The following is a 207,729-nucleotide window of genomic DNA, read 5'->3' on the forward strand; positions in this document are numbered from 1 at the left end:
GAGGAATGATTACAGTGAGCAAAAACTGTTGCAGTGTGCACACGTGCACCTGAGTACGGTTAGACGAGAGAAAACAAATGGACGTATGCTTTAATTCTTGACCAAGTGATGGTTGACCAGGAAATGAGGACAGGACTGGAGAGGCCAGACTCTCTCTTTTTCATACATGCACACACGCATACACACACACACACACACACACACACACACACACACACACACACACAAACACACACACACACACACACACACACACACATCTGTTGTAGGTTACAAGAAAGAACGAATCTCAAAACCAGAGGGGGTAAAGCCATCAATCAAAGCTCCCCCTCTCTTTTTCCCCCCTCTTTTCATGACACTTGAGGCCACTAGGGGAGAGGTCTGTGTTTACTGTAACAGTAAAGGTAAAGCTGAAGCCTTTATTCCTGTTTACGCTCAAAATAGAAAGAACACAGGCGCTACATGCTGGTTGGTTTTACAAAGAGTCGTAAATCACAGTATGACAGTGTCATCGTTAGCATGGTGAGCTGGACTTCAGGCCAAGAGGTAAATAAAGAGATTCGGTTACATTTTATTTTCAAAGGGCAAATATATCTGCTTCTGGGCAAAAGTGTTGTGGCACTGCATTGCACACGCAGGTAACAACATGTTGTCATTGATCCTGATGTAAGGTCGTACTCAATATAATTCAATAATTCACCCTGATTCAATATGTGGTCAGTCTTTGTGTGTAATGGTGGACTCAGCACTGATAGACAAGAGGGGGGATGTGTATAATGTAATGAACAGATAAACACTTCAGGTAAAACAAGGATCCATAAATCCATTCATTCTATGGATGTAAAAGCTCACAGCGGATTGCTTCGAGATTCAAACAAACTCAGTTGCTCTGCAATGAGGTTGTAGTAATATAATTATGGCAATTATGGTAATCTTAAGGTTTACAGATCAGCCTCTTAATACTCCCGGCCACAGACCCCTTTAACATCAACATGTTTGATGTTTAGAATTTTAAATCTGTAGATGTTAGATTTAAGGCAAGTTGTGGTCATCTAGTGGAACGGGTGCAGACTGGTAACTAGAGAAGAAGCTTTGGGGCCATGAGGTTACCGGTATACCTACTGTGTCCATAGCCAAAGCCCTTGAGCTAACATCATAATCTTTGCACTTAGTGCTTACTTGGTTGGGGTAGTTCCAGAGGACAACTTCCTTTCATGTATGCATATATCAAAGTCAGCTTTATTATCAATTTCTTCAAGTGTACCAGACATACAAAGGAATCGAAAAAACGTTTTCCCTAACCGTAACCCTAGAACCTAACCCATGGTGAAGAGGTTAAGTCTACAGGCACACCAGATGAAGACAGAAATTATAAACTTAAAACTAAGTAAACAATAACTAAAGTGCACAGCAGATGAAGACATGTACTAGTGTTAAAAATGCAATAAAATAAGATAAAGGGTTCACACTGTGTATGTAGACATAGCAGTAGCAAGTTTTTCCTGTATGAGGTAGGGTTTGTAGACGTGCAAAAGACAGTACTAGCAGAAAGTTTCTGTATGATATAATGTATTAGTGCAAAAGGACAGTCCTTCTGTACGTCAGAGGGCTCAGAGTCCAGAGTGTTAGGGGGAGAGAGTTCAGCTTTCCGATGGCTTGGTAAAATTTCCGTACGAACACACGACAGCAAACGGTTGCTACGTCGTCACATGCTGGCATCAATTAACACATTGCATATAAATCTGAGAGGTTTTGGTACATCTGTGATGTTTTTCCTTAAGTGTGTGACGCAATCTGATTTCAAACTTGGGTAGGATTTCAAAACTCCTGTAGTCTCAGCTCTGCCTAAGGGGGCCGTGACGTTCACAAGAGCTGTGACTGGCTGGCATAAGATTACTCACTCATAGCTTTAACCAAATGTGTTGATTCCCACGTAGAAACTGTGAGAAATGCTGTTTCGCACTTGAAAAGACACTGACTCGCACATCGACTGATTGTTTTTCATTTTTTGGTCACGTACTTTCAGTGCTACGTGATTTTGACTTTTTCTCAAAGTCTAAAAATCTTAAAATCTCATAAAGACGGAAACTGAGGGACTACACTGTAGAATCAGCTGACTTTTTCGGCAGGATTAGACAGACAGACCCCACCGTGACCTGAGCACACAGTGACTGTGGCACCACCTGCTACAGACTAACACACACACAGCAGTAAGTGACCAGGTAGGTCAGCTGAGATTCAGTTATGTTTATGTTCTCTGGGCAATTATGGCAAATATTATTACAGCCTGACGCCACTGAATATGTTCTGCTGCAGTGCTTAGCTTGGACAACGGGCCAAACCTCATTCACACAGAGCGAGACAGGCCGAGAATGAAAGAGAGGCTGCAGTTCTGGATAATTCGTCGCACATCAATTAAACTCTCATTCACTTATGTTGTTGTACAGTATAAGACAAAACATCAATTTATTCTAACTGCCCAACTGTATAAAAGATTCCGTCTAAATATAAAGCTTTAAAAGCCGCTCCAAAAAGTCCACTTGTCCACTGACTTTCTGCCTCCCTTTCTGCTCCTAAGTAAGGGGAGGAAATAAAAGCATGTCTAATTCAATGTTCTGTTGAATTTCTCTCAAGGACTGCTCACATGCGCTCGGGGTTAACACGAAGCAAAACATTTTGAAGCTCTCAGCTGTTGTCTTGGTTTCTCACATGCTGCGTGGTTTAAAGAGGAATTGTGAGAAACAGCAAAGAGCAAATGGATACAGTACAAACTGCAAAATGACACAAATGTTACTTCACTAATGAAGGCCACACCTTGATCGATGCAAAGAAGTTTATTGAAAGACAAGATGTTAGGGAAATGGATGGAGGGATGAATAGGGTTGAGTGAATGGAGGAGAGAGCCATGAAGGGTCGGAAAGGGTACATGGATGATGGAGAGGGTTAGAACACATCTTCATAGGTAAGCATGGGGAAAAAGAATAGTTTGGTTTTCCTCCTGAACTTAAGTTATAATAACGTAATATAAAAGAGGGTTATATAAACAGGTGCTTTAACCTTTTCGAATGTGTAATAATGTTTCCTCACATAGGTATAACAATGAAAAACAGTGGATTTAGGCAACTTTGGGGGAGAATATGAAAAGCAGAAAACAAATGAGAACCAAGAATTGATTCCTGACGAACTCCACAGTCAATGGAGTTGGGGAGATGAAGGGAAAACTTGATCCAGAAATATAACTCCAAGCTTATAAAAGTAAAAGGGACTTTACAAGTCTATGTACAACTGTTTTTCTGCACTGGCCTTCCTGCAGTCAGTATTATTTGTTGTCCATGGAGAATGAGAGCCATGAAACAGGAACAACACTGCAGTGTCTTGTCGTTAACAGCCGAACAGATGTTGCTGTAGGTTAACTCTACTCTTTGCTTTAGAATGTACTCTTTACTATAATGAGTACCTTTTATTAAGTATCTGTGCTGGACAGAAAAAACAGCAGATCTTTGCATGTGTAACTACGGATAAGTCCATCTCTGGTTTTGAATGTCTCATTTTGGGAGAGCCTGTAGTGCTCCCAGAGTCAACACTGCCCTTTTATGGCTTTGGTCACTTATTACTCAATCGGATGAGCTAATGCACACATGCTGAAAAGACAGCACAAACACACACCACATGGATAACAAAAGCTCTTTTGGGATAAAAGTTTATGCTGCAATTTAACTGTGAACTGCTGACATGTTATGCCTGATAAACAGGATGTGACTTGTTGAAAAAGCCTCTGTCCTCTTCATAAATCCCTTTTATTACACAAACATGAGGGTCTTCGACGTTTCAAGCAATGTGATGATATAAAAGCAACTCAAGACAGAATGAAATCTGCTGTATGGTCCTGTAGAATCTGTACGTTGGTTGGCGCCATGCAGAGTTTTGCACAGGCATGGGTCCCTGTTGTCACTTCTTAACAGTAATTACTGCAACCCTTCAATCTTCGTAGATGGAGACCTTTGCAAACAGACACAGATGCATCACCATAAATCAGCCTGGGCTTCACAGGTTACAAAGTGGAAAAATAAAACAAAATAGACAAGAAACAACATAATGCATTTGCCCATTTAAACATCTAGTAAAGATGAGCATTGATGTAAATGTGTTTCTCACTGCCAGGGAATACCACATTTTTTTCTTCTTTTTGTCTTCTTCTCCACTACTTCCTCTGCAAAATACCTTTTTTCCTAAAATAGTCTGCCACCAGTAGGTAAAAAGGGTTATGGGGGCCATGCACACAGTAGGGACACCAGTAACCTCATGGCCCCAGAGCTTCTTGTCTAGCCACCAGTCCCACGTTTTCCCCTCGGTAACAACTTGCTTTAAATCTAATTCTTGTATTAAAATCTACTGTTAGTCATCTGAGTAATTTTTATAAACAGGTTAAATAAATAGATTATTACTAAGTGAAAGAATGTACCTATTCAAAATACCTTTCCTTACATGTGATGTTATCATCAGAGCCGCTTGTTAGCCCAGTGACATGTTTTTCAAACATCAAATGAAAAGTAGTCTTCTTCTGTTTAAGCATGCTGCACTTCCACTACATTATACAGTATTATGACAGAAGTTTTGAAATGTTTTGTATATGAAACATCTTCCCAGGTGCAGCCTGTGTCACTGTGTGCGCTACTCACACATGCACACATGCCGGAACGCACAAACACTGATGGCTGTGGAGCCAAAGAGTCTGAGTGGGGTTCTACGGGGGTCTAAGAGATGCTGAGTCGGTTTAGGCATGGTGCCGGACATATTTCACATGAAAGGAAGACGCTTCACAGTCAAAAGTCAAAATGGGAATACAAACAGCAGAATCACATGGGGAAGCCGCACCAGGACTGAACTAATATCACGTTTTAACCCGGATTACACAGGACAGTTCTCAGGCGTTGTTGATTATGACTTCATGCGGAGAAAAGATCTTCGGTCCTCGTTCCAACCCCAGGAGCAGAGTTGGATCTGAAGCCGGAGCCCTGAGTCTGACACCCACACACTCCTACCTGCTGAGATAGACTGGGCTCTGTCTCACATTCAAAATAACACAACACCCATGGTTTTGTGCCATCATCCCATCTGGTCTTATTTTAGATTTCTAATAATGGAGTGACAGTGTGGACATGTTTGGCATGATTAAAATGGATTGCATTCATCTAGCATCGGTCAGAGTGTTCCAGGAACCACATACCTGGCAGATGCTGGGTTCTAGGGTCGAGTTTCAGTGAGGTCAGATATGTGACATGAATAGGTTTTGCAAGTGCTCTTGCATCCTCACATGTGTGCACAGTATATGATGAAGGTGTGAGCAGCAGAGCAAAGGGAACGTGGTGCCAAAGGCTGACCTCATGTGGCTTTCCGTGCCCTTCTCGTAGAAGGTATTTGAAGTCTGCCTCAGTCCCTCAGATCTCACATGTGGCTTATATTTGCACCCAAATACCTCCCAGATCTATTGGCTCCTTTGAAATGGATGTAAACATGAAACTCTTTGCCATTTATCTCAGGCCATTTGGCTGTCTTTATAGTGTCACTGCTTTACAGGGGCATAGAAGGGTATTTAAACGTCTCGGAGTGCGGTTACGAAGGGCTGTTTATCTCATCATGGTCTGTGTGTGTGAAAGTGAGTGAAAGACGAGAGAGATTTCGCAATACTACTATGTTTCTGGACATTGCCCAATTAAGTGAAATGGGTTGTGGAGAAAAACAGAAAACAAATGTGGTTCGAAAAATGACTTTTTGCGTGTCCTTGTTCACGCTCATTCATGAACACAGGCAACATTTCCCAAACTTCGTGCTTTCTTGTCAGTTACACAACACTGTGGCGTGGCAAGCTGCCCTGTTATTGTTAGTTGGCCCGATCTCCACTTGAGACCTACGGAGAAAACAGCTCAACTACTTTGGCTGTTGATGGACATGTGTTTGATTCTTTTTCAGTCCCACTTCGGGGAGTCTCCTGAGGTCTGTCAGTTCCAATCAAATTCACTTTGTATCAGCTCAAAAGATCTGAATTGCTGTAGTTTCATTACTGATTTATTTTTGTGCAATGTGTTTTTCAAGTCAATTAAATTGAAGCCACATGGTATGCGATTCAATCAGAATCCTTTGTTTCTTGATGATATATAACCTGGCTTTAAAGCGACTGATTGTGGTGTGACAAGAAGTTGTGTGGCATTATACGGTGACATGCAGTATCTGATGCATATTGTCGCAGTCTGAGGTTTGCAGGATCATTTTCAAAGCGTATTGTCAGAGGACTCGCTGTCCGTACTATGTCCCCCGCTGCTGTTTGTGGTTAATTTCAACCCTGCGAATCAGCACGTACAGTATACTGAGGATGGGAATCTGAAAAAAGAACTGGAGGGAAAAGAGAGACCTTTGAGAAAACAAAGGGAAATGTCTGTGTTTTTTGTTGTTAGTGATCTGTTTAAAATTTGCCGTCAGGAACGGCTGCTGAAAGATTCTGATCTGAATTCATATTCGGTCAAACATTGATTTTGCAAAAGCCATACACTAAAATGTAATTTCAGTTTTCACCTGAAGAGCTAGTTATTAAAGGAATAGTATGATGTTTTAGGAGCGTTAGATGAGAAGACTCCTCTCATGCTTTTAAGCTCTGTTGTAAGGTGAAACATTTAGTCTACAAACACTCGTAGAGCACAATTAGAAACACATGTCCCGTTTCTTTTACAGATTTATTTTCAAAGTGGAAAAGCAGCCGATTGTCGTGTTGCGAAGGGTTTTATGGCGAGCAGTTTCTTGGCTGATTACAGAGACATCCTTGAGTCTTGTCACCAGCGTTAGGTTGCCAACCAACCATCAGAGACCTAAGGAAGGGATCGAAAGTTATCTGGAGAGCGTTAGAAGTGGCCATAGGCAGATCTCGTTACCTTTGGACGGAGCCAGGCTAACTGTTTCCACCTGTCTCTAGTCTTTATGATAAGCTAAGCTAACAGCCGCTGGCACATGCGTGTGCACAATAATCCCAATAATTGGACGACATTTTAAGTTATTACCATGAAACCATTACACATTCATTCACATGTACCTAGCTGCATGGAGCTGTATGCTCTCTTGCCAGTTCATTAGGCACACTTGTGAAAATGATTGGATACTAACATGAGGGTCTATTGGCTGTGGCTGAATACGTAGAGTGGGGTTCACAAACCAGAGGGTTAGCGGTTTGATCCCCTCATGCTAAAGTGTCCTTGAGCAAGACACTGAACCCCTCGAGTACCAATAGGTAGAAAGGCTCTGTATAAAATCAAGACCATTTACCATTTAGGATCAGTCTCCGGTCATGGTCAGTGTTTGTGCTCTTATGCCTCGAGCTGGTGTAGCCAGATTCAATGCTTATGGTAACACACTTGTGAGATTTCATTCTAGGGCGTGTTTCAGTCAATAGAGGAAAAAAAAATACCTCTGCACATGAGTGGATCCTACAACAAATCAGAGCCACTGTACTATAACGAAATTCAACTCAACAGTGCACAAATTACTGCATCAACGATACTCTTCTTCTTCCTCTTCTCATGCTTTGAGTGCCAATATATAGAAAAGCACTATATAAAAACAAGACCATTCACAAATAAATCTTAGCCTCATGAAGGCTGTGGTATTTGTTTACAGTAACAGAGAGATCTGCTGGTTCAATTGTGATTGTGATCTGTCACAACATCATTTTAGCCTCAATAACAGAAACACTTTTGCGTTCAATTCAGCTCACTTTAGCAGCATCACAAACTACTACCTCCAAAAGTATCATCCCGTTGAATTACCACCTATTAGACGCTGTTTCACCTTAAACTAAACAATATAACAGTCATAAAGCAAAGATTTAGTGTAGGAATGTTATATTAGGATGCATTTGTTTTCACTAGTGTACCAACGAACTGGAAAGTGCAGTGTCAGAAGTGCTAGGAGCGCTCTCCTCTAACTTGAAAGGAGTGACCTATACAAATTATTTCATCTGTGTGCTTCAACTGCCCAGTCTGAAAACCACACATTTAGCACAAAACATACTCCACCCAAATTATACAACTACAGCATGTTCATGGTACTTCCCCGACAGAATAATGTAAGAAAGGCTTACCTATGATTAGTATGTTACCTTCTGCTCTATGCTTGACTGCCTTCTGGCATTCACATTTAGCCTTCTGAAAACAACCCAAATCATATAATAGAGCTGATTTGAGGGCCTTTGGGAGGAGAGCTGAATTTATGCCTAAGGGTCATGGAAAAACGCACGAAAAGGCAGAGATGGAAGGATCACAGCGCAACAGTAAATAAAGTTACAGTATGAATAATGAGCTCCCGCTGTACCAGGGCCTCAACTGGACTAATGACAGAGACCTGTTTTAGATTAGGTCTCTGACACACACACACACACACTCGTGCAACCGTACTCAAGAGGCAACACACAGAAACCCATGCACTCAGGGGGGAGGTCCTATCAGTTCAGATAATCTGTTGCCCAGGGCAAACAGATCTCCGTTTTCTGCTCTGGGATGGTCAATATAGAGGAGGAAGCAAAGGAGGCAAAGGGCATCACACACACACATCTTCAATTAATCATTCACCCTTTGCTCTGAATTGTCAAGTGTCCGTCAGCAATTTCCCCTCCATGGGTCTCGCTCTTCCCAGATTTTTCCCTTCTTCTGAGAAGGCTGTAACTCAAAACTCTTTCAGCAGTGGTTTAGTTTTTCCAGTGCTACAGTATACAATAGTTGATATTTATCAGCGTCAACAAGCATCGTGGAGCAAGGCTGCCATCTGCTGTTGGAAGCTGGTCCAATTTAAGGAAACAGTCATTCTATAATATGCACATCGTGGTTTTATTTAAAAACGGCACGTTTTCAGTATTCATATCTGCAGGTAGACGTCATTCATATCAAATGTCCTTCTTTTGATATTGCAAACTTAAAACTCTCTCTGTGGAGACCAACATTGTCAGCTGCCCCCGTGTCTGGGATATCTTTCAGCAATTAAGTAACTACACATGACAGGACGGTTACTATACACTCCAGTGAAAACCAGCACCAGCCAATCCATGGAGGTGCCGTTTTATTAGTAGTAAATATGTTTATCCTGATTCCAGGTACCAGGAAAAACAGTTGGGATATGCTAGCAAATAGGCAGATTGATTCTACAAAACACACAGCCGCAGAAGGATGTGTGCATACGCTGCACACCTTGGCTGAATGACAGCCGTCATAATCGGTGGTACGGGAGTTTAATCTAAGCCAAACACTACAGTTCAAATTCATGTGCATTCAGCTGCTTCCTCCTCGGTCCTCTCTAGGTGTCAAATGGGCTCCGATTGTTTGTTGTTTCAGTCTCAGTTCACATCCTCCCCACAGCTCATGGCTCCACTGGCACGGAAAGCAGAAACCAAGGCAGGGTGAAAGAAAGTGAGAAGGCACAATAGCTCTCCGTCTGCCTTCTCATCCTCTCAACGCTTTTCCAGTTTTTTGAATCTTGCCTCTGTAAAGATAAGGGAAAAAGGATTGTTGACCCATAGCTTACAGATGAAACACGCAAATAAAACATTTAATTACGTTAAGGTGTCATTTTATGGTGTATTGACAAATTATTTAAAGTTTATGAGTTTATGAATAGTTTACGGTGTCAGAGCGCCATCTGCTGCCATGTCTGCTGATAGAGGCGGCCATTGTGACTATTATTAGTCTGTTCCACACATGCCAGCAAAAAAATAGCCAGCATATGGGAAAAAGAAACCACTGTAGCTATGCTGTCACGCAGGGACCTCATTCTCAATGACAGAAGGTCAATATGCAAGGATCGACTATGCAAAAAAAAGCATATAACTGAATTACATTAATAACACATTGACTCCAGGCATTAACATGAGTACTGGACGATCCGATCACAAGTGGAAAGCCAAGATATCACACCTGTCATCAGAATGTATTTCAAGCCACCACTAGTGAACAGATCTCACCGGAAACTAGATACATCATTATATGGAAATAAACTAACCAAGCCAGGAAAGGAAGAAAGGTATAATATGTCAGTTGAGTAAAATATTTGTGTTCTCACGACTAGAAGAATATGGCCACATGAGAGTGTTCAAGCGCAGTATGATGGGATAACCCTCGATGCATGTTAATACCAGTCATTAACGCGGCCCAAGTTAAACAGGATCTGTTTTAAACATTAAACTTGTAGTTACTGTCTGGTTAAGCGCCTTACCTAGTTTCTTGGAGTATGCGTCTAGTTTGTAAGCAGCTTGTTCAAGTGAAGATACTTGCTCCTCGATCTGATTTATCTGGTCCAAGTAGGGCTGTAGGCTAGCATCTGAAAACACACCACCCAAGTGTTGATGACATTGCAGAACAAACACACAGACTTTGACTGTAATGATGTAGTGCAGACACTGTATGCTATAGACCGTACTCACACTTGTTGTTAAGATCTTGCAGGTTGCGGCTGATGTTGATACTGATGTCCTTCATTTCCATGTACTTCAGACTAGTAAGCTTGTTCATGTTCTCCAACAGACGGTAATCTTCACAGGTGGCTGGAAAGGTAAGAAGATGGGGAGAGTTTTAAAAACAAAATAAGATCATAAACAACAAGCATCAGCTGTTGCTGATTTAGTTGACAATACAGTTGCTGCATGCAATGAAAGGAACATTTCAAACCTGTTAGTTCTCCTTGCAGGAAGATGGACATCTTTTCAAACATGTCAGTGCACAGCTCGTTGATATCGGGCTCTGCAGGCTCCACTGCCTCCTCTGCTGTCTCCACACCACCATCACCTGATCACATTCACGAGGCACAAGATTAATACTACACAGCTTCACAGTCCAGTTTAGACATTAAATAGAACCACATTTGAAAAACAAAGCCAGCTGCAACACATTTTTTTCTCAAAAGTAAGGAAACCCCACACAATGTAAACTAAACAAAAATAAAGCAAAAATAAGTGGCTTAATGATGCGTGTGTGTGTGTGTATATGTGTGTGATACATTAGCATTTGGACGCTACGGAAGTGCAAAGAAAGACACTCACTGTTTGTGCCAGGTTTCTTAGAAGCAGCCCCCAGGCTTTCCGCTGGATCCTCCGGACCCTCTGCGGGGCCGCTACTACTTGGAGGCGGATTCGTCGCGGCCAAAGGAACCGACGGTGCTCTGGAGATGCTGTCCATGGCAGCGGCCTCGTCCCCCGTGGCAGCCATTTTGTTCCTGTTTTGATTGCCTTTGTCACGTGAGGTGAGTCTGTTCACGTGACGACCGCCCGCCAACACCCACCACCAGTCCCACTCGCGCGCACGGCCACGCCCTTATGTTGTTAGAATGTCTTTACCTTTGTAATTTGATTTTTAGGCGGCAGATTAATCTAAGCATTAAAGACATTAAAGGACCACACACCAATATTAAACGGGATCAGTTGTGATTCTGAGTCTTTAATGCACATCCAAGAAGTGAAATTAGTGAGCTGAATGTCAGCTTGTCTTGCGAGACTGAAAATAGGATATTTCATTTGTTTTTTTGAACAATATCCACAATAGACTTTTACAATTTTACTGGTAGACGTTTAGGATACAGCTGTCTCTCAGTTAGTGTTTGAGCTGTAGTGCCCACATCAAATCAAATCACAAAAAAATAAATCACCAAGTGTGCCAATTAATTAATTATTAATACTTGAAAAAAATTTAAGTTTTTAATAAATTAATTTATGTGTCTACTTCTCGTTAGACCCCATCTCATAATTTGTACATTTTCATTGCATTGCTTTAATTTAAGGGAGGATTTTTTTTTTATTTGAACGTGTGAAATCAGTGTGCTGCAAAAGCATTCAATGAAACCTAACCACTGACTGCTTTGTCTCAAGGCTGTAACATACATGAGTGATCCAGCTGAGGAAATGACTGAAGAAATATATATTTATTATCGGGAAGTTGTAATAATTCACATTCTTTACACGCCTTATTTTCACAAAAATAAAAATCAATCCGTGAAATTGGTTTCTGGGTGAAAGCGTTCATTATTAGCTAATGAATGATTGATGAGCAAATGATCTGTTCCCCATTTTAAAACACATACACATCTATTTTGTTCTGCTGTGAGATTTGCGTCTTCTTAATATTACCAAATGTTTAATACAGTGTGTGATGTACAGTATGAATTCTAAAATATAATTAGCTAAATATAATTTGGAAAACAATTGTTTTTGTTAGTTTGTTGTAATCATATTTAATGGGTTAGAACTGCACAATCCTCAATGCATTTTTATAAATGACAATGTCAGTTAAATTTTGCAGCTGAGATTTAGGAAATATGGTTTTAACGGGTCTTTCTTTTGGCTGGACAGAGTGCTACATGCAAAAAATACTAAAGTCAGAGATGCTTTTCCCTGATTAACTGCTTTTACTACTGTATATTATAAATGAAAATCGTATTCATTCTATTCAGCATATTCTTGATATGTTAAAATATGATTGTTACTTATCACAAAAGGTGATTACATTACAAAATGTTTTGATGTCTGAACATTTTTTTAACTTTATGTATAACTTTTCATGTGGTCAATTCCTTGATTATAATGGGCTTCCGTAAATTATTAATACAGTCGATGGTGACAGTGATACTGCAGCAGAACAGTAATTAACCTGCATACTAACTACAGCGTTGGGCTGTGCGCGCTCCCGTCCGCAGCGTGCGGCTCTTGGTAGTAGCGGCAGGATTCGGCAGCACCTGAGTCGGCGGCGGCGCTGTTGTGGAGGAAGCCGGTCGTGACAGCGGCAGGCGAACAGCAGCAGGCAGGGAGCGGACTGTAAACATGGCGGCGTGCACAGCTCCAGGGCTGTGCCGAGCACCCCGTTACTATTAGCCAGGGAGACGGAGACACCTCAAAAATGGAGACCGAAGAGGAGCAGCACATAACGACGCTCCTCTGCATGGGTTTCCCGGACCCCGACGTGATACGAAAAGCGCTCCGACTAGCAAAGAATGACATCAACGAGGCAGTGGCGCTTCTGACGAACGAGAGCCCCGGACTCGGGTATGGATACGAGCCGATGGAGAGTGGGCCTGCCCCCGGCTTGGGCTCGGGTGGAGACGGGGAAAACAGCGGGAGGACTGGGACGGGGGGCTTCGACCCTCCTCCGGCATACCACGATGTAGTGGATAGCGAGGTAAGGACAACTCTCGATCCGGCGAGGCACCGTTTGAAGAAACGAGGGAGGAGGACATGGCTAATGGCTAATTGCAACTTGCAGGAAAGAGTGGACTCGCCCATTTAACGAGCTAAACTTAGCAGCCTCTGTGCTACATACAGCCAGCCTAAGACGAGCTGTCAGGGCAGGAGGTGAAATACCCTTCGGCCTTACTGGACAGAGCATATCACTGTGAAGCAGCGACATTAGTTATCCGCCAACATTAATCATGGGCATTTAAATAAATGTGATATAAAGTGTATTCTGAACTTGCAAGCTAACCTAGCTAGCTGGTAGCTCGCTAGCTAGCGGAGTGTATCGCGCCAGTACCTGAATCACTAACAGGGACTGAGAGGGATACACCGCATGATTACAACCACACGTTTCATCTGGGAGCTGTGGTGGCGGGTCATCAGGTGTATCTGTCAGCCTGCGGCCAACCATTAATACCCACTCAGTGAGCTTTGCACGGGTTGGCTAACGTTAGCACGGAGGTAGCTGACAGTGTCATCCGTGCCCAGCTAGTGTCCACAAGAGCCGGACTCAGAAACAGTTTCGCAATTCCGCACTTTCTTTGCCATACGTGACCATTTGATCAATCAGTCTCAGCTGTCTCTTCAGTGTCAAAATTTTTTTTTTTCTAACTGAGTGATCATTCGTAAATATTTGGTTTAAAGTCTGTGGTATTTGGTGACTAACGACCGGTCATTGGTTCTTTGACAATTATTTACCCACCAGACCTCTCATTTTGACCTAGTTTCTCTATGTTAATGTGATTTTGTAATGGTAAACTGCACCACTTTCTCATAAGTGCCATTCTACATGAGACATGATAGGATTGGTTTGACTGACACCTTCAGGAATTTGAGGATTTTTGCCTTAAGCGACTTGACCCCAATCCTATTTCTTTTCTAGATCTCCCAAATCTTCATAGGAGACCTTCCTTGAAGGTCACAAATAAATTAATTTGTGCGATTACTGATTAGATCCTTCTAACCACTTGTTGTTTCACTCTTGGACTCGCTGAGATTATGGGTTCTTTTAGTCAAAGCAGTTTGATTTGAACCCACGAGTCCAGCTAAACTAACTTCTCTAATAAATGTTTTCTGCAAAAAATGGCTTGTAAAATGTTTACCAGAAGCGTAGTGACACAGAGGAATGATAAAGTAATGCTGCTGTGCAACATAAGAAGTTCCGGTATCTGAAATAACGCAAAGGTGAAAGTGATTTATTTCCCATATTCTCTTCCTGTGTTTACCGTATTGGTTCTTATGAGGTCCGTCGCATGTCTTTGGCCTCATGTTGTGCTTCTAAATATAGTTCTGCAGTCTCCCTTGACACACACACAAACACATTGCAGTTTTTGCAAGGGTTCCCAGGAGGGTTGTCGGTGCATGGAAACAGAGTGGTGCTGAGTTACCACACCATGCGCCCCATGGTTTGCCTTTGAGACATGAAACTTTCCCCTAAAGCCGTTTAACACTGAGATTTGTGGCTTACATGTATGTTTGATGGTGATTTATGAGAAGTTCTGTGTATCGCAATCAAAGAGCTGATAACCTTCCCTTTTCCATTCTTCTTTAAAATAAACAAATCAGCTTTTCCCTTCAAGTTAAATCATTGAGCTGTGATTTGGTATTTCAGCGAACATGAAATGTCTTAGTTGCTCTTTGAACCCAGTGTTTTCTAAGATCACTTTAGCCCCTACCCCCCTTCCTCCCTCTCACCCATCTATCTGTCATTTCTAATTTTCTTAGAAAGGGAAGAGATGAAATACGATGCTTCTCTGATGCTTCCCCCTCCCCTTTCATTCCTCATTTTCTCCTCTCGTAGAGAGACTTTCAGTCCGTCCAATTTTATCGTAAACGTATCACGGTGATGCCCGGTAAAACATGCACCCGGGGCACTGACCATTATGTATGCTAATATGTGGAGATGTATTCAAAATGGCAAGACTTAACTTTTTTTTTCCTGTATTAATATTTATACATTGCAGTCAGTGCCCATAGGCAAAATGGACAAATGTGTGGTGATAGTTTTGGTCATTTATAATGTAGTATGGGTTGAATCGTTGTGCTCCTTCAAATACGCTTTTATACAAGCTTCAGTAAGTAGAACTGTTGCAGTGCAAACATGCTGCTTGATTTCAGACATGGCATGCTTAAGTCTTGATTGTGTTTGTTGTCATGTACTGATGGACATTAGTGTTTCATAGGAGGGAATTCTACAGTTTAATCATGGATATACACATGGTCTCATGAATATCTAAGCAACTTTATGATGTAAATAATTTAATAGTCCTCACACAGACTCATAGCCATTTCCTGTTTTGCGGTACGTATGGCAGCCTCGAACTCGAACTAGGTGTTATGAGCCATAAATACATTGTCAGTGCAAAAGTCGACTATAAGAATGAATAGAGTGAAGTAGCATCATGCTACTAACAAGATGGTGTCATGTCACGAGGCAGGGTGTTCATTAAAATCGACTCTAGCTCTCACACCCTGTCTTACACATCAGAACCCTTTGACGAAATCACCAGAAAAGTGCTTGAAAACAAGCACCCGTCTTGATTTTTCTCGAAAGCTTCCAGGGGGATGAAAATTATGCAGGGATGAAGGGCACACTGTAGAGGAGAGGACACACTTTCCAAATGGCTGCTGCTGCTCTTTTCCCACAGGGAGGAAAAGAATCAAGCATCATCCTGTCTGGCTCCATCATTGCCAGAGGCAATTGGTATTATCCTTGCATCGCGCAGAGGACGGTCGCAGCGTCATTTTAAAACAATGGCACCAGATGTGTGAAGTGAAGGCACCCTCTGCATTAGGTAGTAACTTTGTCTTTGTCTGTGTCTTACAGAGGAGCAATGATGAGAACGGGAACTGCTCTGGAGGCAGCATGGAGTTTCCCACCACCAACCTGTATGAGCTGGAGAGTCGTGTCTTCACTGACCACTGGTCTATACCTTACAAGAGAGAGGAGTCCCTGGGCAAATGTCTTATTGCCTCCACCTGCCTTGCCCGGCACGGTATGACTGTGTATTTAAGACGCATTATACACTAAATCCGCGTCGTGATGTAGGTGGCATGCTTTGTTTGGACCATCGGGTGTTTGTCACATGTTGTTATTTTGAGCGCTTGTGCCGCATGACTCGATGTGTAACTACTCTGTGACAGCCAGATCTTCCAAGTTTTATACGTGGGATAAATATGTGAATCCAACCTTCTCTCTCAGGTCTCGCTGACGCTGATGAGAACTGCAAGCGGTTTATGGACCGGTGCATGCCGGAGGCTTTTAAAAAGGTGAGTAATAGAGAAAGAGACCTTTAATTGACTCCTTGATTAATTAGCGTGCATTATCTGACGTTCTTCCTCTCTGTCTTGTTCAACATCACCAGTTGCTGACCAGCAGTGCTGTACACAAGTGGGGCACAGAGATTCATGAGGGAATCTACAACATGCTCATGCTGCTGGTGGAGCTGGTGGCAGAGAGGGTGAAGCAGGACCCCGTACCTGTGAATCTGATGGGAGTCCTGACTATGGTGTGTTGTCTCACTTAGTAGAATGCACCAGAAATAGCAGAAAATGAAAAGATCTTTGATACCTATCTCATCATGAAGGATAATTTAATCTGTGTAGCAGAACGTCTTGTTTAAAAAGTAATATGCCACTGTATTAGCTCAGCTTCGTCAGTTCATGTTACAGTAGATGGCTGAAATTAGGGCCATTAAAGTTAAAATATTAATAACAAGTTCTTTTTAATGTCATACATTTGTTTAAATGCGTAATTAACTTGCGCATATTCTGTGATTTGACCATTAACGTTTTGGAAATCAGGGAAATAACAACATATATTTGGATAAAGAGAGAATATTAGCCCACTCACGTGTTGCTAAGTGTTAAAATATCCCTAAAGGTACATTTAGAAGAGATAAAATTAAATTATTAATTAAATTATGTCAGTCCCACGATAACTACGAAAATCATGCAGTTAATCAGGACTGACTTTTTCAATCGATCGACGGCTCTATTTGAAATGTATCAGCGGCATGTATTTATGTCTTTGTTGTTGTGTCCAGGCTCTTAACCCAGATAATGAGTATCATTTCAAGAACCGGATGAAGGCCTGTCAGAGGAATTGGGCTGAAGTTTTTGGAGACGAGGCAAACATGTTTGCCGTCTCTCCTAGCAACACCTATCAGAAAGTAAGGGGAGCTTTGTCTGTACTCAACCCTTTACTGTGAAGTATTTTATGTGTGTCGATTCATCCAAACGCACTTACAAGTATGTAAACCTGCACAAGTATTTATACACACACACACACACACAAATGTCCCTATTAGATTTTGTTTATAGTTCATGGTCACATTTGGGGCCAGACAAATGAGTTCTTCATCCCCACTGTTGCGTAACTGAGCCACTGGGACTCGGGGTGAACATGTGTGACTGACACACAACAGCTGTCAGAAAACCTTGTGTGTGTGTGTGTGTGTGTGATTAGAATTTGCCATGTCATTGCCTAATAAATCCACTGAAAACTACATTATCTGTTTCAGGAGCCTCATGGTTGGCTGGTTGATTTGGTGAATCGGGTGAGTTACAACCGGTCACTTAGATATTGTCTCCATGTCCATATCTCACAGTTGTTTCAGTTTTGTCTCACATGTTCGCTCCCTTCTTGTCTTTTTATAAAGTTTGGAGAGTTGGGAGGATTCACTGCCATCCAGACGAAGCTCAACACCGAGGAAATCGAGATTGCCGTAAGACTAACCGTCCTTACTTTCATCTTCTCGTCTCAATACATCTTAAGAGTGATGGAACGGTGTCTCTGTGTGATGTACGGAGAGGCACCGTGCAGAGACTCTGAGACGGTCTATACAGGCTAAAGGTTGCCGCGTTTACCCCCCACTCCTCTCAGCTGCAGCCTGCTGAATGTCTCTCTCTTCCCCCTCTCAGTAATATTCACTCACACACAGACGCACTCTTGCATCCTCCCACTGTGAGATGGTTGAACTGCTCTGTTGTTTTATGTGTTCTGAGGCATCCTTGTACTGATGCTTCCTTCTGGGAACCTGGCCGGAACCACAGCAGTGCGTAGCCATTGATTCAGCGTGCGAACACGCTCCCTCCAACCATTAGCATATTAATAAGGCAGAGACTCATTGCAGCAGTGGGAGCTCAGCAGAGTGTGTAAGCTGTTAGATACCTACTCCGCGCACAGCAGAGAGAGACAGTGAAAGTGAAAGGAGAAAAGATAATGGGAGGAGTACTCCCTTCCTCACTGACTCCCAGGGGTGACTCACTCGTTTGTCTGCTTTGAGCAGGAAGTCAAGAGGGTTGGAGGGGTGGAGGTGGAAAGTGGGAGAGACAGTAGCGATGAAAGTTAGTCAAAAAAAAAAAAAACAGACAGGAACACAGGAACCATTCATTAATCTCCTCTGATTTAGCTCTGAATGACAAATGACAGCTGGGCTCTGGTATCGGAAACTCTCACATCTGTTAACATTCGCTCCCCAGTTCTCATGCACACATGTGATCGTGAAAGCACAATTGGTTTAAACTTGGGTTGACCTCTGGTTTATGCACGATAAAACTAAAAGGATCAGTAGACCGCTGTGTCTCTCCTCAAATTCACCTGTTTAAGTCAGGTTAAGTTAATTCTGCTACTAAAACAGAATCAGATAAAGCTTTCTTGCTTTGTAGTTAGTCATAGCACAGTTGGTGTTGATAAGCTTATTTCCTTTTTGTCATGCCTCAAATTATTCTGTTCATCTCCCTATGCAGTGTGTATCGGCTCTGGTCCAGCCTCTCGGAGTTTGTGCTGAATACCTAAACTCCAGCCTCGTCCAGGTGAGCTACCGCTACTGCTCTGTGTCACACGCACATTTTTAATTCTTTGTAAGAACACTAGTTGACTAGTTGACTCTAAACATCACAACTAGAGGTTTAGCAGCTCTTTCAAGTGTGTGTCAGAAAATGATGACAGTCCTTCATCTAATGTCTAAGATTCAGACTGGTCCTTTCAAACACAGCTACACACAGATACAGCATATAGACCAGATTGTTGTGTGTATCTCTGCACCTGTCTTCCTTCTGTGTTCTAAGTTTTGTTTAACACTTGTTCCAGTGTTGAAATCGTAAGCTGTTTGTTAACATGATCCTTGTGCTCCTCTCTGATTTATTTATGTTCTATTTTTGTTTGCTGTATCTTCTTACTGTTTTGCTGCTGCAGTGGCTCATTTTACCCACAGGGATCAACAAAGTTTCATGTTGTTTTTCCTAGCCGATGCTCGATCCAGTCATCCACAAGATGATCACATATGTACAGAACCTGGAGGAAAAGGACCTTAAAGACAAGGTAGTGTCATGTTTCAGACAAACTCAGCAGACCCCTCTGTTCACTTTCCAAGAATCGATAATCTAAAGCTAGATTTAAGCTTAGCGACTCGTCTCCTGGTTCTCGTCTCTCAGCGGGTCAACACACATAGAAATTCTCCCTCATCCACTCAGACTTTGGCTGTAGCTCAGGTGATAGATCAGTTGTCCACTGATCGCTTGTTTGGTGGTTTGACAGCATGATTACACAACAATGGCGACACATCCGCACACAAATATAAACGGCCACTCACATAAGTTTACGATGTAGAGCAGGTCCATCACAGACACATGAACTTAATTTTCTATCTTCTAGTAAAAACTATCTGTGCAAGAATGAGCAGGAGAAGCAGGAAGATTTGTAGCTGAACAAAGTGAAATAATTCAAACCTTCTAGGAAGCCTGCAGAGCAAGGCGACTGTGACGAGGACCTCCTCCGTTCAGGAGAGACGTTTTAGTTGGTGTGGGGATTTTCACAACACCAAATTATGACTTAACCCATTATCCTTTAACCGCAGCGTCTGGTGAGCATCCCTGACCTGCTGTCGGCCATCAAGCTGTTGTGTATGAGGTTCCAGAGGGAGCTGGTGGCTGTGGTGGACGACCTGCGGCTGGACACGCTGCTGCGCATGCTCAAAACCCCTCACTTCTCCACCAAGATGAACTCCCTCAAAGAGGTCAGCTCTTACAGGTCCTCAGCTGTGATTCCGTGCCTCTTTGATCTCATTTCTCACAATCCTCATGTGATTGTGTCTCTCAGGTGACAAAGTTGATAGAAGAGAGCACAGTGGCTAAGACGGTGAAGAACGCCATCGACACAGATAAACTGCTAGACTGGCTCGTAGAGAACTCAGTCCTGTCAATAGCACTGGAAGGTAAGAGCTATTAAACGTTAACGTTAGTCAATGGATCTGAAGCTGAAAGGAAGTGTGGCGTCTTTCCATTTCCACAGCTGTTGTGTGATGTATTACATATTTCTTGTTTTAGGTAACATTGATCAGGCTCAATACTGTGAGAGGATTAAGGGAATCATTGAGCTGTTGGGGAGTAAACTGTCCCTGGATGAACTCTCTAAGATCTGGAGAATACAGGTCAGAACCAGTGCGTGCTGAACAACAGCGACACGCATGCACTTTCTTCATTATTCATTCATCCTCAGCAAGCTTGTCTATTTCTGACAGTTTGTTTTTATATCTACTCACATATTTTTGTTGTTCTGAAAATGACACAACGCCTTGTGGACGTAATGGTTGTTGTGTGGGGCATTTCAGGCAGGCCAATCTTCAACTGTGATAGAAAACATTCATACAATAATTGCTGCTGCTGCTGTGAAGTTCAGCTTCGACCAACTCACCCACCTCTTCGTCCTCATACAAAAGGTCAGTGTCACCTCACGTTGACTGATTAAGCTGCTTGAATTAAAGATTCAGGATTCGTTCTTGATCGCACATGTGTACATGTTATTTTAGAGCTGGGAGATTGAGAGTGATCGTGTTAGGCAAAAGCTGCTCAGTCTCATCGGCCGGATAGGAAGAGAAGCTCGCTCTGAGACCACCACAGGGAAGGTAGGTTCTGTAACTCCTTGGATTTTCATCATAAAAAAAAAACACAGTATGTTGTCATAAAAGTGTTGTCACGAGTCTCAAACATCGTATGTTTCTTTTTTGTGTGTGCTCAGGTGCTGGAGGTGCTGTGGGAGCTGGCTCACCTCCCCACCCTGCCTACCAGTCTGGTGCAGCAGGCTTTAGAGGAGCACCTGGGGATCCTGAGCGATGCCTACGCTGTCAAGGAGACCGTGAAACGCAGCTACATCATTAAATGTATTGAGGACATTAAGAAGGTGAGACAGACTCGCTGCAGTATTGTCTTTGTACATGTGAGTGCTCACGTTAATTGCGGTTTAGTAGTTTCACTGAGCCATTGTGCTTAAAGTGGGCGTATTTATTGTCTTTTACACAGAGGTTATTAGCTCTAAGTGTTTGAAGGAAACACTTCAGAGCCTCCTACATTTTTCCTCCTGCTGTGACTGTCGTTTTAAATTAGTTGCTATCAGGAGTTAATTTACCTGTTTTAGACTGATGTCACCCAGTCCCACTGGCTCTGCCTATGCTTAAAACTGTTCATACGTCTTCCATATGCATGTTTTCATAGAAATGGGATTTTTACACTCAAATTACTCCATATTATGATTAAACTCATTTATTGAATGAAGAGCGTTCACTTCCATTGATAAGTTGCAGTCAAATAATCAAAAATACTAAACCTGAAGTAAGTATTTACTCATGTTTATGTCTGCTACTTTAAACTTCTGCAGGCATTCGTAGGTTTAAGTTAAATGTAAACCTCTATAACACTTGATTATGTGATGATTGTGGTTATAAAGCGTTGATTTAAGGATGATTGTGTGATTTATTAAATGTTTCTATGCTGATCATGATTATTATGATTATGCTGGTTTGATTTATTCGGTCAATATTGAACGTAAGGGAAACGGGACATATTAAAGTTTTAAAGTGTGCAGATCAGGAACTTTAAAATAATTTGAACTGCATTTAAAATAACTAAAACATGAACGGTGGATTTAAATAAATGTACGGCAGGAATTCTTGCTGCATCTTGCATTTCGAAATGTGTTGCATCTTAGTCATGTGGGTGTGACGTTTCTGGTGAACTCTGTTGTACATGCCAGCCTTACAGTCACCAGTGAAAATTTAATAATCAGGCGCTAAATTTAAGCTTCCTGTACTCACATATTTCTATTCTTCTTATTATTAAATGCATTGTTTAATTCAGTTTCACTTTAACAGCAGCACAAACTACATCCTCCATAGAGTTGAGCTACAACCTATCTGACAATGTTTCAACATAAACTGAACATTATAAGAGCCACAAAGTTAAGCGTTTCTTTTCACCAGTGTACCTAATGAACTGGCTCGTGAGTGTACGTTTTTAGTTGCATCTGCTATCCATGCACACTGTTCAAAATGTCAGTCTCACTAACCTCACTTGTTACGGGTGTATGCACAGATTTCCCACCTCAAATGAAATGTATGTCTCTAGACTCACACTCAGGAGGACAGTAAAGGCAGCGACACTCAAAGCTCTTTTCATATTGGCACTTGGGGCAAGAAGAAATCTAACTCTTTGGCCAAAGTAAGAAATGACTCCCATGTAATTCATATTTCCACTGACCGATGTTTATCCAATCACGCTGCTTCACGCCTGCCAACCAATCGTGGAGAAGGGTTTGTCCACAGAGGGGGTTTCATTGGTCACAGGTTGATTATTTCCCATGTAACATGAGGTAGTTAAACCAGGTGTGTGTAAATCTCCGGCTTGCCTCACTAAGAGGGCTTTGGCACTTACTAATGATTACACACGGGTGCTGATCTTGTCCTGGGTGAGAGCTGGCTGAATTAAGTGAGTGATCTAGCTTCTGGGTGAGTGGCCAGCTTTGGTGGAAGTGTGAGCATGTTTCCTCTGTCTAATCAGAACCACGGATCCCCAAAAGACACACGTTTGACATTTAACAGAATTGAACTTCACATCCATCCGTGGCTCTGATTTTATTCTTCCTCATGTTTTCACAAAGCTCTTACTCCAAAAATATTGAGTCTGTGATCACAAAATATAAAATGAAAAATGATCAAATAAAGCCCATCGCAGACCGATATTTTTGTGGTGCCGGTGTGTTCGTTCTGGTTCAGTTCACTCTGCCTCAGCAAATATCATTACCTGACGCGCGTGTGTGTCTCCACAGGCTTCTCAGCAGAGCAGTCCTCAGACCGTCTGGGTCGTCCCCGCTCTCCGCCAGCTCCACGAGATCACGCGCTCTTTCATCAAGCAGACCTATCAGAAACAAGACAAGGTACCACGGATGCACACGTGTGCTCAATCTGAATCGTCTGCCGTGCAAACAGCGTTTTAATGGAAACCTTTTCCTGCTTCTTCCCCCCCACAGAGCATCATCCAGGACTTGAAGAAGAACTTTGAGATAGTGAAACTGATCACCGGGTCCCTCGTGTGCTGCCACCGACTTGCCGTGACGGCTGCGGGTAACAGCGGCCTCTCGGGTTCCACCCTCGTCGATGGACGATACACCTACCAGGAGGTTTGTCTTTGTTTTTGATTTTAGTTCCTGTATTACTGATACACTTATGTATGATATGTACGTTTATTTAACTTGACTGAAATTGTTTTTGATTGTAGAAATTATTGAGTCGCATATAATTTTAACTGAGCTGGTAATCGAGAACGCAAGACCACAGTGTTACATGTTGACAGTGAGTTTATGAGGGTGATGGTGACACACACTCTCTCTATCTGTGTTCAGTATCTGGACAGCCACCTACGCTTCCTGGCCTTCTTCCTGCAGGAGGCCAGCCTCTACCTGGTCTGGAACAGAGCCAAGGAGCTCTGGGAGTGCCTGGTGTCGGGGCCAGATGTTTGTGAACTTGACCGTGAGGTATGAAACCGGTTAATGCAAATGAAGCCTTGTCCTTTGCTATTTGTTTAACATTGCAAGCACGTTTTATCAAGTCGACTGCTCTGGAGGAACGCTGGCTGGAAGGCAAATAACTGAAGTTAGACTTTGACTTCAGTCTCTTTTCAGTTTCTTTTCAAGCCACAATTAACAAAGCATGATATATATTAGAGTGAATTAAAACTCAATTTAACTTTAAATGCTGTGCGTTTTAAGATATTCAAAGATACTGAATAGCCCTTTGGTTAGAGTTAAAATGCCGTCAGCAGCAAGTGTCCCTGCTTGAGCTCCCTGCTCTTCCAGCAGCACAGTCTTCCAGTCACTGTGGAAATTTGGAACGAAATTAGTGATGTAGTTTTACCTAACCAAGATTAATCTGCAACAGCTGCTCTGTGTTAACCAAAGGAAGATTTAAAATTTCTCATTTCTGTGCCCATATTCGTGTATAATTAAATTAAGTGTAGTGTGTGTTGATGTGTGCAGATGTGTTTTGAGTGGTTCACCAAAGGACAACATGACCTGGAGAGTGATGTTCAGCAGCAGCTCTTCAAGGAGAAGATCTTAAAACTTGAGCCGTATGAGATCACTATGAATGGTGAGAGACTGTCAAGAGAAGCACCATTCGCTCCTGAATAAGTGTTTGATACAGCAGTTAAAATGTTTTCTGTGTTTTCTGTCCAAAGGTTTCAATCTATTTAAGACTTTCTTTGAAAATGTTAATCTTTGTGACCATCGACTGAAGCGCCAGGGAACTCAGCTGGTCAGTCCTCACCATCTTTCTCTTCATTTAATTGTTTGGAACTTGTGCACAATCAATCATTAGTCATACTGTAAAGCACAGCTTAGTTGACATTTACATCTAGTGTATGATGTGGTGTGATTGCAGTGCGTTGAGCGCCTTGACCTGGTAGGGATGGATTTTATCTGGCGGATCGCCATGGAAACCCCTGATGAAGAGATAGCCAATGAAGCAATCCAGCTCATTATCACATATAGCTACACCAACCTCAATCCCAAGATGAAGAAGGTTAGTGTGCATGCGAACACTGCTGTGAATTGTTCTTTACGAGGCCTGAGAAACCTGCTTGACACACAGTCTTCTTTTCAGGATGAATCAAGTGTGCACTGTCTGAAGTAGTGACACCATAGTTACAGTATTTGATTTTCTGTTTTGTAAAACTTGAAGTCTCATCTAGTTTCAACTTTTCATCCTTACAGGATTCTGTTTCTTTGCACAAGAAGTTCATTGCTGATTGCTACAAGCGATTAGAGGTAAGCGATCGAATGTGTTGAAGGTATGATTGCACCCTTTCAGAAAAATCAACACCTCACAGCGCATTTGTTTCCTTTTCCTCAGGCAGCCAGCTCGGCCCTGGGTGGGCCTACTTTGACACATGCTGTTACCAGGGCAACCAAGATGCTGACGGCCACTGCCATGCCGACTGTGGCCACGTCTGTACAATCACCATCCAGGTACAGAGGGGGGTTTGGGTAAGAATCATAGTTACTAAACCTATTAAAAACCTATTTGTGTTCACATTCATTTTTACTTTACTACTACCACTAACCCGCAAGAAAAAACAAACATGTTTGGGCTGTAAATCCACCTGTTGAAACTCTCCTGTGTATGTTTATCTCCAGGTCCACTAAGCTAGTGATAATTGAAAGGCTGCTGCTACTGGCTGAACGCTACGTCATCACTATAGAGGTATAGAGGCTGACGTTGTCATTATTCTTTTGATGGATGTGTCTGAATAAGCACCACTGAAAGACAACGCAAAATGTCTTGAAACTGTATATATTTATGTGTTTTTGTGTAGGATATGTACTCAGTTCCTCGCACTATTCTACCTCACGGGGCCTCGTTCAATGGGCACCCTGTCACTCTCCACATCACCTATGAATCAACCAAAGACACTTTCACCTTGGAGGTATTGCAACACTTTTTAATAGTTCCCTGTGATAGTTTTCAATGGTGTTAACATCTACAGAGAAAATAGACACTATGCTCGTGTGTCTTGCAGACCCACAGTAATGAGACGGTAGGAAGTATCCGGTGGAAGATAGCTGAGCACTTAAGCTGTCCCGTGGATAATGTCCAGATTTTCGCCAATGACAGTGTGGTAAGTGTGAATGACATTTGTTCCTCCTCTTCTCACCATGTGTTCTTCCAGAGTTCCTTTCAACAACATTAATCCTGTTGTTGTTCCTCTCTTTCTCTCTCCGCCTCCCTCCACTGTGTCTCAGTTGACCATGAATCGGGACCAGAAGCTGTTGTCTCAGCTGGGCTTCAGTGATGAGCAGACACTGACTGTGAAGAGCTCAGGCACTGGGACTCCCTCTGGCAGCTCCGAGTCCTCAGCCTCTGCCTCTAGCAGTTCGAGCTCTGCTGTCTTCAACTCTGCCTATGCCTTGGAGCAGGTAACGTCTCAGACAGTCGTAATTTACAATGAAACGTTCATTGGTTCTGGTTCTTTAATTTTTTCTGATGCACCGTGTCCGTGTTCTCCAGGAGAAGTCCCTGCCTGGGGTGGTGATGGCTTTGGTGTGCAATGTGTTTGAGATGCTTTACCAGCTCGCTAACCTAGACGAGACCAGGTGAGATAATATTTGTTAAGTCAATAGAAGTCAGTGCAATCACACATTTTATAACCTGTGATGTCGTTGTGATGGCTTGTCTGTATATAAAAATTATATTTTGCCAAAATTGCATAAATGTGGATGTTTAGAAGGGAAATCAAATTTTACATTGAGATTAAATTAACACATATTTTGCTCAAAGTAACACAGTGACTGTTGTTGCCCCTGAGGCATCTAAGTGCCTCTTTTTTATTTGTGTTTTTTTTTTTTGTGTGTAATCTCCAGGATCACTCTTCGTGTGAGAAAGTTGCTGCTGCTGATTCCAACAGATCCTGAAGTGCAGGATGCTCTCGACAACTTCGTTCCCAAAGAATCCAGCGTCTGGAGCCACCAGGTAACTCAAACCGTATTTTAATTCTCCTCCAGATCAAACAGCAGCTGCTATTACAGAAAACCGACGCTCTGTGTTTTCTACCAACTCTTTGATCTCATTTGATGCCTTTGATTTAAGCAAAATCTTGAAATCTTTCAGAGAAGAGGTGTGATCAGTCTGCAGGAGTATCCTCTATCCTCTTCTTCTTACATCCTCTCCTTGTCCTTCCTCTGACTCATTTATTTTCTAACACGTATGACTCTTTTTTGTAGAAGACACTCTTCACTCTTGGCCAAGGCACAGGCTCTCGTTCTCCATCCATGTCCTCCAAGCAGCAGCATCAGCCTAGTGCCGCATCCATTTTGGAGTCCCTTTTCAGATCTTCTGCCCCTGGCATGTCTACGTTCAGAGTGCTGTACAATCTGGAGGTAAACATGCATTTAAAGACACATCTCAACAGATATTTACGCCAAATTTCACAGATATCTCAAAGCACATTTGTTTCATCTCTCATTCATTTCGATCTGTCTGTTAGGTGTTGAGTTCAAAGCTCATGCCCACATCTGATGATGAGATGGCCAAAACCAGCAGCAAGTCCTTCTGTGAGAACTTCCTTAAAGCCGGAGGCCTCAGGTAACCGCACAGACAGCACACTCAAAGAGCCGTTGCTGTTGTACATTTGTTCTGATTCCCTGTCTGCAGAATTGTCACGCTACATAATATGCTAGGACACATGTAGCACATGACATATGCCTCTCAGTGTATTTTTATTTTTAGTCCTGACAGTAGTTTTTCTCTGCCTCTGCAGTCTGGTGGTGAATGTCATGCAGAGAGATTCCATCCCATCAGAAGTGGACTACGAGACCAGACAAGGGGTCTATTCCATCTGTCTCCAGTTAGCCAGGTACACAACAACTCTCGGAGATAAACTCATGCGGGGAAAGATGATGAGCACCGCAAACCAGACTTTCATACTCAACTGGGTGTGTTTGCAGGTTCCTCCTGGTTGGTCAGAGCATGCCTGCAGCGCTGGATGACGACGTGATCAGGGACGGCGAGGCCCTGTCGTCCCGTCCATTCCGTAACGCTGGACGGGCCGGGCGACAGCTGTCTCTCTGCGGAACTCCTGAGAAGTCCTCCTACAGACAAATGTCTCTGTCTGAGCGCTCATCCATAAGAGTCGAGGAGATCATCCCCGCTGCTCGTGTGGCCATCCAGGTACTAAACAACCACTTTCAGAGTCGAGCTAGATCCAGTAAAGATCCACTGTTAATTCAGCACCCATGACTGATCTAGTAAATTTACACTGTTTTCAAATACATTTGTGTATGTTTGCTCTCCCTGTTTTCCAGACTATGGAGGTGGGTGACTTCACCTCTACTGTGGCCTGTTTCATGCGCCTGACCTGGGCGGCTGCAGCAGGTCGTCTGGATCTAGTTGGCAGCCCGCAGCCAATCAGAGAGACTCACAGCTCACTTCTGCTGCAGGGAGTCCGCACCAGAGTCAGCAGTACTGGTAAGACACAGACAAACACCAGTTCCTCTTATTCTTCAACTTGTGCCCACATACGTATAAGCAGACAGCTACATGTTCAGCATCAGTGTTTGTGCTAGAATCTCCTGCACAGCTTCATTCCTGGTTTTGTGATTAATGCTGATGATACGCAACCTAACCATGCCTAAGCCACAACCTTAAAAAATGAAACTAAAACAAATGTTGTGTGTATTTGCAGGAAGTAACTGCAGCTCCAGCAGTGAAGGTGAAACTGCGCCAACAGCTTTGCATGCAGGTATATGTGTGAGACAGCAGAGTGTCTCCATCAAAGACGCCATCATCGCCCGTGAGGCTTTGTCGCTGCTGGTCACCTGCCTGCAGTTGCGCTGTCAGCAGCTGTGTAAGAACCGTGCAGATGCACAGATACATGACAAACATACACTCATGTTTTTCACAACTGTACATTTTCATTATTGCTCTGTGCAGTGTCATAATATTGTAGTTTAAAACTCGGGTGCTGGTTTCTGTCTCCAGGTTCTTTTTACAACCTTCCTGCCGTCAGCGATTTCATCATTGATGTCTTGCTGGGATCCCCCAGTGGAGAGGTAAACATTATTTTCAGTAGGTTGCACCAAAGAAATATGTCCCTACTATTAAACTGTTTACTTATAATTTTTCTGCCTCTTTGTCTGTTAGATCCGCCGTGTGGCTTGTGATCAGCTGTACACTCTGAGCCAGTCTGACACTTCAGCCTTCCCTGAAGTCCAGAAACCCAACTTGTTCCTCCTTTCGGTCATTCTGACGGCTCAGCTGCCATTATGGAGTCCCACGTCTGTCATGAGAGGGGTCAACCAAAGGTACATAGGCAAAAAAAAAATACACAATATATATAAAACCCCTGACCTTTTAGCTGACATCTCATGTTGATTTTGCTTTTTCTCCTCAGGTTGCTGTCTCAGTGCACAGAGTACTTTGACCTAAGGTGCCAACTTCTGGACGACCTAACCAGTAAGTCCCTCTTCTCAGCAGTTGCATAGTATTATTTCTAAATGTAGGAACTGTCCCGATGCAGAGCTTACAGTCTTTCCTTCCAGCTACTAAAGATCAACACGTCACAAATTTCTGTTGCTTTTTTTCTTCTTTCCTTTGTGTTCTCCATCACTCTCTCCCCCTGCGTGTCCTCCTCCAGCATCAGAGATGGAGGTGTTAAAAGTGAGTGCAGCCACCATGTTGGAGGACGAGATTTCTTGGCTCGACAACTTTGAACCGAGCTGGAGCTCCGAGATGGAGACCAGCGAGGCGGATAACATCCTCCTAGCAGGGCACCTCAGACTCATCAAGACCTTGCTCTCGCTCTGTGGAAGTGAAAAAGAACATCTCGGTGGGAACACCCAAAGTATACATGCATATGTACCGTCTCCTATCAATTAAACTTTCTAAGGCAAGTCAAGACAGAAGTGCAATTTGACGTTGTGCAACCCTTTCCCCAGGCCCATCTCTCATCCAGCAGTTGTTGGATGACTTCCTGTTCCGAGCCTCACGCATCATCATCAACAGTTCCAACCCTACACCGTCCCCGGCACCGAGCCACGACTTCCACCCCAAGTATGGATGCCATTTGTATCAGATTTGTTTACATTTCAATAATTTATTACTCATTTGGGTGTTTGTTTCTTACCTTTATTGAGCTTCATGAAAGTTAATCATTTCCATGTCTGTCCAGGTGCAGCACAGCCAGCAGCAGACTGGCGGCCTACGAGGTGCTGGTGATGCTGGCAGACAGCTCTCTGTCAAATCTTCGCCTCATCACCAAGGAGTTACTGTCCATGCACCACCAGTCTGACCCTTCCATCTGCAAGGAGTTTGATGTAAGACACTGAGTAAAATAACATTGGTTACAATTGTATTTGTTGTTGCACATAATTTAATAATCGTTTCTTTTTGTCAGTATCTACCTCCTGTAGAGAGCCGCTCGGTCTCTGGTTTTGTTGGGTTGAAGAATGGTGGAGCTACGTGCTACATGAATGCTGTGTTCCAGCAGCTTTACATGCAGCCTGGTTTACCAGAGGTACACGCATTACACACATTTTCTGCATGCACCAGAGTTCATCTACTGTTTGAGTTCTGACTCTGTTTGATGCGTATCAGTGACTTTACTGTGTGTTTGGTTTAAGGCTTTCCTATCCATCGAGGATGACACAGACCAGCCAGAAGAGAGTGTCTTCTATCAGGTCCAGTCTTTGTTTGGTCACCTGATGGAGAGCAAACTGCAGTACTATGTACCTGAGAACTTCTGGAAGGTAACAGACCGTTGGCATTTAAATCGCCTACACACTTGATGTTGAGTTTTATTCTGTGCTCTAATGGCAATGCACTTACCCTTTCAATACATTTCATTTCATTATTGAGGTTAACACTATACTTATAAGGTCTATGCAATGGTTGCAAAGGTTTCTCAACTGAGATACTTGCACTACTTTACGTTTCTCTATAGGTATGTCATTATGTCGAAACATTTTGCAAGAATGAAACTTAGTTTTGAAAACTTGCAATGTGCTTTATCTTTGCAAACATTATTTTAAGGCATTTGAAAATGTTCACATGAAGACCAGGAACCTTGAATCCATATTTTCCAAAGGCTGAAAGTTTAATAGCTTTGCATAAAAGAAAGTACTGTGCTCACAAAGCTCCTTTGTTAGAGCCATTATTTGCAGTTGATGAGGGACACATACCAGTTTGCTGATTTATATATATATTGTCCACATGCAAATTGTGTTGGTTATAGATCTTCAAGATGTGGAACAAAGAGCTGTACGTAAGAGAGCAGCAGGATGCGTACGAGTTCTTCACAAGCCTGGTGGACCAACTTGATGAACATCTGAAGGTATCGCTCACACAGAAGTTGGAAAATCTCTCTATGCCAGAGAGACAACCCCACACTGGTTTGTCAGGTTTTTCAAGATGTGATTATTGATTATCTCTCTTTTCCACCAGAAAATGGGTCGAGAACAGATTTTCAAAAACACATTTCAGGGGATCTTCTCGGACCAGAAGATTTGTAAAGACTGTCCTCATCGGTGAGCCACGGTCATTCCTTTATAAAAATTCTCTTTTATTCTTTTTTTTTTAATGCTGCATAATACTTGACCTTCGGGTTCTTGTAACGCAGGTACGAGCGTGAAGAAACATTCATGGCGTTGAACCTTGGTGTGACTTCTTGTCAGAGTTTGGAGATCTCATTAGACCAGTTTGTGAGAGGAGAGGTGCTGGAGGGCAGCAATGCCTACTACTGTGAGAAGTGCAAGGAGAAGGTCCGTATGCTTCTCTGCAAGCTTTTATTTAATGATACTAACCTCACGTGTACTTAAAAATGTATATATTTGTTCGTCTGCACAGAGGACCACAGTGAAGAGGACCTGTATTAAATCCCTGCCCAGTGTTCTCTGCATTCACCTCATGCGCTTTGGCTTCGACTGGGAAAGCGGACGCTCCATCAAATACGATGAGCAGATTAGGGTATGAAGTAATCCCTTCTGAACACATGTCCACTTAAAGGAACATACATTTTGACTTTCTTAGCCTAAATGTAAGAATTGAAATATCTGTGTCATTCTGTGGCATGCAGTTCCCCTGGGTGTTGAACATGGAGCCCTACACCGTCTCTGGGATGGCTCGTCAGGACTGCAGCGGAGAGGGAGGAGAGGGGCGAGGCGACGGGACCTCAGGAGGGTCACCAAGGAAGAAAGTCACAATTTCCGAGAACTATGAACTTGTGGGAGTTGTCGTTCACAGTGGTCAGGCGCATGCCGGACACTACTACTCCTTCATTAAAGACAGACGGTAAGAGACGCTGTGGTCGGTAGTTCATCCCTCCCTTGTGTAAAGAAATAACCTTCTCTGGAAATCAGAAACATTTCTTTTAGTAATACCAGAGCTACGTTCTACAAAGTTCTCTGATTGTACTTTCCTGCTCTTGTGCCTGTGTTACGTAAAGAAAACATAATCAGTGATTAGAGGACCACATTAATCTGTTTCTTTTAGTTTTCCAGGCAGGATTTAGAAGACCTCCTCGAGGCACATGAGTGCAGGATCATACTCTGTGTAGTCTCCTGCTTTAGTTAGTAAGCGTCTCCAGATGTTTGGCTCTGGAAGGCAGAAATATTCACTGGAGAAGTGGAACGCAAAGAGACCACAGAAGCTAATATTTGGCACCCAGCTCTCTCTCACCCGATTGTTCCTACTCGCAATCACAACAAAGATTGTTTGTTCTCAGGCAGCTGAAGTTTTTCCAGACACATTCTGAAGCTGCTTCTTAGTTAGTTATCCCTTATGTCAGTAATGGTCAGAGGGGATTTATGCTGCCTGAGAGTAGACAGGCTGGATGTAGGTTGATACTATAATCTAGTGGTGCTCTGTAGTTTTATAGATGCGCTGTGTATTTTAATGTAATGTGGTCTGCACACATGGGTTTCCAGTGTCTTATCTTTTATATCCCGCTGTTGAATACATTCGGTAAACACCGTGTTATCTGTATGCTTGGTTGATTTGTTTGGTTTCCTATTTAAACTGCTCCTCAAATTCCAATTCTGAGGGGAAATAAAAATCCGATACTGAGGTATGAGATTTGATCCCAGTTCCTACTTCGTTTACTCAAACTTTTCTTTTGCCGTTCCTGCATCTTTGTCTTACAGTGGTAGCGCCCGTGGACGTTGGTACAAGTTCAACGACAACGTGGTGGAGGAGTTTGACATGAACGATGAAACTCTGGAGTACGAGTGCTTTGGTGGAGAGTATCGTCCCAAAGTCTACGACCAGTGTGAGTAACGGACATTAACTAACGTGAGGGCTGCTGCAGTTGAACAGTTGTTGTTTTAATGAATTAATCATGGAGTCGGATTAATTCTTTGGGAGACTTGGAAATGTCTTGTTTTTTTATATTTTGCCTTGTACTGATTAGGATTGGAAATGCATACCCTGCGCACACTTACTTTAACGTTAATGGAAGTCAGCGTCGTTCCGTTTTATGGGTCTACATGCGCATGAACAAACTGCTTACAACCTGAAAATGCAGCGCTGACATAAGAGCCATTAGCTCGTGCTTTTGTGCTTAAGTAAACCCAACAGGTGAGGTCACAACATCAAAGAACCCCTCTCTGTAATAGCACAGACACTGACGCAGGTTCTCGTTCTCTTTCATTTTTACAACTAACAAAGTCTCTGTTTAAAGAATTCACAGACTTCTGTCACTTAGATTTGGGGCTTTTTCCTTGACTTTTATGTCATTGCCACTGCAGCCTTATTTGAGATCTGTGTCTCAGAACAAGTTCACACACTTGAGTAACCTTGACTTGTGATTTGTGTGTGCGCAGCCAACCCATACCCTGACGTGAGGAGGAGGTACTGGAACGCCTACATGCTGTTTTATCAGAAGATCAGTGACCAGAACTCACCTGTCCTGCCCAAGAAAAGCAGAGTCAGCATCATGAGGCAGGAGGCGGAGGACCTCACACTGTGAGTCACGTTTCAACAAATACATTACTCATAAACATCGTCATTGCATCATTGATAATGCATCAGTCCGCTTTTCCCTCAGCACTGTTCAGCCAATAAATGGCACTGAAGACAGTAGGCGATATATCTGCCGTTGACAGTCCCCATTTAAAGTAGTTTCCAAAGGAGAAATTGGCACCTCTTGGAAACAGTTATTCATTTATTGGATGGATATTGCCATAAAAAAGAGGCATTAAGCTGATTTGTTTTCTCTGTGTTTCTCAGGTCTGCCCCGTCTTCTCCTGACGTTTCCCCGCAGTCCTCTCCTCGCCCCCCGAGAGCCAACAACGACCGCCTCACCCTCCTCACCCGCCTGGTCCGCAAGGGAGAGAAGAAGGGGCTGTTTGTAGAGAAGATGCCCGCTAGCATCTATCAGGTAACGTTGCCTCGAGCTGCCGTTTGAACATAAAAGGAGAAGCACTGTCATCAGACCGAGACCGAGAACAGTTAGCACCTCTTCAGTCGTCTGACGTCTCTGTTCGTGTTGTGCAGATGGTGAGAGACGAGAATCTGAAGTTCATGAGGAACAGAGACGTCTACAACAGCGACTACTTCAACTTCACCCTCTCCCTGGCTTCAGTCAACGCGGTGTGTGTTTTTGTTGCTTTCTCTGATTGTGTTAATAGAGTATATATATATATATATTTTTTAACATTACATTATGTCCTGCCGTTTTTATTGTCTAAACTTACACAATCGTCATTTTTCTTCTCAGCTTTGTCCCCGGGGTTCTTTAAAGAAATCTAAATTATTCCAAATTAAGACAAATGACTCATTTTTATTGTCGTTATTTTTACCGGTTAAGTTAAAGGTAACACTTTCTTTAAGTTTATTTTTCTCTTTGGACACTTAAGTTTGTGTCTAATGATCAGTGATCAAGATGTAGAATGAACTGCAGTCATGAACGTCTGTGTAAAGGCAATATTACTATTATACACCTGCATAACATCTGTATACTTTAAGTCACATACAATATGATGAATTTTAAAAACTGTACCGTTTACAGACGAAGCTGAAGCATCCAGACTACCAGCCTATGGCCAAAGAGAGTCTCCAGCTGGCTGTTCACTTTCTCTTCCACACATACCTGCACACCAAAAAGAAGCTCAGGTAAGTACATACACACATAGCTGAAGTCATTCCTCACGTCAGGTCATTCCTCTCACCTGTTCACACGTTTCTTTTCTGAAGGGTGGACACAGAAGAGTGGATGGCGACGGTGGAGGTGTTGCTGTCTAAGAGCAGCGAGGCTTGCCAGTGGATGGTGCAGTACCTGGTGGGACCAGAGGGTCGAGAAATCACCAGGTAAGAAACCCACAGAGCTGCTGGCTGTGTTTACTGAAGCTGAGCTCAGAATACAGGAGTTTTAAAACTTAGCTGATTTATGCATCACACACTAAAAAATGTCAAAATATCATTATTTATTACCAGCAGAATGAGAAAAAAGTTGTAAAGACAGAAAATCGAATTCACTTTTTATATCCGCGAACTGTTAGCTAACGTTAGCCTCAAATGCTACAATGTTTAGTGTCGTCTGACAACACAGTGGACCTCTCTGTGTCCTTGTGGGATTGTTTCTCTGACTGGTTGTTGTGAAAGTGTGTAATCATCTAGATTTTAAAGCCTAAATATTAATAATGGCGGCGCCACCGGATCAACAAGCAGTTTAGCTTAAGAGTTCATCTTGTAACCTTCACATTACCAGACGATCTTGTTCGAACCTACAGAGTGAGGTCCAGACTGGGTTTCTACAGCAGTTTTCATGAGTGGTGAATTCAAGAGTAAATCATCCTGAAACTAATGTAGTCTGGACCTAACGTTACCCATTATATTCTAATAAATTTTTGAGTTTACTGTCCTGGTGCAGAAACACTTTCTCTTATAACTTTCTACTATTGTATTGTTGAAATTGAGTTTCGGGAGCTGCTGCGGAAATTACAGAGCTACTCTTTTCAGTATGTGAGACACAAGTACGTGGATCTAGTGTATTTTTTATGGGTTGGTATTGGAGGGCCTTGGCGTGGTTTAATCACTGCAGTATTTTTGTAGCTGTCCTGGTGATATACGATACCACAGACCTGGCAGCCACAGCGCTGCTCTCTCATTCTAATCAATGCACATCCAACTCTGGCCTTGGTCACATAATTCCCCCCTGATAATGCTGCTTTGGCTACTGAAGGTTCACTCTCTACAAATGCACATATTCACAGTGTTTTTAGTGCCCCATAACATGGTTTAATTGCATGCGCGCTCCATCTGTGTACTCCTCTGGAGTGCTCTTGGAGCATGCTGACCCTTTTCATCTGTGCTGACAACAGGGTGATAAGGAACACCTGTTTGTGTGTTGTTCGCTGACTGGATGCTGGTTGGCCGAGGGAGCAGGTCAGTCTCTGGAATGTGAATATTTCCAGCTGAGGGGTAGTTTACCTGTTTTAGAGAAAGGTGTTGTCTTACACAGCCCTGTGTCAGAGCGTGGGGTGATGAGTTTCTCAGACATGATTGGTTGCAGAACATCGAACGTTTGGGCAACGCATAGCACACCTTCCTTCCCACAGAAAGGGGGCACTGAGTTTAACACGTGGGTGTGTGTCTTCAGGCCGAACCTGCCAGCACAAGAACAGTCAACAGCCTCCGGTATGAACTGTGTTTTAGTCCCTTCCCTTTTTTTTTAGCAGCATTGTCTTCTACAATACAAGAGAATGCAGCTCCTCTGCTCTGGGATATGGAAAATACTGTAACGTAGCCCCAGCGTGGTTCAATGTCAGTGACTGGAGCAATAATATTGATCAGTATGACATCTCCTCCTTAGGGTTTGTCTGTTGGAGTGCAGCGTGAGGGAGGTGAGGGTGGTGGTTGCATCCATTCTTGAAAGGACTCTGGAGAGCGCGCTTCACTTTGGAGACCCGGGACTGGACGGCTTGACCGATGCCCTGCTGTCCTTACTGGACAAAGATGTTCCTGAGAATGTGAAGAACTGCGCACAGTACTTCAGCCTCTTCAGTAACTTCACTCAGAGGGTACATCTGTTTGTGCGTTTTAAGAATCAGCAATTTAATCATGACTCTTAAACTATAAAAAGGTTTGCTAAGTGTTTTTGTTTCTTTCTCAGGGCTGCGGTCCTTGTCAGTTGTTATTAAAACACTCAGCTTATCGTCGGATGCTCATCTTTCTGTTGGGAGCCAACAGGCAGAACAACCAGGTAACAACCTGCATAATAGACACTATATAGTGTGCATTACATATATATATATATATATATATATATATATATATATATATATATATGATATATGTATGTATATATATATGTATGTATATATATGTATGTATATATGTATATATATGTATGTATATATATATATATATGTATGTTATGTATTATGTATGTATAATGTATGTATATATGATTATATATGTATGTATATATGTATGATATATGTATGTATATATGTATATATATGTATATGTATGTATATGTATATATGTATAATATGTATAGTATTATATATATATGTATGTATATGTATGTATGTATATAATAGTATATGTATGTATTATATATGTATGTATTATATGTATGTATGTATATATATAGTATGTATGTATATTATATGTATGTAATTATATATGTATGTATATATATATGTATGTATAGTATGTATATGTATATATGTATTATTAAATGTATATGTATGTATATGTATATGTATATTGTATATGTATATGTATATGTATATGTAGTATATGTAATGTATGTATATGTATATATATGTATATGTATGTATATATGTTATGTATATTTATATGTATATATGTATGTATGTATATGTATGTATAGTATATATATATGTATATGTATAGTAATATGTATATATGTATGATATTATATGTATATATTGTATGTATAATGTATGTATATGTATATATATATGATATATGTATATGTATATATGTATATATGTGTATATGTATATATGTGTATATGTATGTATGTGTATATATATATATGTATATGTGTATATGTATATGTATATCTGTATATGTATATATGTATATATATATCAGATCAGATATATCAGATAATGATGCATTTGCATTCAAAATACAAGTTTCAATTCGATCTTCTTTTTTTTTTTAATTCTTTGTATGAAAATAAACATTCAGAAAATGATTAAATATAGATGTAGTTTGGACCTGGTCTATATTTGAAAAAGTAAAATGTTGATTAATAGATTCAGTAATGCCTAAAATGTCGCTTTTATTTATTGCTATAGTACAAATAGCTGACAAGTGTTCTCCGTTTTTACAGAACCGCCGATGGAGTCCTGCTCAGGCTCGGGAGTTTCTTCACCTCCACAGCACTCTGGCTCTCATCACACTGCACTCTGACCTCAGCCCCCAGCAGACACAGGGTGAAACACACATATCGGTTTCTCAAAGTCGCAGGTTTTCCTGCAGTCCAAGTCTCGATCCGATTCTAATTAATTTCTCACCTCTTGTCCTCCGTAGCTCCAGGAGGGTTTAAGCTGCACGTGAGTAGCATCCCATCCTCCACCTCTCTGCTTCCTCTCCACGCTGACATCTTGGCCTCTCTCTTCACTCCAGAGGGACAGCCTTACCTTCTTGAGGTAACATACAAACCAGTAATATTCTATAACCTATTCATATTTAGTTTTAAAAAGCTCTTTGACTGATAATCTTCCTTTTTTTTTTTGTTGATCCACCAGGTGATGTTTGCCATGCGTGAGTTGTCCGGCCCACTGTCTCTCCTGATTGAAATGGTGACCTACTGCTCGTACTGTAATGAGCCCTTCTCCCTGGGAGTGCTGCAGTTACTCAAGGTAAGTGAGCACCAGTAACCAGACTTCAGGCTGTTAGTTACATGTGGGCCTGTTTTAAAATGTTCTCAATACTTCGTGTGTCCTAGACCCAGCTGGAGACGGCTCCACCTCATGAGCTGAAGAACATTTTTCAGATGTTGCAGGAGCTTCTGGTGAGCGCCCGTCTTCAGTGCTCCTCTACCAGTTAATCCATCATATCATTTATCAGCGTTTCTAACTTCTGTCTCATATTTTTCCTCAGATAATGGAAGACCCTCTGCAATCCCAGAGACTCAAGTATGCATTTGAGTCGGAGAAAGGCTTGTTAGGTACCTCAGATTATTTCGTTGTTGCTTTGTTTTTGTTCCACTGTCCACATTTGGCGTGATAGTAAATCGGTGATAAGTCGTATACAGTGATAATTAAAAACAAAGTACTTTGTCCTCACAGCTTTGATGCACCAGAGCAACAACGTGGACAGCAGACGCTGCTACCAGTGTGTCAAGTTCCTGGTCACATTAGCTCAGAAGTAAGTACATCTGAGGTTCAGAAGTCATGGCTGTACACACATATTAACTGAGCAACATAATTCTGAGCCTCCTGTCATGTCTCAACCCCCAGGTGTCCTCCAGCCAAGGATTACTTCAAGGACTTGTCTGGTCATTGGAGCTGGGCAGTGCAGTGGCTCCAGAAAAAGGCAAGCCTATAAGCCCACGTACATCAGGAAGATAGTTCAGGGTCGATTTGAGTTTTTGTTTCTGTGAGAGTCGATGTAGATTAACTGAGAGGAAATGAGGGGACAGAAAGACGCATGACATGGCACACCATCGTTCAAAGCCTTTTTATTCCAACTTTATTCATCCTACGTACAACCAGCCCCACCACAGATTAACTCCAGCAAACTGTCTCCTTCTGATGTGTATGTTTGAGGTGATTTTAGCCTGAATGCTGTTAATCATATCAAAGACTTTGTTACTGTATTTTATCAAACAGTCAGACTGTGGTTGGTCAGGTTTTCATTGCTATTACTTCTTAGATTAACCAATTCATGGTGATATTTGAATCCAAAATCATTTCCATTTAGTTTTAGATGTTTCTTCATTACTATTAGCATACGTGGGTTAATAGTTTCAACAGTTTTAACTTTTAGTTAATCACTACAGACAACTACAGCTAATTTATTTTAATGTAATTAATCTTTCAACTGTTGATTACTTTTAGTTTTGTTTTTCTTTCTTTTTTTTCCCAACACAGCTGTTTATTAACATTCCCTAGCTATTGCTAACCATTTAAACAATTTATCTAGAACTTTTAGCCATCTTCTTAATTTAGTTAAATATTTTAGTCATTACTGATAAGTATCTCAGCTAAGTATTATTAAGTTGTTTATTTCAACAGTTTATCCATTGATCTTGGATAACTTTAACTATTTAAATGTTTTTCCAGTACTGTTAGCTAACTGTTGCTAAGTCTTTCTATTGTTTATCAATTATTTTGCTTAACTGTAACTCTAGCTAACTTAAGCTAACTCTTTCAACTGTTTATCTGTTACTTTGAGCTGCCTACGACAAACTTATTTCAACTTTTTATCCACTTATTTTATTTCTGCTGTTTATTTGCTACTTTTTCAGTGTCTTGCCTCCTACCTATAGTTTCTATACAAGTTGTTCACCACTCACTGAAATTGTAGATAGTGGGATCTTTTTTTAAATCTCAGTTATTATTATTGAAGGTCCTCGGTTGCTTTTCCATCTTGTGGTTTGGCATCTAAATAAATACTCCCTGACTAGGTGTCACCGTCCTCTATGACCAGGACACCCCACAGACCATGTGCTTTAATTATTCTCTGTGCTTGTAGTCAATTATATTATATCTTCTCTGTTCTCAGATGACAGAACATTACTGGACCCCACAGAGCAACGTCTCCAATGAGACATCCACCAATAAAACCTTCCAGCGCACCATTTCTGCACAGGTACGCCCACACTACATCAGCCTGATGTGGCCCCCTACAATTCCACTACAACATCAACACGCTTACTCATGTTTTTTTTTTCCGTTATCCTTCCCTGCCTGTGTGTGTTTGTCAAACTGCAGGATACCTTGGCCTATGCCACAGCATTGTTAAATGAGAAGGAGCAGTCTGGCAGCAGTAATGGCTCCGACGGCAGCCCAGCAAATGAAAACGCGGACCGCAGCCTCCGACAGGTAGCCTTCAGCAACACACCACAGCCCTCCTAGCTGCCAAGATCAGCGGGGCTCTCGGATGACTCATGGTGTTGCATCGGCTCACGCAGCCAATGGAACAAAAATGGATCATCTCACTGGTTCTGTCAAAAGCCGCGAAGGCAGTTTGTTACCTCCCACGGTTGTTATTAGCGGTGGATTCGAAGCCATTGTTCTGACTCCTGCTGTGCTTGTCATGATGCCCCCACAACACTAGACTGTCACACTCGTTCTGTCATGAAAGCTCCAAACTGCTGCAGATAATCAGTGTGTTGTATAGAAATTATAATCCCGCTGTCACTGCCTCGCACACGGACGTCTCACCGGGTTTCGCCAAAAACGCCGCATTTCTTTCACTAAATGTGCGTTTCTTCTCTGCCACAGGGGTCCGAGTCTCCCATGATGCTCGGTGATTCAAAGAGCGATCTAGAAGACGTGGACTCCTAGCTCCTCCAACCAGCGAGCTTCCTCCGACGGAGAGGCGGCACGTCTCCGCGCAGCCAATCCAAAGGGCTGCACTCCGCCTCTGATTGGTCAGGACATTTAGGACTCCACAACAAGCCAATCAGAACACTTTGTCTCTTGGTCGCTACGGCAACGAAGGAGCTATGAATAAATCATGAATTACTTCCTTTCAGACCAGCCAAGGCGAAGATGGAGATGCATTATCATTAAGAGCAGCAGAGTTGATTAGGGTGGGAAGTGCAAATGACCTTCCTCAATCACGGATGACTTCAGTTTATCCTTTTATTCATTCATTCACTCAGAATGACAGCGATGTGGAGGATGGGTTTGGGTTGTGTTTTAACAATTTTCTGCTCATATTTGCCAATGTATCTACATAGACATATTCATATTGTAAAGACTTGTTCCATAGATGTAATTTCCAGTGTAAGATAATATTTTAAAGTCTCCTGTGCTGTTCTCCACAGCCATGCAAATAGCATGAGGTCACATTAGCTGCTCTAGAGGAACTCGCAGACACACGTGCGCACTTGTAGAGGAACACCTCCACACACGCACTCGGGAGGGGGGTGGGGTTAAGTATGCACTTTATAGTCCAGCCCAGTCTATTGTGACGTGCAGCAGCACCGGTCAGTTCCTCTAGAGCGTCCTCGCGCTCGTGTCCTCCTCCTTCTTTTTGCTTTTAATCAACTTAACTTTGCAGTGCCACTTACACAGACACATGGAAGCCCTGATAGCAAGCCACTCTGCCTGTGACTTGACCTTTGAACCCCGGCGACCACAATTGGAGCCTTGGGGACGCAGTACTGGGCAGGATCTGTCCCAGAAACGGGACAGATCCAGGCCCTCAGCAAATCCGAAAAAAAGCAGTGCCACGGTCAGCACTCTCCCTCCACTCGTCCTCCTTGCTGACAGGCCGCCTCGTGTGCTGGATTTTATTCTTTTCTTTGCTGTGTTTTATTTTCTTTGCAACGTTACTTTGACGATGGATGAATTTGAATACTGGAGGGGATCTTTAGGGACTCAAGCCTTATGCAAGACAAAGCTGATCTGGAAGTGCACAGATCAGTCACGGTGGGCCGTCAGTGCCGACTGAGGGGAAGCTCAGGAGCATGTTTTTATTTTTAGGTGCCAAGGTTACACACACACACTATGATAGAACTTGAGCTTCTGTCGCTCATTCGCTTTGCTCAGAAACACAAAGAACAAGACCTCCTCAGCTCACTGTTACCTCTGCTTTTTCAGGTTTTTGTTTTGTTTTTTTTATCATTATTTTCAGTGACGTTTTCGTTTCTTTTCGCTTCGCCTTTTGCTTTGTCTACCTTTGGAAACACACAGAGGAGCTAAACCCAAATGTAGCTCTAGTGTTCACCTGGAGAGCAACATCCATGATACCATCGTCCCCACCCCCCCAGTCATCGGGAGACTTGAAGTGCCTTAACCTCCCGAACATCCCAACCCTTCCCACCCCCCTGACACTGCATCATCACGTCTCGGACGAGGTGTGTGAACGTCGACTCCACCTGCGACACCAAACCTCTCTCATCATTCCCCAAACTATTACAGGGAATATCCTCTGTGTGTTGTGACAAAGGATTGTAGGAATGTAACCGTTGGTTCTGTGTGGATAGCGGAGGGTGAGGGTGTAGAGTTTTACCTTTGTAAAACAGGGTTCAGGCGACAGAACAGGGTTCAGCTGATGGTAAAATGCTGCTTCTTTTCGCTCCGCGCTCAAGCGGAGACGCTCTGTAGACGATGATTTCTGCGAGGTAGTTTCAAGGAAGCCACACTTTCACTCACTTGCTCTGAAGACATGAGTCTAAACTAGCTTAGCGGATTAGCTCTCAGCTTTAACAGGTCAATGTTTACAGTGTGAGGACCTATGAAGCAATCATGCAAAATGATTTTTTGTTTGATTGAATTTTTTTTTTTTTTTTTTTTGTTGAAGTCTACTCGCCATTAATCCACTAAAGCTCCCCTGTGTCCTCACAGCCGGAGGAGACTGAAGATGTTGTTTTAGCCTTTCCACACACACACACACACACAGCCCACCCTCCACTCCATTTTCCTCTCTATCTCACTAGATGTGAATGTCACATCGTGCTCTCCAGCACGTTTGCATGTGTGGCAGTAAGTGGTGGTGAAGTTTGTCTTTTCTGTGTGACGGAAGAAAAAAAAAAATCAGCCCCCCGTGTTGTTTGCTGTGTAATTTGGTGTCATTAGCACTTACTGTCACAAACACCCCCCGCCCCCCTCTTCTCTCTGGTTGCGTGCTATTTGAGGGAGCTGCATGCAGTCTGTGCCAAGTGATACATGGCGACGTGAGTTGCGTTCAGCCGAGAGCACCTCACAGGGTTTGGCCCTCTGCTACATCACCACAACTACTTCAAAATAGGAGAGAGAGAAAACTTCAGAACAATCTTTTGTTTTAATCCTGGGATGCAGGGAGGGGACGGGTCAGTGCGTGGGTAGGGGTTGGCATCTGTATGGGTTTTTACTGTCATTCAATTTTGAAAAATTCACATCACAGGATTCTGTAATGCATGTTAAAACTCAGTTTTAATTTGTACATCAGAGTTTGATTAAGGGGAAATTTGATATAAAATAAACTGGAATGCACAACTTTTTGCAAACATTGTTTTTATGTATGTCTACAGTACAGACTGGCTGTTGTTTAAACCCTCGCTGTGCTTCTCTGTCCTCGTCTTGTGTTACCCTGCAGGGAGTGAGTGGGTCAGAGAGGGCACAGATGTGACTTTCACTTGAAGCTTCATCTCACAGCTTCCTTTCATGGTGCCTTTTCACTGATGAGGTAGTGAAACTATATAGATATAGTAGATAATAATATAATTCATCGATTTGCTTTGCAGTTCAGAGATCAGAGCACCTGGATGTCTCTCATTTTAGTATAAAGTGAAACAATAACCCGAATGTTGGCTGTTTCTCTGGCTTCATTTGCACCTCCTGCTGCAATTTAGATGTGAAAAAGTGAGCAGACGGTAACAGGCTTATTAATCAAGCTGCTAATCAGGCTGATTAACTACGGCTCTGCTGCTGCTCAGCCTCCACCTGCAGTCAGAAGAGGAGATCAGGAGTGTCTCCCTGATGAGACACAGAGCGGAGGCTGCAAACGTAGATGTACGCTTACCGGCCTCTATACTAGGTACACCAGGTTCAACCTTTCTTTAATGTAAGGATCTAATCAGTCAATCACATGGCGGCAAATCGGTGCATTCAGGCATATAGAATGAATGGAGAAGAAAGATGATATAAGTGTCTTCGAACGTGGCGTTTTCGGTACCCAGGTTATTTCAGAAACTGCTCATCTACTGTGGTTTTCACATACAACACCTCTAGGGTTTACAGAGACGGTGACAAGCAGTTTTCTGGGTAACTCGAATAATCATCAATTGCAATTAAAGTATGCAGGAAAGCATCTCATCACATCGAACCATGAAGAAGAAGATGGGTGACTCCAGTAGAAGACCACTTAGAGCGCCACTTAGAGCGTCCAGTCATCTAATAACGGGAGGCTGAAGCTTGAATCACAGCCTCACCAAAATACGACAATAGAAGATTGGAAAAACATTTCCTGCTCTGATGAGTATCGACTTCTGCCGCGACATTTGGATGACGGGGTCAGAATTAGCTCGACAACTGGACACAGCCCCCACTGGTTTCGTTGTACACAAATGGTTTCCATAATCACCAGATCTCACGTTTCTGCTGTGGTGGAACGGGAGATTCACAACATAGATGTGCAACAGCTGCATGATGATGCTTTCATGTCAACATGGACCAAACTCTAAGGAAACCTTCTAGCATCTCGTTGATATGCTACGAATAATGAAGCCAGTTCTGAAAACCAAACAGGTCCAACCTGGTACTAGCAAAGTGTACCTCATGAGGTGGCTCTGAGCGTATACTTTTGTGCTACTATCTCAGATTATTAGCTCATAGAGAGTATACAGTATTTCAGGAAGATACTCTGCAGTTGTTCCAATCATATCCTCAGGATCTTTTTTATTATACTTTTTATGTAAAAAGATATAAAAAAATATTTGATTACATTTTACAAACTGCATGTCATGTGGTTTTAAAATACCGAACAGGATGTTGAGTCCACACTTCCAACTCCATCAAGACAATATATATATCACACACTACTCCTACCACCGAAACACACACAGTCAGTTTTACAGAGGTGCGTTCAGTAAAGTGTTGCTGTGTAAAGGGTTAGTGTCTTCAGAAGGGGGTTAAAATACAGATGTGACGGGAGTCAAAGCAGTTTCCACAGAGTTGTGAGACCAGATCACTGAGATGTGGCGGTTTGCTCCGGTGGCCTGATGCGACAGCAGACGGCGACGCCTGCCGCCCCGTCCTCTCCTGTTGCACTGTGGACATGGCATCTGTTGCCCTTGGCAACTGGCCCCAAGATAGCCGAGCCCTGAGAGATGGCGTTGCAGTCTGTCAGAGTCCAGCCGGAGGGACAGGAGACCTCGACCTGCAAGGGAACCACAGCACTATCAGAGGAAAAGTCCGGGATACGATTAAACTTATGTCTCACATTCAATGTTGGCCATTAGTTGGTCCCTAGAGTACAGACTCATTTGCAAAAATAGGACTCCTCTAATTTCAGGTGAGGATCTGGTTGCTGGCAAACCCTGGTAATGTGTTTCATGTGTGCACCACTCACAGATGTTCCTCATAAAAAATATATATATATATATATATATATCATATAGAACAAAAGAAGCTACTTGGATGATTGGTGAAACATCTTAACATCTTCAAACTAGTTTTATCTTTGAATATGCCGTGACCTGAGTGAGAACCTTTACAGACGCATCTAAAGTTCTTCACCTGGTGTTTGTCACCGGAGACGTTTTCCAACAGGTGACACTCGAGAGATGGAGCACGGCAGCATATTGCATGAGACGTGACTCCGTGTTTCGCCATGCAGCGACTCCCATGGCCGTGGTGGGGGCGTGAGTCAGGAACAATGTCAGCAGAGGACCAAGATGTGCACCCTGGAGAAGAATGAGTCGCAGGTTACTGAAGTTTGAGCAACGAAACAGGTATTACCACTTTCAAGGAAGGAAGGAGATCCTCAGTGGTCCAGGGTGATGGACAGTTCAAGGAGGTTAATGTAAAACCATCTGAGCGCTATAACGGCATTTGAAAACCTGCTCTTTACAGCAACAGAGTTGGCATTTATGCCGGCCAGACTACATTTTCTTTCCAGTGCGATTGCCATGGTAACTAACATAAGTGATGGCGATGTTCTAAATTCAGCTACATGGTTTAAAGAGCAGTTAATATCCAGCACTGTGCTTGAGATACTAGTTCTGCTGGCTTTAACACGTCAGCAACCAATCCATTCAAAGGAACTGGAAGACATTCTGGGAAAGAGGCTTATCCGCGCTCTTGCAGAGTAATTTCTCCATCAATGGAAACTGTGGCCTAGCTTAGAATTGAGTCTGGAAATAGGGGGTAGGGGACCAAGTGCCCAGTAGAACATCTGTCAACATCCAAGGTTCACTGATAAGTTAAATAATTATGGTGTAAGGTGCATTTTCCCTCATTTACAGTCACAAGGCACCATGGTTCATGTAGGTGCTTACTACCATGTCATTATTTAGATGTTAGTGAAGTCAGTTTGTTATTTATAGTTGTAGTATCTCTTTAAAGGTTGCTGCATTTTCTCTGTATTGAATGGTGGTTTCCTTGCAGCACGATTCTGGTGGATGTAGGACTCTGCCAGGGCTGCCTCAGACTGATTTCTGCAGATGATGCAGTCCCGTTGGTTTCAGCAAGCAGCTCCAAGTCTGAGGCCATGGCCATGAACTTTGTGCAACCACAGAAAGGACGGCAGCGTGAATACGAGTGACTAAAATTGCGTGCCTCCGTAGGATGGCTGGGCTCATGAGGAGCTCGGACATCCGGAGGGAGCTCAGAGTAGAACTGCTACTTCTTTGTGCCAAAAGGGACCAGCTGAGGTTCATGGGAGCCTCCCTTTGGAGGTTTACTGGGAGGAGACCCCAGGGTCAACCATTCCCTGAAGGGATTGTATATCACAACGGGATCCTTCAAGAACTACTGGATTGTGTTCCTGAGGAGAGGCACATCGGGAATAACTTGCCACCACAAGGGAGCCTCAGATATTCAGATGATAATGGATGGTCTGCATTACATAGAGCTTATAGTTAAGATAAATAAAATACTGTATAAATAGAAGCAACTGCTTGTCGAGCATGGCCACCAATAGTAGAAGTTGAAACCATGTCATGTCTACTCGTTCAATTTAATAGCTTCATGAAGTAGCTGTAATTTGTTCAAGAGGGAGCAGCTGGAATTCTCCATTGTTTCTGCACCACTTGTTGCAGTTGTGAGCAGGCTGTACTGGTGACTCACCGGTCAGGTGGTGCTGTGGGCCGACACACACAGCGTCTTGTCCCGGCTCAGGACTAGCATGGACCTGGCACTGCAGGCCGCTGATCACACAGCAGCGGGCCACAGCGTACACGCCTTTACCCGCCGGCCCGTTAAAGGCGGCACACTCCATCCGCCCGCCGCTCATCTGTGAACACAAAGATGGAGACTTACCATCATCTTTCACTGAGATCATTCCAGAGGTAATACCGGGTGTGGGTGAACTCACGGTGATCGTTTCCCCAGCACGGACACCGTCAGGAGCGTAGCTGCTGCAGCCCATCATTTCCTCCCCCCGGCGACAGCGGCTGATAGCTCTGTCGGTGCTTGCGTCCCCTGACCTCTCAGACCACACTGAGCGACACAGAAGCTCCCCATCTGCGCACAGGAATAGGCTCGCAGTGTGAGCAGCACATGGACACCGCGCGCTTCAGCGTGAGATTAAGGGTTCTGAGTCACTAACTTGAAGTTGTCTCATTGGCAGAAGGCATAGCGGCCACCAGGTTTGGAGTGGTGAGACGGTGTGTGTCCGACAGGGACAGGAAGTTGATGGTGTCGCCGGTAGAGTAACGCAGCATCATCTGCAGGACATGCACCGGTGACGCAATCTGACTGGACGAGAGGATGACTGCTGCCACGCCTATACGTTAACGCACAAAACAAATAGCACATTTATGCTGTGCAACTTTGTGTGTATTTCATGCATGTGTGTGTGTCCGTGTGTGTACCTGCAGCATGAGCGGCAGCCTGGGACGTTCCACTGCGAGAGGTGAAACAGGTGCTGCAGTCACTGCTGGCGCTGACAATGTCGTCTCCAGGTGCGAACAGATCAACGCAGCGGCCGAAGTTGGTGCCCCCCGCTCCCTGGGACATGAGCTGGTCCACTGAGTTGACTGCCCCCACTGTGATCACCTGCTCACACACAAAGACAATGAGGCGTGGTTCAGGTGAGGGTTGGTTCCTGTATGAGAGGGCACGAGAGCCTGAAGATAAGGTCACCTCAGGCTCAGCAGCAGGCGAGTAGAGGCAGGCGTCGTCTCTGTAGTTCCCTGCTGCGGCGATGACCACAGCTCCATTAACCACCATATCTCGACAGGCTGCGTTTAATGAGCGGCTGAGGCCACCGATGAAAGGCAGCAACACGATCACAGCTTCCACTGGACGTTCAAGTAAAGTCGCCCTGATGTACTCCATCCCTGAAGGACACAGGACAGAAATGAAAGATACTGTTTTGAGCTAAATGCTAACGGTTGACATTTGGGAACTGGTATTAAATAAAAGTATGGAATCACAATCCTTCTTTTAATAGATGTTTTTCCCAAAGATACACACCTCATGGTGGCATAAAAGGGATCAAGAAGACTTATCCTAGTAAGTCAGGTCTAGTTAGACAAAGTCAAGAGATGTGGCTTGGCTCTGAACATCTTGGAGATCTACCTGCCAGAGCTCCTGACACTGTCCCCTTCCCCTGACAGTTGAGCACACGGACCAGGTTAACACCAGCACCTCGAGCAACGCCTGAGTCCGATCCAGTCACAACGCCTGCCACGTGTGTGCCATGACTGTCGCACTGGTTGGCCTGCAGAGGAGGAAAGGTTTGGGCATCACGGTCAAACAGACGTATCGTCTCGAACGTGCACAGGTTCGCTTTCTGCGTGCGCGTCACCTGTCTGTGAACTCTGGCTCCATCCTCCTCAGGGACGTCGTCGAAGTCTGTGATGAGCACTCGTCCTTCAACCTCCCTGTGGGAGGTCTGGACGCTGCCATCCATCAGATACACCTCCGCCATCCCTCCATCATCTGAAAGGGGCAGACAGTGTGTGAAAGGGACATAAAGCTAAAGGGAGGTGGAGAGCTTTGCTTGAAGGTCAGGAGGCTGGTCTTTATTGCTTGGAGTCAAGCAGCATTAAGCATGGTTTGACATGACAAATTCAATAAAATCTTATTTTTCATTAGTATTATAATTGTTCTCATGTTGTAGTGTCAGAGGGGACTTTTTATGAGGGTTTAACTTCACTGGAAGTTCTTTTGGAGCCTGGATCCTCTATGAAAGCACAGGTAATGTATGTGAGTTTCTGTACCGTAAATTCATGTTTACTGTCCAATAAGCTTCATCCGTAAACTTAAACACTTTAGCATTTATGGTTAAAAATGACTTCAATTTCATAAGAGCTGTTCCCCTGAAGCTGCTGTCAGATGTAATGTGTGGCAGGGTCTGACAGAGATGTCGTTCCTGGGTAAACAGTGCAGGGATCACTGTATAATCAGTTCACAGAAACATCTGTGCATGCCCACCTGCAATTAAAGGTTGCCATGGTGATGGATACTGTCGAGTTACTGCTTGGTCATTTAACGGAGATTAGGCTGAGAGGAAACCTGTCAAGCTCTTTGACTTATTGCTCAAAGACTGTAATTTATATTGCTAACATTTTTATACAGTGAGAGAGGAGACTCTACCAAATGTCTTTTTGTAATAAAAACGTCATACATAATGTATGAATCTGTACAGATCTAAAGTTATGTTGCCTTCTTTTTTATTTAATAGTTAGTATTTAGTTTTTATTTGGTTAGAGACAGAGACTGACTCACTGGGAGGTCTGTAGGTTCCATTTTCGGAGATGCCGCCATGAGGCAGCAGTAACCTCTGCAGGTTCCAGGGGGCGCTCTGGGCAAAGATGGATGAGTCCTCCTCTACGTAATGGACATGAGGGAGCTTCATCACCTGATACAAATACAAACGAAGACTTCATTGTGTATCTGAAGGAAAAAATAAATCTAACAGCTCAATAAGAACACAGAACTAGATCAGTTTGTTTCTTGTTTGGAGTTGCCACATCCAGCCACGCTTCATGCTTTCTGTGAGGTTCAACAGGGTCCTGTCCTTGGTCTTCTTTTTTTTCACCTTCTTCAACTTTCAGTGTCTCAACAAATCTACTGATTACTTTAAAGTTCTTAAAGTACTACTCGAGACGTCCAGTTGAGAGATACATATAATAACCTCTTTGTAATAACTTCTTTGCCCCAGCACCGCCATTTTAAGACTCTAGTCTGCTTTGAATATCCTACAGAATTGCAGCCATTATTCACTCATCTGATTCTTTTTGTTTTGATCTCAGCAGGCACAATGTCCACAGACTACAGCTGCAATGAAACGCTGCTGCCAAGCCTTTGACAAGCCCTGTGAATAAACGAGAAAGGGGGGCGACCCAGATGGCTCTCCTTTGACAGATTTTGCAGTGACAACCATAAAGCACCTTAAACTTGTGGCGAAGGCCCTACAATACACCAACCCCCCAGAGAGGGCACCTTCTATCTACCCTGTGACTGATTTCACTACTTTTTACTAGATTTGGATCACTAGGTCACTAGACACCCACCAGGCATTACATTACGACCACCTGCTTAATATTGTGTAGGTCTCCCCAGTCGTGACTCTTCAGAGAATGGATGTGGGCCTTCTGAGGGTGTCCTGTGGTGTCTGGCGACAAAATGTTGTTAGTGCAGCTTGAATGGAGGGGTTTCTGGTATTTGATCAGTTTAGGATCTAGTGAATATGGAGGCCAGGGCTTGTACTGTTTTTCATGTTTTTGATTTGTTTCAGGATAAAGTTGGGTTCCACATACGTTCTGTAATATCCTGTCTAGATGTTCACCCTAGAACCCTTTTTTTTATCGCTTTCTCCTCATTAATTGTAAATCTGAACTTTTCTGATTCTGGGATTTATTCACCTATATTCTTGCTACTGTATTTGTTCGAGCCCTCACTCTGATTAATCGTTTGCTTTACTGTTGGGCATGTCCTCAGGTGAAGCAGTTACCAGGTAAAGGACGTCGCTACTCATCTTGACCAGGAAGCCACGCAGAGCTCCAGAGTAGGTCTGCAGGATCTCCAGCGGGTGGCCTCTCCTGGTTGCCCTGGATCGCAGCCTACTGATGGTCCTCTGGACGTGAGACTCGTGCGTCCCCTGTCGCAGTATGACTAAATACTGACCAGGCATGCGCCATGCCGCCTGGGGTACAGAGCAAAGGACATACAGTGACAGGTGATCTGCGCGTCTCCATGCAAGAGAAATGAGGCACGCTCAAGAAAAAACTTTTTTTTGTCTTATTTAAATGTTACTTAATCCTCTGCAATAGTCGATCAATGTTATATTTTTAGCACTGTTTTACAGACATAACAGGGAATGTGCAGCCTGTGTGACAGTTAATTTTCTGGGGGAATTTCTGGGGAGTGAGCGCACATGTAACTGGGGGTTGATGTGTATTTCTTGTCAACATTTTTTAACTGGATAAACCATTGTTCGTTTGACCAAATTCTTTCTTCTAAAAGACTGCGATACCCAGGTTAATTATTGCGCATCATGGTGAGGAATCCTCCATTAACAATGAGTAAAATGTGCACTACACTCATGCTGATGATAATGACTTAAATAGAGGAGATGCGCTATGAAGCCTCTGACGCAGTGGTTGCGCCTTTTTTCTTTCTTTTTTTTACCTTGTTGCACCTGAGGAACTCAGCAGCGGGCTCCGCTCCGGTTTCAGACTGAGTCCCGTCCTCGAGGCTCGGGTCCAAGATCATCTCGCCGTCCTCGGGGTAGTCCTGCGCGCACACGGCCAAAGATGCGCACAGACACAGCGCCCAGCCAAACCAGCCGGAGGTGCGACGCATTCTTCACACCTCTTGAGCGGTTCCCAGTAAAATGATCAGGGTAAATACTAAACCGCAGCACTGATGAGAGTTTTAATTTCAGCCTGACTTGTCCAGATGTGACACTGTCTCCGACCGCCGCGCGCCCAGTGTGCCCGACACTCGGATAACGTCTCCAAGCATCTATTCTGATTTTGAGGAGGGAAAAAAATCAAACAATTGATTCTTATAATTTAAGGCGGAGACTGGTGACGTCTCCGCGGCTCACGCCACTGCTTTTGTATCGAATGATTGTCCTCGGTTAAAAACACCTCTCACTGTGGAGGAGTCATGTTTCATGCTCCCCCCGAAACCACCCTGTAATTATTGCATGTCAATCTGAGAAAACACGTCCTCTCAGCTCCAGCTGATGTGCTGATGCCGTTTTACTGCACTTAATGTGAACAAGATGAGTTATGCGTGGAAGTGCGGGCCTAAGTTTGTTTCGCCGCTCGTGCTTATTGTGCGCAAAGAAGGGGGATCCTGTTAATCGCACGAGTATCTGTGGTTTATTTTTTTTTTAATTAATAATTTAATTTGATTGTAGCCCAGTCTGTTTAAACAGTTGGTTCAGAGGCGCAGGATGCACCACAAAACTACAGACTCCATATTAAACTGCAGCAAAACAAGTTATAAAGAGGAGCACAAACTTTAACTCTTTTTGTTGTTGTTGTTGTTGTTGGTTTCACACACAACCTGATCACTTCACTCTTAATGACGGAGTAGGCTACTTCTCAGCTAAGTCTGACAAACTAATATAACCAGGGTGAGATCAGTATTTTCAGTCAGGTGTAGGATCAAGTGATTCTAGTCTTTATCTTTAATAAAGGAGGAACTAAAGCCTAACTATGGGAAATGAAGGATGTTTTCTTTTTTTTTTTTTTTTTTGGAATTCACCTCCTCCATGCAACACTTTCAAGAAAGTGGCATTATATTCAATTATTGTCAAACTCACTGTCCCACGTGTGGACTGCTTTCCCACGTGTGGACTGAAATTTCTGTTTCTCTTTTCGCATTCCTCTAATTCTAACCCCAACCTAATTGCAACCAGTGTCCCAAAAACCAAGGGTTAACAGGTTCTAACTATCAAAAACCCGCGAGGCCCCACAATGATAGAATGTCCTCAAAAGTATTTAATGAACAACTGACTTCTGCATAAAAACAAGAACACACACTCACACATTTTCTCAGTCTTTCTTTCTTTGGCATATTGTGAATAGTGCCATCTTCTGGGACCAATACATAACACATATTCAGCTTTATTAACCACTTCAAAATAATACATAGTCAGTTATTTCCCTGTATAAAATAATACAAACAACGTCATGTGTGTGTGCGACGCCGGCACCAGAGGCTCTCGTCCCCGTCCTGAGAGCAGCATTGTGTCAGTGATGTGTCCTGTGACAGCGGTGTCCGTCCCTCAGACCAGATGCAGTGCTGGACAGCTGTGACACTGACTCTTTAGGGCCTCGGGGAGAAGTGTGCTACTCCCCGACTTTTGGCCACCAAAACCTGGCAGAGCCTCAGCGCGCCTAAGATGAATTCGAAAAGGAGGGAGGTGGGGGAGGAGGAGGGGGAGGAGGAGGAGGAGGAAGAGGAGGAGGAGCAGGGAGTAGCGGGGATGGACAGAAATAGAAGTAGTGCTCCAACATTTTGTCCTCATTTTCTTACTTCTTGCTTCAGAGGCGAAGTTTCGCTGAGCGCGCACCTCTTTATCTGGCTGCTGAAAGCTAATTTAATAACAAACACTCACTCGCGCCGGAGCCGCGCGAGCACGACACCCCTCTCCAACCACTGGCCACTCCTAATAAATGAGCCTCGAGTGCTTTAATCAAAGGAACAATTAACGGCCTCGCGTCCTCGTGTTTCCAGCTAATCGGCCCCATTCAGTCACGACCTTTAGGTCAACATCTCTCCTTTTAGCCGCCTTCCACTTCTAACAACCTCTCTCCATTAAGCAAAGACTTGAAGATAATAAAACGAGCATCTACAGTGAATCAGCGCCGACCCTCCCAGCCTTTCCTAGACACATCACTACTGTTCACCCACAGCGAGATGGTCACTTAGCAATCTGAGATCCACAGACAGGCCACCGGGAATCATTAAGACGTCCACGAGCACCCACTTGTGTGTGGCCCATTTAGGATGCGCTGTGTGAGTGTGTGCAGGACAGTACCTTTCATCTTTTCCTTCGGCTGCAGCGCGCACTAGATCTGCTCTGCTTTTCTCCTGGTTCCTAGGAGCCACAATGACCTGACAAGTACACACCATCCATTACCAAATCTATTTCCTCTTGGCAGCGTCTCTACCCCCACCACCACCCCCCAACCCGACGCCCGCACTGTGCTGTCTACCTTAGGATAGCACTGGCACAGGCTCCACGCGGTCCCGACACACACCATGACGATGCCCAGAGCGCACATGGTGGCGTAGACGTGGGGCCGCTCCTGCGTCATGATGAAGAGGCCGACTGCTGCCACGCTCAGCCCCGCCACTATCAGGCCGTACCGGTACGGTTTCCCCTCCGTCATCGCTTCGGCCGCGGCTGCTGCGTGGAGCTCTGTGCGGACTTGAAACTGAGACACCTGTCGAGCAGCGGGGAAAGACTCTGTGTTGGTCTGTGTCAGGGCTTGAAGGTGAGGGTGGAGAAAAAGGCTGTTAGGGTTCCACTCTGCTGCTTATTACAGCCTGCAGACAGCCCACCAGGTCAGGTATAAAATTGCAGGTGTGTGTGTGTGTGTGTGTGTGTGCACCTGATAGGTCACCTTGCCGCTAGCTGCTGAATCTACTCGGCTCCTGAGCAGTACTGAGTACCTGAGTGAGTGTTTACATTTGCTTGGTTTGAACACACACACACACACACACACACACACACACACACACACACACAAAAAGTAGATATTTATCTTCTCTGTCCTTCCAAGGTTCCTTTCTATTGGATAAACAGCTCATTATTCGTAGGAGTCGAGCAACCCTCTGAGAGCTCTGTAGCTATTCATTAACACACGTTTATAGGAACATCACAACACAATTATACAGTGGACATTCTGCAAACAGTGGATACAAAGCGATGAATAACACTGTGCTGTTAACATTCTGCTGTCACTGGTTAAGGCACTTAATGCACTGGAACAAACAACAGAACTGGAGTAAGTGCAGCTGTAAGGAAAGTTCTTATCATAAGAGTGCGTAGCAGCCACAGTAGTAGGTCACTGGCAGACCAATAAAATATCTTAATTGGGTTTCTACAAGAGACTTGCTGCCTTTCCATTAACATAAACCTTGTTGATAGATCATTCCTGGTCTCAAGAAAGGCCCTTAGGGCGCAGAGTGAAGCACTTGTAGTAATCACTTCGATTACTTTCCCAGTCAGTCACGCACACGTGGTGGGTGGACGTGGAGGCTGCACCGGTGCCCCGGTCCGTACGAACATTAAATCTTTGTCCGGCTGCAGTCTTTCCCTGCTGTTTGGCTTGTGTTTGGGAGCAGCGTGGCTGCCTTAAGGCACAGGAGAGGCCGGCGACAGCGCGCTTCACTGATAGCACCGATCGTTCGCTCAAGGTTCTCGCTGGAAAACGGAAGCCCGAAAGGCACTGACATGAATGCGGGACGTGCACCGGTGGGGTGGGGGTGGGGGTGGGGGGGTTAAAGCTGCTCGCTCTGCTCCTGGCTCTTCATCACCGTGTCGTAGGACGGGGGCGGCTCCATCGTCCACGGCGGAGGGGTGGAAGGCAGGGAGGGCTCCGGATCCGGCGTCCTGCTGACGGAGTCCGCCGACATCTCCCGACGAATTCGGTCCAGCCTCCTGAAAACAGGAAGCCAGAGAGGCAGTGGGAAATTAAACACTTCTGGGGTTCACATTTCAGCCGATGCTCGACTTCCTGCTTTCAGCAGTTGAAGTGTTCAGCTAATAACATTTCTCCACGGGGGGAAACTTTTAAGTCAACTGCCTTTTTTTGCGACTTTCAGCCTGTACATAAGCTCTGCTCGGTGTTCGCATGAACGCTTCCAGTGCTTTCAGCAGTTCAACTGACTCGGCCTTTTCAGTGATTGAAATTTAGGTAACACTTCAGCATTTAAGCTTTGTTCACAGTCTACACCGTAGACATGGTGTAACTGTAGTCTGTGACAGCCATGTCTCCAGGAACGGTAACGCAGACCACAACAGCCATTACTGCCATTATTCATTTAGCACGTCCACTGCTTTAAGCACCTAAATGGATACTCAGCCTTTTCTGTGAGTAAAATTTAGACAGCACTAGGACCTAGACGAATGCACTGCACCATTTGTCTCACACATAAACTCCTCTCAGCATTTAGAAGAATAGAATTTTTATTGTCGTTATATAAACAGAAACAGGAGGGGAGCCGCTGCTCCTCGGGTGCACCACGACATCACACATGAATAATATAAAATATTACAAAATTGATTCCGTAGTGCCATTTGTTTCCATCCAGTGAACATTTCAACAATCTTATGCCTTCCAGACACTTTAGTGAACTCCTTTCATTGTGTACATTTCAACACTCATTCGTCAGTGCTCACTTATTTACGCTCCAGCTCCTTCCATCGCAAACTCTTGTGACCTTGACTTCCGCCTTTTTCGCAGATTTTAACTCAGCGGCCGATTTCCACCTAGTGCCTGCTCTTCACCTCACACCTCCACACCTTTCTGCTCCCACACACCAAACAAGCGAGCCTTTTCCGGGGGTTACGCTTTCGCTCACTTTTGCTCGACAAACTCCTCTCCCGGCAGCTGCTCCTTTACTCGCGGCTTTTCCACTAATGCATTTCAACTTCCAGCAATCGCGCCCAACTCCCCCAGTAGAAAATACTGTCTGTGGTTCGGCCTCGCACATTTGGCTTACTGTAAATTGAGCGTGCATTTCAACAGTTTGTAATCCCTCAAACAGAGCTTTTATCCGTACTTTACAGTCATCAGTCTGCGTCCTGTCTGTGTCTGGAGGCAGAAAAAGTCTTCATGACGAAACCCGTGCTCTTGGCGTCTGTCTTCCACGGCGCCGGCTTTTGAGCAGAGCGTACCTTGTTTAAATTCACAGGCTATCGCGGATCACCTACGCCGGTGCCAGGGGGAGTCTGACTGCCACATGCATGTGTCTGCTGTTTTCTCCATTGTACTTGTGTAATCAGTCCATAATCAGAAGATCTGTTGCTTTCCCCCCTCCTCAGCATATGAGTTCAGAATTCCAATGTGCTTCACTGGTCTGTGTCAGACTCCGCACTATAACTAATGTGTCAGAGAGAACTATTCAACAACCCGAACCACTGGATGCCGTGCTCTGGTATTTGTCAGTAAGTGTGCTGATTTATCTCGAGCAACACCAGGGAAGCCTGAAAAGCAGCAGTGTTGGCTTATCTACAGAGAAAAAGGCTTTTCTGTGCCCATTGTTCTCTGTGCCAGGGTTTTTCCTGCCTGTTGGTGGTGGAGCTGCTCCGGCGCTTCAGACCAGGCTGAAACATATCCGCAACTATCAGATGGACCGCCGTCCGTCGCAATAATTCTCCCACTATAGCCACAACATGAGACCCACTTGTGGCTTTGAGGGATCTTGGTGATTACTGTACTGTTAGGTTTTGTGAGGACAAGGAGAAAGAAAGCGAGGAGTGTACTGAAAAGAGCGGAAAGTCTTCCTGTGACTACGCTGTGCAGCAACACCTACCGCAACCGCTGTTGATTGGCCTCGGTGATATGGAATGCGTTTCGATGTTTACACGTCCCAGCGGCCTGACGAGCACAGAAAGCTCCCTACTGATCGACCTATAAAACATCTACTACCGATGTCTTCTCTGCAGTGATTACAGTGAACATAACTGTTGATCACCGTTTATTAGAACAGTGGCGACACACCACAGCACAGGCATCAACTTCTCTAAGCACCATACTCTTCAACTAAACCAGACTTTTGTGTCGTTCGGCTAGTTTATAAGCTCACTTCACTGTTTGCACCAACTTGCAACACTGCTTTCAGCTCCTACACTTCAATTCAATTCTAAAATACAGATAACACCACACTGAAAAGTTGTTGGACCCACTTAAAAAAGTTACTTCAATTGGTAACATGCAATTTGTCAATTTTTTCAGTTTAAGTTTTAATTTTTTGAATTGATTTGAGTCAGATCCTGTTTATAATTTGAGTGCTTTTTTCCAAAAGTAAAAACCTTACAACCTGATAGTATGGTTTCAGGAAAGGTAGCTTTTATAGTCATCGGGTGAGAGGCGGGGTACACCCTGGCTTTCAGGACAAAAAAAAAGCCAAAAGGGGCCGAGAAAATCTGAAAAAATATCATGACCTCAGACGCACAAACACGACACCTAAAGAAACTTATCTCAAACACTTTGACTTGAATAAGAATAGCAGGTTAATCGAACAAAGTGTAATTTCAATTTATGTAATCCACGAAAGCAGAAAACTGAGTGAGATTCATGCAAAGCATTACATTACTACTACACAAATACACTTTTTAGAGTGTACAACAAATGTCACTGTTTGTTAACTCATACAGTAATCCAGAAGGAGCTGTAACACTCCATCAGACGACAGTACTGTTGGGAGGCTAATTGGAACACCTCAGCATGCAAAGACTGTCATCTGAGAGAGTGAACATGTTACACCTGCTGACTACTGGCATTGTAAGCATGTTAGCATGCTGACATTAGCACCTCGTATAACCTTACTGAACTGCTGGGACTTTTCATGCTGTTGGCTCCTGATTCTCAGTGTGGCGCTGCCACATGTTTTGTGTCTATTTGAATATTTTGTAGGCTCGAACAAATGAAGCTATCAAGTATTTCCATGTGGAAAACCTAAATAAAATATGTTCCACTTTTCTATCCTGATCCCTCTGATTCATTCAAGGATCCCACTGATCATTGGGAACCGTTGACTCACGCCGTCCCACGCAAAATAAAAAAAAAAGGTGAAAAATAATAAACCCAAAACTGAGCTTGTCTGAATGATCACAAGCCTGTTTCCCTCCTCTGCTGCCAAAAAGACTTTGTGCATGTGTACCTTTGTATGGCCAGGGCCTGCTGCGGGCTGAAGCGTGTGCCCGTCCGGGGGTGCAGGAGGAAGTGTCCGGGCACTGCTACCTGGAGATTCCTCTTGGCCATGCAGAGTCCACTAATAAGCAGGCCAATGCCGCCCAGGCCCAGGAGGAGCCCAAATATAAACAGCAGGACGGACTGGTAGTGCAAGCCAACGCCAAAGATCATGACCGCTCCAGCAGTGATCAGCAGTACACCCAGGTAGATCAGCGTGCCCTGGCTGACCGGCATCTCCAGAGCTCCTGCCTTCTAGGAGTTCTAGGACTTCCAGATACTCCTCACCTCCACCTCAGCCACAGTCAGTCTGCAGGAGAGACAAGGCAGGACTCAGTCTACAACTGCAAAAAAAAAAAAATGTGCGCACGCTGAGACTGGAGGGAGAAAACAAGGAAGAGAGCACCAATCAAAAAAGGAACCGACTTTAGTGCGAAACAACAGGGATATGTGCAACATGTAAAACATCTCTGCGTGTGCGCCTGTGCGCGTAGGAATAAACATCGATCCTCTCTCTACCTGATAAGAAGTCGCGGTGAGGAGCTGTTCAGCTGATGCGTGGGCTGAAAGCTTGACCATCACTCTTCTCCTTGTCATTAACTCTAACTCTCTCTGTGATCCCCGTCAGGCGTTCTCCCGAGCCCTGGAAAAAAAAACTGGGGAAAAACAGTCTGTCCGGCTCAGCCCGTTTATCTTGCAAATCCGCCTCTTTTCTCATGATGTGCTCCTCTGGCGCTTTGCTCTCCTCAGAAACGCATATCCGGTGTTGTGGAGAGGGCTATTACCGCACCGAAAATCTGCTGGGTAGGAGTTGGCGTCGCATGTGGGCCGCGTACTGGGAGATTTTCATCTGGCCGCAGCAGCAGGAGCAGAGACGTGCGCTGTGAGGAAGTGTTGAGGGTTTTTTTTTTTTTTTTGGCTTTTTTTTTTTTTTTTTTAATGAGGAAGGGTTTCAGTGACGACGAATGGAGGGCAGGGCGTGCGCACCGTCTGAACACTGTCACTTGGCCTCTGTTTAGGCAAGCTGTTTGTACAAGGAGAAGAATTACAGTCCCACACGAAGCGAGAATCTCTGCGTAAAAGCAGAATGGTTGATTGTAGGCTGCTCCGGACCACTGCTGGGGGTGGAGCAGGATGAGCCCTGCCTACTCTAAATGGAGGAGGAAATGACTGGTTTAATATTACTTTATTGATCACGAATAAGCTGAAGAGGCCGCACGCCCGCGCGTAGTCATCCCAAATCTGTCATTTGGCCCCCTTAAAGATGTTTCCTGAAGTCCACTGTTTCTCTATAATGTCTTAAAGGTGTTGACATTCTGACATTCAGATTGTTTTCTTCACATTTACGGATCCGGAGCTTACCAAAAATGATTACAATGATTGTTTTAGAGGTGCACAATAAATAATTTGTTCAACAGATATATATTTTGTGTGAAGATGGAGATTTTGTTTTTATATGGTTCAGCTTTATTGTTCTCTTTTGGTTAGCGAGACATCCAAGCCTTCTGTTTCACCGTTTCAACGGATATAGTCGAATAGACACTCTCACAGTGATTGAAACCATGTTGAATTGGCTTTTTCCAGCAGTAAAGTATATCAGTCACAGATGCATGCACATTCAGAGCTGTGAAAGAAACAGAAACTAAGGCGGTGGATCGGTTGGTATGTTAGCTGAAGTCAGATGTGCCACTGACGATCACACAACAGAGTTGTGCAGCATCTTGGTCCCCTTAAAATACTTGGTTGCAACGGTTCTACTGAAGTCCGAGGGCTGACAAAACGATACGTATAATTTCTCACTGTATTCATTTCTGACAGACTTCATCTGGAAATATTTTGTGTCTATGAAGAATTAATGACAAACAGTCTTCGTCCGCGGCAGCTGATCGAGACCACTACGTCAAAGCAGTCAAAGCTGATCATTCAGTGCTTTTATTGAGTCTATTATGGGATGAAAATAAACCTGCAGAGGCTACAGATATGCGTTTGTATTTGGGCTGACCACTCCTCAAATCCTTGACACTGTAGATTCCTACTAGTACATGAATGCCCCACATACACAACAAGGTCATGGCCTCTGCAAGTGGATACCCATGTTCATTGTAAAGGTACAGAATGTTTACCCTCAGTAGTCTTAAATAATGGAGATTGTGAGCCTTTAAAATAGTTGGAGTCTATCATTGCAATAGGTCACGTTGTAAGACTGAAGGCTCAGGCGCTTTTGCCAGTGAGCTATGAGTGGTCTGTCAAGCAGTGGAAAAACTCTGTTGGTCAGATGAGTCATTGTTCCCTTTCTTTCAACAAGCTGATGAGCACAGATGAGGAAAACATTTGTTCGGGGTTTCGGGCCTAACACTTAGAACAACGGCATTGTTTGATGGGCAAGAAGGCAACTGTCCTTTGCAATCACCAGGGGAGAGAGGAGGATTATCCAAACCTGTCCAACTGAAATCAAAGGAAATCCTGGATTTCCCGAGGGCGTCTGTTACTATGGCAACTGGCGACCTTAATCTAACCTGTTTACAGCAGGTTAATGTGATCTCAGCTCGTACCTTCTCAAGGCCGTTGGCTCATAAAGTTCAGCTTTGTACGCCTGTGCAAACCATTTTAATAATGGCTTGAGAAGATAAGAATTGCATTCTACGTCAGGGGCATTCGCTGCCACTTAATCTCAACATCAAGTAAAGTGTTGGGTAGTGGTATGGTGGTAAGAGATCAGCAGACGCCGGTTTCTGTCTATATCTGCTGCTCCGTGCCCCTGAACATTGCAGCTGTTGATCTGAATGTCGTTTGTAACTGATGTTGCCTGGTCAGTGTTTGCTTAGTTCAGCATAACGGCTTCAAGTCACTGAGATCAGTCATAAAATAGTCCAGCGTGTAACGCCCTGTAACATAATCACTTCCTAGACTTTTGTGTAGATTAAATCAGTTGAGGTACAACATGTACTGACTTATCCAGTAATGGAATTTATTTCTCTTAACAGCACCATGCAATGCTGAATTAAGTTCCTGGCTGTTTCATGTAGAGACAATTATTTGGTATCGAACTTCTCATCAGATTCTTGACAAGAGGAGAATAATCATGACTGCCTGTATGGATTACAAGTCAGATATCAAGTGAATACTTTATTTGTGGGTGAAGAATGTTATCACATCCGTTTTCAAGTGCACTTTAGCCGTTTTCTGAACACAGAAAAACTGTTGCTCACAAACACAAATACATGGAATGTCTTGGTGCTCTAAGTTGGTAAAGTAAGGCTGGACTCGGTGTGATTCTCCCTTTAACATATATTGGGGCGTGTGCTAACACCTGGATTGTAATTACAGGAATCATAGGGAACACATGCTGGGACCAAGAAAGAAGCATGCTTCAAGTGAGCGATACAGTTTGCTGCTGTCAGGAGACAGCCACTGTCGAGTCTGAGTAAAAGTATTGTGCCTATTTATCTTTGGTTTTGAAGTGAGGTGTCTCAGTCTTCCAGCATCACACCTCAAAGCTGATCTCTCTTGACTGTCCAAACAGGGGCTCTGTTGCCAGTTGGGTGTCTGAGTAAGCCCGCCGCAGGTGCGTGGAGCTGCATGTCGTCTTGATGGCAACCTCGTAGGGAGGAGGGGGGCCAAGCCACGGGGGAGGGTGAGGTGTTGGGCTAAAACCGCCGGAGTCCATGGGAGGGTAGTCAAAATCCTCACCACGAGCGTACTGCCTGTGGCGTTCCATCGTCCTAAATTCATGAAAAACAAGAAATCGTTTGAGGACGTTAGTCTGGAAACACAAACTGGTGCATAATAAAGTTCTGAGATATCTTGTAGAGACCAGATGCCAGACCGACTATGGAGTCGTATTCTGTCAGTAGTAGTCATGTTTCCAGGCAAATACAGGAATTGAGTTTCCCAAGGTAGCATGTAATTGACATTCTGTGGTGGTGAGGGATGATCTGCCCCTGTAAGTCATGTACATACAGCGTTTCTCTTCCACTGCCCCACCAGCTTATTTCATTAACTTGCACACAACTGGCAAAGCAGCAGGTCTGCTGCTGTGGTTCAAGTAAAACCTGCGCCGTCTAATTTGGATTATGGCGCAATAGTTTGACCTTGACACAAATACGCTTTTTTATTTTGCAGAGAGTCAGATTAAATGAGAAAACTAATTCATGTGTTAGCTTTGCTAAATATAAAGCTGCAACTGGTAGCCAGTTAGCTTAGCTTAGCTTAGCTTAGCTTAGCGTAAAGAGATCTGTCGGAAGTAGTTTGTCTGCTGACACTTCAGGCCTACAGTGACATGTTATATCTGTGCTATGAATCTATCTGCATGCCTGTGCTTAGCATCCCGTGCTATACACTAGATTAAAGTGGATTTCATCTTTTTCGGGGCAGACATTTTGATGCGGAATGCGGAATTCACGGTGGTTAGGTTTCCGAGCAAGTCATGGCAGTGAAATAGCATGGACCAAAGCATAAGAACACCTAAGTGGGATGCATCATTAATGCATTTGCACTCTCTCTACTGTGTCAAGTCAAAATGCCTGTGGTGAAAAAGATTTATTAGTGAGTCTAAGTAATATAAGTGGACAAATTTCATCACTTATGTTTACAACCAAATGCTAAGTAAGTCAATCAACTCCTTTCTGTAAGTTCATGTTCATCTTCTCTTCTAACTTTAAGTTTGAAAGCAAACAGGTCAGAATTTAACCACCTGGGTCTACCGTACCTAACAGTCTTAAATGCATTGAACCATGTAAAGGGAACATTAAACTGAACAAATTTTTTCCTTCACCCACCTGGGCAGGAACACTGACTGGGATTCTGGGAAGCGACTCCCCGGGGGAGTGAAGAGAGGGTGACTTGGGTAGTTGGTGTAGTCGTTGTATGGATAATGTGGGCACTCCGGGTCGAGCTCTCTGTGGTTATAGTTTCCAGCACTTTTGCTATTCATAGCCCAAAATAGCCCCATGATAAGTATGACCACCCCAAGCACCACGCAGCAGAGGGAGAAAGCCTGCAGGCGGCTCTGGTACGAGGCCAGGAAGGCTGTGGATCCTCCCGTCACAATGAGGAAGGCTCCGATGAAGATTGTTCCGTGGTGCAGGGAAGGCATCCTCCCCCAGGACTGTCAACTCTTTCTGAGGTTACTGTTTGGTGGTGACCGGCTGGATAGTGTCACTCACATATAAACAGTCCCACGGAGTGCACTCCCCATGCGTTGACAGTAAACAGACATCCAAATGATTCACTCCACAGTTACAGAAATCCTGCGGCTGAGAATCCTTCCTGAATCTTACTCGTTTGTTCCCTTGACTTCCATTTACGTAATACTCCTGATCAATTAGTCCGCGTGTTAGATCTTAGTCTTTGGCGCTCCGGCTCCCGCTGAAAAGAGTAAAAACTGATGGTTTGTGGGAAAACAAAGAGAGGTAGAGCTTTGATGCGCATCAGGCTAATGTTGAGTAGCCGTGTGTTTATCATCAAGGCAGATGGACGAGAGGACAGCAGAGCCCATTAAGAAATCTTTACTGGCGCCCCACCCTCCCTCTGTCTAATGTGTCTGAAGGGTACCACTTTAGCCCTGTGTGTGTGTGTGTAAGAGAGAGAGAGCGAGAGAGCGAGAAGGGGATGAATGAGTGTCTCAAAGCAATTTTTCTGAAAACAAATGGACATACTGGACATAAAACACAAAGGAATTTCAGCCTCCATCATTTTAGATGGCAGACCGTGAAACAGCTCAAGCCCTGAATTATTTGTAGTTATTGATAAAGTAAGTGGTGTTTTCAGACAAAAGTAAATTAAACCGAGTAAACTAATTTTATCCTGAAAAATGTTATTTAATACAATTTCACTGACTTAGTGGCCTGATGAATTAATTAGTGAATTTATTAAAGGGTTCACTGGTGATGCAGTGTCAGACAGACGTCTGGTGGGGTTACTGGTTAGTTTCTGATGAAGGCTGTGTACATGTATTTTTATTATTCTAATCAGAATTTGCCTAGGTGTCATTTTACATACTAAAACTGCTGGATATTTCTGGAACATTTGTTTTATTTACAGTGGTGTGAAAAAATGTCGTGATTTCTTAGTTTTTTTGTTCATCACACTTAAAGGTTTCAGATTGTCAAATTTCATCACATATTTAAGTATCAGTCAAAGATAACAGAAGTAAACAGAAAATGCAGTTTTTATATGAAGGTATTCATTATTAAGGGAAAACAAAATCCAAAACCTACATGGCCCTGTGTGAAAAAGTGATCAAGGTGATTGCCCCCTAAACCTGATAACTGTATTTATTATTGTATTTCGGCCACAGACTGATTCAGATCAGGACTTTGACTAGGCCTCTCCAAAGTCTTCATTTTGTTTCTCTTCAGCCATTCAGAGGTGGACTTGCTGGTCTGTTCTGGCTCATGGATCATGGATAATGGATCTTGGATCCTCCTCCTTCAGGATTTTTTTGGGAGACGGCAGAATTCATGGCTCCATTTATGATAATGATCATAAATGATTTATCACAGCAAGTCTTCCAGGTCCTGAAGCAGCAAAACAGCCCTAGACCATCACTCCAAAATGTTCAACTTCCGTCTCGTCAGTCCACAGAGTATTTTCCTAAAAGTCTTGGGGATCATCAAGCTGTTTTCTGGTAAAACTGAGATGAGCCTTTATGTCCTTTTTGCTCAACAATGGTTCAGGTCTTGTAGGTAATTTTTGTCGAGTCTCTTTCTTATTTTGGAGTCATGAACTCTGATCATAACTGAGTCAAGTGAGGCCTGCAGTTCTTTGGATGTTCTTGTGGGGTCTTTTGTGACCTCTTGGATGAGTCGTCGCTGATCTCTTGGGGAAATGTGTGTTGGCCAGCCACTATTGGGAAGGTTCACCATTGTTCCATGTTTTCGCTATTTGTGGATAATAGTTGTCACTGTGGTTCACATTAGAAATGACTTTATAACCTTCTCCAGACTGAAAGTCTAAGTTACTTTCTTTCTCATTTGTTCCTGAGTTCCTTCGTATCTCGGCATGATGTCTAGCTTTTGAGGATCTTTTGGTCTACTTCCTTTTGTCAGGCAGGTCTTGTTTAAGTGAGTTCTCGATTGAGAACAGGTGTGGCAATGATCAGGCTTGGGTGTGACTAGACAAACTGAACTTAGGTGTGATAAACCACAGTTATGTTTTAACAGAGGGAGCAAACAGTTTTTTAACAGAGGGCCATGTAGGTATGGATTTTTTTTTCCCCTTAAAAACTGCATTTTGTGTTTGCTTGTGTTATCTTTGTCTTATATTTAAATTTGTTTGATGATCTGAAACATTTAGTTGCGACAAACATGCAAAAAAGAAATCAAGAAGGATGCAAATACTTTTTCTTTTAGATATATTAAAATGTCATTTAACATAATACAAATAACGAGGGGAAACAGTAAAGAACAATACAATAACATAGACTATGACAAAATGAAAAAGACAAGGAGAAAAACAAGAAGAGTGATTGAGCTAAATGCATGCTAATAAGTTGAATAAACAGTTGGTTTCTGATGATCCCGTTGGCTAACGTTCAAAACCTTTCTTCAGTCCTTCTATGCTGTCCTAGCCACCAGGAAAATGTTTCTCTCTTTTTTTTTTTCAGGTAACAAAAAAACTATCATTATTAGCTACTGATGTATTTCGTAACCGCTGTTTATGCCTCCGCCAACAAGCTCATTTTTGTATGCCACAATAAGTACCTGTGTGATCATATGATAGACACAGTTTACCTTCTTCCATCCATATAATGTTCACCAAACTGCCAAAACCCCCCCCAGCTAAGGCGACAAGACAGCCTGTGTGCATAATTTTGAACAGTGCGCTCTAGAGCATTTTTCATTAAATGTTTGACAAAGGTGCTAAAGGTTCATCCTGAGGGGATCGTGGATGTTTGTAGATCCAGTAGCACTTTGGAAATGTTACGGTAATTTGAACTAAAGCAGAAGACTCATTGATTTACAGATTTCACTATCCACATATTTACTTTCACACAGAACAGTGACCTAATGAACCGGAATACACCTAAATAAGATGTCAGAATGATACAACACCAGAACAGTGCTCGAGGAATAATTCATGACCCAAATTCAGGCTGCAGGCCTAATACACTGACAACAAAAGAGTTATTAATGTAAACGATCCACCAAACGATCATTTCAGTTAATAATAAAGGGTGAAGAGGAGTTATGTGTGCTTAAGTTTGGAGTTTGACTGTAACTTGTAACACAGCCCTGAAACACGGTGCATGGTGTGACAGCCTGTGTGCTTTATGATTGGTTAAACCCCAGAAAGGCTACGTCTCTGGAATTCTCTACTGTCACGCAGTTGACCAATAAGATTGAGGCTTGTGGGGCTGACCCCGCCCCCACAGTGATATTGGACAATCGGTGTTAAGTAGAGGCGGAGCCGGTCTCCCTCCTGGTCCTGGTCCCTCCTACGTATCACAGTGAAGGGGTGATCAGGTTTTTTGGGGTTGGGATAGCCAGTACCTACATTTACATTTTCGCCTCCGCTGAGAGGGAAAGCAGATTCTTGCAGTTTGGGAAGTGAGCACACCGACACGTCTGCCACGATGGAGCCGCTGCTGTATTTAGGAGGTCTGGTCGTTATGTTCCTGCTGTGGATCAAAGTCAAAGGTCTAGATTACGTGATCGTTCACCAGAGGTGGATATTTGTGTGCCTATTCCTGCTGCCTCTCTCCGTTATATTCGATGTGTACTACTATTTGAGATCATGGCTCATCTTCAAGATGTGCTCTGCGCCCAAACTGCACGAGCAGCGCGTGCGAGACATCCAGAGACAGGTGAGCGGAGCGTCACCTTCTGGACGCGTGTGCGCGCACAGGTGTCTCCTCACCACCACTGAAACAATAAGCGCTGCTCCTGTTACATTGCATCTGTGCTAAAGTTTTAATGTCGGTGTTTCTGTCATGCAGAGGAATCCGTTTTGTTTGTGTGTGATGACAAAATGTTATTTGATCACATGTGTTCATGGTTTGCAAGGGATCATGGGTAAAATTTCACATAGTCTCCTGTGTTTAATGTGATTTTATGTGTCAATTTATGGATAACATAATTACACAGCATTTGTATTCTCGTTTTATATCAGTCAGTCATTCAAGGGCTTTTATATATTTAACTGTTTTTATGCAGCAAGACCACATCACACACTGCTCACACAATAGTTGCTATTTTGTGACGACAGGTTTCCATATAGCTGTCTTAGCAGAAAGTTATTGCTAGAAAAAACAGAGGAAGACCGCTTTCTTTAAAGCAGCAGTAGACGTGCATGCAGTTAATGTTTCCTTGTGTTGGATTGTGAGTGCTTTAACACCAGCTTTCTTGACACATTTCAGGTGCGTGAATGGATGAAGGATGGCCGTAAGACTCGGATGTGCACTGGTCGACCCGGCTGGCTCACCGTGTCTCTCAGAGTGGGGAAATACAAGAAAACCCACAAGAACATCACCATCAATATGATGGACATTCTGGAGGTGGACACAAAGAGGCAGGTAAGAGGAGGCAACTAACGCAACGCCACGTGTTTTGCATTTCAGTGGAAACTGGTTGAAAATCGCAATATGAGTGAGTTTTGGTTAAATCATTCAAGCATTTCCAGATAGATGGGTCTGTGACTGTAAAAGTGCCTTGAGTACCAATAGGCAGAAAAGTGCTATATAAAAGCAAGACCATTTACCATTACTTACACGTATGCTTGTAATGGAGGGAAGAGTAATATATTATTAGTATAAAGTAGTAAAAACATGTGCAAAGCCTTAGCTTCGAAAGTGTTATATCTAGATGGATCACAGTCATTTTTAATGTTCAGTTTTTCCAGTGTGTTTCCTGATATGAAACACACTGAGCTTCGTCGCTGTAAGTAAAAGATCGAATCTGGTTCTGATTTCATTTTAATTCATGACTGAAAGAACTAAACATCTACTTGATGGATTGAGATTAAATTTTCTCCAGAGGATGTATCATAAAGTCTTATGGTGTTATCTCTAGCTCCACCACATTGTTGATAGTGCAATCTAAACCACTAACTGCAAAAACATTGCCATGAAGCTTGGGAAATGTGTTTATGATCCCCTCAGGATGAAACATAGTAACTCCAGTGGTCCTTTAACCTTTGCTCTAGCGCCACCGTCATGTAACAGTTGAACTTGTCCACCACTTCCCTCCTGACTGAGAGTTAACAGGCAAATCGGTATGTTCATGGTTTCCAGAGGATGTATCCTAAAGTCTTCAGATTTTTTCCTCCAACTCTGCTAAATGTTTGTGAATTAAATGAAAACCATCAATAATGAAAACATTGAATCGATTGCTTTGAAGTGTGGGACACACATTCATGATCCCCTCACCCCCAGTTAAAGCTTTACTCTAGCGCCACCGTTGTGTAAAGAATTTATTTGTCCTGTAGGTTTTTAATCAGTGCTAGCAAACTTTATTAAGATTGCTAAGCATTAATCGTTGTTTTGTGTAACCTATGACTGCTGACGTCTGGAAACAGTGGAGAATCTAATGGTTAAAGCATGTACAATAACAGCAGAGTCCATGGTTCAACTCCTGGCCACTGTTGAACTCTGTTGCTTAATATCCTCCTATCTCCTGATGTTTATCACCAATCTGATGCTAACTGTGATCCCAGATCTTTAGCAATGAAGCACAATGTTATTATTGGAGAAAAAAAAAAATCATTGACTCAAATGGGACTTGTCTGATGGTGGATTGTTTTTTAGGTGGTGAGAGTTGAGCCACTGGCTAACATGGGTCAAGTGACCGCTCTCCTAAATTCCATTGGCTGGACTCTGCCGGTGCTGCCGGAGCTGGACGACCTCACTGTGGGTATGTCTTGTGTATTGTTAATTGTTGTTATGTTGTACTGTAAATAGCGTCATCTAGATTCTAGAGATAGAGAAGACCTCCACAGCTCCGGGATGCAGATCCTACATCTCTGCCATCAATCACTGCATCCTGTTTAGAGCCTCAGCGACTTCTGTAATTGTGTTAAGGGACTGATGTTGTAGCTCAAAAGATGGAACTGAGAGGAAATGGCTGCAGTGTTGGAAGCTCCCCTGGATTGGGTTTCATAATGGATTTCCTGATGCCATAAACTACGCATCAACAATCTAATGTTTTCCCATCAGGCCACGGTACATTCATTAATCCTGAGGTCCACACAGGCACAGATATACACTCTCACAACAGGATGGCGCTGCTATCTGCTCCTGTTTGCTTGCTGCTGTTCTCACCCAAGTAAAAATTCAATTACTACAGAATATGTTCTATACTCTCCCCTCTCTCAGGTGGCTTGGTGATGGGCACAGGCATCGAGTCCTCCTCCCACATTTATGGATTGTTTCAGCACATCTGTGTTGCATATGAACTGGTTCTAGCTGATGGCAGTTTAGTACGCTGCACTGAGGTGAGAAACGTGTGTGTGGTGTGTATGGGTAATATATATCTCAGTAAAGGGGCCTGTATCTTCAAATTCAGTGGGTTAGTATGCATCAGTAATGCTGCTTCTATTTCAGACATAAAATGATGACATTAAATCTAATTATGATGGGTAATTAACAGGCGCCTTAATTCAGGTAAATGCAGATATTATTATTTATCTCTTGGCCTGTTACAGTTGTCTGACTGTGCTGTTTTTATTGCACATGTCTGATTACTTTTTCAGGCTACAGTAACCGGATACTTCTGTGGGTGACGTCTCATATTAAGTCCTCGTCTCAGGGGTCCTGATCACGTTACTTGAGATCAAAAATTCCTTGAGGCTTGATTTAGACACAGACATGTGTTTTTAGTCAAATGTTAATATAGGACACTCCCCTGTGACCAAACATGAGTGAGGAACATTTGTTACACCCGTCTCCCCAACTCCTCGACTCATGTCTGACGTCAAGATAAAATTATTGATGGGACCATTTTTAACTTATTCCACGCATACTTAGATATTTTAGCTTTTTCTTAAAACTGACAAACACAAAGTGCAGATACACAGTTGTTGTCCTTCATCATACAGCAGAATGCATTTCTCAACCACAAAAACTATATTGGTTTAGCTTTTTCAGTGTCTTACAGTAGCTCTGCCATTAAGCAATAAAATACACATTTATGATGTGGAAAAATGGGCCATCCCATTTTCATACCGCTCTTCGTTTCCTGACGCCTGGTTGTCCACAAATAATTTTCTTGCCATACGTAGTTCAAACAGAACCTCGCTGTTGTTCAAACCGTGTGATACTGGTATGAAAACTGCGAAGCCAAAAATTAGCAACTTAAATATGTGCTCCTGCACATTGTTCTTCTTATATGACCCACAGACTGCGCACAATTCTAATTTTAGGGTTTTCCAAACAAAATATAATCAGTAGTATTTACTTTTTGTCTATATCCTTGATTCCAGTAGTCGATCAGTGCTGCCTGTGTGGCTTGTAACAGTAGTGTGTTTTATTATGGTCATGTCGAGTAGTCGGCTCATGAAAATATAAAGCGGTCACTGCTGTGAGGTTAGCTAATGTGAGAACATGCAAGTCAAATACCCTAACGTTAAAACCCCAAGGATCAAGACCACAGTCATTACCACAAGTGTGCCACAGTATGTCCTTATTCACACAGGAAGAGAACTCGGATCTGTTCCACGCCGTCCCGTGGTCATGTGGAACTCTGGGGTTCCTGGTGGCAGCTGAGATTAAAATAGTCCCGGCTAAACCCTGGGTGAAGCTACACTATAAGCCGGTCAGAGGACTGGAAAACATCTGTAAACACTTCACTGAAGCATCAGAGAACAAACAGAACACATTTGTGGAGGGAATCCAGTACTCTCTGGACACTGCTGTCATCATGACAGGGACCATGACTGACCATGCAGAGCCTGACAAGGTGAAGTATTTGTGAGCATTTCTCACACGTTTTTATCACATTTAACTTACCTTTTTTTCCTCTGTCCCACCAGATCAACAGGATCGGCCTGCACTTCAAACCCTGGTTCTTTAAGCACGTGGAGGGCTACCTGAAAGGAAACCGCACCGGAGTGGAATACATCCCTCTGAGGCAGTACTATCACAGACACACACGCAGCATCTTCTGGGAGCTTCAGGTACTCAACACCCACAAAGGATCCATGTTTCGGAGAGTCTGAAGAGCACATTAAAGAGCTGCACGCATCAGCCCAATTGTACCTTGTCATCATGTTACTTAGTTGTCTGCTCACTCTTCATAATGCTCTAATGCTCCTAATACTTTGTTCTCTTTCTCTCTCTCTCTCTCTCGTGCTCTCTCTCTCTCAGTTCCTACAAAGGGCTTAGCATCCTTTTTTTCTACACTACAGTAGATGGCGTGATGAATTATGCGTCTTATTGGTTTGACAGTTGTCTCATCTGTAGTGCCCATCACTGCTCCGTTCTTGAAAGGATTTTGTATGGTATTGACAGTTTGCTTATGACTGCCCTCTGGTGGAAGTTTAGATGATTTTGTTTCACTGATGAACACATGGATGGTTTTCAGTTATTGAGATATAGCTTTATTTTCTTAAGCATTTGCACTTTTATATTTCTATAGTTGTTCGCTAAGTGTACGGGAAAGCGAGGGTAGTCAGGAATTAGCTTGTCTGCTAATGACTGATTGATCTGCTGTGTCACAGAGGTGTCATCCTCTAAGTCAGTGCTTCCCAACCTCTCTTGAGCCACGGCACATATTTTCCCACGGCACACCACCAATTACAAATGTCACAAAAAGTATAAATAATGAAACAATGATCATCTACTGTCAGTTTACTCACAGTTTACTGTGCAATCTGCTTACATGGGTACCTCATGGTACACCTCTTTGAACCGTACCGTGCCACGGTTGCACTAACACCAGCCGTAGAATCTGGACTTTAGGGGGAAAATGTGTTTGGGCGTGGCTTAAGGCTTTTCCCCTGACACCAAGCATAATGAATTCGGCTTGGTTGGTCCCCTGGTCAAAGTAAATCAAAAGGAGAGAGAACTTGTATTCATTGTATTGTCTTGAGCTCCTTTGTTTGCTTTCTTCTAACCACTACTCATACCAGGAAATTTATCTGTGTCAGAACTTTCTCCAGGGCCCATTTCAGATTGAGTATTTCTTTGAAATCCAGGTTGGGAACCATTGGTCTACCCAGCAGTAGATCTACTACCCAGCAAAGACATTTCATTAAAACTACCTTATACAGTGTCTGTGAAACTGGAATCAGATGTTAATAATTACAACTCTTATCAAGGACTTTGCTGGTATTTGCTCCTAACTTCAAACCCAATGTGTATCACAAAGAACAGTTTTTACCAATTTGGAAACTGTATATCTGAGTGCACAACTGTGCCTTTTCTCCAGGATATTATTCCATTTGGAAACAACCCCGTGTTTCGCTGTTTTTTTGGGTGGATGGTTCCTCCTAAGATCTCCCTGCTGAAGCTCACTCAGGGAGAAACCATCAGACGTCTCTATGAACAGCACCACGTGGTCCAGGACATGCTGATCCCCATGAAGCATCTGCAGGCCGCCATCACACACTTCCATCAAGACATCAGTGTAAGAATCAAATATGGTTTGGCGTCCAGCATGTTCTCGGGGCACATAGTGTACATTGTGCTCTTGTTTGAATTCTCTAATTGGCTTTTGTCCTTTCAGGTTTACCCCCTGTGGCTGTGTCCATTCCTGTTGCCACCAGGCAGAGGGATGGTTCACCCTAAAGGACAAGAGGAGGAGCTGTACGTGGACATCGGAGCTTACGGGGAGCCTAAAGTCAAACATTTTGAAGCTAAAGCATCAACGCGTCAGCTGGAGAAGTTTGTCAGAGATGTGCATGGGTAAGTCACACAAATTAAATGTAGCAACCAAAACTATGGTGTGACATTTTTGTATTAACATACTGTGTTGTTGACTTACAGGTTCCAGATGCTCTATGCAGATGTGTACATGGACAAAGAGGAGTTTTGGGAGATGTTCGATGGACAGCTGTACCACAGACTAAGAGATGAGCTAGGTTGTAAGGAAGCCTTCCCAGAGGTTTACGAGAAAATCTGTAAATCTGCCCGACACTGACCTTCATCTCCTGTCTCTGCCCCGACCTCAGCCCTGTGTCAAAGTAACACCAAGACAGTGTCTGCAGCTTGGTGAAAGACACTAATTTTAGGACATTTCTACAAATAAATTAAAAAAAACAAAACATTGCTACATTTTCAGTAGTAGTGGTAGTTTTCTTTAGTCAATTATCTGGGGTTATGTTTTATCACGTTTAATCACGCTCTGGTTTCATGTGCTGCCTAACTCAAACCTTAAATGTAACTTGATGAGACTATATTGTACCAAATGTCTTATTTTTTACTTTTTTGAAAAAAAATGTATGTTGCCTCGTGAATCAGGCTTGTTGCAGTGCATCCTAGAGATATTTGATCAGTTTGGGATATAGTGAATTTGGATTTTCATGTTCTTGGGGTTTTTCCTAAACTGTTTTTGTGTTCGTGTGTGTGCGCGTGTGTCAGGCTGCATCCTGGTCTAGGTGGGTGCTACATGTCTAAGTAACATCTACACACTAATTCCAGTACCAAAAGTTTCCCAGCAGTTCCAACACTGCACTTGTCACAAGATAGTAAATGTTATTCACCTGTGGTTTTAATGTTGTGGCTGATCAGTGTATCTTGTTTCCCGAAGTGCCAGTGAAAGCATGATGAGCCGCACGCACTTTTTGTTTTACAAAAAAAAAAAAACATAATTTTGTCATGAACAAAAGTAAAATTGTAAATCCAAAAACTTTTATTTTGATATCAAATGGGAGCATATCTCCAGGACTGTGTAATGGTTGGATTAATTAATTAAAAATACTTTTCTGCAATCGAGTCAGTTTTCATTCTTTTGAGATATCACTAGTAATGGCACACATTTCTTTCTTAACCATTAACAAAAGTTTCCCTAGGCCTTACCCTAGCACTCATGTTAAAGTTCTGTCTGGTGGAGTCCAACACTTTGGTCCCCCATAGAGAAAGACACATCATCTCTGGACAGACAGCATCACAGCACGGACAAGTGTTACTACTGTACACAGATGTTTAATTGACCAGATTCTTCTTCTTGAAGCAGCGCTGAGATTTAGCCAGACAGTTGGGATGGGATTTATCACCTGAACCCGCAGGAATTACCGGAGGAACCAGTACGTATTAAGTATGCGCTGCTATAGCTGCAGGGGAAGTGTTTCCATAACACGTCCTGATCCAGAAGTTCCGCCTTCTCCTCCAGTCGGTGTGCGTGTGTCGTCGGACGACGGAGCTCCTGCAGCCGGTTACATGAAACTTCACGACTGAAACAGCTGCCACCCACAACCGGACCGTCGGCGGCGTTTAGGAAACACAGGTACGGTTTAACCAGTTTGTCTGTCATTAAAAATTGAGCACTAACGCCGCGCTGCCTCTTAAGATAGTAAAGATAAGGGTTGTTGAGGACGCGGAAACATAACTTACGGCAGTAGTTTTTGAGAGGAGTCCGAGTTAATATTAGCCGCTGGTAGCTAGTTCATGATAAGCGCCTTCTTTTCAGAGGTGACTTTGAACATTTGTTGCAGCCACTCGGTAAATCTTCAGCCGCCTCTGGTTGACGGTGGTGGTGACACAGCTGGTTTCTAGCTGGTAAACGTCGAGTTTTAGTTGCCGGGGTTAGCGCAAGGTGTTCCCTGGTTCCCTGGTGGGTGTAGCTTTAGTTTCCAGACCGGGGTCTCCACCTTAGCTACGGCCAGGACAGCGGACTAGTTTCCTTGACAACAGAGCGGAAGTTTCTGGACTATTTTGCTCAGAAATACGTGTTTCCCGTTTTATCGCCAAACAGACACTCGGTGAGCTGCCTCTCCTCCAATAACAGAAGGTGAAGCTTTTGTGGCCTGTTGTGACTGGGGACATAACTTCTTGCTTTCTTGAAACGCTGCCACAACCTCCTCATGTCGGTGCTGTGATTGCATGTTTGCAGAGACTCTGGAGTGGAGCATCTCCATATAAAAAGGGCAAGGCCGACCAGTGGTGCAGCAGGAAGAAAATCCTGCCCTTCTAGTTTGTGCTGTTCTGCAGACTACGGTGGAGGCCAGACCGAAGAGAAGGGAGAGGCTCAGGAGGAAGCATGCCGACTGACCAGGAGCCCACTTACACCGTGAAGCTGCTGCAACTGCTGCTGCTCTCCACCTACTGGGGAATGCAAATATGGGTCACCTTCATTTCAAGTTGGTACCATGCATATACACTCAACCGAAAAGTTATGCGAATGAAAGGTTTAGGATACAAAAAGTGTTGGTTCGTTGTTTTGTAGAATGCACAACTTGATCGAGGTGGTCTTTCGGTAGGGTCCTGACCATCCCCTAATATGACCTAGAGAATGGATCATGTTGTGTGTTCAATGTATCGCAGACTGCTTTCACATCTGTATTTACTGTTGTGCATCTGTGGTTTAATCCCTTTTTTCCATGGCTACATGCAGACTCTGCCTTTCTTCAAGTTTTACACAGATTAATATTGTCTGAATTAAGCTGCACACATGGTCTGCTTGTAGAGCTACGCCATTGACATGCCGGTCTGCCTGCTCTTCAGCAGTTACCGTATATTGTTAACTCAGAATGACCCCTTCTTGGACCTCGGTGCATTGAAACAGCTGAGCCTCTGGCCCGTGCTCCAGTCATGCTGCTACTGTGGTTGTATTGAACGTCATTTATAAAGTAGCATTTCTAATCCTAACATGTAGAAACAAACTAGACTATTAAAAGTGTGTGTATGTGTCAATAGCGGCTCATACAGTGCTTTGCATATTAATAGAAACTGTTGCATCCCCAGCACTGTTAAAGTGTTGTGATTTCTGCGCAGGCTTTGTGATGGACAGCCACCTGAACAGACACACCTATGGCTTCATTCAGAGTCGCCTTGTCCCTTTCTACCTCCACCTGGGTTCCGCCTGCGCCTTCTTTAACCTGACTATCTACGCCGTGTATCATCCCAGCGACATGCTGAATGACAGGGAAGCCTTTCAGGTGCGTTGATTGTTCCCTATCACCGCATTGCATCTCAGTTTTATATTTGAACTCTTCCTTGATTCCTGTTTGCACTCTTGCCGTCAGATCTTCATCTTCTTCGTGTCGGTGACCGTCGCGGCTGTGAACGCTCAGTGGTTCGGCCAAATGACGTCGGAGATAATGGCCGACATGCATCTTATCGAGCAGTCGTGCGGTCTGGGTCAGGACATCGGCCTGTCGTCTAACCGCGAAGCCTACGCCAAGCTGTGCGAGACGGACGTCAAATACAGACACCTGAGCAGCCGCCTGTGGCTGTACAGGCTGCTGTCCTCGCTGTGTAACCTGTGCTGCATAGGCTGCAACTTCTACAGTCTCTGCTACATGGCTGAGAACCTGGTCACACTGTAAAACTGACGCGCGGCAGCTGGACTGTTAAATTGTTACTGTCGAAAATCCAGAAACCCTTTTGTTTTGAAGCTGTAACTTATCTATTTAATTGATGCCTTTTTTCCGTCTGCCTATTGGGTATGTATTGAGTAAGCCTTGTTGCTTATTCGTCTGGGGGAATGATGAACGGAAACGGCCTCAATCTAGTGAGATGAATCTGTGCTTGAATCAGTGGCTACAGTTTGTACCTTCTCACCTACAGCGGCTGCCGGGAGGTTTCCCTTTACCACCACTACATACTTTACGGTAACACAAAACAGGTGGAATGTTTTTTAAAACTTAAGGAGTATCAGAGGTGGGGTCGGAGAAAGTATCCCAATGCACTGCACCTTTTTATATGCACCTAACAAAGGCACCTTTGGGAAGGGAACCACTCCCATGCTGCTCAGTCCTGCTCTTTCTGTTTGGGTGGAGTTGCTCACAGAGTCACAGGTTTGTCTGTCCTTACCTTAGGTCGCCTTACAAGCCCATGTGTGTGAAAGGTTACGCTATGTTTAGCTGCCCTCGCTGAACGGTTTCATCACTTTTACAGTCAGCACCGCTTTTAGCTCGTCAAGGGCACACTTGTGTTTGATTATTTTAGAATTACAATGAAATGGTCTTCGTAACTGTTGTATCGATCTGCAAATGAGCGGGGAGACAGCATCAGGTAGTCAGCAAGTAGAGTCTTGCTCTTGTTCCTCCTTTTATTAGTGCGTCACGACATTCTGTAGGTGGCCATGAAACCGTGGTGTGGCGGCTTTGATGATTTCAACAAACTCAAGGAGGACAAATTGTTGCAGATGCTGGTACAAGGGAATGTTTTCTGGGACGGTTAATCGTATTGATCGGACTCGCTTGAGTTGATGTGGCTCTGTTTAGACTAAACATCTGTAGTAGTAGTAGTAGTTTGGGCGTCGCAGTGAGACGGAGCAAATAATGAGATTCTGTGCAATAACTTTTGCATTCCTCGCAATCCACACAGATCCCACAAGATGTCACAGCCTACGCAGTGTGACTCTTGACAGCGGCACTTGTCACGATGTTTTTAATGTGGAAGGCCAGTGGGGGCTGTGCAGACATTCATTTTATCCTGCGTTTGTTTCTCTAGGACTTTTTCGTGTGTACACAGACTTGTGGCTCCGATGAGTCTGTATTGTTGAACCAGCAAACTTGTCCTCCAACATAGCGCATAAATATGACATCATAATACATTCTTGCTGCGCCAGAGCACGGCCTTCGGCTGCGGATCGAAGGGAAAACAACGCAAGAGTAGACTCACCGTGACCATTCGGTGCCCTGCAGTATAGTCTATTTAAAGACCTGAATGACGTCTCTGCATTCTATAGTGATCACTTAACGTCCGAGGGTGACCCCCATAAACGTTTTTACCTTACGGTGGGCTCCACACAATTTTATACTAGTGAAAGACTTTAAATCTACTGTAGATGTCTATAACTTGAATTCCTTGGATTTATTTAGCTTCAACAACCTGCAGCACACGAGTCTATTTCTGTTTAAACATGACCTGGCTGTGGGGGAAATACGCCGACATGAACCAAAGCCAAATTATTCTGTGTGCTTCACAGTTTTTAATCTTAGGTTGCATATCTTTAAATCGTTTCACATACTGAGCTCCGAGGGGCTGTGGTCAGTTACAAATTATTATTGTAATTTCTGCTCCTCCCTTCAGTTAGTGTGTTTCTGTTTTCTTCTGGTTTTTGTTTGTGCTGGTCTGTTTCACGCGTACTTGTAAACCTGAGTAAAAACACAATCAACACCAGCAGTTCCTTTTGTGTTAGAGGCAGTTGGGACTGAACGTGGATTCTGAATGTCTCCTCTCTTATTTCTTCGTTCAGGCTGTACTAATGAAGGTGCTTAATGTTGCCAAAAACAATGCAAACTGTATATGTGTACATGTATATAGTATTTTTCTTATGTTGCCTGAAAGCTCAGCAAGACCACTCAGTTCTGAATGCAAGTCATTTGATAGTTTCGTAAACAGACGTAAGAGGCTGTATTTGGATATTAAATTTTAAACATTAATTTGTGGATATTTATGGCAGTTTTCTTATTGATATGTTTATGATGATACGGTTGAGGTTAGAATGGGAATAGTTAAATACTGAGTGTAAATTAAGACCAGTATTGTCAGAGCTGAGCTGTTTATGGTGGTGGGCTTGAATCAAAGATGTTTCAACATGCGTTTTTGTATTAAAATATGTTTTCTATTAATGCTTCTCATCTTCCGCCTTTTTTATTGCATCAACCGTCAACGAATATGTAGAACTTGCTCAGGAAGTGTAAGTGTTTCTTGTGCTACAATAATGCATTTTCTATTTTTCCTCTGTGCTTCATGAAATGGGTTTAAAATGTACTGGACTGAGACCAAATTGATTAGTATTTTTTTTTCATGTGCTAAAACATTTCTAGACTTGGTGGTGCTATCAAAAAATGCAAACATTCCTTTACTATAGTCACATTGATTTCTACACATAATAGCTACTGTCAGATGCAAGGTAAGGGGGGAGGATTGACTCTAGTTTATACAGATTGGACAGAAGGGGGCGCCATTTCCTTTCAGTTATGGAGCTGTGTGGAAATACTATCATCACAGCATCTACAATTAAGTAAGTTTAATTGTATAATTTAGTTTAATTGAAGTCAAAAAGACTAAAATGGAGGTAGTGAATATTTAACAAGGATGGACCTGTTCACGTTACATCTTTATTACTTTTAAGTCAATTTGATTTCTGCTGCTCCTTTCTTTTTTTACCACTTCTACGTTCTCCCATCAAAATCACCTCATTTTCAATTTTCACATCAAAACTCTTGTCCATTAATGTTTGCCTGAATTCGCCTGAGTCCATGTTCTTTAAATTCATTCTACATAAGTCATGCAGCCCTCTTACCGCTCCTCCTGGTTGTTCTGAACATCTCACCAGCATCTAGACATGTGGGTCCTGTGCTCGTCTGCTACCTTCATCTATGGGGACTCTACGTCCAGTGATACGCATTTTATCATTATTAAATCATAGACTTTTACATTTCCCTGCTCCTTTTATTATTATTATTATTTTATTCATCATTGTTTTTATCCTTTTTTACTGCATGACATTTATGAGACATTCGTACTTTTGTATGCAGACTCAAAAGCCAAAGAGTTAAAGTGAATAATGGAAACTGTGATTTGTTTTTGTTTTGTTTTGTTAACTTTGGCACTGTAGTTATAACTCTTGCAAATCTTCTCGACCATAAAACAAAGCCCCTTTTCTTCTGCTGACATTTATTCAGCAGTTTTCTGGTAAATGTAAACCTAAAGGTAAATTGGGGAAAATGATGCATATCAATAAAAGCAGTAAGTCTTGCTTCCAAACTTTGGGCCTGTAGTGAAATGATTGGCAACCTGAACAACAACAACAACAAAAAAAAAGACATTAAGTCATGATAAGTTGTTTTCTTTTTTTTTTTTTCAATGTAAAAATACACCATCAGGTTTCAGCTACAAATCCATGGTTACTGTTTGACATGAGATCAGATCAAGCCACTCCACCTACAAATGAAGTTATACAAATAGTAATAAATATAAAAAAATGCTTTTTAAAAAAAGAAACTCATACCGGATTATTAAATGTTTAAATAACCAAGTTCCTTGTGAAGTACTTATAAAAACCTGAAACGTAACATTTCAGGAAAGTACGTTAATCTCAATACGAAGGATAATGAAATGTAACAGGAGGCGAGGCTGTTTATAGATGACACCTCAGTTAAAAGTGCGATAACGTGTCAAAAAAATAACAAAAACAAATGGACCCCCCCCATACAAGTAACAAACTGTAAGTACCGTTTGTTAAATCTGCATAGAGAGAACCAGGTTACAGCCATAGAGTCAACAACAAACATTCTGTAATACTGAGGGAGCAGAAATGTAAACTGTCATCTTTAAATTATCTCCCAAAACGGAGGCAGCAACATCATTTAAAGCCACAATCCTTGATGGAAACTTAACAGCCCACTGCCCGTCCACTTTGGTTGTCTGAAAGGATGAGGTTTGATCACTGTCACCACCAAGCTTATAACAGTGTTTGGGCTAAAATCAAAAGATATGTACCAGGATAAAAGACTGAAACAACAGAAAATGTCAGTGTCAGTGCATCTCGCTGTGCTCAGAAGGCACCTATAGTTACATTCCTTGTAAACAGCAAAACAGGAAAGGCAATAAGAAGAAGGATTGTGCCTTTAAAATAACCATTACTTAATATTCCCATGATTCGTCAGTACACACACACACACACACACACACACACACACACACACACACACACACACACACACACACACACACACACACACACACACACTTAAAACGGCTGATTAATCCAGCTGTTCACTCTCGTGTAACATAACATCACCCGACATTTAACTTTAAATGTTCTGTTTGTCTAAATACCTAGAAACGTTTTAATATAAATAGTATTGTTTTCATGTTCCCTTGTTCTCGATGCTCGCAAGCACAATATCAAAATACAAACACTTAAAAAGATAACACCGTCTAAAAGTCAACCTACAGACCCTGTGGAGGGTTGCGTAACCATGGCAGCAGCGGGAGAGGCAGGGCGACGATTCGGCTCCGCTTCCACATAAATGCACGCTGCCGTTCCCATGCCTACACAGCTGAAATACTCCATAAATAAAAGTCTAAAAATAGAATCGTTCATCAGCGTCAAAACGACAATATCCAGTGTCTCTGTCATACGACCACCTTGCCCTTGATGTCCAGCTTGGTGTTTTCGCTGGCTTTGCTGGACTGCTCCTCTGTGAGGGTGATGTACGAGTACACCAGGCTGCCAGCAATACTGCAACAACACAGACAGAGCAGCCACGTCAGTACGTCTGGACAAAAGGAGCTCAGTTAGCATCTGGATATAGCAGCATTTTTTTATTATAAGTAAAAGTAGATTTTTTAAAAGAAATCAGGTCGTAATGTAACCGTGTTATCGTTTATGTATCACAGCATTAAGGTGAACATGCTGGAGCGCATCACAGGCTGTAAAACTGGTCCTATTTCCTAACAAGATCCAGCACGTACGTATGAATTCCACTTGCTGTCTCAACAGAGGTTCACAGCGAAATCAAGAGCTCATGTAAAACTAATAGGCTACACTGTTTATATTCATTAACTGAATTATATATTCTGCTGAGGCTTTTCCAAGTTTACTTAACTGATTAAATGAACGCAGCTGAAGTTTTCTGAATGGGTTCGTTATTATGGGACAAATTAAAAAGTGGGCCCGATGACGGCTCCAAGTTATTGTAATACTTTATGAATGAATGTGAATCTAATTTCAAAGCAATCCATCCAATATTTGCCTAGATAATTTACTCCAAACCACAATTTGAAGCAAATGGCGCAAGAATAAACGTCAGCCATTCACCAAAGCCATTATTACGCAGTTGGTATGTTTGCATGGATTATGTTTCTTCTTCTGACTGACATCATTAAACACTGTTTACATGGATGCATGATACACATAACACTTGCATTTACATGCCACAGCACAGATTCACAGTCAGAATACAACTTTTTTTCAGTATATTAAAAGTGGTTCTGCCCACTGTACAGCTTTAAATCTGCCAGAAATGTAACAGAATATGTCTTTTTTCCCCACAATTTTCTAGACAACACTGAAGCCATTCTGTGAGCGACCAAAACAGACCCATGTTTTCAATTCCAACTGGTTTGAATAACTCATTCAAGGAAGCTGGAATCATGGGCAACTATGCGCAGAGAGAATCTATTTATTCCAGAGAGAAGCAATTGAACGATTACACGTTACCAGACAATAACAGAATATCAAAGATTTACTACAGCCCTCTTGATCTCATCAGGTCTGTTATGTGTGAGGTGGATACAGGAGGCATTTGTTGCCCTGACTGAGCTGATATTATTAGTGGAGAACTAGTGTCCACACTAAGCTTCAGACAACCATCAATGTCCCAATACAAATTTCTGTCCTGAAACGATACCTATGGATAGACAACATTATTAAGACGGATCTTACAGGGCCCATGAATATCTGAGTATCAACTATTTTAGTGGTCATCGGATGGTCGCTCAGTAGTGCAGCTAAAAACAAACAAAAATACGATAAAAAAGAAAAAAAGTTATTTAACTGGCTCAATCTCCTGTGTGACCGTTCAACATTAAATTTACAGAGTGGAATTCAGATCGTTATCGTGTCATGATTCAGCTCCACCTCCCTCGACAAGCAGTAGAGGGTTTGACTCAACTTGGCTGTCAGACAGGAAGTGTTCGTAGTGGCTGTATAAAACTGATAGTGGAAAGTACTTCAAAACAAAACAAAAAAAAAAACTACAGCCATAAACACATAAACACTGAACCTTGCGATCATACCTGATGTTTAAACCGATGAAGTTAGTCCATGAGAAAATGTAGTCTCCAATGAAAATCATCCCAATGTACGTCACCAAGACATTCTGCAAAACAGAGAAAGTATTAATGAAGCTGAGCGTTTCGTGTTACAGTGTGTTCAGCTTCACTGAATCCTGCAGCCCACCTTGATGCATCCCACAATCGTAGTTGTTAAAGCTGAGTTGTACTGAGTACAGAGCACAGTGGAATACATCAGGACAAACCTGAAAAATAATTTCATCATATTACAATATGCTGAAAGCATGTTCAAGCATGAAATCAGATTTCACAATGTTAATGCAACACGTTAGACAACAGGGTCACTGTGAACTTCACATCCAGCCCGGCACCAGCCAAGTATCTGGGCTGATACATTCTCTTCATATTCTAGATTTCTACTGATATAAAACCACAGACAGTGGTCGAACATTGTGGACAAAACACTATCTTGATTGCACATGACACACTTAAACTGTGTGCCAAATCTTACCCCATGATACACGAGAGGATAAACTGCGAGAGGAAAACTGCGTCCGACCAACCCTCATATTCCATCGCCTGGCGAGAGAATCGACAAAAATCCATTAGTGAAAAATGCACAAAGAGCAAATGAAAAGGGGCAAAGAAAGCCAAGGTATGTGATCTAATTATTTCCTTAAACTTTTTGCTTTTGGGTGTGTCACGTCAGGCTTTCAGTGAAAGACGGGAAATGAAATAAATAGTTCCAGGGAGCTGATGACAAGGACAGCAGCACAATTAACACAGACGCAGAAATGCAGCAGTGCATTTCCAAAAGCTTTATAAAGTAGTGGCCTGTATCTGTGCTGTGACCAGTCAGTTGAGAGAAGTCGTAGACGCTGCTGTAATAACTCTGCTAGGTGCATAATAGCATCTTTGTGCCTTCCTGGCTGCTGGGCCCCAGCTGGGCAAACCAGAAGGTCTCTGCCAATGCTAACCAAAAAGCTCATACTTAGAGCCCACACCCAAGCTTACACGTCGCTTCCCTTACTTTAATTCAGGATGAGAACTTGCAATAACTGCCCAGGAACAAACTACAAGACTTAAGCTTGATGGTTCAGCAAATAAAAAGACACGAATGGCTGTGAATAAACACAATTGGAGGTTTGAAAAGAATATTAGAAGAGCAGAAAAACTCACCTTCTGCATATCTCCAGTCACGTGAGCCAACAGCACAGTGGGAATTATCATAAATAATGCATTATAATACAATAATCCATATTTTCCTAACTCCTGAAAAAGAGGGAGCAGAGAAACAGAACAGAGGCAGTTATTCACAAGTGTTTCTGTGGATTCCTCACTAACTAGCATGCAGATGTCATACAAGACCAGCACACTACACCCGCACTGCCTAGAAGAGAAAGTATGCGTTTGTCTGTTTCTGCTTCACACCTTTCACTCGCCCACCCTCCCAATTTAGCTCAGTGCTAGCAGATGGTCCTCGACAAACTAAATCTGGACAGACTTCTCCCTCTGCTGTAATGTGAGAGCCGACTCGTCTGCTTGTGCGATATAAAAAAAAACAACCAAAACAAACTACAGACCATTACTGACTCAACACTTAAACAGTTAAAATCAAGGTAACTCCGCAAAACAATTGCAGCATGGCAGTAATTTAGAAATACCGCTGACTCGCAAAAACACATTTAAACCCCGATAATCGAATCAACTTTCCGAGGAGTGAAAAAAAAAAGTGACTCAAAGTATCTGCAAACACTGTGTTCCTTTAGGCCAGACATTGAAGGACAGTTTGGCTTCTCTACATTCACCAACATCAGCTCAATGCCAAAAACAACTTCTCCCCAACAATGCACACTATTCATCGGATGGTGCTGCCACATACCTTCGCATCTAATTTTTGTTTCACATAGGCTCCGTTGGCAGCAGTCAGAATGTCGTTCAGGAGAATGAACACGTAGCCTTGCAGGTCAAAGGATAAGTCGGAGCTACAAGCAGAGATGAGAGGGAACATTAGAAAGTGTCAAGAAAGTAAATAAGTGTTCCGTCAGTTTCAATCTAGCTCTGGGCAAGGTGTGTCTCGACAAGGATCCTTTAACTACAGCTGCGTCTAATGACCCTGAAGACAATGTCAGCTAAGTGTGGACATATATAAGGACGGGACAGTGCTTTGTAGTGAAGGTAATTCTGGTCTGGTTAACAGCCAGGACCACCTGGATGTAGCTGACCTTACCTCGCAGCTATAAACGCCCCAAGGATCATTGTAAATACTGTCAGCTGGACTGGCCTGGAGAACTTCTTCCTGCCAAAAGTCAAAGAGCAAAGCAATGAAATTCAATCTGACTGCTTTGTGCAGTCAATAAAAAAAAACCCATTACAGTACTAACAGAAAGGCTTGGCGCCGATCTCAACAAAAGGACCAGGAAATGGCTGGGGAAAGTAGGTTATCTGTAATGTGTCATCTTACTTGAGCAGAAATCCCTCTGCGAGCATAGTGAATAATATGGAGAACCTCCTGAGGACTGTAAACATCGGCAGACTGGGAGAAGGAAACAGAAATTACAATAGAACTGTATCAATGATTCATCACATTAAAAGCTCAACTTCTCTTTAACTCGTGGTTGAGAAAACTTACTTCAGCCTTTTGGTTCCGAATAAACCAGTGATTTGATTTCCCACATAGAGGAGAGGTAGAGGAAACGTCTACAAAAAAAAACAGGGAAGTACATTTAGGTTTTCCAAAAAAAGGCTCTGATAATTTAGAAAACTGATGAAATGTATCATCAGATTAGAGCTGAAACCATTTAAAGGCTCTATGATTGGCTGCAAGGCAGCGTTCAATGAAATCAAGAGCAAAGAGTATTTGTAGTAAACTGAACATAGTTGAGACATCTTGGCTTTTGGAAATCTGTTAGGGATGTTTTTCATTCAAAAACAAAGCGCCCGAAGTGGCAATGCTGTAAAGTAAATTTACTCTGTAAAGTAATCAACTTAAGTCAGATACTAAGACATTTTACTTATGCTCCATTATATTTGGACTTCACTTTATTAGTTAATTATTATCCTTTCTATTGCAGAACATAATTTATCTCCACAGTCGATAAGGACTTCAAAACACTGTCATGACATACTGAAAAATCTGCCTTTATATAATTAGTAAGCTACAACATGTAAACGCTGCTTGCATGTCAATGCATCAGTAATAACATGCATTATATGGTGGAGTCCAAGTAAAGTAACGCAAGACTTGGAGTAGTTTAATGCTGATATACTACTAATTATAAAGTACAAATGATTTAGGATTGCACTTAAATACAATATTTCCCTTTAAAAAAAAAAAAAAAAAATCTAAACGTAACAGAGCTTATCCGAGTGTGTCATGAGTACTTTATCCAACTTTGCTAATAAATACTTTGAGTAGAGTAGGGGTTGGAGGACCTTTACTGGAATAACGGAGTATTTGTAGATTGTGGAAGTTCTTGCTTCAACCAACCACAGGTGAGTCTCACCTTGCGAGGTATGCTCTCATCGAAGTCGGGGAAGGTGATCACCCTCGCAGCCTTGCCCACCCACAGCACAATCACCGTGGCCAACATCTGCACACACATTTGAGAGGAAATCAGTGGAGCTGGCTGGGTGTTAAAAAAAAAACGGCGTGTGCTTGGTTACAAAGAAGGGAGAGGAAAAAAAAAACGTCTAACTTACTTGTCCTATGCCGACACATATTGAAGAAGGAAACCTGAAAGAGATGTTGACTGTTAAAACCTCAGCGCATTGGAAATGGCTAACCTCATAAATTAACAATGAAAGGTTAATATTTATCTCCATAAAACGCGGAAGAATATTCAGCTGCCTTCTTTCTGCACTACAGGATTTACCCTCGTTGAGGCAGAAGTTGCTTTGGAGCTAATGAGCTCCGCTATCGAGCCGACCGCAGACAACTTCCAGTAGCTAGGTTAGCTAACATAGCAGCTGGGAACGAGTATAACACGTTACCTGTAGTTGGTGAGGACGCTTTTGTTCACCACGACGATCAGGAACGAGCTCAGACCGTAAAAACCGGCGGCAAACAGCTTCACGAACAGTGTCAGAGGTTTGTCCGCCATCCCCGACAAGTTCTCACTCCCCTCTGAGCGTCGGCTCTTCCCCTGCCATCACTTCACTGGAGCACGCGCACGCGCGCGCATGCACGCGCGACGGGGACGTCAACGTTTCACAACTTCCGCCTCGAGTGTCCCCCAAAAAAATGAGTTACTTTAATGTTGCTGAAATTGACTTCACCATGCGGATTACCGACCTAGCAAGCACTTGTGTAAGACGCGGAAAAGACAAACCGCATTATATATATGTGTGTATATAGGATTCGTAAAGAACGAGTCTGATGGAGATGTTATCTTATCCTGCAGCTTTACCATCTCCCCCAAACATTTAATCTATCGATGCATTTAAGGGATTGCACAACACTTCCTGGTTCTACCGCGACATGTGATCCGTTTATTCCTATCACAATTTAGGTGACACATTCATTCATTAGCTCAGTGGGGGTTATTCATACTGATGTAGGCTATTGCAGACATAGTGTAAGAAAAGGTGGAATGTGCCATGTTTATTATTCAACCACAAGATGGAGGCAAAACGCATGCTGAATGAAGGGAGCACAACTAAATCTGTGATCTCTTGATGTGTTACCATAATGCTTGAGACAAGGGGGTGCTGCTGTGGTCACTATCTAGCAGGAGGATTTCTATCTGTAGCGTAAATTAAAATCAGTCTAGCTGCCAGAGTTCAGAGTCCTGAGTGTTTCGTTATAAAGAAGGAAAAAACACAAGAACTATGTTGTCATAGTCGAAGGGGACATTTCTCAGAAGAAGACTTGTCCAAAACAAACAAAAAATACAATAGAATAGAAAGAAAGTGATTGTACGTGCAACTTAAATACGAACTCTAACCATATGCCAAAATCTTAATTTAGTGCAGATGGTTTACATGAATATCAAGAGGCTTCAACAATGGGCATGCTATTCTGTTGGTCAAGTCTGTTGGTCCAGAATAAAATAAACCAGACTGAACATTTATTGGATGGATGTTGTGAGAAATTCTGCAAATATATATATATATATATATAAATATAATAATAATTATTACATTATATATATATTATATATATAATTATATTATATATATATATATATATATATATATATATAAAAAAAAAAAAAAAGAAGTTTTTCATTATTGTTTTGAAAGACAATTATATTTTACATTTTTATGCATTCTAGTCCCTTCAGTGTGAATTAGAATAACTTGAGTAAATCCCTTATCTTTTCCTGGTGCCATCATTGAATGAAAATGTTTTTTTTTTTTTTTTTTTTTTTTTATTATTATACTGATTTATGACAAAATGCCTGAAACATAATGTAGAACATTTCCACCAGTCTCAGCTGCTTTTTGTGTTTAGCATGAATCATGAATTATTATATGTTTGAATGCACAGTGGTGTTGATCACAGTAAACATTTAACATCAGCATGAGCTGATCATCAGCATGTTAGCATGGTCACCGTGAGCATGTTGTGAACATTTAGCAAACAATTGAAACAATGAGAGATGAACTAATGAATCATGCAGACATAATTTCTCACAACCCTATGTGACATAAAACACTCCACAAGAAGCAACATTTTTATTTTTCTTGTGTCTGGTCGCTATAACAAACCATTCAATTTCACAAATTTCAGGCAAACACTCACGAATGTCTTTGACATCGTTGTTATTTCTACACATTCTGTTATTCTTTTTTTTTTTTTAAATCTCTTAAACTTTGATGCAAACAATCTTTGAAACGTCACACTGAAGTTTAAATCTACAAGAACTAATGTGACAGATAGTGATTAAGTTTATGTGAAACTGTGAAAATGTAAAATAAAATCTCCCGTTAAGGAAAGAAAAATTCAGAATTCTGTTTGTCTCATGTTGTTTATTATTTGTATACTTCTCACAAGGAAGCAACGCCGACAGCGCAGAAAAAACAACTGCCAGAAATGGAAAATAAAATAAAGCTACTAATAAAACACAGATGTTGGTTGGCATGCCACCTGTAAGACAAAAGGAGAAAAAAGAGTTAAACTAAGTTTAGTGTTTGTGGTTAAATTTGAGGTGTACCTAAACATCTAAAAGCTACAGAATAAAGAGACGTTAAGTCTGAAATATTACTCCTTTAGTTAGTTCCCCATTTTTGTATTTCAGGATTTCCAGAAAAAAAAAATCTCCCTCTATGGCCCCCTAAGAGTTAGTTTTCTCTGGAAATCCTGAAAAACAAAAGCAGCAAAATAGTTAAACTGAGTTTAGTTTTTGTGGCTAAATGTCAGATGCACTTGAACATCTGAAAGCGACAAACAAAGTGATATTAAGTCTGAAATGTTACTCCCTGAAGTTTTTTTTTCTTCTGGAAATCCTGAAAAAAGCAGAAGAAAAAAAAGAGTTAAGCTCTGAGTTTAGTGTTTGTGGCTGAATTTCCATTAGCTGGAGTTGCGGCTAATTCATTAGCTGGTTAATTAGCTACTCAACCATTTCAGCTAGCAGGCCAGCTATGTTGGCCAAAGACAACGTCAACGAACATATAATACTCAAAAGTCACGTACCGAAGAGAAGAACGCGCTTTTTATATGTTTCGTAACTGCAGCAATAGCACACAGGTATTATTTCTAGTTAAAATAGCCAAAACGGATCACCTCATTTAGGCAGAACTTAAAAAAATAAAAATAAAAAATCAACGGTGAGTTATAAAAGAAAAAAAAGTCCAACATTCATATTCGTTGACATGAATAGTGAAATAAGATATTAAGACCAAAACCGTATCCGTTTTTGTAGCAGGTAGTAAACATGTTTATGCTGTAAAGTTGGGCTCTTTAACATGGGAGTGCATTAGTGATGTGCGGCTCGATACTGAAATATCAATACTTCCATACCAAGTCTTCATGCTCCAAATCAAAATATCGACACTTCAGTCATTCTATTAACTACAACTAAATTATTGCGTTGCGGCAACACAACAAACCTTGTGAAACACCTCAGGTTAATAATCCACAACGCAGAATACAAGGTCATTTATGATGAGGTGGACAGAAGAGGAGAGCACAGTGTCAGAATTAAGGTGCAAATTTTTATTTTATAGTAGTTCTTAATAGTTAAACAATAATTTATTTTAATGGTCTTATTATTTTACTTATTTTACTATTATTACTTCTATTCTTTTTTTACCTCTTCCCGGGCCTAGTGAGTAGAATCGCAGAGCAGCCTGGAAGTCAATGGCTAAAGCAGTTTCACCTGGAGTGGACAGCTCCATTTCTTCCTCCAATCATTGATGTTTCACGTCGCCTAAGGGTACCAACCACTTCGGGGTTGGTCAGTGTCGTTGTGTTTTCTCTTTTGCCGTCATGTTTCAGGGCCAGGCTAACAGAATGCACACACAGACTCACAGGGCCACTTGCATAGCCCAGACTCCTATCCTTTGATGAAGCCGATGCATACTGCTCCATGCAGCAGCTGGATTTAATTTATTTAGGATCACACATTCCACATTAGATTTATAATATTTATGATAGAATTTTATTCAGTATGCAGTTCAGTATGAGAAAAAAAGATTGACAAGATCTCTTTTTTTTTTTGTCTCTAGAGAGAGGAGGATGCCATTTAACCGAAGCCTCGATACAGTAATAAATGACCACAGAATGAAAGCCAGCTTCCTGACCTGACCTTGCAAAGGCTCGTGTGTATATTGGCAGGTGGCTGTCGGATTCAACTGACGTGTCTCTGATAAGAAATGTGTCTGAGCGTGTGCCACGTTGTCAAGCCGAGAGCACGTTGTCAAGTGAACCCCTCATCAATTTCCCTTTTTTTGAGGAAGAAACAGAAGAGGACATCTCACCTGAGCCATGTCTGGATTGAACGCTTCCCTGGGATACTTCGTGGCCATTGTGATTTTTGCAGCCTCACTTCGGACGCTCTTTAAAAAGTGGCCGCGGTTCAGCTTTGTGTCGGAGTTTGCCTCCTCTTTTATGCTGGTGGCATGCTGGCTGGAGGTGCAGACCATTGTGGAGGTGGGTCAGTGGGCCGGGGGCTTGGGCTCTGATGTGACGGTAACCATGCTCTTCGTGGTGCTGCTCACCCAAGGTGTGATCTGTGGTGGCGCGTCGGGGAATCCCACGTTGGTGCTGCAGAAGTTTCTACAGCTGGAAGCCCGCGCCTTGCCCACGCTGCTTGCCGTTGCAGCCCAGTTCGCCGGGGCTCGCCTGGCCCTTCTTGCAGCTGTGTACTACTGGAGGCTGGAGCTGACAGACATGCACATGATCAAAAACCTGATGGCGAGAGAGTGCAGCACATCTCTGTTGGTCTCTGTGCTTCAGGGCTTTTTTACAGAGTGTGTCTGTGCGCTCATCTTTCACCTCGTCCACTTAAGTCTGCGACGCAGGTCTGCTCTGATCCGGGTGCCCCTGATCGCTGTCCTACTCACATTCCTGTCCCATTCAGGTTGGTCTTAAGTGAAGTGGCCCACAAATGTCAAACTAACAATCCTTTATTTTCAAAAATGGGTTTACTATCTTTCCATTATTTTTTCCTTAAAAAAAGATGCATAACCAGTGTCACTCAGAGTAACTAACATAAACTTTACTTATCCATTTCTTTCTGCAGCCAGAGGCTACACCTCAGCTTACATAAATCCATCTTTGGCCTACGGACTCACCTTCTACTGTTCTGGATTCACCTTCATACAGTATGCAGTGGTTTACTGGCTGAGCTCTCTCACAGGTATGTCACATTAAATGAATTTATCAAATATATGCGTTGTCACTGTCATTTTTTTTTTTTCTTTCAAGTGAACAGTGTTTACAGTGAACATCTGTTTTCTAGGAATGACTTTGGCCCTGCTCCTGTACATGGGCCATATCCCGAGGATTTTTGCCAGGAACCTACTATACAGCCAGAAGACACGCTTCAGAGTGCCAAAAGGAGACAAAGCAGAAAAGAAGAAACTGTGAAATGTTCTCTTTATTCCCCCACGAAAAAAAAGATTGTCAATTTGACAAACAGTGGTCAAGAGAAGTTTCCTTTGATTTAAGAAGCTTGAGTGAAAAACATGATAAAAAAAAAAACATCACTGAGATATATTTTATAGTTCTTGTCCCGTTTCCAATAACGACAGAAGTGTTTACTTTGGAACCAAAATTACATGTGCATGATATCATACAATGACCATCTGGTGGTAGCATCAGGAATGACATGTTTACCAACTGCAAAAGGCCAACGACTGACCAAATTAATGAAAAATATGTCGTCAGTCTGTGAGTATGCAAATAACAATAAAGCTAAATATATAAATAATCTGGAATAATGGACAGGGGGTAGTTGCTGCTACGTGCTGGCAGCACTCTGAGCAGCACTTGGTTTCGAAGACTGTGACCCATCAGGCTCGGTTTCTTTTAGCTGACTTTTGGCAGATGTGGCCGGATCTGAAGGGAAAGAAAGAGCAGAGTCAGTGCCAGGTGTTTGCCATTTAAGACATTCTTCCAAATGAAGGGTGTAAGATGAATTTTAATTCTTATGGTTTTAAGGTCACAGTTTATTTATAAGCAAAGAACAGTATGCTCATGTGAACCGTGTTCTGTGAAGGTGACGTTTAGTCTTACTTGGAGGTTTGTCACCTGGCTGCTTTTGCTGCTCGAGCTGAGCCTCAGGACGGTCTACCCATAGACAGTAATCTGGATTGTTCAGTAAGGTCTTGCTCTGCCCACAGCTCAGACACCTCACCACAGTGAAGCGAGTCTTGCCCCTTTTTTCTTAGGAGATGAAGTCAACAACAATAATAAAAAAAAATATATTATTAATGATCCTTTAAAATACACACACAGAGAAATTGGCTGACTAAACTCTACATCCACCAAACCCGGGGACACACACCACACAACGTTCACCACCTTTACAGATTTTGAAGACTAGGAGTACACGCTAACAGACTGGCTGCAGCAGACTGTTGTAAGATGATCACACACTTAACAACTCCACCTGATGAGGGATAACAGACTGCATGACATGTCAAACTAACTGAAACGAAATCTCATGGAGACAGCGGTTGTGGTCTCCACTGCAACCAACATTACACAGGCACTCGTGCTCCTGCCACAACTCGATTAATCTCTCCCCCATTTCTGTAGTCCAGGTTTCCTTTGTTGCCACATGTTGGCGACACAGTTCATTACACATGATTATACATGCCAACTGTCCCCAGCTAGTATAGACTGCTAGTGGAGACTTTGCCAAGCTGGGAATCGGGGCAAAACATCTAGTTAAAAATCTTATGTGTACTCAGCTTTAAAGCACATTCAAATACGAGGTAGCAGGAAATGACAACTGAACTTACTTCTTTGTCTTGTTGTTGCAGTCACACCCGGAATAAGCAATGAGCAGCACTTCTTGCATAATGTTCTCTTCACTGATGGGTCTCTGCAATAAAACACTGCTGTCACTTTCTCTCTCAATACTTTACATCTGTTCTCTCTAGTCTACGATGATGATGAAATATATATTTGTTTGTTTGTTTTTTGCCCTGCAATTTTCTATAATGTAGCAGGTGGACACTATACATTTCAGGACTATTTTCAGATGTGGATTGACACATATTTACCACACAATACAATATGCTTGCCACGTGTACAATGGTGTGGGTGTTGAATATGTTTTGAATAGGTTTACATCAACAATTGAGCTCTATGAAGAAATACTTAATTTTAATCAGATTATGCGTTATTTATTATTACATTAATTATTGTTATTATATTGGCAGTAACACTACAGTACGTCTTATTACATACATTTAAAACAGTCGTTTTCTGAGTGATCAAACTATAAGTTACGTCCATATGACCAGCTGGTTGAACTGAACATGGAAGTGACGCAAACATCGCTCAAATTCCGCCTTCAAAATAAAATAAATAATTAAATCACACCCCCAAACGCTGTAGAAAAATATTGTTCAGCTTACTGTCTGAGGACTAAACGCCGAGCAATTGTCCTCTGTGTGAAGCAGTAGAAACGAGCGAGCTCCACATTTTCTGGATTTTGGGATAAAACACAATGAGCAGCCTGTGGAGAGACGAGGAGAGTTGGTGAAGCTATCAGCTAGCATGCTAGCCATGTGGTGGTGCGTGACAGCGATTAACTTTACATATTTTTTTCCCCAACCTGGTAAAGATAGTTCAGTCTTTGGTAAGCGTCTTTGTCTTTCAGTTGAGCTGCCATCACAAACAACGGTCGGAAATTACAAAGTTTCGTTTTTATGCTACAGCGGCTTTACCTCTTTAACTCGAGCTCCGCTAGCGACAACAACTTCACTACACTTCCGTGACAATCCTTCAAAATAAACGCCCACAACAAAGTCAAACCGACATTTTTTTTTTTGGAAAAAAGTTTCCCAGGTCCATCCAAATATCTTGAATTCTAGGGAGGCAATGGAGCGCGTTGGCTCCTGTGTTGCAATTGTACGCGTTTATTATTTGTGTCTGCATTAGATATAGGTATGTATACCTATATCTATGTTTGTGTATACACAAACTCAATACATATCCTCGTGATTCTACTGCAGACGGCTGAGACGAAAGGTCTTCAATGTTTCATGTCTATGTTGGACTGCTCAGGTTGGTCAGTGTTATATTAGTTTTCTTAGTGTAGCTTAAGAGAAAAAAAAATAGGTGACGTTACTGCAGACCAATCACTTTTTACACCCAAAATCACAAAAGCAAAAACAGTTGCATTTATTTGAGTGCACAGACAAGGTTGTTAGTCATCCAGAAGAGAACAAAAAACAAACAAAAGCAAAAACGTTAACAAACTGTCTTTACCAGCCTTCAACAACTAACCAGTATGATATGGTCACTTTTTTAAAAACTAATTATTAAGTACACAATATACACATGGGAAAAGCGCATTTGTTAAGTCTGGAAGAATACAAAGGACAGAGTTCAACATACAATACTCATTTTTAATAACAACAATAGAGAAGGAAGTATAAACCCTGTCAATCTAACATTTTAATTTGCCTGTAAGGTGCGCCTCTTGTATCAGGAGACTGATGATAGGAAGAACTGGTACAGTAGGTCTGTCAGGTGTGACAGTCATAGAATCACAGCACATGCCCATGGTGCCGAATGCACTGAAATGTTTCCTATAAAAATCGGTACGAGAAATGTCCATAACACATGAGTGGATGTGGAAATAGCAAGAGTGTTCATTGAATGAGACACATCATAGGAGAGGAGGGGTGGGGTGGGGGAACATGAAATTCAAGTATCAAAATAACTAAGACACTGACAAGCTCATAAGGTCAATTACAAAGGTAGTAAAAATCATGGGAAGAGAGACACTGACACAATCAACAATACATTAGGCAACATTTTGCATTTGTTTAAGGCAGTTGATTAAAAAAAACTAAACAGAACTAGGCATCTTCTTCATTCCAAGTTAAATACAAGCCTAGCCCTAACTTGTCACCAAGAGATTTGATGTACAAAATTAACTACGCCTGACTCTGAAACTAAACACTTCAGTTTGACTTGTCTTATGACGTCTGAGTGAGAATAGAGTTCACGTGGACAGCGGTGGGGTTGTGCTCTAGATTTTTGGTCTTCTTCACAGTGAGGTCTGTCAGGGCTTATAAGGCTGGTGCATGAAGAGTGGAAAGCCACTCTCAGCCTATTGTCTGGCACGAAATCTAAATGTTTGGCACATATGTGTGCACAGCATGGGAAGGCAAGGTAGCTAGTTTCATCAGCTAACGATTGCCCTTCATGGCCTCCTTGGCTGCCAGGATGAGAGGTGTGAGACTGGAGAGGGGCTTCGCCAGCTTCAGGAACGGATGCTGAATAACAGGGCAGAGAAAAAAGGAAGGAGGGGGCAAGAACAAATCCTTGTGTCAGAGTGCAAATGTAATACACGTGCTGAAGAGATAAACACAAAATAAAAGCAATAACAAATGGAAGTGTTTCTTACCTGGAGGAGCTCTTTGCCTCCACCTCTTTTCTCCACATCCATTTCCAGGCATCGGTTGAGGAAATCTCTGAAAACTGGAGACAGCTTCTCAGGATTCTGAAGCTCAGGTGTGCCATTTGTGGCAATCAGGTATAATGCCTGCCGAAGAGGTAAGAGGAAAAAAAGAAACGTATAACTGTGAAAAGTAGTTTTGGAAAACCATGCAACTGCAACAAGTAAATGGAGTCTAACTTGTAACGTGAGAAAAGTTTGCTATGTACCAGTCGACTCAGAACATTGTAATCCACATATGAAATTTCCATTATTATATTATTCCAAATATATAACATGAACACACCAAGAGCAGCACTGAGATATTCTGAAAAGTTGTATGATCCAAAAAGATGTACAGGAAGAAGTAAATAGTAGTATCCAGCTAAGCTTCTGGCCTGAATTCAGTGTGAAAAACAGGTCAAATCCTGCTTCTGTGTTGACTGACGAGAGCTGAAGGCCTGCAGTTGTTCTAAAACTATGCTAATGTCTGACAGTCAGAAAGCTGGATGCACAGATGATGTCAGAGCTGAGGAAACAAACTCCGTTCTCACTGGATATACACCATCTCATAAAAGTGAGTACACGCCTCACATTTCTGTTAATATTTTTTATTATATCTTTTCATGGGAAAATTGAAGATAAGAGACTTTGATACAATGTAAAGTAGTCAGTGCATAGCTCGTATAACAGCGTAACATTTGCTGTCCCCTCAAAATAACTTAACACACAGCCATTAATATCTAAACCGCTGTCAACAAATTGAGACACTCCTAAATGTAAAATGTCAAAATTGTGCCCAAAGTGGTAATATTTTGTGTGGCCACCATTATTTTCCAGCACTGCCTTAACTCTCTTGAGCTTGGAGTTCGCTAGAGTGAATCTTCTTCCGCTCCTCCGAGATGTCGCCATGGAGCTGGTGGACGTACTACATCTTCCATTTAAAGATTATCCACAGATGCTTAATAGCGTTTAGGTCTGGACACACGCTCTTTAGCAAGAGGTGTGTTTGGGGTCATTATCATGTTGGAATACTTGGCCTGAGGCCCAGTTTCCAAAGGGAGGGGATCATGCTGTTTCAGTACATGTTGACATTCATGCTTCCCTCAATGAACTGTAGCTCCCCAGTGCCAGCAGAACACATGGAGCCCCAAACTGTGACAGTCTCACCACCGTGCTTGACTGTGGGCAAGACACACTTTGTTCTCCTCACCTGGTTGCCGCCACACACACTTGACACCATCTGTTTATCTTGGTCTCATCAGACCCCGGGACATGGTTCCAGTAATCCATGTCTTCAGCAAACTGTTTGTGGGCTTTCTTGTGCATCATCTTTAGAAGAGGTTTCCTTCTGGGGCAACAGTCATGCAGACTAATCTGATGCAGTGTGCGATGTACGAGTCTCAACACTGACACACTCCCCACCCATTCAACCTCTGCTGCAATGCTGGCAGTACTCGTACGTCTATTTTGAAAACACTATCTCTGGTTCTTCATCTAACTTGGTGTTTCACTATGAGAAATCGCCTTGGGTGTGACCAGCTATGGAAGCTCTAATGACAACCACAAACAAACAGGTTGACCTGTGATATGGGACCCGTCCCCTCGTACCATTGTGGTTAACCGACCTCTACTTATTCATTCTCACTTTCTTCCCGTGAGAAACTACAATACGTTCCCTCAGCACGTCCAGCCTATTTGGATATCTGCTTAACAGTTCTCAGGTCAGTTTAAAGGAGCACGTTGCCTAACACAGTTTTCCAGCTTCATTTAGATTGTGCTGAGTTAAGTCTTTCTGAAGTAGTTATGCAGATGTTAAAGGTCAGTGTCTGTGTGAAGGTGAGCTGTCATTTGTTTTTCTGTGTTATTACTTGGTAGCTAGGGCCAACGTGTCAAGACAAACTCATTCTGTCTTGGTTTGGCTAGCATTAGCTTGTTATATGAGCCTAATCAGGTTAAGCTTATGCATTGTGGTGGGTTAACTTGATCAAGTCCAGCTAGTGTGGTATTAGCCCTTCAACACGTGCACTCAACTTCTTTGGTGAACCATGGTGAGGCCTGTTCTGAGGGGAACCTGTCCTGTTAAACCTCTGTATGGTCTTGGCCACCATGCTGCAGCTCAGTTTCAGGGTGTTAACAATCATCTTATAGCCCATAACTACTCCCATAACCAGTATGAGAGGGTGTGAGAGTCCCCATTTACACCTGAGGCCTTGTAACACTAAACAGTCACATGACACTGGGGAGGGAAAATGGCTAATTTGGCAAAATTTGGACATTTGCCCCTTTCACATTGAAAATACTGGGATTTCACATCAAGATTCCCCAAACCGATTCCCCGCAGGGCTAATTCACCTACACGCTTCCATTAACGATCGTGACTGTAGGAATTTGACTCACTCAAAAATTTCTACCCTTCAGAGATCGGTCTCTTATGGGAGTAGAACAAAGCTTGGCTCTGTTTTTGAGCTGCTCGCCGCCCTGCAGCTTCTACAATGACACAGTGCGACAGGGACAAAATTAGAATGTGACTCTAGGTAATAGGTAAATTCACACTATTATACGAGCCATACACTGACTTCTGTACAACGTATCAAAGTCTCATTTCTTCAGTGTTGTCCCGTGAAAAGATATAATAAATTTTTTACAAAAATGTGAGGGGTGTATTCACTTTGTGACACTCTGCAAACCCATGTGCAGTATGACAAGGCTGTGTACTCACTCGTAGTGGGTTCTCGTTCAGGTAGGGAGGCTCTCCTTCAACCATCTCAATGGCCATGATACCCAGTGACCAAATGTCAACTTTGGGTCCATAAGCCTTTCTGGTCACTACTTCTGGAGCCATCCAGTAGGGTGTGCCTACCATGGTGCTGCGTTTGCTCTGTTCTGGGGTGATCTGGGCACAGAAGCCAAAATCGGCTGTCGAAGACACAGAGCAGTGTAAATACATTGCTACAGTTTAACCATACAAGTTCATCAGGCAGCAACACGTGACTTACTGAGCTTGACAGAACCATCCATCCCAAGCAACACATTGTCACTCTTGATGTCTCTGTGGATGACTTGGTTTGCATGCAGGAACTCCAATGCTTGTAAACACTGCGGATATGGAGACAAGAGTGAGGAGACAGAGAAAGGTGGTTGAGAAAATACACTTCTGGACCTTATGTTTGATTTGTCTGATAGGACTCTGGTTGTGTACCTCCCGACAGACAGCAGCTATCTGGGCTTCATCCATACAGGTCTCTGTAACCACATCTGTCAATGAGCCACCGGCCAGATACTCCATCACCACAAACAGCTCCTCCCCCATCAGGAAACTGACAGACAAAAGGCATTACAGGTCAAATAAACTCCCCCCACTCTCGTAGATATTAAAAGCTGTCAGGCTGCATGTTGAATTTCACCTGTCTAAAAAGTTGACGATGTTGGGGTTCTTCAGCTCCTTCATTACTAGAATCTCGTTGATGATCAGCTCCTTCTTTGGCTGCTTTTGTAGGTTGATCTGTTTAATGGCGACCTGGCAGTAGGAAATACAAGAGCTTTACTGCATTAAGTCCTATGTACGTTTTAAACTATTTTCTCTTAAAAGATAAAAGCAAGTCATAAAGAGCTTCTCACGCAACTCGTGAAAGAAGAAAAAACACATTGTTCTTAGAGATAAGAATTCTTACATGCTCTGGAATGACTTGCAGGTTATCAAGGCTAAGGTTACGCTAATCCATTACTCAGTTAGTCTTTACCTCCTGTCCTGTGGCGACATCGATGGCTGTGAATACTGTTCCTGATGCTCTGTGGAAAGAGATACAACAAACTTTGTCTTATCTTATCTATCATATCTTAACTATGAAGTTTAATCCTATTACAGGTTTTATAAGTAGATGGTAAATCTGCACTTACCCCTGTCCAATTTTTTCGTATCTGGTGTACTTCTTCTTGGGATCACCAATGCTGACTATAGTTCCTGTAAGCCACATTACAATCGCATATGACGAAAGAACGCAAGACTTACGTAAACTTTATTGATCCACAAGGGAAATTGCTTAACGTCATGAGAAAGGTATAACCCGTTGTATTTTTGTAACAATAGATCTGTGAGAAAAATAGTTGTGTAACTTACTCAGTTTGTCCATGATCTCTCTGTCCGTCATCTTGGCCCTCCTATTCTGTTTGTCTGCAGCCTTGGAGGCAGCATCTCCATCTGGACACGTGCTTGGAGCGGGGATGGGGTCAATAACGGAACGGGTATATACCTGTGAGACACCAAAACAAACATAAATGAACATGATCTGTATAAAGAGTGCATTAGAAAGTAAAATGTGAATATTTCAGAACAAATCCCAAAGATGATAATTTTTTCATGAAGCTAGGTGACTTACACTCTTTGTGTGTTCTGGTCTTGGAGCCACAACAGGAGGAGGAGTTTCATCGTCGTCGTCATCATCAATGTCTTTGATGTTCGGAGATGAGGGTTCGGTGCCTTTTTTGACAGGCTATTCAAAGTTAAAAAAGAGTTAGCTAACCGTTATACAACAACTTATTACTATAAACAGCTTTGTCAAAAGTCAGGATACACTTACAGACTGAGGCCCTGGAGTGAATGCGTCTTTTTCTGTGAATGTATAAAAGTGGCGTGAGTATTACTCAGTGCGCTGCATGATCACTTCTAACACCATGTGAACAACTAAAGAAGTGAAATCCAATATTAATCTCACCAGAGGGAGAGAAGCTGAGGTACTTCTGGCGGCCGTTGCCTGTAGAGTCGTAGAACTTAAGGACATCGAGTACAGCCTGTGGGTTTTTCTTCTGCTCTGACTTGGTGATGTTTGAGGTTTGGAGTAGTCGAGCCCACTGCTCTGGCATACCCTGCGTGCAACCAGCAGATAGCAAAAGGCATCAAATGGTGCAAGCCAAAATGTGATGTAAATGGCATATTGCTGTCAATTGCTAAAGCACGAGTTAAGTGGTAGACAAAAAAAAAACAAAACACGAATGGATAAAACTTACCGTAAACTCCCCTGTTACAGAATCAAATCCAACATGTATGGTGTGTTCAAAATCTGAAGGTGGCGAGATCTCTGGTCGCTCTTTATCTCTGTCTTTCTTCCTACCAGCTGGAAGAAAACAAATCCTTATTGAAATTGAACATGACGGTACATTTATTGTAATTTATCTAAACACTGCCAAACTCTGTCTCACCTTTGTCAGCGAAGATTGAGATGATCTTATTGCGAGACTTCCTCTCCTCCGGTACGGACGGCAGCGGCTTCGAGCTGTGGTTGGCCGAGAGCGAATCTTTGCCAGAGCCGGTGCTGAAGATGGTGCTGCTCATCCTGACCGGAGGGGCGGGGGGCTTATCCTCGGGGTCTCCGTTATCACACATCGCTAGTAGGTCGCCGGGAGCCTCGCAGGAAGGGGAACGCCGGGTGAGGATGGAGATGGAGGTAAACGGTGAGGGAGGGAGACTGCAGCTCTCACATCAGCCTGTGGCACCAGTGTGCTCATGCAAAACAGGAAAAAGGAAGCACCCAGCGGTACCTGGACAAAAAAAAATCCATTTATTTATTTATATAAGATCACCAAAGTTCAATTACAGCAGTGTACAATCAACTACTTCCTACAACAAAACAATTAAATGAAAAGATGCTATTAAAGTTTAAAGAGTATTGTGAATCCTGGGGAACGGAATAAGTGGTGCAACTACAAGGAAAACACCGAGCAGAGAGAAAAGCGCAGAGCCTGACAATGATTCAATAACATCACAGCTTATCAGTGTTCAGTCAGATTGTAATCAGAAAGATAAAAGAGCAATACTGCACCTAGCGTCGCCTCTGCATCAACAAAATAAACGGCCCATTGAGTGAACTACACCAGAAATGACTGCAGCAACAGACAAGTCTTAGTTTAACGTAGCTAACTAACAGGTTGACGGGACCGTTTTCGCGTCGTACGCGAAGGAGAATAAAAGAATAGTGGAAGTTCTTTCACAGCACTTGATGCCGAAATGAGAGGCTGGCACACGATGCCCTTGCACTACGATTCAAAATGTTCAAGTATCGACATTTCGCTCACTACCACCTCATATATCCGTACTTACACTTTAACGTTTGATGAAAATGCCCTTCAAGTGAGTAACAACAGGGGCGGCTAGCAGGCTAACGCTAGCATTCACTACTTGGCCAACAAGTGTGCTAGCTCGTTAGCATGTAAAGCTAACCAGTGTGTGACAACAAGAATTGAGGCGTTTTCTCCAGATAAATAAACACTGCCTAGCGGCGGTTGCAGTAACACTACACGTGCAATAAAGCAGCAAACTAGCCAGTACAAGTGTGCTTTATTTTCCGGCTAACGAAGACGACGCCGAAGCGGCGGAGCTCACCGGAGACTCCACACCAGATAGAACTTGAATAGAACCCCCGGACGATCCTCGACGGCTTGGAAAACGATGGCAAATTCCTTAAAAGTGTTCCCACCGCAACATGTGGACCAGGGCGGTACGGGCCGCGTACAGATAACCTCAGTAAAATTGTGACTGAAACTATTTACAATGCAACTTTTCTGCTATCTTTTCGGCCCTTGGATGATTCCGCTATGGCGAAGGGGAAGCGGAACTACCGACCCAGCCCTGGCCTGTTCAATAAATGTTTCAAATGAATGGTGTGTGGAGACAGTCTGCCTTATCAATCCAAACGCTGCAGTCCCTAAAACTCAGAGTTACAGTAACATGTTTTTGACTGCTGGGAAGACTAAATGTGAGAAACGTGCTGAAACTTCACAAACTGGAAGTTAAAAGTTGAATTAAGTCGAAATGCATTTTAGGTAATGTAGTTCACAGTACGTCTAGAGGAGGGTACTGTTATTTTGTGAATCATATTTATACTATTCATATACAGAAGATGTTCACATGTGGTTTCCATGTCTAGATACGATACAGACGTGTCAAAAATGCAGTTATAAAAGTGTGCCATTGTGACAAGGAAATTTTCCATATGTGGGATAAATAAACAATGTCATGTGTCTTATATATACAGAGAGAAGTTTTACAATATGTGATATTCATTTTATATGTATCATCCAGCTTGGTTGCCTGGTAGCTGATAATCACATAACATTCTTCAAACTTGCACAATAAACAATAATAAAAATCTCTTTATTTAAATTGAGTGAGAGCGCAGAGTTTTAAAATAAAGGATCTTACAAAGGCAGTACTAGCAATACTGGGTATCAAACAACCAGCCTTACTACACTACACTATAATGGCCCTGCTATTTTAGCATGAATCAGTTGCCACAGAATGGCAAATGTCTTAAGACACAATCTATACAGAGCACATAAAAAGGAGACAACTGACTTATTGTTATTATTATTATTATTAGGTAGTGAAAATATCGTAAACTTAAGGTTAAGGACTTTCTGAAACAGTGGTGGCAGCACACTTGTTAAGTTAAAGGTGGAGTAGCCTGATGCTTCTGATGAAGCACTGAAGGGACATTTGTGTCTGCTTGACTATTAATTTCAAATATCAACAGTATTTCACATAAATGGCCGACTCCCCCTTTAAGTGCTTTAAAGTGTGTAAATAGGAAGGTATAATCTTCACATGTGTCCTGAGCTATTCCTTGGGGATGATTTTGGTTTCAGGCAGTACTGTACATGAGCCGCTTAACACAAAGTATGTTGACCGTCGCTGCTTAAATGAGTCGATGCTTCCACATGTATTTGGACAGCGCCACACAGCAGATCATTGTGGCCAGAAGAGTTCCACCACACACGGGTGTCACTAAAGACCCGTCACCAACTGGAAACTGGAATCTCATGGGGCCGAGCTTCTACGAGACACCATATATTTATTTGAGTGAAAAAGAAAAAGGAAAAATTAAGTTTTATGAAAGGGTAGGCTTTTTTCCCACTTTATAAAGTTTCATGAAGATATAGAAGATAGAGAACCACCTGCTGATGCTGGACTTTAACCCACAGACAAGTGCTGGAATTGCTGACAGTGCATGGGGCCTCCATGATGCTATGTGGCCCTAAGCTGTTGTACTGTGTGCCTGGAGATAGAAGAAATAGTTTAAGAAAAAATGATACAATCAACAAACAAATCATTAATATTTGGGCTTTTATAGTGAATCCATTGTTCTAGCCATATGCAATGGGGATGAAAATGAGATAAAAATGTAAACCATTATTGAAAATGTGTTGTTTTTGTTCTTGTACAAGTTTACCGTATTAACATAAATACAGTACTATCTGAAAAAAAGATCATATTACTACAACATTGCAAATTTTGCCTTTTTGTTTTATTCAGATATATATGGATGGAAACCTTTTCTCATGTAAACATGCTATGGTTTTGTCCTAGAGGATTGTGGGTTTCACTACAGAGTAAAAAGAGACATACTTTTAGACTACAAAATAAAACTGATCCACTTACATTCTTCTGTTCGCAGCAGCAGCTCTGGAGCTCCTATATCAACCGATGTAAATGTTTTTCCATCAAAAGATGGCTCGTGGTATCGCCCATGTACTGGAATTGTTACTTTTAGCATTCTTGGAGTTGGGCCAACAGGGGAGGGATACACGTAGGTGACAAATCCTGATGTCTTGTGAGCAGGCAACTCTAGATCAATGGCAGAATCTAGTAATATCTGAAACACAAATATGCACAATGTACATGAGTACGTTTGGTTTACAAATACGAAGTTGTTTGGTTTTAATGAAAGGCAACTATTTTTTATAGTGTCTGCTGTACCCGCCAATCACTTTGATCACTCAGGGATGCGAGTTGATATGGATCAATGTAGACACCTCTGGGCCATCTATGAACCAGCAACACTCTGACAGCACCGAGCACATCAGGTCTGAGCTCAACGGTGGTTATTGCTTCCCTGAAAGAAACTAGAAATCACTAATTGTTTTCACAGTTTCACAGAAAGAGTATCTGCTATAAATAAACAACCAAATACCTGTGAAAACCTTTTTTGCTGAGCTCCACTGACACTGATGAGGATTCAAGCAACTGCTTCAAAGGTGCACAGTGGTCCTGATTTTCATCTGCAAGAAAGTGCAGGTTAAACCGATCACAACCACAAGACTAGATGGAGAAAGATAAAGAACTTATTCTTTATAAGTGATGGGTTTAAATTAATTGATTTATTTTTTTTATTACGAGTTTCTTTAAAGCACTGAAAATCTTGGGTAACATTGGGATCGATGGGAACAAATGCATTCAAAAAGTAAAATCAAAAATATTAATTTTTAGACGATGCAAATACTTTTAAATATATTTTCTATCCAGTGGGCCCTTTGCATGCCACATTTATTTATTTATTTATTTTAGCATAGTACAGCTCACAGTTTAATGCTACACAAACTTTAACGTTGACAATCGGTCTTTGGCTAAGACGTCTAACATTAACACTTACCCCTTTCTCCAAAACCATGGCATGTTGATAAACAGCCCAACACAGAGAACAATATGAAATACATCAAAATTAAAAGTCAACTATAAGACGCATTTACAGCTTATTTAATCAGTTACTGTGCCCTCACTTTAGCTTTACTGTATGCGCTTAGTTGAACTGTTTACGGAAAAGGATGCTGAAAGGCCCTTTTGTAGTTCTAGGGAAGCTGTGTCTGTGCCTGTCTAAAAAAATGAAGAAACGAGAATTTACTGACCGTAAGTGACAATATATACCAAATAAAAAATAATTAACATAGGTCCAACAGCTGATAAAAAACGATTTTTGTTCAATAAACATTATAAAATTATTATTATTATTTTAATTTTAAACAGGCTCCGGCAATGATGGAAGAACCGAAAGCAGCTAAACAAACGCACCATTCGTGTAGTAACTGTTTTTTTGGCGGATATCTTCGTTTAGACTGTACATAAATTGATAATTATTACTAAAATATTTCGGTCACCTAGCTCCTAGTGGGCTGAAGTTTAAATCGCGTTCATTGGAGGTTATATACACAAAATGCGTTTCGAAGCAAAGCGTTGCGGAGTGCAGTTCAGTCCTCCTTCCATAGTCTTAATTTATGAACACACAGAAACCAGGAAAGTGAGAAAAAGAATAATACCTGTCCGGAACTTTTCGAAATTGTCAGGTAAGAAACACACACTAGAGGGGGAATTACGGGGTAAAGTAACATTAGTCCTTCCTTCTCATATTTCTTATAAATGTCTTAGTAATGATAAAGTAATCTCGCTGGAATTCTAGCATCCCCTTAAATAAAATTAAAATGTCCAGGTTTCCCAGCTGGATTGGAGTTTTAATTATGTCGTACAAAGTTCATTAACGAGTTTATTTGGAATATTCAGTGAATCTCTGAAGGCCCATGTAAATGAATGGATGAGGAGTTTGGAAGAAGCTCCGTTTATATCCGTAAATTATTTTTATCTTAAATAATTTGTTAAAAGCAACAGAAAGCCTTGCAGTCCTGAACCCCAACATCCCATGTTAGGGTCCAGGACTAATACAATAAACATGCAATTGATTATAAATGAAGCTCTGTGTATCTTAAATGAGGAGACGGAATAAGGACGACACATAATGCTCATTGTGTGTTGAACTGGGGTCACATAAGGGATTGAAATATGGACTATCAAGCAGGTTGATCGGACTCTGTACACTTATGCTAAAGCAGTTTGAATCCTTTATATCCTTTTTTACTTTCAGACACCAGCATGGCTGCTGAGAGGCTAAAAAACAACCCCCGGCACAGGGACTACCTTGAGAGTGTTTCCCAGAGCCAGCTAGAGAAGCTTCACATCATCCTTAGAGACCACATGCACGGCTTCAGCCTTGAGCACAGCCTGGCCTCATTCCACCTGGACCCCGACGAAGACCTGAACAAACTGGACGACGAGGAGCTGGCTCGTAAGAAAGGCCAAATGGATGAGCTGTTTGAGAAGAACAGGAGGCGCAAAGATGATCCCAGTTTTATTTACGACCTGGAAGTGGAATTTTCAAAACCCACCCAAGAAAAGTGCAGCTGGGATGACGAGTCAGATGATGGATTTTGAAACTTTCTTCACTCGTCTTTTCAGATAAGAAAGTAGGCTTCAAAACTACAGTGAGGAAACGGGAAAAGCGGACACAACCGAGGTTAACTCAAAATACTTTATGTCCATCTACACTACAAATACAAATATTGCCATTTCCAAAGGCAATGCTATAATAGACACACATCACATGTACCATTTCAAAGTGCAATGAATGAAATGATGCATTAATAATATTGAATATTTATTTGTTATAAAATACAGAATTTTACAAAATACAGACTTTGGTTCTTTTATTTGTGGCTTACACCTAAACGAGTGATATTCACAGTTGAATATGAGAGAAAATGTTAAATTCATATTAAATAAAATCAGCGTGTACACCAGTAAGTAAGCAATACAACAAATATATCTTTGGAAAAACGTGTCCACAAAATATTGTTTTACATTATACAAAATATATATCTTTCCATATATGGTTTGAAGTAATGAACTATGGCAAAGTTTTAAATCAGATAAAGTATGTCATAAAACCAAGCCTGCAGTTATCAAACCTCTTCTGGGGAAAACTTCATTCAAAGTGCTTAAATACCTCATTCAGCTAACAAGAGACACTGACTGACTGACTGACCATTAGTACCACAATACATTCAAATGTGTCATAGGTTTTTGTTGAAGCTCAATAGATTATGATTTTACATTGCTTGGCTAGTTTGGTTTAAGCTAATCAAAACATGTTTTTTTTACACAAGTATCAATTGCAGTCATTTATACAGTGCTGATGTATTCCCTACAGAGGTAGTAACAGACAATCAGACACATAATTCCTTTTTTAAAAAAAATCAAAAAGAAAAAAAAAAATCACCGTTTCAGTAAGGATTTAGGTGTTTAAATTGTGAATTCTCAGCAGGCTGTTCAGTTATTTAAAAATAGTTCTCTATAAAACTGACATTTCAAGTACACTAAAGCCACAATCCTGGATTTCTGAGTTTCTTAGTAATGACAATATACACAGCGTATTACTCTCTGGACGGAGTGATTGGTAATAATTCTGGGACTCTACAGCCCAGTCCATATAAATCCAGTAGAGGCGCAATAACCCAGGTTCAGACAGGAAGCCTAAGTTTTGCCCACTTGTTTCGGGACCCAATTAAAGCAACTGGGTTGTTTCAGATTGGAAGCTCCTCAGCCTGACCACTACCTGCTGTGGCAGTTTTGGAGTCTAGTCTACTTTCTCGAGGTTTTCTAAGCGAGTCTTAGATGGAATCTCATCACAGATCTGAACTCCGAAAACTGAATTAGGCCTTTAAAGAAAGCTGTATGCCCCCCATGGCTAAGGAGACCTGTAAGAACTGATATATATATATATATGTATATATTACACTATTAAACTACACCAAAAATGGGTACATTTGATAAGTGTTTCTGAAAATAAGAAATCTCATTTTTTCTTCCTGTCTTGGGTGCATCTTGGGCAAAACCTGATAGAGGGAAAAGAGAAAAATATGTTGAGGTACAGAAGACAATGGCTGGGTATCTACATCAATACTATGAACCATTAAATTCTTCATTTATTATTTGGTTTATATCCCATAAACACCTACAAACTCACCATTTTCCTTTGGGCTTTGTGGCTAGATCGACACAAGCAAAGTGAAACCACTCAATGGGGCACTAAGGACAAGAAGGGGGGAAAAAATTATGTTAAGATGATGAGTCGCGACACAAATCTAGGCCATCAATTGTGCAAAAAAACAAAACAAAAAAAAAAACACCTACATCTGGATTATCGCATCCAATCATCTCTCCGTATGACACCTGATGACACAGGCAGTACGTAGGCTCATTCGGATCAACTGGCATATCCAAAACATCTGATGGCTGCATGGGCAGGAGAGCGTCGCTCAAGTCTGGGCTGCAAGGCCAACACAATGCACAGAGAATGAGTAAATATCGGGCAAATCCATGATCTGACATCATGCAAACCAGCAGCTTGAACCTACCTGTTTTTGATCTTTTTCTTTCTTGGAGACTCTTCATCAGAACCCTTCCTTCCCCTTCCCCTGGATCCTCGCTTCTCTCTCAGCCCCCGCAACTCACCCTCTGGCAGAAAAGATTTCAATTTATAACAGCTCAATCTGTAGCGCTTGATGCTGACAGCCTTTCAGCTACCCAGCTTACTTTTCAACGCTCTTCCTTCCGCACTTTCATAGCCGCTCACTTCCAGTTTCTCCTTGAGCTCATTCTCAAACCGTGCCAGATCTGCATCCAGTCTGCGGATATGCTTGTCCACCTATGGACAAAGGATTTTAGGCATGATTTCATTTGCAGACAAGAAAAAAAAAAACACTTAATTCAGTGCATTAAAGTGGGATTTCAACGCTTTTAAAATGCTTTCCAATATAGCAGTACTAAAACGTTAACGACGTAGAAATCACGTAACAGTGACGATCTAACAAATAAGAGTAGGGTCTTTTTTGGACTGACCATTTCGTACGTCTGCATTGCAAGCTGGACTTTGTCGTCACTGAACTCTTTGCACTTGCTGTAGGCATTCTGAATCTTCTGCAGGTGTTCCACTCTCTGCTCCGAAGCCAAGTTCTTCACATTTGCTATGTACTCTTCAGCCAGTTTGTCAATCTCTCCTTTCTTCTCTGCAAGACAACAAGATAATCGCAGTGTTAAAAAACAATACTTATATGGCAGCTTATTTACTTACTGATAATTCATGGCCCAAATGCTACAAATAAAAGCCAGAGTCTTCCAGTGAAATGTCCACAGACACATTAAACACAAATTTGAATGAGTGTTAAGGTACGAACACACCAAATTGACATGAAAGAACTAACGGCAACAAAGACAGACTATGACGTCACATCATGTTGCCTGTGCCTGGACCAAAATGTTGCACTTGAGAACAATTCAGCACAATTACAGCCAACGGCAGCTGGCCGGCATGAAAGGAAATAACTCTTCAGGGAAACTGGGAGAGCAAGGGAGACTAGGAAGCAAGGCAGAGCAACGAAGCGTTACACAGAGTCTGCCTCTCCTGAATCATGCTGATCAGTTGGTCTGCACTTTATTTATTGCAGACTATCGTGTTCTGAAAACATGTGTGTAATGTTCAGATTAAATAAAGATGTCGAACAAGAACAGCCTTGTGTGTGCCCTTTGTTTCTTTTTACTTCTGTCACTTCCATTTTTCTTTCCGTGCACAGGGTCTAACGATGCAGGACACGCTGAAATAACTAGTCCCCACACCAGAAAATCACTGACGCTTTGCTCGGTATGTCACAGCTCTCTGAAGCTTTAATTCCTTGTGGCTTATTGATGATGACTATGAGATGACGTGATCACCTTCAGTTCGATTGTCCAGGTCCCGCATCAACGTGAAGTTCCTCTGTAGCTCACATGGTAGGTTTTCAATACCTGAAGGGGAGATTAACATAGGAAGAATTCATCTCTGACACTTGACTGCATTTGTTTTTAACTCAATCATGGCACATCAAGACACAAAAATCTTCAAAAGTGAACATGCTTTTTTTAAAAATGAATGTTGACGCAGTAAAATTAAATTATTATACATAAACTGGAAACTTAAAGTGGCTTTGCTTTAAAACTACGTGAAGCGGATGAATCCCGCTTTTCAATGCATTCACAGTAACTTTTTTCTTTGCAATTTGTAAAGTTTGCAAAGTAATATTAGTTAAAGATAGCGCGATGTGCATGCCATTTGTTAAAACAAACAAAAAAAGAGAGACGCTGATAAACAGGGAGCGGTCCAGAGTAAAACATTACCGTCCAGTGAAGTGTCACAGTTTGTATTTAACACATTTAACATGAACCCTGTGACGCATTTCAAACACCCCGGCGCCTAAACGGTTACGGGAAGCGCGATTACCAACAGGTTGCAAATATGGTGTCTACTAGTCTAAAGCAAATACAAATTCAGACCAAAACGAACCACCTTCAATAACTGAATCGTGACATTATGTCTCTAAATAAACTTTTATAGCCACCGCTAGTCCTTATTGCACGACAGAGTGGAAACTGGAACCGCTATCTCACTGCGAGAGGTTAACTTTCTAAGACGTATGGCGATGGAAGCTAATGGACTACGTTGTTAACATGTTCTTCTGAGTGATTTCAACACTACACATGGAGACTTTAACTTTATTTCATCGAGAGCGATGTCACGATGCTAACCACGTAGTAGCCAGCTAGCTGGTGACCTAACAGGGTGCTAACGCACTGCGCTGCCTTCTGCCTGTAATCCGCCGAGCAAAAAGTCCTCGATACGATCAAAACGAGCCTAAAACCCGACTAACACGTTTAAAATGTTTTAACTAGCAGACAGTGTCCCTGTATACTTACTGTCAAGATAATGTTCCAAGTATATTGCCGTCGCCATTTCAGATTAGCTGTTAGCTTCTGCGTTATTCTCGTTATCTCTGAAACTGTCGTCGAGAGAGCTGGTTGGGTTTGTTTTGTAATCCTGGGCTGCCCGGTGCAGTCACTGGCCTGGGGATAATTTTCTCTGCATGCAGCCACTGGCTTCTCTGGATGGAACAGAAACAACGCTCGCAAATAGGCAGTGTCAGTTTTCCCTCCAGTAACCAGTGCACACAGGATGCAACTTTTCTGCTTCTTCTGAGAGAGCTCGTGTCTCGCATGCGCAGCGAGTACAGTCATGTCACACTGTAAGTCCCACAAATCAAATAAACCTCCCCCTAGATCATTTGTTTCTTTTTTTTTTCCACATTAAGGTGGATATGTCCCCAAGTCATCTTCGCTGAAACGGTGAATAATCGTTTCGATATCTTAATTTCTCTATATACAAAACGATAGCATTTACTTTAATTGCAAAACAGTGCCGTTTGGTGGTTGGGAAAATCACATTTCGTCCATATATATATATCCTGGGTTATTAAATATTACAGATATGGACATTGCAGATAATCATTGACCATGTGAGCGCAAATAGAAGAGGCGATGAGCTTTAACAAGCGCGCCCATGCAGTCTTTACCAGCACTTTCCAGCATTGACTCTGGGTCAGCTGATGGGTTACGTCATGCAAAACAAACGTCCCCGTGTCCAAAGAGGGCGGTGGGCGGGGCTAACAGAGAGCAGCGACAAGGAAGTGACATCAATGCTGTGTACGGGCCGTGTGTCCCCTCTGCTGGTTAGTGGACAGCTGCTCCAAGTAAGGCATCTTGTGACTTCCGTGTTTGCTGTCGCCTCAGGAAAGATACATATTTTTACGTGGCATACAAGTAAGTAACTAAACTACCAAGGGCCTTTACGCGCTGTTATTATCCGATGTAGGAGCAAGTTGTATGTTTTGGCTAACTGTGACACTGAAGTAACACTAACAGGTCATCTCGCTGGCCTGATAGTAATAATAATACTAACGGCGAAAAAATGATGGATCTTAGCTAACGTCTACTAACGACAACAAAAGTATCAGAAACCAACCAGATAGTGACAGACTCTTTGCGACATAAACCTATCAGTTTGTAACATGGGCTGCTGGTCTTAAAGTTATTCAACACGTTCTCACCATTTCAGTCTGTATTATTAATTAGACACGAGGATGACCTCTTCTCCACCGACCCGTGTTTGTGTGAACCCAGCGATGCTTTAGTTATCCCGCCAATGTCCAGACCGAAAGTTAAATAGATGGGACTATCAACTATTTAGCCTTGTCTGAGTAATGTATTGTTAATAATCATACATTTTCGATGTTAATTTTGTTCTTTATGTCTGTTAACCTAGTTACTTTAAGGGCATGACTGTTGTACCCATTTGTCATAGCTTTGTTTTTTTTTATGGACTTGCTAGTGCTAACAGTCACGAGGTTTGTTTTTGTCACGCCTCTGCAAATTAAACCTTGGTTCAGTCTTGGGATCGCTTCAGGTTTGACGTCTGATACTGTTTAACAGACAACATTTAATGTATTGTTTTAGGTGTTAAAGATGGCTATGGTAAAGAGTGGCTGGCTCCATCGACAAAGTGAGTATTCATATATTGTCAATACAGAAATGAATGTCCAGATGGTAATGTGATATCCTGTGAAAAGAAAAAGAACTTGACTGCAGCATATATCCATAAGGTACCATATTGCGTCGGTGGAAAAGAAACTGGTTTGACTTATGGGCTGATGGACGGCTGGTGTTCTACAATGATCAACAACGGCGTGACTTGGAGGACGACATCCACATGAGGGTCAACTGCATTAACATCCGCAGCTCTGCCGCATGTCAGGGTACGTCCGCCCACGCCCGTGCCATGGTCTCACAGTGTAATCACAGACGGTTTGACTCCTATTGTAAATGTGTCACCTTTCTTTTTGTCCTGCCGCATTGTTCTTTTTTAGATCTGAACCCACCGGAGGGGAAGAAGCGCGATTCCCTGCTCCAGATAGTGTGCAGAGATGGACGGGTCATCAGTCTGTGTGCAGACAGTGCAGACGATGCTCTGTAAGAACACACATACGTGCTGAGTCATTATAGCAGATGATAAATTGTTTCTCATTTTGCATTGACACATTTTAACATTCTGAGTTAAAACGTATTCTGTGTTTGTGCTTCCAAATTGATGTCCTCTCTTTGTTGCAGGGCATGGACCATGGCGCTCCAGGATGCCAGAATTAATACGGTGAGATTTTGTTTGTTGTCTTATTATCCAAAGTAGCTCTGCCTAAAACTGATCACTAATTGCATTTACGTGATTTGATAAAGACTGGGAACACAAGATGGGGGATTAATGATATTGTTGTGTATCATGCTAACATACATACGGTCTTTGTGGGAGTAATACTGGATGTTTCTGCTGCTATTTCCATTTTGTCTTAATGTCATGTAGCTCACTTTAATGGCGCTGGCGAGTTTTAGTGGCCTAATTCATGTTGTTGGATATTTTTAGGTGGTCGCTACTCCTCAGATTGGGTTTGCACAGGAAGTGACGGCGTCGGCTCCTCCACCTTACTCAGAATATGCTCCCCCACAGGTACGAGGCATAAACAGTAGGCACATGAAATTGCTTTTTTAGCACTGATGAATTTAGAAAGATGGCAGCATCTTGCAACAGGATGGTTCATCGAAGTTTTTGGATACACAAGGTTTGATGTTACCCCAAGTGAAAACCAAGGACCTGATTAAAAAACATATGAGTATTGCTACAAAACAGGGAATAAAGCTGGAGCTTGCTGCCCTCTTCCAGTGTAGTCCTGGACATATCTATAAAACAGTACTTGGGACATCGATCATGTGACTGTTATTATAAAGGCTTGTACTGACCTTGAATGTTTTTTGTTTTTTTTTCTGTAACTTTTCACCAGGTGTATGCCCCAGGCCCCTATGGAGACTATGTTGCACCTCCTCCACATGCCACACAGATTGTATACTCTGCTGATGGGCAGCCCTATGCTGTTGCTTATCCTTACCAGTACCCAGGTAAAATAATAACTCCATATTATTCCAGTCTGCGAACTATACTTTCAGATAAAAGCTACATATCAGCCATGTCTTAGTTTAGTGCATTGGCGTGCTAGCATTAAGCCGATTAGCAAGTATTTCGCCTCTAGATAAATACTTGATCACACAAAAGCTTTTATAGCCTTTGGTTGTGACTGGAGTCTTGTGTGAGAAGAAGTAGAATATATTATTTTGAGTAAATAAAAAATGTTATAATCGAAAACTTGCTATTCCTGCTTTGTAGGTGGGTACGCTGCTCCTGGAGTGAACCACGTCATCATCCGAGAGCGTCAGCGCGACGACGGAGGAGACGTGGCTCTGGGCATGCTCGCTGGAGCAGCAACTGGTCTAGCACTCGGCTCTCTCTTCTCTGTCTTCTAGTTGGTGACTAGTGTACATTCATGATTAGCACACACTTCCCCTGTATTCACAGCCTGTCTTCTCCGTGCCATCACATGAGTTGAATGAAATGTGTCTGCTGGGCTACATCTATGAAGCATGACTGTGATGGGATTTCTCTCTATATATATTAATATATATATTAATATATACACATGCGATATACATATATATACACATACACTGATTCATCGCAACATTTAAACCACCTTCCTAATATTATGTAGGTCTCCCCTGTCCCTCTAGGAGAAGTCTGACTCATTGGACACAGGTCTTCTGAGGGTGTCCTGTGGCGTCTGGCTCAAGGATGTTGGCAGTAGGAGTCTCTGGGTCTGTGGGTTAAGGGGAGGGGCCTCTGTGGATTGGACTTTTTCCAGCACATCAGTTTAGTATCTATGTACTTTCAAGGCCAGATAAACGCCTTGGTTTATTTTTACCGTTTTTGTAGCTGTGTGGTCTGGCAGTCTGCGTTGCCATGCTAGAGATGCTGCTCTCTGGGAGTGGAGTTGTTACTGAATGGGCGTTCCTGGTCAGGATCAATATTTAGGTGGTGGTACATGTTTAAGTAACATCCACAAGAATGTCAGGTTCAACACTGTAATGTTGGATATTGATGAGAGTTATTCACCTCACCCGTAAGTTGTGTTAATGTGGCTGATCAGTGTATTACATCGATCAATCGTAACATTATGACCACTTGCCTAATATTGTGGAGTTTCTCCCTTTTGGCATTAAGACAGTAACCCATCAAGGCCTCAGACAGCTGAATGTTTGGTATCTTGCACCGAGTCTTTAAGTCTTGTAAGCTATGCGGTGGGGCCTCCATGGATCGGACTTGTTTGTCCAGTACACTCCATGTATGTTTGACTGGATTAAGATATGATGAACGTGGAGGCTAAGTTAATACCCTGGACTCGTTGTTGTATTCCTCAAACCGTTGAAAAGATTCACTGCCACTAGAGAATCTGTTACAACGAAACGATGTATCTGGTCTGCAGCAATGCATAGGTAGGTGCTCTATGTTAAAATCCACATGACAGGCAGGACCCAACGTCTCCCAGCAGAACATTGCATTTTAAAGACACGGTCAATGTTATTTACTTCACCTCTCAGTGGTTTTAATGTTTCGGACGATCAGTGTATATATACTATATATATATATAACATGTTGCGAGTAATTCATTTCAAACTGTTATACTATTAGCACTTTCTTAAAAGCCATGTGTTTCTGATTCCCAGACCTTTTGTGTTGTTTTGACTGTGAACGTTCTTAACCGAAATTACAACTACTTAACACTTTTAAGAGTTACTGAAAGATGCTACTCCTTTTGTGTTCACTTCAGGTACTCTCATTCAAATTCTGTTTCACTGAGCACAGTAGTCCTTTACATTTGCAAAAAAATTAGACTTAAAACCAAGAATAATTGTTTTTTGTTGTTGTTTTCTTTTACAAGTTTTGTCTTAATATGTTAATATCGATGTACTGTTTAGTTATTTTACTCCGTCTGGGTTGGTTGTGAATATGCGGTGTCGGCTCCTCAGGTTCTTAATGGTTGGGGCTTCCTGAGATGTGTGTTGTACAGAAAAGTGTGCACAAACAAAGCAATAATCACCTTCGTTGTAGCATTGTGTGGGGTCCATTCAGTGAAATCTGGTTTAATGATATTGTCTTTAGGGTTAAATAAGACTCTATGGAGAAACACTGGCATTTCATTTAAATGAAAAGGGACATAACTCCTCTCCTCACGTGTTTGCATGCATTGTTTTGGGTCTGTATTTTCATTGGCAGCTTAAGAACAAAACATTTCAATTGAAGTGTGTTTAAACTTGTGTTTTTTAGTTCAAATCTCTTTAGATTTAATAGCGTTTTAATTGGTCTGGACATAATTTCTCTCAAAGTCAGTATTTAAATATTTTAATTATGACTGTATTCAAAATCACAACTTCTGCTCAGTGTAAAACATTTTGGTATGCATATCCAATAGAGCTACTCCTTATATTAATCACACTAAATAAAGAGATGTAACCGAATTTTAGCTTTGTGAGCGGTGTAACATTGATGTCATTTTTGTCTTAAATTTACCGTTGATGTTAAAATGAGACCTATGCTATTTCTCTTACCAAATGTACTAATTCCGTGATGATTATATACATACATACATAACAATGTATTTTAACATTTTAACATTTTAAATATATTCACTCAATTAATAATAACTCTTGTTGTCGGGTGCTTTGTTTTTGATATTTTTTGTTTATTTAACCCTGAGACTTGTTCACAGAACATATTGCGTATGATAAATGAAAAGTGCATTCATGTAACGTCTGCAAACGCCAAAAGAAAACTTGAATATATTTCAAACCCAAAGGCAACACAGTGTGTGCATATCTCTACAAACAACTCGGTATGACTGAGTACTACAGCTGAGGGAGTTTACAGCTACAACTAAACCACGGCAAATGTCCAAAGTAGTGACAAGATGAAAAAAGTGCTTAGGTACTATAATTCGTTGGGAAGCGTATCACACATATTGAAAAAATTTCAAAGGCATTCTTGTAAAGTCACTGTATCTCATTTAACTCAAGAGAACCAGAAGACCCCTCTTTTTTTTACACCATTAGTGACAAGTTATTGACAAATAGTGTTTTATGGTAAATGAGCCCATTTATAAAGCCTTGAAGTGAGCCGTGTTAAGAACAGCTTAACCTGCCTTAACCACTGACCCCTTGTCTGTCTGCTGATTGGTTGCTGCGCCACCAACCAGAGGACTCCTATACATAGTTACAGTAGTTAATCTACTTCTGGTTAGACCTACTAATTGAGTGGTAAAAGGTATGTACTCTAAGTAGCCGTCATGAGTGACATTTAATCAAAAGAAAAACTATCATCACTTTGAGATGTGAAATTAAAATGAAAAGACAAAGAAATATGACAAAAACCCTTGAAAATATTAACGTAAACATGAGCCTTGGTGGGTAATAGATAATTAGTGTTGTAACAGTTGATTCATTGATTAGTTTGCTGAGGGAAAAGTGATTTACTTCCAAACTTTAGGCTCACCAGGCTTTACCAGGCATAAAGATTGATTGAATAATAAAAAAAAAGCATAACTGACAGTGAAAACAATTTAGTTGCAGTCCTAGTTTAGAGTAGACTGTGATTATTACTAGCCCTCTTGACCAAAGTCTTCAGTAAACTTCTGTAGTTTCTCCAGGTCCTGCTCGTTCACTGTGGGCTTGGTGTTTGTGAGCGACCTCAGCATGTCAGCCTGTACAGAGAATACCAAACAGATCAGAACAGAGGCCGCCACCGTGTTTGTCCTCAACACTGACGCATCAATGACTTCTGCCTTTTCTTACCATGGACACCACTGGCTCTAGGAGTTTGTCCCCGGGGACTTCCATCCACGTCATAGCCATGGCGTTGGGGTCCCCAGGTGAGCATGGAGTCAGCATGTCTTCCACCACAACGCCGGGATTGTTCCACGATGATCCCCGAACCTGAATGCATGATTGCGGAGGGACAGAAGTAAAGATACAATTATTAGATGCAGTGATCCGATTCTCTACTAGTTTAGACTGGATTGAACTGTACACATTGCTGTTAACTGACATACACATCCAATTGTAGAAGTAAAGGTAAGCATCATTTAGATTTAACGCATAGGGAATTTAAGTTACCATCCTATTAGCTCATAGGACCCTGACCCTTATAAAAAGAGGGTTATGAAAACATCATATGTAGATATGAAATTAAAAACAAAATTCACTTCTTACATAAACTGTAAATAATGACAGGTAAATGGACTCATTGTACACATGACAGCGTTAATATATTCTGGTCTAGAAGTTTGAAATGAAGTTACTGGGATTTCACCTTTTTGAAGTGAGTGGCCGACTGAACCTTCCTGACGGGCTGCATGAGGGCATCCCTGACTATTATACTGACGTCTGCCCCAGAGTAGCCGTCTGTCTTTCGGCCCAGAGTCATGAAGTCATCTTCCGTCAGGCTATTGGGGGTGGATCCCAGGTGAAGTTTGAACATGAAGGCGCGGGCGTGCTCCTCCGGCAGAGGAATGTAGATCCGCTTTTCAAACCTGTGACACAAATAAAGTGTTCATTTAGCCATTATGGAGCATTCGGCCTATTAAATCCTGATCATTATCCACCACAAACTGGACAAAAACCTGTGTGGGATGGTGATGAGGTGAGTAAATTAAGCTAACCTTCTTCTGATGGCTGAGTCCAGTGTCCACGGTATGTTTGTTGCTCCCAGAACAAGGATTCCGTCATTATCATTTCCAACACCTTAGAGGAGAAAGGAGCATCAGTAATGATTGGTTTGATTGGTATTTGATTGTATGGTTACAGTTTCTTCATTTTCAGTCTTTACTTGTCATATATCACAAAGTTAACTGAACATGTTTAAGGTTGAACATCTACAGATACAGATACAGATACAGACACAGATACAGGCAAACTAGTAATGGAAGAGAACACCATTTTTTAACCATTTTAACAAAATGCCACCTTGAAGCTCTTAGCTCAGATTTCCATGCATCTCCTTTCACTCACCCTGCATCTGCACGAGGAACTCCGTCTTGATCCTGCGAGCGGCTTCGCTCTCGTTCTCGCTCCTGGAGCCGCAGAGGGAGTCGATTTCGTCAATGAAGATGATCGACGGCTTGTGCTCTCTGGCTAAAGTGAACAGGTTCTTCACCAACCTGGAGACAGACAACGAAGCAGGTGTTTGTTTTTTGTTTTTTTTCCTTTGATAGTCATTTTCTTACACGCGAAGCCTTCTGATCATGCGGAGAACCTCACTTTTCACTTTCTCCCAACCACTTGGACACGAGGTCAGAGGAGGAGATGGAGAAGAAGGTGGAGTTGTTGGCTTCTGTGGCCACCGCCTTAGCCAGGTAGGATTTCCCTGTTCCCGGAGGGCCGAAGAGAAGGATCCCCCGCCAAGGTGTTCGCTTTCCTACACAAAACACGTGTAGCGTTTTTAAAAACTCGCCCACATATCCACAACAGATACACGACATTAACTGCAGTTCTTGTTTTCCGTACCTGTGAACAGATGTGGGAATTTGATGGGCAAGATAACGGCTTCTTTTAAGGCTTCTTTGGCTCCTTCAAGTCCAGCTACATCATCCCACTTGATGTTTGGCTTCTCCATAACAATGGCACCTATAACAGCCGCATGATAAAATTTTAGATTGGAGTATTTCACAGTTTGAAATGCCATTAAATTATATGTTACTGTCGCTCACCTGAAAGTTGATTTTGGAACTTCTTCTTCTCTGGGTCATCTCCTTCATCACTGTCACTTCTAAGATAAAACAGGACACGCTGTCATTTATTCACATTTGACTGAAAACTTTTTTTTTTTTAGGTTGAAATGGTCTCACTCGAGCATCCTCAAGTTTCCAAACAATTATGCAGAACTAAGACTTGAATTGGAAATGAAAATAGTGATACTGTCCAAATTGAACACTTTGAAGCAAACACTTGCTGTAACAAGTGTGACCTGGATGGCCCTGTCGCTGTCGAACAATCGCAAAATAGTAGTCTGGGCTCAAGCAGCACTCGCTTGAATATAATGAATACAGAATTAAATAACAAGTTAATCTGCTGCTACTTTTGTTAATTGTTCCACTGCCACAAAAATGGACTTCAATCCTTTAGGGCCTTTAACGTGCAAAAACATCAAATCCAAAATGAGGCAAACATTGAAAAAAAAAGTCTAACTTTACCACAAATAAAAACATAAACAGATTTAATTGGCTCTCCGATGAACTTAAATAGCTCAGAATGTTCTGAGGTATCAGGTATCAGTTCCGAATGTGAATTATAAATGAGGAAGTTATTCAACCTGTGGAACAAAGCTCAAACAGGTGAGTTTGGGAGATACAACAATAAACAGAGGTACATTGACTCATTCCATAGTTGTCTTACTCTTTGCCACCGGATACTTTCACAGGTTTGGCCGGAGGGGCTTCCTCCTTCTTCTTCAAATATTCCTTCAGCTTCTCGGCTCTGTCCAGGTAGTCGGCACACTTGGCCCTGATGCTTTGCTTCGCTCGATCGCCCTGGGCCTCATCTGCAACAGCAACAACACACAAAGGGACTTTAAAAGAAGGTGCCGCGTGGGCAGATGCAGAGTTTAAAGGTAGATACGTTCTGTAAATCACTGTTACAAGTCAGATTCCTCACACTTGACCACATGAAGGAAGTATTGCACTGCATGCTGATAGCATCGGAGGGCCTCTTCGTAGTTTTTGGCTTTGTCTTCTTCTGCTGCTTTGCTGGCCAGATCTATAGCTTTCTAAAGACAAATGGCATGGAAGAAAATAATTAAGGCTGCAAAGTTCCACTAATTAATGGGTTTATTCACTCTTGATAAAGATAACATTTTATACCTTGGCTGCTAGATTATTGTTTATCCCTTGTTACTAGTTATAGTAACACTATGAATTAAAAGCTTTAAGTTAAATGACTTCTAATATGGATGCCTCATATGAAATTAGAAAGCACCTGTAAAAGTCAGTAGGTACTGTCCACAAAATAAACACTCCAGGTCATTAGGTACATTCTAGTTAAACAGCCCTGCACTAAATCTTAGCTTCGCGATGGTAACATGTTACATAAATAACAGAGAGCTCCTGATTCAACTGTGTTTACCTTTTGGAGGCTTTGGTTTGTGGTACTGTGTGTTAGTATTGTACTGAACTAAAATGCCAACTTTCTGACGCTGTTTTAATATGAACGGAACATTAAGATCCAGATTTAGTGCAGGGCAGGGCATGTTATGATGCGTTTCATTAGTGTACCTAATGAACTGGCAAGATAGTGCACATTTAAAGAATCAAGAGTACTCGATCTACAGTGCCCCCCTGTGGCCGGTTACGATTATTACATGTTATATTATACATGATTTTATTATGGCTGACATGTAACTAGTGCTCAGTGGTTCATAACAATCTTTCAAATGACAAATTTGTTTTCATATGTTGGACTTGGTCTCACATCTACATATATAAATATATATATATATATAAATAAAAGTGATCAACGAAATGCCAACAGCTCATAAAACATTCTCACTCAAATATTAAGTCGACGTATAAAGCAGCACAAAGTGACAATACTCGTACTGTAAAATACTAGTAAATCAATCTTTGACGTCAGTACTTAAGTAAACATACTGCGATGCTTTCTACCACTATAAAAGGGTAAATACAGAGGAAATGGTGTTTCATTTTACATTTTAACGCAAGTTGATCCATTAATTAAATGTAACGAGTTAATAAACCATCGGTATCTCGTTATCATCATGACCTATTCATTTAAAGACGAAGATATTTAACTTAAAGTACTTACTAGTAGCTAATGTAACCATAACTGTTTACTTTTGCCTTGTTGAGTACAAAAGCGCCCCTGTTGATACGCTGTCTTATGCAACCAGGTAGCTCGCTTAGTTAAAGTCTGGGACTCACCTGTAAATTACCGCCCGCCATCAGCTGTTGTTATGTCGGTCAAACTTAAGGAACTATCTTTAGATTAAACTGTAAAAACTGTGAAACTAATTTTTTTCTTCCGGTTTCCTGCTATATATGTTTCATTGTCGAGTCACTTTAAACGCAAAACATCCCAAAGGTTTGTCTCTCTTCCGCATCAACAAAATCTCGACTGTCACTTCCGCGATGGTCACGTGGTTGTTATTGGCTGTAACAGCTGCAGCGAGCGGATGTTTCGCTCAGGCTTTAGAAAATGACATAATCAGTCAAAAATGCTTCGTAGATGTCAATATTTCTAATCAAACTGAGCAAACTTAAAGACAGACTTCATCGGAGCACAAGTGAGTTACAAGGGTACATTAATACTGACCTTTAGTAAGTATTGCTACAACATGTGATATGAAATACCAAATGACTGAATATATCTCCCACTGCAAATCTTTTCTATTCCTTGAAACTAAAATTTACCACAACAAACATGCACATGGACACTCGAGCATTTAATAAAGAAAATCCCACTTTATTACATTTATTAAAAAGGCAAATAAATAGTGTGCAAAATATCTAGAAATATTACAACACCTGGGGTAAACAAAATAAATGCATATTTAGTGGAAGAACAGGGTAAAGGAGATGATAATGCACATGGCAGACTAATGCATTTTGTGTTACTCTATACTTAGTCCAGGTTTGTTCAGCGTATGACAGCTTCATTTCAGTCGCAATCAAAAGCAAGCACCGTGTACAGTACATGTTATAATTAAGTATTTGACGCTGTTTCCCCCCCTTCGTCCTAAGTGTGTGTTACAGGCAGACATGTAGGCAAGAGACTGGGCTGTCATCAACTGTGTCCGTTCAAGATTTTTGGACGTAAAACCTTTAGGATGCGATCGCTCTTTGTAAGATCTGCTGGGAGTTCATTATCCTGAGAAACAAGCATGAGAAAAACTGACGTTATTTACTCAAGTTCTGTGTGTTTGTTATGCCGCTTTTCAATTTTCAGTATCTCACCTTGTTTGGTAGTGTAGGGTCTGCGTTGGCCCCAAGCAGCAGCAGAACACTTTGGAGATTGCCACCCATAACAGCAGCATGAAGGGCAGTAGAGCCGTTCTAGAAACGAAGCACAAATGTGAAAATATGAAAATACGGTCACATTTTGGTAAAAAGGTTTGATCTGTTTCTTGCCAAGTGTTAAATTAGAATAGTTGTATCTAAAAGCAAGCTGAAACAAGGGAACTGGACTTGTAGAGGAACTTAAGAGGCTACTTGGATGAGTGGCAAAACGCCTTCAAGAAACAAACAACTACAAATCCGGTCGCCCTTACTTCAGCTTGCTTTAATTCTACTATATCATTACAATATTGACACAGCTCTAATATCTGTGCACTCCAGAAAACTTGGAGCCAGAAGCCAATTAGCTGAGCTGTAAACAGGAGGAAAATCCAATTCGCACCGAACCTAAATATCAATAAGTAACATGTTGTAACTCGTGTTTATTGAGACAAGAGCCTCTTCTAAGCCCTGGCAAGACAGCAGAGGAGCATGTTCCCCAAAATGGACAACATCTGTTGCGTTTTACCTTGAGAAGGCCAAGCGAAGGAGAGAACTTGAGGAGTTCCTCGATGACGCTGTTGTGTCCTTTAAAAGCGGCTTTGAATAACGCTGTTGAGCCATCCTTGAAAGGCAGGAGATAAAGCATATGATTATTTATCAGGTTTCTACTGTCTCAATCCATTTACGCGCTTCCTCTGAGGCTTTCAGCTACATGACACGGTCTTTATCAGCAGGAGTGTGAATACAATGGTCGACCGGTACCAAATGAAATTTTTCTATTTGAAATTAAAATGTTTCTATGGTAATGATGGCAGCCTTATAATGTGATGTTGTGATTTCCACTCCCACTTCAAATAGGCTGATTCGTAGTGACCTAGTAACGCCTTTACTTACTCTTCAGTGCATTTCAATGCGATTATTGGTCTTAAAAGATCAATATACTTGTCTGTCAGCATCCCGATCTGCACCGCGCAAGAGTAGCACCTTCACCACCTCACTATGGCCCATCTGAGCTGCCATCCACAGGGGGGCAGTGCCATCCTGGAGAACCAATGGGTGGAGGCAGGGTTGCACAGAGAAAGAAGATAAGAAGGAGCAGGTAAGAGGAGAGTAATGCAGGCCATGTGCGGAAGAGGAAGAGATGGGCGTGGACATTACCTCCCTTGGTAGGTTAACCTTGGCACCAGATGACAGCAGCTGACGAATGACAGTCACATGACCCTCTTGGGCAGCGAGGAACAGAGGGGTGGCACCATCCTGAATATAAGAATATGAAACCTCAAAATATCACCTTAAAGAAAGGGTAATATTGTTTTGTGGTTCTTATATTGCTAAAAAGTAAAGAAAAAGTCTGAAATGCTTCCAGTTATACAAGTGTATTAATAGACCATTTCTATATTAAAACATTTATAAATACACTAAAGGCAGTTTTTCCTGCCCTAAGGACTAATCCTGCTCAATGTGACTCAGGTCTGACTCAGCGGTCTGCAGAAACCTGAGAGGGTGCATTCCAGCTGCTGACAAAATGTGTTACACATGACCGCGAGGGCGTACTGACAATGAAAGGGGACAGGTTTAACAACAGGCTGGTGTGAACGCAAAGGGCCTCACAGTTAGCTGATCGTGAACGTTGGCCCCATTCTTCAGGAGGGTGTCCACCACCTTGGAGTGACCATACTGCGAGGCCACAGTGAGAGCTGTGCCGCCATCCTGCCACAACACGCACACAAACATATCAACTTTTTCTAAAAGAAAAAAAAAAACAAACATGGACTGTTCACATGGGTGTGAAAAACAACATAACTTTACGCGTCATTGTCTCATTATCTCCCCTTGATGCACTGTGAAGTCAGAGATGATAGCATCACAGCATTCTCCATCACACCCCACATTACCACGCTCTGTGTCTTTTCACTGTGATAGACACCACTGTGTCTTGCAGCATACCTTTGTCTGGAATTCAGTGGAGGCACCGAATTCAAAGAGGAGCTTCACAATGTCATGGTGTCCCTGCTGGGAGGCGAAGAAGAGGGCGGTAGAACCAGTCTGAATGATAAAGAAAAAAAAGAGAGACTAGCTGACGTTAACCATAATGAACATAACCCTAATGTTGAATACAACCTTTCATGTGTGCAGATACTTGAAATGAGGAACAGAATAAATAAGCGTCCATAGTTTGTTCATACAGTGCTCATGCTAAACATCAAGATAATGACAAATATAATGTTTTCTCACAGCTAATCTACTTGTCAGACATAAAACTAACAGACTGTTTGTGAAATACGCTACTTTGTTTTGTATTCTCTTTGCAGACGTCTGAATGAGACAAAAGTTGATACTTCTCTTGGATTCGTGCTCCAAATATATAGCTACAGTCAAGTCCAGTAAGTCTAGCTTAAAAAGACAGAAAGACAAAGATAGACAGCTTTTCTTGGGAAGAAGATAGAAAACTTGTTTGTTTGTGCCACATTATTTTTAGCTAGGAGAAGCGACTTCCTGGAGTCTCTAACGGCAGCTCTAGTCAATTAGCTTAATTTAGCACAACATATTTCTATAATTTAGCATTGCGCAGGCTGCAAGTAAGACAAATCCACCAATTAGCATCACAAAAGCTCAGTAATGTCTAAAACAAAGTAATATATTGTTGTGTAATTATTGTCCAGGCTATTTCCTGGCTACACACAGCGACTTTCTAGTGTAGCTTGTCTGATGTTTTCTGTATTGTAGGTAAAACAAATGTATTTATCAGCATCTGTAAAGCTCAATAATTTGCACTAAAACCAACCTGACCAGATTAATAGATTGTGGGCCACACTATTGTGTGGCTTGGTGCTGTGACCACCTGGAATTTCTGCAGGACTCCACATACAGTTCAGAAAAGTCATTAGGTAAAATTTCATACCTCTCTCTGGTAGTTGATGTCGGCTCCTTGCATGATAAGCTCTTTGACACAGTCATAGTGGCCGCTGTACGACGCCACCATCAGCGCCGTTGTTCCATACTGAAAAATAACAGGCCAATAACAAATCAGAACGATGTTTGGATTATGGTTTTGACTTGCTCACTTGCTGTTTTAAATGTGATGATGACTCCACCAAATTCTCCACATGTCCACATCAAAACCTTCCATCTTTATGATGATCGCAAAACATGGAATGGATGTGAAATTGTGATGGTCCACACAAATGCATGCACCACAGAGGTATGGCTTGGAGCGCTCTGTGTCCCTACCACAGGTGGGTTATGGTTAAAGCGTGCAGCTGAGCAGCCAGGACATGCAGCGTCCCTACACTGTCTCTGCAGTCTGCGTCCACACGCCCGCTGTTGAGCAGCAGCTGAAGCAGAGCCAAGTTCCCCTTCCTCGCTGCCCAAAACACAGCGTTGGCCAGGGGTGTTTCCTTCTGGAGGGTAAATACACACAACAAGCACTGGCCTGAAACCATCATTATGGCATAATACACACAGAGAGCAGACAACAACAGCAGACGAGTGTGTCCAGGTGTCAGATTAATTGTAAGGGTTCACAGGGTCATGTGTCTGCCCATGGATGACTGAGGAGCCACCAATCAAAATTGATCAATTACTAATGCGCATTCATCACTTTTTAAGACCCGTAACCATAGTTACCACTGGTCTAACAGTGACTTTAAAACCCACCTTAAGCCTAACATGATTAAGGCCTATTGATGAAGTGTGGGGACTTGCGTGTCTCCCCAAAGAGAGGCAAGTCCCCACAGTGTTTCTAAAAAACAATCATGGCCCAACGACATCAGTAGCAAACATACTTAAACCTATTGACACGCACAGTTCAGGTGTGTGCGTGCGCGAAAGGACCACACTCCATTTGATATCCCTATTACATCCACACAGACGCATGCATCCTCAGAGCCAGACTGTATGATTGCATTATAGTCAATAAACAGTCTAATGTTTCCTGCTGCTCCACGGGTAAAAATACACCACGTTGCTAAATAAATTCCTTAAAACGAACAAGTACACTCTTTAAGGAAGCAGGTGAGATTTTTTTTTAATCCATTGCGGCCCTTTTAGGCTACGAGCCGAGAATGATGGATGGAGAAGTCTGGTTTACCTTGAAAGACATCCTGCAGACCTCATTCGTGACTCATGTTTCTTCCTGGGTACTCACTCATTCATTAGACCCGATGCTGAGCCCCACTCGCCTGTTTTGCCGCACTGTGTTTGGGTGTTGGCGGCGACCGGTCGCGGACATAATAACAGGCTGACAGTCAGCTGAGCCCATCCTCTGCAGTGAGTCCTGCGAGGAGGTTCGCGACAAGCCACCAGGGGCGCTGCTGAGCACATACACACATACTTCTCTGTTAATGTGGCTGCATACATATTTTTACCTTCATACATATTTTAGTCAGCTCAACTGTACTTGAATATAAAGAGTAATAATTTCAACGTTTTTTTTTTGTTTTTTGTTTTGTTTTGTTTTTTTTTCTTTGTTTTTTCTTTGTTTTTTGTTTTATTACAAAACTGCACTGCTAAAAAATCTCTCTCAAGGACTCGAGTTGAGTGAGGATGATAATTTGGGGAAGGGGGACAGTCCACTGGTCATCCTTATATCATATTTATTTAAAAGCTTTACACGAATGCAGATTAAAAAAAAATCTGCAAGAAACTTTTTTTTTTTAAATCCTGAATTAGATTAAAATTTGTGCAGCAAAATGCTCTTCAAATTTCTTACTTTATTCTTTCACAACCACTTATGGATTTGTCCTTTTGGTGAGGGCTGTAAAGGAGTTAAACGTATGCCAGATACAACAGTGAAATGATGCGGACACACTGACGCATCTATACTGTAATGTAATTGCAGTACTACTAATTACTGATCTTTTGACTATGTTTTACTGATTTAATTCCTAAAATGTTCCTTTAGTTGGACTTTGTATTTTTACATACTATATTAACACTTTTAAGTACAGTTCTTGTTTCACCACTGGTTTTGGAAAGTTATATGTAGGTGTTGTGCTCAACTATAAACTGATATTTGAGGGATTTAACTGTTTTGACTGTCTCTAAATAATAACAGCAGTACAGCAGAGGAGGAGCAGGGAAAGCATCTTATTTTTGTCGACTAATGTGTTGCTCAGGTGCTGCCACAATTGATGATTTAGGGTTTGTGTAAGAGCACAGCAACAACATGTACTTATTTGAACGCTATATAAGGCAGGTTCATAGTTAATCTGTTTCTGTGTCGCTGTTCACAGTCGATCTGACACTATGGGAACAAAACAGACTCACATCGGTGCAGGTATGTTGGCTGGAGCTTTATATTTGATATGTTCATTTAATTTTAACTCTTGATGCTGATGTTTCTAAGTACAAGGTATGTTCTCTTGTTCAGTAAAAGCTCTTAATGGTTTGTTTTTTTCATTGTATAATTAAGAAAGATGACAGAACACATTTATCCAAGAAGTGTTGAAAAGGTTCATGTTAAGCTGTTAACTCTTTGTGCCATTTGGCCCAGAAAGCTAATCACTGACAAACCTTTATTTATATATCATATTTTGAAAGACACTATACAACCATTAGGATGAAACTACTTGGAATTTGTTTGCTGTCTGGTTATGTGTTGTCACCTGCAAATGGCGAGAACAACACGATCTGTGTTTCCGTGAGTTTATTCAAAGCATTTGCAAATGGGCTCAGTGGTGTCCACAGCAAAACCCCACAAACTGTTACTCTGTTTCTGTTTATATGTATCAACGTGAGCATTTAGGGAAGTGACTCAACCATAGTGTGTTTGTTGCTGCAGATGTTGCCTAACCCTCTGACCCCTGGTTTAAAGTACACAAAGTATAACAAGAAACAGGATGTAAAGATTAGGATCTATCTATCTATCTATCTATCTATCTATCTATCTATCTATCTATCTATCTATCTATCTATCTATCTATCTATCTATCTATCTATCTATCTATCTATCTATCTATCTATCTATCTATCTACGAGTTATGTCGTCTGGCATGTTTGCACTATCCGGTTCCTTTAACATTAAGCAGTAGACTGTCAGATTAATGTCAGATTTAGTCTGACTCTGTACTTTGATGTTCTCGTGCTTCTAGTGCAGCAGACCAGTTCTCTGCTGAAAGCAGCTCTGCTCTCTGTCCTGCTGTGTGGCCCACAGCGTGTGCTGTCAGACTCAGATGAGGTAGTCCAGACTGAATGGGAGATCTGGAAAAGCACTCATGGCATAACGTACGATGAAACGGTAGGAGTAATTATACGTTTAACAAACATGTCGCCAGTCACCGATTCCCTTGAGTCTTTCTTTGATTCTGTTTGATTCTTTCTTGGACTTGTTACCATTCAGGACGACGTGCAAAGAAGGGCCATCTGGGAGGAGAATAAGCAGATGATTGAATACAATAACCAAGGCTTTTTGATGGGGATGAGGCCATACACTATGGCCATGAACAAATATGGAGACCTAGTAAGGAGTTTGCTCTAGAATTGAGGTGATGTTAGAAATAGCGCCGATAAACAAACTTTAAAGGTGAATTTCGGTCTTAATGCTAAGCTAAGCTAAGCTAAGCTAAGCTAAGATAAGCTAAGCTAAGCTAACTAGCTGCTGTTGTGATCTCACCAAACTCTTGGTAGCAGATCAATCAAGCTAATTTCTCAAAATGTAGAACTATTGCTTTGAAGTTACTTTACATCAATACATAGGTTGCCTGGATTAACCACTGTGATTATCAGCCTGATGAATAATTGGAAGAAGTTGAAGCTTCTCTGTGTTGTCCCCATGTAGACGAGACAAGAATACCAGGTTCTGCAAGGTGCCACTATAAACGCTCAGTACGTGAAGAGAGGGAAGGACGCCTCGGCTCGAAGACTGCGTTACAATGCAAGCAAGTTAGAAGCTCAGTTTGTCGACTACAGAAACATGGGATACGTCACAGAGGTCAAAGATCAGGTAAGACCAAGCAACAGTCACTTAGGTGGGTTTTTTGAAGTCGTAATCACTGTCATATCTATGTTTCAAATATGTTTTTCAGGGTTACTGTGGTTCGTGCTGGGCATTCAGCACTACAGGAGCTATAGAGGGACAAATATTCAAGAGGACAGGCCAGCTTGTATCCTTGAGCGAGCAAAATTTGGTGGACTGCTCCAAATCGTACGGTACCTATGGCTGTAGCGGCGCCTGGATGGCCAATGCCTACGACTATGTGGTCAGCAATGGACTGCAGTCATTGGACACCTACCCCTACACCTCAGTGGTGAGGTTCAACCTCCATAATAACAGTTGATGACTCTGCATCTAAGCTTGTGCTTAACATTTATTTCTCTCAACAGGATACGCAGCCCTGTTACTATGACAGCAGACTTGCAGTTGCTCATATCAAAGAGTACAGGTTCATACCCAAAGGAGATGAGCAAGCACTGGCCGACGCTGTGGCAACTATTGGGCCAATCACAGTAGCCATCGATGCAGATCATTCAAGCTTCCTGTTCTACAGCTCAGGTTAACTAATGAAAATACTCCAACAATGCAATCATGATGTCAACAATGATATGTTTTTATATTCAAGCTGCTATAATCAATATTTTCAAGAGAACAATCGATGCCTGCATCTATATGAAATGTGTCATTATGAGCATCTGTTTTCCGCTAGTTTTTTGGTTTACTCTTCAAGCCACCATATAGATGAAAAACTAAATTAGTCAGCTCTTGATTAACATAGAGAGCCTCACAACAAGCCACATATTTCCATTAGGGGTTGTTGAAGACCAAAATCTGAGTTAAAGCACATTTATGCTAATGGTGCTTTATATCTACTCTATCTTAACTTTGTTTTGAAGTTTCTCATATTAAATGAATGTAACAATATACAAAGGTGTGTCTTCAGCTTCTTTTTGCACCCACCTAAATGACCAAAAATCTTTTGCAGGAATATATGACGAACCCACCTGTAACCCCAACAATCTGAGCCACGCAGTGCTGCTGGTCGGCTACGGCTCAGAAGAAGGCCAAGACTACTGGATCATCAAAAACAGGTCTGTTCTTTTTTGTATACATCAAATAGCACATCATGTGAAACACTATATTTTCATATACATTTAAATTTTCTTTTCTTTCTGCAGTTGGGGAACCAGCTGGGGCGAAGGTGGCTTTATGAGAATGGTTCGAAATGGCAGAAACACTTGTGGCATCGCGAGCTACGCCTTGTACCCTATTCTGTGATTTTGACAAGATGCTAAAGAGCTGAGTGTTCTTTGATGGGACTGGAGCTCCAGGGGACACTAGTCAAACAGCCCAAGGCATCTTTGTACTCCTGTTATCCATATTTTCCTTTTTGATGATGTAGCTTAATGTTTGGGCTAAAATTCATAAAAAATCTACACTTCTATTCTCTCAGGGACATAGCACACACATGCGCCTGACTGGCTAGATATATTTAGTTAGTTTTATTCAAACGTACCAAAAAAAAAAAAAATTACAGTTCAAAGAAACACTAAGAAAGACTATGTAACTTTGGACAGACCAGAGCAAGCACTCCTCCAATTATAAACAAAAAAGTTAAATTCTTAAAGAATAAAATGCAGCTGCTCCATGTCAGGCAAATATGAGCTAATATGTAGCATTTAGCATCACACTGTCAGACAGTACGTGAAACTAGTGGCATTACTCATATTACTAAATGCATAAATTTGTTTATTTTTAATTAAATAATTAATTAATTAATTATTATTATTATTATTACTTCAGTTTGATTTTTGGATACCACAGGGCAATTAACAACAAATAAAATGCCAATGAAAAATCAAAAGGACAGTTTAGAAAGAACAGAAAAAAGCTATACTGCTAGCATGTATCCTAGCATCCCAGATGGCTAACGTGTTAGCAGTTAGCTTGGTAGTCACAGAAGTTGGCCTGGTCTGTAACCTGATGTTAACCCATCCTATAGTGCTCCACAAGTTACACAGTCTTTCTTTAAACAGATGCTTTAATTACCACCATTATGCAACCATATTAATTTTGAGAATTAAAGCGTACCATAATGAAAATCAGAGTGCCCTTTATGTGGAGAGTTTCACTGAGCTACTGTATAATTCTTATAATACATGACCAGACTGCAATATTTTGTTATTTTTGTCACAGTAAAACCTGCACTGATAAGAAATCACATAGAGATATTGGAATGGATGAATAGGTGCTCATGTTATTAATTAAAATCTGGCCTCCCTGTATCCGGACTCAACGTGGATCAGTTTGTGGTAAAACAAATAAAATGTTTCTCAGATTGTCAATGCAAATAAAAGCTTTTACAGTGATGTTGTGATTTGTTTTCTATTGGACATCTCGGGACTTTTCTAAATTAACTACAATATATTAAGTTCCATGAGCTGACAAGACGATAATAAAGAGATTTAAAGTCTTTTCTTTTTCCTTTAAAGACCCCAAAGACCTGCAAATGCAACCACACCTTGCTGAACTTTGCCCTACTGGTATTAACCTGCACACATTCACACTTTTTCTCCGTGACTCTCAAACAAAAAGCTCCAAGGTTCACCTGCTCCAGGGTGGACCTGGCAGGAGGAGGAGGAGGAGCCGTATTGGCGGAAGGGATTTTTCCACGGCTAGACTGACATAGCTCACTGGAAATCTGACAATGCAGTGGAATACACATTTTCTCTGTGTTGCAGCGTGGTTGGGTTTGCTCTACTTTGCTCAGATTTGTCCCTCCACTCAGAAGCATCCAAAGTGTGGGCATGACAGACGCTCTCCGATCCAACAGAAGAGACACAGCATGAAAAAGTTTTGTGATCCTTCCTTCAGCAACCAGACAGCAGGTGCTATCACTCAGGTAATGCAGGTATTTGTGTAGCAGAACACATGTTCATCATTCTGATGCATTTTTTGTATTTTGTCTGTTCGTTTCAGCATGCATATGGTCCTCACTTAGCGTTGTGATTACTTTGTGATTATATCTAACTAGGTCATGTAGCTATGTTTGTGTTAATTACGCCAAAGTTTACTGTTCAGTTCTTTGCGTGCCTGTGCAGAAGTGCAGCTCCGGTTTTTACAGAGAGCGGGACAGGCCACTCAGGGGTCAGTGTGTGCCATGTAGCTGCAACGGACTCTCCAATGAGTGTGACGAGCATACGGGGAACTGTGTGGTCGGTGTCCAATGACACATGTTAATTTATAGCACACATCAAGGTTGTAGCATTTGTTGCCACACTGCTGAGCCTGATGTGTATTTTGTTTAATCAAACCAACCTCCAGAATTGTCAGTTCAACTCTACCGGGGACCGCTGTGAGAGGTGTAAGGAGGGTTACCATGGAAATGCAGCCAACAGGACCTGCCTTGCCTGTCCTTGTCCATCCACGCAGAACAAGTCAGTTATTCCCTCCTCTGTCTGCCTCTACACAGTTTTTGCATAATTCTTTTTTATTATTATTATTTAGCATCAGTTAAAAACCTTATTTGTTCCCTTTTTTAGTTTTGCATTGGCCTGCATGGATGTCGGCTCAGGGGTGGTTGAATGTTTGTGTAAACGCGGTTACAGTGGAGCCACATGTGAGAGGTGGGGCACATGAAGTAAATGGTCAAATAGATCATTTTCATCCTCATCAGTGCAGCAAAATGTTTCATCCCAGCCCGAGCAGCCATTTGGATCTTGTGTTTCTTCTTTTTTAAGATGTGCGCTTGGTTACTATGGAAATCCAATGGTACACGGAGACACCTGCAAACCCTGCAACTGTAAGAACAGCAGCTTGAACTTTTGTGATGCTCAAACCGGAGGTGAATATTTGTTTTTTCACACAAAGTCAAATGAATAAAGATAAGAAAAATTGGAAAATATATAAATTATATAAAATAATATAAAATATATAAATTTTAGTTAAAAGGTCTCCACTTTGCCTAGACTGAATACTTCGTAAACTTTTACAAGAGGCAGACTTTGATGGCAGATGTCATAGTTTGAGAGGTATCATGATTTGATGACTGAGTCCTACATTTCCCATGATGCAACCAATCTTTTAACTCTCTGATGAGGCCATGCTTCAGTTTGTAATGCAGGCTTTCAGAGGATATTGCTAGGTGTAATTTTATTAGACTCTCAGTGGCACAGATGACATTATACAACCATTTCACAACTAAAGTAAGTTTAATGTGATGAAATTGACTTTAGCATCCTTTCCTTTGAACAGAGTGTGTCACAGCTGGAAACAGCAGCTGTGGCGATCACTGCCATGGTGAGTTTGTGTTGGAAATCCATTTTACTTTTATGTTTTGACGTGGGAAGTCAACTATTAGAATAACTACGCAGTATGTTTCATCCTCTCCTTGTATTCACTGACAGAATGTGACAGCTGTGATCTTGCTTTGCTGGTTGACTTAGAGAAGATGGGCGACAGCTTGGTTTGGGTGAAGCAGCAGCTGCAGAACATCAGTCGTGGTCCAGCGTCAATCTCCAGGCTGAACAAGCTGAACGCCAGCGTTTCTGAAATCAATGTACAGGAGATACCATGCAAGGAACTTGCAGAAGAAGATCATAGTTTCTTTTATACAATACAGTTAAGCCTATACAGTACTTCTTACATCATGTTTTCTAGACTCCAGATGGGAGGTATGGCAATGCCGTAAGACAAATGGATCCAAAGGTTGAGGAACTGGAAGCACCTGTCGATGTTGTCAGATATAACTTGGGGCAACTGACTGATGAGGTACCCGCAGATAATTTCCCTCAGTTAATCAAAGTTAAACTTGTGTAAACATGAAACGTATACATTTCTGTTTTAATACTGCACAAGGTATTATCATAGACACATGTCACAGGTCAGACGAACATCACACAGGTCCCATATCATTTTGTCATTTTATGTGTGATATATACAGTTTGTTCAAGCTTATGATCAACTTTCCAGAGTTTTGACACTGCATCACATCTGGAGAAGGTCATTCAATTTGTGACTGAAACAAAGCTAAAAGCTAACAACCTTCTCACCGAAGCTGAAGATCTCGTCTTAGCAAGTCAAGGTACATCTCTCAATATGAACACGTGTATTTGCACTGCTCTCTTCTATTTTTGATTAATTGATATTTATAATGGAGTATCCTTAAATCTTAATGTTTAGGTTGCTTGAGCTGACCCTCTAACCCTCTAATATTTCCTGATTCTGAATCCTGTCCAAGAGCTGTTAAGGAGCACTGAAAAAGGCTTGTGTCACAACGAGCGTCAGCCCCTGATTTACCACTGTTTCTGCTCTCATGGTTTGCCAGATTTGATGAGGCAGCTAAGCGAGGTGAAACCTGTAGATTCAGTCTCTCTTTCTGAAAATCAGAAAAGCAGGATGGTGGAGGAGGCTCAGCCCATCCTGCAGGAAATGAGAGAGAGAGGCTGCACTGTTCACAGGGATAAAGCTGGCGGTGAGCTGCAGGAAGCACATAAATGTAAGTAAATTGAATTCATCTACTGGTTGGTATGGGGATTTCATTGTGTTCTGTTTACTGCATCCACTTAAACATGAAACAGATCTTGTGGACAACAATTAACACCCCACCCACCAACCACTAGACCGGTGGTCAACCACGAGACTATAAGAAATAAGCTGATACAGATTTAGTTTGACACTTGGAGAGATAGTTTATTAAATGATCATTATCACTGTCATGCTGCTAAATAATGAAGCTGCAGTCAGTGGCTTGTGAGCTTTGCCTAAAATAAAGAGTGGAACCAGGGGCAAATACCCAGTCTAGCTCCTCCAGCATTAAAGGTAAACCTAAAATCACCTCCAGAGCGCAAGCTTTACATCTTATATATCTATTATTTAACCCCTACATAAACCGAGAAGCGGGGTGCAGTGTAACGGAAGATAGTGTGCTCTACTAATTCCTGGACAGGATGAAATGACAAATGTGGTTGTCACTGTGACATTGCCAAGCAGTCATCCAGGATGGGGCTATCGGTTACGTGTTAAGCAATCAGTTTCGGAAGGTGCTGGCAGGTAGATTTTGTTACTTCTGAAGGCTGAGGCTGTTTCACCATTGTTTCTAGCCTTTATGCTAAGCTAAGGTAACCAACTGCTGAATATAGTTTCATATGCATTTGTCTGATATACTGTAGGTAGTGTCAGTCTTTGCATCTTTGCAACTCCCCAAATAGCAGGATATGGAATGGATGGACGGATGCACGGGGACAAGGGGCGAAAAAGCATCTGTACCTATCTCACAAATCTTTGGAATATACCATATCTTAAATGGTATTAAATAAAGGTATATAATAGTTACATTGATGCCTAAACATGTCAAATCCAAAATGTGTGTTCTCCTGAAGTGCTGGACTTTATCAAGAACAACATGACAGCTCCAGGAGAGAACAGCCAGGCTGACTCTCTGACGTCCTCACACTCTTCTCTGAGGGATGTGACTGGGCTGCTGTCAAATGCAGAGGACGCAGTCGACAGGACACATGGTCTCAACCTGAAGAGTAGTACAACCCTACAACAGCTACAGGTAATGGGACACACAGCTATCACTGGCTGTTTTGCACATTTCTGATATAATGTGGTAGTGATTCTGTTTTCACCTGACTTTGTTCATCATCTGACAGCGTGATCAAGCTCAGCTACAGAGAGATCAAAGCACACTCCTTCTTGCCTCTGAAATGACTGGGGATTTGCTGAAGAACATTACTGACATATTTCCAATGCTTGCACAAAGGAAAGAAGTAAGAAAGAAAGAAATAACAAATGCTACAACCTTGATGTGTTTACTATCATGATTTCATTTGAACTGTTCTGGGCAGTGGAAATGAACTTGATTGCGTGCAAACTGCAGGAATTGGAGAATCGTGCAGCTCAGATGGACGGTGCCCAGATGGAAGTCTTTAAAAAGTTAAACAGCATCTTTCAAATTACGACAAAGGTGGATAGCGTCACCAGGGCTGAGGAGCATGCAGAGGAGCTCAACGGAGTAGCAATAGAATTACAACAGTAAGTACAAAGCAGAAGAAAGAAGAAGAAAAGAGACAGGTGTACTGTGGATTAGATAAACACTGAAGATAACATGTTTCTTATTATTCCAGAGTGCTTCATGATGCTTTCGACAGCACTGAGCTGTTCTCAAGAACAGAACCATGTAAGGCTGTCGAAACAGCAGAGACGGACGCTAATAAGTCCAGAGAGGCTGCTGATCAAGCTGCAACGGTAACAATGTTGTTACTAGTGCTCATTGAAGACATTAATGTTGTTAAACGATTAATGTCACTCTGAAATCATGACTCAGACCGTGAAGGAGAGAGATCTCACCGTCTGGGCCAAACTGCTGAAGGATAACTCGACTCATTTGTGGACACAAGCCAACAACGCTCAGAGCCAACTCAGAAGTAAAATGGACAATTTGTAACAAGTCAAATATGTTATCTGTCGATTAAAAATGCAAAAGCTCTGTTTCTTCTGAACAGCACTTTCACACACGGTGGACGCCCTGGAAGATCACGTGAATAAGAGAAAGGAAAAAGGAGCCACACTGAGAGTTAATATTTCAACGGTTAGCGACAACATCAAAAAGATCAAAAGAGGTCTGTGGAGCACTTGAAATTTGTTGCAGAGGAGAAACAAATGGCGGATTGTGCGCTGTACTTGTTACGTAGTTGTTTTGTTATTTCAGATGACACAAAGGTCCTGATAGAGTCTGTGAAAACAGCTGCCTCTGCTGCTAACTCCACGGTCAGCAATATAAAAGAAAGATTGAGGTATATCAGCCTGGAAGTGGAAGGGATTACATCAACCAATGTCAGTGTGATTAAAGACAATATGTTGACTGACACTGACCAGGCTTGTGAGTATTTAATGCTAGAAAACAGCCAAAAGAAGGTTAAATAACAAGAACCCGGCACTAATGTTGGAATACAAATCTACATTTTATGGTAGGCTTTTGTGTTTCCTGTTTGTGTTTCAGTGAAGAGCTTTAACGGAGCACTTCCTGATTTGATTGTCAAGCTTGTGCGAGTCGAGGCTCTCGGTCGGAAGACGTCTCCCAGCGCTAACATGACAGAAAGCATCAGGAGAATCAAGGACATTATTGAGGAGACCAGAAACTTTGTTAACAGGGTAAAGTTAATTTGTACTTTCCTGACACCTCTAAGATAAAACCCAACATATCAGTATTTATCAGTGTTAGCTGCAGCTTTGTGTGTCTGCTTCTCCCTTGTCACTGGGACATCATTTGAAGACATATGCTCTCAAGTATTACTAAATAGTTAATAAAACTCATAACTGGCTACAAGTCTGAAATTAGTTAGATGAGAGTTTGATTTTTTTGAGTTGTCATTTATGAGCTAAAAAGATAAAATATAAATATAATAAACAAGTGATAGCTGTTTTCCGTGAATGTGAAAATGTAATAAAATACTGATCTTACTCAGTATAGCCATCTATCTGTAAAAGTTGCTTGTTCAATTACATTTAACAGTAGAAATGTTAAAAACATCTGAAGGAAGATTCTACAGTGTAACCCGATGGGGCGGATGTGCTATGTTGAAATAAATCACTTATTTTCACCATTAATGGGCCTATAAATGTTATTGCCAATGTCTGTCAATATGTAAAAGGCCCTCACTTAACTATCCGAGCATCTACTTACTTTAAATATCTTAAATGAGCCTGTAAAATGCTTTGTAGCACAATCGCCTCATCAGTCACGGAGCTGTGTTTATCTTCTCCTCAGTCTTCCATGTTCATCTATTGCTGTTAAAAAGTTTTAAATTACTCGTTTTTAAAAAGTTTTAAAATACTAGTCTTACTGTTATTTAGTATTTTCATTAATATTATTATTATTATAGCATTAGCATGCTAGCCATAGTAACTTAGTAGTAACCGAGGCAATGTTATGTATCAATTAAAAATCAATTAAAAAAGCCTTCCGTCTAGATAACTAGCTAGCATAAGGTTAGCATAAGGGCCTTCGTTAATAAACTATCATAATTTAGATAAGCGTGTTACTTCACTACAGGACTTTTTTGAGATCATCTCATATATCAATGATGGTATGATTTTATTTTTCCTATATAAAATCTTAACTAACGTCAACGAGAGACATTGACATTTACCTATAATATACCTACAAATACCTGTTATAGGAAGAAATTAGTTGACATCCAGTTCTTCCTTTTAATCTACTGATAACTTCGATAACTTTCTCCGTTTTTGTTCACTGGGGTTTCCCCAGTGTTTTCTTAATCCTGTGCTGGAGCTGTGGCATATTTTAACTTTTAATCGAACTGTATTCTTTGTTATTGCCACATCTCTATGGGTGAATATTGGTTAGAAGTGGCAACATGACGCTCATTAAATACGTGACCAGCTCTGCATTGCCCTTGTTTCCACTGCCCTATGTGGTCAAGATGGTCATAATGTGTGTTTTTTTTTTTTTTTATATCACATAAGTTCAAATTGACACTCATAATTCTAACACTGGTGGATCCTCTCACAGCTCTCTCTTGCCACCACTTTCAATGGAAAGGGTCACGTCGAGCTTCATCCTCCAGAAAACCTCGAGGACATAAAAGCATTTACAGCTGTCGATCTGCTTCTTAATCGCCATCCCAGCCACCCCTCAAAGGCCGATCGCAGACGAAAGCGACGCCAGGACAGACACAGAGATGCCAACTTCTTTGTTTTCTACCTTGGTAACAAGGATGTGAGCGAGATTCTTTACAAAAACTCTTGCATTCATACACAACAAGAATTTAAAGAAAAATGTAAAGGAACATCTTACTACTTCACTTTTTTTCTCAGGCTTCTGGAGATTACGTTGGGATGGCAATTAGGAGAGCGATGCTGATTTGTGTCTATAAGTTGGGTGGAGTCGTTCATGAGGTGGAAACCAGCCAAATAACAGTCACCAGCATTAACTCCGCCAACTTTGACAGGGTTATCTTTCATAGGTACTCCACACATATGACAGAAGTTTAGAAAGTGAACATGGGTTTGTGATCTGTTTCTATGGTGCAATCAACATGTTGATCATAAAGTATCTGTGTGCACCAATTCCTGCAGAGTTTACCAAGACGTTGAAGTTAACATTACACAGAACTTCACGTCAGAGCAGCCGGTCAGCCTCCCCCCCACACTTAACCTTCCCGACACAACGACCGGCGTGCTCGACCTTCACCCAGGCAGTGTCGTTTTCTACGTGGGCGGCTATCCTGAGGACTTTACTGTAACCAGCCACTGCTATCAGTTCATTATGCATGCATGTATTTGGTGTTCATGCTGTCAGAAAATTAAAATTTTATCAGGCAGCGCTTTTATCGATTACAAGGTCTGAGGTCGGGCCTTTGAAACCCCTCTGCACAAGCCCAGTAAACATCCTATCTTGTGCTTGTGTTTTATGTCTGCGAAAGGCTATTTTCACCAAGGGAAAGAAATGCATGAAAGGTTAGATACAATCTGAAATGGGAAAGGAAAAAACATGGACATCATAATTTGACTAAGTGATTTAGAATTTTGACACATTATTTCATATTTTGAATATTTTTCACTGTCTCAAAGGCATTATTATAACTTAACATTGTTATTTTGTTTCTTTTCACCATGTATGTAGACTATATATTTTACTTAAGGTAAAATATATTTCCGTATATATTTATGTGACATACTATACAAGTCACTTGCAAAGACTAAACTTTAACAATTTGGAGTAAACTACTGTGGCAATACGCAAAGAGCACAGTCCTCCACCATCATTTTAGGGGAAAAGATTGATGGGAAAATACCTGTTAGCATAGAGCTTTTACTCAAGAGGTCAGACATGTCCTCAACAAAATAATTACGGTCATCCATTTGCCTTGTCAGAATTTGTCGAGCATGTCTTAAGTGTTACTCTGTTCTTTTAGCCTCCGGTGGAGCTGCGTTTCCCTAAATACAGAGGAGCCATGAAACTTTCTTTTGTCAACGACAACCCCGTCTGCCTTTTCAACTACAAGCATGCCGTCAACATGGAGGCAAAGCAGCCCGCTGCTAAGTAAGCATTAAATAACTGCTGTCCTGTTAACTAGAGAACCTCAAATATTATTCCTAAGTATTCATTCTTCGTTCAGGATTCCCCGGACAGAGGTGTCTGATTATTACGAGGGAACGGGTTACCGCATGGTGTTCATAAAGAAGCCAGACATGAAAAGGAGGCTGCTGTTCAAGTTTCACACACGCAGCCAAGAAACAAATGCCTTGTTATTCTACATTGGGGATGAAGTATGAAGTTTGCACCAGTTCACCAGTTACAACTCTACAAACAAATGTAGGATTTAGGTGTTTTCCTTCTGTTGCAGGACTCTTTTTTCTGTGTGTTTGTGGAGAGAGGCCTCCTGGTGCTTCAAGGACAACAAGCAGGTGAAGAGCTCAGGGTTCAAAGTGCTGAAAGAGTCTCTCTAATGGTAAAACGTATAAAAAAAATAGCAGCTTAAAGCAGCGCATGCTTTCTGGGTTTATGTCCCATCTTTGAATGCTCTCAGTAAACGTCAGTTTTCTGTCTCAGGACAAACAGATTGCAGTCCGTATTGCCGACAAATTTACTGTGCACTGTGGACGAACACAGATCTCCACAAACTACATTAAAACAAACTACAGGAGCTATTACATTGGAGGTCTGCCAGTACATCTAAGACAGAGGTAACTAGATACACTCTGTGCTGATTTCACTGCCTCAGCTCATCATACACAACTGTTGCTCTGATTTCTGCCCATTCATTCCTTGAATCTCAGACACAACATCACAGCGCCACCTCTCAGAGGATGTGTGGATCACTTGAATGAAGATGCCCAGGCCGCTGAGTACAACAAGACGATTGGTGTCAGTGATGGATGTCCAGCCTCCTTACTGGTAGGTTACAAACACACAAGACTGATCTTGGTTTAATGCATAATTCAGGGCTTCTTAATATTTTTTCGGCCAAGGACCTCCACACTTATTGAGAAATTAAGCAGTAACCCCCTACCTGTTATATGTGCTCTACATTAAACTTGGCCTAGTGCTGTTTATAAATATACATTATTATAATTATCATTTTGCATTCAATATTAAGCTATTCCTTATCCCTTTACTCAAATATGTTGGATTCATGTTAATGTGTATTTAAAGAAATTAAAATTGTGGGGGAAAGGGGGCAAAATATGTATATACGTATAAACAAAAAATTTCTAATCAACCAAAGATTTTGCGACCCCCTTGCAGTGCCTCCGCGGACCCCCGTTGTTGAAGACCTATGGCCTAAACTGTGTGAAACCATTTCACCTTCGTCTAAATCAAATCAGTGTGACAAACACATCATTTCAAATGCTGGAACATAGTATTTACTGGTGGAGTATAGTTAAAATGTCAGTGACACCACACAGTAAATTTATAACAATTGGCTGTCACCAGCCATCACAAGCTAATGGGCTTTCAAAACAAAGTAAGACTGTGGCAGCAGTTTGTTTCTTGTCTTAATTTCAGAATAAAACCGGTGAATTGTATGTGACATGTTGAAGCATAGTGATATATGGAGGACCCTAGCTGCCAAAAAAAAATAAAAAAACAAGCGCAAATGTAAATGTTAATGGGAAAGTAAATAAATAGGGCAACTTATATAGGGGTGAATACAAAGAGAAGCAAATTTAAATGTACAGCACATATATATTTATGTAATTTATTTCCTTATTAGTGTAGCACTAAACTACTACGGCAAACTTAAAAATGTTTGCAACACATAAGAAGACTTTGCTGATGCAAGCTAACATTAGCCACTAGGAGTCACAGATCAAAAATGACTACAAATAATCAGTGTATGAATAAGTGCAGTAGTGGGATTTATTACTGTATTTAAAAGGGAAAAAACATCTAGAAACAGGAGACTGATACTACCGTGTTTCTGGCTTGTGTAGGGCGTTCGAACAGCAACACTGTATTCAGCATTGTCCATGGACTCCCTGTTTGCCGGGGATGAAGGTCCCCTCAGGGTCTCTCTGGGCTTCAGGAGCACGGACAGCCAAGGTATTCTTCTCAAGAGCGGCTCTCAGGTAAACAACGCGTGCTTCACGCTGAGCTTTAAAACAGAATCAAAAGCTAAAGGTCACGATGGCTGTGAGGAGCTTTCTCTCCACAGGGCTCCGCCTCGGTCCGTGACCTCCAGCTGTCCCTGGATGATGGTTTTGTAGTGTTTAATAGTTATAATTACATCCTGAAGTCAGATAAAAGGTACAGTGATGGTGCCTGGCACTACATTTCTGCAGCTGCGAGGTCAACAGGGTAAGACGTGAATGCTTTTAATAACTAAACCTTCGTTCCAAATGAAATGTAAAAGCAGCACATTACTGAACTCTCTGATTTCCTCAGGTTGGAGCTAAGCATTGATAACATAAATGTAATTCAAAGACAATCACCAGAGGTCAAGCTTCGAGGAGGAAAATTCAAGGGCTGCATTGCTAACCTGTATGCAAGGAGGTAAGAAATGTGTTTGCATCATTTTAAAGTGCGTTCTGCTACACCAGGTGCTCATCGTTTTTGTCTTAAAATGACTTTATTTCCTTTAAATAATCTCATGCAGACCCGGGCAGAGCTTTATACCCACTGATCTCAGCTCATTATCGCAAATGGGAGAGAGTGTCCTCGGTCAGTGCAGTCTGCACCCCCCACATCACACTGAGCTTTCAACAAAACCTCCTCTGAAAAGGCCCCAGACACACCAACCTGTGAGCACATCAAGCCATTATTTCTAAAACGCTTCCTATTGCTCTCATAATGAGCTGGTAACACCGGCCATTTTTCTGCCATGTGTCAGATTCAGGCTCCAGCAGGCAGTCCGTGTAGACACCAAGGAAACCGGGATGAGTACCAGCTCTTCGAGGCACACAGCTGGCTCAGTTACAGGCTGCCGCAACAGGACCTCAATCACAGGTACAATACTAAGATACTGCGTTGTTTACTGGAGATGTGGAAATGAAGACAGGGTTGTCTGCACTGCCTTCTTCTATTTCCCCATTCATCGGTTAAAGGGTGCTTCACTGATGGTCTCGTCTTGTGTGTCCCAGGCCTCACTTCTCTCTTGACCTCAAGACCAATTCGTCCAAAGGGCTGATCCTCCATGTAGCAGGGAGAGGAGTCGTACCCGTGCTGGCTCTGTACATGGCCAACGGCAAGATCAAGATGTCACTGGGGCAAAACAGAATCATCCAGCACAAGCAGAAGAGCAACGACTGGAACTGGCACAGAGTGATTAAGCCTTTGCAAAAAAACACCATCACACCTTAGTTTCTCTCATTATCGTTGTCCAACCTGCTACCAGGTTTAGCTCACACAGAAGAAAACAAACGCACACTTCTCCTCCTAAAACTAATAAGCAGGATTACTGAGAGTTTCGCCCTCATCTCTCCAAGATTGTTTCAAATGAATATTTACGCTACAAGTTTGTGAGTCTGACTGACTTTTTCAAATGTTTCCAAATTATTACATGAAAACGAAAACTCCCTTTTGCTCAGTGGTAACATCAGTCGTAAATTGTTACGCTGGAAACTCTACGCAACAAAATATTAATTTACAATCCGTCAGCGTCATCGACCATGTCATAACTCATGAACTCACACCTTATAAAATATTTTGCAGAGTTGTAAATAACACAAAAGGGAGCCGCTCTTTTAAACTTTGTACACAGAAAACACAACCCCCATTAAAAGAAGTGTTGAAAGAAAGTTGCTTCAACATTGTGTGGCCTCTGCACCGGCATATTAATGTTTTCCCCTCTGGTTCGATATTTCACATTAATAATGTCACAAAATCAAAAGGATTTTTTCTACATTCTCAGTACGTTTTACAAATAATAAGAAACCTCCATGGATTAAATAAACAAACTAAAGGGAGAGAAATATGTGAACTTGTTTGCAGTTACTAGTTTTAAAAATGTCTCTTTTATTCAAGTGGTGAGTGGCAGAAAGGCTTTCAGGGGCGCACAAAATAGTTTTGTCACAATACCACAAGTCACTTAGGAAATCATGAGTACATTCAAACCTTGTCAAGCCCTGTGCATTATCCCACTGTCAAACAGGGCAGGAACTCAGATCTTCACAGTTACACAGGATGATCAATTTTGGGGACGGGGTTTGAGGGAAACTGCAGTTTTCTTTATATGCAGATGATTACAGCGGTGGTGACACCCAGCGACTTCCTAATTATTTCTGTCCCTCTTCTCTGTGAGCGCAGGTTGAGTTCAGCGTGGAGTTCGGCACTTTTCATTTGCTGGTTGATGGTTTTCGTGTGAGTGACGGTCACTTACCCAACAAGGAGGGGGCGTCTTTAGACCTGCACAAGCCTGTGTATCTGGGAGGTGACCCACAACGCAGAACCACTAAAGTCTGTGTCAGACTCAATCTGTGTTGCAGATTTTGCCGCTGAACGTATTTGGTTAACGCGCTGACCCTCTTGCTTTTCCTCTTCGCTCCCTCAGGGCCACGACATTCCCACGAACAGTGTTCTCGGCTGTATGCGGGATTTCAGAATGAATGAGGTTGCCATTGGTGCACCTGAGGCCAGCCACAAAACCCTGCCCTGTCTCGACGGGCTCACAGAGACGGGGACGTACTTTGGTGGAGGTCACATTGTCTTAGGTCGGTCCTTGCATTTCTTAGAGGTATCGCTTCATTTCCCTGTTTCCATGTGAATGTTACGATAAACTCTTATCTCAAGAAGCATATTTCCATTCTAGATAACTATTTCACTGTTGGCCCTCACTTTGTGTTGACCTTTGAGCTGCGCCCTCGGTACCTGACGGGTCTCCTCTTCCACGTTCAAAGTGACAATAAAAGCCTGAACGTGTTCTTAATGGAAAACAAGGCAAGACCTCTCACCCCCAAAATAAGGGGTGGCATTTAATTGAGCAGCGGTTCAAAACAGGAACTGCATTAAATGACAAATCGCCTAATGTTTTACCAGGTCGGTGTCAAAGTGAACGATGGTAATGGTGTTGTCAGTGTTTCTGTGGCTCCTCGTAAAAGCCTCTGTGATGGAAAATTCCATGTGGTTACAGGTAGGACCTATGCAGAAAACACAAGAACCTGATTTGGTTTGAGTGGGATATGGTTTTTTAAAATTCTGATATCGTCCCCTTTCAGTTTCCAAGCAGCGCAAAGTGCTAAAACTAGAGGTGGACTCAGTGTCCAGGCAAAAAGAAGGCCCCGTCACGTCCACACCTCCCTCTGCAGCGCTGGAGTCACTTTACATCGGAGGTTAATCCGTTCGCCATTTCACACAACACCTTTGCAAGAATATCAGCTTTTCTACCAAATAACCTGATCTCTTTCGGCTTTTCCTTTTTTCTCCGTTCAGGGATGACAAATAAAAACCGAGCCCCCGTGTCCTCGCCGTTCGTGGGCTGCTTGCGAAATGTGAAGCTTGATGAAAGGTCTGTTTCATTTGAGGCAGAGTCCAGGGTGGTCGGCCCTGTGAGCATCGCTGGATGTCCTGCACGTTAATAATAGTGAAGTGATTGCTCAAATTCTGCTTAATAACTTTGGCTTGCCAGTCAAAATAAATAGGCTGCAGTCAGTCTAAATTTTGAAACAGTGGGAAATTGATTTCAGACTGTGGTAGATTAAATGTTTCTTTCTCCCTTGATTATAGCTGATTATTGTGGACTGGAAGGAAAAGTGTTGGAGCAAGCTAGTTTCATGGATCTTTCTTTCTTTTCTTTTTTTTTATTCTGACATGACCCTTTTCAACAGTGTAACATTTTCAAAAGGAACTCGTGGTTGCAACATGAAAAGTAATTCCAGATTCCAGAAACAACTGAAAACCAAACTGGGTAACTCGGTTCCAAGGTTAGAAGGAAAACACCATCTGACTAAATTGTATATATAATGTCATTTTCACAAATACAGGGGTCATGTTCCAACTAAATGAGGGGTCGTGATTTGTTTCACACAGTGCCGCTTTTTATGTGTTATAGTGGTGATGGTGGAAGCAAACACACACACACATACACACACACACACACACACAGACTGTGTTTTTCTCTCCATTTGTGTTTATGTCATTGCACCAGAGAATAATTTAGAAATACCGCTAAAAAATGTATTTAGAGTAGAACGTATAAATATATTTATGTTTTAAAAACGTAATAGATTACTTTAATAGTAATAGTTCTATATGAGTTTCAAATAAATGAGAAATAATTCATGAATAAAGATAACTGTGTACAATTATTACTAATGTGTATTAGCTTGAAATCTTGAAATGAGTTTTATACAGAGATTAGTATTCATTCATTCATTCATTCATTCATTCATTTTGCTTGTCACAACTTAAAATTAACATTTGGAGGATGGACTTTCTCAGGAGATTCTCCTTTTGATGACTTCATGCTGCATACTTATATACACTCACCAGCCACTTTATTAGGTACACCTTGCTAGTAAAAGGTTGGACCCCCTTTTTGCCTTAAGAACTGCCTTAATTCTTTGTGGCGTACTTTCAACAAGGTGTTGGAAACATTCCTACTGTTGCCTTTCTATCATCTTGAACCAGTCTGCCCGTTCTCCTCTGACCTCTCATATCAACAACACATTTTCGTCCACACAACTGCCGCTCACTGGACCAGCCCGTCTGGAACCAACAACCATACCACGTTCAAAGTCACTTAAATCCCCTTTCTTCCTCATTCTGATGCTCGGTTTGAACTCCAGCAAGTTGTCCTGATCACCTCTACATGAATAAATACACTGAATTGCAGCCATGTGATTGGTTGATGAGCTATTTGTGTGTACAATCAATTTTTTTGTAATATTGTTCATTAAATACTGAAGCTTTTGAGGTTGAATTCAGCCTCAGAATGAGTGATCAGATCTATGCAGTGAGCTGAACTCAAGCCTGTTAACCCGATGAACTACACTTCATTTTCACTTAATCTTCTCTGAACCCTTCCCTGGACCCTGTGTGTACCTGCACATATGAATAAACGTGTGACATAAATAATAAAAAAGTAAGAGGAGACGTTGAACTGTTTTATTCAGGTTTGCAATAAAATACTGTCAACGTTCTATATGGAGACAAAATAACTTAAAAGTTATGGGTTTCCACTTTGTGTGACCTCATAAGCCTCAAACAGCTTTTTAAAGTTTGATCTGTCATTTGTCAATTTGTATGATATACACAAGTCACAATCACAAGATACAGATAGAAATGATAAAAACAATCAAACTAGTCCCAGGTCATTTTTTCAAGTCGTTTTTTATAAATGTAGCATTAATACAGAATGTATAAGGTATACATTCTAATAAACTGACAAACCAGTGGTTTTGTGAGTTTAACTTGGTCTATGGTGAATCTGAATAACACGATGAGGTTGCTAGCGGTCTGAATTTGTGTAAGTATACACAGATATACAATTAGACACAAAAGACTATATTTAAAAGGAGACAGATGGACATTAAAACCATAAACCCCTTTCCGCTGCGCTAAAAGTCCATTATGAACAGAAACAGTCACAGTGTAAATACAAATGCTACATTTCAAAGCTTTGTCAAACAACTTTACATTTTGCAACTGCGGATTATTGACATTTTTGTGCACAGCTTTCCCATCATAAAGTAGATTAAGGCCACACACCATTTAAGTACACTTTTTTTTGTTTTGTTCATATTGCTTGCAGTCATTGCCGTTATTCTATAATAATAATAATGATAATAAAAAAGAGTTAAAGTGGCAATCTCGAAGATTCATAAATGTCCGTTTAGTCCTAATCTATCCCCAGATGTGGTAACACAACGGTGCCTGAGCCCATGGCCCTGATCAAAGTATTGCAATATTTATATATTTGCATTATTGTGAACTGATTGTCTGTGGTTCCGTGCCTGAATAAAAACGCTGCGTTAAAGTACTGTAAATATAATCATTACTGACGTATATCTGGATATGAATGTAGAACGCTCAACTGCCACGAGATGATAGTCGGTGGGTGGATTCAGAAATTGCTGCTGATGTAACCAGAGTCTGACTTTTATTTTGAGGTTGTCAGGTAATGCCAGGCTTGGGCAGTCATTTTTTTGTTTGTTTTACAGCAGATAGATGCAGGTACTGCTGGAACAGGAATGAGTCTATTACATGAAGAGCTGCAGGCTGCACATGCTCCGTATTTCCATTAACAGTGGCCAGCTGTTTACAGATGCATGCCGCGTTCCGCCTGAAACCAAATCACATGTACTTGACGTACGAAGGAAAAAGGCCAATTATTACTATTTACTGAAATGACATGTTTTTTTTCTGCTCAATTGCACCAGTGATTGCACGTGTCGTCAAATCAACCAGGGCGGAAACGTTCGAGATCGTCACTTTAATGCTGCTCTTTCCTGTGCAGACAATGTCCATCAGTAAATGTCTGGCAGCTGGCTGTACGCCCTGTCCCAGTATCCGCCAGAAAAAAGCCAGTCCTGGGAGTTGGTGTGGGGGTTCTGTCCCTGTTGGAACCACCTGCAGACACAGCAGAGGCATATCAGCACTCAGAGACCTCGGCTGAGGGAATATGACTCAAACAAATTACAGGGAAACGAGGAAGGAAGGTCAGGCATGCGTGGCCTCGGGGTTATGGATAATTTACAGTGGGAGTAAACGAGTGCATCGGTTGCTTTCGTTTGACATTAACTGCACATAAGTAGGGAAGGGATGTGATTCAGAGGTGTTGGGGTAATTGCATTCTGTGCCAGTAAGTGGAGCTCTCATGCTGGTGAAAGCAGGAGCGGGTTATTAAGCTCGTCTCCGAAACTGTGACACTATCACCGGCGAGTCTCCCTCATGTCTTAAGAGAAAGTGTGACGCAGTTGCCGATGGGATTAGCGTTAGAGAATGAGGAGGTCACGTGAGCACATCAAATATTCCAGTCAAACAGCGTGCAGCTCTAACCTCGGGCCCAGGGCAGGACTCCTGAACATCAAAGTCAGGATGCAGCCGGAAAAACATTGAAGATAAAAAAGAGATTTAGCTGGAGCATCTCAACGCAACAAAGTGTGAAACAGAAAAGACAGAGATGATAAGACGATACAGTGGCGGCATTAAAGGCATCGAGTGGTGACAGTGAATTTTTTTCCACACTGATAAAAGCTCTTAATCTTAGTGTTGGCTCCAACTGTACGGTATTAATATCATGACATCATTTCAAGCGGCATGCACATGTTGTCTGTTTGGAAATGTTGAAATCTAACAAAAAAAAACAAAAGTTTTGCAAGCTTGAAAAGTAGTTTGTTTTTCTCGATGTTTTGAAACTTAAGGCAGGGCAATACTTTTAACCTTTCAACGCTCACCTCGTCTTCCACTCCTCGTCAGACTTGGAGCGGTTTTTGCGCGCGGCTCTCTGTTTCTCCTCGAGCCTCTTTTTCTCCTCACTGGCGAGGTCTGTTTGAACGATAAAAGCGGCACCTGTCACGCAACTGCTTCGGTTATCAGTTCAAGTTGGTGGCCGACGGCCGTTACCGATGTCGCCGTTCTCCATGGCCCGTATGTCCGGCCTGAGCCTGCAGTCCGTCTGAGGGATCACTCCCTGCATCTCCTTACGCAGCTCGTTCAGCTGCATCGCGAAGCACGTGAAGCTGTACATCTGCAGCCGGAGGAAGGATTCGGTTTGTATGAATCAGCGTTAAAATGTCATAATCCTTTTAAGACTACGACTGCGATCTAATGAATGCTCATAATCTGCATTAATGAGTGAGACCTGGGTAGAGTTGGCTGGTCTGGGTGCGATTCTCCACAACAGCTGGCTGCCGGGTATCACCTCAACGGTGTCGGCAGCAGGTGAAGGAACCTCCTCCTGATGATCTTCACTGCAACTCTGGAAAAAAAACAAAAAAAAACACACACACACAAGGAAAATAACTAACCTCCATGGAAGCAGCAGTATTGATGTTAGGCAAGGTCTAATTTTATTTGCTCTTTAATTAGATTGTTTACATGAAGAACCATGACAGTACACACGTGGGACTCCCCACTGTAAACACGTCGTACCGCTTTGCTGCCTTTCTTGTCGTCTGCTCCTTTTTTGTCATTTTTCTTATGGGCCTCAAAGGCAGCGATGTCAATGACATACAGGCACTCTGTCCACTTCCCATAGAGAGCGCACAGCTTCTTTTTGCTGTGAAACAACACACACACACACACACACACATAAATTTCCTCAGACGTGAACACTGGCAATGATTTCAGGTTCAACTTCAAAACCAACTTTCGAACAAAAGCTCCGTGAATCCAGACAAGCACTTTCATACGTGGGAGATTTCTGGAAACTGCAGTTAAGTGGAACTTTCACAGTTAAAAGGGAGCCAAAAAGCCAGCTTCAGGCTCGGGCTGCTTCATCCGACACGACGCTGAGTAACCAAACAGAGTTCTCTCATCTCTCTGCTTGTTATCATCGTCTCTTGTCGCTAGACGCCTCGGAGTCATTTCGCGGGTAGTACATCTCATAGCGCACTTTTAGTCTCGTGATACAGAGGTCCTGCGCACCAGTTGGGTCCAGTCATTAATGCTGAGTCATTCCATCTTGTCCATCTTTATTTGTACCTTCTGCTCCGCTTTGTTTTTGCTGTTTGTTTTTTTTTTTGCTGCCTTTCACACACTTTTGACTTTGCATCAGTGCCCACATCCTCCAGGAGTTAATTATTTATGCAATGAATTATTTACGGTGTGAATCGTCAATTGATCATTTGTATGAAGATTCAAGATCATTTAATGTATTCTGATGTCACATTTAGTGAAGAGCGCAGCTACTTAACTTTCTATGGCGTGAATTACAAATGAAGCCTCTTTAGAGAGATTTAAGCAGCTTATTGAATCACAGCTGCTTTGAAATACAGCAAAGGAGGGAATACTGTTCAGAAACCATCATGCAGATAAATTAGCTGTTCGACACCAACACCTATTATTAAAGAAAACAAATCCTTCCCTGCACTCGTGAAGTCCTCGTGTATGTTGCAATATTTTCAAAAACCACTGTCAGTGATGAACAATCCATTGTGAGAGCTCTGAATTAAATGTTACTAGGCCAAAAGTTATGTAAGTGCTGTCCTCACATGATCATTTTACTCAGTATTCCAGACCAGAATAATCATCACCCATCTCAGCTAAGATGAGTCATTATTTAACAGACCTTTTAGACCATCATGTTGTACCTTTTATCCAGAATATACCCTTCAACTTTGTGCAGTTCTTTTCCAAAAAGGCCGCATGGTTTGAAATGCAGAGAGCACCTTTCGCCGGTCCTGGGAAAGAGAAATAAACAACATTTTAGCCTTTCACTCTCTGCCGGCTGAGTCATACTGTACTTCCTCATTTGGCTTGTCCATTTTCCTCCGCCACAGTCGAACTTCCTCTGTGTCAGACTTGCTCTACTTGATAAGAATCCAACACTTCATCTAGGGTATTTGGGTTGGGTACGACCCACCAGTGCAGGAGATTTAAAACATACAAATTAAAACAAAGCAAGTAAAAATTAAAGGTGACATGTGTCCATTTTTAGAGATTTAGATTTTGGAGGGTTTAGAGATGTATTCAATGTTTGAAAAATGTGTGAAAAAACAAGTGAATGAATGAATTTTCATGTGAATATTAAATACTCCTGAAACTGTGGACTGCCAGTTTCTTTTAATTTTACATTAATCCATCTCCATCTAAAAAAAAATATATATATTTTAATGTGACATGTCACCATGGAAACTAAACATGTATTAAATGGCACTTTAAGTCATACAAATAAAGAAACACACACAGTGTGACGATGTGTAATTAACTTTATATATTTTTAATTGTTTAAATTTTCTAATCCTCCATATTGTAGTGTCTGAAACATATTTTAGTCTCTTACCTGTGATTGACCACCTCCATATTTCCATACTGTTCAATCCACAGCTGACCCACAATAATGTTGTGAACACAACATGTAGGGTTTGTCCATGTGTAGGCCTCATTGTGCCTGGAGAAAAAAACACAGTTTAAGGAAAATGAACAGATTCAAGTTGGTCAACTTGTGATAACGTCTACGGACCCTTCATACAGAAGGTAAATTAAGAAAGTAACTCTTACTTGGGCAGCTCCAGCGTGATGATGCCTTTTGGCTCAGCTTCTACACTCTTACCCCAGAACTTGAGTTTGGGGTAGATGGATCCATGAAACACAAAGTCTTGATTGAGGCCTTCGGCATGGAAGGCGCTGACTGGAGGGTGGTGGCTCACCTGCTCTGATATGAGCCTGAAGCCCAAATCATCTCTAGATAACCAGGGACACGGCGTCAAGCACACAGCTGTGTTTGTTTGATAAGATCACAATTATGCTGTATCTCCCAGCTATACACAAAACCTTTGGGCGCCCAGTGGCAAATCACATATTCTGTTGATTACACAAGTAATTGTGCAAAGGTTTTGATGCGTCTGCAAAATTCCCCCCAGGGAGACGTACAATCAGACTCACCTGACCAGTTCGTAGGTTTCTCCCAGCAGAGGATTGAAGGGTTTGCCTGTCCGCTCCCACTGCGATGCCACGGCGGACACTGCAAATGCAGCCACACACTGCCAACAGTAGATAAACACGCACTCCAAATCAAACACAACAAACTCAAAAGCAAAGCCAAGAGCCAGTTAAACTGTACCAATGTACAGTACGGCAATTTGCACATAATGCAGCCAGGATATTACAGAGCATACTACCTTCATCCTCTCAATAGAATTTGAGGAGGCGTTGGCCTGGTGGATGAGGTACGTGTGCTCCATATATTCGGTCAGACGCTGCAAGAAGCTGAGCGGCTCATTGAAAATCACTGGCATTGTAATCTTGGAGAGCTCCTGAAAGGGGCATGAGGAGGAATTGAGAAACAAGGTTTCATTACAAAGAGAACATAAAGTGCTTTCATGCAGCAGTTCTCTGAAAGTGCAATATTAAAACTGAGTGTTGAAAAGACCTAGAGGATTTTTGTTCAGTATTCTAGTCTACCAAATAAACATATCAACGTGTATTGATGTATTTACTGTGTCCGTTCCTGGTGACAACATCTGAGAGTTAATGGGCCTCGAAGGCTTTCGCAACCTAAACTGGAACTACAGAAACCCACACATAGCAATACACATGTTGCTCAACACTTCACACTAGACAAAGGACTGTGATGAACAAGACCTGCAAGCAGCTCTGACGTAAATACTTTTGTATGGTGCTGAAGTTATGCTCACGATGAGGTGTTGATGATAAGTAAGTATTGTTCAACATTTAAAGCTGCAGTAGATGAGAAGTTGTAATCATTGCTTGCTTTTAAGTTGATGCCGTTGACTTGTTTGCAAACAGCTGCTAATCAACACATGAACAAGTTACAAAACTATATTTGCATTCTTTTACATTTGTGTTCCTTAGCCCATTAGTAACCCTCTTTTAGCTCTGTTTTTGGTCTCTCCCGACTCTAGATGGAGACATTTGGTTGTTTCATTTGCTAAATCCTCTACTATGTTCACCAATTAGTCGTACAGGTTGTCCATTTGGCAACTGGTACAAATTGTTTAAGAAAATTAGCAAAAAGCGAAAATTAGCAAATGCTAGCATGCCATTATGCTAGGATTAAAGCAGCTCTAACTGAGGTTTTTATGTGTGACAATGTTATAAATGCCAGTGTGAAAAGTAAATAAGGAATACATTTCCACGGTTTGATACGTAGTTATATAAATATCGATTATAGCTGCCAACTTGCTAGCCCAGAGTTGACTACTTTGCATCAGGTTGATTAATATCATTCATTTCTGCAGGTATACAGGTAGAGGAGGGAATAATACTGTTTTTTACTGTTTTATGGCAATCCAATCAGTTGTTATCGAGCCCTTTCACCAAAAATATCTATTTTTTCCCATCTGCAGTGCGTCTGCTGAACAATGCTAGCCCCCCAAAGTTGAGTGTGTATATGTTTACGATTTATTTTTATTTTAGCTTATTTTATACGCAAATTCTTTGTCTGTACAAATATACTTGGCAATAAAGTCCTTTCTGATTCTGACTCTCGAAGAAACCAAAGTCAGTAGAATTCATCTTGTGAGCACCAGATTGTCTTTTTCAATGTTCTCTATCCATAACAAAATGATGAACGGGGCTAAAGCCTTGGACTGACGGACTTGTTGCCACCTATGAGACGAGACTAATAATAAAATATTTGCGCTCCCTTCTCACCATTCCAATGCAGTTCCTCAGGATACTCCAAATGCTGAAGTCATTTCTTGAAAACATTGGTGCAGGCAAGGTTGTCCTGATATAACACACACATATAATAACAGGAAATTATTTGTCTCCTCTAAGGCATTTTCTTTGTGACAGTTCTCTAAAAATAGACACATTTCATTAGGGTAAATGTACTAGACATGTAATAGCTGCAGGTGTCACGTGACGTGAATATATGCAACAAAAGCCAGCGATGTATTATGTGACATACTGGAACACAGCCCAGACAGACAAACAACACCAGCAGCAAAGGTGGTCATCAGCCTCGGAGGAACCCAACAGCAGCACTTAGTTCTGTTACAAAGAGCCAGCCAGGTCAAACTGTCTGAAAAGCTTTGGGGGTCGGAGTTTGGATGCTGTTCTTAAAAGAAGAAAAATGTAGACTATAAGCCATGTTTAAAAAAAAAGAAAAAAGAGAGGGATAAACCAAGGGATTACATTTTTAATCTGCCCAAATTGTCTGAACCACACTCCAAAGGTGCCCGAGGGATCAGCCAACATGGGATCATACTGCAAACTGATTATTGCATTACACTGTGACCTTATCAATATTTAACAGCTCCAACACTGAGCTTAGTCCTTTCAATACAACGCTGACTCTAAATTATTCACACTATGAAGTGGAAAGACCTGAGGGAGGAAGGAAAATAACAAAAACAAATATCTGAGGAAACAGGAGTCTTGGCAAAGGTTGTACCCAAGAGCAGTGGAACAATGACAGATAAGAGCGGACCTGGGCCCACTCCCCAGTTTTGCTGAGAGATAAAAGCAGCAGGAGTTAGCGGCCCATTTAGGAAACTGCGGAGGGCATATTGCACCGCTGACCTATGCTTTGTTATCCCGTTGGGTTGAGTCTCATCCTTGTCGCCATGGTGATCCTCCTGTAACATGCTGCTGCAAGAGCTGCCGCACGGGCTGCTTAGCATGACAGAGCCTTCGTCCTCCTCCTCGTCCTCCTCAAAGGAATGGCTGGCGACCGTCTCAAAGCCGCTCAGGGAGAGCTCAGAGTCTGAATCTGACAGAGACGGACAGATGGAGACGATTGAGAGACCGCATCCTAAAAGAAACTGGCAAAATACACATGGACGTGAAGCTAAGGAGCTTAAACTGAAAGGGCAAAAAAAAAAATTAAAAAATCCAATGGTGAAGGCAGAGTTAACGAGGATCACTTTACTGCTGATGTGCCAGCAGCTCAAAAGGTCAAAATTGTTTTGACATTACACAGTTTGTCTACTGGAAAGAAACAACAAGTTTATTATTCAGCTGCAGAATCTGCGCTCTGATGGTCAAGATTACTTGATCACAGAAACTCAAATGTTCATTTTGAGTTTTATGACATATAAACAGATGGATATCTTTCCCTTCTTTACTAGGTTATGGTCGTTATTCACATAGTTGTGGATGACAAGCCAGGCCAGGTCAGTATCAGATGATATAAGTTTTTTTTTTTATGCCAAACAAAAAAGTCAATATGCAAATGCCAAGGTTGATTTGTTGGAGTTTCATTAAAATGTCCCAATTAAGATGCAACTTGGTTATATTTTTACTAGGGACTCATTTATGATTTTAATTGGTTAGTTACACAGCATCAAAGTATCTGCACAAACAGACAGTTATATCATGCTCTGTAACAATGAATGCAAATCTCCCATGCAGTTCTACGTTAGTGTTACAATTTATTCAACTGTCACGTATCCAAGTTTACATTTCTTCTATCAGACTGGTAACATTCGCATAAAGTGGAAACTCCAAAAAAAATACTTATCAAAAACCATCAAGCATTAGTCAGGCTCATTTTAAAAATATCTCTACACCATGCAGATTGTCTCCCCCTCCCCCACACACCAAAAACATTCATGTGAAGAATTCTTTTTCAACACAACCAGACAACCCTTGAGTCTCGAGGAGCGGCAAAACATACCAAAGACATTCACTGGCGGGAAAAAGAATTCCAGTGTCCTACAGATGAACGACAGAGCAGCGAGTGTGAGCTTGTCACCGAATCTCCCGCGTCCCCATGTGTTTGATAACTTGTCAACTCACCAGACACGGCGTCGTGGAACTCATCCTCGCTGAGGGGACTCCGCGGTGAAGATCCCTTGACGACGGATTGCTCAAGTTCGTGGTGCTCCGTGGCGAGAGTCTGCAGCGCTTCAGAGAGGATCTTATTCTTCTCTACCTCCTGCTCCAATTTCAGACTGCGCACCTGAGCTCACCACACACAAACACGCACGCAGACACACACACACACATGCACGCAGACAAAAGGAAACAGACTAATCACTCACTGAAACACATCATGGAACTTTATGGTTTGCAGTCGTGGCCGCTAAGGAGGTTTGCGAGCTGACAAAATTTTATTCCAACTCTCATTACGAACAGAGGAGTAAACGTGCGTGACTGTCAGACAGGCTGTGATGGCAAACAAACGGCACGTTGACTGACCGATCCTCCCCTATGCTCTGTCCTCTCATTATCAGACCCACTGAGGGAGACGGAGATGGAGCGGAGAAGGACGAGCCATGTTTATCTGTAATGGAGGACAGCTGCCTTGACACTGCCATCTCAAATGGCCTGCCGGAGAACATGATTCCCGCGGAGGAGAGGGGATCAAATGACGAGTAATGGACTCAGATATAAACCATTAGCTTACGCAAAACATTAGCCTTGATAATATGACGGCGCGCATATCGCTCTGCGAGGAAATCTTACTTCATTGTTTCCACTGACAGCTGGGTGACACGCAAATGATAAAAACCTCCAACAAAAGCGGTGTTTTACTTTGGGTTGTCAAAGAAACACAAGTAGAGTAAAAGAGAGATGATAAATTATCACCCACACAAGACAAGAGCGAGCGATATGGAGTGGGGAGTGAGTGTGGTGTAGTGGCAGCCTGAAGAGCGCTTGCCAACATTGCACTATACTGAACTTTAAAAAAAGTGAAGTCCTGCTGCTGACCCCTCCACAGGTGGTGCCAAAGTGCAAAGAGAGCTGCAGGAGCTGGAAGTGATTCAGGTTTTTTTTTCCCCCTCGCGGGGGGAATAAGAGTCATTCAGACTGCCAGCCATCATGTGCAGACTGAGCTACAATGTACATGTCTGCATTATTCCCATTGAGACCAGGGCTATTCATGGTGAGCTCTGGGATTCTGTGTGCCTTTCATGGCGCGTTCTGCCTCCACAGATCGCAGCTCAAAAGGCCGCGCAGCTGAGCGTTCGAGGCCCGGGCCCAGGTGTAAACCCTGAAAGCGCCGGACCGGCTGCTAAACCCAGAACATTCAGACTGTATTCTGGCAGCTTCGTCTTCGCCAGCAGCATCTTATCCTCTCGGGATCCGGGAGGAATTCAGCGTTCTTGTTTGTAAGATGAAACTGAGCCTCGCTGAGCGCGAGAGGGGAGAGAACAAAACAAGAGAGTGAAACGCTGAGGATTTTGTTTTGTTTTTTATTGTTAAGATTCGGGCTTCTGTCTTAAAAATGTGTCGATTTCTTTGCTTGCGTCTTTAAGAAAATGACAGGCAGTCAGAATTTCCGGCATAAGCATGCCTTGATTTACATATCCAACACCCATCAAGTGTGCATTCATCACAGCGGAACATCAAAAGCATCGGCGCTACTCTGCGTCAGTTTTAACAATCAGAAGGGAGCAGACAACTGTCATTCTGATGTGGTGTTCAGATATGAATCTTAATCAGTGAATGTCGTGTACGGACTCAAACTGTGACCGAAAATAAAGAACGGCCACTCTCACTCTCTGATCTTTAGTGCTGTCAAACTACGTTTTGCTTAACAGGCTGCAGAGCCGAGATAAGAGAGCATGATAAGGATGGAAATTAGTTATACACTCTACGATATGCGTTGTTAATGATATGCTTTGCCGACTTTAAATTTGGCTCCAGCAGAGACCAGCTTTAACTGTGCCGTAATCCTCAGTAAAATAGCTTTCCGTGCAAACTGTTGTATTGTAATGTACTGTTCAGCGTTCAACCACTACACATCCAGCAATCGCATTCCTTAAATGTACTATGGGAAGCCACAAATGAATTTGCACAGACCACTGAGATTCACCATCTGCTCATAATGCTCTGAGCATTAGCGCTGAGGAAATGCTATGATACGACCAATGAGGCTGACAGAGATGTTGTCACACTGTATCGTGCTTTGTGCTCTTTAAAAGCTTTGGGTGCGTCTTTCTACGCAGCACATTGCAAATAAATGAACTAAAGACTGATTTACATATCTAATTATTTAAATACTACTAAATATTACTTAAATACAGCGGCCAATCGACCACTTTTATCACACAAAAACGATTTAGGAACAACTCAGAAAACATGAAGAACAGCACAAGGTGTTGACCTGACCTCTAAATTCCCTCGATCCCAAACTGATGAGGCACAACTGTTTTAGTCGCACAAGGGAGACCTACACAATATTAGGAAGGTGGTCATAAGTAAAAGCACTATGTCTATATGTGTAATATATTACATAAAGGGATTATCTAGCAAACTATGTTTATCCATAAAAAAATTAGATTTTCCAAAAAGATTTAATATAGCACTTTTCCATTTTTTAATATACTGTGGCACGCAATGGTGAATGTGTTGTCCAGCCTTAGAGAGGATTGTTTGTGCTGCCACAGACAACAGCTGAACCAGAGAGCCACTGGGCGCGAGGCCAGAGTAGTAAACTGCCTGAACACCGATGGTCTCTGTGCCGCTAATGAAATTTGACAGCACGATGTCTTCAGCTCGGTTATGAACTGAATCACTATAAGCTTGAAGTGTACGAGCCATTCATGCTTCACGCACGTCAGCGGGCCACGCAGTCCTTCGAGAAGCCTCCTGCTCCGAACACTGAAATAGATTTTTATCTTATGTGAATCATCATATTCACCACAGTGCTTAGCCAATCGCTTCGGGAATACGTTTTATATCGTTAGAAAATTGATGTCCGAGGTTGGGGCTTGTTGTGATCTACAAGTAGCTCCATCAAGGAATACAATCTGGCCACTGAATCCTTCCATTATAATCAAGTCCATTGATTCATAAACAAAGAAAACCCATCTGACAGCTTGTAATCACTGTATCCCACTCCACTGATTTCACAATGTTTTGTTTTTACATCTCAGGCTGACAAAAAAAAAAACCCACCGTGAATCTGAGGGTCACAAACAAGACGGATCGTGCTGATTACAATATTTATTGCATAGCATTTTCTACAAGAAGCAACTCACTCAAACCGCAACATAACATATTATCTTACCGAGGCTTGAAGATAAACAGTCATTCTGCGTTTCCGCGCAGAAACAGCGTTGGTTTATTTACAGATCCCAAAACAAAGTCAAAATGCCACTGAAGTGCCATTCACCACCTTTAGAGCTAAATACATATTGTCCCCTGATGATTTGTTTTACAGGTTGAGTGAACTTAAAAAAAATCGCCTGCCACGGGTTATGGAGGCCACGCCGCTGACAGTCAGGTTGCAAAAACAGACAAAAAGCTGTCAAACGCTGACAGGCCAACAGGGTCTCAAAACGAGACATAAATCTGTCCTAGAGAAGTTGACACTCACCCCTTCTTGTCGGGAGAAGTGGCTGAGACAGACGCTGAGGCTGGAAGTGGTCTCGCCGGACAAATCACAGATTTCTTGCATTTTCTGCAGCATGTTTGGTGGAAAACCTGAGGAGATCAAACAAATGCAAGTCACAAAGGGAGCGAATGTGAAGATGAAATAGTTTTTTTTTCAAACTCTGAGAAAAGCACAGAAATCTCTAAGGACAGAAACAGATGGAGTAGGATCTTCATTAAGACGACTGCAAACATTCTCCCATTAAATCTGATTGACGATGCTTGTAATTTGAATCATAATGTTTTACTTTGCACTGTTGAGTGGTTCATAACTGGCTCCTACTCCGCTATATTACATTGAATGGGAGGGGGGGGACATTAAACAACCGTAAAATAACAGGTTTTACTTTCTGACAGCCCGTCACTTTTCAGCATGGACACGAACGCTGCCACCTCCTTCTGCAGCTTCTTGTGGCTGGCCTCCGCTGCCTGGTAATTCAGAGAGACGAGAGAGGACTGCAGATGGTTAAAAGCGGCGCAGGGTGGGAGGACCGGGGGAGCTTTCTAGTTCAGAAAAAAACCCTACGGATAATTATGCTGACACGGTAATTATGGATTTTTCGTGTACACCCACCTGTAGAGAGTCTGTTAGCTCCCCAACTGACATCACTTCCTCGTCCTCGTCCTCCTCGCTGCCCTGCTCTTGGCTGCAGTAGTGTGTGCTGTAAGCAATGTGCTCCTCCAGCGCATCAAGCCACGCCTGGGAGAAAACAACAGATTTTTTTTAACTCTGGTTAGTAAAGAAAAATCAAACCGGTTAATGATTGCTTTCAAATATCGAGACGTGGCAATTAGAGGGTCTATCCCTCTATGTGATTGGATGATATAATGGGAAATATGCTTGTTGGCTTTATAAATAAAAGGAACAAGTTGTGTCTGCGGAATCACAACCACGCTGAGCTGGCTTTGACAAACACACTAGAAAAGGGGAGAAGAACCCTGGTTCTTAAAACAAGGCAACATTACACCAAAGTGAAAATAATTTTCACCCTGTTTCCGGGCTTTATGCTAAACTATGCTAAGCTAAGCTACGGTTATTCACTATTCCTTTAATGCATTTTATATTATTGTAGACCCCCAAATACCACGTAAATACATAATGTATTAGCTTAAGGTGCTGGTAGCATTCCTTTACCTATGAGCAGAACCAAGCTAGCTGTTTCAAGGATAAAATCATGTCTTTTTCAAAGAAGCAGCATGTAATGTAGCTTACATTAGCAAGCATGGGCATTTTGAGGGTGTCCACTAGTTTGTGATCTAGTCAATTTGGAGGCCAGGTCAACACCTTGTGCTGTTTTTCATGTTTCTGAGTTGTTCCTAATATGTTTTTGTGTCAGGCTGCATCCTGCTGGGGATGGCTGCTGCCATCAAGGAGCGTCATCGCTACGGGGTGGTGGTGTCTGCTTTGGTCTAGGTGGGCGCTACATGTCTATGAAACATCCACACAAATGAATTCCTTTTCTTTGCAAATGTGCAGTATGTCTAGGAAAATATTAACATTTCCAGTGACCTCATCCTTTTGTCATGCCTCTGGGTTTTCTACATTACGCTGGCCACTTAGTAGCTCGCTAAGTTGTTAGCCTTGATGGCTTCCAGACAGTTGCCTATAGATGTGTGTGTTATCACATCTGAAGGTCACCACTTGAGAACCAGTCACCTTTACGAGACTTCCCATGACGTAGCCATGGCCAGAAGTCACATTTGAGGGAAGCGCATGAGCATGAGCCACAGAGCAGGTGGGCAAAACAGTAAAGAAGGGAAACATGATCGTTTCTCCAGACAGGTGCTTCACAAGCCTTTATTTCACACATTTCAGGGGATGCCCATGGATCTTTCTCTAGAGTGTCGTGGATTACAGCTACAGAAATGAAACTTACTTTTCGTGTCGCCTCCGGGTCGGTTTTAGGAGATACTTTGAAATGATGCACGCTGTCATCGAAGCACGTGAGGGTGAAAAGGCAGTTATCTTTGGCTCGTATCTGGAAACGAGAACGCCAGAGATGTTCCCTCATTTAAACATTTTACTCACATGAATCCCGCACAGCGGTCAAACAAAGCGAGCACAACTCTTAAATGTTGGCTTACCGAACAGTGAGAGTGTGTGAGGGACTTACAGCCTTGCCTCTTCACATTGGCAGCTCCATCTGACCTTCATTTGAGAGAGAAAGAGGGGAGCCGTCATATTTCGTTGTTGTGATCACCACAGGCGACAGATTTTCAGCAGAAAGAGGAGACGGAACGGTTCTATTTTTAACTAATTCACGTGTCATCTCCAGCGTCGGCCTCATCAAATGTGTGCACTGCTTCCATTTATCTGCCGCTGAGATCTTTTCACGTGTCTGATGCGAGATGAGAGATGCACCTACTGTTTTGAGTACCAGGATAAAACCCCATCCTGAAGAATGACCCAGTAGGAGCGCCAGCCAAAAAACCTGGAGCTCTGTGGGATCAACAGAAGAGAGTCAGGAGCCTGTTTTTCAGTGATTTTTCAATATCATTCTGTCTTTTCTGATTTCCGTGGCAGCCAAGAAGGTAGAGAGGACGGACACTTGAGAAAACACAATTAGCTGACAGTTTTATCATGCTTGCTGCATCAACAAGCCACAAATGCTTAAAAAAAAACACATGCAGAGGAAGTGCGTGCAGGAGCGAGCTACGTTTGGGTTTGTTTCCTGATCAGCTCAGCGGGTCACAAGAATACGATCTGTTTCTAGGGTTCCACTATCCTGCTGTCACTGTTATTGCATTCTAACATTTAAATTTAAATAAAGCTCACATCGATAAATAAATACAGCTGGGTGTATTTTCAGAGTTTGGTGCCCTAGTGAGGGAACAACTGAAACTAAACTCTGACTGTCGGCCAGTGAAAAGGGAATGACCGATTTTTAATCATTACGAATGCAGTATATATAAAATATATGTGTACATGATGAGTGTATTGTTAGCTGCCCATAAAACTGAATATATATCTATATCTATCTATCCATAATTCACCGTTTAATTGTATGTGTTTAAGCTTGGGACTAATGGCCTCAGACAGAGCTGTCGTCTAACTGTGTTCCCTTCAACTCTACAGATCTTTTACAGCATCATTCAACTCATTAGTTTTTTTTTTTTTCTGGACAGAAAGTTAAAGCTTTAGTTCGCTCTCTTCTCCCTTTGACATTTTTTAATTGGCCACCTGCTCAGCAACTAACTACATACAGCAACTAACTGTTACAAACTTTTAAAGACAGAGGCAAAAAAAGAAGAAATAAAGTAAAAGAAGACTGAGAATTCAATTGACAATTTGAAGAAGCTTCAAAAAGTGACTTCGCTCAGAAAGTTTTGGTGAGCCTGCAGTGTGAAGGCAAAACTGGACCAAATGATGACTGGATGTGATTTCACTGCACTTAGTTGGGGAAATGGAGTGGCTTCAAGTATCAGATCCACAAAATGTGGAAGGCCTCAAAAAGTTGTATCAATGTCTCATTTTATTCCACTGGGGAGGCAGCAGGAGATCAGCGGGCTCAAAGTCTCTGACTGGCACGGTCATGGTTAATGTCAATGAACGTGACCCAGAATTGAGGAAGAAGCTAAACATTCAGGATCTGATGGAGGGGATTTGGATATTATTTCAGCATGAACGTCACTGGACAGCTTATTTTTGTCTAATTATTGAGGAGACATCTTATAGTTAAGTGTCCAGTTTTTCTTAACATTGTATATCTCTATTCCTGTTTCATTTTTGCTCCTTCTTCATTAGCAATTGAACAGGACTCTCTCAGATACCGTAACAACCCTATAGGTCATTTTGCCATTACGGACAGGCCTATATATATTTTGATACCCAGGACTCAGTAGCACATCATTTGCTACGTAGAGTGGCTCATCAGAAGTGTGATCTGAGATGTCAGAGACTAAAAAACATTCAATTTCTGTTCTGTTATTAGTCAAATGTGGCGCCGCAACTGCTGAACTCCCCAACTCCCTGCCAGTCTCTTGGAACTGAAGGAGAAAAAAGTGAACTGCAGAGATTATTCTTTAATTTTTTAGTACTGAGCCTACAGTGTCTCTTATGTGACTTCCCACTGTGGTGTGTGGGAATCATGTCGTTTAAGTCATCGTCTGTCCCTAAATCAGCTCAATATGCAGTGATACACTACAGAAGCTCCATACATGCCTCTAAACCTTTTTACAGGCAAAGTTTTAGAGTTATTAGATATAATACATACATGGCTGCGTTTAGTATCCTAAAACGCCTATAAACGTGTTATCTGCAATTATAAAATAAAACCTAAAACACACTAAGAGGCCCTCTTTATTGTCCATATCCGCTAATAGGACAATGTCAAACTGTGAATAAAAATATCTGTATTTCATTTGTGCTTCCTCATTCTCCAATAGTTTGGGTACTCTCAGCCACCACAGATGATAATCCCCAGTCTTTACCTTCCAGAGGAGTCCCTCATGCTTCTTGACGTGGTATGTCATACCCTGCGGGGGACATAAACGAAAAACGTGAACAAACAAATCAAACACGAATCATTTAGGAAGCGGGCCACTCACTCGATGAAGGCTGCCTTCCAGAAACTGCTTCATTGCGGTGTCGCTGGCCAGGTCAAACACCGTCTGCCCTGTGAGTAATGGAAACACAAGACAAGTGGAGCTTTCACACAAGAGAGCACATGTACAAAAAGGGAGGGGAAAAAAAAACTGCTTGATTGAACAATGCTTTAATGTTGAGCAGCATTCAAATATTTATAACAGCGGTTATAAATATCAGGGATTCATTTACATCGGCACCAGCGCCAGCTTGTGCCTCTCCTGTAATTACAGCTTTTAAACTTGTTCTAGCCCTGATTTGTCATACTTGAGTCACAGAAATATCCGCAGAATTGTTTTAAGCCTTCGAGAAATCACGAGGAAGTGGAAGCTGTTGACCCAGTCGGCTGCTATTTTAGAAGAGAGACCCCACGGAATGAGTTTAAACCGTCACTCAACTCCTGAAGGGACAGTTTTTGCTTGTGTCTGAAGTGAGGAAAAGGAGTCTACACGTTTGCCCCGAGATGCTGTCCTAAATATAACTAATGAAGTTGGAGCTGCCGTATGTTGCGTCAAGTGACTAAATACTCTCTCCTGCTTTGAAGCTGCAGGTATTTAAAAATCAGACAACAGAAGGAAGCAACAAGCTGAACTTCGTCAAACCGTTCTGTCCAAACGTGTTACGTTCGTTACTGGTGAGTCTGTCAACTCTCACCACCTACTACCACCTATATACTCCAAACATAAACTCAGTAAAAGTGTTTTTGAGACGTTGTGGAGGTCTGTGTGCAGCTCCAATGCAGAATAAATTATTGCATCTCGCAAAACAAAAGTCTCATGAACGTTGCCTTTTGTTGTCTCTGTGATATTTAACATCCATCGTTGGTGCTGAAATGTGGAAAACGCCTGACGTTCATACTTCCTTCTGTGCACGGAGAAAATCTGCTTAACTTTCCTTCTTTTTTTTCTGTTTTTTAAGCGAAGGCTTCGACGCTTGCTCTTATTTGGCTTGAGATTTGCGTGGACAGTGTGAGCCAGAAAAGACTCAAAGCCTGTGACTCACACCAGCAGGGTAGGAGTTGGCAACCCTGTTTTCAGTCTTTGTCTACTCAAGCAGGACGTATAATAGGATTAGTTGACTGTTGGCTTTGGCCTTTTCATGGTATTTATCCCCCTACCCTTCAAAAAAAAAAAAGAAAAAGAAAAAAATAATATCACCAGTCATTCATGGTTGCCAGCTTTGGCCGGTGCGTCATACCGTTCTTGTTCTTGACGGTGGGGTTGGCTCCACTCTTGAGCAGCTTCAGGGCACACTGCCTCTGGCCACGATAGGCTGCACAGTGCAGCGGAGTGTTGCCCAGCAGATCTGTGCAGCTGATGTCAGGAGGCTTCTTCCTGTTGAGCTACAGCCAACGCACACAACGCAAACACAGAAACGAATCATGTTGTTTGCAGATTTCTTCTAAGAACTGAAGCATACCACCTTGATTTCACACAACGCTATCAAGAACGGTTAAAGCTGCAGAGGGATTCAAAACCTGATGGATCTGTTGACGCACACAGCAAATATTGATTTTTGTCCACAGATTTTCCAAATCAAGTCTTCACGGAGTGTTTTGGAAAGGGTGCAGCAGCTAACAGTGCGCTCGCACACAGTGTTGCTTGAGAGCGTAACTGTCATTTCTCGAACAAATAAACGCCTCACCCATGCTAAGATGCTCACAATGAAAATCCTAAATGGCCGTTTAGGAGGTACTGTTATGACTTCATGCAGAAAATTGGCTGTTGGAACTGAACTGCTCTTTCACAGTGGGTATTAATAGTAGGTTCAACGGGCAGGTGTTGATGTAAAAGCAGACAAAGAGAAATCCTATTAGATATGTTTGTACGGTTATTTCAAGTATTACAGCCTATGCTATGCCACTGAAAGTCATTGTAAGACATTTCGGGGGGGGGGGGGTAACGCAAATGTGTGAATGTACACACCCTTTTATGATCGTGGCTGTGTTTTTTACACCCACTGCATAAATCATATCATTGGATTATTATTATTACTGTTGTAGTTGACTGAGGTGTTTGATTTTTACATCAATCAACGGGTCGTTTTCTTCATAAAAAAAACAAAATAAGTGAGAAATTTCTTCAGTTACCTCAAAAGGCACAATGATGGATGATAGATATTTTGTCAATCAAGACAATTGTGTGAACTGCACCAAAAAACAGCCTGCTCAGGTTAAGTAGTAGTACATTGAAACTGTACCATAGCATGGAAGCAAATTCTTTACGCCGAAAAAGTTGGTCTGGAGACTCTGCATTGGGAACTGTTTATGCTCTGGCAAAGACCTGCTCGGTCAGTCAAAATGACTTTCTGCCATAATAGACAGAACAGTAGCAGTGATGTGGTTGAACGCAGTCGAGTTAAATTACCTTGTAATCCATACAACTGCTTAACATAAAAGCACAACTGTAAACCTCCCAGCTGCACTAAAATGAAAGGGATTGTCAAATCCATTAAAATTCATCGTCTGAGCACCGACAGTGGCTTCCAAAAATTCCATGGTAACCTGTCCGACAGTTAGAAAAATACTGCAAAAAAAGGTGTGATCAGCTGTGTTAGCATGGACCTGAAAATACAAATTTTACCTACACAATAACCTCAGAAACGAGCCCAAATGAGCTGCAGACATGATGTCTGAACTAAATGATGCTTCAGATCTTTGCATGACACCTGGGAGTATTTTTTAAAGTCAATGTCCATGTGACACTAACCAGCTGAGTTAGCGTCATCAGGTCTCCTTCACGTGCAGCCTCCAAAAGTTTCTCCTCCAGCTTCCTCTCCTCTGTTCTCTCAGCCGCTGGCATCAGACAAATGATTACGAGTTTTACACTTACACAACAATATGAACACACAACAAAGCCGATAACATGAAAAATTGATTGAAAACAGATTTTCACTGTATCTCTTAGATGACGACACGTCTTTCTCACCTTCCAGCATGCCTCTGATCTCTGCATTTTGAGTGACATCTTTGGGAATCAGTGCTGTCCCATTGATGACAGTAGCACATGCATCATAGTGCAGCAGCAGCATGACAACCTCCTGATCAATACGTGATTGATTCATTGATTGATTCATTGACAGAATGGATGAATTCATGCATGCACACAATCCTACTATAAACAAAGAGTTACAAAGAGTAAAAGTAAAAAAAAAAAAAATCTGAATGAGAAGATACCTTTCTTCCTGTGAAGGCAGCTTTGTGCAAAGGCGTGTCTCCGATGTTGTTGGGCAAGTTAACGTCTGCCCCCGCCTGCAGGGGGGGACAACGCACACGTTGTCACACCTATTTTTAAAATGCACATGTTTTGCGGAAAAGAAACACAACCTTAAGCAATTCCTCCACTACGTCCGTGTGTCCGAAATAACAGGCCAAGTGAAGAGGCGTCCATCCCAGGTTGGACTTACTTTTACCTGAGGACACAGAACAAACTGCTTTACAGCAGCACACAGCGACCGGCGGTATTCTCGCGTGTCAATCACATACCTTTGCAGTTGATGTTGATCTTGGTCTCTTCCCTTATTGTGGACATCAGGAGCCTCTGAACTCCAGGCAGATCTCCGTTCCGAGCGCACCGGAGGAACTGCTCCTCCGGCTCCAGCTCCTCCATGGACCCCTGCAGAGGAAATGTAAGGGAAAAAAGGGCTGTAGAGAAGCTTTGACAGCATGTCCAGGAAAAAAACAAACAGCAGCAACATGTGGGGTAAAAAAAAAAACACACTGTCCCTTGGCACAGTAGTGTTTTTCCTGCTTGATGCACATCCACATACTTGAACCCATTTCGTACAGACATCATCCAGAAGCAAACAGACTCTCAGTCAGTACTTGAACATTTTTTAGCTTTCCCAAAGATAAAATAAAAATGTCAAGAAATCCAGTACACTAGCCAAACTTTCAAGTAAACCACTTGAGTTGTTTGGAAAGAAGAATTATGGCAAAACTTAAGCAGAAATGTCCCCAACAGATCTGTCAGACAAGTGACTACAAGCAACTAAAATTGCTATGAGGGTTTTGAGTTGCTTTCCTACATTTTCATAAAAAATACTGATATGAAAAATCACCTATCAAGCATCACAGTCACTTGGCAGAGAACTGTTTCCATGGTAATCTTACAAGCCTGGGGGTCATGTGACTATGTGGTACACAACAGGATGTAGCATCTAGTATATACTTATGCAGCAGAGTACGCAGAGTGTATTTGTGACCAAGTATGCGACCCAAGAGACATGATCTGTGTTTCTAACCTTCCTCTAACAATTTGTCGAAATAACAAGCTGACATCAGCAGGGTCACGTTTGTCAGTGTGTGTCTCGAGTCACTTGTGGGGCTTCACCCTCCAAGCCTAACTTAGACAAACCAGTTTTGCTTTCGAGACTTTAACGTTAGGATCGTGTCAGTAACAGAGATGCTTGTCTGCCTCAGGTCATACTGAAGAGCAGGACAGTAGCAGTGAACCTGCAGAATTTAGGTGGTTAATAACAGCTAATAACTGGACAAACATGCAAAGTCTCTTGTAACTTGCATTTCATAAAGAACAGGTTGTATTATAGGCTACAAGTGTAAGTGTAAAATATTTCACATCATTTGTTTATGGTCGTGGATGCATTTTAACCCAGTTCCCGGATGAGCTCATGTGATGTGTGCTACAATTCCCACAGTTTCAGTACGTTCTTCAATAAATTATGTAATAATATGTGTTATGTTATGTGTAAAATCTGCCTTTAAAACTGATCTTCCACGTGGTCAGTATTGCTCCATAAGTCGTCACAGTCATCCTTTATGACGCGCGAGGAAAAAGTCAGGAGAGTTTATTTTGTTAGACAGCGAAAAAGAAGCAACACGTGAGGAGAGAATAAGGAAATGTGACTTATTTCAAAAGAAGAGAGTCACCAGGCATGAAACTAGGTCTCCTGTTCCCCTTTAAACAGCCCAAAAAAACAGTCCACATGATGTTCTGTGCAATCAAAATTTCGGTATGTTTAATGCAATGTCATGGAGCGTCACATGGCTGAAGGATCAGTGAATCACATCAGCAAGACAAGACAGATCAGATGCTGAATAGTTGGACTGCCTCTGAAACAGGTTTACCTGGGACTGAGAAGCATGTGACACCGACAGTTACTCAGCCGGTCCCTCCATTGCAGTCACAAGTTATTGTTTTTTAAGTTCCATGAGGTTTAAAAGTTTTGGCTCAAAACCAATCTTTCACAAAACTAATTGGTCACAATTCTTTAATAACCAACTTTTTAAAATATTTTGTATTGTGTTCTGTTGTACGTAATATATCTACTGCTGGTGTAATTACAGTGTACAATGATATATAGTAAAATAAATTAAAAACCTATTTAGCCCCTATGAGCTGTTGACGATTTCATGAAAAAGAAGAAATTTCACTCATCATTTCTGAGTGATCAAGATATTATGCAGTCACATGGTTGTTTTATGTTTCGCTATCTCATATTTCAGGTGCATTTAACTGATCCTATCTGCATTTTAGCTTTTTAAGAAGAACTGTTGCATACAGGACATATTTTCTTGGCCAACCCTGATCCTCCCAGCTGCAGCATAACCTAGAGATTTCTGAAGCAGCTGTGACCAGATGTCATGAGAAGAAACACATCAGCAGGGTCAAATGCGACCACGGACACTTACTGCTTTAACCAGTCCAGTCCAGTGAAGTAGACTCCAGTGCGTTGAGGCACAGTCTCTCTCCCACAGGCCCTCAGTGAGGCTGCATGTGATGTCCTAAAGCCCTCTGAGCTCTACCGCAGCGCAAACAGCGCCGCGAACAGCGGCCGACGCATCCCGCTGTCACATCCACACCACACACTATTTCACATTTATCGTCCTCCGCGACGAAATGTTGTTACTTCTGTATCACCAACCCTCCGTCCCACACATATCTATGTGGACTATTTACACTGAGATCAGCTGATCCTCCAGGAGCGGAAGTCGCCCGGCAGGACCTTCCATCGTTTCAAAATAAAGACGCCAATTTGAAAAAAATAGTTGGAAGTTAAAATAAAATTCAAGCGAAACTTTGCAGGCATTGCACCAATACAAAATAAAACATATAACAAAAAATATAAGTTTATTACTCATTACATTTTGCTTTTATTTTAATTGTAAAAGCGTTGAAAACTCGGAAGACAAAACTCACCCGAGGTACCTTGACCCGGAAGTAGTTGCTCGCAGGATTGATAACACTACACATGTAGATTATGTGCCTGGTTTCTTTCTTTTTCTTTTCTGAATGACTAATCGGTATACTTTCAATAACTGACACATGGTAATGAGACGATTAAATGGCGGATATCATAAATCCAGAGGATGAAGGAGATCTTCAGGCTCAAGTAAGCTCGACATATTTAAGTCTACCTGACAACCTGTGCTGAGTGCTTGTTTGTTTTGGTGTTTTAAAGTAGCCTTCAGAGACCGTGTAAACCTATGGTTAGAGGTGGCAAAGGTATTCAAGTCCTACACTTAAGTAAAAGTAAAAAAAAAAAAAAAAATACTAATAAGTAATAAGTGAGAGTACTGATTCAACTCTTTACTCAAGTAAAAGTAAGAAAGTTCAGGCTCTGAAGTGTACTTGGGTAAATTGTTGTTGTTTTTTTCATTAATGAAACAATACATCTGTTGATAATTTTGCAAAATGAAAAAACTGACTGAATTGACCAGAGGTCTTGCATGAGAATCTGGATTTTTTTTTCTTTTGTGCTCTCTTTACTTAAACACAAGGAGCTCATGGATTTTAGGTTAATATCAACAACAACATTGAACAGTTCTCTTGAATAAGGCCATGGATGGGGAAGGTCACATATTTTAAGTCGTGTCACCTGTGGAGGTTAAAAAAATAACAAACCTGTTTTTTTCCAATGTAAACAGTAGAAAGTACCATTTGTGTACAAATGTAGGGAGTAAAATTAAAAAGTCACCAAGTAAAGTACAGCTACCTGAAAAATCTACTTAAGTACAGTAACAAAGTATTTGTACTTCATTACTTCCCACCTCTCAAGACCTCATTACCATAGGCTGTGGTGATGTTGTCAGGTGTGACGAGCACCGTGGTGGTATTTGTAATTGAAAGGTACGCGCTTGAGCACACCATGATGGAAGGAGGAACACACAAACGCTGCAGGTTGCTCCCAGTATTTCTGGGTTCATTAACACATGCACAAGTGAGGATTTGCGCTCAGCAGGTGCTGCACATAAACACACACAGTGCAGACCGAGCAGCAGGACGAAGAGTCAAAAGACTGGATTCAAATTCACACCGTTTGTTATGATGGTCACCGCGGATCCTTGTTGTCCTGTTTGTGTCTCTCGAGCATTTCCATTATGTCACAGCAGGTCCAGCTTTCCAGACTACTTATCAACACTTACTGGTGTTCTGCAGGTATTTCCACAATCCTCAAAGGTTACAAATCCAAAAATATACAATTTAACATTACAAGATATTTTACTTCATATGAACTGAGCACAGATGTGTCTTCAGGAAACAGGTGTTTTAATATCAAACATTTTATTTGTCCAGGGATGCTGAAGACTCTTTGAAGATTATGTTAATAGTCCAGTGTGTAGGATTTATTGGCATCCAGCAGTGACAACAGTCGCAGCCAACTGCGCAGATTACAACCAGCTGAATACTTATGATAGGCTTCTCATTTTCCATAATTAAAAAAATAAATAAATATTTACAAGTATTTTCACATGGTCATTTAGGATGAATAACCTGTAGAACAGTTAATCCACACGACTCCCATAGACTGTATATAAATATCTTTATTTACAGTCTATGGCTTGTTTTAGCTGCCTATCCTTCCAGCTAATAGTCGATTCCCCTTTTTGAATAACAAATATAGACTTACTAACCAACAACCACCTTTCCGTCAGCTGTAGAGTTTGCTCTGGGCACTGGTGACCAGAGGTGACGTCACAGTCGGCCTTCATTGCCGGTAGTTCTTTGATGTCGGTTTGATGCATCTATAAAATGAGCTTAGCTTAACATAAAGACTGTAACCAAGACGGTTTTTGCAGACCTGTTCACATTCAATTTTTTTTTTTCATAATATTCACAAAAGTAATATAGGCCCTTTTAAAACTGCAAATTATTTTGGTTTTGTTACCTTCTCATATAAGACTAACTTCACCCCTTCCAGCGTTCATGCTAAGCTAAGCTAAGCTAGCTAACTTGCGGTTTCAACATGTTTATTTTGCAGATGTGACAGTGGCATCGACCTTTCACCTAACTCTCAGAAACAAAGTCAGCGTTTCCCAAAATGTAGAAAGTTTGGTTTAAAAGACTCGCTGAGTATTTTATTATTCATTTTTTATTATTCATTTATTTTTTAAGAAAATTGGAATCTGTGACTCATAAAATGGGAATATGTGGAAAGCTCAAACTGAGCTAACTGTTTTTTTTATGCTTTTCTCTCCGTATTATTTTCCCCATAATGAAATCCAAACAGCGTGTTACCAGACTCATATTCTGATAAGATCTGAGTCTTGCTACGTTTGTATGTAAATTTTTACGAACGTGTTAGGTTGGACTTTGAAGCCTTTTGTACGTCACTGGTTCAAATGCTGTAATTAATCCATAATGAATGCCTGGAGAGTCATTTGATTGATGTTTTTGCTTCTCCTCATTCAGATTGAAGAGGTTGAGGCTTTGTCCTCTATCTACGGTGATGAATGGTGTGTGATAGATGAAGCCTCCAGAATATTTTGCATCAAAATATCCAACGATTTGGAGGAAACGAAACTGACAGTATGTTTGCAGGTACATAATAAACACCTTGCAGATCAATCATCAGTGTCCATTCTCGCAGTTTGTTTGTATTCCGGTGTATGATATATTTTTTTCCCTTATTGATCAGATAATTCTCCCCCCTGATTATCCAAGCGCAGCTCCGCCCATTTACCAGATCAAGTAAGTCCATTTGCCTTTCAAATTTAATATTGGGGAGATCTGCTGATTTGAACAAGCAGCATCCCACTCAAAAAGCCACTTCTCGTCCCACTCAATAACCCTGTGTTTGTCCTCGGCTTTTGTAGCGCAGCGTGGTTGCGAGGTCCTGAGAGGGCCAAATTGGCAAACAGCCTGGAAGACCTCTATGTGTGAGTGCTTCTGATAATTTCTGACTTCAAGAAGAGATACCACGGAGCGATATTAGTCACAACAAAAGCTTTTCATTATGTTTCATTATTATTTCCACTTCAATAACTTTGCAGTATGTGCGTTTCTCACGTGGAAATATTTAAATTTCAGGGAGCATGCCGGGGAGAGCATCCTCTACCTATGGGTGGAGAAAATTAGGGACTTCCTTCTGGAGAGGTCTCAGAGCTCAGAACCAGGTGAGGTGTGGAAAGTGGAGTTCATGCTTGAAGCCACACCTGTGGCAGCAATTTGTGACGACTGGAAAATTTCTCATGATAGACATTTACTAGTCCAGAGGTAGTTTGCTTCTTAAAACTGCCACCGTGAGCATCTCCACTGCTGTGTTTGGTTTCAGCTGACCAAGTATTGATATGTTGGTTGCTAAAACTGTCACACAGGTATTAGCATGCTGCTGCTAATAGTAAAAACTCCAGTGTGTGGCGTAAACTGCTGGTGACTCTTTTAATGTTTCCATGTGATTTGCTTAAAACAAAAACCCTTTTAAATATGCACATAATGATTCCATATTTTACATAATATCTAAAGCTTAAACAGAATGTGTGATGTTAGTTTAGACTTCTGTTTTAATTAGTCCAGCTGTCCTCAATGGTTCCTGTGGTTTCTGTGTGCTGTTGAGCAGAGCTCACTGGCCCTATCCACAGCCTGAAAGCCATAAATATCCCTCATGTAATGTTTAAACATTATGGATACCAGATACAGAGATGGTGCCCGCTCAGTTATATGAAATCTGTTTGTGTGCCGCGGGAGCCAGATGTTTCCTAGAGTTGTGCATCGGTCACTACAGCAATAGGAAAACTTTACTGGAACCCAAAACAGCTGCCCACCAAGTTGCTCCAACCACGTTATTTTATTTTCCTGCCATAGGATTTTTTATTTTTTTTTTTCCACGCTGGCACACAAACAGCTTGGATTAGTAATGTTTTTAGGGTGTATGTGTACTCAAGTTTCGCCTCGCCCCCTAATGCATCTTCTATCTGTGTATCTGCTCCTCCATTAATAACACACACTCTGCCGAGTGGTCTAAGGCTGCAATGAGATGAGCACAAAAGGAAATAAAGAAAAAAAAACTCCCTCCTGACTTTGAGTGACTGCACTGAATTAAGATCGATATCTGTGTAATACCGTCTGTTACCTTAGCAGAATCTCTTGAAGTGTGAAAGGACTAAAAGATACCCAAATTAAAGATTTTCCACAAGTGTCACCGTGAGGCGGCCTTCAGAGGGAGAGGGGTGTCCTGGTCTGTGTCTGTCTCACGCCGAGCGCCGCGTGTTATCGATGCAGACGCTCCCTTTTGAGCAACACGCCCGAGAAAATATTAACCGCGTTCCCCTTTGTTCCATGGCACGGGTCCTCTCTTTGTGATTCATGTGGTAATAAGTGTAACTGGCCACAGCACTTCAGCTCAGGGGTGAAACTGATGGCTTATTCATTCAAACGACGGGCACGTGGTGGGAGAGAGGGGAGAGGGTGTGATAAGGCTGAGGAAGTGCATATCTGAGGAAAGGATATGAAAAGGGGAGTAAACAGGACAGAGGTGATCTGAAGAGTAAAGAGAAATAATGGGTGTGAATGAGGCGGCACAGGAAGAGAAAGGACGGGAAAATACACCAGTAACACATATTTGTTCGCAAAACTATGAACCTCTTACTCTTTTTTTTCCCCCCAGATATTTTTATTGACAATTTTCAAAGTAATAAAGAATATACACACAAAACAATGATAATAATAATAATAAAAAAAAGCTAGACACAAACCATAACATACAAAGACCACACAAAGAGGCTCAATATAGGCTCAATATAATGTCAGAGATGAGAACGACCACTTGAGTGCATCAAATATGCTAGCCTCCTACTCTTGATGACTTTGATCGTGTTGTGAACATCAGCGTTTCAGTCCTTCTGTTCGTTTGTGTGTGTGCATAGAATGGCCTATAATGTGTAAACACTGCTACGCTTCACAACACAGGAAGCTTGATAGATCTGTCACAAGTTCCTGTTTCTTCTCCAAGAATCTGCTTCTTATCAAGAATATTAATATTATTATTAATATTATTATATTTTTCCTTTTTACAAAATGCCGTTAGAAATTAAAACAACACCAACAGTGATATAATTCTGCAAACATGTATTGAGTATGCGTAGCCCAGTGCACCTTATTTCTCTGTGCTGTAGACCTCTTTTGTTGTCAAGGATGTAGCTTTTAGTTCCCTTTAAAGGCGCGTGATCTTTGTAACAAGTCGCATCTTCCCTCTGAGGAAACTGTCTCTTTGATTGTAGTATAAGAACTACAAAGAGGACTTGCGTGAGCCACACTGTCTTACTGACTGACAGGTTGTTTGTTTGAGTCTATATGTTTTCAACAGAAATACTCCAGTGGGTGAATCCACAGCTGAAAATAGTTCCCAACAAATGAATGTATTTCTCCCTACTTATGTTTGAGTAATGTGGGAGGAAATGATGTAGCCTCTTTAAAAAAAAAAAAAAAAAAAAAAAAAAAAAAAAAAAAGGCATTTCACAGGCCTGATTTTATCAAGGGATGTGGTATTAGCTCACTAGAAAAAATGCTGGAGGGAAATGCAGTCTGCTGTTTTACCACAGTTGTTAAAGATGGCGTTATGATGACGGTACATACATGCATATACACTCACTGGCCACTTTATTAGGTACACTTGTTCAATGCCCGACACAAATAGCTAATCAGCCAGTCACAGGGCTGCAGTTCAATGCTTTTAGGCATGTAGAGGTGATCAAGACAACTTGCTGAAGTTCAAACCGAGCATCAGAATGGGGAAGAAAGGGGATTTAAATGATTTTTAACGTGGTATGGTTGTTGGTGCCAGACGGGCTGGTCTGAGTATTTCAGAAACTGTTAATCAACAGGGATTTTCACAAACAACCATCTCTGGAGTTTACAGAGAATAGTCCAAAAAAGATAAAATATCAACAGTTGTATGGACGAAAATGTCTTGTTGATGTGAGAGGTCAGAGGAGAATGGAGAGACTGGTTGAAGATGATAGAAAGGCAACAGTAACTCAAATAACCACTGGTTAAAGCCAAGGAATGCAGAATACCAACGATGAAATGTTGCCTGGTCTGACGAGTCTCGATTTCAGCTGCGACATTTGGATGTCAGGTTCAGAACTTGGTGTAAACTACATGAAAGCATGTATCCATCCTGCCTTGTATCAAAGGTTCAGGCTGGTGGTGGTGGTATGATGATGGCACACTTTGGCCCCTTTGTACAAACTGAGCATGGTTTAAAGGCCACAGCCTACCTGAGTATTGTTACTGACCATGTCCATCCCTTTATGACCACAGTGGACCCACTTCCTGACGGCTACTTCCAGCAGGATAATTCACCATGTCACAAAGCTCAAATCATCTCAAAGTGGTTTCTGGAGCATGACAATGAGTTCACTGTACTCCAATGGCCTCCACAGTCACCTGACCTCAATCCAACACAGCACAGTTGAGATTTGATGGAACGGGAGATTCTCATCATAGATGTGCAGCAGACAAATATGCAGCAGCTGTGTGATGCTATCATGTCAACATGGACCAAAATCTCTGAGGAATGTTTCCAACACCTTGTTGAAAGTATGCCACGAAGAATTAAGGCACTTCTGAAGGCAAAAAGGTTTCCAAAATTTTACTAGCAAGGTGTACCTAATAAAGTGGCCATGCCCCTATTGCGAACATGCGAACATGTAGCACACTTTTGTTTCCGTGACTACACAAGAGAGAAAAATTCACTTTCAGATTAGCTCCGTCCATCAGATCTGTTGCCATTAATCACTCAAACATTTCTGAAGCTTAGTCTGATTTGCAGAAGCCACATTAGCATCACATGCTTTAGTGTTAAGGTCATGTAATGGTAATTTAGAGATCATTCGCTCAGCAGGTGTCTTTTTAATGACAGGCTGCCTGGACCACAGACAGCTTAGTAAAGGTTTGGGATTTAGGGGGGAAAAAAAACACAACCATCTTTCATTCCACAAGTGGTAATATTTCTGTGTGACCTCCTCCAGTGGACCGACCAGAAAACGTGAACTTGACGGCTGAGGAGGAAGAGGACGATGATGAAGATTTCAAGACTCTCAGGCTCAACACAGAAGCTGAACACCTCTTCATGGGTCAGGAAAATGGTAGGATGCATTTTGCTCTGCCACATAGACTCCTGAGGGTTTATTTGTCATAAAATCAACCCGTCTCTCTTCTTTCACATGGCGTCATATGGTGTTTTTATGTTGTAGATGAAGAGGTGCCCCCGATAAAACATGGAAATACCATCACAGATCGACGCAGTACCTTTCAGCCTCATTTGGCGCCTGTGGTGACTCCTAGACAGGTACGGCACATAGATGTTACATTTTGATGTTTGTTTTGGCAATGACCAAAGCTTTTATTAACCAATATGAGCAAAAACCATCAAGATCCAACGGAACGGAAGGATGTTTTCAGTATGAAAGTTGAACGATATAAGATTCAGTAGACGTCGTTTAATCACGGTCTCATACAGGAGGAGGACATAAATGTGCTAATTTACGGAGCAGATTCATAAACCGCAACATCATCTGGCTCCTTCCTGCTCGCTATTTGCACTCTCTGGCTCTCTGGTAACACAGCGGCTCGTCTTAAAAGCTTCCACCTGCTGTGAAGAGCTATTTGGACAAAAATATTTACAGACACGGCGCTCCTCCAAAGAGCACATGAAGGGAATAGATGGAGATCTGGATTTACATATGTTCATTTACTGGTGTAGGAGTTCGCAGTTCAACCAAAGACATGAGAAGAAAAGTACAAACAAACATACGTGAAAGCATGTAAGTGAATTAATTAAGTAGTTTGTCAGTCCCACCTAACCTGGTAAATACACCACGTGACTGGACTGTACTTCAACAGAGATTCAACATCAGGTTAAGAACAAATGGTTCCGTCTCTGGGAGTTTTTTATTTTCAGCTGATCTGTTTCATCAGAAAACTAGAGCCACACGCACTGATCAGCCAAAGCATTAAAACCACCGGTAAAGTGAATTTTCATTGATTCATCTGCTGGGGAGCCCTCGGTCCTGGTGTTCATGTGGATGTTACTTAGACACACAGCTAGGCATTGTTGGTCATCATGCATCCTCATCCTGTACAACGACACTCCAGCAGCAGCCGACCCGAGAATAAATATCATGAATATACCTTAATTCCTAATTCTGTTTGTTTTTTTGTCAAACCATAAAAAGATTGTATATTTAGTGTCTCTAATCTCCCTTTTATTTATGTAACTTACCCTCATAAACAGTTGACTAATGCTGCCCGGTGCATTAGTCAGCAGCGTCAGACAGCTTGCTGACCTCATCTGTTGTCATGTGCACATTATCATGTCTGACTTGGTTTTGAGATTGACTCTGGTTCAGTCCATCCACTCTCTGTTCCAGTATGAAAGGAATTAACAGATAAGACCGTGATAAAGAAGAGTGGAGGAGAAAAATGTCTTGTCAGCCCCTTCAGTGTAAATCGCTGTGACCTGATGTTGTCACCTGTTGTGTCATGTGTTGCAGGTTAAAATTATCCTGGAGAAGCTGTATGAAAACAAGAAGATTGCTAGTGCCACTCATAATATTTACGCGTACAGGTTGGTAATACTCCACATATATGTTTATATATATATATGTCTTGACTTTATTATGCTAATCAGGCTAACACCATCAGTTTAGTGTTACAGCGTGTCTCATTAGTGGAAAAGAACATGAAACAAGTTAACATTCAAGGTCCATCCGTCTCCTCTAAAAGGCACATTAATGCAATTAAAGGTCACAAAAGCACTAGAGAAAATGAAGGCTTTTTGACAGCGCTGGGTGTTAGGTAAGAAGATGCGCAGCCTTCTTCCTGTATGTGTGTGTTGTCTCGTGCATGCCTGTGTGTAAGACTTTTTTTTTTTTTGTTATTTTTTTTTGCATGGTCTAATGAGGTCAGTGTCGAGCCACTGATGCACTTCCTGGGTGGTCATTACTTAGAGTGGGGAAATGTTGACATTTAGACCACTTAACTTTTCCAGTGAAGAGGCTGCCGGTGTCACAGCGTCATTCTGTGACCAAAATGTCTTAATGCTCTCCCGCCTAATGCCAAGCTGTTGGGATTCTGTCTGTTGTAGGATTTACTGCGAGGACAAGCATAGCTTCCTGCAGGACTGTGAAGACGACGGCGAGACGGCGGCAGGGGGGAGATTGCTCCATTTACTGCAGGTTATCATTATGTTGAAAAAAAATGCTGACCTTACCCAACACAGGACTCTTTCAGCTGCATGCAAAACAGTTAAATGGGGGAGAATCTCAAAAGAGTTGGCTATCCGCTGGCTGCATCCGGCTTTCTTTTGGCTTTTTCATGTTTAATTGGCGTCTGTCCTAAACCACCCAGTCCATTTTCAGTCTGCATAATTTGGCATCTACTGTGAATTTTAAACAGGTATTGTTATCAGTAAGGGACTTTCCAACACAATACAGTGTGTACCTGAAAGTCATGAATGGTGCTTTAGTATCCTGCTCATTTCAGCATTTCAAGACATGATATACATAATATAAACCTTTTACAGGAAAAAATGGGCAGTTGAACTTATAGAAAGAGATCTGAGGCACTCAAGAGGGTGATGAAAAAAAAAACAAAAAACATGGCAACATGTTTCTGCCAAACAGGCCTTCGTCAGGGCGAGGGCAAAATGTTTGTAAGTCGGCTCAGTTTATCGTTAAATAGGTAATCAAAAGCAGCTGCTCAGTGTGTCACATAATTAGCATGACCTGGCAATGACAGCAGAAGGGAAATCACATAGTTTAACCATATAAATTCAATAGATAATCAAAAATAATATAAACATACGTGCATACTCTAATACACTCATGTAATGAATACTGAGCTTGGTAATGGACTGAGAAATTGCTTTTTCTTCTCACTAAAGACCTACCTAAGACTAGGGATGAGCATTGATGACTGGTTCTTTTAAAGAACCTGTTCCAACTGGTTCAATCAGATATCTTCAGCCTTCACGCTTATCAATTCCCCTTACCGATACTTTTCCTGCTGAATGTTTACATACCAATCCAGATGGTGGCAGTAATACACCCAAAAGTTGTTGACCTGGCCTCCAAATGCTCTAGATCCCCACCTGATCAAGTATCTGCGGGATGATCCAGAGAGACCCCTCGTCTTAACCCATAGGACCCAACATTGTGTTGCACCATGGGACACCCTCAGATGGGCATAGTCCATCTACACAACATTAGGAAGTCATAATATTTAGAATATCATAGTGTATGTAAGAGCAGGGAGGCAAAGGTTTAAATGATATGTAACAGCTTCAGATACAGTGTCCTGCTGTTGTATCCGAAGGTTTTTTGTTACGAGGGCTCCTAAATATAAAGGAATATTCCCAGTGACATTTGGATTTTGGACACAAATAAAACACAGTGTGACAGATATGGGGGATGTTTAGTACGTTAAGCTACAGGGTCCTTTTGATTTGTTATTAAAAAAAAAAAGATCATACAGAGGATCCAGGGGAATGAAAGTGAATACGACTAAAGCTGGGAGTCCATAATATATTCGCTGCTGGCAATTAGAGGCACAAGTGGCAGCTGCAAAAAATGTGTAATTGGTAATGGTGATGAAACAGCTCCAGGGACACCTTTGAAAACAACAAAATAATGAGTATTACAATTTTGGAAAAACATTTTGAAACCTCTTTAGTTTAATAGGCATTTAAAGATGCGTTTAATAAACATCTGATCGTGAACTATGACATTTGCAGTCAATATGAAACAGTTCAATGTGCTACATCTAAAAATAGTATAAACAAAACTTAAAGTAGCCACATTTTTTTTTTTTTTTTTTTTTTTTAATTAAAGTTGCTAACTGGTTTCCCTTGGCGTCACCCACTACTCACGGCCCACCATGGCTTTATTAGCCGGGAGCGGTGTCAGGCACTGCCAATATGGCCTCAGCCAGATCCGCCCACACTGAGCTTCAGAGCCACTCTTCAGTAATCCTGTTGGCAGTGTCATGGAGGGTTCAACCATCTTTACAATCAGTGCTAAAAAAAAAAAAAAAAAATTCTCCTCTGACCATCCTACACACTGGATACACTGGAGCCTGGGAACAAAATTTACATTTCACAAACCTCTAAACAGTTTGTTTAATGCTCTAATTGATGATCTCTAAGGAAGGGGCAGACATTAATTTAGACAAGCGTACTTCCACACACTACACAGTGATTGAGGCTTCATGGTTTAACATGGGGAAATGACTGCACCCACCCACTAATGCTTATATAATGTGTAAATTTCCTCTCAAGAGAACTTTGGTTGCACAATTGTAATTTCACACTGTTGTTAATCCTTTCATTTCACATATCAAAGAGGCATTTATCACTGGGTTGTGCTGTCAGATGGCACTATGATTCACACGCACGCACACACACACACACACACACACCCCCACATCACACTCAGACGTGCAATTGTCCACACTTTTTTGTTTCCCTGCATTATCGCATGAAAGCCAGTGGAAGGCTTGTGACAAAACAAAAAGTTTGCTGTAGTCAAAGCCCAGCTCGGTGACTTGTAGTAGTTGTGTCATACTCATTACCAGCAGGTGCCAAGTCGTGTCAGAGCTTCTCCAGATGAGATCCATGATTCATGTCAAAGTTCATACTCATTCATAAGATGACGGCGGTCATCTGTGCCAGTGTGACCCTGTTACAGAGACAAATCCCTGTGAAATAGTGTATTGGAATCTTGTTGGGGACATGTCAGAAACCGCGATCTGCTGCGCTGAATTCAGATCCGAACCGAACTGTCCTCCGATGAATACTATGTTGCCATCCAAAACAGTAAAAACAAAAAACAGACACAAACATGTTAAACAATTCTGCATTTATCTCCACATTAAAGCTGCTGTAATGAATATGTTTATTCCGAAATAGTCAGAGAACGATGTCTGAAAACAGTAGTTCCTGATAACACTCCTACACTTAATTATCACCATTCACAGCTCGAAACGAGACATTTTGCTGTTTCATTTTGAAGCATGCTCTTGTTATGCACGACTCCCAAATGAACTGTTTTGGTTTACTGACTTTGCTCTCACTTGCATCATTTACATGCGCAAGCTCTGAAAACTCCACAATATGCTCTCTGCCGTTCAGCACTAAATTACAGCCAGTGGAGCATTTAGCAGTTAAATTAGGAATTGATTGAAAAAACAAAGCCAAAAGAGGTGAGTATAGGACATTATTTATTACTTCTAGTTTCCATATGATTCTGCCTCCAGGTGGCCAAAATGCTGTTATTTGAAGTTTAAACTATTCCACTATTTTTTTTCATTTTCTACTTTAAAATCCATGACTCCTGACTGCTATCAACGGTCAGAACAATGATTTTCATAACCAGGTAGATGTAAAATTAGCGCCCTCGATTCAGGTTGACTCTTCCTAGCCCACGTGGACATAAGAGGAGATGAAAAGACAGCAGTGATAGCATCAGGTCCAACCTCTCCCTGTTTATTTTCTTCTAGCCAACCCACTGATTAATCTTCGGCACAGTTCAGTCCCAGTGTACTGAGTAATTTACATGAGGAGTGTTTCTCCTTAATCTGTTTTCCCCTAATCTGATCCCTCTCTGTGATCCTTTCTTCACATTTCCTCATTTAGATTTGTGTTTTCTGAATGTGGAAGTGTGAGGTGATTCTAAAGAGGTGAATGAAAGAGGCATCTGATTGATAGTGTTGGCAGACAGATGTGGATGAGTCCCCTTCAAATGGCTTATTGCAATTCTTCTGTTTCAGCATGGCGCTTTTCCCAATTGTGAATTTGCTTGTGGTTTTAATAATGTCTAATGTTTAATTTCTGTATGATCAGACGAGAGATGCAGCGTCTTGTAAGCTGTGACTGTACTCAGTCACTGTTTTTGATAAAAAAAAAATGCCATCAGTGTTTTTTAATTTCCTGCCACTTACAGGTAGAAGAAGCACGTTATAAAAGTACAAAACTGGCATATTATCCCCTAGTTCAGTTATCAGTTCCTTGCTTGTACATGCAACATATACAGGGCAAGTCTAATATTCCTTTGAAGTCTGGCCACTTTTATTCGCTCTCCCTGCACCATGTTTTTGCTTTATGCCAAAACCCCAGGGAAAATATAGGTTTATTTGCCGATGAATTCTCCTCAGCTAATCACCAACTTTGCCTGCTGTTTGATGTCGGTGAATGGCAGACAGCTGTGAAAAAAGCTATGTGGAATTGACATTGATTGGAGCGCCACGGTGAACCGAAACAGCAATGTTTCCAGCTGGAAATTCAAAACACTGACACGAAATATGCCAAAATGCTCTTTATAGCCGAAGGCGCTTATTATCTGTGGATTTGTCTCAATGCATGACCCCTTTCACAGACAAGGTGACATTTAATTCATTGTTGCTACGAAAATGTAGTGTTTAGTTGTTTACATCATGCACTTATATGCTCGACCTCTTTAAGGTCTTTTATTTATTGGAGGATTACAATCACGCTCACATTGTTTGATTTATTTATGGTGTTATTTCTTCGCTAAAAAGGCCTGTATAATGAACACACAACACGATGGAAGTGAAAGTAATTTTCTCATCAAACTCTTTGGAAGGAGGAAATAAAAAAAAAGGAAATAACCCCAAATTTTGGATTGACACTAAATCAGCTTTAGACCGACAGCCTAGTCGGAAACTTGTAATGAAGATGCTACATCAGGCGTGACATATCTGCCTACTTCAAAATAGTAACAAACAATTTAACGTCACAATTGACTCTATTTTTTTCTCTCAAATTTACACTTGTGTAAACGTGTTTGTCTCGCACCACAGATTCTGGATGTGCGTAACGTCCTGGTGGTCGTGTCTCGGTGGTACGGGGGAATTTTGTTGGGTCCTGACCGCTTCAAACACATCAACAACTGCGCTAGAAACATCCTGGTGGAGGAGGGATACACTGCCTCCTTGGTGAGACACACTGTCATTTTCCACTGACACATTATCAGTCAAATTTGAATTTGCTGCCAGTTTTACGATGCTGGGAACCGTTTGGCATCTTGTAGTTTAATTGGCTACACCACCCTAATCTTCCTCCAATTATCAAGAAAAACTTACTCAGTAGACTCAGTAGATTGCCTGTTGATGAGATTTATATTCAGCTTTTCTTTTCTTTTTTAATGTTGCCTCTCCAGCAACCAAAGCTGTAGTCACAGAGTTAGATTGTCAGGCAATACTCTGTAGTGTAAAAGTGAGATATTGATTTATTATAAAAAAAATAGAGAGTGTCTGGCATGACTTGCATGTCCGCAGTAACCCTTCAGTAGCTGTCACATTAGAAGTATTGGTTCATTTGAAGTGTCTGGTTGCCACATGTGCTGGAGATCAAACACCCTTTCACCGGCCTGAGGTTAGGTCCAGTCTGCTTTGAAGTCGTCTTTGTGTTCTGCGAAGTTATTCCATTGATAACATGATTGACCTTTGAGTGGCAGCCACAGGTAGATTAAAGGTACTGCAAACCTACTCTTAAAGGTATGCTATTTTAGAACCACATCAACTCACTGTAAAAATGAACACTTGATTTCGTTCCCATCCTGACAGCAGAAGCTCAGATCCCCCTGGACTTCAAACCCAGACTCTGTGACAGCTTATTAGAAGCCACTTCCTGGGCAGGGAAGACGGCAAGATCCAGTGTGTATCTGTTTTCTGTTTAAGTTGCCTTAAAATGAGTTCCCTCGCATGAACATAGGGAGCTCCCCCTCTTCCAGAGGTCCACCATGTTTTTACAATAGACCAGAATGAATGATAGAAATAGATTTCCACTAAAGTGGCGGCCATCGTACGTTGGTTCTCACACACACGGGAAGGGAGAAGAGGGGGAAGGGCATTCAGTGGGTTGCAATCACGTTGTTCCCTTAACACTTTGGAAGAAAAATGTTTATGCAGTTATCTAACTTAATAGATAACATGGATTACGTTAAGAGATCAAACTAGTCTGTTTTGGTCGGCAAAGGCCACAGGATTAAGGAGGTCAAAAGAGCAGCGCACCTAGAAGAAGAAGCACCTAGAATAAATAAGAGAAAAGATAACTTCATACAATAGATGTCCAGATAGTGCAGTCTTGACCAATGTGGTGGACTGACTGACAGGCCAACATTTCTATAGAATAATGCAGCTTGTTGAGAATCTTGGCACATTTCTGCAAGGAAACAAAGTAAGACCCCACTCATTATAACACAGGATGTCACAATCCCTTGTGCCGATATCCCAGGTAAAACACATTTAGAAGCCCAGTCCACCTGAAAACTGATCAGCAGGCTAGCAGTCAGCAACCAACAAGAAGACACCAGCTAACTAGCCCAGCTAACGGGCAGTAGGGCACACATCATTGGGGTTTTCCCTCCACATTAAACTTAAATGTTTCACCTAGTTTGGCCCACGACACCTCTAGAAGCCTTAACAGTGAGTTCCAGCGTCCCAGAGTCCCCCCCCTCTAAGCTGCCACCGCACAATCGCGTGACTTTCAACCACTGACAACAGATTAGCGTCGCCCTTTTCACTGCTGTTCAACAAAATACACAATCGTGTCAGTCCAAGCTACCTCACTCCTCGGAAGGGAAGGGGTGAGATGAAACTAACTCTTGAGGTACATCTATTTCATTTTAGATATTGCTGATAGAAATTCAGTCCTTTCTTTTGTAAGAAGTGAACACAGGTTCCATCTCGGTGCCTGTTGGTCAACAGTATGCAAAGGTCATTTCCTCCGACTACGTGTGAGATTAAAAAAAAAACTAAGTGTAAATTGGGAAGAGGACAAAGAGACTCGATGGAATAGTAACAGTTCAATAATTATGGGGAAGAGAGAGTGAGAGTTGTTTTCCCATGGGCAAGTATAAAATGAATGTCATGGAATGTCATAGAAAGAAAATGAATTAACTAAGCTACCAGTTTTACAACTGAGTAGGAAAAGGGTGCCAAAAACCCAAGAAATCTCAGCCCCAAACTGGAAAGCCTCTGACATGAGTCAGAAAGTGCGTGAATATTTAAAATTTCCAGATTTGTCACAGAACTGTGAGTGATGTAGCAGCCTAATTTGTCAGCGCAGTAATTAGCAAAGGATGTTTTATGACCGTACTTAGTAATGCAATGTTTGGTTTGATACAATTATCAGTATACATCAGAATACATTAAAATAGTATGATGCGTGGTAATTGCCATGTTTGCACGCACAGTGGGGCTTTAGACAAAAGAGTTGCCCATGTATTGTAAAGCAGCACTCAGATATTAAGCATGGAAGGAGTGTGACGCCCTTAAAATGCAGCGCTAATGTAACACAGCCATTAGCCTGCTCATTCTCTAATCCGTTCCTCTTGTTTCACAGGATGAAGCCAACAAATCAGGAGTGAAGACCAAAAAGCTCAAAAACAAGAAGACAAAATAAAATTCTGAAGAAAAAGAAAAACATGATGCAGTGAAAAGCTTGTTTTTATCCAGTTTAGATGTGTGAAGAAAATACAAATAACTCACTATGGCAATAAATGACATCTGGGAGCTGAACTGTTTGCTTTTACTCTGGAAGCTACGTTCTGATAAGATTAAAAATTACATTTTTGCAGTACATCATTAAAACAGACTGTGGGAATTTGTCCAGACACTACCTTTAATATCATTAGTTTCAGGATTATTTATTCACTGTCAGTTACACGTTCCTAGAAAACATCTTGACGCATTGGAATTAATAATATAACTCAGCATTTGTTTGCCACTTTCTTTGAACTGTAACGATCCATCATCCCTGCAAGTGTTGATTCATTTTTCAGCCTCAATCTGCATCTAATTCATGTAGAATACACAATTCATTCAGCGTTTTTAAGGAATATGAATCTCACACATCATTGCTCAACAAAATTAAGTTTACTGAGTTTCACCCACACGAAAACATTCACATAATTCACATGTCCGTTTTCCCCAAAGCATTCGGCATCCGCTTGAAGGCTGTTAAATATTCAACTTTTCACAGTTGCCGGTTCCTTCAGAGCATCTACCTCACATCGGCTCCTGTGGGGTTTTGCCTCACCTCTCCGTTTTGGCGTCTCTTGATCCCTAGGAAGAGGCAGTCTGCATATTAACTGCTCCAGAGTTGGCTTTAGCAAAGAGAGAACTGCTTTCTAAAAATATTCATGGCTCATCCCTTGTTGGATTTGGATGGTTTGGCTTCTACTGGTGCAGCCAGGCTATCGTGATGTAGAAACTGGTGAATTTCATCTGTGTTCTGTAATAAGTTTGAATAATCCAAAGGCACACAGCAGCGGAAGATTTCTGAAATTTCTGTTTAAAGAGCTCATTTCAGCTATTACAAATAATTGAAGCTAATTCACTTAGCAGAGAGTTGTTTCTCCCTGACAAGCTGCCATCTTGCTGAACCCAATCATCTCAACCTATAATCATATTTTTAGTGGTTTGGAAAGATCTCAAGTTTTCAAATTTCCACTCAAGACAGAAGAGAATAATTAGTCCTCTTAGAAATTCAATTTCATCCATCAAGTTGTGGAATCTGAAGGCATCTTGGGAGAACATTGGTGGTGTGAATATATATATAAAAAAAACTTCCCTCTCACACTCACGGGGTGTTTCTGTGTCATCCTCAAGCTCAGGTCCTCTACCAGAGGCCTGGTTGAGGATATGTATATACAGTCTTCACAAGTAAAGCATCCAAACCTTCATGGCTCTGTGTAAAACATTATTTGCCCCCAGTGTCAAAACATAAATTAACTGTGGTTTATCACACCTGAGTTCATTTTGTCTAGTCACACCCAGGTATGATTACTGCCACATCTGCTCTCAATCAAGAAATCACTTCATTAGGACCTGTCCGACAAAGGGAAGTAGACCAAAAGATCCTCAAATGCTAAACATCATGCAGAGAGAAAGTGATGTATCAGTCTGGAAAAGGTTATAAAGCCATTTCTAAAGCTTCAAGTCTCCAGTGAACCACAGTGTGAACCATTGTCCACAAATGGTGAAAACATGGAACAGTGGTGAACCTTCCCAGGAGTGGAAGGGCGACCAAAATTACCCCACGAGAGCAGCAACAACTCATTCAAGAGGTCACAAAAAACCCCACGACAACACTCAAAGAACTGCAGGCCTCACTTGACTCAGTTAAGGTCAGAGTTCATAACTCCACCGTAAGAAAGAGACTAGACAAAAATGTCTTGGATGGCAGAGTTCAAGACCAGAACCAAAACTACTGCTGAGCTAAAAGAACAGAAAGGCTCATCTCAGTTCTACCAGAAAACATCTTGATGATCCCCAAGGCTTTTTGGAAAATACTGGACCGACGAGACGAAAGTTAAACTATTCAGTAGGTGTGTGTGTCCCAATTACATCTGGCGTAAAATTAACACGGTACCAACACTAAAATCTGGCGGTGGTAGTGTGATGGTCTGGGGCTGTTTTACTGCTTCAGGACCAGGAAGACTTACTGTGATAAATGGAACCATTAATTCTGTCGTCCACCAACAAAATCCTGAAGGAGAATGTTTTGTGACCTCAAGCTGAAGAGAACTTGAGTTCTGCAGCAGAACAATGATCCAAAACACACCAGCAAGTCTGTCTGTGAATGGCTGAAGAGAAACAAAATGAACACTTTGGAGTGGTCTAGTCAAAGTCGTGATCTTAATCCTATTGAGATGCCGTACCATGAACTTAAACAGGAAGTTCATGCTGGAAAACACTCCAATGTGGCTTGAATTACAACAATTCTGCAAAGATGAGCGGGACACAATTCCTCCACAGCTCTAGAAAAAAGCGTTATCACATACGCTTGATTGCAGTTGTTGCTGCTAAGGGTGGAACAACCAGTTATTAGGTTTAGGGGGCAATCACTTTTTCACACAGGGCCACGTAGGTTTGGATTTTGTTTTCCCTTGACAATAACAACTTTAATTTAAAAACTGCATTTTGTGTTATCTTTGACTAATATTTAATTTTGTTTAATGATCAGAAACATTTAAGTGTGACAAATATGCAAAATAAATAAATAAATAAATAAATAAGAATGCAGGAAGAGTACCAACACTTTTTCACACCACTGTGTGTGTGTGCGTGTGTGTGAGAGAGAGACCAGTAAAACACTGTGTTACTTAACCAAAATGTGGTGAAATAACAAAACAGTCAAATTCAATTCATGGTTGTGTCGTATTGCATTGACGCATCGTATCAATAGACCAGTGTTGCAGTTTTGTTTTGTTTACAGAATTTTATTTTAAATATTTATCACAGACACTATTTCATTCGTAGTTTGTTTTGTAAATAATTGCTTTCCCACAATTTACTTACTTAGTTTCACTTACAATTCTGTACTGTTGGGTTTTATGACAGCAGTGTTGCCACCAACAACTTAAACACACCCAGTAGATACTTATCTTTGCTGACCATCAGTGTTTTAACTTGTTAAGAAAAGAGGGATGGTTAGCACACTGTGTACTTGCATGATGTATAAACAGATCGGGACTCAATATGCAAACACTGATTTTTAAGTTTTAAACTGAACCACTAAGAACCTTGTAATTATTCGGATATTTCACATTCAGACACAAAGGAGATAGGTATTCAGATTGGACACTGGTCTCTGAAACACTTGACTGATTCGTTGAACTTGTTTTGTCTGAATATGTGTAGCTTACTGTGAGTCGACTGACTACTTGCAGACATCCCGCGAGCTGCAGCTCGGATCATTTCCGTCTGCTTCTCGCGTCTGGACCAATTCAGCTTTTGATTGCAGACTCCAGCCTTTGATCAGCTGCTGGGAGGACAAAGAACTAAAATGTCCAAATAGCACAAATCACCCGGCGACGACCGGAAATGGTATTGTCTTCAAAGTAAAAGCGAAATAATTTGTCACACCTCTTTGTCTCACAGCAAACACACATGCCGGACGTTCTGTTTAATTCTGCTTCCATATGGGCCACACGTTGGCTTTGAATATCTGGTCTCCTATTAACTGATGTTGATCACTGTATCTTACCTCATTAGAATGGCTCTTGAATGTATAGGCTATTTTAAAAACTGAATGAGTGCCGTGTCTTGAAAATTTTGCAACTAGAGCTGTATTTTGAAATTACGACCGGATGTAGGCTACAACTTGATATCTCAACCTTGACAACTGTGATAAAATCCACGGTGCGCTCCGCGATAACAGCAATTGACTGTCCAGAGCGGAGAGAGCACCCAGGGGACTTATAAAGATTATCATGACAATCACCAACTATTAAAGAATACGATTTAAATTCAACTTGTGCCTCTCTGGGTCACACGTCTTTTCAGACTGGCAAAATGGGAGATTTGGAAAAAGTGACTCCATCCAAACGGTCTTCATGTGTGTCCAACTCCTCGTTGAAGTGGAGCGGGCCGTTTGAGCGCATCGCTGGACTTGTTCGGTGTGTCTGTGCGCGCGGTGAGAACAAGTCTACAATGTTTTTGGCACCAAATTAACTATGTGCGCGCACATCCTGGAGTCCAACTCCAGCGGCAACTTGACGCTCGCGGTGTCTGAGGCTGGGACTGTCCTCCCGGGATACCTGACGGTGATCTTGTCGGTCCTCATGGTCACTCTGGTTGTCGTGGTTGTGGCTGGGAACGCGCTGGTCATCATGGCTTTTGTTGTGGATAAAACCCTGAGAAATCAAAGCAACTACTTCTTTCTGAACCTTGCTATATCTGATTTTCTCGTGGGTGAGTTGGTGTCCTATTCCTCGTGTTTGTCACTCAAATACTACCATTTCAAATCTTTTGTTCTGCCTTGTTAGCCTAATGCCTGTTTGCGCATGGCCGAAGCACGCTGTAATTATAATTCAACATTTGTCTTTTAGTTTATGGAGACCCTACACCTCCCGCGTTGTGTATGCGCTCCATTGCCGTGCGTCATTGTGCGTAATTTAAGCATCCTTGTGCTTTATCTTGGCAATGCAGTCACACCCCTCTCATCGTGTAATGCTGCTCTTATCTGCAGCATTTTATAAAATATAACCTTATCTTTAACGAAAACCCGTTTCAGATCCTGAGATGTCTTACACACTGAAGGGGTTTGTGTTGGGAGCGCGCTGTAGCCAGTAATTCTTTTTTTTTTTTTTTTTTTTTTTTGTCTCAAGCAGTAGGTCTCACATCAAGCCTGCGTGGAGGTCTGGGGAGGTGTGAATGTTAATATTTGGGGCGGTGCTGAATCATCATGCATGGTGTGTGTGTTCCAGGTGCATTCTGCATCCCGGTGTACATTCCGTACAACCTGACAGGCAGGTGGATGCTGGGTAAGGGTCTCTGCAAAGTGTGGCTGGTCATGGACTACCTCCTCTGCACCGCTTCTGTCTTCAACATTGTCCTCATTAGTTATGACCGCTTCCTGTCAGTCACAAGAGCAGTAAGTACGGGCCGCGGATGTGCTCATTACCGCGCGCACACGCACTCACACGCACGCACACGCACTCGTGTAACTCGCATCCCACCCCAACCAATTTTAAAATGTGTCACTCCCCGGGGCAGTTGCGCTGCACCGAGGAGTCATTTACATTCACAGCTTCATCCCTTCACAAGGAGGCCTGGTTTTAAAGTTTAATACATTTCAGAGCTTGTGTTGTCTTCTTAGTTTGACCAATAAATACTATCAGTGCAAACATTTGGACATTAACAGAACTGAATTGGAACTCCACCTATTTCATATAGATTTCACACCTTTTCATGATCTCTAAGGAAGTGTGCCTTGTGGAGGTTTGCTGTAAAATGCTGTTGGGTAGCGTTATTGGAAACAGGATATAGGAATTAGAGATTTTTGGGACTGTATTCATGTCACAGAATACAAATATGACAAATTACTCCCTCTCCTCCCCAAACTTTTGAAAATCATTCTCCTGCGATACCGACAAATTTGTGGCTGTAGAATTGCGGTAATGGAGCCCTTTTAGAGGCGGCTTTAATCTTAAATTTCTTGTCAGTTCCCCACATGTGGCCAGTGTTAGTCATAAAACAATTTTTCAGGCACGTCTGTTTGTCCTTGTTATGCATAAAATGAAACTAGGTTCTATCACCTTGCAATCTGTGCTGTTACTAAAGCTTTTAGATGCTACTTTACAGAAGAAGAAAAAAATAAATTCATTTAGCTGCCTTTTAAGGAGCATATGACAATAATATCTTCTCGCCTGATCTCAGTAGCTTGGGATGAACCTGTATCTATTTATTTCTCCCTTTTCAACCCACAGACAGCAGCATTTCCTTAATTTACAATGGAAATGGGGAGTCTCGTGCTTTTGTAGTGATCACTTGAGACTGCGGCCTGAATCATGAAGTACCTCCATTTATCTTTTTTTTTTTTTTTAAGTTTCTCTTTAACGGCAGTCACATTAGTGGGGCCACTGTCCCACTGTGACCTGCCCAGCTGTATCATCTGCAGAAAGACATATGATAGTGAGGAAAGGAAAATACAAAAAAAAGGAACAACAAAAGAGAGAGTGGTAAGGAGGAGGAGGCGAGCTAAATGATAGAGTTCACGCTGGGAGGAGGTGAAGGGAAAATGTAGCTAGTGCAAAGAGAATGAGCACTGGCTGGTGGTGAGGGAGGAGTGGATCGGGAGAAACCAGATGTCTCTTTCATAATTGTGTGGCATCGGTGAATGTGGCTCTCAGCCCAACATTCCTCTTCCCTCTTTGGCTCCAGTGGCACACCGTGGAATGAGAGCTTCATGAGCGGGATTTATTTACAGTATCTCTCTGCTTCTCTGGGATGCCACGATACAACAAGGGCTTCAGAAGCCGCCGCGTTTGTCAGCCTGTCGCTTCGTCAGCAGCTGTGGCAGATCGAAATGTGATTTATTTTGAAGCACAATTTCTGTTCACAGTCCGTCGCCGTGAGTCACAGTTGTACCTCTCCTCTGACACAGGTGAAATACCGAGCGCAAAGAAACATGACCCGCCAGGCTGTGTTGAAGATGGTGGCGGTGTGGGTGCTGGCCTTCCTCCTTTACGGCCCCGCCATCATTTTCTGGGAGACCATCGTTGGCCAGAGCGTCGTCCCACCCCACGAGTGCTACGCCGAGTTTTATTTCACCTGGTACTTCCTGCTCAGCGCTTCGACCTTTGAGTTCTTCACCCCGTTCGTGTCGGTGGCCTTCTTCAACCTCAGCATCTACCTGAATATCCATCGCAGGAATAAGAGCGGGGGCGCCTGCGCCGAGGAAGAAGCCAGGCCGCAGAGGAACAGTAACAGCCACAAAGACAGAGGCGGCTGGTCTGTGTTCTTCGTCAAGACTAGGAAGGTGTCATCCAGTGAGCCCACTGCAATCTCTGCAGTTATAGAGGATGATGACATCCTGTCCCCCTCTTCCAGTGGGGACCCGAACACCAGCCAGATATTCATGCAGAGGGAGAAGTTGTCCCCCAGCAGAAAAAACTCCAGGCTGTTTCAGCACACGGCGTCCTGCATTGCGCCTGGCCGTAGGACGCAGGGATCTCGTCTGTCCCGAGACAAAAAGATTGCGAAATCACTGGCCATTATAGTCTGCATTTTCGGGATATGCTGGGCCCCATATACTCTCCTAATGATAATCCGTGCCGTCTGCAGCGGTGAATGTGTGGCGCACTACTGGTACGAGATTACATTTTGGCTTCTGTGGTTGAACTCTGCCATCAACCCATTCTTATACCCTCTGTGCCACAGCAGCTTTCGAAGGGCTTTCTCAAAGATACTGTGTCCGAAAAGACAATCGGTGCAACCTCAGATTGAGATTCAGTCTTGTTAGATGCACTACCTTAGTTTATGAATGCATAAAACGTTGTTGGTCAAACACTGTAAAGTACAAAGAAAAAAAAAAAAAAAAAAAAAAAAAACTCCATGTATTGTTCTTCCACAAGAAAAACAAAATGTTTCAAAGGTTAGAAGAATGTTTCAATTGAATGGAGGATTGTCACAGCAATACGACGGTGCACTGCAGTCGGCTTTCACAGGCAATCTCTGTAAATAGGACAGGAAGGAGTGACGTGGCTTAGGCTTTCTCACCACCGAGTTCTTTTTGTGCTTAATGCTTGGAAATGATGACTTATACAGCCAGATAGGAGGTGATTACCATAATTTCGTGTAAGATATTATATCAAAACTTCAGCACATCAAGTTCTTAAATTCTGCTCCGTCTGAATAGAAGCACAGCAGAGAGTGAGACGACAGCCTCAACTACTATCCAGCCATTTTAATGACTGCTGAGACAAGAAAACCTTTCAACTCCCATTTAGATGAAGCTGATGCGAAGCGTAAGGTCATAATGGTCCTTTAATAGTTCCCTACGCACGAGGCCCTTTCACCTCCCTGTTCATAGGTGTTGATTTGAAAGGGAAGACCTTCTGCTTAGTAAGATACTTTGCAAATTGAAACCTTTCATCATGCAGCAATAGAATAACAAATGTAGACTACTCTGAGTTCAAAGCAACATGAAATGAGAGAGAGCTGTATTTGTCTACTGACTACTGAGTGTACTTTTATCATGGGGATATTTTATACATTGTTTTATCTGAAAAGTGATCAAGGGGCTGGGGAAATCAGCTGGTGTCCGCCAACACTGACTCTCACACTTGAAAAGTTGTTCTTGTTGATGCTACAAATGTAAAGCACTATGGAATAAGACAAGAATTAAAAGTTTTGTACTGTATGATCTATGCCAAGTCAGACAGTTGTGTTCATTACCTGCAGTATTTATCCCAAGATTAGTTTACACCCCCGAAATACTACTATTCCACTACTTTGTATTTTGGTTATGGATGTTTGTCGGTGTAGTAGCCAAAGAAAGAATAAAATGAAGACTGCCTACGGGATTTGATATTGTATGCTTTTGGTTGAAACGCAGTTAAATTATCTATGAAGAAATACGCCTACCGGTAATTCTCTTTATTGCCTAGAGGCTATGAGAAATATCCTCCTACACTCACGTCTGTGCGTTAAATATGAAACCATCTCCAGAACAGGGTCATTTTACTTTAGTGTGGTTTGTTAATAAGCTACAAGCTAAAGACCATGTCTAGATGTAAAGCCATAACAAGAAAACGAGGCAATTGGGAATGCCAGTATTTTACTCATACACACTGTTAGCAACAAAGAAACTGCTATACTGCTGAATTGCTTTATACAGTATTAATTCAACATAATTTTCCATCATTTCTGAAAAAATCACATATTGAAATTTTCCACTTATGACGTTAAACACTACCAAAAGAGAGATCTGAACACTACAAACACGACCCCATCAGAAATCTTTTTTTGACTGCAGGACGTCACTGTAACAAATGGTCCTATAATTACAATTGCAATCGTTTTTTAGTGATCAGCTACACTAGTGTAAGCAATCTGGAAGTACCAAACGAAATATCATTGTACTATTTTGGCCAGCTATGTGTGCGGTTTGGTGGTTTTTAAACTGCTTTTGGGCCTGAAACCATCAGCTGTGTCAGGAAGCATTGGCTTGTTTCTATGCAAAGCTAAGCTAATTGGTTGTAGGTAACTTCCTAGTTACGCAAAAACATGAGTGGTTTTTATCTTCTCATCTAACTCACGGCCAGAGGCAGCAGAATGGCAGGTTAAATATTTGTAATGAACAGAGATAAGACAGGTGTTAGTCGGCTCAGGTATGAGTGGGTGGAAAGGACTCTTGCTGTGTTTCATGTGACTGTCACTGGCCGCCTGTTAATGATATTACATTAAAAAAAAAAAAATCAAAGATAGAGGAATGTTCCTCAAAAGCCTTCTCTAAAACACTGCAGTGCAAACTGGGAGTTTTGTTTTGAAGAATGTCGTCAGGCTTTTATTATCTGAGATCGAAAACACAAAAAAGCACGACATGACTGCAGGACTTTAACCTTCGTTACGTATTTCCAGCACAGATGAAAAGAATCAAAATATGTCTCAAAAACCATCCTTTGGGATTTATAAGAGCCAGGAAACAACAGTGGAGTTCTGCCCGTGGGAATAATGTGGGATGTTTCACTTGAGAGATAAAACCCTTGGAGATTGCTGAACCATGGGACACACATGCAATTCTTCGTGTTGATGGAAAACTCATTCTGGGTGTGTTGCTACCTCCTGTCTTCCATTCTTGTCTTCCAAACAAATTCAGCATAATCTCTTGAACATCACAAATAGTAATGAATACGGAAGCAGCAAGACAAAGTATGCAGTGTGTATGAATGGTCTGGTAAGTTCAAAGCTTCTGAATGTGCCACTTTTAACACACACACAGCTTTTTGTGTCAAAAACAACACAAGTAAACACAAAATGCAGATTTTATTATTAAGGGAAAACAAAATCCAAACCTACACGGCCCTGTGTGAAAAAGTGACTGCCCCCTAAACCTAGTAACTGTTTGGGCCACTCTCAGCAGCAACAGCTGTCATCAAGTGTTTGTGATAACTCCAGCGCAGTGGAGGAATTTTGTTCCTTGGGGGGTTTCCAGCATGATCATAAAGATGTTTTCTGGTATAAACTGAGATGAGCCTTTATGTTCTTTTCACTCAGCAGTAGTTCTGGTCTTGAACTCAGCCATGAGGCCATTTCTGCCCCGTCTCTTTCTTATGGTGGAGTCATGAACACTGATCTTAACTGAGGCAAGTGAGGCCTGCAGTTCTTTGGATGTTATTGGGGGGTCTCTCTTGGATGAGGCGCTGCTGCACCCTTGGGGTAATTTTGGTCGGCCGGCCACTATTGGGAAGGTTCACAAATGTTTTCACCATTTGTGGATAATGTTTCTCGCTGTGGTCCCAAAGCTTTAGAAATCTGTCTTTGTATCTCGGCATGATGTCTAGCTTTTGAGGATCTTTTGGTCTACTTCCCTCGGCCAGGCAGGTCCTATTTAAGTGATTTATTGATTGAGAACAGGCCTGGGCGTGGCTAGGCAAACTGAACTCAGGTGTGATAAACCACAGTTAAGTTCTGTTTTAACAGTGGGGGCAAACACTTTCACACAAGATCATGTAGGTTTGGATTTTTTGCTCCTTAATAATAAAAACCTTAATTTAAAAACTGCATTGTGTGTTTAGTTTTGTCTTATATTTTAATTAGTTTGATGATCTGAAACATTTAGGTATGACAAATATGCAAAAAAACCAAAAAAGAAATCAGGAAGGGTGCAAACAGTCAGTGCGTTTACATGCACGAGAAAAAAAAAGACGAATTATCGCCTTAATCAGACTCTAGCTGAACAACGTAAGTGCATGTAAACACGTTACTCTAGAACATCTGAGTTCTCTTTATCTGATTAAGGCACCCAGATAATACGACTGGAATTCATTTTTTTCTGCCATACGCCTCAATCGGACTACAATCGGATAATGCACATGCGTATGCTCCACAACCACTGCACTGGCGTGACACCGGAACAAAAACATCAAAGAAAAAGATCGCAGAAGAAGATAGTAAACACAGCCGGTACAAGAACCAGGAACCACCAGAAGTAGTGCGCACATTACGTAGGAGATTAAAAAATGTACTATTATCCGTCTGGTTGTTGTTTGAAATGCTGGTCTGCCGCATGAACAACTCTTGTTTATTATATGAAGTAATAGAAAACAGGCTGTATCAACATGGCATTAACCCGCTGAAGAGACACATATCGTTGCCTAGTGTGGAGGAGGAGGACATATTCTTGTCAGTTATTCGATTTTCTCCGTTGCATGTAAATTGGGACAAGGACTGTAGACTAAGAAAGTCGACTTTTGAGCATAGCTCGATCAAGCTCTGCATGTAAACGCACTGACTTTTTCACACGACTGTATTTTTAAAAATGAACGACTGTCCAGTTGAGGAGCACAAGTGACACCCCGCCGCAAACAAAAGCGAGCGACAGAGTCAATTTGGAAGCGTTTCATAAAAGGTGAGTTAAGAATGCGATGAGCAGGCTGCGGCTTTGGAGACCCGCGCAGAGACACAGGTGGACTTGCAAATAGAAAACAAATTGCTCAGTGCGAGGACTGACATTGCTTCTGTGGGCTGTGGGAGACATAAGAACCAATATGCGCAGCCTTTCAAAAAGGAAAATTGGGAGTGGTTCACATCCCTCTGGTTCGCATCGGCATTGCTCTGGGATTCAAATAGGGTGGCAAGTAACGTAATTGTTAGTGAAACAAATATCTGGTGAACCCATAACACAGATAAGATCCTTGAGGACGGGAGAGTGAATACACAGACCTCCGGCTTTCTCGAACAGATGACTGTTTGTGAGAGACGCACGACTCGGGAGCACAAATTGTCGCTGCTGCTCACCAGACAAGAGCGCATGTGTTTCTGAGACGATAAGCTACGCGCAAACTTGAGTCATTTGGAGAAAACAAAACACAACACAAAACACCTCCCCTGAGTGTTTCACTGGCTTTGAGAGCAACATACCCCAATGCTCACGTTTTTAACACTTAGTCACTCTGCATATTCACGGTTGTTACTGATGACACGGACCTGGCAGAATGTTGAAAATGTAAAAAGCAAACATCCAAGAAGATGATTTAAAAACTGACGTCAGTCTAGAGATGAGAACTGCAAAGGACCAATTTTTCATTAAGTTCTTTCTGCACACTCCTCCACAGCCAGCACACATCCTTTCTGTCGCTGCCAGAGCTGTAATTGTGCGTATGATAATGGTTTGTGGTGTATGATGTAAATGTGGATAACAGCAGCCAATAGTTCAGTTCAGTTCAATTCAATACAGCAGTTGAGTCACAATGAGGTCAATGTAAAAAATATTTCAGTCAACCTTTCTAAAGTTCTTAATTAACCCACATGGCCCACGCATGCTAATTGCTTGCAGAGAAATAATCTACAGAGACCTCCCACCACAAGAGGTCAATCGAACGTGACTTCTTCCCTCATTGATTTCCGCACTCTATAAACTGTATACCGTCCTGTATGTTGTTAATTGCTGGAATCTGCTTTCACATTGTGCCAGCATCGTCTTTAACTTCTTAAAGTTTGAATTGTGAGCCTAAGAGCCCCTGATTAAACTTCCGGATAGTGTTGTCGGTCGTATTCCCAGCCACAGCGCATCTGCTGTTATTAGTGAACCGCGTCCGGGCGTCTGAGTGACAGCTAGTGAGGGGAACCATGCAGGAAACATCCCACTTGTCTTAGCTGTCACACTGTAGAGCAGATTCGTGGAAATGTTTGTTACAGAGCATAAACGTCGTCCCGACCCCTGACAACGTCAGGATTTAAGATTCTTTCCACTAAATTAAAACGAGATTAAAAGTTCACACTAGCGGCTCTGTGAAACAGTACCAAATTTAATAATAAAATAATTTTTTCCTAATAGTCTCTCTCAATCATACGTGCAGACTTTGAAACCTTTGTAGAGATTCGGAGTGTGTGAAGACACACAAAACTGAATGTGAATAGTGTATTTTGCAGCCATTAGAACAACCTCCCTGCAGCTGTCCAATAAACATCATATCCATATGAATCATTTAAGAGTTTCAGCCTGACTGAAAGAAAACACAGAAATAAATCCCCCAGAACAATAACTTTTATTGTAGATATTAGCAATAACAATAGAAAGACACAAACCTGCAGGCATGGAAGTACCAATATGTGATACAAAGTAAAAAAGAACATATAAAAAAAATCTCTCTCTCTCTCTTTAAATACACACACACACACACACACACACACACACACACACACACACATATATAAATATATGTATATATATACATACATACATAAAATGTTGTCGAATTGAAATATAGGCACCAAATGCACTACATGCATATAGTCACATCAATATACCTTCAAACTAGCATCAATTGTTATAGGTAAACTTGCACAAGTCATACATTTGTATCATCATAGTCAGGTGTACGATCAACCAATTATATCATACATGTGCAACACTAAAAAAAAAAAAACAACATTCATCAATGTCACATGTAAGTTGAAACAGTCATCGACTGAAGGCCAACTCCTGTGTAGGAGGCTTAAAACCGGGTGAGGAACAGCCAAATCCTGCTACCAAGGTGAGGTTTGTTGAAGACAGCTTCATGTCACAGGAAATACACTACGGCAACACTGAGCACAGAAACAAGACACAAGGTAGTTCTACTGCATCAACAAGGGCTCTCCCAGACAAATATTGCAAAGCAGCCTGGTGTTTCAAGATGTGACTTTCAAGCTCTTTTGAAAAAGCACAAGAGATGCAATAATCACATCAAGCTTATTTCCCTTCGTAATCGGAAGATGTCCAGCAGAGCCATCAGCTCGGAACTGGCAGAAACCAGTGGGACCCTGGTTCACCCGTCTACTGTCTGGAGAAGTCTGGCCAGAAGTGGTCTTCATGGAAGAGCTGCAGAAAAGAAGCCATACCTCCGTGGCCAATAAAAAAGAAAAGTCCTTGAACTACCAAATGTTTGGATTAATGCCCCAATAACAGGCAACTACCTGTTTAAACTGTGCTTGACAGACTGTGTGTTTCTGGATTGGAGAGAAAGGCTCCTATGTTGCATTTCAGACTTTTACATATAGAACAATTTTGCTTCTTTCCCTCTGTTCGCCTTCCTTAGTCACACTTCTATTGATATTTAAGAGTCAGACATTTTGTAAGGGAACACATTTCTGATTTTGAAGTAAGAAAACACAGTTATTTTTTTATTCTCTTACAATCAAACTCCAAACATTTGATTTCCCACTTCTTTGGAGATACCATTCATCTCAGCGATACATGGCAAAAGAACTGAGAGTTCCACTGTCAGATGAACTATGGGAGGAGGAGCCTGTCTAATGTACAGAGGTGTTCTATAAACTCTAGATATCAGTTCATTCATACATAGACTGCATTATTCCAATAGGAAACTTAATAGAATATTTGAATCAGTGTCTTCCATGTGTGATAGATGCAATAGAGCTTAAGGTTCACATTTATTCTGGTATTGCCCAGTACTGGTCAACTTTTGAGGCAACATATTTAATTGGTTCTCTAAGCAATATAAAATAAACATTCAACCAGACTGTAAACTGGTTAATTTTGGTTCTTCTGAAAGGACATCTACCTTCCCTTTCCACGCTGTCAAGACGTGCACGGTAGCAGCCAAAAGTTTACTTTACTTTACTGGAAGTCTCCATCCTCCCCTTGCTTTAAGAGGTGGCTCAACGAAATGGTTTTTGTATCTAGGATGGAACAGATTTGCCTTTGCAGAATGAATGCACTAAATTACTATGAGAAGGTATGGAAGCCATTTTTGGCCTCACTTGATGAGACCTAAATGACAAATTTATGAATCAGGCTGCTATGTGATTGGAAATCTTTTCTTCTGTATTTTTTTTTTCTGTTCTGACCAAGGTTTTGATCCTCCTCTCAGGGCTTTTCTCTTTCCTATCTTTTTTTTTTTGGTGTGCATGTTTCTTGTCTGGGTTTGTTTTGGCTTTTTTTTTTTTTTTTTAGCCATATATTTGACAGTATCATGAAGGCACTTGACAACTCTGATTGTTGTGTACATCCTCATATAGCCTCTGTCCCCCTTTCAAATTACTTTTTTACTTATTTCATTTAACAATGTCAGATGCTGTGTTTTTTTCAGTTAAAGAAATAATAATAAAATATTCTTGAAAAAAGAAGCCATCCCTCTGACACGGAAACAAGGCCAAGCAACTCACTTATGCATGAAAACAGAGGAACTGGGGTCAGAAAAGTGGCAGCAGGTGCTCTGGACTTATGAGTCAAGAACTGCAGGCAACAGTGAAGCACGGTGGAGGTTCCTTCCAAGTTTAGGGCTGCATTTCCACAAATGGAGTTGGGGATTTGGTCAGGATTAATGGTGTCCTCAAGGCTTGGTTCCAAATTTAGTCTGTAACCCCCTCACCCCACGCAAAACCAAGCACCGAACCTGAAGCCTTCTCTGCTGCTGCTGTAAAGCTCTGGGACTCTCTAACGCCCCCACCCCCTTCAGACATTGCTCCGACCCCAACACCTTTAAATCGATTTTTTTTAAAAAACAACATCTTTTTAAGACTACTTTAAAGGTTTAACTGCGTTACACTGTTCATTACAGCTGCTCTCAAACTTATTTTATTTAACATTTTATTCGTGTGTTTTTCTGTTTTTATCTTGTGTCTGCAAAGTGTCTTTGAGTTCTTGAAAGGGCCTACAAATAAAACGATTTATTGTGTGATGGCAATTCTTGTTCTCCTCAATAAAGTGTTGCTCAAATGATGGCTGTCCAGGCAGTTGTTCTATATTCGAAGCCCGGGGAGAGCAGCTCAGTGTACAAGAGGAAACAGCTCTGTCCCTCACACATACTATTCACACATACTTTTATAGCAGTGCACAATCATCTTAAAATAACGATTTTCCAGAACATGTGAGTACGTCCTTTCCATGAACTTTGCAACTCTTGAGTCTTACTACTTCTTGGGCAAGAGGTGAGAAGATCAAGAGGAAGTGCAAGTGAAGTCAAACGAGACAACTAAAGGTCTTCAGTCTGCATGTCTGCACATAGAAAATGCAATGTAACATCACACTTTTTATGAACTTTCTGCTGAACTTATTTCAACTTGTTATAAACTCGTAGGCTAAAAGGTTACTAAAGCAAATACAGAATAAAAATGTAATTTTCCATCACAATTGTTATGTAGGTAAGACTGAATTCCATTGTGTTTTCTTTACCCACTAAATGCCAACTTCCATCCAAATGATACAATTTGAAACTTTCACAATGGCTTAGTGCAAAATAGAAAGAATGACAAGCAGGCGTTTCAAAGGGGCAAAAGCCAACACTAATAAATTACATGTTATCAAGATTTACCTCAGTTGCCCTAAGATATTTCAACCTCCTAGAATTATCATCACTCATTCCCTAAAGAATGAGTTTTTTTCCACCTGGGCCATCTTCATCTTCATGACTGTCCAACACCCTGGACTTTGCATTTCATTGAAAGTCCCTTTTCCAGTCAGGAGACAATTGACAGGGGATATGGTTCAATGGGTAATTGTGATTTGAGATCTCAAGCAAGCCAATTCTCTCATGTAATACTCCTAATGCTGTCTCCTTCACAGAGAGAATCTATTCCCCGGATTTCATCCAGAACAGGTACATGAATAATAAAACGATGAGTGCATTCGTGTTGTCAAGCAGCAGATTTGACAAAGCTTGATGTGGTCATTTGTTTTGTTCCAGGTTACTCGCTCAACGAGATCAGCCAGTGTGGAAGACAACTGTTGCACAAGCAATGCGATTTCTCATGTGATTGATGTGTTTTTCAGTGGGATTATTTTATTCCTCCCCCAAAAAACATGAAGATTTGATCACTAGGTTTGACAACCTGTTATTTATGTGAGGGCAGACAGTGAGTATATAAACGGTCGGCACTCTGCTCCACTTGATTGCTGTCTTAGCCATACACTCACTGGCCACTTCATTAGGTACACTTTGATAGTAAAAGGTTGGACCCTTTTGCCTTTAGAACTGCCTTAATTCTTCGTGGCATACTTTCAACAAGGTGTTGGAAACATTCCTCAGAGACTTTGGACCATATTGACATGACAGCATCACACAGCTGCTGCAGATTTGTCGTCTGCACATCTATGATGAGAATCTCCCATTCCACCACATCCCAAAGGTGATGGTCTATTGGATTGAGATCTGGTGACTGTGGAGTCCATTGGAGTACAGTGAACTCATTGTCATGTTCAAAAACCAGTTTGAGATGATATGAGCTTTGTGACATGGTGCATTATCCTGCTGGAAGTAGCCGTCAGAAGATGGTACACTGTGGTCATAAAGGGATGGACATGGTCAGCAACAATACTCAGGTAGGCTGTGGCATTTACACCATGCTCAGTTTGTACTAAGGGCCAAAAGTGTGCCAAGAAAATACCCCCCTACACCATCACACCACCACCAGCCTGAACCGTTGATACAAGGCAGGATG

The 207,729-nt window shown here is 41.9% G+C and overlaps 23 protein-coding genes across 34 annotated transcripts; 10 read left to right on the plus strand and 13 right to left on the minus strand.

Moving 5' to 3' along the window:
• Positions 1–8,848: 8,848 nt before the first annotated feature.
• On the minus strand, positions 8,849–11,263 carry bloc1s2 (biogenesis of lysosomal organelles complex-1, subunit 2). Its single transcript, XM_047586115.1, has 5 exons — positions 11,069–11,263; positions 10,698–10,814; positions 10,454–10,573; positions 10,246–10,350; positions 8,849–9,516 (listed from the first exon to the last, which is right to left on the minus strand). Exons 1-5 carry the CDS (start codon positions 11,232–11,234, stop codon positions 9,485–9,487), a joined length of 540 nt encoding a protein of 179 aa, XP_047442071.1. The 5' UTR covers positions 11,235–11,263; the 3' UTR covers positions 8,849–9,484.
• A 1,488-nt stretch (positions 11,264–12,751) lies between these two features.
• On the plus strand, positions 12,752–44,201 carry usp24 (ubiquitin specific peptidase 24). Of its 5 annotated transcripts, none has more exons than XM_047586800.1 (67): positions 12,752–13,193; positions 16,074–16,242; positions 16,449–16,516; positions 16,612–16,755; positions 17,293–17,418; positions 17,770–17,805; positions 17,908–17,973; positions 18,998–19,063; positions 19,497–19,571; positions 20,107–20,265; positions 20,349–20,463; positions 20,576–20,679; positions 20,860–20,967; positions 21,058–21,153; positions 21,267–21,428; positions 22,649–22,741; positions 23,349–23,456; positions 23,550–23,699; positions 23,922–24,053; positions 24,555–24,666; positions 24,755–24,831; positions 24,958–25,098; positions 25,290–25,343; positions 25,429–25,562; positions 25,713–25,779; positions 25,892–26,002; positions 26,096–26,194; positions 26,319–26,492; positions 26,584–26,669; positions 26,937–27,045; positions 27,297–27,452; positions 27,560–27,657; positions 27,833–27,928; positions 28,020–28,242; positions 28,377–28,539; positions 28,757–28,918; positions 29,053–29,123; positions 29,215–29,375; positions 29,465–29,526; positions 29,708–29,914; positions 30,009–30,123; positions 30,242–30,386; positions 30,467–30,586; positions 30,693–30,818; positions 31,304–31,402; positions 31,513–31,595; positions 31,688–31,829; positions 31,915–32,034; positions 32,144–32,358; positions 33,210–33,334; positions 33,888–34,029; positions 34,294–34,444; positions 34,561–34,656; positions 35,075–35,178; positions 35,260–35,373; positions 36,878–37,085; positions 37,178–37,267; positions 38,378–38,480; positions 38,578–38,696; positions 38,796–38,909; positions 38,996–39,061; positions 39,151–39,217; positions 39,339–39,417; positions 39,510–39,585; positions 40,777–40,863; positions 40,986–41,096; positions 41,499–44,201. In XM_047586800.1, the coding sequence occupies exons 1-67, from the start codon at positions 12,915–12,917 to the stop codon at positions 41,559–41,561; spliced, it is 7,899 nt and encodes a 2,632-aa protein (XP_047442756.1). In that variant the 5' UTR covers positions 12,752–12,914; the 3' UTR covers positions 41,562–44,201. The 5 variants fall into 5 exon arrangements, with proteins under 5 accessions (XP_047442756.1, XP_047442758.1, XP_047442759.1 ...); XM_047586802.1 differs by having other exon boundaries at positions 29,708–29,899; XM_047586803.1 differs by having other exon boundaries at positions 25,429–25,544.
• A 1,375-nt stretch (positions 44,202–45,576) lies between these two features.
• On the minus strand, positions 45,577–52,826 carry pcsk9 (proprotein convertase subtilisin/kexin type 9). Its single transcript, XM_047588173.1, has 12 exons — positions 52,506–52,826; positions 51,829–52,020; positions 50,601–50,733; positions 49,678–49,811; positions 49,449–49,590; positions 49,011–49,207; positions 48,740–48,923; positions 48,475–48,651; positions 48,241–48,389; positions 47,994–48,159; positions 46,443–46,609; positions 45,577–46,083 (listed from the first exon to the last, which is right to left on the minus strand). Exons 1-12 carry the CDS (start codon positions 52,677–52,679, stop codon positions 45,892–45,894), a joined length of 2,007 nt encoding a protein of 668 aa, XP_047444129.1. The 5' UTR covers positions 52,680–52,826; the 3' UTR covers positions 45,577–45,891.
• Positions 52,827–53,807: 981 nt separating this feature from the next.
• bsnd (barttin CLCNK type accessory subunit beta) lies at positions 53,808–55,240 on the minus strand. 2 transcript variants are annotated; one of them, XM_047588178.1, is made up of 3 exons: positions 55,052–55,240; positions 54,874–54,950; positions 53,808–54,229 (listed from the first exon to the last, which is right to left on the minus strand). In XM_047588178.1, exons 1-3 carry the CDS (start codon positions 55,226–55,228, stop codon positions 54,118–54,120), a joined length of 366 nt encoding a protein of 121 aa, XP_047444134.1. In that variant the 5' UTR covers positions 55,229–55,240; the 3' UTR covers positions 53,808–54,117. The 2 variants fall into 2 exon arrangements, with proteins under 2 accessions (XP_047444134.1, XP_047444133.1); XM_047588177.1 differs by having other exon boundaries at positions 53,808–54,950.
• A 1,102-nt stretch (positions 55,241–56,342) lies between these two features.
• Positions 56,343–61,009, minus strand: si:dkeyp-51f12.3 (uncharacterized protein LOC107988041 homolog). Of its 2 annotated transcripts, none has more exons than XM_047588175.1 (3): positions 60,278–61,009; positions 59,730–60,102; positions 56,343–56,502 (listed from the first exon to the last, which is right to left on the minus strand). In XM_047588175.1, exons 2-3 carry the CDS (start codon positions 59,993–59,995, stop codon positions 56,343–56,345), a joined length of 426 nt encoding a protein of 141 aa, XP_047444131.1. In that variant the 5' UTR covers positions 59,996–60,102; positions 60,278–61,009. The 2 variants fall into 2 exon arrangements, with proteins under 2 accessions (XP_047444131.1, XP_047444130.1); XM_047588174.1 differs by having other exon boundaries at positions 59,730–60,068; positions 60,278–61,006.
• A 1,838-nt stretch (positions 61,010–62,847) lies between these two features.
• Positions 62,848–65,257, minus strand: si:dkeyp-51f12.2 (uncharacterized protein LOC100151460 homolog). The gene is made up of 2 exons (XM_047587665.1): positions 64,537–65,257; positions 62,848–63,480 (listed from the first exon to the last, which is right to left on the minus strand). Exons 1-2 carry the CDS (start codon positions 64,851–64,853, stop codon positions 63,243–63,245), a joined length of 555 nt encoding a protein of 184 aa, XP_047443621.1. The 5' UTR covers positions 64,854–65,257; the 3' UTR covers positions 62,848–63,242.
• Positions 65,258–68,195: 2,938 nt separating this feature from the next.
• On the plus strand, positions 68,196–75,626 carry dhcr24 (24-dehydrocholesterol reductase). Its single transcript, XM_047587550.1, has 9 exons — positions 68,196–68,564; positions 69,117–69,272; positions 70,503–70,608; positions 71,070–71,188; positions 72,388–72,651; positions 72,725–72,868; positions 74,122–74,319; positions 74,419–74,597; positions 74,679–75,626. Exons 1-9 carry the CDS (start codon positions 68,334–68,336, stop codon positions 74,830–74,832), a joined length of 1,551 nt encoding a protein of 516 aa, XP_047443506.1. The 5' UTR covers positions 68,196–68,333; the 3' UTR covers positions 74,833–75,626.
• A 129-nt stretch (positions 75,627–75,755) lies between these two features.
• On the plus strand, positions 75,756–80,428 carry si:ch211-121a2.4 (transmembrane protein 205). Its single transcript, XM_047587551.1, has 4 exons — positions 75,756–76,137; positions 76,744–76,990; positions 77,625–77,788; positions 77,876–80,428. Exons 2-4 carry the CDS (start codon positions 76,891–76,893, stop codon positions 78,176–78,178), a joined length of 567 nt encoding a protein of 188 aa, XP_047443507.1. The 5' UTR covers positions 75,756–76,137; positions 76,744–76,890; the 3' UTR covers positions 78,179–80,428.
• Positions 80,429–81,638: 1,210 nt separating this feature from the next.
• Positions 81,639–89,018, minus strand: LOC125009990 (UDP-N-acetylglucosamine/UDP-glucose/GDP-mannose transporter-like). Its single transcript, XM_047588326.1, has 12 exons — positions 88,602–89,018; positions 88,311–88,344; positions 88,115–88,201; positions 87,241–87,308; positions 87,073–87,144; positions 86,839–86,907; positions 86,491–86,593; positions 85,788–85,880; positions 85,120–85,187; positions 84,775–84,853; positions 84,612–84,694; positions 81,639–83,052 (listed from the first exon to the last, which is right to left on the minus strand). Exons 1-12 carry the CDS (start codon positions 88,709–88,711, stop codon positions 82,947–82,949), a joined length of 972 nt encoding a protein of 323 aa, XP_047444282.1. The 5' UTR covers positions 88,712–89,018; the 3' UTR covers positions 81,639–82,946.
• Positions 89,019–92,431: 3,413 nt separating this feature from the next.
• aqp12 (aquaporin 12) lies at positions 92,432–93,985 on the plus strand. Its single transcript, XM_047588103.1, has 3 exons — positions 92,432–93,133; positions 93,296–93,412; positions 93,515–93,985. The coding sequence occupies exons 1-3, from the start codon at positions 92,539–92,541 to the stop codon at positions 93,640–93,642; spliced, it is 840 nt and encodes a 279-aa protein (XP_047444059.1). The 5' UTR covers positions 92,432–92,538; the 3' UTR covers positions 93,643–93,985.
• On the minus strand, positions 93,635–95,986 carry rpp21 (ribonuclease P 21 subunit). The gene is made up of 5 exons (XM_047588104.1): positions 95,843–95,986; positions 95,643–95,743; positions 95,022–95,104; positions 94,291–94,440; positions 93,635–94,113 (listed from the first exon to the last, which is right to left on the minus strand). Exons 1-5 carry the CDS (start codon positions 95,897–95,899, stop codon positions 94,016–94,018), a joined length of 489 nt encoding a protein of 162 aa, XP_047444060.1. The 5' UTR covers positions 95,900–95,986; the 3' UTR covers positions 93,635–94,015.
• A 401-nt stretch (positions 95,987–96,387) lies between these two features.
• Positions 96,388–104,320, minus strand: pak2b (p21 protein (Cdc42/Rac)-activated kinase 2b). 2 transcript variants are annotated; one of them, XM_047587227.1, is made up of 15 exons: positions 104,055–104,320; positions 102,875–103,213; positions 102,683–102,789; positions 102,391–102,541; positions 102,256–102,287; positions 102,055–102,168; positions 101,796–101,928; positions 101,576–101,639; positions 101,419–101,467; positions 101,083–101,195; positions 100,878–100,995; positions 100,675–100,774; positions 100,398–100,594; positions 97,646–97,783; positions 96,388–97,514 (listed from the first exon to the last, which is right to left on the minus strand). In XM_047587227.1, exons 2-15 carry the CDS (start codon positions 103,056–103,058, stop codon positions 97,428–97,430), a joined length of 1,587 nt encoding a protein of 528 aa, XP_047443183.1. In that variant the 5' UTR covers positions 103,059–103,213; positions 104,055–104,320; the 3' UTR covers positions 96,388–97,427. The 2 variants fall into 2 exon arrangements, with proteins under 2 accessions (XP_047443183.1, XP_047443184.1); XM_047587228.1 differs by lacking the exon at positions 104,055–104,320 and adding an exon at positions 103,773–103,990.
• Positions 104,321–104,804: 484 nt separating this feature from the next.
• Positions 104,805–107,274, minus strand: pigx (phosphatidylinositol glycan anchor biosynthesis, class X). 2 transcript variants are annotated; one of them, XM_047587230.1, is made up of 6 exons: positions 107,101–107,274; positions 106,642–106,729; positions 106,428–106,563; positions 106,110–106,323; positions 105,626–105,726; positions 104,805–105,501 (listed from the first exon to the last, which is right to left on the minus strand). In XM_047587230.1, exons 1-6 carry the CDS (start codon positions 107,162–107,164, stop codon positions 105,367–105,369), a joined length of 738 nt encoding a protein of 245 aa, XP_047443186.1. In that variant the 5' UTR covers positions 107,165–107,274; the 3' UTR covers positions 104,805–105,366. The 2 variants fall into 2 exon arrangements, with proteins under 2 accessions (XP_047443186.1, XP_047443185.1); XM_047587229.1 differs by having other exon boundaries at positions 104,805–105,504.
• A 210-nt stretch (positions 107,275–107,484) lies between these two features.
• cep19 (centrosomal protein 19) lies at positions 107,485–108,966 on the plus strand. The gene is made up of 2 exons (XM_047586454.1): positions 107,485–107,788; positions 108,361–108,966. Exons 1-2 carry the CDS (start codon positions 107,659–107,661, stop codon positions 108,705–108,707), a joined length of 477 nt encoding a protein of 158 aa, XP_047442410.1. The 5' UTR covers positions 107,485–107,658; the 3' UTR covers positions 108,708–108,966.
• ing5a (inhibitor of growth family, member 5a) lies at positions 108,918–113,682 on the minus strand. Its single transcript, XM_047586452.1, has 8 exons — positions 113,061–113,682; positions 112,044–112,115; positions 111,174–111,340; positions 110,868–110,979; positions 110,690–110,789; positions 110,466–110,601; positions 110,299–110,360; positions 108,918–110,167 (listed from the first exon to the last, which is right to left on the minus strand). The coding sequence occupies exons 1-8, from the start codon at positions 113,095–113,097 to the stop codon at positions 110,128–110,130; spliced, it is 726 nt and encodes a 241-aa protein (XP_047442408.1). The 5' UTR covers positions 113,098–113,682; the 3' UTR covers positions 108,918–110,127.
• A 134-nt stretch (positions 113,683–113,816) lies between these two features.
• Positions 113,817–119,473, plus strand: plekhb2 (pleckstrin homology domain containing, family B (evectins) member 2). The gene is made up of 8 exons (XM_047586453.1): positions 113,817–113,960; positions 114,654–114,699; positions 114,800–114,952; positions 115,064–115,166; positions 115,305–115,344; positions 115,612–115,695; positions 116,027–116,141; positions 116,407–119,473. Exons 2-8 carry the CDS (start codon positions 114,663–114,665, stop codon positions 116,541–116,543), a joined length of 669 nt encoding a protein of 222 aa, XP_047442409.1. The 5' UTR covers positions 113,817–113,960; positions 114,654–114,662; the 3' UTR covers positions 116,544–119,473.
• On the minus strand, positions 118,888–124,261 carry LOC125008996 (vacuolar protein sorting-associated protein 4B-like). The gene is made up of 11 exons (XM_047586451.1): positions 124,061–124,261; positions 122,778–122,889; positions 122,520–122,664; positions 121,835–121,893; positions 121,632–121,751; positions 121,386–121,542; positions 121,137–121,285; positions 120,788–120,869; positions 120,439–120,658; positions 119,922–120,062; positions 118,888–119,830 (listed from the first exon to the last, which is right to left on the minus strand). Exons 1-11 carry the CDS (start codon positions 124,079–124,081, stop codon positions 119,729–119,731), a joined length of 1,308 nt encoding a protein of 435 aa, XP_047442407.1. The 5' UTR covers positions 124,082–124,261; the 3' UTR covers positions 118,888–119,728.
• A 319-nt stretch (positions 124,262–124,580) lies between these two features.
• ankrd29 (ankyrin repeat domain 29) lies at positions 124,581–129,418 on the minus strand. The gene is made up of 10 exons (XM_047588211.1): positions 129,225–129,418; positions 128,425–128,535; positions 128,037–128,135; positions 127,082–127,180; positions 126,746–126,844; positions 126,293–126,391; positions 126,077–126,175; positions 125,661–125,756; positions 125,093–125,191; positions 124,581–125,006 (listed from the first exon to the last, which is right to left on the minus strand). Exons 1-10 carry the CDS (start codon positions 129,234–129,236, stop codon positions 124,923–124,925), a joined length of 897 nt encoding a protein of 298 aa, XP_047444167.1. The 5' UTR covers positions 129,237–129,418; the 3' UTR covers positions 124,581–124,922.
• A 944-nt stretch (positions 129,419–130,362) lies between these two features.
• cts12 (cathepsin 12) lies at positions 130,363–134,437 on the plus strand. Its single transcript, XM_047588210.1, has 8 exons — positions 130,363–130,412; positions 131,227–131,372; positions 131,475–131,594; positions 131,913–132,077; positions 132,160–132,381; positions 132,458–132,626; positions 133,054–133,159; positions 133,247–134,437. The coding sequence occupies exons 1-8, from the start codon at positions 130,382–130,384 to the stop codon at positions 133,344–133,346; spliced, it is 1,059 nt and encodes a 352-aa protein (XP_047444166.1). The 5' UTR covers positions 130,363–130,381; the 3' UTR covers positions 133,347–134,437.
• A 298-nt stretch (positions 134,438–134,735) lies between these two features.
• On the plus strand, positions 134,736–149,612 carry lama3 (laminin, alpha 3). The gene is made up of 38 exons (XM_047586392.1): positions 134,736–134,970; positions 135,170–135,283; positions 135,393–135,505; positions 135,611–135,694; positions 135,809–135,912; positions 136,323–136,367; positions 136,475–136,626; positions 136,728–136,838; positions 137,040–137,151; positions 137,395–137,565; positions 138,449–138,627; positions 138,725–138,841; positions 138,952–139,106; positions 139,199–139,319; positions 139,399–139,498; positions 139,577–139,693; positions 139,783–139,953; positions 140,074–140,225; positions 141,607–141,813; positions 141,912–142,060; positions 142,173–142,335; positions 143,012–143,139; positions 143,216–143,366; positions 143,444–143,548; positions 143,650–143,783; positions 143,877–143,994; positions 145,035–145,169; positions 145,256–145,398; positions 145,486–145,593; positions 145,697–145,841; positions 145,931–146,046; positions 146,181–146,361; positions 147,346–147,495; positions 147,590–147,749; positions 147,848–147,975; positions 148,075–148,168; positions 148,254–148,367; positions 148,468–149,612. The coding sequence occupies exons 1-38, from the start codon at positions 134,776–134,778 to the stop codon at positions 148,611–148,613; spliced, it is 5,088 nt and encodes a 1,695-aa protein (XP_047442348.1). The 5' UTR covers positions 134,736–134,775; the 3' UTR covers positions 148,614–149,612.
• Positions 149,613–150,127: 515 nt separating this feature from the next.
• Positions 150,128–173,522, minus strand: osbpl1a (oxysterol binding protein-like 1A). 3 transcript variants are annotated; one of them, XM_047587668.1, is made up of 29 exons: positions 173,226–173,522; positions 171,060–171,189; positions 170,901–170,986; positions 170,751–170,825; positions 170,503–170,614; positions 170,284–170,369; positions 168,773–168,917; positions 167,539–167,606; positions 167,422–167,466; positions 165,357–165,430; positions 165,076–165,139; positions 164,868–164,969; positions 163,565–163,690; positions 163,338–163,419; positions 162,935–163,041; positions 159,406–159,568; positions 158,188–158,377; positions 157,315–157,390; positions 155,820–155,954; positions 155,584–155,681; positions 155,200–155,382; positions 154,982–155,089; positions 154,290–154,379; positions 153,130–153,256; positions 152,840–152,956; positions 152,602–152,725; positions 152,433–152,523; positions 152,035–152,055; positions 150,128–151,605 (listed from the first exon to the last, which is right to left on the minus strand). In XM_047587668.1, the coding sequence occupies exons 2-29, from the start codon at positions 171,181–171,183 to the stop codon at positions 151,503–151,505; spliced, it is 2,922 nt and encodes a 973-aa protein (XP_047443624.1). In that variant the 5' UTR covers positions 171,184–171,189; positions 173,226–173,522; the 3' UTR covers positions 150,128–151,502. The 3 variants fall into 3 exon arrangements, with proteins under 3 accessions (XP_047443624.1, XP_047443625.1, XP_047443626.1); XM_047587669.1 differs by lacking the exon at positions 152,035–152,055; XM_047587670.1 differs by lacking the exons at positions 170,503–170,614; positions 171,060–171,189; positions 173,226–173,522 and having other exon boundaries at positions 170,901–170,936.
• Positions 173,523–173,763: 241 nt separating this feature from the next.
• On the plus strand, positions 173,764–190,304 carry impact (impact RWD domain protein). Its single transcript, XM_047587717.1, has 11 exons — positions 173,764–173,926; positions 176,227–176,355; positions 176,453–176,505; positions 176,631–176,693; positions 176,845–176,930; positions 180,786–180,902; positions 181,011–181,105; positions 182,310–182,383; positions 182,903–182,993; positions 187,633–187,767; positions 190,178–190,304. The coding sequence occupies exons 1-11, from the start codon at positions 173,879–173,881 to the stop codon at positions 190,235–190,237; spliced, it is 951 nt and encodes a 316-aa protein (XP_047443673.1). The 5' UTR covers positions 173,764–173,878; the 3' UTR covers positions 190,238–190,304.
• Positions 190,305–193,808: 3,504 nt separating this feature from the next.
• Positions 193,809–198,647, plus strand: LOC125009625 (histamine H3 receptor). 2 transcript variants are annotated; one of them, XM_047587716.1, is made up of 3 exons: positions 193,809–194,254; positions 195,048–195,214; positions 196,727–198,647. In XM_047587716.1, exons 1-3 carry the CDS (start codon positions 194,134–194,136, stop codon positions 197,582–197,584), a joined length of 1,146 nt encoding a protein of 381 aa, XP_047443672.1. In that variant the 5' UTR covers positions 193,809–194,133; the 3' UTR covers positions 197,585–198,647. The 2 variants fall into 2 exon arrangements, with proteins under 2 accessions (XP_047443672.1, XP_047443671.1); XM_047587715.1 differs by having other exon boundaries at positions 193,810–194,532.
• Positions 198,648–207,729: the final 9,082 nt, after the last annotated feature.

Source organism: Mugil cephalus, chromosome 6 (assembly GCF_022458985.1).
Source record: "Mugil cephalus isolate CIBA_MC_2020 chromosome 6, CIBA_Mcephalus_1.1, whole genome shotgun sequence".
Classification (NCBI taxonomy): domain Eukaryota; kingdom Metazoa; phylum Chordata; class Actinopteri; order Mugiliformes; family Mugilidae; genus Mugil; species Mugil cephalus.

Excerpts from the sequence above, each read along its gene's own strand:
- bsnd (XM_047588177.1), bottom strand. The coding sequence starts at position 55,228 with ATGACGGAGGGGAAACCGTACCGGTACGGCCTGATAGTGGCGGGGCTG. Across the intron at positions 54,951-55,051 it reads TGTGCCAGTGCTATCCTAAG|GTCATTGTGGCTCCTAGGAA; the intron begins GTAGACAGCACA and ends TGTACTTGTCAG.
- LOC125009625 (XM_047587715.1), top strand. The coding sequence starts at position 194,295 with ATGTGCGCGCACATCCTGGAGTCCAACTCCAGCGGCAACTTGACGCTC. Across the intron at positions 194,533-195,047 it reads TATATCTGATTTTCTCGTGG|GTGCATTCTGCATCCCGGTG; the intron begins GTGAGTTGGTGT and ends TGTGTGTTCCAG. Across the intron at positions 195,215-196,726 it reads TCCTGTCAGTCACAAGAGCA|GTGAAATACCGAGCGCAAAG; the intron begins GTAAGTACGGGC and ends CCTCTGACACAG.
- pak2b (XM_047587227.1), bottom strand. The coding sequence starts at position 103,058 with ATGTGTGATAACGGAGACCCCGAGGATAAGCCCCCCGCCCCTCCGGTC. Across the intron at positions 102,542-102,682 it reads CTGTAACAGGGGAGTTTACG|GGTATGCCAGAGCAGTGGGC; the intron begins GTAAGTTTTATC and ends GGTTGCACGCAG. Across the intron at positions 100,996-101,082 it reads ATCGTCAACTTTTTAGACAG|TTTCCTGATGGGGGAGGAGC; the intron begins GTGAAATTCAAC and ends TTTGTCTGTCAG.
- rpp21 (XM_047588104.1), bottom strand. The coding sequence starts at position 95,899 with ATGGCAGCTCAACTGAAAGACAAAGACGCTTACCAAAGACTGAACTAT. Across the intron at positions 95,105-95,642 it reads CGGCGTTTAGTCCTCAGACA|AGACCCATCAGTGAAGAGAA; the intron begins GTAAGCTGAACA and ends GTTTTATTGCAG. Across the intron at positions 94,114-94,290 it reads GCCAGGTGACAAACCTCCAA|ATCCGGCCACATCTGCCAAA; the intron begins GTAAGACTAAAC and ends CTTTCCCTTCAG.
- pigx (XM_047587229.1), bottom strand. The coding sequence starts at position 107,164 with ATGTATTTCATATTGTTCTCTGTGTTGGGCTGTTTATCAACATGCCAT. Across the intron at positions 106,564-106,641 it reads AGCAAAAAAGGTTTTCACAG|GGAAGCAATAACCACCGTTG; the intron begins GTATTTGGTTGT and ends AGTTTCTTTCAG. Across the intron at positions 105,505-105,625 it reads TTAAAGTCCAGCATCAGCAG|AAGCTCGGCCCCATGAGATT; the intron begins GTGGTTCTCTAT and ends GGTGTCTCGTAG.
- ing5a (XM_047586452.1), bottom strand. The coding sequence starts at position 113,097 with ATGGCGACGGCAATATACTTGGAACATTATCTTGACA. Across the intron at positions 110,980-111,173 it reads CAATGCAGACGTACGAAATG|GTGGACAAGCATATCCGCAG; the intron begins GTCAGTCCAAAA and ends CTTTGTCCATAG. Across the intron at positions 110,602-110,689 it reads AAGAAAAAGATCAAAAACAG|CCCAGACTTGAGCGACGCTC; the intron begins GTAGGTTCAAGC and ends TTGGCCTTGCAG.
- si:dkeyp-51f12.2 (XM_047587665.1), bottom strand. The coding sequence starts at position 64,853 with ATGCCTTCCCTGCACCACGGAACAATCTTCATCGGAGCCTTCCTCATT. Across the intron at positions 63,481-64,536 it reads CAGTCAGTGTTCCTGCCCAG|GACGATGGAACGCCACAGGC; the intron begins GTGGGTGAAGGA and ends TCATGAATTTAG.
- pcsk9 (XM_047588173.1), bottom strand. The coding sequence starts at position 52,679 with ATGCGTCGCACCTCCGGCTGGTTTGGCTGGGCGCTGTGTCTGTGCGCA. Across the intron at positions 48,160-48,240 it reads GTGCTGGGGAAACGATCACC|ATGAGCGGCGGGCGGATGGA; the intron begins GTGAGTTCACCC and ends TTGTGTTCACAG. Across the intron at positions 46,610-47,993 it reads CCCACAGCACCACCTGACCG|GGTGCACATCTTGGTCCTCT; the intron begins GTGAGTCACCAG and ends ATTCTTCTCCAG.
- bloc1s2 (XM_047586115.1), bottom strand. The coding sequence starts at position 11,234 with ATGGCTGCCACGGGGGACGAGGCCGCTGCCATGGACAGCATCTCCAGA. Across the intron at positions 10,815-11,068 it reads TAAGAAACCTGGCACAAACA|GTGATGGTGGTGTGGAGACA; the intron begins GTGAGTGTCTTT and ends GAATGTGATCAG. Across the intron at positions 9,517-10,245 it reads CGCATACTCCAAGAAACTAG|AGGCAAGATTCAAAAAACTG; the intron begins GTAAGGCGCTTA and ends TTATCTTTACAG.
- dhcr24 (XM_047587550.1), top strand. The coding sequence starts at position 68,334 with ATGGAGCCGCTGCTGTATTTAGGAGGTCTGGTCGTTATGTTCCTGCTG. Across the intron at positions 68,565-69,116 it reads TGCGAGACATCCAGAGACAG|GTGCGTGAATGGATGAAGGA; the intron begins GTGAGCGGAGCG and ends GACACATTTCAG. Across the intron at positions 74,598-74,678 it reads TTTGTCAGAGATGTGCATGG|GTTCCAGATGCTCTATGCAG; the intron begins GTAAGTCACACA and ends GTTGACTTACAG.
- si:ch211-121a2.4 (XM_047587551.1), top strand. The coding sequence starts at position 76,891 with ATGCCGACTGACCAGGAGCCCACTTACACCGTGAAGCTGCTGCAACTG. Across the intron at positions 76,991-77,624 it reads ATGGGTCACCTTCATTTCAA|GCTTTGTGATGGACAGCCAC; the intron begins GTTGGTACCATG and ends ATTTCTGCGCAG. Across the intron at positions 77,789-77,875 it reads ATGACAGGGAAGCCTTTCAG|ATCTTCATCTTCTTCGTGTC; the intron begins GTGCGTTGATTG and ends TCTTGCCGTCAG.
- LOC125009990 (XM_047588326.1), bottom strand. The coding sequence starts at position 88,711 with ATGGCGGACAAACCTCTGACACTGTTCGTGAAGCTGTTTGCCGCCGGT. Across the intron at positions 86,594-86,838 it reads GGGGCGTTTATAGCTGCGAG|CTCCGACTTATCCTTTGACC; the intron begins GTAAGGTCAGCT and ends CTCTGCTTGTAG. Across the intron at positions 83,053-84,611 it reads TTCATCGGTTTAAACATCAG|TATTGCTGGCAGCCTGGTGT; the intron begins GTATGATCGCAA and ends GTGTTGTTGCAG.
- lama3 (XM_047586392.1), top strand. The coding sequence starts at position 134,776 with ATGCAGTGGAATACACATTTTCTCTGTGTTGCAGCGTGGTTGGGTTTG. Across the intron at positions 134,971-135,169 it reads CAGCAGGTGCTATCACTCAG|AAGTGCAGCTCCGGTTTTTA; the intron begins GTAATGCAGGTA and ends GTGCCTGTGCAG. Across the intron at positions 148,368-148,467 it reads GGAGTCACTTTACATCGGAG|GGATGACAAATAAAAACCGA; the intron begins GTTAATCCGTTC and ends TTCTCCGTTCAG.
- osbpl1a (XM_047587668.1), bottom strand. The coding sequence starts at position 171,183 with ATGGAGGAGCTGGAGCCGGAGGAGCAGTTCCTCCGGTGCGCTCGGAAC. Across the intron at positions 170,987-171,059 it reads GATCAACATCAACTGCAAAG|GTAAAAGTAAGTCCAACCTG; the intron begins GTATGTGATTGA and ends CTGTGTCCTCAG. Across the intron at positions 154,380-154,981 it reads ATGGAGGTGGTCAATCACAG|GACCGGCGAAAGGTGCTCTC; the intron begins GTAAGAGACTAA and ends TCTCTTTCCCAG.
- ankrd29 (XM_047588211.1), bottom strand. Across the intron at positions 128,136-128,424 it reads ACGCAGACTGCAGAGACAGT|TATGGAACAACGGCGCTGAT; the intron begins GTAGGGACGCTG and ends GTTATTTTTCAG. Across the intron at positions 126,392-126,745 it reads ACGTTCACGATCAGCTAACT|GATGGTGCCACCCCTCTGTT; the intron begins GTGAGGCCCTTT and ends TCTTATATTCAG.
- plekhb2 (XM_047586453.1), top strand. The coding sequence starts at position 114,663 with ATGGCTATGGTAAAGAGTGGCTGGCTCCATCGACAAA. Across the intron at positions 114,700-114,799 it reads TGGCTGGCTCCATCGACAAA|GTACCATATTGCGTCGGTGG; the intron begins GTGAGTATTCAT and ends TATATCCATAAG. Across the intron at positions 115,167-115,304 it reads GACAGTGCAGACGATGCTCT|GGCATGGACCATGGCGCTCC; the intron begins GTAAGAACACAC and ends TCTTTGTTGCAG.
- LOC125008996 (XM_047586451.1), bottom strand. The coding sequence starts at position 124,081 with ATGGCGGGCGGTAATTTACAG. Across the intron at positions 122,665-122,777 it reads CTTCCTTCATGTGGTCAAGT|ATGAGGCCCAGGGCGATCGA; the intron begins GTGAGGAATCTG and ends TTGCTGTTGCAG. Across the intron at positions 121,752-121,834 it reads GTTCCAAAATCAACTTTCAG|GTGCCATTGTTATGGAGAAG; the intron begins GTGAGCGACAGT and ends CGGCTGTTATAG.
- impact (XM_047587717.1), top strand. The coding sequence starts at position 173,879 with ATGGCGGATATCATAAATCCAGAGGATGAAGGAGATCTTCAGGCTCAA. Across the intron at positions 176,356-176,452 it reads AACTGACAGTATGTTTGCAG|ATAATTCTCCCCCCTGATTA; the intron begins GTACATAATAAA and ends CTTATTGATCAG. Across the intron at positions 176,694-176,844 it reads AGCCTGGAAGACCTCTATGT|GGAGCATGCCGGGGAGAGCA; the intron begins GTGAGTGCTTCT and ends TTTAAATTTCAG.
- aqp12 (XM_047588103.1), top strand. The coding sequence starts at position 92,539 with ATGTCTGGATTGAACGCTTCCCTGGGATACTTCGTGGCCATTGTGATT. Across the intron at positions 93,134-93,295 it reads CACATTCCTGTCCCATTCAG|CCAGAGGCTACACCTCAGCT; the intron begins GTTGGTCTTAAG and ends TTCTTTCTGCAG. Across the intron at positions 93,413-93,514 it reads CTGGCTGAGCTCTCTCACAG|GAATGACTTTGGCCCTGCTC; the intron begins GTATGTCACATT and ends TCTGTTTTCTAG.
- si:dkeyp-51f12.3 (XM_047588175.1), bottom strand. The coding sequence starts at position 59,995 with ATGCCGGTCAGCCAGGGCACGCTGATCTACCTGGGTGTACTGCTGATC. Across the intron at positions 56,503-59,729 it reads CAGGCCCTGGCCATACAAAG|GAGGCTGGACCGAATTCGTC; the intron begins GTACACATGCAC and ends TCCTGTTTTCAG.
- cep19 (XM_047586454.1), top strand. The coding sequence starts at position 107,659 with ATGCGTTTCGAAGCAAAGCGTTGCGGAGTGCAGTTCAGTCCTCCTTCC. Across the intron at positions 107,789-108,360 it reads GAACTTTTCGAAATTGTCAG|ACACCAGCATGGCTGCTGAG; the intron begins GTAAGAAACACA and ends TTTTACTTTCAG.
- usp24 (XM_047586800.1), top strand. The coding sequence starts at position 12,915 with ATGGAGACCGAAGAGGAGCAGCACATAACGACGCTCCTCTGCATGGGT. Across the intron at positions 31,596-31,687 it reads TGTAAAGACTGTCCTCATCG|GTACGAGCGTGAAGAAACAT; the intron begins GTGAGCCACGGT and ends CTTGTAACGCAG. Across the intron at positions 31,830-31,914 it reads GTGAGAAGTGCAAGGAGAAG|AGGACCACAGTGAAGAGGAC; the intron begins GTCCGTATGCTT and ends TCGTCTGCACAG.
- cts12 (XM_047588210.1), top strand. The coding sequence starts at position 130,382 with ATGGGAACAAAACAGACTCACATCGGTGCAG. Across the intron at positions 132,078-132,159 it reads TCACAGAGGTCAAAGATCAG|GGTTACTGTGGTTCGTGCTG; the intron begins GTAAGACCAAGC and ends TATGTTTTTCAG. Across the intron at positions 133,160-133,246 it reads TACTGGATCATCAAAAACAG|TTGGGGAACCAGCTGGGGCG; the intron begins GTCTGTTCTTTT and ends TTCTTTCTGCAG.